The sequence below is a fragment of the Coenobita brevimanus genome, chromosome 53, assembly GCF_032717465.1.
Source record: "Coenobita brevimanus isolate Jiangsu-jjx chromosome 53, ASM3271746v2, whole genome shotgun sequence".
In the NCBI taxonomy this organism is placed as follows: Eukaryota; Metazoa; Arthropoda; class Malacostraca; order Decapoda; family Coenobitidae; genus Coenobita; species Coenobita brevimanus.
Genome location: NC_137006.1, coordinates 957,663 through 1,210,000, shown reverse-complemented (window position 1 = coordinate 1,210,000; position 252,338 = coordinate 957,663). Strand labels below are relative to the sequence as shown.

General features: G+C 42.3%; 2 protein-coding genes across 2 annotated transcripts; one reads left to right on the top strand and one right to left on the bottom strand.

Moving 5' to 3' along the window:
- Positions 1-11,715: 11,715 nt before the first annotated feature.
- Positions 11,716-182,826, bottom strand: ctrip (E3 ubiquitin-protein ligase ctrip). Its single transcript, XM_080273171.1, has 31 exons — positions 182,762-182,826; positions 166,020-166,141; positions 163,837-164,080; positions 158,084-158,276; positions 130,634-130,794; positions 126,035-126,212; positions 124,367-124,466; positions 103,848-104,119; positions 101,810-102,025; positions 67,387-67,574; positions 66,146-66,334; positions 65,017-65,178; positions 64,398-64,523; positions 63,986-64,156; positions 63,342-63,554; positions 61,911-62,081; positions 60,582-60,779; positions 56,661-57,150; positions 51,720-51,940; positions 49,623-49,862; positions 44,026-44,298; positions 41,950-42,150; positions 40,040-40,231; positions 39,526-39,734; positions 35,771-35,874; positions 31,871-32,168; positions 30,580-31,108; positions 24,923-25,114; positions 21,243-21,389; positions 20,493-20,808; positions 11,716-16,399 (listed from the first exon to the last, which is right to left on the bottom strand). The coding sequence occupies exons 2-31, from the start codon at positions 166,103-166,105 to the stop codon at positions 16,203-16,205; spliced, it is 6,477 nt and encodes a 2,158-aa protein (XP_080129297.1). The 5' UTR covers positions 166,106-166,141; positions 182,762-182,826; the 3' UTR covers positions 11,716-16,202.
- Positions 182,827-223,478: 40,652 nt separating this feature from the next.
- On the top strand, positions 223,479-247,829 carry HDAC1 (histone deacetylase 1). Its single transcript, XM_080273173.1, has 9 exons — positions 223,479-223,581; positions 232,968-233,080; positions 234,507-234,624; positions 237,209-237,360; positions 237,929-238,132; positions 238,336-238,440; positions 246,224-246,320; positions 246,597-246,905; positions 247,520-247,829. The coding sequence occupies exons 1-9, from the start codon at positions 223,533-223,535 to the stop codon at positions 247,822-247,824; spliced, it is 1,452 nt and encodes a 483-aa protein (XP_080129299.1). The 5' UTR covers positions 223,479-223,532; the 3' UTR covers positions 247,825-247,829.
- Positions 247,830-252,338: the final 4,509 nt, after the last annotated feature.

The window sequence follows — 252,338 nt, the reverse complement described above, 5'->3', positions numbered from 1 at the left end:
TCGAAAGCGTAAATCACCTGTATGACGTCACAAGCCAGTTTCAAACACGGAGATGCCTTGTCTCATACAATTAACCCTTCCTTGCAACGCAGTACCGGTACGCCATTTTGCATCACTGGACACTTGCATAATTGACTTACCTGCTTTAAGATATACATTATGATAACTACCTCACCCCCCCCAAAGAAAAGAAAAAAATCGTTACGTCAAAAGTTTTTGGACAACTTATAACGCTGCTCAGTGCAAGATTTAGCCGCTACTAAACTATGAATTCCATCAACGGTAGCTGAATTGGTGGAGAGGCGGTCTGCAGTCCTAATGGACCCAGGATCGAATCCCGGCTGGGAAAGGAAACAGTTTAAGAACTGATTTTCATAAAAGCAGACTTTACTGATCTACCAGAAGACTCACCGACATGTAAAAATACCCACGCTAGTACCAGTACACCAGTCCTGTATGAGACAGCCCTAGCATGTATTCAATATGGATGGTGGGTGTTGGCGCCGAAGCGATGACATGTGGAGGTGTGAAGGAGGACTACTGGGCCTTGGGATAGGCCCTGAAGCATTTACCCAGAGTTGAACACAAAAAAAGTCATCGGAACAACATTTTTACGCCGAAAACCTGGCAAACAACGTGAAAGAATAAGGAAAAACGACTAATGCATAGAAAACGGGCGAAGTTATGAATACGGCACAACATAAGAAAAGATTGTTGAAAATAAGAGAAACAGGAAAAACAAAAGAAAAATAACAACGGCATTGAAAACTGGATGACAACTTACCGCACTGAACAGGAAAATATAAAAAGGAGTTTAAAATGAATGAAAAATAACGTTACAATGCGAAAATAAACAAAAGCGTTAAGATATGAACGTAAAACAAAAAAAAAAAGTAGGAAATTAATAACTGCTGCTTTTTTATTATTATTATTTTTGTTGGGATGTAAAATTTCGTTATAGGAACAAAAGAAAAAAGGAATAATTACATAACGTAGTCAACACTCACCGAATCTAGGCGGGGTAATGGCGTCATCGGAATCAAACTCGGCGTCATCCTCAGCGGTCGCCATCTTGCCACACCACCGACTACCAACCGCCATCTCATTCCAAACACATCCTCCGCTTCCTGTTCTGCCATTTAATTCCGAATAGGCACACAATTTTCTGCAATCACAAATCCATTTCCAATTTCCAGTCACTTCTGAGTTTTACTGCGATCGCACACACATTTCGTCATTTTCTTCTTTTCGATTCGAGTTCACAGTATCGCTCATGCGTTTCAAATGGCCGTTTCTTTGCGTTTGTTTTTTAAAATTTCACGTATATCAACCGTCAGTTTTCTGCGTTCGTGTTTCAAAATTTCAAGTGTATTAACCGTCACTTTTTCGTACACAAATTTCAGATTCCTTCAGTATTACCGATCAATATGGTCTTCTATGTCTTTCTGTTTATATATTCCTCTCCATTTTAATGCTTCACTCGTCTTATTTCACCCTTGGCTTTGTGTTATTTCCTCTTCATGTACCCTTCAAAGTTCGTAGGCTACATCATCTTCATTTGTCTGTCCAAAATTTTAGTATATACCCAAGAATTAAGTTAAACGACTGGTTATCTGAAAGCTCCAACCGGAGATGTGGAGAGATAGTAAGTTCAGGCCAAGTTTACTTAATGTGGCAATTTTAGGCCAAGTTTACAACGAATGTGGCAATTTTAGGCCGAGGTATGGCAATTTTCAGCCAAGTTTACGAAGATATGGCAATTTGAGGAAGTCTAAGAAGATGACAATTTTAGTCCAAGTTCACAACGGGTATGGCAATTTCAAGCCAAGTTTACAAAGGCTATGGCAGCTTTAGGCCGAGGTGTGGCAATTTTAGACAAAGTTTAAGATATGGCAATTTTTGGCCAAGTTGACGGAGGAGATGGCAATATTCAGCCAAGTTTACAGATATCGCAATTTTAAATGAGTTTACAAGAGATGGCAATTTTAGTTAAGTCGTTGCCGATGAATACATAAATTTTAGACCAAGTTAAAGTGAAAAGAGTTTATTACCCGGAATCTCACACCTCCAGATAAAACTATAATTATTTGGCTTCGCTGGCGTTTCACATTGAACGTTACCTTGACAAACTGTTCCGGGAGCATTCACATTTCTTTACATTTTATTTATTTATTTTTATTTATTTATTGTTATTTATTTTTGAAGGTAGCCCTCTCATGGTCTCTTCTTTACCACATTCCTTCAGGTAACTCCTTTTTTTTTTTTTTTTTTTTCAAATTTGAACGCAGAAGTTTGGAGGTTCAATTATATATAATTTTTTCTTATTCCTGTCAATGTCACATCGTTTTATTTTGCCCATATTGAGTCATAGGAGCCCCAGGATAACCACAATAGGGACTCGTCGCGTTTTTCACCTGAACATTCACTGTAGATTGGTTGTGAAATGTGTAGGTTGTGGAAGTATTCATAAAACGACATAAACCAATTTCTGCGATATACGTGTGTGTGTGTGTGTGTGTGTGTGTGTGTGTGTGTGTGTGTGTGTGTGTGTGTGTGACTTTAATATCCACTCGCTTCGTTGTGAAATATTCCGTGGCTACATGAGAGGGGATAAAAGTATGTACAAGCAGTCTAATACATGTCGCTGGTTCAGATCTCAAACTATTTCGATTAATAACGTCTCTACTGCAGTTAATTACAATTGGAATTAATTTCTCGTATTTTTCACGTTAACACTCACTCCAGTTAGGTTATGAAATCTTTAGCAGCCGCATAAACAAAGATACAAGCAATTAATCTTACACACACAGGTTAAGCACAAAAATATCTGTAAATACGGGTTCCTCTCCACTCATCCACGCACCACCACAGCCAGAGGAATACTGACGCCACATCCCATCTCAAGCCTGTCTCATCGGAGTTGCCAGATCAACCCTCATTTTTTTAACATTTCGTAATCTTATCTCCTTACCCGTCCATTTACAGGGTTAATTTCGTGACTCGAGGCCTAAATCCTCTCGTTAGATCGGTAGAGGATGATGTAGAATGTTGGATGTGGATAAAAATAGCGTGTTTGGAAAGACAGTTCGGGGTATCAGGATGTGCATGTGGCAATGTTTTGGTCCCTTAACCTCGAGATTGCCCTTTGTGGTTGATCTTTTTTCTTTCCATATATGTGTACATCTTTTACTCATCACGTTTGTATAATATAGATGTGAATGTAGGTTTTTATATAACTAATACTACTTAAAAGACACACGGTGGAAGAATGGGTGCGGTAGGACTGGTTAAGATATAAGAAGGCAGGATAGAACAGTCAACCAATGTAGGATATTCACAAAGTAGGACAGGGCAGTGAAAAGCAGGCCATGGCACGGCAGGGCAGGGCAGGGCAGGACATTAAGCGGGAAATCAGAGCAGAGCAGGGCAGGGAAATTTATGACACAATTGGGCAGGACAGGGAAAGGCAGCGCGAAGGGAAGGGTAGGCCAGGAAAAGGCAGGATAAACACGAAAAAACAGAAGCGCAGGGCAGGACAGAGAGCAAATTATTAAACAAACCAGGACAATGAAAAGTAGTGCAGGACACATTAGGACAGTGAACAGTAAGGGATATATAGGGCAGTAAGAGGTATGCCAGGACAAGACGGGGCATGGTAGGACAAGGCTGGACAGGACAGGAAAGGAGAACAGGACAATGCAACGTAGGACAGAGTAAGACAGGGAGAGGCAAGGGAAGAGAAGGCAGTAAAAGGCAGACCAGAACAGGGTAGGACAACAGTGAAATGAAGGACAGGATAGTAAGACAGTGAAACGTTAGGCAGTGAAACATAGGGATAGCCATTGCAGTGAAAGATAAGGCAGAACTGGATAGGGTAGTGAAAGGCAGAGCTAGGCAGGGTAAGGCAGTGAAAGATAGATGTAGGAGGGTATGGTAGTGAAAGAGGGGTAGGTAGGGTAAGGCAGTGAAAAGGTAGAGAGGTAGCAGGGTAAGGCAGTGAAAGATAGGGGTAGGCAGGGTAAGGCAGTAAAATGTAGAGGTAGGAAGGGTAAGCCAGTGAAAAGGTAAAAGAGACAGGCAGGGTAAGGCAGTAAAAGATAGAAGTAGGCAGGGTAAGGCAGTAAAAGATAGAAGTAGGCAGGGTAAGGCAGTTAAAGAAGTAGGCAGGGTAAGGCAGTAATAGAGGTAGGCAGGGTAAGACAGTAAAAGATAGAAGTAGGCAGGGTAAGACAGTAAAAGATAGAGGTAGGCAGGGTAAGGCAGTAAAAGATAGAAGTAGGCAGGGTAAGGCAGTAAAAGATAGAGGTAGCAGGGTAAGGCAGTAAAAGATAGAAGTAGACAGGGTAAGACAGTAAAAGATAGAAGTAGGCAGGGTAAGGCAGTAAAAGATAGAGGTAGGCAGGGTAAGGAGTGAAAGATAGATGTAGGAGGGTACGGTAGTGAGAGACAGAGGTAGGTAGGGTAAGGCAGTAAAAGATAGAAGTAGGTAGGGTAAGGAGTGAAAAGGTAGAGAGGTAGCAGGGTAAGGCAGTAAAAGACAGAGGTAGGCAGGGTAAGGCAGTAAAAGACAGAGGTAGGCAGGGTAAGGCAGTGAAAAGGTGAAGAGGTAAGCAGAGTAAGGCAGTGAAAGATAGATGTAGGAGGGTACATTAGTGAAAGATAGAGATAGGCAGTGTAAGGCAGTAAAAGATAGAGGTAGGCAGTGGAAGGTAAGGAGGTAGCAGGTTAAGGCAGTGTAAAGGTAAAAGAGACAGGCAGGGTAAGGCAGTGGAAAGGTATGTGGGCAGGCAGGACAGAGAGGCGGTTGATGTCCCCTGTCCTTCGCGGCGACATACGTAATCCAAGACGTCACTGTATCAATTTATTCCCCGGGACGGTCTCGGATTCAGGACCCTCTGCCACTCCCCATCCTCAGCCTCATACCTACGCGTCTGGTTATATTAAATGATATCAGCCATTAGTTCTATGCTCTCTCTCTCTCTCAGGATTCGGCATAAATTCTCTCTCTCTCTCTCTCTCTCTCTCTCTCTCTCAGGGTTCGGCATGAATTCTCTCACTCTTTCAGGATTCGGCGTAAATTCTCTCTCTCTCTCTCTCTCTCCACATAAATATAGGTGTCTCCATGGTAACTAGTCAAATCCACCCTCCAGTATGACTACACTGCCCACCATATCTGAGCTGAAAAGGGCTAGAGATCTTTGTCAGGTTAAAGTGAACGTACTGTATCCATTAATTTTCTTCATTTTATAGCGTTTCGTAGTGAAGGGGTTGATTTGAAGGCTATAGCCTAACCCATGCATTTCAGAAAGACGTAGTAGTAGTAGCAGTAGTGGTAGCAGTAGTAGTAGTTGTTTTTGTAGTAGTTAGAACCCCTGGCCCAGCTAGATTTGAACCCAGTGGACTGCAGGCTGAAGCTACCCTGATACTGCAGCCCTCCATCATTCTTCAGGGGTATAGGGAGGGAGCTGTGGGATGTTTATATTAACAGGCAGTGGAGCCATGAGATTATATCGGTGCCACCACGTGAAGGCGACCCTCATATCTGAAGAATAGGAGGAGGAGGAGGACGAGGACGAGGAGAAGGGAAAACAAGGGCGTCACGTAGCAATCTAAACCCTTCATTTCACTTTCCAGTGCTGAATAAAATCGTCTGGATAGAGCAAGAACAAAGTAAATGGGGCAAATATCGCGAACAGGATGAGAAAATGAGACGGGGAGGAGGGGGGGGGGTATTTCAGACTCCATCCTTGTCCTTTGCATATTTTGTTCACTTTAACTGGGTCTAAAATTGACATCCCTCCATCTTGAATGCTAAGCTGCAAGAAGAGGCTAACAATAGAATATGGTGCTACACACTGTTTACTTCACTTGGCCTAAAGTTGCCATCTCTCAACTAAAGCTGCTATCTCTCCATCTTGAAAGCCAGTTTAAAGACGAGATTAATACTACGATATGGTACTAGTCACGAAAAAGTGTCATGGAAAGAATATATATCCATGATATCGTTTGTTCTGCCACTGAGATACGGGAATTAAGCTGCAAAAGGAAAAAGAATCTCCACCAAGGTAATGAACGACCTGTATTTTAGTACACGGTGGCGACCGTCATCCACTCACTTGATGTAGTGCTGCCTACTGTACTTCTTCATTAGCCTTTATCATTCTTTTTCTGTGCCTCCCCTTCTCTCTTCCTATTTCTCCCATCTTTCCTGTCAGTTCTTATTGCTTTTCTTTCCTTTACAGGTGGCTTTACATTGAGTGACAAGCCAAATGGTTTCCTGTAAGCCAAGAAACCAATTTACAACGCTGGGTGGTAACCATATAACCAAACCATACGTGCTCCCTACGTGTCAACAAGTGGGTTGGTGGAGGGTTAGTGCCCCTCCCCGTAAAACAACTAACTCAGAGTCAAATGGCCACCCCTTACGAGATTATGGCGTCTGGCAATAGATATAGAGATAAAATACTCTGTTGGAAGGGCACAGGGCAAGAGTGAGAGCAGTGGAAATGAGTTACTGAGTTCTCTGTAAGAAGCATGTGGAGTTCTGTGGAGGTGGACGTAAGATAATGTTAAAGGCGTTGTTTTGTGATGTGATTGAGAACGTTGAAAGTAAAGTGAGACAGTTTGGCCATGTGGAGAGAATGGAGAATGTACGACTGACTACGTGAGGGTGAACGAGATGGAGGAGGCAGGGGAAGACCGAGGATGAGACTGAGAGGTACTGTATATACATGAATGAGGGGGGGTTAAGTTTGAGAGAAAGCTGTTCGGTGTCAGCACTGAAAGACAATTTGTTTGTGACCACTTTTTCTGGTTACAGACAGACAGACAGACAGACAGATAGATATACTGTATATAAAATAAGCGAGTTACTGCCCTCTTCATATTACAATATCTACCCAGGTATATTATCTACTTTTCAGAGAACCCATTTTTGTTCCTTTTTTTTTTTTTTTTTTTTTTTATTCTTGCTACCCCCAGGAGGTTGCTAATGACTTAATTTTTTAACTGGAGGGGTTCAGTGAATCTTCTCGCTGTGGCATCACTGTAATCAGTCGGCACTGCTCCCTATCCCCCAAAAGGATGGTGGTGGACTGCAGGCGCTTAACGTCAGCCTGCACTTTACTGGATTCATGTTCAGATGAGCCTGCGGTCACAAGAACAATACTTGCAATTTTACTTATTCCGTTCCACAGGAGTACCCACTGTTTAATAATATCCAGCTCAATCCTGCATCATCCTTGAACATGCTTGAGGTCTCGTTCACTCTGGACTTATCTTGGAAAGATCATATTACATCTCTTGTAAAATCTGCTTCCAAGAGATCAGGTGTGCTAAGCTAAGCCGACTCCGTACCTCCTATATCCCTGCACAGTTGTTGACTTTATACACGAGTTTTATTCGCTCCTGCATGGAGTACCGTACAAGTGTCATGTGTGGGGAGGGTCTCCACATACAGCTCTTCTCAGTAGGGTGGAGTCAAAGGATTTTAATCTCATTCATTAACTCTCCTCCTCTTACTGACTCCCTTCAACCTCTGTCTCTTCGCCGAACTGTTGCATTTTTATCTCTTTTCTATCGCCACTTCAATGGTCACTGCTCCTCTGAACTGTCTGCATGCATCCCTCCACCACTACGACGGGCGCGTAGCACCCGTCTGGCAGCAAACTCTCATATCTTTTCTGTCCAACTCTGTAATGCAAGAGTTAACCGTAACTCCCAGTCCTTCATTTACGCAACAGGCCAACTCTGGAACTGTCTCCCTCTGTCTGTATTTCCTACTTCCTATGATCATCTTTCAAACGCAGTGTGTCCAGGCATCTCGGAATGAACGGATCTTGAATTTGCTCACTTTTGTATTTTTTTTTTTCTTGTAAGGAACAGTTTGTGGGCTCCTGACCTTTGGTTCCTTCTTCCTTGCATAAAAAAAAAGTTCTATACATCAGGTGTACAGTGGAGTAAAATAGAACTGGGATAGGGATATCATGTTAAGGAGCTTCTCTGTTCTCTACTTCATGTTAATGTTGTAACAAAAACAGGAATAGATTTATTATAGCGGCATCGTCAGCAATTGCAATAGTACTCAAGGTGGGGTCCTCGAATGGTTACTCTTATGCTACGTGTTCAAGAGTCACCTTCTTGTCCTCTGAACACGAGCTACTGAACTGGGGTTCCCTTCGCGACTGGGTCTAGAGCATGCAACTAGAGGAGCAGGGCATAAAAACTCGGATAAACCACTCGGATAAACCAACCTTACACGTACATTACCTTTGTTGCAACTCAAGACTGAATACAATATTAATATTACACACTGAACAGGTAGAGTCACACTGGGACAGGTGGACTCTGGTTCGGACTGCTGTGGACTTGGGCTGCTCATAGGTGTCATCCGGGTGTGGGAGGAATCTCGTCAGGTGTGCCCCCCCGCGGGAGGCATGGGACCACTGCCAGGGGCTGGGGCGTCCAGAGTGGGCTGCTGGGCGGCATGGAGGGGGACCCTTCCCTAGGGGAGCTTCGGTAGGAAAGGCGGCCCTGGGGCTGAACAGAGAGAGCAGGCGTGCTTGTCTGTGTCCGCTCCTGAAGGTGGACTGCTTGCCGATGGGGCTGGGGAGGTCATGCCCCAGAGTCCTGGGGGCACCCCTGGGGTGACTGGGGGCTGCGGTCTTGCTCAGGTAGAGTTGCCATCAGGGACTGCCTGTGGCGTCCCTTCCTCCTGAAGTCCGACAGCAAGGGGCGTCACCGGGTCACTGGCTGCAGCGCACGGACTCCCAGACTCACCACAGGGCTTCATCAGATCTCCTCCAGCTACAACTCCGCCTGGGAACTGCCTCTGTGGAGAGAGAGAGAAGGGTGTCCTGCTCAGCCTCTGGGTGGGTGGTGAGACAGGCAAGGGACGTTCTCCATGAGGGTAATCACAAGGGCAGCAGACGAGGGACGTATGGTGGCCAATCCCTCCCCACCATGGACGGTGGCCGTCGCTGCAGTTCTACGTGCCCCTGGGACAGCAGGTGAAGGACGTACGGTGGCCGACCCTTCCCGGCACGGACAGTGGCCGTTGCCACAGTCCTGTTCCCTGAGAATGTGGCAGATGAAGGATGGATGGTGGCCATCGCCGCAGTTCTGCCCTTCTCTGGGGTCACAGCAGGGAGACATACAGTGGCCGATCTCCCCCCGGTGCGGATGGTGGCCGTCTCCGCGGTTCTGTTCCCGGGAGTGGCTGCGGTTGAAGGGTGTACGGTGGCCACCCCTTCCCCAGTGCGGACGGTGGCCATCACTGTGGTCCTGCACGGGGTAGCAGCTGAAAAGCGTACGGTGGCCGATTCTTTCCTGACACGGACGGTGGCTGTCGTCGTGGTGTTGCCTGGGACTGTATCTCTCAAAGTCCCACTCCGATCCTGGCGAGTGCTGTTCTGGCTGGCAAGTAGTGTACCAGCATTGTGTACCTGTCGTTGGGTCTGCTTGAGAGGTAGAGGGGCACATGGTGGCAGGGGACATAGGACTGTCTGGTCCTGGCCCTCTACGCACTCTGCGCGCCTCCCCGTGGTCTCTCCTTGGGGTGGGTGTTGCGACACCCTGTCCGTGGCTCCTCCATGGGGTGGGTGTTGTGCCACCTCTTCAGTGGCCTCTCCTCTGGGGTGGGTATTTCAGTTACATTCCTTGTCGAGTAGTGGCTACCCTGGAAAAACTGGCAATATACATATTCTGGCTTTACCTGTGCTATTGAGGAATTTCTTCACTTGATAGTAAAATACTGTATAACTAACCAGTTACACTGCCATATTTATACTCGAACATGTCCCTCCTTTCCCTTCCTGTTCCCAGAAAAGAGAATGTTCGCCTCCAGGAAAATTCAGATATCATCCATTGGGTTCACATTCTGATGACTCTTGGGTCACAACAATCTGTCTACCTTACTCTACACAATATGATCCAAACTACCCTCCACTTTTTTACATACCATTACCATCCTCAGGCTTTAAGAGAAATCATGCCCACACACTGAAATCATTATATTCTGCTGATACCTGAAGAGGGTCCAATTATGCGACAGCTGTTTTATCTTTAGCCATCGCAATTTTTAAGATGTGGATGGATATAATTTCTTCAATGTGAACAATGTACGACACCCAGAAACCAAGACCCTTATGACTCACTGACACCCTCATGCTTTCTCTTCTATAATCACTATCACCCTACCCAAAATTCCAGTTACGCTAGGGTAGGATCCAGGTTTAGACAGGAAATTCAGGCAGAAGCTGTCAACAATGAATCCAGTGGAATTACTCATACAACCATTCCTCTATTACATATATACATAAAAATGAAAATGCAGCTTCTTATGGAATCCCCATACTGGGGCTGGCCATGGTACCGCTTTTCTTTTATAGACTGGAAACTAGACCAAGTGCCAGCACCAGCTAATTACTGTACTACATTTGCTGAAAGCCACTGGGGAAAAAAGAAAATTTGAGGCCTAACAAGATCTGTAATAATGTCAGTCAGTTTGAACTTTTCACTGACGTACTATCAGTCAGAAAAAAGATCAAGTGACTGTACAGTACTTGTGGCTGAATGTTCCTAGTCAAAAGTGATGATTTTTCATTCCCTTAGTCATCCCGTCCTGTGCTGCCCCATCGGCATCGCCAAACTGTGAAGTAAAGCCATTCAGTAAACATCCAAGGCAAAGGAGTTATTGTTGTTTTTATCTGACAAAAATTCATAACCCCTTTCAATTTAGCATATGTCCATGTGTACTCAGACCAGAGGATAAATCTGAGCAGTTACCATGAAGTTTCACTTACTTCAAAGCTGGGACTTGCTGAAGTTCAAGCAACCATAACTTAGTATTTAAGTTTTGGGGGTCACTTAGTTCCATTACATGAAAACAAACCAGCTACAGTCACTTGCCTCTGAATGGAATTGTTGTTGCTGTGCTGCCCTAGTCGATCTGCCTGAGCAGACCCATCAACCGCTGGCAATCAACTGCCCCTGCAGGGCCATCCCATGAAGTGAACTAATGTTCCCATGCAGCTGACAGCACTTCATCACAGCGAGGCACAGGGATCACTGTGGACACATTTGGTTCCATGGTGACAGCCACACTTGCTTTACTCCACCTGGTTAACGAGGGCACCATAGTAGTCTATGTCATCCCGATACTTGGTTATCTGGTTACCACCCAGCATTGTAAATGGTTTCCCCACGTTACAGGAAACCATTTGTCTTGTCACTTGGTGTAGGACCCCCTTATCTGGAAACAAGAGTTCAGTAACAAATAGTTGACAGGAAGGATAGGAAAATCGGATAAAAAGAGGAGGCCAGACACAAGAAAAGGATGACAGACAAGAAGGAAGAAGTGGGTAGCACTACATCAAGTGAGTGGATGATGGGCGCCCCCACCTACCACTGTTACGTACATAATAAATTCAGTACAATCCCTTGGACTTCAACTTTCATGGGCCACATGTGGCTGGTGTGCCTTAACCTACTACATCACCAGGTGTCACCTTTTAACTTTTTTTTATTACATCTTAAGTGCAAGTAAGCATTTGACTGTCACTGTGAGTCACCTGAAGTTGCACTACATTGGGTTGGAATATAGTGTGTGCCACCTTCAAAACACCAAGCTCCGTTCATTATGAAATAACAAAACTTGTAACTAAGTTACCTCAATCAAAAAAGGCACTTGTACTAGGGTAAAATAATATAGTAACATCCGTATGTGCTGAATTTAATACTCAATGACACACAAAAACAAAGTGACTAAAAAAAGTACTATCACAAAATTTACTACCAATAATCAACTGAGGTTCACAATGCAAGTTACAAAAAACTTAAGCTTACACATCCAACACGGCGACACAGACTTTTTCGTTTATCACATTTTATTTTTCTGTAAAAACTATTATGTACTGTGTTATTACAGCTTATGTGATTTCTGAATATACTTATAATATACATCAATCTGATATATCAAGGTAGGCACTGTTTAGTGTGACATGTACTTGATAAACACACAGATGCACATGTCAGTTTTTTAAGAGGTATTGTTCAGCCTCAGTAGCCCACAGGTTGCTGGGGAGGAATGTTCCAAGTCCTTCTGCACCCCTTCCATGACGTTTTTCTTCCCGCCACCACCAGATGATTTTACTCAGCTTTGACCAGGCCCTTCACTGTTAAGTGGTTAATGGAGGCTGTCTTGAACCCCCTCAGTTTTAAATCTTCTCCTGAACTGAATGAAATTGTCTGGTAGTAGCAGAAATGACCTGCAAAATACATCATCATAATATGGGGTTTAATTTACCTCTCACTTCCTTCACATCGCTCCTCCTCCTTCACTCCAGGCTGCATTTTAACACTTCACAATTTATACACATTATCATATGTAAACACAACTGCCTGGTACAATGGCATATGAATTATACACCTTGCTCCTTGTCAATTCAAATGCATAATAATTTATTCACAATGAATTTACTACTTCCCCTATACTACACTTCACAAACCACACACATCCTCAAGTCATAAGTTCTGTAAATCATTCTATCATTCTTTCACTCTTCCTCCCCATGGGCCAACCCTGGAATACTGAAAGCTTAAAACAAAAAACTGGCAATAAATAAAAGAATACTTGTATTGAAAGAACAAAAATATACATTTTGAGTGTTAGGGCCAATCTGGCTGATATATAACAAAAAATAATACAGTGACCAACGGCAGAATACAACATACAATACTGCAGGTGGTAAATGCGAGATATAACTAAAAATCTGTTCCAACTCTCATACCAGTGCTTGCAACCAGGCCTGGGGCAGGAGTCACTAACACCCTTGTACATTTCTCATAAGTTCGTAAACTTACGGTGAACTCCCACACACCAGCATGTCATACGATGTGTTGTGATCTGCCTTGTAGCTCAGATTTTCCCTTAAATGTAACATATTTCCTCATAAGGTATTCATAAACAGCTTAGTGACTCCAGCTCCTGATTCTTATGACCTACACATACAATACACATATCCTTCCCTGTCTACTGTACATTCCATCTTTGCTGCCTTCACAACAGCAGTCGTATCCTGAAACCTACAACAGTATGATAACGTTATGTCACTTGCTTGTGTGTGATATTTGGTTTAATAAGACAGGGATACCCTGCCGACACCAACACCCAACCTCTCACACAGAATCCAGCACCCCAGGACCAGTGATGAGGACGACATTGACGAGGAAATTGTTACGCCAAGCTCTCCCCTCCACGAATAACCCATAAAACATTGGGAGGTATTTGTGTTAAAATTTTGCTACTTTCTGATGCTTATATTCAGCTTAGGATAGACTTTTGGGACTGGAGGAGTTAGATATTGCCATAACAAACCCCTATTAATAAGAATCCTAAGCTGAATAAAATCATATGGTGGCAACAAGAATAAGTTAAACATCACCTGGATTCAGAGGGTTAAGACATCTGACTACCAAACAGACAGACTCCTCTTTTAACCCGTTAAGTGCGCATGGCGGTTTTTCGGAGGTGTCCGTGGTGCACAGACATAGGGGTAAAAATGAAATTTCCCAAAGGCCAAATTTTGTCTTAGGATTTGAGAGAACACATGCCAAAGTATATAGTAACGAAATATTAGCTCAATATTTACCTTGGTAAAGCCATGGATGAACATCGAAGTGTCTGACTCCCTACTGGAATGTATGGTTTTTGTTTTCTTTTTTGGTTTCAGTTTTGAAGGCTCAAACATGCTTGCATGGGTCGGCCTTGGTCACCATGGCACTACATTCGAAATTCACCTGCGCAGCCAGGGCTGTATTGAGCAGTCGCACTCGGAACAGCCCAGGCTGTATAGAGCAGTTAACGGGTTAATAAGGGACTAAAGTACTACCACAATTTAGAGAATGTTTGGCTGAAATGTGTAGTACTTAAAAGACTGGATACCATTAATAACATCAACCCTTCAATCAATGAGAGCTCTAACCCACTGCAGTGCATTTATTCTAACCCAATAAAATCTCTAACCCTCTTTTCATTGTTAATGGTGGAGTCAGATTGAAGGGCTGATTTGTCTAATGACCAGGGAGATTCATTCCTATCTCATGGCCAAGGTTCTTTAAGTTTTATGCAACCATGACTTAGTATTGAAGCTATGAGTGATCCCAAGTTTCCTCTAATGAAAAACTCAGTCAACCATGGGAACAGGCTATCTCAAAACCTATCACTTTCCTTCTATCAAAGCTCAGAGGTGATATGATGCTCAGCAATTTCAGCCAACTGAGAAATAATTTTCATGTGAAAGTTGGTCTGGATGACGATGATGATGATAATGGAAATTGTCAACATCCGAGCAGAGTTTACAAAACAATCACTAGACCTGGGAAGCCAAGGTGAAGGACTAACCGTGTAATACAGTACTGCATATGAGACTTGCAACCGCCACTTTAATTTGCACTACGCCTTACTCATTTATGCTGTAAGGATATGCAGGCTCTCTCCAGTACCAACTTCCAATATCAGACAGTCTCAGCAGCTGATCACACACACTACCAAATATACACTCCATCTATTTTCACTGGCTGATGGGGCAAACTAACAAATATGCAGTCTATTCATTGGTCAGGCCCCAATAGATAATGTAGGCTTTCCCAGATGCCACCTTCCAATATTAGCCAGTAAAACATTCCATGGGACATACTGCCCAAATGTACACACACTTTCACACGTGTTGTAAGGTGGGGTGGTGTCAGCTGTAAGGTATGGTACTCAAACAACACTCATGTCTTCTTCACATTTGCAGTCATTCGTAATGCCCACTGTTACTTTGCACTAACTGGCGGGTTATGCCAGGGGGGGTAACATAACTGAACAGTACTTGGTATAGTTATAATTGAGCATGGAAAAAATTAACAAAAGTTTCATAAATAAAAAGGCATTTGATTTTTAACTGGAATACAAGTATGGTATTTGTTTTGTGATTTTGACTTAAAGTACAGAAGAAATGCAATATTGACCACATTCTGTAATTTTTCTTCTACTGGTGCTAACTGAAAAAATCAAAATCCACTGTGATCCTAACATTCACATGACTAGGATTGATATTCATAAAAAACAAAAAATGTTTGAGAAAATTCCTTACACATCTGATAAGTGTAGCATTTTTCTGTACTTAGGAAAATAAATTCCCTTAGGCTCCTCATTTGCAACGAGGAAATTCTATGTACATATATAAAAAAGAACAAAAAATAATGCTAACAATGAACTCACACTTGCTTGGCTCAGTAACACAAGTACTATCAGGAGCAAAACTTCACTGACAGTCCCCTGCCGGTGTTGTGTCCTGCCTTCCACAAGTTCTCATTCCTCCATAAACATCACGAGTAACCTTCCTTCTCACGCTCTTTTGCCGAGTGCTACATACTGCTGTCACACAAATTTCACTTAATACCTTCCATTACTACACCTGGCAGGGGAGTGTCGATGAACTTTCAACCATGAGTGTACAAAACAAGGCTCAACATCTTGGTGGTGAAGATAAAGTAACGCGAGATCAAGTTAACAGGAAGGGCATTCCAAGCAATCCTCCAAGGACGATGCTGGAGGCTTTGGGGAATCCTGTGCCCAACCTCTGCCATGGCAGGTGCTTCCACTACCACGAGCAACCAGAAGTTCTCCATGGAAACTGAGAGAAATAGGGATATCACAGTTTTACTTCCACCACTACTACCACCATACTCAGTTTCCCTAAAAAATGTCTCTACTACAGTATTTCAGGAAAGAAAAATAATAATAATAATTCAAGGCTGAAAATAAAGCACTGATGTAAACAGACGTCCACATATTGATTTTATCCATTTTGAATTGCGATTATGTTCCACTGTGGTGTTAACAGATGACAATTGTCCGGTCGGCATCCAGGCAGCCAAAGGATGCCTAGTCCTCTAAGTCATCAGGCACGGGTGAGAACACATCCCCAGGAATGATAAAATACTAGTCTCATCAAACTCTCCACGGTTATCACTATAGTCTCCGTATGTGCTGGTCGTCCAGCTGGGAAAGTTTGCATGTAAAGCGTTTCTCGTGTTGCACTTCACTCTTCAATATACACGAAATGCACCAAAAACGCAACCAAAAAGCATGAATGGTAGAGGATATCACAATCTGAGGCCCAGCAACTGGTGGGTTGAGCTGAGAAGAGCGAGTCCTAGGAGAGGTGGAAGCTGTGTTGTCCTTCCCTAGCAGCAATCTCCAATTTGGCACGCATGACGTCAATACTGGAGTAGTCGGGCAGCTTCAGGTAGTTCACACACGTCATCACCGAGGGCAGGAAGTCGTCCGGATTTTCTCCAGCCTCAAATGTTTTCCTGACGATTGTCAATGGTGGCGTTAGGCTCCGGAAACCTGAAAGAGAAAAAGGGAAATAAAACTTGGACCAGAATAACAGGTGTTTGTTAAAAGGATAAAGCAGAGCAAATTACAGTAATGCCATACCCTCATTGGTTTTAACACTAGGGTGTGAGTTAATTAGACATCAGCAAGTGTACAGGATCATGAGTGTCAGATGAGGACAAAGCTGGGTTTGTAACAAAAACAACAAGTCGAGAGGAACGCCCAACATTAACCTGCCGACTCCTGTTGATGTATATATACGTCCACACGTTTTGTCACTGTGACTACCGTTGAAGTATATAAACGCGCAGCAATTGCAAGAGGATGAGAAAAAGGCAGAGTATAAGACAGAAGTGGAGGAACGATTGGGCAAATAAGAATTGGAGCAGATGGGGGACGTGGAAGGTGTGTGCAGGATATTTACAGAAGAAATATGTGCACCATGTGATGTGGTGTGTGGGATGAAGAGAAGACGGAGGGGTGTGCAAGGAACAGCGTGGTGGAATGAAGAGGTGGGACAGGCTATGGCACAAAAGAAGAAAGCATATAATGAAAGGATGAGAAATAGAGGCGTGGAAGAAGTTGAGAGGTGGAAGAAAGAGTTATATCTAGAAAGAAAGAGAGAGGTGAAAAGATTAGTAAGAGAGAGTAAGAAGAGAGCGGATGAGGAATTTCGAAGGAACTTGAGTGTAAAGTGGAAGGAATGTAAGAAAATGTTCTGGAAAGAGGTGAAAAGAGTAAGACAGGGTGGAAGTGAAGTTAGAAGGGGAGTGAAAGACAAAAATGGTAGATTACTAGTGGAGAAGGGAGAAAAAGTGAGCAGATGGAGAGAACACTTTAAGGAATTGTTGAACATAGAGGATGGAACTAATGCGAGTATAAGTGGCTGGGGAATGGCTGGGAGAAGGAGGGAGGTGAGAAGACAGGAAGAAATCAGTAGGATAGAAGTTGCGGAAGCAATGAATAAAGTTATGTTGGGGAAAGCCCCAGGAATTGATGGAGTGTGTGGTGAAATGCTGAAGTATGGGGGAGAGATAGTAGCAGAATGGATGTGGAAAATGTGCAGATTGGCCTGGGAGGAAGGTACAGTCCCGGAGGATTGGAAGTCAGGTACAATATTATTCCCTTGTACAAAGGAAAAGGGGAAAAAGAAGTGTGTGGTAATCATAGGGGCATCTGTCTTCTTAGTATAATAGGAAAAGTGTATGGTAGGATAATTATTGACAGAGTTAGAGAAAGAACAGAGGAATTAGTTGGAGAAGAACAGGGAGGCTTTAGGAAGGGAAGAGGATGTGTAGATCAGATATTCATTCTTAGATCTTTAGTGGAAAAGTTTCTAGAGAAGGGAAAGAAGTTGTATGCGGCTTTCATGGATTTGGAGAAAGCATATGACAGGGTGGATAGACAAGGATTGTGGAAAGTATTAAGAACATATGGAGGAGATGGGAAGTTGTTGAATGCTGTGAAGAGTATGTGCACGATGGTGCGAAGGCTGCAGTTCGTGTGGATGGTGAACTGAGTGAATTTTTCTCTTTGAAGGTTGGGTTGAAACAGGGATGTGTCATGTCTCCATGGTTGTTCAATCTGTACATGGATGGGGTAATAAAAGAGGTACAAGGTAGGGTAGTGGATGTTGGAGTGGCCCTGGTGAGAGAGGGTAGTGTTTGGAAACTCCCTGTACTGTTGTTTGCAGATGATACTGTGTTGTTAAGTGAAGATGAAGGGGAGCTGCAAGGCTTGGTGGATGAGTTTGGGAGAGTGTGTAAGAAACGGAATTTTAAGGTGAATGTAGGGAAGAGTAAAGTGATGGTCTTTGAGAGAGGTGAAGTCAGTGAATGTACAGAGAGGTTGGATGGTGAGGAATTGGATAATGTGAGTACGTTTAAGTACTTGGGTAGTGTGATGAGTAAGGATGGAGGTTTGGAGGGTGAAGTGCTAGAAAGGGTACAGCAGGGAAGAAAGGTTGCTGGTTCCTTGAAAGCAGTGATAAGAAGCAGGGAAGTGATCATGGAAGTGAAAAAGTTACTACATGACAGTATTGTGATACCAACTCTAACGTATGGAAGTGAAGCTTGGACGTTGTTGGAAGGACACAAGTCAAGAGTGAGAGCAGTGGAAATGAGGTATTTAAGAGGAGCCTGTGGAGTCACATGGAGAGACAGGCTGACAAATGAGGATATAAAGGAGCGTTGTGGTGTGGATGTGGATGTGATAGGAAGCGTTATGAGGAACACACTGAGGTGGTTTGGCCATGTGGAGAGGATGGAGGGTGAAAGACTGACGAAGAGAGTGTATGTGAGTGAGGTAGAGGGGGGAAGAGAGAGGGGGAGGCTGAGGATGAGATGGAGAGGTATATGAGAGAGGGGGGTGTGAGTTGGGAGCGGGGCAGTGAAATCGTGGGTGACAGGGCGACGTGGAGGTGATTTGTTTGTGGCCACTCCGAATGGGATTGAGGTGTCTGGCAATAGATTGATAGATAGAATTGCAAGGTCCCTAATTTGCACAATTTCCAAATTTCGTGTGTGATTTTTGGTACGTATACACAGGACACCTTCCTCTACAAGATGCCAGGCAGGGTCAATGCCTTACCCTGCATGACACCCCCCCCCCCGCACACCAGTCTCTGAAATCCACCTGCTGCCAGTAACCTGGCCAGTAAAGACATGTCTTGCCACAGTACGAAATTCAAGGCCAGAGTGATTCCTCAATTGATGGCAATGTGGAGGACAAAGTTTACGTAGCATTAGAGGAAGAAACAGTCAGAAATGATGATAAGGCAATATCGCCAAAAAGGGTCAGGTATGTTGATGTGTTTCATGAGTGAAACAATGCTTATAATGCCTATATTACTGTGTGAAAACCAATATACTCTCGTACTACATATATATTTGTATCAAATAAATAAATAAATACCGTTTCTGAGTGGTGTGGAATAGTTACCCTCCCATAGAACTTGTTTTCTTTGGAGCCAGCCTGATAGAAAACCCAGTAAGGTAAGGGGTACTGCTACCTGGATCGAGTATTTGAAACCTCAGGTGAGCGATTTCTCTGTGAATTTTCGATGTTCCTTACCCAAAGCGGCAGAAGTTGGGTGGGTGGGTGGGTGGGGGTGGGGGGGCAGTGGTGGAAAATCAGTCAGGACGGGGTGGGTTGATTACATGTCATTTGAAAACGGTGAGGTAAAAAAAAAAAAAAAAAAAAAAAAAAAATAGTGTGTGTGTGTGTGTGTGTGTGTGTGTGTGTGTTAGTTATGAGTAACTGTACAGTATACTACGGTACTATTACTTGTGGTAGGCTAACATTATCATCTTAGTTGATTAAAACAGTCTTGCATTAGCTGCAAGAGAATACTAATAGAGTTGTACCAGTGCTCCCCATATTTTCTGTTCAACCTCCAATCCCACCCCTAGACGGAGCGCAGTCAGTCATGCTTAACACCAACCAAAGACAGTCGTCCAGTGTATAGGTCACAGTTTGAAGCTTTGGCAGACCACATGAGAAACACTTTGCATGACAACAGAACTCAGGGAGTCCAGAAAAAATTCACATCATCCCCACCATGTCTTTGTTCAGTGCAAAACCCTGGCTACAACCTCCTTTCAGCCAGAGGAAGAGGGTAAGCAAAACATACTGTATGGCTCATTATTTAAGTCTGAAAGACAACTGACAGAACTCCCACTTGACATAAATGTTTGGTGGAAATTGCATTAAACTGGGTTGGTCAAAGTAGGGTTGGCAGGCTGAAGTACACTGAAAACTTCAACCAAACTGATTTACCAGTGATGCAGCTTTTGCAAGAAAGCACAAAGGCATTGTCTTCTTTCATGCAGAGTTATTTTCCAACTTTCTAAAAATGTGTCCCTCAAGATGTTAACAAAGAAAATGTTCAATAATTACTACTGCTATCATGACCTCAGGCTGATAGGTGCATGATTCTGGTGGACTACAGGCTGAAGTTGCCTTTCTTCTGCTGTCCACAAACCTTTTTTGGGATAGGCAGGAATAACTAGGCAGTGGAACTGCCTGGTTATGTTCATGACACAACATGAAAGAATCCCTATCCAGCACCCCAGTAGATATTACTACCATGATACACTGGACCAACCTCCAACAGGGAGCCTGGGTGAGCCTGTGACAAACTGAAGGAAGGAGCGCTGTTGTGCTGGGGTGTACTCAGCCAAGATCTGCAGCAGGAACCTCACAGCACAGGAGTTATGGGTGTAGCCGTGGTCGGGCCGGCAGCACTCGGCCAGCTGCTTCATATCCCACTGCGAGGCATCAGATGACCCACAGAACAGTTGCTCCAGCTCCTCGGGGTAGAACACGTGCAGCTGTGTCAGCGGGAACACACTCTCAAACCCTTCACGCAGCGCCTCCATCTGGCGCCGGACACCCTCACGCACCAGCCAGTCTATCACATGCTGCAACAAACCATCATTATCAATATTCAAACCCTTCACACAACACCTGCAAGGCAGTGCTTGGACAAATTTAACATTACCATCAAGAAACTAAAAATGCCACACCTGAAACCTGAATAAAAGAATACAGTACCTTAGTCTTCTTTTGGGGGATGAAGGGATGAAAAGAATTTGAAAACTGTAGTTCAAAAACCTAACAAAAGGAAAAAATAATGCTATATATACAATACTTGAACATCAATAAAGGATCTAACATCAAACAAAAAAATTCCCCCCCCAACACACACACATACATGCTCACATTAAAATCCAGAACATGAATAAATGAAGTAACACCATACATAAACATAATAATGGGAAGTCTAACACCACGCCTGAACAAACCAAACGCTAACCTGAACAAAGCAAACACCGAAAGAAATACAATGGCATACTTGGACATAATGGTCGAGGTTGGAGATGGTGACGGGAGTGTCTGTGCCGCCCTTCCTAAACTCTATGTTTGGGTAGCCAGGTAGGGTGAACGTCAGCGCCAAGTCCTCAACACTGCATCCATCCACTGTTAGCGCATCTAGCCTTGCCTGGTGGGAAATGTGAAATACAAAATTTTCCATCATCATTGCTGTCATCATCCTTTTTATTTTTCTCCTTCACCTAACCATCATTTTGCTTAGTCTTTCTATTCTTCCCTTCAGGGTCCTTCTCATTCTTTGCTCACTCTTCCCCCTCCTCCTCCCCGTCCCTCCTTATCATTATTAAAATAATCCAAATCTCTTCCACCCAGAAAAGTCAGGGTTGGGGACAAAATGTTGCACTTTTTTCTTAGCATATACTCTAACTGTACAGTATCTTGATTTTCTTTTTTTTTCCTTTTGATGACCTACCTGTATCTTGAATGTTATTTTTTTCTGTATGCTCTATATATAACTTAAATGTTCTAGTTATTATTTTCATGATCTATTTCATGATCTGACCATAAACGGTCTATCCATACTTAAACCTCAGCATGTATTATTTCAGTGATCAGTCAACCCACCCTTTAGTTCAACAGTGTTACTTTTGTTCCTATCATTACCTGATATGAAGTTATTTGATGAGTTTCATAGAGATTTCAAACCTTTCATTGTATCGTTTCCCATTATATAAAATTGTCATGATCCATCCATCCATCCATATCCTATGTTGCCCCATGAGCAGCATAGGAGCCTAGGGCTAGGCAAGTTGGTCCTGACATTTAAGATGAGAGTGACCAGCCTCACTCATCCCTGAGTGGCATTTTGTGAGCAATACACCCCAACTGCCCCCTGGATATAAACCTACACAGGCTCAATCCAACTGGAACACCTTAATTACCCACTAAACCACCAGGCACCATAATTTGGTTATATGGTTGCCACCCAGCACAGTAAATGGTTTCCTGGTGTACAGGAAACCATTTGGCTTGTCACTCAATGTTGAGTCACCCATAAGCAGAAAGAAGAGGAAAGAATGAAGGAAAGAAAGACAGAAGGAGTGTAAAGTCACCCGTAAGCAGAAGGAAGAGGAAAGAATGAAGGAGAGAAAGGCATGATAATATAAATTGATGTTTTTAAGATGAAGGGATTAATCTACTGCCACACACCGACTCTAATGCAAACTTGATGCGAGAATTATATTAAAACCTAAGACAGAAACCATCCATCATCTAGTTATTTCCTGCCTATTTTTATCAGGAGTGTACGAGCCTAGGGTTCTCAGTCCAGAAATTTAAAGATAAGATAGCCAATTGCTCATCCCCCAGTAACTGCGAACAATTAACCCCCCCAAACCCTGTGAACTAATACCCATAAAGGATACATCTGGTTGTAGGAGCTCAGTCCACTAAATCACCAGGCATCCAATTATTGGTTACATAGATTATAGAAAACGATGACAGATACCCAGTGTAGTCATCTGATTGTAGAACTACAGTGCGTGGACTGAGTTGAAGGTGAGTACAGTAAACCCTCAATATAACAAACTAACTGGTACCAGACCCTTGATGTTAAAGCCAAATGTTCGCTAATGCCGAACACCAAGTTGTTCAGTAATTTCCCAGGCATCGTGGTTTTTAATGAACAAAGATCGTTTAATATAGAGCGTCATTCAGCCATACACTTGTACACAGTAACATACAGCTAGATCTAAATGAATCTTTTTCTCAATAAAATCTCTATTTATTATGGCACCTGGTGGTTTAGTGGGTAATTGTGGCACTTCAATCGGACTGATCCGGTGAAGGTTTATATCTAAGGGGTGGTTGGGGTTATTGCTCATGTATTGCCACTCAGGGATGAGCAAGGCTGGTTACTCTCATCTTAAATGTCAGGACCAACATGCTCCTATGCATTTCATGGGAGAAGGTAGGATTGGATGATGGATGGTTGGATACTAACTTATGTGTTATTCTACCTTTCAGGAAGTAATTGCACAGCAAATACAGTACAGTCTTCATACAGCACAAGATAGGTTATGCAGAACCACGTGCAAAATCAAATTCACGCTAAAATGTGACAAAATAGGTCTATTTACATGTAAAATAGGGGGTTAGGTTCTAGAAGCCTTATATTTTTCGTTAAAAATATAGATCATTACAAACGTCTGCCTTTAGACACCCAAGACAGTGTGTTTATATATGATCTAACCAACTGGACACATCAGTGCATACTGCATTCTAACCTAACCTAACCGATTAGTTTTGCCCCCTAATACTCCCCACAAAAATTTTAATCACCAAGGATTGCCACTAAGCCTCTTGAAAGTCCTCATTACCAGTCAAGCAAAAGACTTTTGACCTAAACAACCACTGAGCTCTGTAAGGGCTCAGTGTAAACAACAAGTGAACAATGGCTCTGCCCAGCATCAGGCATATTTTGCCAAGAATCACTTTTGTCTCATTATTATATATATATATATATATATTGCAGTGTGAAACTATTTTTTGAAAGACATTTGTCATCAACAATAAAGAAAGAAAGAAAGAAAGAAAAAAATGCTATAAAGAAGTCATCAGCATGGAGTGATTGCGTATTTCTCACTTCTCAGATACACACGAATGCAGTAATCGTGAATAATAGGCAAGTCAGCCAAGCAATATAATTTGTACGACAGTACAATTCACAAGAACTGAGCTCACATAATTATCTTAACTATGTATGTCAACACATAGTGTCTTTATATATCGTAAGATCTTAATTTTCTCGACCAAAAATAGTCAGTTCATAAATGTCGGGCACAATGCTTCCCCCCCCCCCCACACGTTGCACTAAAGGTGAAAACATGAATTTTACTGCTCTTTCATCATTAATATACATATATTTTTTCAACAAAGAAAACTATGCACATTGTAAACACACATCTGACTCATATCTGTCTGATTGTTTGCATTACACTGTACGCTACTTTGTCCGACAATTTTACATTTTCATTTAGAATAAATGCTTTTCTTGTGTTCGTAACACTTTTTGGGTGTTTAGGCATAACTAAAGTTACTTTGGAACCACATGCTCAGAAAACTAAGAGGAAATGAGGAGCATGGAAATAAGCAAATAAACTTCTCATCGCAGTGACCATCTACACAACACTAAAGCAGGCTGTGGCAGGTGGTACGGGACATGGGTCACGTGGGTCAGGTCGGGTCAAGGAAGTCGACCAGTGACCGACAAAATCATAACACACGAGTTGTATCTGGAAATCCAATACCTACAAGCACCCATTTCCCACACTTTCTCTCGCACAACTGAGTGGTATTACTGTGATATTATGTAATTATGGGAGAAATTAAATGCCTGTGTTGTTGTAAGATCGTTGTTTCGTTTTGTCTTAAATCGCGACTCTGCTGTAAAAACTGCAAGTAGGCCTTTGGATAAAGCTATGTTCGTCCATCACGGTACGCCGATTGGTGCTTCCTGCACACCCATTCTTGTACCGAGCAAAATCTGTTAAATGAACATAATGTTTGGCCAGCTCAAGGTGGTCATTAAAACTGAAATTTGCTAAAAGAGTGTTTGGTATATTGAGGGTTTCCTGAACCTTCACAATATCACAAATATAAACCGTAAATCAGACTGATAAACAAAACCAAAGACTGCCGTACCTGTAGCTCAGCGCCAGTGACGCCCTCCTGCTCTGCCTGAGACAAGACCCGTCGCTTCTGTAACACCGTGGAGTTGAGGCGCTCCAGAGTGTGGCCCAGGGTGGAGTCCAGGGAGGTGACATCACCCAGACCCAGCGACCACTCCTCACTCACCAGCCACTTGTACACACACTCGTGCAGCCCGAGGTCCAGCTGTTAAGTAATGGAGAGTACACATCACAGTATTTTTAACCTTTTACCATAGGAAGCTTTGCATAAACTAAAAGGTACTGCATATCATTAGCCACTTGTAAACACACTCGTGTAGTCTGATGTCTAACTATGAGCTAGAAGGACAGAATAGTTTCATTTCTTTTATAAAGGCTCCACCATGCTTGCCTTGGTCACCTGATGATGGCTCTCTATGTTGCTTGATCTCTGGCAGCCTCTCTATTCAGTCCCTTATCCCTGGGGGATACATTGTTTAATGTCATATACCAAAAAGAGGTTTTGCTGAAGTTAAAGAAATCTGTCACCATCCACCAGTACACACAATGATCCAGCCTGAGGATTAGCTGTGGAGTTAGGGATAGTATCCATTGCTTTTACCTCTACTACCTTAAGTTAAAGAAAACTGTCTGGGGTAACAATAAAAAATCAATCTACTGTATAGTATAGGTAATCAGCACTGAAAGCAGCTTTTTATTTTACTTTTGCTATGAAGTCCTCACTAATCAAGAACTGCCAAGAACAGTTCTACTGCTACCTATGATGCTGATCTGCCCCTTTCCCATAATTTACAGTAGCAGTCACCATGAAAGAAACTTCCTTTAATAATAATAATAATAATAATAATAATAATAATAATAATCATCATCATCATCATCATTACCTGGACCTCCTTTCCCACCCAAGGGCAGGGTGAGGAGTAACAATGTCCAGACAGCACAAACTTGCCCTAATCAAATAGGCCACACTTCCATTCACTCATCATTCAAGCCCCCGGAATCCTGGCTCTACCAGATACGCCAAAAACATTCACCACATTCTGCAGCTTCACACAAACGTATCCAATTGAGTCAATCTGGATACTGCAATGCTCACAAGGGGTGCCAAAATCCCTGATCATGCACTTCTCCTCACAACATTCATCCAGCCAGCTCGATCTCTGGCCTTTTGTTTCTCAAAAGCACCAGTTCTTCCATTGGGAATTCACTAGCGTTCAACACACACATACATTATTTTTACAACTACAAGAATTGTGACATCTCTCATTAAAAAAAGGTACATGTAACTACCACACCAGTAACAAATGCTTGCACATAATTATTTTCCTTCCAAACAATATCAACCATCAATGTTTTAACTCCATACAATCTCAAACCCACCCTAGTCATCAGCTCTATACGGTCAGACTCCTACTTACGAAGGATCGACTTACGAAAAATCCAGATAAGAAAAAAAGTGTGTGTGTGTGTGTGTGTGGGGGGAGGTTGTCATAGCAAGGAAGGATGGAGTCAGATGAAGACACTGACGAGGAACTGAGGTGATAATTGCAGTCCAGGGAAGGGTAGGGGATAAATGGAGGAGTGGAGACAATAATGGGCTTTAATCTGAGAGGAGAGGAGAGGAGAGGAGAGGAGAGAGAGAGAGATGGACTTATGAAAAAAAAGCTTACAATATCTTTTAAGAACCAATTATTTTCGTAAGCTGGGGACTGCCTGTACTTAGAATCACACAGGGTACACAGAGAATGTTCTTGGAACAAACAGGATCAATATAACAACCATTTCTAAGTTCAGTACAGCAAAACCTCAATGTAACGGACTGCAATATACCAGAGTTCGCTTTTACCAGAATTGAGAAGCCAACCGGACTAACTTCTTAAATGTCGGAGAAAGTCCTATAAAGCCAGAAGCAGTATGGACTGCCTGACCACTTCAGCTATGTTCACCACAATAAGATAAATTTAAGGCATTTATCAGTGTACAGAACAGTATTATTATATATGTATTTTACCATTTGATTATTGTAGTGAATGTATAATACAGTACAGCACTGCACTGGTAGTGAAAAACCATTGGTGCGATCCAGACAAATGTCTGATATCATGGAAAAAGTCAGGGTCAGCAGGGGGAATTCCAGACATTGCTTTTATCAGACTTTCGCTTCTTTCGGAATGGCCTGGGCCCAAATTAATCCGTTATGGTGAGGTTTTACTGTACTATGTAAATACAAGCACCAACTTTGGTTAACAAAATTAGTGAGAATATCGTATCTACACACTCATTTATCCTAATTCAGCTCTGCTTCACGCACCCACAACTGTATGCAAGCACATATGGACACGATGGAAGAACTGAAGTGAAAGGTACAGTTAACCAAGAAAGTATCATGCCCTGGGTTTGAATCTGCATGGGCCATGCTGCAACAGGTCAGCTCTGGAACTGTCTCCCTCTGTCTGTATTTCCTCCTGCCTATGATCTCCAGTCTTTCAAACGCAGTGTGTCCAGGCATCTCAAAATGATCGGATCTTGAATTTGGCTCTCTATTGTATTTTGTTTTTCTCTTGGAGGGAACTGTTACTGCGGGCTCATGGCCTTTGGTTCCTTCTTCCTCGCATTAAAAAAAAAAAAAAAAAAAAAAAAAACTCATAGAAGGTAAAAATTTCAATCATCATCATCATCCGGACCTCCCTTCCCACCCCAGGGCAGGGTGAGGAGTAGCAATGTCCAGACAGCCCAAGCTTGCCCAGTCCAATGGGCTACAATTCCATTCACTCATCATTCAAGCCCCCAGAATCCTGGCTCTATCTGATATGCCAAAAACATTCACCACATCTGTAGCTTCACATAAAAGTATCTGATTGAGTGAATCCGGATGCTGTCACGTAAAAAGGGGTGCCATCTCCCTGATCATGCACTTCTTCGCAAAACATTCATCCAGCCAGCTCGATCTCTTGTCAGACCCCTAGTCTCACCGACTTCCATACCTCTCCTCCTCACACACTCATCCACCATCTCTACCTTCTCCTTGGCCTACCTCACCTCCTCCCTCCTACAAATTTGCTAAGATATACTTTTTTCACCACTGTATTGTTATCAATTCGCTTCACATGACCATATCATCTCAGTACACTCTTCGATTCTGGTGTCATGGAATTCCTCACACCGCATCTTTCACGAACCACTTTATTTCATATCCTATCCGCCCTCTGTACTCCATATACGTTCCTCAGCAGTCCCATCTCCACTGCTCTCACTCTTGACTTTTCATTTTCAAGCCACACCATAGTCTCATATCCATGTGTTCAAATTGGCACTAACAATCCTTCATGTAAGCCTCGTGCAGCTGCAACACTCAAGCCTCTGTTTCTTATCAAGGCCTTCATAGCACCAGCTACTTTCCTTCCTTGTGTCACTCTACTTTCCACTTCTTTTGCACATTTTCCTCTCTTTTCTATCACTGTACCCAGGTATTTGAACTCTCTCACCATTTCCTCTCTCTCTTCATTCACTGTATCACCACACTGGGAGTCACCTTCTCTCTCAAAAACCATCACTTTATCCTTTTTTTACATTTACTCTCAAGGCATGATGCTCACAGTCATCAGCAAAGCTCTGCACTACTCTACCAAGTTCTTGTGTGGTCTTTGCAAGTAGTACTGCATCATTAGCATACAATAAATTTGAGATATTCCATCCATCACCATTCATTACCAATGCTATCCCTCTCTCCATTACACGTGTTTTTACTTATCTCATCACCATATACTGTATGTATATATTATATATATAAGAAACAGGGAAGTGAGCATGGAAGTGAAAAAGTTACTACATGACAGTATTGTGATACCAACTCTAACATATGGAAGTGAAGGTTGGACGTTGTTGGAAGGACACAAGTCAAGAGTGAGAGCAGTGGCAATGAGTTATTTAAGAGGAGCCTGTGGAGTCACATGGAGAGACAGGCTGACGAATGAGGATATAAAGAAGCGTTGTGGTGTGGATGTGGATGTGATCGGAAGTGTTATGAGGAACACACTGAGGTGGTTTGGCCATGTGGAGAGGATGGAGGGTAAGAGACTGATGAAAAGAGTGTATGTGAGTGAGGTGGAGGGGGGAAGAGGGAGGGGGAGGCCGAGGATGAGATGGAGGGATGGGGTGGAGAGGTATATGAGAGAGGGGGGTGTGAGTTGGGAGCAGGGCAGTGAAATGGCGGGGGACAGGGCGACGTGGAGGCGATTTGTTTGTGGCCACCCCAAACGGGATTGAGGCGTCTGGCAATAGATAGATAGATAGATAGATAGATAGATAGATAGATATATTGAACAACCATGAGGACATTACACAACCCTGTCACACGCAGACACTGATCGCGAACCATTTACTTAGATGCCCATTTACCCTACACATGCTTCACTACCATCATAACTCTTAACGGCACCTAGCAGCTTACCATCTACACCGTACATGTGCAAAACCTTCCACAATCCTTCTCTGTTTACTCTGTCATTTGCTTTTTCCAAATCCATGAATGCCATAAACACCTTATTGTCCTTCTCACAAGCATTCTCCACTAACTGTCTTACTGCAAATATCTGATCCACACATCCTCTGCCACTCCTAAAACCACCCTGTTCATCACTTGCTATGATTTCTGATATTTCTCTTACTTTCTCTACAATAATTCTTCCATATACCTTCCCTACCATACTCAATAAACTTATGTCATGATAATTCTTGCACTCACTTCGCTCACCTATATTTTGTACGGGGGTACAATCACAGCCTTTTTCCACCTGCTGGCACAGCTTCACTCATCCATGCCATCTTACATATCTCCAACAAGCACTTCATTCTGCTCTCTCTCTGCATACACCTCACCAATCTCAGCTGCTTTCCCATTTTTCAGCAGTTTCACAGTGTTCTTCACCTGTGCGAGTGTCACTTCTGCTGGCACTGCATTCCTTCTCTGCACACCCCCAAATAACAGTGACTCTGCTCTCTACTCCCATTCATCAGGCTTTCAAAATATTTCTTCCATCAGGTCCTTACTTCACCCTCTTGGGTTAATAAGCTACCACTTACATCCTTCACACTTTCACATTTCTTTCTGCTGTCATTTCTTACATTCCTTATAAAACCATGACTCAGTGAAGGTAAACTATCTATCAAAAATCCAGCCTGGCATGGGTCAACCTGGTGCCTCAAAATATACAGCACCATGTACATGATGTCTTATGCAATTTCCACTCCACATAATACCAAGAACAATTTTTGCACCTACTCACAGGGTGCTCCACATATCACAATGCTTCGTCCATATTTCAAAATGATACATGTGAGAGGGCTGATACTTTTTTTGGTTGACCATGTGGAGAGGATGGAGGGCGAGAGACTAACGTGGAAAGTGTATGTGAGTGACGTGGAGGGGAGGAAAGCGAGGGGGAGGCCGAGGATGACATAGAGGGATGGAGTGGAGAGGTATCTGAGAGAGAGGTGTGAGCTGTGGGGAGGACAGTAAAATGGTGGGGGACAGGGCGACATGGAGACGATTTGTGTGCGGCCACCCCTTAAGCAATTAAGGTGTCTTGCAATAGGTTGTATGTCAAAAGCTACCCCATATAAAAGAATAAATGCCAGTTAACAGAGATACAGATAGTCAGTTATACTTACCATTCTGGAGTCCATGACTGCCTTAGCCATAAACTTGCCAAGAAACCTGAACTTGGTCCTGAGTTTGGTCATTTGTGTGGACTTCATATTCCTTGGGACTGGCATGGGGTAAAGTCCATTGCTGGCATTGACGTACTTCACTGCCTTGCCCAGACTCTCTTCCGTCCTCTCCTCCACAGTCACGGTTTCCCCGCGCCATAATTCAAGGTCAGCCTTCTGTAGCTCCTTAGACACAAGCGCATAGAACTCCAGTGTGGGTCCCAGCCCGGTGCCTACTTCGTTATCATACTGGATCTCCAGCATGGCCCGGGAGGATGCCAGGTCACTGATCACAGCCTCTGCTTGTTTGAGAATGTCTTCACGGGACACTGTGCGTTTCCGCTTCTCTAGCCTAGGGGTGACACGTTCACTACTGTCCACTGAGTTTAGCTCTGGGGATGAGTCCATCAGTCGCTGCAGTGCACGGTCTCGGTCAAATGACACAGCATAGAACAAAAGCTGACGCGTCTCAAATGGGAACAGGAACGGACTGGAAAGAATCAAGCATAACATTAGATCTTTATCACAATTACATTGTTACAAAATTAATGAGGGTCTGATGATATTGTAATAATCCGAAAGGCAAACCAAGAAGTATTTGTGAGATAACTATGAAGTTGCAGGGAGAAAAATTGCAGCTCTGAAGAAAAACAAAATAGCTGCACACTTTATAATAGGAAAGGAAGAATGCTTGAAAGGAAATCTATATATGCATACATATGGACAAAAGAACCTTAAACTCACGTCACAACCACGTCCTGTAAGAGAATCCAAGACAGTTTGATGCATCAGAAAGATAAATGGACAGATGAACAGAAAAAATAAAACCCAAAATAATAGAAGAAATATATATGGCCAAGTAATGGTACTGTATTTTTCTCCCAAGCACAGAGTTAACCCTGTCACATTTCAGGGCCATTTTTGAAACACTTTACATTTACCATTCACTCGTGACACGTTATACACCATTAGTTACCTATGGGAATTATCCAGTTATCAGGCTGATGCCATTTAACTGATACTCCATAGGTTTCATTGCAGACAAACAACACCTTCACCAGGAGATGCAACAAGAAAGCACGATTGTCTAACAATGGAAACATGACTATCAAAGGCATTCTTAGACAGCAGTATGACAGTACTTGGTCCTGGTACTGTAGATGTTGTATACTAATCCATCAGCTGCATTTCTTAACACTTGCAAAGCACATGACAGATTCTGTAAAGTTTTTTAAATGTAGCTGTCACTCACCAAACATAAGCAATCTGAGGGAGCCACGGGGGAACATTTCCTGTCATAATGACCAACGGGTCCTGGAGCTGCCTGTTGGCCTTGGCAGTGAGCTTGAGATTGGTGAACTCTGAGGTTGGGAGTGGGGGTGGGTAGCAGGCAGCGGGGTATAGGGAGCCATAGTGGCGGTTGAGGGCGTGGAGGACCCGCAAGAGTGCCAGCACCTCCAGACTGGGGTCGCTGACGGTTACACTTGCTGGCAGGGTGCTGGTCAGGTACTGGTCTAACACACTGCTGTTGCTGCCCACAATACTGCGGTCTGTTGGGGATTGGAAGAGAAAAGAGCCTTAAATCTGAGTTGCTTAAGGGGTATGTTAAAAGCAATCTCTACCTTTCCACGTTGCTTATATGAAATGTTAAAAATAATCTGCATGTTGCTTGTATGGTGTTAAAAATTGTCTCCATGGCTTTTAAGGGATGTTAAGAATAATTTATATTTACCTATGTTGCTTATAAGGAATGTTAAATATGGTCTATGTTGCTTATTAGGGATGCTAAAAACAGCCTGTCTAAATATCACCTTATCCATTTTTTGCCCCATCAGGAGCATAAGGGGCTGGGGCTCAGCTACTCAGTCCTGACATTTAAGGCATGGGTGGTAAACCTCCCTTGTCCAAGTGAAGGTATATGGCAATGAACTCCAGCTACCCCTTGAAGTAGACTCTGACATGCCCTACCTGATAAGTCCTTAACCCATCAGACCACCAAGTGTAAAGAATGGACTCACAGTGACAATAACATGGCAGACACAATTGTTTCTGCCTACGATATTGCAATCTGTTTTAGTTTTGAAGAGGATGAAAAACCTGTGTTGCCTATAAGGGATGTTAGAAATAGTCTCAAAGGAACAATAACATGCCTGACACATTGCTGTTGCAGCTGACAATGCTGCAGTCTGTGGAAAATGTGACACTGAAGACTTACATCTGTGTTGCTTATTTTTTTCATTCAAAGGAAATTAGTCTCACATGGTCACCAACAAGTCTGACACACTGCTGTTGCCACCTATGGCTCTGCAGTTTGGGAGTTCTGAGGATGGAGGATCAAACCTGTGCTGCAACTTCAGGCTAATTACGAGATGCTACCCAAAAGTTTCGGAGGGGGGTTACTAATCACCACCATCCCCTTCAAAGTAGTCTACTTAGGTGTGCACACATCGATCCCAGTGCTCCTCCCATGATAGGAATGCATTCTAGAAGTCCTTGAGCATCAGCCTGTTCAGAATCTTCTGTGATACCTCCTGGATTACCACAATGGCGTCAAATCTTGGTCCTTTCAGTTGGATTTTCATTTTTGGAAAAGGGAAAAAATCACATGGGGTCAAATCTGATGAATATAGGAGATGGGGGACAACTGGCATGCCTTCTGATGCCAAAAAGTGCTGAACAACAAGGGCTGTGTGTGTGGGTGCATTGTCATGGTGGAGCACCCATTTGTATGTGTGCCACTTGTCTGGACGTTTTCGCCTCACGTCCTCTCAGAGCCGTCTCTATGTGTCACAGTAGAACTTTGGACTGATGGTCTGCCCTCGAGCGAATTCCTTACGAAGAATGCTCTCTATGTCGATGAAAGTGTTGAGCACCGAATTCCCATTGCTCTTGACCTGAAGTGCCTTCTTTGGTTGGGGCGAAGCTGGACTCTTCTACTGCAATGACTGTTGTTTGGTTTCCGGGTCGTACCTGTGAACTCAGCTTTCATCACCAGTAATGACACTTGAGAGGATGCCAGAGTCATTTCTGGCCATTTCCTTGAGCTCTGTGCTGACCTCCATACGGTTCTGTCTTTGCTCATCAGTCAGGAACCTCAGGACAAACTTGGCAGTGATTCGTCTCATGTCAAGGTCACCAGACAAAATACATTGGCAAGTTTCGTACGATAGTCAAACAATGTCACAAACATTGTGGATTCTCCTCCAGCAATCTTCGAAGATGGTTCTTTGGCCACAATGTCAAGAGTGAACTGGTGGAAGGGCGACCAGAACATGCATCATCATCTGTTGAGGTTTGTCTGTTTTTAAAATGCTGAAACCAGTCATTGGTTGGTGTAACCCCCAAAGAATTGTCACCAAATGTTTGTTTTATCATTTTATGAGCATCTGCCACATTGTTCCTGAGTTTCAAACAAAATTTGATGCAGACATGTTGCTCTTTCACATCCCCTATTTTTGAGATCACAAAATTCGCTACCCCAAACACGATAGAAAAACACACATGTGCAGCAAACGCATCATCCACCCTGCACAATGCCACCTGACACACTAACAAAGGGTGTGTGCACTGCCACCTAGCATCCACATGCCTTACAACAAGTGGTTTCTGCCTTGCTTTCAAATTTCAGGAACTTTTGAGTAGCACCTTGCTGTCACTTTAATCTTACTATTTCCAGATCACCATGGTAGTTGAGTAGTTACTGTTGCTCACTAAGTAGCTGCTGGTCTGTTAGCATTAGGGCTTGAATCTTATTGATGGTAGCCTGACTACAGACTCCTCTGGTCATCAGACTAACAAATTAAGGTAAACAGTGTGATGTCACGGTTGAATGAAGCAATTAAAATTCTGGTAATAACAAGCTTGTTCTCTTTTTTTTGTGTAACATCTTGTAGTGTATTTGTGTGTACAACTGTGTAAAGCAGTTGTATATGACTATGTGGTATAATGTGTACTGTGATGTCTACTGTATACTGCAGTAGTACAGCTTGTTTTGGTTTTGTTGCTGTTGAACGACCAGTCTGTCTGGCCAAGCAGAATCATCACCTGCAGGCAAGCAACCACCCCTGCAAGGTCATCTCATGCAGTGAACTGATGTCCCCATGTGGCAGAGAGCAACTTGCCAGGTGTGTGGAGGTTTAGTTCTTGAATGGATGCCATACAAGGAAGTCTCCACTCAGTTAACAAGGACACCATAGTAGGCTCCATATCATCCCATTATTTTGTTTTGTGGTTACCACCCAGCATTATGAATGGTTTCCTAAGTTACAGGACACTATTCAGCTTGTCACTGGAAGTGGAAAGCTATGAGTAATAAAAGTGACAAGAAAGTTGGAAAAAGTAAGATGTGAGGAAGGCAGACAGAAACAGAATGATAATGGTGAAGGAGGAAGCAGGCAGTGCTACAAAAGAGTAGTTGCCAAAACCTACTATCAAGTAGTACAGATAAACTATTATATAGTATAGTATTCCCTCCTCCTTTCCTGCCTTCCTCTTCTGTCTTTCCTTCCTTCTACCTATGGGTGACTCTACACTGGGTGACAAGCCAAATGGTCTCCTATACACCAGGAAACCATTTACTATGGTGGGTGGTAACCATATAACCAAACTATGGCACCTGGTGGTCCATCCATCATCCAATCCTACATTGCCCCATGAGGAGCGTAGGAGCCCGGGGGTTGGCAGTTGGTCCTGACATTTAAGATGAGTGACCAGCCTCACTCATCCCTGAGTGACATTATGTGAGCAATAAACCCCAACCACCCCTTGGATATAAACCTTCACTGGCTCAATCCGATTGCAGTGCAATAATTACCCACTAAACCAGTCTGGTGGTTTAGTGAGTAATCAAGGCACTCCTGCCAGAATGAGCCTGTGTATGTTTATATCCAAAGGGTGGTTGGGGTTTACTGCTCACATAATGCCACTCATGGATAAGTGAAGCTGGTCATTCTTATCTTAAATGTTAAGACCAACCTGCCTAGCCCCAGGCTCTTGCACTCCTCAGGGGGCAACACAGGATTAGATGTATGTATGTATGTATGAATATGTAATAGTTTGGTACAATACCATATAGTACAGCACAGCATGGTGCAACATGGCAAAATGCAATGTAAGACCGTGGTACAAAACGCAGTATAATGAAGGTACAAACCTCCCACCAAGGCATCAGCCTTCTTCTTAGGACTGGTTTTGGAGCCTCCAGATTTTCCCTTCCTGCCCCCTGAGCTTCTGGTTGGTTCCTCCTCCTGTACTGGTCTGTGAGAAAACATACATATTAAAGCATAGTCATCTTCAACACCAAAACCATTTCATCATTATACCATCATCCAGACCTCCTTTCTCACCCTAAAGTGTGGTGAGGTAAGGCCCGAGAGCCATAAAGAATTTGACAAAATAAAACACTAACCAAAGTTTGGCCAAATGAATGAGTTACACACCCATTTACTCACCATTCAAGCTCCCAGAATATTGGCTACACTTGACTGGTCAAAAAACATTCTGCATGAGTCAATTTGACAACTGTCATGTTATACCAAGACCTGGCCATACACTCCACACAAAATTCATCCAGCCAGCCTGACTTCTTTTAAATTCCCTAACACTGTTAGCTCCAATACCTCTCTCTCTCAGCCATTTACCTAACTCACATTTCCCAGTATTTCAAGTGGGTAAGCAATACTGTGATATAAAATATAAATGTACAAGTTACTGACAGTGTCCAGTGCAATGGGCCATTTACAGTATTCATTCCAAGGTGGCTAAAATCATTGGGTCTGTAGTGTGAGTATCTACCATAATCCAGATCTGGGTTTGATCCTACCTGGGAGTGGACATTTATGAGAAACAGTTGTACTGAATTGGCCTTATATGCATTCTTAAATGTTTTTACACAGTAGGTTCATGGAATAAATATCCATATGCATTTGCCTACACTTCAGATGCCTCCTACACCTATACCCATGTGCCCAGTACAAGGTGTGGGTAGGTAATTCCTGATGTCACTAATCAAGGAAAAACTGCCATTCTTCGCCCAATTATTTAATTTTCAACAGGAAAGTCGGTCAACTAAACCCCATTCTTTGTATGTGCCCTCTGTGTCACTATAAGAGAGAGAGAAATAACAACATTTTTACTCACTCCTATAAGGAAGAGAGGCTGTACTATTGTCAAACAGAAGCAAAAACTGATGGTCTGAGTCTACCATCTCTGTTCTGGGACGATTATTATTATTATTATTAACCCCGAATTGCTGGGTGTTGGTAAGGACTGATGCAAAAGAGGCAGCAGGAGGCCACTGGGTGTCGGTAGGAGCTGCAACTGTTTTCACAGCACAGTCTGAAGTGGCTGCCACTTGATCTCGTCACCAAAGGTTCTGGAGTGACTCCTCCAACCCACGGCAAGCATACCTCAGTCATCACTGTGAATTTGCCAGGTGTAGGATGATTTTTTCCTAAACCTCTTGTCCCATTCCGTTGCTGCCACATGTGGACACCTTGCCTCATCCAGCCCTGCCAAGCCTCTTTCCAAGGTTACTAGGGAAGGACTGTGACAGTGTCGTAGTGCATGCCTTGGATGCCACTGTGTCTAGTTTATCTAGTAACGGGGAAGTTATCACGTCAAGGGCAAAACCAAAATCAGGGTCGCATGCAAACGCACAAACACATCCGACTTTGTTCCACCATACATTACTTCTTTTCATCACATCCTAACTCATCAACTTGATGACCTACAGTCTTGGGGATACTGTCTTTCACATGAAGAAAAGTTGGTGAGTAATATGGTCTTTAATTTGTTTCCCTAACTGCTATAGTTTCAGAGATATTTGGGTATGAAAACAGGTAATTTTTGGAAAAATGGTCATACTGAAAGAATGACCAAGCAATAAATAGGTCGGCGTGGAGGGGTTAAATATCAGTAAGCTTTACTTCTCATCCATTTCATTTATTTGTAGAGAGAGAGAGAGAAAAAAAAAATAGGCTTATAAGAAACATGTAATGATTCTTTAATACAATATATCACCACGAAACGGCTTTAAGATCATATGTTCCAACCATAAACAAAAACCCCCGTGCGTCACCTGCCCCGCAGGGCAGGATTGCAAGGTTGGCTTTTTTAATGTCAAATTCTTCGAATCAGGCTTTTTTTGAAGTGGATGGCTCCAAAAAATAGCTGGTTGGCATTTTCTTCTACTATGGCTTTTTTTCCTAATATATAATATACTGTACAGTATTTTGAAAATTTATAAGTGATCCTTTGTGTTATTTTTAAAATCATGAACTCAGCTGTTACAAGCTAACTTAGTATCCTATAAGATGAATTATAAAAAATGAAATCATTGTTTCCTTTCTATCGCAAGCGGTACTTTGAAGCCGTCGCCATCATGGGATTTCGGCTGGCGGTCTTGTCTCTGCATGTTTTTGGCTTTAAACAATGTACAATTTTCATATGAAAAAGCTTACAGATTTTCTTCAGCATTTTTTAGATGAAGCATTGTTCTTTTAAAAAACTAAATTGTGTGGGTTTCAAACCAAAGGTGCAGTTACAGACATGTATATGTGATGAACACTGTCACATGTATATGTGATGAACACTGTCATACTTGGTGTCTTTTATAGCTTCTAGCAACTGTTTTACTGCATTTATCACATTAAAGCTTATCTAGAATATTAGTATAACTACTGAAGAATAATATCACAAAGACCTTACGTGTGGTGTATCGATAACTAGCACAAGAGAGATTTTAGAAATATGCAACTTCTGGTCTGCACAGGGGTAGCCTGACTTCCATATTGAACTAGCTGGCAATCACTTGCAACTCTGGAGTTTGCAATGCTGGTAATTTCTTCAGTGACAAAGTGGTGTTCCTCAGACACAGGGAACACCTACTTTTACTGACTCATCACAACCCAGACCTTTAACCCGTGGATTGGGCAATTATTATTATTATTATTTTTTTTAATTATCCTGTGCAAAAAAATTATTATTATTTTTTTTTTATGTTTGAAGATAAACATCCAGGGCATCATCTAAAACAACAACAACAACAACTCCGTCTTTGCATAGGGCAATGCGTAAGTTTACGTAGGGGAACAGTAAAAAATTATTATTATTATTATTTTTTTGTTATTATAAACTTGAAGATAGACATCCATGGCATCATCTGGTGAAAAGAGAAAAATCTCTCTCCATCTTTGTATAGGGGTGGAGTAGTTATGGTGATGCACGGCCAGCACAGCCTGAGCTGTGGCTCGCAACACGAGGCTACCCAGACTGAGCTGTGGCTTGCAATCCACAACTCCATTCAACATAGTATAGCAGCACACATCCATTTCATTAGCAGAGAACATTCTCCTTTGCTTTCCCTGTGATATTCTAGTAGTACAGATACAAGCTGTCTAGCATGGGCCATCCAGCCTACTACAATTATCCTCTTTATGTTCTTATATTGTCTGGGTAACTCTTCACACATGTAACTTCAAATATATTACATCTAGTTAGTTCTATTTTATCACATATAGCAAAATGAAGTCTGATCCTATATTCACACATGAAGAAGACAGTTAAGGAATGCCAGTACACATCATTAAGTGGCCTGGAACAGAATAAAGTAGGAACAAATATTCCCAATAAAAAATATATCACTGTGTATCTATAGCCAGACATCTTCCTAAGAGAGTGGCTACAAATGAACAGCCTCCACGTCACTCTGTTCTCTGCCATCAGGCTGCCCTCTCTACAACCATTCACTCATACCTTTCCATCCTGTCCCTCCATCTCAGCCTGGGTCTCCCTCTCCCTCCTTCACATAATTCACTCTTTTAATAAATTCCTTTTTCCATTCCTTCCACATGGCCAAACCATCTCAAGGTACTACTGCTTCCCAGTACACCCACTACCTAAGCATACCTGTAGTATATAGTGTGGGTCTGCAGCCATATCGCTGAGTGTGAGATAGGCGTGTCAGTGTCGGTGTCTGGTTCGGAAGTGGCAGAGTCGGAGGGTCCAGAGTACTGGCGGATGGCCTGGTAGACAGTCATGTTGTAGGGCAGCACGTGGTCATTGATCACAAACTGCAGCTTGTGGCTTGACGCACTCTGGTTCACTGATACTGCCGCCTGAGAGACACACGAGTCAAAGTTAGTCCTTCTACTCCGAAGAAGCCTTTGACATATGTTATCACCACCACCACTGTCATATTATCGCCATCATTAAGACTCCTTTTCCCACCTGAAGTGGGCTGAAGTAGGGTCCACAAAACAAGAAAAGATAAAGCATGAATGAAGGAGACCTATTAACGGCATGCTCAGTGAACAAGCCATGTAATCATTCACACAACACACAACCCCTTGGACTCCTGGTTCCACCACATAAACCTACCACAGTAAAAAAAAAACAATCCCTACCAATGTAAAAATCATACCAGAGTGTCATCAATGTCTTCATCACTGTTGTCATCATCAGAGTTGTCGTCGTCGTCGTCCCTGAGGCGGCCATAACCCCTAATAACCAAGTAGCGCTCGATGGCCTGCACCAGCGCCAAGGGGTCCACCTTCACCGGCCCACCACGCCACTGTCTCACTCGGCTGCAGTCCGGGTGACGCTGTAGGTTGCACTGAGGACAAAAATACATGATGATGATAATGTACAATATTGTTATCACCGCTACTATGACAACACCCACCACCATCACAACAATGGCTGTCACTAACTGTTCCTTTCAGCTGCTGTATGAATGCTGCTGTAAGGTGTACTGCAGAGAGTAAAGCAGAAACATAACGATGCTTTACTGTCATCACCGTAATCAACAACTGTACTGTACTATCCAGATTTTTTTGGTACCTATGGATTGGGTGAGGCAGGATCCAAAAATTATTCATCATCATCATTATCCAGACCTCCTTTCCCATCCTGTAGCAGGGTGAGAAGCAGCAATGTCCAGTCAGCCAAAGTTTGCCCAATTCAATGGGCCGTGCCTCTATTCACTCATTATTCAAGTCCTCAAAATCCTGGCTACATCAAAAAAAATCTGTAACTTCACATATACCTAACTGATAGCGCCAATCCAAACGCTGTCATGTTAAAATGAGGTGCCAAATCCCTGGTCATGAGCTTCTCCGTACAAAACTCATCCAGCCAGCTTGCTCTCGTCAGTTCCCTAGCCTCACCAACTTCCATACCTCTCTTCCTTACACACTCATCCACCATATCCCTCCACCTTCTTGGCCTACTTTGCCTCCTCCCTCCTTCAAATTTGCTCAGATATGACTTTCTCACCACTCTGTTGTCATCCATTCTCTCCACATGTCCAAACCATCTCAGTACACTCTCTTCAATTCTGGTGTCCACAGACTTTCTCATTCCTCGTCGTTCACGAATCACATTATTCCATATCCTATCCACTCTCTGTACTCCACATACATTCCTCAGTAGTCCCATCTCCACTGTTCTTACTCCTGACTTCTCATTTTCTTGCCACATTAGAGTCTCACATCCATATGTTAAAGTTGGCACCAACACTCCTCCATGTAAGCCTCATGCAGGTGCAACACTCAAGCCTCTGTTTCTTATCATGGCCTTCATAGCACCAGCTACTTTCCTTCCTTGTGTCTTTCCACTTCTTTTGCAAATTTTCCTCTTTTCTATCACTGTACCCAGGTATTTGAACTCTCACCAATTCCAGTCTCTCTCCATTCATTAACATCACACTGGGAGTCACCTTCTCTCTCAATAACCATCACTTTACTCTTTTCTACATTTACTCTCAAGACACGACACTCACAGACATCTACAAAACTCTGCACTATTCTACTAAGCTCTTGTCCGGTATTTGCAAGTAGCACTGCATCATCAGCATACAACAAATTTGAGATATTCCATCCATCACCAATGCCATCCCTCTCTCCATTAGTCATGTTTTCACCATCAATAATATCAGAAAAAAACAAATGGGCATGATTATGCATATTGTCAATACTATCACTACGTTCAAACCCAACCATACAATGCAATCCCTCGTCACGTGATCGTTCACTTATGCTATCTTAACATTTTAGCATCTGTTTTCAACGTGTGATCATTTTTGCTTATTTGATTGCTGAGATTCCCTGGGGAGCACCCATCTTTAACATATGATCTTCGTTTTCACTTAAAATCTCACTATAATTCCTACATTTGATATATAATCAAATCCAACTTATTTTCCATAAATGTAATCTGATCATATAGTGGGGTCAAGTGTCCACAATCACCATCTTCACACTCATATAAGCCTGGGGCCAGAACACTGGACATATAGGTGGGTGAAATTTTACCATGAAATAATTGTCCTACCTTGAGCTGGTGTGTGTTGAAGAACTTGATGGCGGAGGTTGAGCCGCCACGTCCAACACCAGCCAGGGCAGTGCCAGGCAGGTCGTGCACCTTGACGGGGAACTGCTCCAGCTGGTTGACGCACCCATTGAGCTTACTGATTAGTGCTGAGAACACACCAACCTGGCTCGCATCAACACGACCCACACTCATTGGGCTAACCTGAAAAATGCCATAAGCAAACAGCAATGAAAATTATGACAAACATCTTACTCAAACTCATGCTAGATGCTTTATCTTAAACTTCATGCCAAATGCTTCACCTCAGACTTAATACCATCAACACAGCCGCTGAAATTCACTGATCAAGTCCGCTTCCTGTCCGATGAGCGAAGTTAAGCAACGTTGGGTCTGGTTAGTACTTGGATGGGTGACCGCCTTGGAACACCAGATGCTGTTGGCATCCCTACGTGTCAAGTGGGGTTGGTGGAGGATTAGTGCCCCTCCCTGTGAAACAATTAACTCTAAGCCGTTGGCCACCCCGTTTGGGATATATGGCGTCTGGCAATGAATGAATGATGAAGTCCAAACCCACACTTCTTTTCCTCTCCTTTATATGGGGTGGACAGAAACCTAAATTAGAAAAATCACCATCCTTACTTCTTTTCCCACCCTAAGATGGAATGAGGTAGGGTCTTTATAGTCAGAGAAAGAATAGTAACAGGAGAAAGTGCCTAAAGTCAGCCCAACTGAATGGCTCACACACTCATTTGCTCAACATTTAAGTTTAAAAAATCCCGACTCTACACCACAAGTATAATCATCCACACTTATGAGCATCATGATGACTCAAACTTATGCTGAATGACTTGTCTTAAAATTAATACCATGTGCCCCATTCCAAACTTTATATACTAAGTTCTTTTCTTCAAACTTTCTGCCAAATGCAATACTAAATATCTCAATCCAAATTCAACCCCATCACAACAATAATAGTCTTTTACATATTACCTGTGCTGTTTCCAGGTAATTTAGTTCAACAAATGCCCAATCAGCAGTGGGGTAAATGAAGACTATATCCAATTCTCTCAATTCTTAGGGGAATAAGTTGTCTGGAGGTATCATGGGTGGGAGGAGAGGGTGAATCACTGATTACAGAAGTCAAACTCTCCATACGTTCCTTCCTCTTCTGTCTTTCTTTACTTCATTCCTTCCTTGTCCTTCTGCCTATGGGTGACTTTACACTCCATCTTCTTTCTTTCCTTCATTCTTTCCTGTTCCTTCTGCCTATGGGTGACTCTACACTGAGTGACAAGCCAAATGGTTTCCTGTACACCAGGAAACCATTGACTATGCTGGGTGGTAACCATATAACCAAGTTATGACATCTGATGGTTTAGTGGGTAATTAAGGCATTCCAACTGGATTGAGCCGGTGAAGACATCCAAGGGGTGGTTGGGGTTTATTGCTCAAGTAATGCCACTCAGGGATGAGTGAGGCTGGTCATTCTTATCTTAAATGTCAGGACCAACTTGCTTAGCCCCGGGCTCCTACGCTCTTCATGGGGTAACATAGGATTGGATGATGGATGGATGGATGGAAATCCCAATGATTTCCCCTCTTTAATTCACAGTAATGTCTCTCCTCAAACTTGATGTCACATGCTTCACTTCCATGGCAAATAGTGTACTGTATCTCATACGATATGACACTGCCTCATGTCAGGCTTTGTATCATATGCCTCACCTTAAACTTAATACCATAGACATGTAATCCACAAAATTAACCAATCAAATATGAACTCTCCAAACCAGGATGATGAAGATAATCATCATTCATCATCATCTAATAATAATAACAATAACAATAATCACACGAACTATCATCGATCTGTCCAATAAGACCAACTTGACTATTATTCCAACCATTCAAACTCTTGGATTCATCCTACCAGATCATCAATCACACCTGATCGTTCATATCACTAACTATATCGCACAATATCTAAATTAAAGCCATTCAAAATACTGTGATCAAACTTTACAAATAGCCCTTTAAATACTACATGAGTGTTTACTGGTCAATCTCTATGCTTACTGGGCAGCCGAGGAAGACGTGAAGAAAATTCCTGAGTCTGAGGTGGCGTGGGGTGGCAGTGGTGGTGGCAGTGGAGGTGGTGCCATTTTCTGCAGTGCCGGCGCCGGCCAGCAGCGTGGCATCATGGGTCAGGGACAGGGAGGTGTTGTCCCCAGCAGTCAGGTAGCACAGCAGGCACCGCACCAGCCCGGAGTGGATCACCTCAAATGGACTGATGTCGCTCTCTGTCACAATCCGGCTTACCTCCCGCAGCGCTTCAACAGCATTGCTCGGCTATAACATAATAACATGCAGATATCAGTTGACAGTTGAAGACAGCACAGCAGGAACCACACAAGCCCAGAATGGATCACCCCAATCGAACTAAAGTTGTTCTGTCACACCAGTTTACAGTGCATCACAACAATGTTTGGCTTGACTGCAACAAAACAGACATAACAATTAAAAGTTAAAAGGATACTCTACACTCCGCTCTTTTTTTACCCCTGCAAAATTGTTGACTCTATAAAGGGGTTTTATCCGCCCCTGTGTGGAGTACAACTCTCATGTGTGGGGAGGCTCCCCACATACAGCTCTTCTCAATAGGGTGGAGTCAAAGGCTTTTCGTCTCATTAATTCTCCTCCTCTTACTGACTCCCTTCAACCTCTGTCTCTTCGCTGCACTGTTGCATCTTTATCTCTTTTCTATCACTACTTTAATGGTCAATGCTCCTCTGAACTGTCTGCTTGCATTCCTCCACCTCTACGACGGGCGCGTAGCACCCGTCTGGCAGCAAACTCTCATCCCTTTTCTGTCCAACTCTCTAATGCAAGAGTTAACTGTTACTCCCAGTCTTTCATTTATGCAACAGGTCAACTCTGAAACTGTCTCCCTCTGTCTGTATTACATGCTGCCTATGATCTCCAGTCTTTCAAACGCAGTGTGTCCAGGCATCTCAAAATGATCGGATCTTCAATTTGGCTCTCTATTGTATTTTGTTTTTCTCTTGGAGCGAACTGTAATGCGGGCTCATGGCCTTTGGTTCCTTCTTCCTCGCATTAAAAAAAAAAAAAAAACTATCATGACACTTTTCTTCCTACCTAACAACGGGGTGAAGTATGATCCAAAATAATTTAGAAAAATGGTACAAAAAGTGGGAGAATTATCATTAGCATGCCCAGTGAAAAGAGCCACACACTAATTCACAAGTCATTCAAGCCCCTTGAATCCTGGGTCTACCTCATAGGCCTTTACTATCTGCATATACTCCCCTCTCCTACCTTTTTTTAAAACAGTATACAATTTTCCCTACATACCCACTACACAGCCAACCCATCAATTATCAAGTTAATAAAGGAGTATCAAACCCCAGTCATGTATTTACTCCTCCATGCCGTACATAATTCATCCAAGCAACTCAACCTCCCGTCACTTCCCTAGCCTCATCAACTTTCACAACTTCCTTTCTCACATTCATTTACCATACCTATCCACCTTTTTGGCCTACCTTGTATCCTCTCACTTTTTAAACTCACTTGATAATCATTCCATATTTACCTTGTCATCTTTTTAAAATTGATCCACTACAAAAATCTTTCAGTCTTTCTAACACGTTTTCTCCAGTCTGTTGTACTGATAATTAATATTTTAAAACATATCCTCTACCAATTCATCAACCACCATACATTTTGATATCTTCCTAACTCACTCTAATGATGCATAAAAAATACTATCTATCTATCTATATACCTAGGCTGCTTCCCCCAAGGAAAGGGAGGTAGCCGAGACAGGATGACTCACTCTCCATTTACTCATCCATTCAAACACATTCATTCGCATCTTAGCTCCAAAGGGGAGAACGGACAGATCCTCACCGCATCACACCGCACAAGGGTCAACTGCACAATGCAATCAGTGACATCCGCAGCAGGGCCCGACAGCAGAACTGGTTTACCCCTGCCACATCATAACAGGCCCATCCCCTTACCCGCACCTGACCTGACTAGCTGATCAGACCAAATGCGGGAGAATATCCCCTCAGGGCTGCGTCATCACTTATTCATTCACAATTTCTCTCCATTTATTTCTGTCACACACAGCCACTCTTCCTTGCTCAACAGACATCCCTCTCGCATCCAGCGCTCTCTTCACACTGTCCATCCATCCTATTCGTGGTCTTCCTCTCAGCCTTACACCTCTCACATCAGATCTAGTTATCTTTTTCACCAATCGCTCATTATCCATTCTCTCCATATGCCCAAACCATTGCAACACCCTCTTCTCAACTCTACCAGCCATCTCCCGAACAACTCCAGTTCTCCTTCGCACTTTATCATTTCGCACTCGATCCATACGTGTCACTCCACACATACTCCTCAGACATCTCATCTCCATTACATTCAAACTTTTCCTCTCTGCTACACCCATATTCCATGTTTCAGCCCCATATAATGCAGTCGGTACCACAACACCCTTCATACAGCCTTCTCTTTACATCCATTCTAAGCGAACGACATTTAAACACTTTTTTCATTCCTCCCAGCACCTTTCCTACTTCATTTATTCTAAACTTCACTTCTGCATCTATTCTTCCATCCACAGCAACATGTGACCCTAGATATTTAAAACAATCTACCTCCTCAAGCAACTCACCATTCAAAACTATATTCATCCCCCTACCATCTACCAACCTCGTACACTTCATCACTACTCTTATTCTCATTTACTTTCAATTTCCTCCTTTCACACACCCTTCCAAACTCCTTTACCAACTGTCTCAATCTCTCCTCTGAATCAGTCACCAGTGCAGTATCATCTGCAAACAGCAGCTGCTTCAGATTCCACTCTCCTCCATCAACATTTACCAGATTCAGACCACCTAAAACTCTTGCATTCACCTCCCTTACAACACCATCCATGTAAATGTTTAACAACCAAGGCGACATCACACATGCCTGTCACAGCCCCACTCTCATGGGAAACCAATCACTCACAGCATTTCCCACTCTTACACACGCTCTACTATTTACATAAAAACTTTTCACCCCTTTTAGTAACCTACCATCAAGTCCATACAATCTTAAAACAGTCCACAAAGCCTCCCTATCAATTCTATCATACGCTTTCTCTAAATCCATAAATGCCCAAAACACATCCTTGCCTTTCGCTAAATACTTTTCACACACTTGTCTCACAGCAAACACCTGATCAATGCATCCCCTCCCTCTCCTAAAGCCACACTGCTCATCACTAATCACTCCCTCTGTACCCTCTCTAACTCTCATAATTAACACTCTACCATACACTTTACCTACAACACTCAACAGACTTATACCCCTAAAGCTAGTACATTTATACTTATCACCCTTGCCTTTATACAACGGGACCACACAAGCACTTGCCCAGTCAATTGGCACCATACCTTTCTCAAAGCACACATTCAACAATCTTACTAACCAGTCATCAATAGTCACTCCACCACCCTTCAGGCATTCCACAGCACACCCATCCATACCTGCAGCTTTCCCTGTTTTCATCTCCTTTACTGCCTTCTCCACTTCCTCCTTCGTGATCAAAGAATCATTCAACTCTCCCAACACATTTATTCCTTGCACCCTTCTATTCGCCAAAAAAAAAAAAAAAAAAAAAAAAAAAAAAAAAAAAACAGCCATGTTTCACCGTAGGGTATTGGAGTAGACCATGGTATAGCTTATGTTTTATATGGACTGATAACCAAACTGGGAGCCCAAACCAACTAATTTCTTCCCAACAGCTGCTGGAAGAGGCTGTGAAAAAAAACAAAACTAAGATGTGTCATAAGATTTGTTTACAGAGTATGTGAGTGTCACCATCTGCACTTTGGCTCTATCTACTTGTGGCTGAATGTTTCCTGCCTGAGTGATGATTGTGTGATTACTTACCAAGCTTGTAGCCATGCTTAACTCTCATGGTGGTATCTTTTGGGGTCAATGGTAGATAACCATTTATGACCTCTGTTCTAAAGTCTTCCATATACTTTTCCTATAACTCCTAGCAGACTTATACCACAATAATATTTGAACTCACTCTGATTATCTGTAACTTTTGAACAGGCACAATCATAGCCTCCTTGCATGCTGAAGGTACAATTCAACTCATTCAAGCTTTATGATAAATTCTCATCAAACACTCAACTCCACGTTGTGTCCTACATTCAATCATCCTTGCATAAACTTCAATACCTGCTGCCTTCCCATTCTTCACTTCTCATGTCACATTTTCAGCCAAAACATTCCTTCTCTATTCAAACCCAGGACCAATCACATTTATTAACATTCTGCATGGACCGTTCCCATGCATCGTCATTTCAAACATTCTTTCCATCTCCTCGTGGTCTTACATTCACCCATCACATTATCAGCTTTTCTTCCCACCCTCATTTCCACATTTTTGCACGTCAATGTAATATCTTATTTTGAGAGTAATTAATATTTTTCTACCTAGTAAATTCTGCCTACGGATGACTTTACATTCCATCTTTTGTCTTTCTTTCTTTCATTCTTTCCTCTTCCTTCTGCCTATGGGTGACTCTACACTGAGCGACAAGCCTAATGGTTTCCTGTACACCAGGAAACCATTTACTACACTGGGTGGTAACCATATAACCAAATTATGGCACCTGGTGGTTTAGTGGGTAATTACAGCACTCCAATCGGATTGAGCCGGTGAAGGTTTATATCCAAGGGGTGGTTGGGGTTACTGCTCATGTAATGCCACTCAGGGATGAGTGAGGTTGGTCACTCTCATCTTAAATGTCAGGACCAAATTACCTAGCCCCGGGCTTCTACACTTCTCATGGGGCAACGTAGAATTGGATGATGGATGGATGGATGGATAATTAATTTACCATACATTTGTCTTTCTTCTCTTAACAGAAGCTTATCTCTTCACTGTTTTCTTAACTTTTGATATACTCTCACTACAACCCCTTTCATGCATTCACCCTGGCCATTTTTTTTTTTTTTCCACTGCTCATTCTCCATTCAAATCCCACCAAGCTGAATCTCTCCCTTTTGCCCATTCAGGAGCAGAGGAGACCAGAGCTACGTTACTTAGTCCCTACATTTAAGGCAAAGGTGACCCACCTCCCTCGCCCGTGTGAACAATAAACCCTAGCCACCCTTTGGATGCAAAACACTTACACACCCCACCTGGTTGTGCATCTTAATCCAACAGACCACCAGGTATCACATCGTCATTCAGCTACCACCCAGTTTCCTGGGCTGCAGGAAATAATTAGGTTTGTCATTCAGTGTAGTCATATGAAGGCAATGTTACATCAACTGAATGTATAGTGAGTGCCCCCACTTACCACCTACCTTTCTTACCAGTACTGGTCAATATCCTTAAAACACCACACACACTTGCATTCCATGTATGCACTCTGCAAGCTTTCCAAATTAATCTGTTTCCAATTCACTAATCCTTACCTTACACTATCTTAAGCTCACAAGCATAAAACACAACAGCAATTTCCACACAGACACCCAGCTCAAACAGTTGTATAGCAGCTGTGGGTGATAAGAACATCAAAGGTGGGTGTGCATGAGATACAGAACATTATCACCATATAACTGACCTCCTGCTCAAGCTGCTGTATGGCAGCTATGAGTCTGTTGAGGACACTAAGCGCAGGGTGTGACGCTCCCTGCAACTCTGTTGTGAAGTACTGTTGGTTGAGTCGCTGTGCCTGCTCTCGTATCCACACCCGCACCACCTCCTTGTTGCTGCTGCTGCTACTGCTGCTGCTACTACTGCTACTGCTCACACTGTTCCCCACCAGCTTGTCCTGACGAAGCGAAAACAACCTGACGGCATTCTGGTGACGGAAGGTGGGGATATAGGTAATGTTTAACCTGCTTTAATTGTACAAAATCAACATAACACAGGAGCTGAGGAGTGAGTTCAGTCTGTATCACATACAATATGTTCTGCTTTGAGACTGACATATGTACCATATTTCATAAACATCCAGTTTGTATGCATTCTCTGTAGCTGCATGCTGGCTCATACAACATGGGTGAGCAACTCTACTATACGAGTTCAAGCCATGTTTTACCAGTCCTGAAGGGCAAATGATCCACAGGGCAAGGGGACACCACTTCATCACTGACGGCTTTTCGAGTGCAAGGTTAATATTGCATGTGGATATTTGTGCTGATGGGGTGGTTGTGTTTGTGATTGAGAGTCTGCTTGAAGCAGTGATTCAGAAAACTAACTGGCACAATCATCAATACAACCAAATTTTCCTAATAACAAAGGGTTGAATAGGATTAAAAAAATAAACAGAAAAAGTGCTTTTAACAAGCATGCAGTACTGAAATCAAAACAGAAAGCAGAAAAAAGGGTTAAAAGTTGCATAGAAGTTAATCTTCTCAGCAACTCTCATAACCCAAGAATGCTGTATACTTCAAGTACCACATATATAACACAATCTTATTTTTAATGCACAACTTTCAAAATAACTGATCACATAAGACTACAAAAAAAAAAAAAAAAAAAAAAAAAAAAAAAAAAAAATGATTATACAATTTCTACATAATGCTGCTGCATTGATCATCGTCCTCTTTTCAATGTAAGATTTATATTATTATCTATATGCTTCATGTACCAGTACTGAATAAGCACAGCAGATAACTAAGTGTCTGGCACGGTAATAAACTCTTAAACAACTGTAAAACAAAATGTATCACAAATAAATATATAAATAATCTTTCCCTGTCCCATTCTGAAACTAAAGATGCAAGTTTTCTTGAATTTATTCTCCAGAAAAATTCCCATGTTCAAAAATGTCAGATATTTGACTTAAAAAATAATAAACAAGGAATTGTATTAAAAAAAAAAAATAATAATAATAAATAAAAAAGTTTGTTTTGTGAGCAAGCGTACACCTTATTCAGGCAGCCACCAGAATGAAATATAAAGTGACAGGTCATTACACTGTCAAGGCTGAATAAGGGCTTCCTGGCATCCATAACATGTCATACTTACTGCTGAATCCATTACATGAAGGTGTGAAGCTTTTCCGTTACTATCTGGTTCACATAACTATAAAGTTCCTTAATGTGCTCACTCATTTCATTCCTCCCCTTCAGGCTTCCTCTAGATTAATTTTCATGATAACTATTCTCTCTGGCTTCCTCCATATTCCCTTTATTTACTCTTCCCCCTTCAACTTATTCCTACCACCCTTTTGGTCTTTGCCAACTATTTAGATTATGCCATCTTTCCATTTTCTTTCCCTCTCCATTCTCCTTCCAGCATGTAGTTTCTGTTATCTGTGTAAACTATTACCTTTTCTTCTCTACTTGCATTTATCATCTTACTTTCCTTCCGGCTTTCTGACCTTGCCATCCTTTTACACTACTTCCAGACATTCCGTACCTACTTTTCCCTTTAAACTTACTAATAACCACCACTCTACGAGCCAGAAATAAATCTTACCAGTAGCAGAATCGTGTGAGGGTGTGGAGTTCATAAGTCACCCCACTAACCCATCTATTACCAAACCCCTTAACTCCATCTCCAAACTGGTACTGCTACTATTAATACCCATGTTTTATTGATTTTCCCTGACGGTCTTTGCCATCCATTACGACTGTCAGATGTTCTCTAACCATTTTTCCTTCCTTTCAGATAACAAACACCGCATCACCAGGAAAGGCAGACAACAAACCTTGCCAGTGGGAGAATCATGCGATGGTGTGGAGTTGGTGGAGCTGCAGCGTCCCCAACGGGTTGGGTTGAAATTGGACAAGAAGGACTTGCTCCCGCCACCCCCACCCCCACCCCCACCACCGCTGCTACTGCTACTACTGCTGGTGGTGTTCCCTGCTACAAGTTTGGTTCGGCTGGCCATCCCACGCCAGCTGTCTCGACCCGCACCCAAGCCTGCATCTTGGGAGACAGGGATCGGTGAGGGGATGGACTGGGACCCTGCCATGGAATGAAAGCTGGTGAAGAAGTGAACTGGAAGACTGGGCTGGATTAAAAACTGATGAGGGGATATGCTAGTGGACAAGTTTAGGCTGAAAACTGGACAAAATTACCTGGTAGATCACGATGGATTTTCTGGTGAAGGGGTAACCTGGTACATTGAAATGAATACTGGTAAAAAAGAATGAACTGGAATCCAACCACAGAATGAGAACCGATGAAGGAATGAATTGGAAGAATGGGATACTGAAGACTGGTGTGGGGATGGAGTGATAAATTCAAATGGAGTGACGGTATTTCTTTGGTCCACTGAGCTTTTATTCTGGCATTTTCTATACATATTTTTCCATTCATTTGAGTCACATAATCTTTCATAACAAGGGGAAGTCAGTTAAGTCTTAACCCTCTCAGGAATGATGATGCAAATTGTGTCATATCAGTGTTAGGCTGAAGAGCAACCAATGATGCAATTTGTGTCATTTTGAACAAAAATATTCACCAAAAATGAAACTTTCACAGTAAGTGCATCAAACTTGGGTGGGTTACAGGGAAGGGTGTACATAATTCACATATATGATAGTTACAGGTTCAACAACAATATAAGAAGAGATAAACCAATCATACTTTTTTTTTTTTTTTTTTTAACCCCTTAACCGCGGGGTGTCACTTTCATGACGCTTGGGAGCAAGGGATCATACCACGGGGCGTCACTTTTGTGATTCTATGTTATTTTGAATTCGCCCGGGCTTTCAAGTGATAGCTTGTGTCATCTATCAGTACTACCAGTGTCCAGCTATACTCAGTTCTGCTAATGTCATCTGTACTCCCATCCACTGTTGACAATTTAGCCATTTTTCCCCTGTCCTTGGCTCCCCTCCTTACCTCCCCTACATTACCCTCTCCTCCCACCAGCCCAGCAGCGCTGCGCTATGCAAATCCTGGACGGATTTTTCCACTCATTTTATCCCTTGAAATGTGCCCTATGCCCTATTCTTATACAAAATAATATATAAAAGAAAGAGAAAAGGTAACTGATACTGCCAAACATCAGGAATGGGCTAATTATCACCTGGCAACACCCCATGTGCACTCGTTCGCTAATTTTCCCTGTTTATTTCCCCTTGAAATATGCCGTATGACCTATTCTCATAAAAATATATATAAGAAAGGAAGGGAGAAACCTAAGTGTTACTTACATTCACCTGGAACTACCTGATTTATTATGTATTGTCTAGATTTCCGGCCAATCATTTCATAACATATAAATTAGCAGCTGTCACCACGCTGACACTGTCAACCCTTCCCTGCCCCTAGGCCACATCATTCAGTTTACTGTCGTCTTTCAAGGTGAAACCATGTCGGATTCGCACGTCCAATTCTGCCGCTTCTTAGCCCCCTGCTAAGGGCCCTGTGACCTCTACCCCTAGTAAACCTCGTATGGGAAGGGGTAAAGGACAATGTGACTCTGCTGTGGAACGTGAACTGGCTAATTTATCAATGATAATGATGGACAGTGACTACGATCTTTCTGGTGACTCTAAAACAGTGCAAGTGGAAATGTAAATAATGTGTAAATAGCAAGTGAAAGCAATGAATGTAAATATAATTGAACAGTGGAAAATAGTTTTATAAGTTACTGCAAATGACAGTGCATAACACTGTGTAAATAAAATAGAAATGTAAATACTGTAAATAAAATAGGGAATGTAAACAGAAATGTAAATAATTAGTAATATAAGAATATGAGTATAAATACTTGGAGTAATGAAAGTGAAAGTGAAAGCTTCGCTCTAGCATGTATAAATACTTGCAGTAATGAAGGTGAAAGTGAAAGCTTCGCTCCCAACGCTAGTTTACTGAATGAGAAAGTGAATGCCCGGAGTGAAAATAAACTACTAGTACTGAAAGACACCTATGGACAAATATTGTATATATAAATAAGTGTAATAAAGTACAGTAGAACCTCTCTCATTCGGACTATATGGGGGGAAGGGTTGTCCGAATTAGCAGATTGTCCGGACCATCAGGATAATCTCCAGTTCATACCAAACTCTATCTACATATGGTATGTTTGTTAATTATTAACATATGTGGCATATGTCAACCCTACGTAACTGCAAAAGATGAAAGGATACCGGTACTAAAATAACAAAACTAATCATGTACGATAGTTTTGTATTGCATAATTTACAGGTAAGGCCATGACAAGAAACTAGCCTACATTTTAAATTGTAGTAAGTGACTAGGGCCCGTGTAGGCAAAAAAATATATTAATTAATTAACTGTAATATTTGGAATAAAAATAAAACTTATGTAGGCAAAAAATACATTGTCATCTTTGGCATATTGACAACACCCATATGGGCAAGAAGCTAATGTGTGATGTACAAGTAAAGCACATTTAAGTACAAAAAATAACCTACAGGAATCACTAAACACTGCAGAATATTCTGACCCATTTTTTTGTAAGCAAACTCCTCCTTTTAACACCTTTATTCATTACAGAACCTACACTTGCATTAAAGGGCATGGTAAGGAGGATTAACTTTTGAAACACAGTGTAAAAATATAAATGGTTGGTGAACTAGTTGATGGAATGAATGCTAGCGTATGTTTAAACAGGCACCCATGTTGCGACCTAGTGTGATCCGAGACTAAACGAATGACGATCGCTTTCCGCGCCGATACTGAAAATGACTTTGGAATTACTTTCAACATATTTTTGGAGCTTATTATTTTTAAATTTTGTCTGGATTAACAGAAATCCGGATTAAAGGGGTCCGGACTAAAGAGGTTCTACTGTACTAGGAATATAAAGTGTTAGTGTGTTTATGAATAACAAATGACAGCTCTGCCTCAGAAAACCAGCGGGGAACGAACGCGGGTGGAAAGCTCGTACGCGCTCATAATTTACATTGCTTTCAGTTTTTATTTATTCATTTTTTTTTAATATGGATTCCAAACTACTTGAAATTCATAAATAGTGTTTGTAGTTATAATATCAGGCTGTGGTAACCATATTACGGGGTATCGAGAAGTGTAAAGTGGAGACTTCGTTACCCAACTTCAGAAGTCTCCACAAGTCCTACGGTAGTCGACGAAGGCTCAACAAATATCCCAGGAGAAAGCTGAAGGTATGTGCCATATGCTTATGTAATTATAATATTCTAGGACTAATAACTGATTTTTGGCAAATATTTTTAAAAAGTCAGTCGGAGAGCGAGCACGGCACACTCCCGACATCCCCGGGGTTAAGGGGTTAAAGCTTTTGGCAATTTACTCAAAAATTATTGGTCGTAATGAAATTCCAAAAACATCATGAGAAAGCTTGTGAAATTCTGCATCTAGACATATGCTTTTGCTCTTGCACGGTTCATGCAAAATTTTGCGCTAGGATGTTGGGAAGTCATTTGAAGCTATTTTTACTCTTGAACAAGTTTCTTCTCACCGCATTTCTGCACTTTTACTCATCAGCTATGTGAGTTTTTATTAGCTTCTCTTATAGCATAAACACCAACGAAGATAATTATATACAATTTACTATCTATCTATCTCTATCTATTGCCAGACGCCTCAATCCCGTTTGGGGTAGCCACAAACAAATCGCCTCCAAGTCGCCCTGTCCCCCGCCATTTCACTGCCCTGCTCCCAACGTACACCCCCCTCTCTCATATACCTCTCCACCCCATCCCTCCATCTCATCCTCGGCCTCCCCCTCCCTCTTCCCCCCTCCACCTCACTCACATACATTCTCTTCGTCAGTCTTTCACCCTCCATCCTCTCCACATGGCCAAACCACCTCAGTGTGTTTCTCATAACGCTTCCTATCACATCCACATCCACACCACAACGCTCCTTTATATCTTCATTCGTCAGCCTGTCTCTCCACGTGACCCCACAGGCTCCTCTTAAATAACTCATTTCCACTGCTCTCGCTCTTGACTTGTGTCCTTCCAGCAACGTCCAAGCTTCACTTCCGTACGTTAGAGTTGGTATCACAATACTGTCATGTAGTAACTTTTTCACTTCCATGCTCACTTCCCTGTTTCTTATCACTGCTTTCAAAGAACCAGCAACCTTTCTTCCCTGCTGTACCCTTTCAAGCACTTCACCCTCCAAACCTCCATCCTTACTCATCACACTACCCAAGTACTTAGACGTACTCACATTTTACACCAATATAATCAATTTCCAGGAGCAAATTTGGCCGTGGAAAAGTTTTTCTTTGTGCGTGCATGGAAGCAGCCGTGGCTGGGTTCTCTGCTCTGCTTGTCCCGCAGACTTACTGAAAACTCACAGTTCCTGAGAGGGTTAAGCTGACTTGCTAGAAAAACTGACAATAGGAAATTCCTGTTTATCCTTCTGAGGTGTCATGGACTGAAGTAAGACAACAATAATCTATAATTTTAATGGATAAGAAACCAGTCTAAACATACACAGAAGTATAGGGGAGTGGAGGGGGGGAGGAACTGAACTCAACTATAAGACAAAGCAGTCACTCACTGGCACCTTCTAACCAACAGACTACCTGGCATCTGACCACAAGAAGGCACATAACCATAATTCATAAACAAGACTTTGGTTGTCAATTAAGAGCTATTTGGCAAACTTCAAAAACCTAACAAAAGCTAGGTGCAAAGTTTGTAAACCTTTATCAAGAACACTAAAACGGGCAACTCACTCTTCATGAAAAACTCGCTAAATGGTGATGATGACGCTGATGATTCTTCCTGGCGGCTTCTACGCCACGCCCCTGTGGTCATACGTGCCGTGCGCTTGCGTTTGAGGACATCATAGAGCCGCAACTGGGAGGGACTCTGCAGCTTCTCATCATCCTGGCTGGGTGGGGTCGGCAGTGAAGGTGGGGTGGCATCCGGGATGTTGCCATTGAATGAGGATCGGTCGGGAAGGAGGGGACTGGCTGGGCCAGGAGTGCCACCCCGCCCTGACCCCAAGGACAGTTCGGGGCTGCTCCACTTGGCTGCTGGGGTCCCCAGGGTGGCATCGGGGTCACACAGCCGCTTGATCTGGTGCATTACGCCCTCACGACGGAAGTAGATGGCAAAGATCTCGGGCAGCTTCAGCATGAGAATCTCTGCCATCTGAATTGCACCCACGATGATCTTTAGGTCATGCGAAGACAGCATGGTGGCCAGGTGTGATGATACACTCTGAAAGGTCAAACATTTTTCATTACCATCCTAACACTTTAACCCCAATGCGCCGGTTGACGTGTTGTCACAATTTTGAGCATGGAGCAACGTCATAGCCGCAAGCGTGTTCCCTCCACCCTTTGAACTTTAACTCATCATTGCTCATCGATGGGACCACCTGGAGACGTGGGGATACTTTCATTTGAAAGAATAAGAGTTGGTGAGTCTTAAGTATCTTTATTTTTTTTTTCTAGCTGTTATAATTTGGCAGATATTATGGTTTGACGGAAAGGGTATTTTTCCAAAATCACGGAAATCCCCACAGGGAGAAGCATGTGACATCAGAAAACCCCCGGCATGTAGGGGTTAAAGATCAAAAACAAATATCATCATTCCAACACAATCTATAATGTATGTATGGGGTGCCATGATTAGCTACATCACCCAAATCACAGTTATATACCAAATACAGGTAATACAGTAATCCCGCATTTTTTGCGGATTTTTTGTCTACGGTTTTGCCCTCTCGCGGATTTTCTTAGCATTAATAAGTTCAACTAAAATATCCTTGAATATACAGAAAACAAAAAATTTGAAATTCCCGCAGCTTCCAATTGTAGCGCGGTAAACTCACGCCACCCTCTGTCCCTTTCCCGCGGCCCCTCTGCCAGTGTTACCATATCTAGCATAATTTTATTCTTTTAGCATAATTTTGATCAAATTTTCGAGTCTGGAATATTTTTTAGCATATTAGAAGTTTTAGAATCATTCTAGCATAATATAGAATGGAATGGAATATTTTTGGAATAATTTTATAAAAGCTACAAATCAGAGAGAGAGAGAGAGAGAGAGAGGGAGAGACGAATAAGGTAAGATGATGTTTGAATAGTTGGTTACTTTCAGTTTGGGCTTGGTTGGGTTGGATTAGGTTAGGTTTTAGGTTAGGTTCGGTTTGGTTCGGTTAGGTTAGGTTAGGATAAGTTTGAGCTTTGTACTTTACCCATGAAACCTAGGTTTTTCCGATGGATTTTGGTATGATTCATTTGATTTTCAGCTTCATTTCAGTCGGAAATGACCATTTTCTGTGTTTCCCCCCCTCCCTATAACCCCCGATTCCCCAAAGATCCCCCATTATTGCAGGGGGATGGGGGGGGTCATATCTCAAAATCTGGTTATTTCCGACGGAAATGATGCTCAAAATCGAATGAATCACATCAAAATCCATCAGAAAAATGTAAGTTTCGTGGGAAAATGCAGTATGGGCAGAAAACCGATATTTACCCTCTTACTGTATGTAGGTTCATTTTAATATTTTCATAGTAAACAATACATAATTAATATGTTGCACGAATATGTATAGAATTTTATCATTTAGCTTCAAGTTAGCATAATTCATTTTTTACTTGGAACAAATTTGCTCAATCTAGCATAATTTTTTCACTGCCCTAGCATAATTTCGTTGTTTGGGTATGGCAACACTGCTCCCTGCCCCACATTCCTCTCAGTCCAGGCCTGACTGCCTCACGAGACTGGTGTACTTGCAACCGCACTATGATATGAGCCTCTTGCCTCCCACTTGCTTTCCACATGGCCCCAGGACGTAAGCCAGCCTCACCAAAGGCTAATAATACAATTAGTAAGAACTCCAAAGTGACAAAACGATCAAGAAAAGTTATGACAGCAGAGAAAATTGTGTTACTGTACAAGCTAAGAAACGACCGTGGGAGTGTTTGCTATCACCAGTTAATGCATCTTTTTATTTTGTACTGTTTTGTGAATAAATGTGTAGATAATTGTGTATTACAGTACGGTGTTTACGTTTTTCCTTCATAATGGAGTATGTGCTTTCAATCTTGTAAGAAGGTATTTCGGGATGAGTATGGAGGTTTCGGGACAATTCGCAGTCACAACAAACACAAAACAATTCGCCTTCATTAATGAAGATAGCTATGGGTGACGCTAGAATATAATTCAAAGGCGACTACAGCGAGGAAGAAACATTGACTAAAGGAGCAACTAATTAATAATATCCAGAACCTACGCTACTGAACACAGTCTTTGCTGGATCCCCCTGAAATATAGTTATTAAAGTATTGATTAATTAATAATAAGTATATTGATAAAAGTATTGATTAGTATATTTATAGAATGGCGGGGAATCGTCCAGGGTGCGAATTGTTCTGAAGGGGAATCGTCCATGTTTTGACGGGGAATTGTCTGACGGCGAATTGTCTCGCAATCAGTATGGACATGGATGATGGGCAGCATGGTGGACACAAGTGTAAGATTCAATTGTTAATAGAGTATTCGCGGAATTGAATTTTCGCGGGGGTTACAAGAACGTAACTACCGCGAAATATGCGGGATTACTGTATCAATGCAAATTCAAATCTATACTTTAATGACAATGATATATTGTTACTGAATCATTACCTCAAAATTGTGCATTACCTAAAGAGGAATTGTGTAATCTAATATCTAAGAGAAACATATGGTCACAATGCAGTACAGCAATTAAAAAAGACGGTGCATTTTAGTGAGGAAGAGGTGACAATGTAAAAAGTTTATGACTGCTACAGGTGAGAAAGACAACTAAATTTTGAGAAAAATGAGTGAAATCAGGTTATATTTGTGATGGCTGAAAGGAATGAGTAAAGTAACTGAAGGAGTGTGTGGGAACAACAGATGTAGGATATATCATAGTGGAGATTAATCTGTCAGTTATCTACTAGATGGGATGTGATGGACAAACAAGTACATAAAAAATACAGATAGATATAGACATGCTGTTTTTTTAAAATGCATAAACATGACAGCTATGAGAAAAATGACAACAGACAGATGATAAAGACAGACACGTACCTTTACCTTACCCTGAAAGACTTAGCACACACAGGTATATATTTAAAAACTAGATGTAAATAGGATACATAAGACAGGAAAATAAAATAAATAAATGACAATAACTGAAGATAAATATTTCGTTGAATTTAAGAATCTGCTGTAGAATATCATAGCTATTGATAAACAAAAAAGATAGAGCAGATGAGAAAGCTGAGGACACCTACCCTTACCTGACTTCAGGACTTGCTGTGGGTCTTTTGGCTACAGACAGAGATAGGCAGACAGATGGATAGGTAAGAGGGACAAAAGGAAGCCTACATGCAGTGGCACGGTGTACCCCAGGTGGAATAGCTGCAGTGTGCACCTGGGACCTAAACCTTCCCACATTTCCCTGCAACCAACATGGGAAGGACCATGGCCGGGCCCTGGATCCACACATGGTGCATATACTGTACTTTACTAAATTTGTAGGACAGCCCCACAGAGGCAGTTACTTACCTGTGGTTGACAGGTCTGCTAGGGCAAATCGACTGGGGTTAAGCAACAACACTGACAGACATATACAGAGACAGACAGAATAGATAGTTAAAGACACATACCCTTACCTGACTCTTAAGGACTTGCTGTAGAAGGTCAGGACTGGAGAAATGCACCATCCTGAGCAGTGCCCTGAGGCACTTGTACCGCACTGCTGGGCCGGCCGAGCTGCTGTACACCTCATACAGCAGACTGAACAGCGACCGGATCAGCGTCGACGCCAGCTCAGAGTCCTCTCGTAGGCACTTGGCTCGTGCATCTGTGGCCTGGGGGCAAGAAGGGAAAGCACTAGAATATACAGTACACTACATCATCATCATCACAATTATCCTAAGTTTCTCAAGCACAGTTGGCTGGCTTGTTCACCTGTGGCCTGAGTGCAATGAGTAAATACAGTGATATCCAGTGCTATCTGTGAGGGCTGCCTTCATGAGGTGGTACAAATATAACTGATCAGCTCTACTGCCCAGTTATATAGATGTCCCTGAACCTAACTCCCTGTTCCCCTGAAAGGAGGATGGTGGACTGCAGGAGGAAAGCAGCTTCAGTTTGCAGTCTGCCAGGTTCATGTTCTAATGAGCCTGGGTTGCGAGTTACTGTAATACACCACCACCAGCATACTCACTTCCTCATGCAGGCACCTGGTTCATGCATCTGTAGCCAAGTGCAAACAATAAGTAATACACACTACACCAGGATCATCATCATCAGTATCTTAATTTCCCTACAAAGGCAAATACCTTGTGCATCTATGTTAAAAGAGAGAGAGACACTACATAGAACTACCCCTATATTCCTATTTGCTGCTAATTCCTAAGCTGATCTGACAGTTCACAAAATTTATAACACCAGATGTATGGTTGTGATAGTCTGGGACACAACCCTGGCATGCAACAAGGACCACCATATTTATGTTCACAACTGCACCCAAGTGACTGCTACAGCCTGTTTCTTCTTACCTAATGAAGATCCCTGACCTATTATCAGCCCAGTTAATGGGCATGTCTACAGACCAGAGAGTTATCTGAACTGTAACCATGCAGACTCTAGCTCAAATAATTTCATGGAACCATGACTCAGTATTAAAGTTGTGGGAGTGGCCTAGTTCCATCAGATGAAAACAATGCCACTATAGAAATATCATTATGAAGTGCAAATCTGTTTATGCCCACAACTGTACCCGATGCTGGAGAAGGACACCTTTACAAGATGGCACCAATTTAACCATGCAGCTCATTTGCCTTTTACACAAAATGTCCCCCAACTCTCTCCCTATCCCAAAAACAATGATGGTGGACTGTCTGGAAAGGGCAATTTTGGCCCTGCAGTCCACTGGGTTAATATTTCAGGTGGGCCTGGGGAAAGAACAACAACTACAACTACTACTCCTACTGTACCTGAGTAGCTGCTAGTACACCACCCGCCAGGCCAGCTGGCACGATGCGACGCTGGACGGACCGCATGGTGCCGGAGTTGTCGTTGATCTGCTGCATCGAGTGGAAGTCTATCGTGTATGCTCGGCCCTGGATGCACAGGCTGATCTCATCTTCTCCAGACTGGTGTGAATGCTGAATGACGAGAAGAAAATATGGTGATGGTAATGGTAATGGTGATGATGATGGCAACGGTGATAATAATGTTTGAAATGATGATGATATAAAGATGGTACAAGCAATGAAGATCTCTATCCATATTTTGACCATACCTACAGCTAACACTGCACACTCCCAATTATCTCCACTCACCTACTAGCTGTTGGTAATACACTAGCTTTTGTACTCCTGCATCTATATTATATTTGCTCTCATCATCCACAGGGCCCTTAACTCCTCAATGGCCATGGGTTCAAAAACTTGCGGGGTCCCCTGGCGGGCCCTGGGACCACTTTTTCAAAGCTGTAAAATCGATCTCTTTATCTTACAGATTTGAAGAGAATCATCTGGCACACCTGGTTTTGTATTTTTTAGCTTCCTGACCCATCCTGTGATGCATTATGATGCATGGAAGAAGAAGAGTTGGTGAGTCTTAATGTGTAATGTGTAAACATATGGTTGAAAACATCCAAGAAAAAGTGACCACCTGAGTGCTTGGGATGGTAGAGTAGGGTCAGGTACACGTACCAGCAACCTTCATTCCCTTCTCATATTTATTATCAGTTTTCTATAACTCGCGCTGATTCAACGCAACTGGCATGTTTATGGTAAAGCGTCGCTTGACACCGGCGGCCATTGAGGAGTTAACATATTACAGTACTAAGTCACGGAAATATCTTTGCGTACTGCCACATTACTCAAGTTTGGTGATAAAAGCTTCGGTTGTAAACCACGAAAAACAAAACTCTCTCTTTCCTGAGCACATACAATCCCTACAAGTTACAGCAAACATGATCAGCACTTCACTATCACAACAGATAATCCTAAAACAACCCTGATAAAAGATAAAAGATCTCTGGCAGCACACATTTCACGTGGGTACTTTCTGCACTTTAAAAGGCTCACATCCAAAAAGGCTCGGGTGGCAAATACTATCACTGGTGTACTTCATTTAAATTTGTTTCACTCTCATCTTAAATGTCAGGACCAACTTGCCCAGCCCTGGGCTCCTATGTTCCTCTTCGGGCAACATAGGATTGGATGATGGATGGATGGATGGATGGATGTATTGTTTTGCTGACTATGAAATAAGGACAAACTGATGATGTAGAGCATGGTTCTAGGTGTGTTGGCTGACATCAATGCTGTACTACTGACGATGTGCAAAGTTCTAAGCATTAAGTTTACTTCAGTGATGAACTAAGGTTGTGCATTGTTCTAGGCACATTAGCTTACTTCAATGATACGTGAGTCACTGGGGGCGTAGTTCTGCCAGGCAGCGCGGTCGTCCTGCCATTGCCACGTGACAGTATCATGAGCACACCCAGCTGGCCGCTGGAGTGCTCCATCAATGGCAAAGATGCCGTCTGAAGGCAGGGTCGGCATCAATTCGCCCACCAGGCAGGTTATCTCATAAAGTTCTTGAGGACTTCGTGACACAAGCTCAACCTGAACACGAACAATAGCATTATTAGTTTCATGCCTCTTCACCCCTGATGGGGTATTCAAGGACTGTATGTGTATGAGAAATATATACATTACTCTTACCTTCACACAGTTTTTTAATATCCTCTATCTTTTTCAATGGCTGAAAAAACTCTCAACACATCACTTATACAGAAATCATACAGATACACCCTTATTTAGTCAAAAACTTATTAACTATCAAGTTTTGGCTAAAATGACATATCAGTACACAGAGGAATCTTACACGCTATACACTTGTACGATATAAAACCCTCAACAACATAAATGCTCTTTAAACCTGTTCTGAAAGCTTACAATTTGTGCCTAACAGTATTGAAGCAATACTGGCAATAAAAGCTATCACAATAACCCTTCCTATTCAGACTAATGGCAAAGATCTCCAAATGGCTAACCTGTTCGCCAGGAGGCTCAGTGGAGTTGGTGAGGAGGTAGCAGAGTGTGTGGGCAATGTTCTTGTTGAGGAGCTGCACAGCCAACTCAGGGCAGTTGCTACATGTCAGCGACAACATCCGCACCACCATGATAAATGTGCCTGAGCTCAACACAGGCGGTGACATTACAAGCTACAAGAAGAACGCTACAATTACAAACATAATGGGAACATGGGATGGAAGGGATGAGGGAGGATGACAAAGTGGTCAAAAAGGATGATGATGGTGGAATTTATATCAAATAAAATTCTGCCTGGCTTTATCTACATCCAACAATCCCCAACCAAGCCCAATAACCGAAATTTTTTTGAGATGGCTAAGATCCAGAAGCAAAAATACTAAAAATGCACAGGAAAATTAAGATGTGACGTACCAGCTGCTGTATGTTTGAGAGCAACCCATGGCCAGCAATCTCTTGTAGCCGGTTGGGGTCGTTCTGGAAGCAGTCCACTAGCCGGCTGTAGGCCAGACAAACGCTCTCAACACATTTCTTGTCACCCTGTCGATACAAAAAGGGTTAGTCTGCATTACACTATGAACTTACACCTGCCAATATTTTTATTTATCTATTTATTCTTTAATTAGAGCTCTGTCTTACACCTGCTGATACAAAGTGAGTTGGAGTTTAGAATTAAAGTTCTTTACTTGCTTTTTTCTTATTGCAGTTCTTTACTTGTCTGCAGTTCTTTACTTGTCTTACAGTTGATTTTTTTTTTTTTTTTTTTTTAAGTTTTTTGTTATCATACACCTGCCAATACAAACTGAGTTTGGGGATTACAGCTCTTGTTTTGCTCTATACTTTTTATTTAGAACCTGCCAATAAAGTTCAGTGCTACTGCTCTTTACTTTCTCTCTCTTCCATCTGCACCCTGAACAAATCATACATATAAATACATAAACAATACTGACAATCTAAAACAGTTACACACACACACACCACTGAGAATCTAATATGGTAACAGGCCACGTACATACACAAAATGAATGCGTACCTGAGAGGTCAGGCGGGATGAGAGTAGCTGGAGGGAGTCTGCAATGAAATGGAACTCGTCGGCAGTGAGGTTCTGGCAGCAGTTGGCGGTGATGCTGAGAGCCGCGCGCTGGGCATTAGTTGAGAAGAAATCTATGTACATCAGGCATGCTGATACTCCATGCTGTAGGAGAAAGAAGGGAAAATTGCAATGGCTGCTGACAGTAAAAAAAAAAGTGTGTGAGAAAGTGAGGTATGGAGAGTGATGAGGCTGGGAAACTGACTGTATATTACCATCAAACTGGTTAGAATAATTTTGTATGGAGCAGTGGTTGACATGGGTTTGCCACCCCTGTTCTTTCCTGGTAAACTGATAGCCACTGGACTGGCTAGCAGAAAGGTGTAAGAGGTTTGTAAGGAAGGATAATATTGCCTGTGATGTTGCATCAGGATTCTGGAATTTCTGGGGGACTGAATGATGAGGAAGGTTCATTCAATTGGGCAGGCTTTTCCTAGACCTCCTTCTACCAGATTATTTTCTTGCTCTCTGGATCCTAACGCGCCCCATTATAATGTGGCAAATGGTCTCGGGATGATAATGAGAATTTACTGTGCTACCACATTCACTGGACCAGTACCTCCAAATCTAGGAACCCACACATGGAAACTAGTGTCATCTAAAGTACAGTAAGTCCTCAATAAAATATCCCTTTCCTTAATTTTTTATAATTTAGGTCATAGTATTTTTTATAATTTAGGTCATAGTAAATTACAGAATGAGTTGTTTACACGACTTCCAGTACTACCTATAAAAATGATTTACCAGTTTCTTCTCATGGAGTGGGATGCCTTCATGTGGTGGCACTGATAATCAGATCACTCAACTGCCTGGTACTACAAATGTCCTCCAAAAGGAGGAGAGTGAACTGAAGATGAACTAAAGCCTACCATCCATTGGGAACATATTCATGATGAATCTGGGCTACCAAGTCTACAACTACTAAAACTACTCTGATTGGATTCTCCGAATTTACAATACCAGTTGTAGTTACGAAAAAAAGTTGTGATATCCTGCGGCACACCGCTGACAAAGATGGCCTGTACCTATCCAGCAGGTTGTTTGTTGCTCTCAAAGTCACCTTTGTACTTACTGCCTGGAGGATGGCTTTGGAGTGCTTGCGTGAGAGCATATCAAGGGCCGTGAGGGACTGCTCAGCCACATCCATACACTGAATCACCTGTAGCTTCTCCAGGAACACTGGTACTGCATCCACCACCACTGCTGATGACCTTGGTAACGCCTCCATCATGTATGTCAGTGCACGACAAGCATGGTTCATCTGCACATGCGGAAAGAAAGGGCATGAATATGGAAGAACCATCAACCACATACCTAGTGAAACATTCAGATATCATTCATGTCCCCAGCAACCTGGCTCAATCTCAGATTTCACTATGTGCACATGTTTTTGCTATTTTCTTTCAAAAAATACTTCATATACAACTGTCTGACAATCAATCTATTGATTACCAAGTTTATTAGGGCTGCCAAACCCTTTGCCATATGCTCTTCTGTACATAATTAATAAATTCATCCAACCAACTTGATGCCATGTCAGTTCTCTAGCCTTATCAACCTTACCTCAATTTCTCACTCAATCACCACACCCATTATCTACTACTTGGCCTACCACCACATTTACCTTCAAATTCACCTCATATACCCTCTGCATCACCCGATCTATATCCACTCTCTCCTTCTGACGATACGATCTAAGCATTCTTTCACTCTATTATCAACAGAGATAATTAGGTCAAATCCTTTAAATTTTGTGATAATTCTTATCCTATGGATGCTAGGAACTCTACATACATACCTCTACCTATAAACAGTATAGCTAGATGCTATAATCCTGCAAGGGGGGGGCAACAAACAAATCACCATCATGTCACACTGTTCTTCACAATCAAGCTGCCTTACCTCCAATTCACACAAACTTCCATCATAAATCTCTCCACCTAAACCTCAGTCTTCCCCTCAATCATATACCTCTCCACCTCATCCTAAGTCTCCTTCTCATTCATATACCTCTCCACTTCATCCTCAGCCTCCCTCTCATTCGACCTTTCCACTCAACTCTCAACTTCATCCTCAGAATCCTCCTCATCCATATACCTCTCCACTTCATCCTCAGTCTCCACCTCATTCTAACTCTCCACTCAACTCTCCACCTCATACCCAGTCTCCCCCTTATTCATATACCTCTCTACCTCATCTTCAGTCTCCCTCTCCAGCTCCCCCTCCACTTCACACACACACACACTCTCCTACTCAATCTGTCATGCTCCACATGCCCAAATTATATTACATACATAACTTAACAGTCCATACCATATCAAAGTTGTGCTCCATATTGAGGAGGTTGATAAGCGCTGGGGTGACCTGTTTGATAGGGAAGCCAGCCAGCGTGTCCTCATTGCCCATCACCAGCAGCTGACACATTTCAATCACTGCCTGCAGTTGTTCACTCTCCTCCCCATTCGCCTGCAGCCCCACCAGAAGCTGCTGCGCCTTCGAGCCTATGCAAAAAATACACACATGCTTACAGCGCACCATTACTGGCACCATCAACCTAACAATTAACCACATCTGAAGTATAGTACTGTATTTTAAAAAGGCTGGTAGGAAAGAGGACATGGAAGTTCCTAAAAATAAAGAAAACTAAAACATACTGATACCAAACCAGGAAAGGGAATAACCTTCGTAACAGAAAAATAAAACCGGAAAAAGATAACTACAAAAAGGAAAATACTAATCCTTCAACACAAAAATACAAATCCACTTAGGAAAAAAAAAACTTCCCACACTAATGGTACCAACAGCAGTTGACATAATTCACTGATACAAAACTATCAGTACTTAAGCATTCTCTCTCTCTCTCTCTCTCTAGCAGGTGTGGGATATACTGTCAAAAGATTTTCAAAACAATACTGTAAGTACTTGTAATACTCTATTATAAATACTTGTAAGTGTGCTGCACCACACTTACATGTGTAAACACAAGAAGGGTTAAAAACTCTTTCTAGCTTTCTGCTGCCAAGGAGTCCATTACACTGACTCAATTACACATTTACACCAAATGATTATATTCACCTAAGGATATCCAGGGAGTCACAGGGTTAATAAATGATGATGTAACTGTCACTGGGGAGTGCCTTTACCATAACTTATGACCTACTGTGGTAATTACAGCTGTAACTATGAACTGCATAGTTATCCTACATAAAACACAATGAATATTATTTATCAATATGTACCATATTGTCCTTGCTGTACGACCACCAGTAATGAGAGACATACAAGACATCCTCCATGAAAGTAATGAGGAAAAAAAAAAATAAATAAATAAAAAAAATTAAGTGAGATCCTGGATTAGCAAGTTGAGACTTTGGCCTATCTACTCTCTCTCTCTCTCACACACACACACACACACACACACACACACACACACACACACACACACACATGGATGGCGATGGAGTCAGCAGGCATCTAATATCTATAAATTTTGGATAAACACAGATTTTGGACTCTCTCTGTCTCTCTCTCTTTGTAGATGACAAGGGTGTATGTAAACCATGAATCATGTGTGGAACTTGTGATGCATGAAAGGTATTTCAACACCCTTCAATCTTGTGGTGTATTTCTTTACAATTATACTTGCTACTTTCAGCAAGCTTTGTTCAGCTTAGCAATACTCTCTCATACAGGCGTAAAGGTTACATCTACGTCAACCAGTCTGAAAAGTCAGTCCCAAGGTAAATAAAGCCATATGACAGTGGCAAGAATGAAACGAAAATGATGACCTGATGGAGATGGTAAAGTTCCTTTGTTCTTTGCCAAATGTACACTGCATTAAACCACACAGTTACATACACTGTACCTATCACAAACAGGGCTCTTGTTTGGCAAGCCACAGCTCGCAAATGTGAGTATTTTTTCCCTTTGGTGAACAAACTTTACATGCAAGTCGCCTTTTGGCGATGAGAAAATACATCCAGTTCAAAACACAGTAAACTAAAAAATAAGTAAATCTCACTTAAATGAACAAAAAACCACGATCTATCTATCTATCTATCTATAGCCCGACGCCCTAATCCCGCAAAGGGTGGCCGCAGACAAAACGCCTCCAAGTCACTCTGTCACCCACCATTTGACTCCCCTCCCCCCAACTCACCCCCCCCTCCCTCATATACCTCTCAACTCCATCCCTCCACCTCATCCTGTGATCAATTATTAAGTCTTTCCTTGTCACCATTGTGAATGTTTAAAACCTTATTATATGATTCTAATCATCACAATGAGTAAATAAATATATTTATTGCTCATGAAATATTTTGGCTCATAGTCAGTTTGGCTCCTAAACGTTTATTTGGCTCGTAAATCTGAAACCTTGGGAGCCAAATGGCTCGCAACCATCAGCAGTTAGCAAGAGCCCTGACAAAGTTTAAAATGACTAATCTGTTCACTTTAACTTAGCATAAAACTGCTCCCTCTCTCAACCTTGAAAGCCAAACTATTACAAGAGATTAACACTAGAGCAATGGTGTCAAAATGGTGGCCCACAGGCCACATGTGGCCCTCAAAGAGGAAAACAGTGACCTGTGACGACTTATGAACAAATGAGAAATAACAAACACAAAAACTGTCATACTATCAAATGAACAAGTATTACAGCACTGTTAGGAAATGTTTATTGATAATTTGCTTGATAAAAATACCACTGAGTAATTCAACAACTTGAAGCAAAAGCCAATGCCACTGGAAGAGTTAGAAGGCATAACAAACTTCTCTGAATGTTTGAATAGGCAGCAGCTTTGCCATATATTATAGTTTAGGTAGACTTGACCCTCAGACAATCAATAGAACTGAAGTACAGCCATTTGGAAGGACTGAGTTTGGTACCACTGTCCTAGAGTATGAGGCTAGTCAGGAAGAAGTGCTAGGGAAAGATGCAGGGCAGTAATATCACCTTATTCAGTCACTGAGGTATGTGAAATAGTCTGCCAAAGGACAAAAATCTCTGCCCAGTTAGGGGGAATGAACTATTGAAGAAACTGCAGGAGGAGGCTTGCCAGCACCTTTACCCATTTAAGTTTTAACTCTTGAAGCCTAGGAATGTACTGTATTTTCTTCTTGCCAACTCATGACAATTTTATTCTGCTCTGGACAGATTGTTCAGAATGGATGGGGTGCTGGAGAAGGGTGCCTTCATGTGCAGGCACCTGAACTCCCTTTCCATCCCTTAAATGGTGGTGATGGACTGCAAACTTAAGATACCCCTCCTGCAGTTCACTGGGATCAAGTTCATATGAGCCTGCAGCCACAACAACAGGATATTTGTGGGGTCAGATACAGGCTTAATAAATCCTTTCCATACAAGAGGCTGGTATAATAAATTCTTTCCATATGAGAGGTGTTTCCCAAGTTAAATAAATTTACAGTAAACTCTTAATTATCTGTCATCGCAACATCTGGCATTGTTGGGTCACCTCTATTAAAGCAATATCCGGAGAAATTATGCAATATCTGGCGCTGAAACGGGATGTAACTGGCAGTTCTATGCAACATCCTGCGTCAAGGCGTATCAACTGGCTCATGAATGGTAGCCACCTTGCACTGTATTGTATCATTACTTTATTGTATATCATGCTTAATTTTAAACTTTTACTCATGGGAAAATTTTTAGGATGGAAAGTTCATACAGATAATGACCCAATATCTGGCTAGATGCCAAATACACTCAATCCTCGTAAACCGCGTTTATAAACCACGGATTCGTAATCCGCGGCAAAGTGGCTGTCAGACTGCCAGCACCCTTAAACCACTGTTAAGTCACGAAAATCGCGGATCTAAGCACTGAAGTGGGCCTTTTCCGAGGAGAATCGTAAACCGTGGCATTCAATTTGATAACAGCGACCCAACAACCAATCACCACCCGTCCCTGGTGGCAAGTGTGCATATTAATGCCACCATGTTGTTGTTGTTCTGCCCGCCAACCCGCACAGTATAGAGCATCACCGTGCAGTATGAGAGCTACCTGCCTTTTTTTGTGCACTTTCCCCCACCTCCTACCTTCCATGGCCCCTCCCGAACCCCCGGAGAAGCGCTCCAAGCCCTGTGGCATCAAGAAGCAGCCGCCGTTATTGTATAGTCAACTTTTGGAGCTCATTTGTTGTGTTGAGAAGGGAGAGAAGTTTGCAAGCCTGGCGAAAGAATATGGGAGGAACGAGTCGACCATAAGGACGATCTACAAAACCAGGGAGAAACCAAAACAAAACCAGGCAGACTTTGAGGGCTTCCTGAGGGAGGCTGAGGAGCTGGAGAAGGGAGACCAGCATGAGGGATCATCCCCGCCTCATGCTGAGAGGTTCTAAGTTCTTCCCAACACAACCCCACTTCACTCACTTAAGCAATATCGTCGCAGGATTAAGGTGAGATCCCTTAACCCTGCTTATTTCTATTAAATACATGCACTGAATATTCCTAAATTTGTATGTTTGTGTTTGATGGTGCCTAGATAGGTGTAGGTAGGGTGCTTTGGGGAGTGGTTGGCCAAAGTCCAGACCCTCATTTATTTTTCACATAAGAGTTATTATTTATAAACCGCGGAATTTGTAATCCACGGCAGTGGTCCAGACCCAAATTGCCGCGGTTTACGAGGATTGAGTGTATTGAGCCAACTGGGAATACTAAGCAATATTCAGTGTTGCACATTGTTTGGTGTAGAGCTTGGCTGAATTATGCCAGACAATTGAGAATTTACTGTACCTGGAAATCGTAAGGGTAAACAAAACTGGGCACCACCCATACTGTGAGGCTCACTGGGCAAGAAGTTCAAGATTCACCAACACCCACCTGACTCGACCTTACCTGACCTTTATTTTGACATGAGTAAAATGAAGTCAGAACATAAATGAACAGCTAGAACAGAAAACAAATCCACATAACTCCTGACAACTGAACAAAACAATCCATACAATCCTGCACACAATCCCTGGTTATATGTACTGTATCTCCAAATAATTCAACAAACAGTAAAATATTCAACCATTAAAAGCCTAACATCCCTAAAATGTAAGGTATAGGTAGACTTACTTTTTACTGAAAGCTGGTCCTGAATCAGAAGCTTTCATTTTACTTAACACTAGCACATTCAACGTAATGGAGCTTCCTAACTCCCCTTAGCTCTGCTGATGGGTTTGTAGCCAGATTTGTGGTGATCTGACTATTAACCAATGCAACTCATTCCTACATCACTGCTTAGGCTCATCAAATTTCATACAACCAAAACTAAGTATTCAAGGTGTGGGCATGGCTCAAATCATTCATTCATTCATTCATTGCCAGACGCCATGTATCCCAAACGGGGTGGCCAAGGGCTTAGAGTTAATTGTTTTACAGGGAGGGGCACTAATCCTCCACCAACCCCACTTGACACGTAGGGAGAACGTTATGCCAACAGCATCTGGTGTTCCCAGGCAGTCACCCACCCAAGTACTAACCAGACCCAACAAATCAATCAGATAAAAACAAACCAACTACAGATATTAAACATTCCTCAGGTGTACGGCACAGGTTGTTATTCCTCACTTGGTTGTTCTTGAATCAGCATATCACATTATGAGAGAGGGGTGTGTGAATTGGGAGTGGGGTAGTGAAATGGCGGGGGAACAGGGTGACATGGAGGCGATTTGTTTGTGGCCACCCTGTATAAGGGATTAAGGCATTTGGCAATATAGACAGATCATACTCATTACGAGGGCTGCTCTGGTGTCAGGGATGAGCTTATATTTATTGCATAAATATCCTGCTAATAAGCAGTGATGGAAAACTTTAGGGCCAAAATATGACTTGCAGTTTGAAGGAATCAGGCAGTTTTGATTATTAATGCTTTTGGACAGGATATGTTGTAATGAACTTTTTTTTTTATGATGTTAGTGTGAAATGGCACAGTTCTGCAGACACAGGCTGTCCCAGGAAATGTATGAGTCATGGTGCTATTCCTGGATTAATTTTTGTTGCAACTGTGCAAAGCTTACATGAAGGAGTCTTAGTGCCAACTTTAACAGATGAATGTGAGACTATGGTGTGGCATGAAAAACAAGAGTAAGAACAGTGGAGATGAAACTGCTGAGGAATGTATGTGGAATACAGACAGTGGATAAGATACGGAATAATGTGATGTATGAAAGATTAGGAGTGAGGAAGTCTGTGGAGCCCTATCGAAGAGTGTACTGAGATGGTTCGGTCATGTGGAGAGAATGGATGACAACAGAGTGGCGTAAAAAGTATATCTTAGCAAATCTGAAGGAGGGAGGAGGCGAGGTAGGCCAAAAAGAAGGTGGAGGGATATGGTGAATGTGTGTGAGAGGAAGAGAGGTATGGAAGTCAGTGAGGCTAGGGGACAGACAAGAGATTGAGCTGGCTGGATGCATGTTTTATGGAGAAGCGCATAACCTGGGATTTGGCACCCCTTGTTAACATGACAGCATTCAAATTACGTGAAGCTCCACAATGTGTTGAAACGTTTTAGACCTATCTGACGGAGACAGGATTCCATGGGCCTGAATGATGAGTGAATGGAAGTGTGACCCACTGAACTGGGCACACTTAGGCTGTCTGGACACTGCTACTCCTCATCCTGCCCTAGGGTGGGAAAGGAGGTCTGGATGATGATGACAAAATGCTGTACCATCATAGGTTAAACTCTCAACTATTATGGAGCTATAATTTCTGAGGACGATATGGATGAAAATTATTCTGTTCATACTGCATCATCAGGTCACCTGTAAATATAGCTCTATAATGGCTGACAACTGGACCTATATTGATACAGCATTTTTACTGAAAATTAGCCCATGAATAAGTCTGAGATGCTTCTTAACATATTTCCCAGCACACCCTCTATATCAGACAGATTGATGAACAAGAAGAAAGTCTGATAGACTGAATTAAGTCCAATACAGTGATGATTTAGTACATTCTGGGAAGAAAACAGGATACTCTACTGCATATAGTAGATGGTCAATAGAACAGGTATAATGTCAGTCAACACAATCATTACAGTACTCTAACCTAAAAAGATGGAGTAAGGAAGACCAAATAACAGAGCAAAAAACCTTGGAGAACTATCAATGTCTTGCCCACTGAAATGGACCACACAATCATTCAAACCTTTCAGAATCCTGACTCCACCTCACATGTACAACCATCTGTGCAAGTTTTTTTTACAAGACTGTTCAGTTTCATGTTCTGCACTGAAGTGACAATTCTGACCCGAAACATCACGAAAATGCCATAGCCAAAATAAATGTTCTTGCTGTGGAAGTTACACAACCTCTGGGAAGAAGTCAATAACTGAGATGGTCTGAATGATGAGTGAGGGGATGTGGCAATGTGACAATCTTCACTATACAGTAATGCATTTTCTCTAACTGGATAATCCCTAACCTCTTTCAGCTCAGGTGATGGACAAGTGTGCCACAATCAGACTGGAGGAATGATCTGACAAAGAACCACGGAGACTCACTCCTCCCTCAAAACTAAGGCTTATCCAATTTCATGGAACCACAGCAGAGTATTTAAGCTTAGTGGCCTCATCCTGTGGTATAAAAACAAACTGACTTACTTGCCTATCCAGAACTCTTTCCAGTTCAACTTGCTTTGTTAGTTTCTATATTTACTCAACTCTATCTAGGACACAAGGACAGGATACTGACAAAGACAGGCCATATTCCAGAAGATCTAGAAGGGCCTGAAGCACTTTTCTTTCTCCTATTTCCCCCTACCACCCAGAAGAGACGGGACCAAAAGTTAGAATTCCACAAACTTGTTCTCTCTCTCTCTCTCTCTCTATAAAAGTTTAATTCATGGTTATGTCTCCACCTACTGCAATATTCTATAATTATTATATACAAGACCAATAATATCAATGCTACTATAAATATAACATGTGCGATACCAAAGAATACTATACGTTAAAAAGGAGGGACAGCCATCAAAGGGAGCAATGTTGCAGCTTTCAGAATACTTTGGACAGGCTCTGCTCAGGTAATGTCAGCCAGATGTATGATCAATATTCAATGTGCTACAAAATACTGTCATTGTTTCGTGTATAGAGGCTCCGGCATAATGTACGTGACTACAGTATTTAAAAGACATCGTAAGGTCATGACGTAACTACTCTTGCTAATTAAGTAAAGTTGCACTGAATGAAAAAATTATGATTTTTTTTTAGCTTAAAATTGTATGACAGTTTTTCCAGACTTTTGGAGTCATATCCAATGTTGCCAGATGCTGCCAAGTTTGGCAATTCTGTCAAAACTTACATACAAAATTTGGCATGAATGATAAGAAGTTGCCATTTTATTTGCTTGTGATTAAAAGCAAAGTGCCAGAATCAGCTGCATAATTGTCAAATACCAGTTAAGCATCTGATAAGCCTGGGTGGGAGAGTTTTGGCAAACTAAAGCAAACGCAACATCACCAACTTGTCATAATACCTTATTTTCATGAATCGCTACACAGTGTGTCACCAGGTAACATCAGGAAGTCCCTTATCATAATACCTTATTGGTAACAATCAATACCCAGTTTTTTTTTTTTTTTTTTTTTTTTAACACTGCAATCTCTCAAGATCAAACATTGCCCCTGTGTAATTTTATGATGGCTTCCCTCTGTGCTGTTGATGCTTCTTGCATTGGCTGGCGACATCTCATTTTGCAACCCTGATATACAGTACTCTCTCGTTTACTGCCTTCCCCTTACCAGCAAGGAGGCAATACAGATGGAAAAAATAAAATCTTTATATTATCAGCAGTGAGACATCAGAATGAGTTTGATTATAAATCTTAACTGTTATATGAATTACATATACTCTTTCCAGAGTAACAATTAATTAACATTTGTGTAAATCGATCACCGATAACTACTCAAGTCATTACCCTACATGTACCTGAACAAAAATAAGACGCATCTTAAAGCTTTGTTTCACTGTTTCCAAAAATTGCAACAAATATTTTTCTCTTATACAAATGAAGCATATTAATGTTTAGGCATCTAGGTGATGAACTGAGTTGTAATTTAGCAAAATAAATTTCATCTCGTGAAGAAATAGGATAATGAAAGCTAGCAGTGAGAGTTGCCATGTACCCTTTAGAATGAAAAACACTGAAATTTGTAACACAACTCCCTATCAAGACTACTAAGATGGCTCCTTATCATCTAAGAATAGTCAAACGGCAGCTGCATACACCCATTCAATATAAAGTAATGAGATTTCTGTCAAACCCATCACACTGTACACACTACAGTTGGCCTTCCACATCAGCAGGGCATACCTTACAATTTTTTTTTTTTTTAAATAAAAAAAAAAAAAAAAAAAAAAAAAAATTACAGGTGTCCTCCATTCATTTAAAAAATAGGTTGAAGTTTGGATGTAGATGTGGTTGAGGTAATTAGGAGAAATACACTGAGGTGGTTTGGACATGTGGAGACAATGAAGAATGAAAGACTGACTAAGAAGGTGTATGTAAGTGAAGTGGGAGGAGGGAGAGGGAGGGGAAGACGGAGGATGAGGTGGACGGATGGAGTTGAGAGGTATATGAGGGAGAGGGGAGTGAGTTGGGGGGAGAGCAGTCAAATGGTGGGTGACAGAGCAACTTGGAGGCATTTTGTCTGCGGCCACCCTTTGCAGGATTAGGGCATCGGACTATAGATAGATAGATAGATAGAAGTTTGGAGAGACACCACCCTGGGGAAGTGAGTTCGAAACAGATGCAGCTTAGGGAATGAAAGAATTCTGACAGGCAGATATTCTGCATTATGGCAGTGTGACAATCCAGTCATGAGTGCAGCACGGGGGAAGGCATGGAGAGATGGCACAATGGATGCAATGTCGTCTGAGCATTTGCAATAAAAGTATCCGTAAATAATGTATGGAAGACAACATTCCTTCTTACTTGAAGGGGAGGTAGTTCATTTGTAGTTGTTGATTTATTAATAATTCTAACACTCTTGTTCTGAATTTTGTGCAACCTCTCCACATTCATTCCACAAGGGTGAGCAATATTCCAGCTGACAGCGCACCTGGACTAGCAAATTACAGCTAACTGCTCGTCAGTGAAAAGTTACGGACTCTGTACAATAATCCCTGTTTCTTTGAAGTGTTTTTAGCAAGCGATCTAACATGAGAGGTCTGTTAAGTGAAACACCAAGAAATTCAACACTTTTAGAGATAAGAATATTAGCAGCACTGAAGGTACAATAGGAATTCGGCAATATCCATCCATTAGTAAACTGTATACATTTGACTTTACTAGCATTAGATGAGACAATGTTTTGTCCCCATTCCATGATCTTAGATAAGTCCTGATTAATGAAGACTGGTGTAGTGTTGTGAGTTTGAGATATTGAACTTTGTGAATGAGCATTTAAGTGTGAATGAACTGTAAAGTGTTGAGTCATCTGCATATGAATGGATGGGATTATGGGTGACAGATAGAGATCATTAATATCAATTTGGAATAGCGTTGGAGCCAGAACTGATCTTTGTGGCATGCCAGCATTAATCAAGTGGAAATTGGAATGTACATCAACTACTGTAACTTTTATCTTTCTATCACTGAGATATGAGGAAATCAGAGGAGCAAAAGACGTTAGGCCATAGCATGGGAGTTTGGATAGCAGGGAATTGTGTCACACTCTGTCAAAAGCATGAGAAATGTCAAGGGCTACAGCATGAGTTTCTCCAAGTTGGTCAACTGACTGATGGATGGTATGAGTCAGGATATTGAGTATATCAATGCTGTAATGGATCTTTCGTGGCAAAAATCATACTGTCTATCACTCATTACGTTGTTGGACTAAAGATGTTTAACTTTCTTATCAATTACAATCTCAAATACTTTACCAAGAAAAGACGTGATAGTTGTTGGTCTGCTATCAGAGGGGTCAGAGGAATTTCCTTTCTTCGGAATTGGGTGGATATTGGCTTTTTTACAAGAATCAGGGAATGAAGAAGCAGATATGCAGAGTCTGGGTAATTTTGCTAGTATGGGAGCAAGTTCAGGGGAACATCTTTTCAAAACAATTGCAGGAATTCCACCTGGACGTGGAGCTTTGTTAGTTGGTCAATTGTCTAGGATGGACTTAGTGTGTATCTTAAGTGCAGCAATTTCTGAAGAGTCAAGGTCAATTGTCTAGGATGGACTTAGTGTGTATCTTAAGTGCAGCAATTTCTGAAGAGTCAAAGTCTAGCACAGGGACGTTCTGGCTGACATCCTCTAAAGCAGAATTACTGGCAAATGTACCGGCAAGGAAGTTTGCTTTACCACACAGGTCATTTGTAATGTTACCATCTGATGATTGTAGTGGGGGAATGGGCGATGATTTATTATTATTGAAAGAACTGAGAGTTGACCAGAATATTCTATTGTCATTAGGACTGTTTAATAAACTGGATGCTTGGTTGTGAAGATAGTTTGATTTAGCGACATTTATTATTGCTCTTGCATGGTTTCTAGCAATTTAAAATTGACTAAGCAATTCAGGTGTTTCTTATTATAAGAAAGAGTTATATGTTAATGACATCTGGGATGTAGCTCTGGCACAACTGCTATCAAATCATTTTGGGGAGTCTGATCTTTTAGTGAAATGGTGACTTGGTATGAACAATTCCATTCCAACCTGTTCATTCATTCATTCATTCATCATCCAATTCTACACTGCCCCAGGAGAAGAGTAGGAGCCCGGGGCTAGGCAAGTTGGTCCTGACATTTAAGATGAAAGTGACCAGCCTCACTCATCCCTGAGTGGCATTACGTGAGCAATAAACCCCAACCATCCCTTGGATATAAACCTTCACCGGCTCAATTCAACTAGAGTGTCGTAATTACTCACTAAACCACCAGGCGCCAAGTTATATGGTTACCATCCAGCATAATAACAGGTTTCCTGGTATACAGGAAACCACTTGGCTTGTCACTCAGTGTAGAGTCATCCACAGGCGAAGGAAGAGGAAAGAATGAAGGAAAGAAAGACAGAAGAGGGAGTGTAAAGTCACCCGTAGGCAGAATGACAAGGAAAGAATGAAGGAAAGAAAGACAGAATTAGATGGAAGGAAAGAAGGATTGAGAAGAGGAAAAGGCAGATACCTGAGAGCAGCACTACAACAAGTGAGTGGATGGTGTGCCCCCACTTACTAAATCATTAATGTGGGACTGGGTAGAACTGATGTCACTAGAGAAGAAAAACTGCCATTGAATATCAGCAAGATATTTTCTAAAACCATCCCAGTCTGCCCTATCAAAGTGCCATCTGGTCACCCCAACAGGTTCAGGATGGGGAGGTTTGGGGGAACTAATGAGGCAGCTTTGATGAGATTGTGGTCAGAGAATCCAAGTGATGACAGTACTGCTGTTCTGTACTGACCTGGATTAACCATGAATGGCAAAAATCCACAAATAATTGGTGCCTCCCCTTAATAGTCTTTGCAGTTACAACTGTGTGACTAAAAACTTATGTGGTCCCCATAAAATAATCAGACATTAAAATATACTTGCTTAAAGCATATGAAATGGCTTAACCCCTTAACCGCGGGGCGTCACTTTCGTGACGCTTGGGAGCAAGGGATCATACCGCGGGGCGTCGCTTTTGTGATTCTGTGTTATTTTGAATTCACCCGGGCTTCCAAGTGGGGGCTTGTATCATCTATCAGTACTGCCAATGTCCAACACTAGTCAGCACTCCTAATCTCATCTGTACTCCCATCCATTGTTGACAATTTAGCCATTTCTCCCCGTTCTTGACTCCCCTCCCTACCCCCCCTCCATTACCCTATCCTCTCGCCTGTCCGGCCGTGCTACGCTAAGTAAATCTTCCCTGGAATTTTTCATTGATTTCATCCATTGAAATAAGCCCTATGTCCTATTCTTATACCAAATAATATATACAAGAAAGAAATAAGGTAAGTGAGAGCGCCATACACCTGGAATTGGCTAATTATCACCTGACAACACCTCACGTGCACTCGTTCGCTAATTTTCGCTGTTTTTTTCCCCTTGAAATATGCCGTATAATCTATTTTCGTAAAAAATATACATGTAAGGAGGGAAGGGAGAAGCCTAAGTGATATTTACATTCACCTGGAACTACCTAATTTATAATGTATTGTCTAGATTTCCTGCCAATCATTTCAGTGCTAGACAAAGCTGTTTCAAGATATAACATTGGTAGCTCTGAATATATATCTCCTAAGTAGGCCTCTAATCTATTTTCGTAATAAATATACATGTAAGGAGGGAAGGGAGAAGCCTAAGTGATATTTACATTCACCTGGAACTACCAAATTTATAATGTATTGTCTAGATTTCCTGCCAATCATTTCAGTGCTAGACTTAGCTGTTTCAAGAACTAATATTGGTAACTCTGAATAACCCCTAAGCAGGCCTCCACCCCGGCCCCTCCGTTATCAGTTTACTCTCATCTTCCGAAGCGAGGGTACGTATGTTTCTTCTTGCTGACTTCAAGGCCTTTTTTCACCCCCATGCAAATGGCCCTGTGACCTTTACCCCCTACTAAACCTCGTGTGGAAAGAGGTAAAGGGCTGACAATTGATAAAAGAGTGACTACAATCTTTCTATTGAGTAAAACAGTGCAAGTGGAATTGTAAATAATGTGTAAACTGCAAGTGAAAGTAATGAATATAAATATACGTGAACAATGGAAAATAGTTTTATAAGTTATTTCAAGTGACAGTGCATAACACAGTGTAAATCTATCTATCTATCTATATACCTAGGCTGCTTCCCCCAAGGAAATAGAAATGTAAATGAGTAGTATTATAAGAATACGAGTATATACCCTAGGAGTAATGAAAGTGAAAGTTTCACTCTAGCATGTCTGAATGCTATGAGTTATGAGAGTGAAGATGAAAGTGACATTCACTCTCAATGCCAGTATACAGGACGAGAAAGTGAATGCTACGTATTTTACTGAAAGAAATTGAATCCCTACAGTGACAATAAACTAATACTACTGAAGGAAACTTATAGATAAAGACTGTAGATACATATAAGTGTTATATAGTAACAGAAATATAAAGTGTGAGGGGTTTTATGAATAATAAATGACAGAGTACCAAGAGCGAACTAGTGCCAGTGCGACGATCAGACGCGCTCGTAATTTCCATTGCTTTCACAGTGTTTTTTTTTTTTTTGAGTATGGATCCCGAACTACTTGAAAATTGTAGAATAGTGTTTATAGTGTTTGTATCTGGCTGTGGTAATCATATTACGGGTTGCTGGGAAGTGTAAAGTGGAGACTTTGTTACCCTACTTCAGAGGTCTCCACAAGTCCTACGGTAACCGACGAAGACTCAACAATCATTCCAGGAGAAAGCTGAAGGTATGTGCCATAAGCATATGTAATTTTATTATTCTAGGACTAATAACTGATTTTTGGCAAATATTTTTTGAGAGTCTGTCGGAGCCCAAATAACCCCGCGGGACATGCAAGTCATTGGTAAACAAGCCCGCGGTGTAGGGGTTAATGCAGGTGTTAAACTATCTCAAAATACACTTTAATCTTGTGGTTATTTAAATAATTTACTAACCTACAACAAAAAAGGCAAACAGCTAATCTGCAAATATGGATAGCTGAGTACACCATGTTCTCATGCTTTCCATGGCTAGTTTCAAGCACAGGTGTCCCAGAAATGCTTGGGAACAGCCATAAAAATCACATAAGCAAACAATACTTACTACAGATCAAGAAGTAACTAATGCAATTGTACTGGGGCAGCTATCAAATCTCTTCAATATTAAGACTACTTAACCTCTTCAGCCCCATGACCATTTATTTTACTCTTGTTGCTAACTGACTTTTATTCTGCTTACGAGATAACCCTAGATGCGATAGGGCCAATGAGGATTATAACCTAATTCTAGTCTCTACCTAGCTAAATAAAGCTGGCTTGATATATTGTACACAGCAAGAAAAAATAGCACTGTATACTCTCCAGCTGAAGTTGTTAAATGACCTGGCTTTAACACCACAAGAACAAATTTATCCATTTTCAACACAAATGCTGCAGTGGGGTACTTTCTCAACAGAGCATTGATATGGCCAAGGAGCTCCAATACTTGGTCATACAAATGTCCCTCAACTCCCTCCCAATTCCTCAAAAGGGAGATGGTGGACTGCAAAGAAGGCAACTTCAGTCTGCAGTCCACTGGGCTCAAATTTCAGATAAGTCTGAGGCCACAACACTAACAGCAACCACATACACCTTTCTCAGATGGTGAAAAGTCAGGCAAACTCCCCCCCCCCCCTTAACTCCTTTGATCATCTATGGCTGTGTTTGGGCCTTGGTATGTAGAGTCCTATTATCATTGGTTGTACATAAGCTACCAAAAACTGGCATGAGGTATCACCCCCACTTTGATGACGTATATGAAGCCTAGCCAATGGAAAGTACAATATCTGGTGGTGTATGGCCTGATTGGCCCCTCTAGATGCAGTGGGGGACGGTCCTCCCCCTTGCTATTTCTCCACCTCTCTGCTCCACTGGGCCCTGTCCTCAATGTCTCCTCCCCCAGATCACCCTCCTAACCCCCTCTAGACTGTATTGGCTGTGTGTGGCAAGCATATTCCCTCCTGATGCCCCCCCAACACTCCCTCCACCTCCCTATTCCCTTTTATGTCGTCCCATTCTCGCTCAGTGAGTGGTGGCTTTTTTTTTACTTTTGACAATCAACAGTGCGGTAACTATTAGACGTATGAGAGCAAAATATACATTTTATGGAGTGTAAAATTAAGCTCTTCAAATCTAGTGGACCAAAATTTTCTTTGGTGCAATTTTTTCTCTCTATATGAAAAAGGTAACAATTTTTATTATTGATGTTCTTTGACAGTCGATAGTGCAGTAACCATTAGACATGACTATGAGAGAGAAATACTGTACACATTTTCTGATGAGTAAAATCGAGCTCTTGAAATCTATAAGACCAAAATTTACCTTGGTGAAAGTTGAAAAATCAGACCCTAAATGCAGTTCTGGGGCCTCACAGGGTGGCAGAATTGTGGTCTTTCGGGGTTAAGCAGCTGACTAAAGAAGCTAAGATGTCTAGCCATTTTCTATGACCCTGCAATCCTCTCACATGCCAAGAGATAATGCCACTCACCTTCACATGCCAAAACTTTGGCATATATACTCAACAGTCTACAATGCAATATACTACAATATTTCTCATCACTACTTATGATCCTATACCTCATCTGCCTCTGCTTTCCCTACCTCTGGGGTTCTGCAGACTTACCTAGCAATCCCCTCTCTCTCCCCTTCCTTTAATCCTTGAGCATAACCTTTGAAGCAAGCTGTACAGATGGGCCAACCAACATATCCTCTCTTCTTATTCTAGATATCCTTATTTTGAGAAAGCAACTCCATACATAACTTCCAAAGGCAATGATTAGCTCTCAGGCTGTTCTTCATTATATCTGATTTTGCTACTACATCAATCGAACACTGACAACAGAGTTAAACCACCCCCATTCAGCAAAGCAGGTTTGGAAGTTCGTAAAGTCCAACAATTCCTCAAGTATAACAACAGGTGAGCTGCTAATGAATGACAGCTTTCAGCAAAAAATCTGAAGTGTTATTCCAACATAAGATTATCCTCATATTTCAACAAAATCATACTGAAGATGAAGAAGTATCCATATCTGATTAGGCATCAATTACATATTATTTTGCAGTAAATGTAGCTTTAAGTAAGGGCAGACACAATTTTGTAGCAATAACAGCTCCATTACTAAAATAAAGCCTTTCATTTCTCCTGATCAACTGAACACCAGTCTCTTACTTTGGCTAATGCCAGACAATTTCATCTCAGTGAGGAAAACCCAATGAGCTTAACGGCTAAATATCAGCACTGCATAGTTCTAGTTATGATCCATCACTGCACTATCTTACATTCAGTAATAAAAAATGGTAAAGCATTATATACAGTTAAGATGTAAGCACTGCTGGTTTAATGCGTAAGTTTCATGGTAGAATTATTATTGTTATAGGATTTACTATATCTCATACCAATTAATCTGGCCAGGCATGTATGGCAACATTGTTCCTGCCAAGATTCTGATTGGCTGGAGGTGTTTGTTCGATTTCGTTGTTGCTTAAACCGATACTTTCATTATTATCAGATATGATGCTGAGTTTGTCGACAATACAATCGTCAAAAGCAACAAGAAATCCGTTTTATACTTAACAAAAATGAAATTTGCGTAGGAAGATAGAGATATGAGCCAACAAAGTATTATAACAGTCAAAGTCAAGGTCAGCATTCGAACAATTCCTTTATATCTCCGACACTCGATAATATACCAAAATTAAGGAAATCTGCTTAATCTAAGCGTTGGTGTAACACACATTTAAATTTTAAGATCAGTCCGTACCCTTTAACGGTGCCACAACTCTGAATAATTAAAAGTTCTAATGAAAAGACGAGTTGTGTGGGGAGGGAGGTTTGAAAAAATTTCGAAAATCAAAGTAGGCTAAAGGAAAACAATTTCATTTTATCTTCTCTATTATCATAGTACGGACTGATCTTAAAATTTAAATGTGTGTTACACCAACGCTTAGATTAAGCAGGTTTCCTCAATTTTCTGTTATATTATCGAGTGTCGGAGATTTAAAGGAATTGTTCGAATGCTGACCTTGACTTTGACTGCTAAAATACTTTGTTGACTCATATCTCTATCTTCCTACGCAAATTTCATTTTTGTTAAGTATATAACGGATTTCTTATTGCTTTTGACGATTGTACTGTTGACAAACTCAGCATCATATCTGATAATAAAGAAAGTATCGATTTAAGCAACAACGAAATCGAACAAACACCTCCAGCCAATCAGAATCTCGGCAGGAACAGTGTTGCCATACATGCCTGGCCAGATTAATTGGTATGAGGTATAAATAGTTACACTGGCATCACCAAACTCTACTCTCAGGATAAAATACTGCCAAAGAAATGTTGTAATATTGGGTTAAATGTTGAAAACTTACTGAGGACTACAGGTGTGTGTGTGTGTGTGTGTGTGTGTGTGTGTGTGTGTGTGTGTGTGTGTGTGTATCAAAATCAAGCTCAACTCCACTCCATCCCACATCCTGACTTAGCCGTCTCAACTAAGGATGAGAGCCTTGGCCTCAACAACCCACCCATGTTCAATTTTGCCTGAACAGCCGGTTTATGCAAGCAACCAGACAGGCATGCCTTAGTATGTACGGGACCTATAAGATGATGTCCACAATCAGCCTGATGGCATGGCTGGGAACTTTCCACCACTAACCAATACAATTGGTCTCACTGGACAGGGGCAGGTGTGGGCATAAACTTCTACAGGTTACAGTGAAGCAGAATTTCCATCTGCAACCACCTATTCCAGTAGGCATTTGATGAGGTCATAGCTTAATTTCCAATTTTTAAGCCTCCCCAACACTAATTAGCACCGTCTTGAGGTAGCAAGAATGAAATAAATATAGTCACTGGACTGGAGACGACAACAGCGATGTGTAAGAAAAACTACCCCTCGAGGTAGAATGATCCCAGTCTTAGATGCCACAGTCCAGAACATTAGGTGACAACTACACTGCATGAATCAGTGAATGATAAGGGTGAAAATATAAATGTGTATTATCAAGAGTGGGAAGCTGTTCGTTTCGTTTCGTTTTTAAAGGCTCCAACATGCTTGCATGTGTCGGCCTTGGTCACCTAATGGCGGCTCTCCACGCTGCACGATCCATTGCAGCCTCCCTGTTCAGTCCCTTAACCCTAAGGTCACACTTAATGACCTCGTCCCATGTCTTTCTCGGTCTACCCCTCATAACCCCACCCCCAATATTAACACTTCTCACCTTCCTCACCCAATTATCATCCACCATCCTCTCCACATGTCCAAACCACCTCAATCTACCTCTCCTCATCACAACACCAATACACTCCAGTCCCATCCTACCTCTCAACTCTTCCATTGTAAACCCAGCCCCTCCAGGCCTTGGACGCAGGGACTCACTGCACATCCACCTAATCATTGTCATTTCTGTATGTCTGAGCTGGCGAATGTCTTCCTCCTTCACTGCCCAGGTCTCACTGCCATACAGCATTACACTCCTAACACATGCTGCATACAAAGACCCCTTAGCACGTAGGGAGAGGGTGAAAATGATTTACGGTGCAAGGCAATGCTACAATACAAGTTGCTGTTGCTACTGTGACCCTTACCTTGCACATAGCATGCTACTAAATTTTACAGTCTCCCTACTAAAATCCACAGCATAAGAAAAAATAATAATAATAAAATAAAAAAATCTAATCCAGTGTTGCCCCATGAGGAGCGTACGAGCCCGGGGCTAGGCAAGTTGGTCCTGGCATTTAAGACGAGAGTGACCAGCCTAACTCAGTCCTGAGTGGCATTACCCTAACCATCCCTTGCATATAAACCTACACAGGCTCAATCTGGCTGAAGTGCCTTAAATACCCACTAAACCATTCAGCACCCTAGTCTGGTTATATGGTTACCACCCAGTGGAGAAAAAGTTTCCTGGTGTACAGGAAACCATCTGGCTCGTCACTCAGTGTAGCGTCGCCCACAGACAGAAGGAAGAGGAAAGGATGAAGGAAAGAAAGTCAGCTGAGGAAGAAAGGAAAGAAGGAAGGAAGAGAGGAAAGGGGAGTCACCCAAGAGCTGCACTACATTGGGTGAGTGGATGGTGAGTGACCCCACCTGCCATTATTAATATAGTAAAAATATGAAGAAACTAAAAAAAAAAGGTGTCATTACATGATGCTGAAATAAAGAGTAAATTAATCTAAAAACGAAACTTTAAAAAAAAAGGGCAGAGAATAACAGGAAGTGGCTGTACAATTAAAATACAAGTACCACATCAGCAACGATGGAAAAAGAGTATAATGGGTGAGTTGTAAGTCAGGATACAGAGTCATGTGAGTTCTTTACCAATGCCATATTATCCAGCAGGTAATCCTGAATCAAGCCTGGACTGAGTTCCAGTTAAGAGTAAACAGAGGGAAACGAAACTGAATGTTTTGATAAATTTAGGTATTCCATGGGAAGACAATTATTTTGGCTGGCTGGCCACTCTCACAATGCTAGTAACTCCCTCAGCCACACACACACACTAAATATAACAAAGGTGTAAAAAAAAAAAAAAAAAAAAAAAAAAAAAAAGTAATAAAAGATCACTGACCAAACTAGATTTCTGATCTGAATAGCTACTACTTATCAGATAACAAAATGATTGAAGGATAATGCCCGAGGTATACTTTCAGATTCTTCCCGAGTGTAAGTATTTTAAACAAAACAAAATGTTTTCATTTGTTTTGTTAGTAAAGACTCTAACGTATTTATATGAATGTCTTGGTCATCTACGATGGCTCTCCACATTGCCTGATCCACGATATACAATATTTAAACTTGGCCTCTCTAAAAATAATAAGGCTACAACTATTCTTACTACAGTACTAGAGAAAATGACATCATCATCATTTTATCCGTGTTGCCCCATGGGGAGTGCAGGAGCCCAGAGCTAGGCAAGTTAGTTTTGACATTTAAGATGACAGTGACCAGCATCACCCATTCCTGAATGACATTACATGAGCAATAAACCCCAACCACCCCTTGGATATAAACCGACACAGGATCAATGACGGGCCGCATAATTACATTTGCATGGTCAAATGTGGTCAGCAGGCTTTTTCATTACTATGTACACACAAAAATTACTTAATCAGGTTAAGAATGGATCATTTGTTCATCTGTTAAAAATCCTAGCAGGCTGAACGTTAAAAGCTCTCAATTATCACGTTTGCTGATAAGAAATATTAAACATTAAGTGTGGATGTAGAAGTTGAAAGCAGAGTGACACAAGGAAGAAAGGTAGCTGGTACGATGAAGGCCTTGATAAGAAACAGACTTGAGTATTGCAGCTGAACGAGGCTTACATGAAGGAGTGTTCGCGCCAACTTTAACAAAATGGATGTGAGACTATGGTGTGGCATGAAAATGAAAAGTCAAGAGTAAGAGCAGTGGAGACGAGACTGCTGAGGAATGTATGTGGAGTACAGAGGGTGGATAGGATACGAAATAATGTGATTCATGAAAGATGTGGAATAAGGAAGTCGGTGGACACCAGAATCGAAGAGAGGGTACTGTACTGAGATGGTAAGGTCATGTGGAGAGAATGGATAACAACAGAGAGATGAAAAAGGTATACCTGAGTGAATTTGAAGAAGGGAGGAGGCGAGGTAGGCCAAGGAAAAGGTGGAGAGATATGGTGGATGAGTGTGTGAAGAAGAGAGGTTTGGAAGTCAGTGAGGCTAGGGAACTGACAAGAGATCGAGCTGGCTAGATGAATGTTGTGAAGAGAAGTGCATGATCAGGGTTTTGGCACCTCTTTTAAATGTGGCAGCGTCCGGACTGACCCAATCGGATACATTTATGTGAAGCTACAGACCATGGTGAATGTTTTTGGCGTATCTGACAGAGCCAGGTTTCCGAGGACTTGAATGATGAGTGAATGGAAGTGTGGCCCATTGGACTGGGCAATTTTGGGCTGTCTGGACATTGCTACTCCTCACCTTATCCTAGGGTGGGAAAGGAGGTCCGGATGATGATGATGATGAAGTGTGGATGTTTACGCCTGTGAGACTGAGTCAAGTTTCTGAGGCTTGAACAGCAAGTTAAAGTGTGTGTCCCATTTACCTGGACAGATTTATCCTCAATCTAGTTCAATCAGGTTTTCATGCTCTCCCAACTCAACCTCACCCCATCCTTTTGCAGGGAGGTCAGGATGATGGTGGTAGTGATGCTTTACCAGGCAGATAATATGATTTTGTTCAACAGAGATATCCTGGCAGTTAAATAATTATCGTACAGTTGACAGCTAATAAAGCCAGGGGCTTGAATGGTGAGTGAATGGAAGCGTGGCCCACTGGAGTGGGGAGATTTGGCCTGTCTGGATGTTGCTAAACCTTATCCTGGCCTAGGGTGGGTAGGTCCAGATGATGATGAATGATGATGTTGACAGCTAATGCCTTTGTGTTCCAACTTACTACTCACCCTGTTTTTACGATTTACACAATATCAAGCAAAATCATTCCCTGAAGTACTGAAGCTGAATAAGAAACAGGTTATACTTTAATAAGTACTTTTAAAAATAAGGGGAAAAATTGTTTCCATCATTAAATGGAATTTCCACTGGTTCAGCACTTCCACTGTTAAAACAAAAATATATGTATGGTAACGTAGAACTATGGTTAATTGTAGAGACAAAAGAAAAACTTGCAAATCAAAATAAAAAACAAAAAATATGAAAAGGAACACTTCCAAATTATAGAACAGGAAAAATAATGGAAAATATGCAACAGAAGACAAACAGGATTATATAAATCAAAAATGTAAAAAGAAAATCTGCATATCAAAATACTGTAATTACTAAAAACAGGAAAAAGGAAAACAAAACTAAAAAATATAGAATAAAAACTCGAGATAAAAATTAAACTAACAGTCAGGAAAATGGCAAAACTTCAAACACCCAAAAATAAAGCACAAAAAAATTCTACAAACAAAATAACAAACACAAGAAAGAAAGCCTGAATATCAAACACTACAGTAAGTCCTTTCTTTATGCCATTTCAGTGATGCAGAAAAAACAGCTATGTTGAGAGCAATCCTGTAAAAAATAGAAATATAAAAATAAGGTCACTGAAAAATTTGTCATGCATCAACAGACACAGAGTGCAATGCAGGCCTGTACAAGCAACCACCAACTACATATTTTATCAAGTAGGGATTTCCATACCATCCATCCATCCATCATCCAATCCTACATTACCCCATGAGGAGCGCAGGAGCCCGGGGCTAGGCAGTCGGTCCTGACATCTAAGATGAGTGTGACCAACCTCACTCATCCCTGAGTGGCATCACGCATGCAATAAACCCCAACCATCTCTTGGATATAAACCTTCACCGGCTCAATCCGATTGGAGCACAATAATTACCCACTAAACCATCAGGCGCCAAAATTTGGTTATATGGTTACCACCCAGTGTAGTAAATGGTTTCCTGGTGTACAGGAAACCATTTGGCTTGTCAGTGCAGAGTCACCCACAGGCAGAAGGAAGAGGAAAGAATGAAGGAATGAAAGACAGAAGAGAGAGTGTAAAGTCAACTGCAGGCAGAAAGACGAGGAAAGAATGAAGGAAAGACAGACAGAAGAGGATGGGTAGAAAGAGGATGGAGGAGAGGAGAGGGCAGACACCCGAGAGCAGCACTACATTGAGTGAGTGGATGGTGAGCGTCCCCACCTACCACAATTTCCATACCAAATATCAGTATGACTATTACAGTACTGTGTTTTGTGTCGCTCTGTAGTACTGCAAATAAAACTGTCAATATATTTATTACATCTACAGTACCATACCATTTCTACCAGATGAGATAATGGTGAATATGGAAGGTTTACAGGAAATGGATCTTTAATAGTAACAGCTTAGCCTTGGACTGCTATACCTTAAGGGTCATAAGAGACTACCTGATAACTATGTTTATACAATACGAACGATTCGATATACAGTAATCCCTCTACTATCCGATGTAACAGAGCCATAGGCATGCCCGGAAAGTGGGCCCCTGGCTCCTGGACTGGTACTTAAGGACCCTAACCCAGCCTAACTTTGAAAGCCACCTCAATAACTTCCTATCGGACATGCATAGCACCTATTTAAACCTCTTTAAGACCCTATTCACACCAATAATGGACATAAAGCATGATATAAATGAAAAGGAACCAAAGAATGAGGAATAAGAAGTGACTGTACCTCAGCCTGGGTACTTACAGCACGTTTATGGCCGGCTTTTCTAAGGTTTTGGCAGTGGTGAAAATGCTCTTGAAGCACTAACAGGAATCCAGTGTTGTGCTGCACTTAGTTCTTTGCACTGTGAGTTATAATTGTTTAACACTGCACATTGTTCTTAACTGCACCATGCCAGTTTCAAATGCCAGTTCCAACCACCAATTTGCACTCCACAGTTAATCCTTTGCACTCTAAATTCTGATTTCTTAACACTGCACAATACTGTAAATTCCCGTGTGGTCTAGTGGCGAGGTATTGCATTTTATTCACAAAAAATGAGCAAGTGTGGCTTCCACTGTGATAAGCATCTACTCACAATCGAAGTTAGGCAGTAACTGTTGGAGACGAGTGTTGGTGATGGGGAAACAGAGTTGCCAGATCGCAATGGCCATATTACCAAACTTCTCAATTTTCATTACCAAATTTAACTATTCATTACCAAATTCGTAAAGCTAGCATTTATTCTTCACTAATTATATATACAAGTGGAAATACATGTAATCACTCTCCTTATATTTAACAACATGCTGATTATTTTCAGGCTATGTAGGCTAGCAAATTAATCAGAGAGAGCAAACAACCCACCTTCTCAATCCTGTGTACCCTCATACATGTGAAAAATCCGTTTGGTAATGCATTATTCTGATTCATTACAAAACAAATTTTTCATTACCAAATTGGCCCACATTTGGTAATGAAAAATACCAAATGGCAACCCTGACAGGGGAGGGGGGAGGAAGGAAGGGGTGAAGGGGTCGTGTAACAGCTGTTTGGTGTCGCGCGGCAATTTCAAATTACGGGTGGGAAAAAATTCGGATTCTTTGGTGATTTTTTTCTTTTTTTTGGGCCATTTTTGGGTTCCGAAGGTCCAGGCCCACAATGTCCGGTACGTGGGGTGTCCGGAAAGTACGGGGATTACTGTATATGTTGCCAAGTTAACTGTGACACCTCTGAGCACTAACACTATGTGCACATTATATGATACACATAAACAGCGTAAAGCAAAGACTTACTGTAATGCAAGGAATGTTAAAGGAAAACTTGTCAATAGGGATATAGGGTGGTCAAATATGCACAGAGCAGTCCAAAAACCCAGTACACCGCCACTACATCAAGGAGTGCATAAGGGAAATAATTGGAAAGGTGGCCGATACTCAAGAGGGCTACTATCCACGAACTAGGTTCCTATGGCTTAACCATCACTATGATCATGTATTTTCCATTTTATTCTTGCTACTACCAGAAGATTCTTCAACTTTGGAGAGACCATGTGGAGATAACAGAGAATGACCAACTGACTAGAAAAGTAACGACAGACTGAGTCAGAAAAATGTATGAGGTGAGGGAGGGGAGAAGAAAGGGGAGTTCCAGGATGAGATGAAGGAATGGGGTGGAGAGGTATAGGAGAGGGGGGTTCAAATTGAGAGGGCAGTCTGATGGCTGATGACAGTATCACATGGATGCAATCTGCTTGTGGCCACCCCTTCTGGGATGACGGTGTCTAGCTGTAGATAGCTGGATAAGACAGATAAGGTACATAGGACAGACCTCTAGCACAGTAGAGAAAGTGTTGATCAAGACCATACTATCCTCCAGTTCATGAGGTCTTGGCAAAGCTGAATAAGAGTGTCAAGTGGCTGCAAAATCAGAACATAAAATGTCACTGGAAAGAAGTGGCTAACCCTTTGCCAGAATGACCTATTTTTCACCCTATTCCTGCTACCACCAGGAGATTTTATTCATCCTGAGAAAGATATTTAGGGAGTGAATGCAGGTTAATGAAGGCCATACCTAGCCCCTCCAGTTCTATAAGTCTCCCTTATACTGAATACCAACACTGGATAGCAAGAATAAACTACTGTACAGGAAGGAACCACTGAATTAAAGAAGTCAAGAGGTATCCTAGCAAGTATTATTCTGCATGTTGCTTCTTACGTTCCCTCTACAATAAGCCTGAATTCCATGATTTACTAACACTGTCTCACTGCTCTTCGGGAGTTTAATAAAGAAACAGAGGAATTTCCAGGTTACTGTGACAATCCAAATGGTTTCCCGTACACCAAGAAACCATTTTCTACGGTGGGTGGTAACCATATAACCAAATTATGGTACCTGGTGGTTTAATGGGCAATTAAGGTGCTCCAATCGGACTGAGCCGGTGCAGGTTTCCATCCAAGGGGTGGTTGGAGTTTATTGCTCACGTAGTCCCACTACAGGACAAGTGAGGCTGGTCACTATCATCTTAAATGCCAGGACCAACTTGCCTGGCACCGGGCTCTTACGCTCCTCATGGGGCAACACAGGAATAGATGATGAATGGACCAACTGATGCTAACAAACTTCTGATATCAGTATTAATACTCTTAATTTCTGTGCATCCAAAATTTATAGACATCAAAGGTAAATCTGATTCCTCCCTATATTCTGAGCTCCTACAGGATTGAAACAACAGCACAAGTTTATGGTCATATTGCTGAATGAGGTAAGGATTTGTAAGTGTTTTATGACCATTTACAACAAATAAATATTCCAACAGTAATAAAAAACTGCTTAAACTGGCAAATTTATTTAAGCACTGCCAAAGTATGACATTGCACTGTTTACTTTGTAGTTTCCTCATTACTGTCATCAAAGACACTGTAGCATTTAGTTTTATTAAAATATACAGTACTAGACTGAACTTACATTTTAAGGATTGTTGAACTGAATCCTTATCTTACAAAATTTGCCTCAAAATACTAATATAGTTTAAAAAAAATGACTTTATACAATCAATAGTAAGTAGCCCAACAAAGTTTTACCTCACTCAATATTTGAGTTCACCATGAAATGAGGCAATTGTACTGTACCTGTCAAGTAATACAAAATAAATGCATAAAAAAATACAACTAAGGCTGATATTTTATTGTCAAGTGAAGTATATGCCAAGGCTTAATACTCAGGAATCTCTAGCAGCAAGCTACTGATACGGATTAGTGATGCGAGGATTTTCAATGATGTTTACATAACAAAATACCGGAATCTGCATGCCATATGCAGAAATAAAATGCTGAGGGAGAGGTGCATGGGAACCTTACAAGTCCATGAGAATGTACTGATAGCTCCAAGTCAGCACCTCCAAATTAAGAATGACCACACACACCCTTTACTCCAAACACAGTATACAACAAGGTTGGTGACATACATACTGTACATACATACATCATCTAATCCTGTGTTGCCCTATGAGGCGCATAAGAGCCCGGAGTTTGGCAAGTTGGTCCTGACATTTATGATGAGATGATCATCCCTAAGTGGCATTACATAAGCAATGAGCCCCATCCACCCCTTGAATATAAACAAAATAATGAATAAAGAAAACACCACAAAGCAGACTATCCACATAGGTATTCCACATATAAAAATGGTTTTTCTTAAAGTTCCAAGGCACTCTGAATGACTTACAGAATGGCCCATTTCAATGGAAACTACCCAATTTATCTCTCTTCTATCGCTACCTCCATGGTCACTACTCCTCAGAACTGTCTGCTTGCATCCCACCACCTCTGAGACGGGTGTGCGGCACCTGTCTAGCAGCAAACTCTCATCCCTTTTCTGTCCAACTCTCTAATGCAAGAGTTAACCATTACTCTTAATCCTTCATTCATGCAACAGGTAAACTCTGGAACTGACTCCCTCTGTCTGTATTTCCTACCTCCTATGATCTCCAGTCTTTCAAACGCAGTGTGTCCAGGCACCTCAGAATGAATGGATCTTGAATTTGGCTCTCTTTTGTATAGTTTTTTTTCTTGGAAGGAACTGTAAAAATCTGGGCTCCTAGCCTTTGGTTCCTTCTTCCTCAAAAAAAAACTAGACTGGGATGATTTACATAAAAGTTATTCCCTGTATAGGCAGTCCCAATTTTTCTTACAGCTGCAGTGATTTATATTCCAAAGCCTTTGACCATGAAAGGAACTGATGTACATCACCTGTAAGTTTTGCTTTATCTGATTTCTACCTGCACACATCCTAGGCATTAAATGAAAAGTATCTATACGGTATTATGTTTCTATGGCTCATCTAATTTCCCATGAAGCGTCACCACTGGGAACAACAAATATCTTTCTTTTCAGATTTCTCGATCTACTCACCCCTTTGAAATAACAGGAAATAAGCTAGAGACAAAGACGAGGAATGCTTGACTCCAATAACGATGATGACAACGATGAATATATGTGCCATTTCACTGGACTCTGTTAATTCCCCCCCCCCCAATCTCTGGACCTTTCCACTACTTAAATATAAAATAAAGTCAGAATGATCATGAAAACTTACAGTAAATCAGATTCTAACATCATATGCAATTTTGGCACGCTACAGAATGAGCTCTCGGTGATGGACTCGGAGTGAATATGTAGCATCTGGAACAGCATGGATATCTGTTCTCTCAGTTCTCCACTTTCCATAACACCAAAACACCCTAGTCATGTTCTCCCACAAAGACGTGCCAGAGAATGTGGATGTGTTAGTTTTAGGTCCATATTCTTGTCAATCGAGAAGCTTCCAGCACATCTCAAAGTATTTTTGCATATGGCAGGTTAATCTTTTTTATGCACTCAAAGTCAATATTGCAAAAACATATGGTTAATAACATAAAAAGAAAGAAAGTTGTCGTCATCATTATCGTCATCATCCAGACCTCCTTTCCCACCCTAGGGCTGGGTGAGGAGTTGCAACATCCAGACAGTTCAAGTTTGCCCAATCCAATGGGCCATGCTTCCATTCACTTATCATTCAAGCCCCCAGAATCCTGGCTCCATCTGATACACAAAAACTTTCACCACATTCTGTAGCTTCACATAAATGTATCCGATAGTCAATGCGAATGCTGTCATGTTGAAAAGGGGTGACAAATCCCAGATCAGGTACTTCTTCTCACAACAATCATCTTTCAGCTCGATCTCTTGTTAGTCCCCTAGCCTCACTGACTTCCATACCTCTCTTCCTAACAAACTCGTCCACCATATCCCTCCACCTTTTCCTTGGCCTACCTCACCTCCCTCTTTCAAATTCGCTCAGATACATCTTTTTCACCACTCTATTGTTATCCATTCTTTCCACATGGCCATACCATCTCAGTACACCCTCTTCGATTTTGGTGTCCACAGACTTCCTTATCCGCATCTTTCACGAATCACATTATTACGTATCCTATCCACTCTCTGAACTCCACATAAATTCCTCAGAGTCCCATCTTTACTGCTCTCACTCTTGACTTTTCATTTTCATCCCACACCATAGTCTCACATCCATATGTTAAAGTTGACACTAACACACCTTCATGTATGCCTTGTGCAGCTGCAACATTCAAGCCTTTATTTCTTATCAAGACCTTCATTGTAACAGCTACCTTTCTTCCTTGTGTCACTCTACTTTCCACTTTTTTTGCAAATTTTCTTCTCTTCTCTATCACTGTACCCAGGTATTTGAACTTCCTCACCAATTCCAGTCTCTCTCCATTCATTTTACATCACACTGGGAGACAACTTCTCTCTCAATTACCATCACTTTACATTTTTTTACATTTGCTCTCAAGGTACGACACCCACAAACATCAGCAAAACTCTACACTAGTCTATCAAGCTCTTTCTGGTATTTGCACATGGCACTGCATCATCAGCTTATGACAAATTTGAGATATTCCATCCATCACCAACACCATCCCTCTCTCCATTACTCATGTTTTCACTTCTCTCATCACCCAATCCATATATATATTGAACAACCATGGAGACATCACACAATCTTGTCGCACGCCCACACTGATCATGAACCATTCACTTAGATGCCCATTTACCCTTACACATGCTTCTATCTATCTATTGCCAGACGCCTCAATCCCGTTTGGGGTGGCCACAAACAAATCGCCTCCAAGTCACCCTGTCCCCCGCCATTTCACTGCCCTGCTCCCAACTCACACCCCCCTCTCTCATATACCTCTCCACCCCATCCCTCCATCTCATCCTCGGCCTCCCCCTCCCTCTTCCCCCCTCCACCTCACTCACATACACTCTCTTCGTCAGTCTTTCACCCTCCATCCTCTCCACATGGCCAAACCACCTCAGTGTGTTCCTCATAACGCTCCCTATCACATCCACATCAACACCACAACGTTCCTTTATATCCTCATTCGTCAGCCTATCTCTCCATGTGACTCCACAGGCTCCTCTTAAATAACTCATTTCCACTGCTCTCACTCTTGACTTTTGTACTTCCAACAATGTCCAAGCTTCACTTCCGTACATTAGAGTTGGTATCACAATACTGTCATGTAGTAACTTTTTCACTTCCATGCTCACTTCCCTGTTTCTTATCACTGCTTTCAAAGAACCAGCAACCTTTCTTCCCTGCTGTACCCTTTCAAGCACTTCACCCTCCAAACCTCCATCCTTACTCATCACACTACGCAAGTACTTAAACGTACTCACATTTTCCAATTCCTCACCATCCAACCTCGCTGTACATTCACTGACTTCACCTCTCTCAAAGACCATCACTTTACTCTTCCCTACATTCACCTTAAAATTCCGTTTCTTACACACTCTCCCAAACTCATCCACCAAGCCTCGCAGCTCCCTTTCGTCTTCACTCAACAACACAGTATCATCTGCAAACAACAGTACAGGGAGTTTCCAAACACTATCCTCTCTCACCAGGGCCACTTCAACATCCACTACCCTACCTTGTACCTCTTTTATTACCCCATCCATGTACAGATTGAACAACCATGGAGACATGACACATCCCTGTTTCAACCCAACTTTCAAAGAGAAAAATTCACTTAGTTCACCATCCACACGCACTGCAGCCTTCGCACCATCGTACATACTCTTCACAGCATTCAACAACTTCCCATCTACTCCATATATTCTTAACACTTTCCATAATCCTTGTCTATCCACCCTGTCATATGTTTTCTCCAAATCCATGAAAGCCGCATACAACTTCTTTCCCTTCTCTAGAAGCTTTTCCACTAAAGATCTAAGAATGAATATCAGATCTACACAACCTCTTCCCTTCCTAAAGCCTCCCTGTTCTTCTCCAACTAATTCCTCTGTTCTTTCTCTAACTCTGTCAATAAGTATCCTACCATACACTTTTCCTATTATACTAAGAAGACAAATGCCCCTATGATTACCACACACTTCTTTTTCCCCTTTTCCTTTGTACAAGGGAATAATTATACCTGACTTCCAATCCTCCGGGACTCTACCTTCCTCCCAGACTAATCTGCACATCTTCCACATCCATTCTACTACTATCTCTCCCCCATGCTTCAGCATTTCACCACACACTCCATCAATTCCTGGGGCTTTCCTAGATTTAACTTTCTTCACTGCTTCCACAATTTCTATCCTACTGATTTCTTCCTGTCTTCTCACCTCCCTCCTTCTCCCAGCCATTCCCCAGCCACTTATACTCGCATTACTTCCATCCTCTACGTTCAACAATTCCTTAAAGTGTTCTCTCCATCTGCTCACTTTTTCTCCCTTCTCCACTAGTAATCTATCATTTTTATCTTTCACTCCCCTGCTAACTTCACTTCCACCCTGTCTTACTCTTTTCACCTCTTTCCAGAACATTTTCTTACAGTCCCTCCACTTTACACTCAAATTCCTTCCAAATTCCTCATCCCCTCTCTTCTTACTCTCTCTTACTAATCTTTTCACCTCTCTCTTTCTTTCTACATATAACTCTCTCTTCCGCCTCTCAACTTCTTCCACGCCCTTATTTCTCATCCATTCATTGTATGCTTTCTTCTTTTGTGCCACAGCCTGTTTCACCTCTTCAGTCCACCACGCTGTTCCTTGCATCCCCCTCCGTCTTCTCTTCCTTCCACACACCACATCACATGCTGCACATATTTCTTCTGTAAATATGCTACACACACCTTCCACGTCTCCCATCTGCTCCAATTCATATTTGCCCAATCGTTCCTCCACTTCTCTCTTATACTCTGCCTTTTTCTCATCCTCTTGTAACCTTTCCACTCTCCTTGCAACTACTCCTTCCTCTCGTCTTTCCCTTCTTCTATTTCTCCATTCTAATTGGACTTTGATTCTGGCCACCACCAAGTAAAAAAAAAACTCTTGACGTCATCTAGCAGTTTACCATCTGCACTGTATGTGCACAAAACCTTCCACAATCCTTCTCTGTCTACTTTGTTGTTTGCTTTTTCCAGATCCATGAGTGCCATAAACACCTTATAGTCCTTCTCCCAAACATTCTACACTATCTGTCTCACTGCAAATATCTGATCCCTACATCTTCTGCCACTCCTACAGCCACCCTTTCATCACTCACTAAAACATCTGACATCTCGTTTACTTTCTCATTAATGATTCCGTATAACTTCCCTACAACACTCAATAAATGTATGCCATGATAATTCTTGCACTCACTTTGCTCACCTTTATTTTTGTACAGGGGTACAATCACAGCCTTTTCCCACTCTGTTGGCACAGTTTCACTCATCCATTCCTTCTTACATATCTCCAACAAGCACTTCATTCTGACCTCTCCACTACTTTTAATCATCTCTGCATACACCTCATCAACCCCAGCTGCTTTCCCATTTTTCAGCCGCTTCACGGCACTCTTCACCTGTGTAAGTGTCACGTTTCCTGGCACTGCATTCCTTCTCTGCACATCCCCAAAACCAATCATGTTTACAGCCACCCTGCTCTCTCTATTCCCCTTCATCAGACTTTCAAAATATTTTTTCCATCTGGTCCTTACTTCATCCCCATGGGTTAATAATCTACCACGTACATCCTTCACACTTTCACATTTTTTTCCGCTGTCACTTCTACATTACTGCACCTCTTTCCAGAATAACTTCCTATTTTCAGAGTAATTTGCATTCATTTCTTTTCCTAGATTATCATTTACCTCCTTTTTTCCCTTCACTAGTCTCTTTACGTACTTCTTGCTCTCAATATATTCAGCCCTTATTTCATCTGAACCCCTGTTCTTTAACCACTCTAGCCACTTTTTCCTCTTTTCCTCCACTGCTCTTCTGATCTCTTCATCCCACCATGCTATACCTCTCTTCTTTGTTCTTACTCTTGCCACACCACACCGCTTCTGCATTCCTAACTAGGTAATCCCTATATGCATTCCACAGGCTGTCCAGATCCATTTTATTCCAATTCACTGATTCCAACTCCCTACATGCATTCCACAGGCGATCAAGATCTGTATCATTCCAATTCACTGATTCCTACTCCTCTCCTACTTTGGTCCTGCATTCATCTGCCATTTCCTTGATCCTCAACCTCTCTACTTACAGTCTTTCTCCCTGACTTCTCCTCTCTCTCCTGGTCCACCTCACTCCTCTCAGCTTGATCTTGCATACCACAATCATATGATCTGACAGACCTCAACATTGTCCCCTCATGGCCCTCATATTGGCAACCATTCCCAGCATTGACCTCTCTACAAGCATGTAACCAATCAGGCTCCTTTCAATATGATCCCCATTCCCTCTATACTACATATATTTATGTCCATCTTTGTGTTTGAAATGTGAGTTACAAATGCACAACCTCCTTTCCTGACACATATCCTTCAGATGTAATCCATCCAGCCATCCATCATCCAATTCTACGTTGCCCCATGAGGAGAGTAGAAGCCCGGGGCTAGGCAATTTGGTTCTGACATTTGATGTAATATGAATAATAAATCACAAAGAAGTGCTAGGGAACCTCCTTAAGTGGTGACAATACAACCCTAGAAGTGCAGTCCCCATCAGGAAAGAGTAGGAACTATCATAAGGCTTACATAATATTTTGTCCCGATACTGAAGCATATCCCATTAAGCCTGGAATCGTGTTTCATATTATTCTTGCTATCTCCAAGCAATTATTCAGCTTTGGGATATCCTTCTAACTGGAGAGTTATATACAGGCTTCTTAAATCCCTCAGAATATGAGAGACCTTACCCAGCCTGAATAAAATCAGCTCGTAGCACCACAAATAAACTGAAAAATGACATCATCCATTTGAAAGCCATTTGTTTGAATCATCATCAATGACTAATGTGCTTATGTTGACCAATAAATCAGGTAGAAAACAGAAATAGCATGGGCCTTGCAGTACCACGATATGCCTTTCAATTACAGTGCCGGTACAGGATTTTTCACTGAGACTACTGGTTAACAGGATATCTAAGGCACTAAAGTGAGAAAATCTTAATTCATACATAGTTGACTTCAATGCATGATGACAGGATAAAAAATCATCCCAAACCATACTTCCCAATATCAGAAGTGAGGATGGATAGGACCCAGAAACAGGAAATAGGAAAACACAGACGTTGCAGATCTATCATCAGTGCCCAGTTAATATATATCATACCTTCATTTGGCCATCATTCAAGTTTTCAAAATATTTGGCTCCAAAGTTATGAGAAAAACCAAACTAGAAGCTATAACTAATAATAGTAAACAGTAAAACCTACACAAAGAAATGAATAAAACATAAAGTGTTAAGTACCAGTAACTAAGAGGACTAGCAAGGCACAGGACAAAGCAATGAAAGAAGATAGGTTGTTTAGAAATTCACTTGAGATGACTAACATAAGATATACAAAGAACCTTCCAGACCAGGAAAGAGAATCACCACCACCAGCAAGAAAATCACCACCATCGCCACCACCACTGCACCAGGAGGAGGGAAACCTAAGGGAAAAGGCACATTCACCACCCTGGCCAGATCCCATGAAGTACAGTAATAATCCCAGACTCTCCCCACTGCGCCAACAACAACGTCAGACTTACTAATGGAGGAAGACACAGAGCGGTGCAAAATATGTTGCATGCGGGGTCCAAGCGCCCCAAAGAGGCTAGGGGGGAGACCGCGCGAAGCCAAGAGCGTCTCTAACCTCCCCATCTCACTTTCCTCACTCTCACTGTCTGTCGGGGCACCCATGAGGCCCCCTATGCTGCCCGCCAGACCCCCGCTGGCACCGCTGCTTGTTCCGCCACCGCCTATTGCTGAAACGAGAACTGGGAGTGTAGTGGCGTGACCTAATACCGCACGCAGCAAAACGCGCCTACCGGGTCACAGGGAGTAACTGCAACTCATCACCAAACCACTAAATCTAAGGGACTGTGTTCTCTTGGAACTCCATCCACAGCAGGTCATGGATTCATAAACAAATGTGACTAATTCCCTATTATAGCTATGACTTCTTTCAGCAGGAAGGATAAGGAATGCAGAGTATTTCCCATGTCTCCTACACCTCCTACCAAGAAAAATCCTGGTCATGCCATTAAAAACTGCTGTATACTATGTACACATTCTACAGGAAGGACAGGGAATGGGGAGTGCGTAATCTTCCCATGTGTCCAATTCTACCTGAAGGAACAATTCTTTGTTTTGACAGGGAATCAATCACTAATATGTTTAAGAATCCCACTCCATGTCACCAACTGGTCATTCAGGGGGCAAAGGGACTGACCTGAAATGACCCAAATGCAACTGGGGGTACAGTGGCTTGATCCGACACCGCACCGCCACGACTGGGTCACAAGAAAGCTAAAGGTGAAGATATGGAACTTACACTTGTACCCAGCTGCCCGTTCTTCATCCTGTGACCTCAGTTACTCTCTAACTAGGGTTGTTATAGCACTAGCCCAGTTACCTCTACTTCTAAATCTAGCAAGCACTCTTTCTGCTGGTATAAAGGCTGTACTAAAATGTTGCTATAATGCACGAAACAGCTTCCCTTGCCTTTTGTTGCAGTCTTTCCTTTGTGGTCAGTCTTACAGCACACATCTCCACACACTAACAATTACCTCTTAAATTTTCAGCAAGGGTGAACAATTATATTTCCTGGCTTCAGTAGAACACCAATCCAGTTAACCATCTCACACAAATACAGGAAAGTTATTTAAAACCTACCTCAGTTAGAGTTAGATGTTAAACCTGCGATTCTATTAGCAGTATTACAACCTTTCAAACTTAATTCCCGTATACTACTACCTGTATTCAATTATAAAAAGTCCTGATTACACATACTTTGTAAATACTATGGATCATACTGCATGTTACCCAATTTCGATCTAATGAACTTTCTGCTTTCCATGTGCATGGGAACAACATGATATACAGTAGATAGATAGGACACACACAACAATGGCAATAATCCAGACATAAAAACAAACCTGTTGAAACTGATACAACTAATGTCATACATTTTAAAACTCCAACCCTGACATTATGATCACACTGTTGCAAAAATAAGTGTACAATTTTTACAGCACAGTTCACTGACTCACCCCCCCCCCCTTCAACTCCATCACTTCTAGTCCAGATTATCAACAAACTATTTTATGCAACTTAGGAAAGACTTCTCACACTGAAAGGGTTAATGAATCCTATAACCTAACCCTTTCAGTTCAAAACTCTCCCTTAATTTGCATAAAATCATTGGTATGCATAAAAAGTCACCAGATGTAGGTTAAGATGGGAAATGTGTGACACTGTTTGTACCTTTCACATCCATGCTGACATTCTGACCCAGGGTTGTATTTATAAAGGCTCCTAAATCCATCTTGTGATAACACATTGATTACTATTTTTTTTCTCTCTCTAATATCTGCAATTTTCTTGTTTTGTTTTTTGAAGTGCTGGTAGTTGCACAAGTAACAATAAATCTGCAGTAAACAACTTTTTTAACAGAAGATACAACTTCTTCCATTTAAACAATACACGCAAAAAAAAAAAAAAAAAAAAAAAAAAAAAAAAAAACAAACACACACACACAGAGATCTTATAAATACAACCCCTGATACGTCTGTCACTAGCACTGACCTCCAAGTGTGGCCAAGGATGCAGGTGGAAGGAGACCAGGTGTTGTTGAGGTGGATGGGGCGGCGGTGTGGAGCGAGGAGGGCGGGTTGGGTGGGGGTAGACCTGGCGGGGGCACTGCGGGGGTGGGCGGGGCGGGACAGGGGCCATGTGGGGAGGGCTGGGGCGGCCCTGACGAGGACGCGGAGGAAGCCTCGTGGCCGCCATGGGACCCGGACATACCGGACCCACTGCTGCCCAGGCTCACCTTCCCACACCCACGCGACCCAGGCTGGCTGCTCAAAAGAATCATTATTATTAGCAATATCAGCAGCATTAATATTTAATATACATAGAGTAAGGACTGGGCTGTGAGAGGGAAGTGGAATGCGGGATGGGGATGATAAATGAAGGGTGGTTTATCTCAAATCTGGCGTATGGACATCATGCTATCAACATATTCGTTAACATACCATCATAATCATCATCTGGACCTCCTTTCCCACCCAGGGGCAGAGTGAGGAGTAGCAATGTCCAGATAGCACAAACTTGCCCAATCCAAATAGGCCACACTTCCATTCACTCATCATTCAAGCCCCCGGAATCCTAGCTCTACCGGATACGCCAAAAAACATTCACTACATCCTGCACCTTCACACAAATGTATCCGATTGAGTCAATCCGGATACTGCCATGCTCACAAGGGGTGCCAAAATCCCTGATCATGCATTTCTCCTCACAACATTCATCCAGCCAGCTCGATCTCTTGTCAGTTCCCTAGCCTCACCAACTTCCAAACCTCTCTTCCTCAAACACTCATCAACCATCTCTCTCCACCTTCTCCTTGGCCTACCTCGCCTCCTCCCTCCTTCAAATTCGCTCAGGTATATCTTCTTCACCACTCTATTGTTACCCAATCTTTGCACACCACCATACCATCTCAGGACACTCTCTTCAATTTTAGTGTCCACCGACTCCTCACAACTTCTTTTGCGCACCGCTCACTGGCTCAGTGGTAACATTCTCCCTTGCCAACTGGTAGACGGGAGTTCGCGCCTCGCTCAGGTTGCGAAAAGGTTCACTGACGAAGTGGGTGGTTACTGTCCCCTTTGAGCAAGGGGACGTGTGTGTGTGTGTGTGTGTGTGTGTGTGTGTGTGTGTGTGTGTGTGTGTGTGTGTGTGTGTGTGTGAAGGTCACAGCCTTGCCCTTAGATCGGACTATATGAGCTCTCAGCTCCCTTCTGGGAGGGTAAAAGATGACGATCATGACCATCAGGTGATCCTGACCGACCCAGTGAATTACACTATTTCGTATCCTATCCACCCTCTGTACTCCACATACATTCCTCAACAGTCCCATCTCCACTGCCCTTATTCTTGACTTTTCATTTTCATGTCACCCCATAGTCTCACACCAATTTGTTGAGAGTTGGTACTAACACTCCCTCATGTAAGCCTCGTGCAGCTGCAGCACTCAAGCCTCTGCTTCTTATCAAGGCCTTCATTGCACCAGCTACTTTTCTTCCTTGTGTCACTCTGCTTTCAACTTCTTTTGCACATTTTCCTCTTTTTTCTGTCACTGTACCCAAGTATTTGAAGTCTCTCACCAATTCCAGTCTCTCCATTCACTGTGACATCACATTGTGAGTCCCCTTCTCTCTCCATAACCATCACTTTACTCTTCTCTACATTTACTCTCAAGGCACGACGTTCACAGACATCAGCTAAACTCTGCACTAGTCTACCAAGTTCCTGTGCAGTACTTGCAAGCAGTACTGCATCATCAGCATACAACAAATTTGAGATATTCCATCACCATTCATTACCAACGCCATCCCTCTCTCTATTACTCGTGTTTTCACTTCTCTCATCACCCCATCCATATATACACCGAACAACCATGGGGATATCACACAACCTTGTCGCAAGCCCACACCGATCATGAACCATTCACTTAGATGCCCATTAACCCTAACACATGGTTCACTACCATCATAAAAACTCTTGACAGCACCTAGCAGCTTACCATCTACACCATACATGTGCAAAATTTTCCACAATCCCTCTCTGTCTACTTTGTCGTATGCTTTTTCCAGATCCATGAATGCCATAAACACCTTATGGTCCTTCTCACAAGCCTTCTCTGCTATCTGTCTCACAGCAAAAACTTGATCCACACATCCTCTGCCACTCCTAAAGCCACCCTGTTGATCACGCACTAGGACTTCTGATATCTCTCTTATTTTCTCTATAATAATTCTTCCATACACCTTCCCTACCACACTCAATAAACTTATGCCATGATAATTCTTGCACTCACTTCGATCACCTTTATACCATATTTCAATAATCAACAGTAAGCAGAAATAAAATTAACAACTAATCTTTAACTCCCCTTTTAGCAGTTCCAGAGGGCCTATGGCACAGGTGGGCCTGAGGCAAGATTAACATAGCTGTAAATCACCCTACATCCTCCTCCGGCACAGGGGGTAGGGTGGGGGAACTGTTTTGAATTTAGCCTATGTTGCATCTGCACATACCACATACTTGCACTCTCTTCTAATTCAATACTTTTATCAAACATACCAAACACCATACTACAAACATGTACAAGCAAGAGAAGCAGTAATGAGTTATTTGATAAAACTATGCCTGAGGGATATTTCTTCACATATAGTATTTCAGTATTAAGTATCTAAAAATTCAGCGGCAGAAAAATGTCTGGTATTACCTAGAGAAAACTGGAAGTATCTCTACACTGAGTGACAAGCCAAATGGTTTCCCGTAGCCAGGAAACCATTTTACTATGCTGGATGGTAATCATACAACTGGGGGTTTTGGCCGGGTTAAAAGTCCCCCACATTCCTCCAACTAAAATCACTAAATCATGGCAGATGTTTCTAAGAGCCTTGGAGGGCCCAATACCTGCCCAGGGACCCAGCCAAACAGGCAGGTTCGCATGGCCATGTGGAATGTGAGAAGAGGAATGAGGAGAGCGTGAGGGTGGAAGCAGTGAAAGTGTTCAAGAGTGTGTGATATGCTGTGACAGCACTGGGTGAAACAAAGATGAAAGGGTGTCAAGTGGAAGAGCGGGAGGATGTAAAACGTGTAAGGTCAGGCATTAAAGTGTGGCAGTGTGGAATGAGAGATTACAAATGTGTCAGCACGCGATGTATGTACGTCCATTCAAGTTTGAGAAGGTAAAAGTGAGAGTGACTGTAGCGCTGTGTATTGACAAGAACGTGACAGAGAATGACAGATATTGGAATGACCTGGATGTAAGCAGTAGGAGAAATGCTCATGTGTTATAAAGTATTTGTAATGGGCAATATGAAAGGAAGAGTAGGCACTGGTCCTGTAAATAATCTAATGAATAGTAATGGAGTACCAGGAGAGAATGATAATGGAAAACAGCTAAAGGATGTGTATCAGGAAAGGACGCTGTGCATTTGTAATTCTTACTTCAAACATAAAGATATACATAAATATACGTCGTACAGAGGGAATGGAGATCATGTTGAAAGAAGCCTGTTTGATTTTGTGCTTGTAGAGAAATCGATGCTGGGAATGGATGCTGATACAAAGGCAGTGAGAGGACGATGAGGAGGTTTGTCAGATCATATGACTGGAATGCAAGATCAAGCTGAGAGGAGTAAGGTGGACCAAGACAGAGAGAGAGAAGCAGTCAGGGAGAGAAAGTCGAGCTGAGGATTAACCCTTTAACCGCAGGTGTCATTCCAGAATGACATTGCAAAAACTGGACCAAACCGCGGGTGTCATTCTCAAATGTTTGTGAATATTTTGAGTACCCCGCGTTTTTTCCATGCGCCAATTGTTTCAAGGGAGAGTAGCTATTAAGTTCTTTCACTCCAGCTGGCCCCCCCTCCCCCCCTGGGGCCCCCCACCCCACCCCGGACCAAACACGCATCAGTATCTGTCCAGCTGTGTGAGTGACAACACTGCTGATGTGGCAGTGAAGTGCAGGCAATTACAGTGCCTTTTACCTGCCTCAGTGAACACAGAGTGGGTGTTTATCGTATGTGCAGTGTTCATATATGTTTATAGTATTATTATCAGAATGAGGTTGGCATTTGGTAATGGTGTGTGAGCCAAAAATAGTGATTACAACACTGCTGATATGGCAGTGAAGTGCGGGCAATTACAGTGCCTTTTACCTGTCTCAGTGAACACAGAGTGGGTGTTTATCGTATGTGCAGTGTTCATATATGTTTATAGTATTATTATCTGAATGAGGTTGGCATTTGGTAATGGTGTGTGAGCGAAAAATAGTGATTACAACACAGCTGATGTGGCAGTGAAGTGCGGGTAATTACAGTGCCTTTTACCTGCCTCAGTGAACACAGAGTGGGTGTTTATCGTATGTGCAGTGTTCATATATGTTTATAGTATTATTATCAGAATGAGGTTGGCATTTGGTAATGGTGTGTGAGCCAAAAATAGTGATTACAACACTGCTGATATGGCAGTGAAGTGCGGGCAATTACAGTGCCTTTTACCTGTCTCAGTGAACACAGAGTGGGTGTTTATCGTATGTGCAGTGTTCATATATGTTTATAGTATTATTATCAGAATGAGGTTGGCATTTGGTAATGGTGTATGAGCGAAGGTAATGGTGAGTGAGCGAAAAATAGTGATTTTAGATCGCTCACTTCTAATGGCACTGCCCATCCAGTGATAGTCAACGAAATCATGAAACCTACATCATTGCAGAGCCGAAGGTTAGTACTTTCTAATGGTACCTTATTTTTCGCTCTAGATTTATTCTGTGCAGAGTTATAAAGGTTTAAAGTTTGTTTACATTTTGGTCGAAACCCCTGCGGGAGAGGCCAGTCGGGGCAAAACAATGCCTGCGGTTAAAGGGTTAAAGGAATGGGAAATGAATACAGGGCCAAAGCAGGGAAGGAGTTGGAATCAGTGAATTGGAATGAAATGGATCCGGACAACTTGTGCAATGCATACAGGGATGGCTTAGTTAGGAATGCTAAACCGTTGTGTGGTGTGGCAAGTATAACAACAAAGGAGAAACGTAAGGCACAGTGGGATGAAGAAGTTAAGAGAGCAATGGAGGAAAGGAGGAAGAAGTGGCTAGAGTGGATACAGGACAGGGGTTCAATTGAAATAAGAACTGTATATACTGAGAGCAAGAAGCATGCACAGGCTAGTGAAGAGGAAAAAGATGGAGGTAAATGATGATCTAGGAAAATGAAAGCAAATTACTCTGAAAATAGGAAGTTATTCTGGAAGTGCAGAAATGTAGATGAATGGGAATGGAGAGAGCAGGGCAGCTGTAAACATGACTGGTTTTAGGGGTGTGCAGAGAAGGCATGCAGTGCCAGGAAACATGACACTTGTAGAAGTGAAGAACGCTGTGAAACTGGTGAAAAATGGGAAAGCAGTTGGCATTGATGAGGTGTACGAAGAGATGATTAAACGTAGTGGAGAGGGCGAAATAAAGTGCTTGTTAAAGATATGTAAGAAGGAATGGATGAGTGAAACTGTGCCAGCAGAGTGGAAAAAGGTTGTGACTGTACCCCTGTACAAAAATAAAGACAATCGAAGTGAGTGCAAGAATTATCGTGGCAAAAGTCTATTGAGTGTAGTAGGGAAGGTATATGGAAGAATTATTAAAGAGAAAGTATGCGAGATATCAGAAGGCCTAGTGTGTGACGAACAAGGTGGCTTTAGGAACTACAGAGGGTGTATGGATAAAATATCTGCAGTGAAACAGACAGAGGAGAAGGCTTGTGAGAAGGACTATATGGTGTTTTTGGCATTTATGGATCTGAAAAAATGCACACAACAAAGTAGACAGAGAAGAATTAAGGAAGGTTTTGTGCATGTACGGTTTAGATGTTAAGCTGCTAGGTGTCGATAAAAGTTTTTATGATGGTAGTGAGGCATGTGTAAGGGTAAATGGGCATCAAAGAGAATGGGTCATGATCAATGTGGGCATGCGACAAGGTTGTGTGATGTTCCCATGGTTGTTCAATATACATATATGGATGGGGCGATAAGACAAGTAATAACACGAGTGATGGAGTGAGGGATGGCGCTGGTAGTAAATGGTGATGGATGGAATATCTCAAATTTGATGAATGCTGATGATGCAGTACTACTTGCATACACCAGACAAGAGCTTGGTAGACTAGTGCAGAGTTTTGTAGATGTCTGTGAGCATTGTGTCTGAAGAGTAAAGGTAGAAGAGAGTAAAATGATGGTTATTGAGAGAGGTGACTCCTGGTGTGATATTACAGTGGATGGAGAGAGATTGGAATTGGTGAGAGTTCACATACCTGGGTACAGAGCCAGAAAATGAGAGGAAAATGTGCAAAAGAAGTGGAAAGTAAAGTGACACAAGGAAGGAAAATAGCTGGTGCTATGAAGGCCTTGATAACAGAGGTGTGTTACAGCTGTGCAAGGCTTACATGAAGGTGTGTTAGTGCCAGCTTTAACCCCTTCACCATGATGACACTTAAACGTTGTCATAACCCCCCAGAGCGCACATACTCTGATGCCCATATGTCATCATATATCAATGTGACCAAAGAAGAGGGGTTTGTTTATTGTGCAGGGGACTTTCATATTGGCTAGAACATGTTACTGAGGATTAAATAAGCTCCACCCATTTTTCTTTTTTTCTTAAGCCAATCCCAATAAATATGGGAGGTCACGTGACCACCGGCGTGCTGGATAGGAACACTGCATGCTGCCATGATCAGCCTTGGCTGTGAATCAGAGGGGAGTGTTTTGTTGCTCCCTCCACAGTAAATTATGGCGCTGTTCTTGAGGAATCTAGCGATTTCTTGAGTGATGAGTATCAGCCATTGATGCAAGACTCAGATATCAATGAGTCATCCAGTGAAGAACTAGAGAGTGATGAATTTGATGATATTGATGAGAAATAAGTTGATGATGGCTGGCATCTGATAAGCAACATATTTGGTGACTCACGTCCCAACCACGTACCTGAATTTACGAGTGATTTTTTTCGGACTGAACCCAGCAACTAAAGAATCTGAAATTGTGTCACCTTTGGACTCTTTCAAAATAATTTTTGATGCTGATGTGGCGAAGAAAATATCACTGGCACAGCCACGATATGCCACAGCCTGGGTCAAGCAGAGGCCAGAAGACCTAGAAAATATAGGCCTAGATGTGAGTTCCGAGACAATGTTTCTAATAAGTACAATGAATTAATTTGTATTTACATAATCTTTCACTGCACTGTATTATTTATGATAAACCTAATAAAAGATATCTTTTGATTTGTATTATTTTTTTTATAAACACATGCAGTGGCAGATCCAGTCTTACACACATAGGCCTATACTAACATACACACATATACACAAACATACAAAACACCACATATATTTCTGCAAGGTAGCAACTTTTCCCTGGAAAAGCAGTGTGGGGGAATGAGCAGGGGAAGCCTCGTACAGGGTACCACGTGAGATTAGTCACCCTTGAGGCAAAGGAGTTAACATATAGGTGTGAGACTACGAGCAGTGGAGATGGGACTGTTGAGGAATGTGCGTGGAGTACAAACAGTGGATAGGATACGAAATAAAGTGATTTGTGAAGTCTGTGGACACCAGAATCAAAGCGAGTGTACTAAGATGGTATGGTCATGTGGAGAGAATGGATGGCAATACAGTGGTGAAAAAGTTATATCTGAGTGAATTTGTAGGTGGGAAGAAGTAAGGTAGGCCAAGGAGAAGGTGGAGAGACATGGTGGATAAGTGTGTGAGGAACAGAGGTATGGAAGTGGGTGGGGCTAAGGGACTGACAAAAGACTGAGTTGGATGGATGAATTTTATGCATAAAAGTACATGACCAGGGATCTGGCACCCTTTCTTAATGTAACAGCATTCGGACTGGCTCTATTGGATAGGTATATGGCAAGCTACAGTACGTGGTGACACCTTATGGCCTATCAGATGGTGCCAGGATTTCGTGGTCTTGAATGATGAGTGAATGCGGCCCATTGAATTGGGCAAACTCTGGCTGTCTCAACGCTGCTACTCCTCACCCTGTCCTAGGGTGGGAAAAGAGGTCCGGAAGATGATGATGATGATCCTAAGCATGTGGATTAATATGGCTATGTTATTTTTAATTCACTGATAAAATTACATTACTTCCATACTTGTAAAGAGACAGGAAGCTAATAATCTGAAGTAATGGAGGAAGCGAATACATTACCCAATAATGCACAGTATAAACTCTCAAATCTGATACTGGTATGCGCTGATCCAAAGGCTGTATCAGTGTGCAGAATCACGATGACAGCTATGAAAATACTATGTAAAAAACAACCTACAATGCCGTGAACTGTAAATAAAATTAAATACAGTACCTTGCATTTGTAATATATCACCTGTGGTTATACTGGTCCACAAACCACCACCTTCAAATATGCACTGGGGTTTTCGTAAATCAGAGTTTCAGACTTAGCTTTTACAATTGCACCACAAGTAATTCTCGGAAAAAATACACATGATTTTGGGTGGCACTTTCAGAAGCTGATATAGTAACTGGGGACTTCAGTGTTAGGTTTAATGGCAATCCTTAGTGGTTGAAATTAATAAGGGTCTGAGAGGTGCAGGCCCTCAGCTAGATTTGGTTTGGAAACACTGATGCCCCCAGTCAGTAAGATTGGAAAAAAAACACTCACCCACAGGCATCTGTGGGAGTCATATTATCAATAATAACCCATATTCGTTCTCACTTTTTCCCAGTTTCAGTGGGATGGACTGATGGGGAGCAGAGAGCCTTCCTCTTTGCCATCTTCGTTATTTCATTCTCACGATCCAGTTGAACATTTACAGGAACTGCTAAATGTGTGATACCTGTCCTTCTGCAGTTATCTTCTTTCTTACATTCTTACCTTTATCATAGTTACAAGCCTAAGGAGTGTCCATATGGAAAGCCTTTTCTCAGTTTCAGTGGTGTGGTCGTCACAGAACTTTTTTATTAGAACTTAGACATTTTCTGCAAATTCATCCCAAATGCTAAATTATCTTCCAGCAAAACTACTCCTTTACTTGGGCTATGTTATCTTTGTTGTTGCTGTTATGGTCCCAGGCACAACTAGACTTGCTTAAAATAAATATATATTGTAACCACAATACAGATACTCAAAATCCTTAATATGAAAACACTGAACCCAATAAACAAAATACACAGGGTTAATTACATTTCTGGTAGCTGTGGTAGGCCCATGAAGAGGTGAACTGGGAGGCTTAGGCTGAGAAGGTGGTAGGGAGAGAAATGGGTGACAAAGGAGTAGGGGTAGGGGGGGGGGAAAGAAAGGAAAGGGGAGGAGGGAAGGGAAGGAGGGGAGGAGGGATGGGGGACAGTATCAGCAGGAGGGGTAATGAGAATGGGAGAGGGGAGGGAAGGGGGAAGGACAGGGGAGGGGGGAAGGGGAAAGGACAGGGGAGGGAAGGGGGAAGGACAGGGGAGGGGGGAAGGGGAAAGGACAGGGGAGGGGGGAAGGGGAAAGGACAGGGGAGGGGGGAAGGGGAAAGGACAGGGGAGGGGGGAAGGGGAAAGGACAGGGGAGGGGGGAAGGGGAAAGGACAGGGGAGGGGGGAAGGGGAAAGGACAGGGGAGGGGGGAAGGGGAAAGGACAGGGGAGGGAAGGGGGAAGGACAGGGGAGGGGGGAAGGGGAAAGGACAGGGGAGGAAGGAAAAGGATCAGTTGGAGGCTGTAAACAGGAGGGGAAAGAGGAAGAGGGAGAGAGAAGTGGGGGGGGGGGTAAGAAGGGAGAGGGAGAGGTAGGAAAAGAGGATCTTAGTTGGAGATAAGACAGATGGAAGATGAGATTGGGGGGTGGGGGGAGGCAGGAACAAGGAAGAAGAGAGGAGAAGATTTAAAGGAGAGAGAGAAATACAAAAGGGAAGGGAGGGAGGTGGAGGAGAGAAACCTGGGTAGGGAGACCAAGGAGGGAGTAGGGTAGAGGACAAGGATGGGAAAAAGGGAAGAGGAAGGGGAGTAGGAGAGGGAGGGAGAGAGAGAGAGAGAGAGAGAGAGAGAGAGAGAGAGACTGTATTGGTCTGGTTAGCCTACACAACTCTAGGGTATGGCTGTCACAGGAACATCACAGGGACAGCTAAGAGGAGAAGGGGGAGGGGGCAGAAGAGTATGGAAGAAATGAGGGCAAGAGGAAGGGTGGAGAGGAGAGGAAAAGACGAGGGGTGAAGGAGAAAGGGAAAGAGGAAGGGTGGAGAGGGGAGGGAATGAGGAGAAGCAAAGGAGAGGGAAAGAAGTAGGGTGAAGAAGTGTAAGGGATGGATGGGAGAAGAGGTGAAATTAGTAAGGTTAATAAAGGATAGAAAAGGGGAAAAGGATAGAAAGTGAAAAATGGAAACAGAAAAATGAAAAGTAAAAAGCAATGAGAAGATAGGGAAAGATTGGGGGGGAGGGGGGGATGACAGAGAAGTGAAACAAATGGGATGGAATGAGGGGCAGGAGGGGAGGATTAGTAAAAGGTTGAGAGAGAGAGAGAGAGAGAGTGTGTGTGTGTGTGTGTGTGTGTGTGTGTGTGTGTGTGTGTGTGTGTGTGTGTGTACAGTACTCTAATTTCCTTATCACCCTCTAGCTCCCACCTGCCATGACCTGACAATCTGACCTGACCTTCAAGCAAATCTGACCCTTCCAGTCCAGGCCTACACTTGCTCTGTCCCTCCCCCTGACATCAGACTTGTGTCCACAGTGATGTCAACCTATTTCTGTATACCAACCTTTTCCTCAGCATTTGTGATCTTGACATTTAAAAATTTTTCACTTTTCTTGATTTCACTTATTCATGATATATTTATTAATCATCTTTTGTGTGTGTGTGTGTGTGTGTGTGTGTGTTTTTACCTTTTGGCCCCTTTAATAGCCTTTTATTCTTTTCTTACCATCACTCTCTGTCTCTCTTGTGACATCAACCTTTTGTTCCTTTCTTGACATCAACCTTTTGTTCCTTTCTTGACATCAACCTTTTGTTCCTTTCTTGACATCAATCTTTTACTCCTTTCTTGAAATCAACCTTTTGTTCCTTTCTTGATGTTAACCTTTTATTCCTTGCCTGAGACCAACCTTTTGTTCCTTTGTGACAATAACCGTCTGTTCCTTGCTTGACATTGCTGATCTTTTTGTCTCTTGCAAAATCTTTGTCTGATAACATTCTGCCCCCCCCCTCCCCCATTTCTGAGGAGGGCAGCATCAACATTTTCCTGGTTTTAAAATCCATATCTTTCTTGTAACATCAACCTTTCATCCTATTTTATATTACACCATTTGAGGAGCTGATGAGTAATACTTTCAAGACTGGGCAGTATAGGTGCCTGGTTATACAACTGTCAACCCATTCCTTATCCCCCAAAAGGAGGATGGTGAGCTGCAGTAGAAGGGCAAATTCATTCAGCAGTCCACTGAACCTGGGAATACAACAACTACTACTACTACATATAAGTTTGTCCCTTACACACAAACATTAGAAGATAATTGCAGTAAGCCTCATCATCCTTCTCTCCTCTTTTCGATTCTGATGGCTCTGTTGCTATTTCTTCTACTGATAAAGCAAATCTCTTCGCTTAGACTTTCTCCTCCAATTCCACCTTAGACAATTCTGGTGCTGTTCCTCCATCACTTCCCCCCTCAGACTTCCTCATGGCTGACATTAAAATTTACACAGCTGATGTATTTTCTGCCATCACTGGCCTCAATACTAACAAGGCATACGGGCCTGATGGAGTCCCTCCTGTTGTCCTCAAGAACTGTGCTTCAGTGCTTACACCCTGCCTAGGTAAACTCTTTCGCCTTTGTCAACTTTTACCTTTCCTTCTTGCTGGAAGTTTGCTCTCATTCAGCCAATCCCAAAGAAGGGTGACCATTCCCAACCCTCTAACTATCGTCCAACTGCTTTAACATCCTGTGTCTCAAAAGTTTTCAAGTCAGTTCTTAACAGAAAAATTTTAAAGCATCTTTCCTATCACAACCTTCCTTCTGATCGTCAGCATGGGTTCCATCAGGGACGCTCCACTGGTGATCTTCTCACCTTCCATTTAGACTCCTGGTCATCCTCCTTTTGGGACTTTGGCAAAAGATTTGTCATTGCACTTGATATCTCAATGGCTTTCGATCGAGTCTGGCATAAATCTTTAATTTCCAAACTACCCTCTTAAGGTTTCAGTCCTTCTATCTGTGCCTTCATCTATAGCTTCATTTCTGGTCATGCTATAGCCGCTGTTGTAGACAGCCATCGTTCTTCTCCTAGATCTATCAACAGTGGTGTTCCTCAGAGCTCTGTCCTATCACCAACTCTCTTCCTTTTATTCATCAATGACCTTCTAAGCTGTACATCTAACCCTATCCACTCGTACACTGATGATTCCACCCTTCACCTTTCCACTCCGTTCCCGCAATGTCCATCTCAGCAGTTACTTCAAGAAACAAGGGATGAGGCTATGGCACATCTAATGTCTGACTTGGCTTGTATCGGTAAAAATAATCTTCTTGTTTTTAATACATCAAAAACTCAGTTTTTACACCTATCAACCTGACACAATCGGCCACAGGAGTACCCACTAATGTTTAATAATACTCAGTTTAATCCTGCATCATCCTTGAACATGCTTGAGGTTTCATTCACAAGGGACTTGTCTTGGAAAGATCATAATGCACCTCTTGTAAAATCTGCTTCTAAGAGATTAGGTGTGCTAAGCCGACTCCGTGCCTTCTTTACCCCAGAACAGTTGTTGACTTTATAAATGAGTTTCATTCGCCCCTGTTTAGAGTACAACTCATGTGCAGGGAGGCTCCCCACATACAGCTCTTCTCAATAGGGTGGAGTCAAAGGCTTTTCATCTTATCAACTCTCCTCCACTTACTGGCTCCCTTCAACCTCTGTCTCTTTGCGGTAATGTTGCATCTTCATCTCTTTTCTATCGTTACTTCCATGGTCGCAGCTCCTCTGAACTGTCTGCTTGCATCCCACCACCTGTATGTCGGGTGCGTAGAACCTGTCTAGCGAGAAACTCTCATCCCTTTTTTGTCCAACTCTCTAATGCAAGAGTTAACCGTTATTCCCAGTCCTTCATTTATGCAACAGGTCAACTCTGGAACTGTCTCCCTCTGTCGGTATTTCCTACTTCCTATGATCTCTAGTCTTTCAAACACAGTGTGTCCAGGCATCTCAAAATGAATGGATCTTGAATTTGGCTCTCTTTTTGTATTGTTTTTGTTTTTTCTTGTAAGGAACAGTTTGCGGGCTACTGGCCTTTGGTTCCTTCTTGCTTGGGGGGGGGGGGGAAGCCAGTTGACTTTTGTTAGGGGCCTCCTATAACAGTATGATATTACTTTCTGTCCCTTCCTTTCTTACCATTTTGTCCACTTTTCTGACACCAACATTTTGCCTATATTCCCTGACAAGTCTTTTAAATGCAGTATTAAGAAAACTGGATAACTAGTAGGCTGGTTGGGCCATGTTAGGCAACTCCTGTAAAACTGAGTAACCAGACTATGAGATTAAGTCAAGGATAGCAAAGGGGGCTCTCCCCCACCCACTAAACCCACCAGCTTAAACTTATAAGAAACAGTGAGAAAGATGATAATGAAAATGGGAAGAAACAATTCCTTTCCATTTTCTTCTTGTTAAGTCTACGCTCTGTCCACTTCTATACTGTGACATAAACTCTGTCACTTCTATTTCTTGACAACAACAAAACCAAACAACTTCCAGACTTTCCATTACATTAATTTGGTGCCTTTCTTGAATTTCTATACCCAGACACATTCCCGGAGGGGTGGTGACAAATAAATCACCTTCATGTCATCTTTTTCTTCGCCTTCAGACTGCTCTCTCTCAAATTCACACCCCGTCTCCTATTTACAGTAAAAGTCCTATTATTCAGCAGCTGATTATTCGGTAGATCCGGCATTTCGGCAGTTTTGAGAAATAGTCCCATTTATGAAAATCTTTGATTGTTCGGCAGATGTCCGGAATCATCTCGGCAGCCCAGGAAGTGTTATCTGTGACTTGTAGGACTAATGTTTCATTACACTTCTGTATATTCACTAATTTCTATATTTTTTTCAGATTCAGGTATAGTACTGTATTGATTACAATACTGCACAGTATCATACAGTACAGTAACCACTCCCTCCAAATTGGCGAGGGTTACGTTCCAAGCCCCCTCACTAATTCTTGAAATTCGTTCATTATTGACGCCTTCCTGAAAGTGACATTTACTAGTAATTGCGTAGCCCATGAACCACTAATACTGTAATGCATTACGCATAAATGGTGCTTGTTAAATCAGTTTCCCCGTTGTTTTTAGCTGTACGGCTGTGACAGCTCTAGTATTTTTATTCCTCAGCATAATGGTGGAAGGGACTGTCCTGTTTAACTAAACCTAACCTAACCGAGTTTAACTGTACTTAATACTTTAACCAAACCTAAGCTAACTTAAAGTCAGAAAAATACTGAAAAATAAACTGGAGGAATATGAATTGCTAAGGTCTCTCTGATGAAAGTTAAACGTACATTTAGCGCTCATTCTTTTGTTCGTTTTTGTGTTTAATGTGAAAGAGAGAGTATTGATGCAAACAGTAATATATCCCATTAACCCCTTAATAACCTCCGGCACTGAAAAACCCTTTACATTACCGATGTCAGTGATGTCAAGTTAGTGTGAGCTATAAAGAAAACTGAACAATTATGGGGAGGGAACGAAGGTCACTGGTATGTTTACACGACTCTACGCTATGATTCCAAGCAGTCAGGCGGTCGGTTAATCTCGGATGTTTTCGCCCATTTGGTAAATGCCCCGTAACTTTATCAATTTTTCCATGACTCATAGCGAATCATAGCATGGGTTTAGGAAGCTAAATAACACATTGCTAGGTGAGCCAAACGATTATCTTCACATCTTTAAGAAAAACAAATTGAATTCAGAGGAATGGAAGAAACTTACTCTACGTACTCAAAGAGGGATTAAATTTCTTCCATTTTCTTAACCCTTTAACCGCGGGTGTCATTCCAGAATGACATTGCAAAAACTGGACCAAACCGCGGGTGTCATTCTCGAATGTTTGTGAATATTTTGAATACCCCGCGTTTTTTCCGTGCGCCAATTGTTTCAAGGGAGAGTAGCTATTAAGTTCTTTCACTCCAGCCGACCCCCACCTCCCCCCCTGGGGCCCCACCTCCCCCCCTGGGCCCCCCACCCCACCCCGGACCAAACACGCATCAGTATCTGTCCAGCTGTGTGAGCGACAACACTGCTGATGTGGAAGTGAAGTGCAGGCAATTACAGTGCATTTTACCTGCCTCAGTGAACACAGAGTGGGTGTTTATCATATGTGCAGTGTTCATATATGTTTATAGTATTATTATCAGAATGAGGTTGGCATTTGGTAATGGTGTGTGAGCGAAAAATAGTGATTACAACACCGCTGATATGGCAGTGAAGTGCGGGCAATTGCAGTGCCTTTTACGTGCCTCAGAGAACACAGAGTGGGTGTTTATCGTATGTGCAGTGTTCATATATGTTTACAGTATTATTATCAGAATGAGGTTGGCATTTGGTAATGGTGTGTGAGCGAAAAATAGCGATTACAACACCGCTGATGTGGCAGTGAAGTGCGGGTAATGAGAGTGCCTTTTACCTGCCTCAGTGAACACAGAGTGGGTGTTTATCGTATGTGCAGTGTTCATATATGTTTATAGTATTATTATCAGAATGAGGTTGGCATTTGGTAATGGTGTATGAGCGAAGGTAATGGTGTGTGAGCGAAAAATAGTGATTTTAGATCGCTCACTTCTACTGGCACTGCCCATCCAGTGATAGTCAACGAAATCATGAAACCTACATCATTGCAAAGCCGAAGGTTAGTACTTTCTAATGGTACCTTATTTTTTGCTCTATATTTATTCTGTGCAGAGTTACTGAAAGTGACAGTGATATACAGTGATGCGAGTGACGTGCTTTACCAATAATTGTATAATGGATAATGTAGTAATAAGGGATATTTTGCCTAGAAAAAAATGTAAATATTGGCCAGTACAATAAGTGATATTGTAATAAGAGAATCTGCAGCACTTGTGTAATTCTGCGGCACTTGTGTAATTCTGTGATGCGACAGTGACGCAATATAGTAATAAGTGCTGTGTAAATACAATGTATATTGCCCAGATTATATGTAAAATAATATTAGAAGTTAGAAATAATGAAAAGATCGCCCGAAACGTCAGTGAGCGCGTGACACCGCAGTGAAGTGCCTTTTACCTACCTTAGTGAACACAGAGTGGGTGTTTATCGTATGTGCAGTGTTCATATATGTTTATAGTACTATTATCTGAGAGTGGTTGGCATTTGGTACTGGTGTGTGGGGCGTAAAATAGTGATTTTACACCCCTCACTTCTAAAGGCACTGCCCGTCCTGTGAAAGTCAACAAAGTCATGAAACCTACATCAATGGAAAGCTGAAGGTTAGTACTTTCTAATGGTACCTTTTTTTTTTTTTTTCTCTAGCTTTACTCTGTGCAGAGTTATTAAGGTTTAAAGGTTTGTTTACATTTGGCTGAAACCCCCGCGGGAGAGGACAGTCAGACCAAAACAATACCCGCGGTTAAGGGGTTAAAGATGTGAAGATAATTGTCTGGTGCACCAAGCAATGTGTTATTTAGCTTCCTAAACCCATGCTATGATTCATGGGAGAAGTTACAAAGTTACGGTGCATTTACCAAATGGCCGAAAACATCTGAGATTAACCGACCCTCTGACTGCTTGGAATCGTATCATAGAGTCGTGTAAACATACCAGTGACCTTCGTTCCCTTCCCATAATTGTTCACAGATTTTTCATAGCTCACTAACACGACATCACTCACATCGGTACTGTAAAGGGTTGTTCAATGCCGGAGGTTATTAAGGGGTTAATGGATACATTACTGTTTCCATCAATACTCTCCCTTTCACATGGGATAAAAAAAAAAAAAAAAAAAAAAAAGAATGAGTGCTAAATGTACGTTTAACTTTAATCAGGAAGACCTTACCAATTCATATTCCTTCACTTTATTTTATGCAGTTTTCCGACTATTTTATTTTGTTTGGAAAAAGTACTGTATACACCACTCACTCCACACATATTTGTAATAATATAAGTAGTGATGAGTTCACCAATACAAGTGATGTACTGAGCTGGTAGGTAATATTCCGTATCATTTTGGCCATCCAGGAAGTGTTATCTGACTTGTATGCCTACTGTGTCATTACACTTGTAAATGTTCACTAATTTATATATATATTTCAGATTCAGGTATAGTACTGTATTGATTGCAGTATTGTACAGTATACAGTACTCTCTCCAAACACAGTTGTAATACCATAAGTGGTGATGACAGTGTTCACCAATATATTTAAGGTACTGAGTGGGTAGGTTTTTGATTATTCGGCAAATCCAATATCTCGGCATCATCCCGGTCCCATAGATGCCGAATAATGGGACTTTTACTGTACCTCTTCAATCTAACATTTCTTCTCATGCTTGTTTTCCCCCTCCCCCACTCTACCTAACTCGCATACACTCTCCTGGTCAGTATTTCTTTTTCTATTCTCTATATGGTCAAAATAAAAATTAACAAAAAATTCCCCATTGTAACAACTCTCATCACTCCCTTCTCTTCCTACTCATGCCAAAATCCCTCTCAGCCCTTCTTTTATCACTTATCTCCACCCTCCCTCCTATATTCATAAAAACTCCATCTAACAAACTAATCCAACACATACTATGGTTCATTTGTGAACCTGGCATAGATATATTCTTTTTGTTGAATTCTCCCATAGCTCAATGTCAATATATGACATTACTACAGCCTTGAATCACTGTCACAGCACTTCTTTGTGACTAACACCATATCCTAGTATGTATATTTTGTTACCGTATATGTCAGCATTCAAGATGGAGATAAGGTAATTTTATCCTTAATAATAGCAGAAAATTCTTACAAGGAACTTAGCAAATAAGGGACTGAATAAAGGCTGTTAGAGATTGAGAAGCATCAGCTGCCACCATTAGGTGACCAGGCCTAACACATGCAATTATGTTGGGAACCTTCATAAATGAATAAACAAACAAAACATACAGCCTCTATTAAACATTTCACTCATTAACTTAAACTGCTCCGACATACAATTGCTTTCAAAATGAGTTAATGCTTTTCAGTTATAAACAACCTACTGTACCACAAAAAACTTCAGACAAAGTCCTAACATGACTTCCCACTACTGTACTTCAATGCACTAACTGGGATCCAGATATATGAAAAGGAACAGAAGAGTAAGTTTATTGAATGTGGTAGGGAAGGTACATGGAAGAATAATTATAGACAAAGTAAGAGAGATATCAGAAGTCCTTGTGAGTGATGAACTGGGTGGCTTTAGGAGTGGCAGAGGATGTGTGGATCAAGTATTTGCAGTGAGACAGATAGCAGAGAAGGCTTGTGAGAAGGACCATAAGGTATTTATGGCATTCATGGATCTGTAAAAAGCATACAACAAAGTAGACAGAGAGGGAATGTGGAAAGTTTTGCACACGTATGGTGTAGATGGTAAGCTGCTAGGTGCCGTCAAGAGTTTTTACAATGGTAGCGAAGCATGTGTAAGGGTTAATGGGCATCTATGTGCGTGGTTCATGATCGGTGTGGGCGTGCAACAAGGTTGTGTGATGTCCCCATGGTTGTTCAATGTATATATGGATGGGGTGATGAGAGAAGTGAAAACATGAATAATGGAGAGAGGGATGGCACTGGTAATGAATGGAATATCTTAAATTTGTTGTATGCTGATGATGCAGTACTGCTTGCAAGTACGGGACAGGAACTTGGTAGACTAGTGCAGAGTTTTACTGATGACTGAGCGTGCCTTGAGAGTAAATGTAGAGAAGAGTAAAGTGATGGTTACTGAGAGAGAAGGGGACTCCCAGTGTGATATCACAGCAAATGGAGAGAGACTGGCATTGGTGTGAGAGTTCAACTACTTGGGTACAGTGACAGAAAAAGAGAGGAAAATGTCCAAAAGAAGTTGAAAGCAGAGTGACACACGGAAGAAAAGTAGCTGGTGCAATGAAGGCTTGATAAGAAACAGAGGCTTGAGTGTTGCAGCTGCACAAGGCTTCTATGAGGAAGTGTTAGTGCCAACTCTAACATATGGGTGTGAGACTATGGGGTGGCATGAAAAAGAAGAGTCAAGAGTAAGAGCAGTGGAGATGGGACTGGAGGAATGTATGTGGAGTACAGAGGGTGGATAGGACACAAAATAGTGTGATTCGTGAAAGGTGTGGAGTGAGGAAGCCATTGGACACCAGAATCGAAGAGAGTGTCCTGAGATGGTATGGTCATGTGGAAAGAATGGATACCAGTAGAGTGGTGAAACAGGTATACCTGAGCAAATTTGAAGGAGGGAGGAGGCAAGGTAGGCCATGGAGAAGGCGGAGAGATATGGTGGATGAGTGTCTGAGGAAGAGAGGTCTGGAAGTCGGTGAGGCTAGGGAACTGACAAGATATCAAGCTGGCTGGATGAATGTTGTGAGGAGAAATGCATGATCAGGGATTTTGGTACCCTTAGCGAGCATGGCAGCGTCCGGATTGACTCAAACGGATACGTTTGTGTGAAGCTGCAGAATGTGGTGAATGTTTTTTGGTGTATCCGGTAGAGCTGGGATTCCTAGGGCTTGAATGATGAGTGAATGGATGTGTGGCCTATTTGAAATGGGCAAGTTTGTGCTGTCTGGACATTGTTACTCCTCACCCTGCCCTTGGGTGGGAAAGGAGGTCCGGATGATGATGATGATGATGATGATGATGATGATGATGATGAACAGAAGAATAGGAAAAAATGGCAAGAATCATACCACTCATTTTCAACGGTCACAAAACCCTGAGAAATCCGATTACTGCTCTCTCATCATTGGAGACATATGGGATAGAAGAAAGACAAACTGGGCACATTCTTTTAAGTGAGTCTATGGTTTCATTTCCCATCATTAATGCTCCAGTAGGTACAATACAGCTTGCACTTTCACAGCCAGATAAAATAACAGTACAGTATCATAATATCAACTTCATGTCCCTGGAATCCAAAACATCCACAGTGGCTACCGGTACTGATTCATCAACATGTCTTACAAATAAAAACTGTTGTACACTGATTCCAGCCAATATATCTTGAACCACCAATAACTCTTCTCTACACTTACCATTCCCCACACCTTTGACCGCTACAATTTCCCCGACCGAAATAAAACATCTGGTGTCTGCCTATATATAATTCTTAGGGACACCAATACCACAAGGAGGGTTACTGAGTTTATAAGCCACTCACTATTTTGGATTTCCCTTAGTTTAACAAAACCTAACAGAGCTAGCCAAAATATATTACAGTACTCAAGTGTACCAACTGCAGCAAAACGGCTGATATCCCAGAACCACCTCCTCTCCATACCAGTACAGAGAACCCTCAATGACCCACCTGCTACTAGCACAGGACCCCGTTGTGCTGGGTTTGCTGCGACTGTTGCGTTTAGAGGACAGCGGTGACTTTTTGGCTCCGTGTGTTCGCTTCCAGCTCCCTATGGCAAACAGGAAAGAAGGTAAAACTATATTAATTAAAGTCAGTGGTAGGTGGAGATGCCCACCATCCACTCACTTCATGTAATGCTACCTCCACATGAACCTACAATGATCAATAACCTAGTCTCCTGTACACCGAAAAACTATTTATTACACATGGGTGCTTAACTATAGCATTTACCCTGAGGTAAGGGGAGAGAGAATACTGCTCCCATAATTCCTTGTTGCTGAGTAGGTGAGGGGAGTGAGGTACATGAAGCCTCTTACCCTCTAAAATCTGCAAAACTGTTCTCTGACCTGGGTCCTACACTTGTGTTGCATATTTAGTCAATTTCAATTTTATATATATTCTGAGTATACACTCATTAAACAAATTCAGATCCTATTCCATTCACTTACACAATACAAAGTATTGGGTGGGTGGCTACTACTGTCGCAGGAGGTACTACCATGGAAGAACGTGGGGAACACAACCACACTCAACAACACAGTCCAAGTCCAGGCTGGGAATTCTACTTAAACATAATTCCCATACACAGCTCATCCTCTTGGGGGTTTGCCTCCTTCATTTTGCATGCATCTCACTACATGGAAGAACCCTGCTCTGACCCTGGTGTAGCACTGTTTGCTACAGGAAGGTGGCTGCTTCCTTGTGGCCAATGGGTCTGTTCAGCCATGAAGACTGGGATAAAGCAGCAACAACTGCTGCCCTAATAATCTATGTTCACTTACTCTCCTATGTAGTTCCTCAAGTCATCCTCATTTTTATACCTACAAAACTCTTGCCAGACTCAGTTCTTTGACACTATGCTTAACCTACAGACAATGTGCATGGCTAATTTGTTACATGAAACCTACCCCCCCCCCCCCCCAAAAAAAAAAAAAAAAATCTCCTGGTACTTCAAAACAGAAGCTAAGAAACACAAAGGTATATGATGTTGTCAACACTGACCAATGAAAGTATCATACATCGTCACTCTTCGTTTAAGCCCATGAAGGCTACTTGTACTTTATTCACTTAGTTGTACGTACTGTATTGTTTCACTGTATCCCGAGACCAAAATCCAATCTAGTCTACTCACTGCAACCCAACTATCATTAAAACCTAAAAACAAATACGATTTAACCAAACAAAATCATAACTTTAGTCTCTTGAGATGTAGTTTTCATATTAACAAAGCTAAACAAAATTATTTTTAAATCAAACCTAGGGAGGAACAGCAGCCATATTTTTAAAAATTACCCTAATTATAATGTTAAAAATCCTCTGGAGATAGCAAGAATTATAAAGATGTCCCTGGGATGAAAGATTTAAATTAACCTAACCTAAAATAACAACCAAATCTTATCAAACCTCACATGGTACCTAACAATGTCATGATAACCATACTCCCCCCCCCCCAAAAAAAAAAATAAAGTGTTGCACGACTTGAAATAATAAAACCAAACAATAACTAACCACACCTGACACACAATTCGTGTAAAGCTAAACGTGGCAAACCATACCTGGTACCTGAATTATATAAACCTAACTATGACCTAACCTCTTCACCTGCCTTCAGCATACCTGCAGTCTGTCTGCTGTCCTTGGACTGGGCAGCGTTCCTCTTGGGTGGTACGTTTGCAGCAGCAGAAGCAGCAGTGGCCTGATCTTGTGGAGCCCGGCGACTCTCCCGCAGTCGCCGGAATGTGTCGGCCAGGAACGCCACACCCTGGGATGATGGCGACGATGGCACCGACTGCGACTGCAGGGTGAAAAGGAGCCAGGTATGAGGTAATATTCAACAGTTCCCTCATTTTAACTCAGCAGAGATTCTCATCCTTTGGCAACTTATTTCCTGCAGCTCAATAGCTGAGTAAGACAATACTATGGTTCAACATCCTTCCAACAGTACTTCATAACTCCATATTCTAGTGTTAATCTTGTTACAACTAGACATTCATGATGGAGAGAACCTAACTTTACTCCTAGTGAAAGTGTGCAGAGAACAAGTGGCACAGAAGACTTTGTAACACAACTTCCTCTGTGATTTATTTGGCGACAATAGCATTGACTGTGACTGGTATGAAGTTGTTCATTTATTTATTTATTTATTTATTTTCCGAGGGGGGGGGAGTTGGGGGGAGGGTAGTCAAATGGTGGGTGACAGAGTGACTTGGAGGCGTTTTGTCTGCGGCCACCCTTTGCGGGATTAGGGCGTCGGGCTATAGATAGATAGATTTTTTTTTAGAACAGAGGAGGATGAGTGTACGTGAATGAGGTGGTGGGGGGGAGAGGGAGCGGGAGGCCAAGGATGAGATGGAGGGATGGAGTGAAGTACCTGTATATGAGAGAGGGGGGTGTTAGCTGGGAGCAGGGCAGTGAAATGGTTGGGGACAGGGCAACGTGGAGGCGATCCATTTGTGGCCACCCCTTACGGAATTATGGCGTCTGGCAACAGATAGAGATAGATAGAGAGGCAGATAGACAGACAGATAGATGTAGATAGGTACGAGGGAAAAACAAATGAATAAAAATAATAATAATAATCCTTCTTACTTGTTGGGGAGGTGGTTCATTTGCAACAGCAGGGTTATTAATACTGTAATTCCAACAGCATTGGTCTGAATTTTGTCTAGTTGTTTTAGTGCAACCTTTCCACATCCATTTCACAAAGGTGAGCAATATTCCAGCTGAGAGAGCACATGACTTGTAAATTACAGCCAATTGCGCGTCAGTGAAGAAGTTACGGACTCTGTACAATAATTCAAGTTTCTTTGACGAGGTTTTAGCAAGTGCTCTAACATGAGAGCTCCAGCTGAAAGTATTGTAAAGTGAAACACAAAGAATTTCAATACTTCTAAAGATATGAATATTAGTAGCACTGAAGGTAACACTGGAATCAGGCAATATCTGTTCATTATGAAATTGTATATATTGGGTTTTCCTAGCATTAAATGAGACAATGTAACTTTGTCTCCATTCAGTGATCTTAGATAAGTCTTGATTTGTGAAAACTGCTGTACTGGGCTGTGAACTAGAGATATAAAACTTTGTGAATGGGTGTTTTGTGTGAATGAACTGTGATGTGAAGATACAGCAGAAGTACTCCACATGGCATCCAAGGCTCTGAATGCTGCTTCCTCAGACACTTGCTTTGCAATGATGGCACTGAAAGACTGTTTGGTAACAAGGGGAGCTGAGTATAAGCCGGTATTCTAGATGACATGAGAGGCTTTGCAACCGTTTCTTCTACAGTCTCTTTTACATATTACATAATTTTATCCTCTTGTACATTACTGCTCTTGGATGACTGCCCTTTCCTCCTTTCCTTCCTCTTCTGTCTTTCTTACCTTCTTCCTTTTCTCATCCTTCTGTCTAAGGTGACTGTACACTAAGTGACAAGCCAAATGGTTTCCTGTACACCAGGAACCCAATTACTATGCTGGACCAGGAAACCATTTTCTATGCTGGGTAGTAACTATCTGCGGTAGGTGGGGGCATTCACCATCCACTCACTCAATGTAATGCTGCTTTGGGTGTCTGCCCTTTCCTCCATTCCTTCCTTCCTCTTCTGTCTGTCTTTCCTTCATTTTTTCCTCTTCTGCCTATGGGTGACTTTACACTCCCTCTTCTGTCTTTCTTTCCTTCATTCCTTTCTCTTCCTTCTGCCTACGGGTGACTACACTGAGTGGCAAGCCAAATGGTTTCCTGTACTAGGAAACCATTTACTATGCTGGGTGGTAACCATATTACCAGATTATGGAACCTGGTAGTTTGGTGAGTAATTACATGTGTTCCAATTGGGTTGAAATGGGAGAAATGGAGTTCCCCCGAGCTAAGCCCTGTATTGGACTATATAGCCCCGCTAGGGTTACAGGAGGGAGCTACCCCTCCCGGCATGGCAGCCCGGGTGAGGCTCGAACTTGCAATCCCCCGATCCCAAGTTCAGCACGCTACCACTGTGCTACCGCGCCCCCCATCCAATTGGGTTGAGCCTGAGTAGGTTTATATCCAAGGGGTGGTTGGGGTTTATTGCTCACGTACTGCCACTCGGAGATGAGTGAGGCTGATCACTCTCATCTTTAATGTCAGGACCAACTTGCCTAGCCCCAGGTTCCTATGCTCCTCTATGGGGCGACATGGGATCGGAAGATGGATGGATGGATGGTGGTAACCATACAATCAAACTATGGTGCCTGGTGGTTTAGTGGGAAATTAAGTTGCCCCAGCCAGATTGAGCCTGTGTAGGTTTATATCCAAGGGATAGTTGGGGTTTATTGCTCACATAATGCCACTCAGGGATCAGTGAGGCTGGTCACTCTCATCTTAAATGTCAGGACGAACTTGCCTTGCCCCGGGCTCCTACACTCCTCATGGGGCAACACAGGATTAGATGATGTATGTATGTACATTATTGAGGCAAACTATGTCAGTACTAAAATAATGCCCAAATAAAAAAAATATAAAGTTGTTGTCAAGATACAAATTGCTTTGAAAAAGATGCTATGAAGCCTACAATGCCATCTACAACATGTTCAATTAGTTACAAAATCAAATCTGATATAAAAGTCATTGAGTCACACAGTATCATGGGAAAGTATCAAGTACAAGAGCCAAAAGAAAAGGTTGAGAATATAAAACATTGTGGGGTACTGGGGAAGTATTGATATGAAATGAGTAGTTCCCCAACAACTTAAAAGATCAGCGAGCGAGTCCACAGCAGGCTAAAAATTGTCTGGCATTTAGTGGTCGTGGGGTTGGGAGGGCTAGATTGAAGGGGTCGAGTGCCAACCTTTATACGAGCATGCACCTGTTAATGTGGCTATGCTGTTGAAACTGCTGTAGTACCTTTAGACTGGCTTTTACCATCTGTATGGGTATGCATGTATGACATGGGTATTGGATATTGATGATTGTATGCCACTGCAATTAACTGTGTTCCTCTCATACCTCCAAGAACTGACATTTCCAGAAGATGGTTAAGCACACAAAATCAATTTTACTTTAACTTCATGGTTAATAAGCAAGTAAAAGATGTGTCTATCAAAAACTTAATTAGTAAAATCAAGTGATGAATATCTGCACTGGAGAATATGAAGAGGTAGTTTAAAAATGCAAGAAAAGAGAAGTGATGTAATAAATTGTAACAGAAGGAGAACAAACAGAAAACCAGAAAACCGTGGATATAATTGTGCAAACAGGGAGAAAAGTAGAATGAACGTGTAGTTTTGGAAATTACTGCAAGGAGATTGGCTGCAGCAGTGTTGTGGAGATTCTTGGACTGACAGGTGAGAATGGTGTTAGGGACAATTTTTTCAGACTAAAATGGCATGGGTGACTACTACAATTTGGCAATTCACAGAGATATAGTTGGTGTTCATTTATAAGTATTCATAAAGTTATTCATTTTTCTGTAAGTCCCCCCCCCCAACCATGTGGTAAAAGCATGTTTCACTATAACCTTGCCAGCACATGTCCTTGACCAAGTGAGAACTTACTGTATATATTCACATTTAACCAACACAAGAAAATGCTCATGAAGATGTGTCACCAGATTCATCTATACATGAAGCCAATGAACTGCAGGTTGAAGCTGCCATTCTGCAGTTCGCTATCTGCCTTGAGTAGAATTGGGATTAAGTTGAGAGACAGATGTAAAGCTGGAAGCAGAGCTGCCCAGCTACACTGGTGCCACTGTATGAAACCTTCCCTCTGCAGCACCACACAAGAGAACAGCAGTTCCAATGACAGAGTTGCTACAATCAAGTAAGCAAAAGATCTACAGACCCTACTGTACAGGCATGAATGAACTCTAGGAATAGGCAACAGACATAATTATGAGTAGTAACATCATACCATTAAAGCACCTTCATCTGAATGGGACTCAAACCCACCCTGCCACACACACACACACACATACACCCCAGCCAACCATAGTGCCAGAAGAACTTAAATTCACTCCCACCCACCCTGGAATAAGTTGATATGTGTGTTGGAAAGGAAAACTGTTATAACTGAAGGACAGCACATCTTCTGGACCTGTAGTGGCAAGGTATATTTCAGCATTACGCAGGTGAATGTGCTTTAATATTTAAGGTCTGATGTTACAACAACTTGCTGTTTATATATACCAAGAAATACAAGATGGATCAGTTCAAAATGCAACCAGGCAGACAAACTGACCTGGCCCTGATGGTCCAGTCGGCCAGGGGAGAGAGGGTTACTTCCTAGGCTACCTCCCCCTCCACCCCCTCCGCCTCCCCCTCCCCCGTCGCTGAGTCGCAGTCTGTTGCGCAGCGGGTATGATTTCAGGATACCACCACCCCCCGGGGACTTGTCTGTGTCTGTTGGCCAGAGACAATATACAGAAGGTGCTACAGTGATGAATATTATGCAAAAACATTATCACTGACAGAAGAGGGAAAAAGTACAGTTATTAAAGCTATTATTGCTGATTTAAACAGCATTTAAAAAAATGACAGATGCACATACTAAAGGCTATCAAAGCTGACTACTGAAAAAATTATCACTAGTGAAGGAAAAAACAGAAAAGGTACTGTATTCAAATCAAAAGACTAAAGCCTATAAAAAACTAGAAAAAATATAGAAGTGCTATATCTTCCCTCTCTCACACACACACACACACACAAAGAAAAGCAAGCTACATACAAGTTGCCTCCAAAACAACGAAAAATATGGTTATACCATACATGAATCTAACTTGCAAACAAATAAGCACATCCTAAAAAAAAAATAATAATAATAATAATAATTAACCTCATCAACCAGACAATGTATTTAATGTTAAATCTAACCCCTCTAGCTGGAAAATCTCTTAATCATAATGAGTCTAAACATAAATTATAAAATACTGTACTGTACTGTACATTACCACTGCCTAATACTGTACAGACAAAATGTAAGAAAATACCTACAACTACAGAAAATTACCATATAATCGTGCAAACATCTACAACTACAAATTATGGCCATATAATTACAACCACACTCATCAACATCTAGCATCAATTAACCAAATCCTTGAAACATATAAATTCACTACTATACAACTAAGTACAGTACTTTACAACAAAAAATTTCGATCACCACAATAATCTGAACCTCAATTTCCCAATCCTAAAATATGGTGTTTGGATTGCGAAATACAGTACATTTAAGTTTTTGAAGACCTCAACCATGCAGTCATTTGCAAGACTTTTTTCACCCACTAATAGCAATTATACTTTCTTATGACAACTTGGCCTAAAATTGTCATCTCCCCATCTTGAAAGATAAGTTGTAACAAGAAATCACCACTATAATATGATGTGTCATGAGGAAGTGTAATGAAATGGATGCAGAGCTATAGTTTCTGCTTATTCTACCACCGAGCTAAGAAAAATACACTACATGATGATGAAAATCTAGACCAAGTTAGAACAAAAGTACCTATATAGCAATGATACTGGGCAACATTTAGCTCCAGCATCACTGATATGCCACCAACAAACTGGTTGTGCAAGTTTTATTTTTAATGGCCATAAAGCCTTTACTGTTGTCAATCCTTATCTACAGCCTTGGGTTTGAATTTGGAGTTTTCCTTTTCCTACGCTACCAGCCATCCAAAGCTAAACAGAAAAAAACTCCATGCATGGATGAACAGAAAGTTTTCTTTCTAGGCCATCAGCCATCCAAGGCTAAACAGGAAAAAAGAAACTCAAGTATGGATAGCTATGAACGACACTGGTCACGGTTTATGAAAAACCAACGCTTAATTCACATGTACAACAAACTCAGCAGTAATTATGTCTTACCTCAACTGCATTATACAGACAATTTTACCCATTTAGTACAGTATACACATTCAGTATAAACACAGTAAGTTTTCGTTGCAAACTGCCCAGTTAAAGGTCTGTCATTATTTATCCCTTTACTACCATGTTGTATCACCTTCATTCTTGCTACAACTGAGCTATTTTTATTCAGTGCAGGAGACTATTAAACCCAGAGTGGTTGCATATAATGTTCAGTAACCCTCTCGCTATCTGGTGGCATTCCTCAAGCTGAATTGTATGACAGCAAAAATAAACAATACAGTCACTGCTCACATAACACACAATCAGAGAGAGTGAAACTAGTCATAACATGTCCCCCCCCCCTTTTTTTAAGTCCAAGAAATGGTCAAAACTCTATTTTGACAAATATTACAGGGGTGGAGAAATTGACCATTTCTTTAAAAAAGTACTACACTCCTATGATAGTGAAAAACACGGCCTGAGGCCAAAAATTATGGAATATTTAGTCATTACACGAGAACACTGGTCAAAACACAGTAAAAAACAGACCAAACGCGGGCAAATTTGGTCATAGCGCGCATTGCATCTGCCCATGACATGCATGTCGCGTGTCTGCGCAGGGTGTCATCACAGTCTACTCAGCATTACTGGGCCACTCCAGTCAACCCTCTCCCCGCTCTGCCTCCACACGTGCTGTGTTAACTTTGCTCTTTTTATTGGCCACCTGACCCAGCCTAACCATGCCGACCCATCGTGAGTCAGCAAGACAGTGGAAGGGTTTGACCCAGGAGCAGAAGTTTGATGTGATCAAGCGGAAGGAGAGAGAACGTAACTGTGCCATCACCAAAACGTACCACGTCAACGAGTCAACTATTTGTCTGACCAGTGCTTGTTATGATGGAAAGGTACCTGGTCATGTACTGCAACCGACGGGAGAGGGAAGGAGTTCCAATCAACTCTATAAATGTACGAAGGACTCTGTGGAACTGGCAAGGCCAAAGGACCATGCTGAGGACCCATAGGAGTCCTGCCCTGCCTTGGAACCCCACTCCCCCTCCCCTCAGGAAGCCCACAAACTCTTCAATTCAAGGTGAGGAATCCTCCAGTGTTTGTACTTACTGAAGTCATTTTTAGATAGGTAAATGTCCTGGAAAAAATCCTGGAAAATTGCCCCAAAAGGTGAAGCTGGGGCTGGCTTGGGTACCGTGAAACCCTTTAACATGTATACGTATGGCTGTATAACGTGGAATTTTCATAAAGTGGGACCTACCAGGAACAATATTTGCATGTTTATGTGAACAGTGACTGTACTACAAATGAAATCCATTGGCTTAATGGATTAAGTTCACAATAAATCACTGAAGGAATGGTTATCAAAGTTCCAAAGCCACATACAAAGCTGGTTTATAAGTTCTCTTGGTGTAGGACAGGGATGCCTTCATGTGGTGGCATTGATATAATCAGGGTGCTCAACTGCTTGGTTACACAAACATCCCTCAACTACTTCCTCATCCCCCACAAGGAGACAGCAAACTGTGCGAGATCAGGTTAAGCTTGCAGTCCACTGAGTTCACGATGCACATGACCTGGGGCTATAACTGCTACTACTACTAGAACTGCCTAAATTACAGTACCTATGATGTGGTATCTGCATTTTAAAAGATTTCCCTGACCTATATTGGGGACTGTCTGTTCTGTACTGTATATGGTGAGACTCAACAATACCTGGTTGATTTGTCACCCACTCTACTCCTCCATCTTGTCTCTACACCACCACCACACCTCAGTACTGTCTATCACTAAATCTCACTTATTAACATACAGAATCTCCACATACTAGCATTACAGGAAGTCTTTAATGTTGGCACTGAGTAACCCCAGTCCATCTACGATACTATGCCCATATATGAATGGTACAGGAAGTCTTTGTTTTATGCAGTGTTTTCCACCCTACCACTAAGTTTTCAACACAACTGGTTTATGAACTAAGGGGCACTGGCAAATCAGCACTATAGGCGGCAGCGTGTGTGTGACAATTTTTCTGTAACTGACCGAGGACTGAGCCCCTTCAACGACGCATTTTTCACCTAATTTTCAGTGCACTCAGATGACTATTTAGCTCTAGTGAGACTTTCTGAACTGGAGGGAAGAGAGACAGCCATCATTAAACCCTTAACTGAGTTCCTTCCTAAGCTGAATAAAGTTACCCATTGGTGGCTGGAATAAATAAATACATTACTGGATTCAAGAGGGTTAAAAAAAAAAAAAACAGAACTTTTTGTAGTATGCTAATCTGTCCCATGCTGCACTACACTATCTTGTCTCTCCACTGCCACATTCTCTCAGTACAGTATCAATTATTTCATCTAATGTACAATACCCTGACAAAGAAATGGCACATACAGACAAGTGTCTTGTGGTAAAGCTGATAATTCACTTCGTCACACATCTACCAACATCTCATTTGTCATTTTTCCCCACAAACTGAGGTCAAGAAATTATTACTCATCCCAGAATGTAACCACTTCACTCACATGACCTATTTACTCAATTCTTGCTATGCTGACATAATATTATTTAACTAAGAAAAAGCCTCTCATTGTTGCAGTGGTTATATTCATTTTTCTCTAAATTGGCCTAAAACTGCTGTCTCCCTATTTTGAATGCTGAGTTTTAAGTATAGTCTGATGCAAAAAAACAATACTAGTCAAGAACAAGTGCTATGAAAGGCATTTAGAGCCTTGAAATTGTCTTTTTCTAAAGCTAAGATGCAAAAGACCAAAAATCTGGGCCAATTTAAAGGTGAAAAGGGTATAGAGTAGTGAAGGCTATCTCTGACCTTCCAAATTATAAAGTCTAGTGCCATGAATAAAACTGGCTGGAGATAGTCAAAATCTCTCTCTCTATATATACAACTGCTGTTTTCACCACCACCACCATTATCCTAACCAAACTTCCTGTTTGCCACCATAACAATCCATGTCCCCCCTTTTTCTTCCTCTGCTTACAAAATCCATTACCTATGCTTATACAGTATTATATTCTAGATCCAAACGCTATTCAACTTAGGCCAGATCTCTAGCACTGAAGAGATTAATGAAGGCTACATCAAATTCCTCCATTTCAGAAAATTTCCCCAAAAGGTTAATATGAATAACAGTCTGGTCATAGCAATAACAAATATATGACACAGGAGTTAAGTGGTTAATACACTGGGCAAAAAAAACAGAATAAATAAATAAAATAAAGCAGAAGCAAAGTATTTTATCACCAGAGTTGTTGCTGATGTGGTTCCAAACCCACCTGGACGTGAACCTGGCAGACTGAAGGCTGAAACTGCCCTTCTATAGTCCACCATCCTCCTTTCTGGGGATAAGGAGGAAACTGAGGGACACACCAGCCACCACATGAAGGCATCCTTCTCCAGAACAATCACCAAAATGTATAGTGAAGAGAACCAAAATCCACTTATTCAAATCTTCTACATGCAAAACTATCAACATTCTTACTCAATTTCCCAATATTTTAAAGGGAAGATAGGATTCAAAACATGAACATGATAATGCAAAAGTAGCGGGAAATTTCTGCCTGATCACACACACACACACAAAATCACAGACATAAACCCACCTTCTGAGTATATGAAACTGCACGTTAAACCCCTCCAAAAATTACTCCATACTTGTTCTGTCAAGTTTAAGGACTAACAAATAAATTACTGTATGCTCTTCAACCTGTTCTTCCCCCCCCCCCTTCACAGAAGCTTCAAGCTCACACGAATTCGAGGGAATGAAAGTACATCTTTTGAGATAATTCAAATGGACACCAACATTGTCATTTAAACTGCAATTCTTTGTTTCTGCTACTGCCAGATGATTTTATTCAGCTTGGAAGAGATCCCTAGTCCCACAACCCCTTCCCTATAGGAGGTTTCCCCAAGCAGAATAAAATCACCTAGTAGTATGAACGAGAAAAACATCATCCATTGAGGGGATTTAATCTGTTTTTAGAAAGGACCTGACAGTTTACCATAACCTACATCAGTGGTCCCTAACCTGTAGTCTGCGGGTGTCATGGCGTGCTTGGAGCCTTATTTGGTAGTCCACGGGGTGATTTGGAAACTTGTGATACAGTATATTTGTCATCCTTTCTCAGAGATATATATACTGCATGTATATATATATATACTGTATATATCTATATATACACATACATACACACAGTCAGACCTCATATAATGGACTTCAAAAGACCAGAATTCGCTTTTATCAGAATCAAGGAGCTACCCGACTAAATTCCTATATACTGGAAAAAGTCCAATAAAGCTAGGAGCAGTCCGGACTATCTGACCACTTCAGCTATGTTCACTACAATAAGGTAAATAAAAGACATGCCTATCAGTATACAGTACAGTGTTATTATACCATTTGATTATTGTAGTGAAGGTATAATACAGTACAGTACTGCCGTGGTAGTGAAAACAGTTTAAAAACCGTTGGTGCGATCCAGACTAATGTCTGATATGTCGCAAAAAGTCCGGGTTAGCTGGGGGAAGTCTGGATGTTGTTTTTATTGGAATTTCGCTTTTTTGGAATGGCTTGGGCCCCAATTAGTCCGTTATAGTGAGGTCTTACTGTGTGTGTGTGTGTGTGTGTGTGTGTGTGTGTGTAGATATATATATATATATATATATATATATATATATATATATATACACACATACTGTGTGTGTGTGTGTTGTTATACTCTGAACTGAAAGAAGTTTTCAGCATGTACAAGTACAACTGCACCAGCCATCACCAAAAAGAGAAACAAAACACTATTTCATGGCCACTATTTATCATCTAATCATTTACTGTCCTATCATGAGCATAAACAGAAGGCCAGGTTAAGCTACACAGTTCAGATATTTATAGCAAGTGACCAACCACTCACCCAAACAGCATTATGTAAACAATAAAATACAACCACCCCCTCATGTGTAAACCCTTACAGGCCATATCCAGTCAGAGTGCCCACTGGACTGCCAAGTGTCCATCTGTGATATGGGCTACCAGCAACCATTAGGCTATCACTCCTATTTGTGGAATAATACCGTACTATGATTTATACATTCTGCTAGTAACACCTCTTCCAACAAGGTTAGTATCTCAACTGTGCAAATACAGGACTTCAAATTAATGCAGTATCATATGAGGAGTCTTCTATCTTACGAGACAACCTCCATTAGCCCCTTCAATCTGGTGACATATTACTGTATTCTTATTATCCCTAGATAATATTATTCACTTTAAACTTGAACTCTAATCCTCAAGGGGTTAATGAAGGTTATATCTAACCCCTCCAGTCTGAGGCCATCCTAACATCATCCAGACGTAGCAAGAATAAACAACACAACCTACGATCAGATTCAGGGTGTAAAGAGGTAAGTTACAACACATCACTGGTGTAGAGTCACCCTACAATAAATACATGGCACAAGTATTAGTGTCTTCATGAGCGACATTATCATGGGTTAAAGAGGCTTCCTAACATCTTTATCGCTTATTTTTGTATATCATCATCACCATCATCATCTCTGATAACTTGCTCCCCTGGCTAAGACAAATGTCTCCAAAGTATCTTATCCTCATACACCCTTTTCACTCCTCTGCCCACTCCTACTTTCTGACAAATATACTGTGCTATTATCTTCTTCCATACCACATAAGGCCTCCCTGCTAATATTCCTAACAAAATATGGGCATGATGTAGGACCTGGATGCATGGAAGAAAACACTGAATTGGGGAAATCAGCTATCAACAGCATTTCCAGTGAAATGGACCAAACAAACATTTTCACATCGATCATGTCCCCAGAATCCTGGCTCCATCCTATAACTCTAACCATATGCAAGTGCTTCATTTTATTTTTCTTTACAGATGCACCTCCTGTATAACTGCTACACAAACATTCCTTCAGTTGCCATCCACTGCCATTTTCCCCTAGTGCTATAAAATATACCATTATAATTATGATCCACAAGGCCATTGTCAATCTCTCAATCAAATCTCCTATCACATTCTCCTGGGAAGATGCTCTACTACAGAGGCTAGTTATAAAACCTGCTCCCATCTACCACACCTCTGGTCATTACAATGTTCAAATGCAACTATCAACACCACATTCACAATCTCAATGCTGCTGTTGTGATCCCAACTCCAGGCTGAAGCTGTCCTCCATCCCCTGCCCCCCCCCCCTTAATAAAGGGGGGGGGGGATTCTAACACAGTATTATGTCCCATCTGTTACTGATCAATCATAAACATAGGAACTCCCACTTTACTTTGTCCATGTGCACTCATACCTCACAAAATTACAACTTCCCATCCTTCCACTTGGTATGGCACTATCACATCAAGCCTAGCTTCTGTGAACACGTCACTACTTCCCCTCATATATTCTTCATTCTCACCTCTCATTATCCACACAAGCAAATGAGTCCTCCTTTACCTTTACAAAAGTGAGGACTGGGGGATCCCTGATTCACACATTCACACCACCCTCTCCTTTTTCACCTATTCGGCATGCAAGGAATACAATGGCAATATTTTTCCCACCTACCTATGGTACTAGTTATTATGTTAATCATTAAATGTATTATAATCTCTTGATATACACTGTTGGGTGTAGACACTGTAGTCATGGGAGACTAAGGCAAAGTGCAAAATAAATCATTAAAAAACTAGGCAGCCTCCCAAACCCAGAAAATAACTCCATAAGTTATTAGGTACAAGTGAAAATGTTAGTTTCCATACTGGTACTGGTTTAGGGGTCGTTAACAATACAAAATATTAGAACATTAGAACAACCTTACCATTCTTAATGTTTTCAACAGGAACCCCAGTACTGTACTTCCTCCTGCACTACAACCAGAACTACACCAAATACTTACTGGTGGCCTGTTCTTTAGCCTGAGATGCTGTATCCTTGGCTTTGCTTCCTCTGGTTCCAGTGTTACCCATGGTCTCTGATCTATATGATCTTGTCACTGTCACCTCAGAACCTCCAGGCTGAGATGCACTGGTATGTGGGACTGCAGCTTGCTTCCTTAAGTCATTGCCTCTGGCACTGTGCTCCCGTACTGCCACACTACCTTTTCTGGTTAAAATCTGTGGTTTTGTGTTGCTTGGGGATTGTTTAACATGCCTCTCCTTGGACCTGTTGCTCACCTCTCTAACTCTGGCTTTCAATTTCTTGCCTTTACTGGACCCTGCACACTCAGCCCCTTTACTCTTATTCTGCTCGGTGACAGGGTTGTGTGACTGCCCTGAGGCACCAGCAGCTTGAGTATTTCTCCTACTTGCCCTAAGTGATGCTGTAGTGGACTTCAGGCTCTTGGCAGGTTCACCAGCATGTGGCTCATTTGATTTGGATTTTCCTTTAGCAAGATGGTTACCGGTTTTCTTAGCACTGTGGATCAAGCCGGGAGGCTTCACTCTCTTCTTGCCTTTCCCCGACTCCTCCTCATTGTCTGTTGTACATCGCCTGCAAGCACGGCACATGAGAGACTGGTCAGCAGTGCTAGCCTGTGATGCGTCTGCTCTGTCACACTCTGACATCAGTTTGCCCTTCTGAACAAAGCGACAGGTGGGACACTGCTGTGTGGATGAGTCTGGCTCCTCAGTGGCACTAGCATATTCCAGTGAAGTGCTGGAGGTGCTGGTGCTGGAAACTGAAGAGTCTGGCTCCTCTTGTTCACTTTGAAGGGATAATTGTCTTCTTGCTGACTTCTGGTTGTTCCCTCTGGGTGCCTTGCTCATGGCTACTAGGTCATTAGACAGATGCTTGAGAGCAATGCGAGGTGAACGCCTCACTCCCCACCCTGTATCTCAGAAAAATGGATGTTCATACAGTAAACCCTCATATGGCAATTCACCAAGTCACTGATAATCTCTTCCTTGAGAGAGAGAGAGAGAGAGAGAGAATTACCTCAACTTACTTTCCTCCTCTCAATGGGAAGGACAGAAACAGGAACAGGAAAATACAAAAGAAATTTAGCTATAGACAAAGCGCATGATTAAAATAAGCAACAACTTAAATCCTTTGCATGCTGGTATATATATATATATATATATATATATATATATATAAATAAATAAAACTATCTCTTGGTTTTATAAAGAAACACTTGCAGCTTTTCAGGGAGGCGTGCCTATCTATGTGCAGTCATCTGAAAAACTTCTATATTAGTATTATCTACAATACACTTAATAACTGAAGTTTTCACACAATGAGCCATTCACTCTCCTATAAATTCCACAACAGTGTACATACACAACTTCCAATCACCCTTCCTTCTCCACCCCAACCCACTACTCTCTCTCTCTCTATACATACATACTGTACAGTACCCTTGTGTCCAAGACAGTAATATTGTCGCCTGAGGGTCCCGTCTTGGGCGAGAAACGTCTTGGACCAACACGAGACCTTATGGAAAAAAATTACTAGTTAAAAAATCTTCGAAAAGGGCCCCTAAAAACATCAACCAAGACCTGTTTTGGCAACAAGACAAATTTCTTCACCTTGAAAGTGTGTTTCTGAGCTTGTTATCTCCAGCTATGTAGCATGATGTACATGGCGGCGCTTCAAGGGGTTAGCAGACGGTTTCCTAGGCATGGTTACGTAAGGAGAGGCAATAGCCTAGGAGCAAATGCTGAGTGCAACATGTGGTAAGTGTGTCCATGACATTTTGGTGAGGGAGACAAAAGCAAACCTCACCTGCTCATCACGCCACCAAATGCCAATATTTTATTGGACATCACAATCACATCACTCTCCCGGGAACGGAAACCATGTTGGGCCGGCTGAGACCGTCATAGCTGTATTCGCCTCGGATTCAGGCTGTTATGAACCATTGCTTCCGTATTGGACGTATGCAACTGTATTACAGCAACATATTGGATTATTATTTATGGTCTCCGTCTTGGACAATCCTGTCTTGGACGCAAGGGTACTGTACATGAGTAGTGTATATATATATATATATATTACATTTATATATATATATATATATACATACTGTATATATACATATATGTGTATATATGTATGTATGTATGTGTGTATATATATATATATATATATATATATATATATATATATATATATGTACACAGTACATACACAGGGTGATTCACGAGTTTTTCCGGAAACTCTGGGAAATGCAAGCTTATGCAATTCTACACATAAAATACTCTATAAGTATAGGTGTTTAATGTACTGGTTTGCAAGTGGGGAAATTTTCAAATATGACACACATGTGAGGAGGAGGCGGGCGGGCTGGTGGGCGACCTTTTGCCAAGTTACTCAATTTCCTTTTAAATTTTACACGTTGTTCGCATTCTGAATTAAACTGTTCTTTCATTAATCGTCAAGTAAGTATAGCAGAGGGTGAGTGGACCGACGTGAGGCAGTGGTGAGGCACTAGTCTGCTGTAGTGTGGAGGCGTCCCATCTTGTTGAAAAATGATAACATCGCCGTGTCATCAGAGGCACATCTTCAAGTAACATGGGAAGTTCATTTATGTGAAAATTAACGTAGACATCTCCTGTAAGCCTCCCTTGAAAGATATGAGGTCCTATCAGCTGGTTGTCAATCATACCGCATCACACACTAACTGAAAATCGGTGTTGGAAGTTCCATTCGTTTCCTTGGGATTTTCATTTGACCAACAATGAGCATACGAGTATTATGTGATCCACTGCAGGTAAATATGGCTCCATCAGTGTATAAAATATACTTGCACAGCTGAGGATGATCTGCTAGCCAAGTACAAAATCCAGTCATTGTGCAGAATCCCCGGCCTGTAGATAAGGAACTTGTATGTGATATGGGTACAGACCTTCTTGCTGTTCTTCATACCTTCGCATGTGGAACAGTCGGGATGAAAGTCTTCTTGTTCTGATGCTAGGGCTGCGATGTACCAGTCCTACTATGCCATGTACTTCATCTTGCCTCTCCTTGCATTCAGCTGTGGCTCCAACTCCAGGAAAATAACCTTTGTCCCAGAGATACTGGTAGACGTGGTTAACCCCTACACCACGGGCTTGTTTACCAATGACTTGCGTGTCCCGCAGGGTTATTTGGGCTCCGACAGACTCTCAAAAAATATTTGCCAAAAATCAGTTATTAGTCCTAGAATAATAAAATTACATATGCTTATGGCACATACCTTCAGCTTTCTCCTGGAATGATTGTTGAGCCTTCGTCGGTTACCGTAGGACTTGTGGAGACCTCTGAAGTAGGGTAACGAAGTCTCCACTTTACACTTCCCGACAATCCGTAATATGATTACCACAGCCAGATACAAACACTATAAACACTATTCTACATTTTTCAAGTAGTTTGGGATCCATACTAAAAAAAAAAAAAAACACTGTGAAAGCAATGGAAATTACGAGCGCGTCTGATCGTCGCACTGGCACTAGTTCGCTCTTGGTACTCTGTCATTTATTATTCATAAAACCCCTCACACTTTATATTTCTATTACTATATAACACTTATATATATCTACAGTCTTTATCCATAAGTTTCCTTCAGTAGTATTAGTTTATTGTCACTGTAGGGATTCAATTTCTTTCAGTAAAATACGTAGCATTCACTTTCTCGTCCTGTATACTGGCATTGAGTGAATGTCACTTTCATCTTCACTCTCATAACTCATAGCATTCAGACATGCTAGAGTGAAACTTTCACTTTCATTACTCCTAGGGTATATATTCGTATTCTTATAATACTACTCATTTACATTTCTATTTACGTTCTCTATTTTATTTACGTTATTTACATTTCTATTTTATTTACACTGTGTTGTGCACTGTCACTTGAAATAACTTATAAAACTATTTTCCATTGTTCACGTATATTTACATTCATTACTTTCACTCGCTGTTTTCACATTATTTACAATTCCACTTGCACTGTTTTACTCAATAGAAAGATCATAGTCACTCTTATCAATTGTCAGCCCTTTACCTCTTTCCACACGAGGTTTAGTAGGGGGTTAAGGTCACAGGGCCATTTGCATGGGGGTGAAAAAAGGCCTTGAAGTCAGCAAGAAGAAACATACATACCCTCGCTTCGGAAGATGAGAGTAAACTGATAACGGAGGGCCAGCGTGGAGGCCTGCTTAGGGGTTATTCAGAGTTACCAATATTAGTTCTTGAAACAGCTAAGTCTAGCACTGAAATGATTGGCAGGAAATCTAGACAATACATTATAAATTTGGTAGTTCCAGGTGAATGTAAATATCACTTTGGCTTCTCCCTTCCCTCCTTACATGTATATTTATTACGAAAATAGATTATACGGCATATTTCAAGGGGGAAAAAACAGCGAAAATTAGCGAACGAGTGCACGTGAGGTGTTGTCAGGTGATAATTAGCCAATTCCAGGTGTATGGCACTCTCACTTACCTTATTTCTTTCTTGTATATATTATTTGGCATAAGAATAGGACATAGGGCTTATTTCAATGGATGAAATCAGTGAAAAATTCCAGGGAAGATTTACTTAGCGTAGCACGGCCGGGCAGGCAAGAGGATAGGGTAATGGAGGGGGGGTAGGAAGGGGAGTCAAGAACGGGGAGAAATGGCTAAATTGTCAACAATGGATGGGAGTACAGATGAGATTAGGAGTGCTGACAAGTGTTGGACATTGGCAGAACTGATAGATGATACAAGCCCCCACTTGGAAGCCCGGGTGAATCAAAATAACACAGAATCACAAAAGCGACGCCCCGAGGTATGATCCCTTGCTCCCAAGCGTCACGAAAGTGACGCCCCGCGGTTAAGGGGTTAAACACTTTCGCATCTGGGCTCTTTCTGTTTGGATATTTCCGTCTGTATTCTCTTGCTGATGCTTCAGCGTTGCCATTGCAGAACCCATAAATAAAAATCTTATTTGCATACTCCACGTTTGTAAAAGTGAATGGCACTGTAGCGAAATGTGGGTGAAACCGTCCCTGAAATAAATGGGCCTGCCACACTCATCTAGCACTTGGCGGGAACTGACAGTTTGAGCTCTGAGGTACCTCCTCGTATCACTGGTATGCCATGTTTACTCCTTCAATAGTAGATTTATTTGTCACTCTTAAGTGACATACTTTTCTTTGTAGAACAATTCCTTACCTGACAATCAATGAAAGAACAGTTTATTTCAGAATGAGAACAACGTGAAAAATTTAAAAGGAAATTGCGTAAGTTAGCAACACAGCAAGGCGACCAGCCCGCCCGCCTCCTGCTCACGTGTGTCATATTTGAAAATTTCCCCACTTGCAAACCATTACATTAAACACCTATACTTACAGACTGACGAAGAGAGTGTATGCGAGTGAGGTGGAGGGGGGAAGAAGGAGGGGGAGGCCGAGGATGAGATGGAGGGATGGGGTGGAGAGGTATATGAGAGAGGGGGGTGTGAGTTGGGAGCAGGGCAGTGAAATGGCGGGGGACAGAGCGACTTGGAGGCGATTTGTTTGTGGCCACCCCAAACGGGATTGAGGCGTCTGGCAATAGATAGATAGATAGACTTACAGAGTATTTTATGCTTAGAATTGCTTAAGCTTGCATTTCCCACTGTTTCCAGAAAAACTCATGAATCACCCTGTATGTATATATATATAGTATATATACTGTATATATATATATATATAAATATATATATATACTGTATATATATATATATATATATATATATATAGTAATCCCCGTACTATCCGGACGCCCACTTTCCGGACACCCCACTTACTGGACATTGTGTGCCTGGACCTTCAAAAAAAAAAAAAATCCCACCCATAATTTGAAAATGCTGCGCAGTGCCAAACAGCTGTTTAAGCCACGGCCCCTTCACCCCTTCCTTCCTCCCCCCTCCCCTCTCAGGGTTGCCATTTGGTATATTTCATTACCAAATGTGGGCCAATTTGGTAATGAATCAGAATAATGCATTACCAAATGGATCTTTCACATGTATGAGGATACACAGGATGGAGAAGGTGGATTCTCTGATTAATCTGCTAGCCTACATTGCATGAAAATAATCAACATGCTCTTAATTATAAGGAGAGTGATTACATGTATTTCCACTTGTATATATAATTAGTCAAGAATAAATGCTAGCTTTACGAATTTGGTAATGAAACTTGAAAAGTTCGGTAATGTGGTCGAGTTGCGATCTGGCAACCCTGCTTCCTCCTCACCAACAGTTACTGCCTAACTGAGTAGATGCTTATCGCAATGGATGCCTCATGTGCTCATTTTTTTTGAATAAACAGTGAATAAACTGCAATACCTCGCCACTAGACCAAACGGGAATTTGCAGTGTTGTGCAGTGTTAAGAAATTAGAACTTTGAGTGTAAAGGATTAACTGTGGAGTGCAAACTGGCGGTTGAAACTGGTGTGGTGCAATTAACAGAATCTGCAGTTAAACAATTATAACTCACAGTGCAAAGAATTACTGTAAGTGCAGCACAACAATGGATTACTGTACATGCATCAAGTTCATTTTCACCACTGCCAAAGCCTTAGAGAAGGCGGCCACAGACGTGCTGTAAGTACCCTGGCTGAGGTACAGTCACTTCTAATTCCTTATTCTTTGGTTCCTTTTCATTTATTTCATGCTTAATGTCCATTCTTGATGTGAACAAGGTCTTAAATAGGTTTAAATAGGTGCTATGCATGTCTGGTAGGAAGTTATTAAGATGGCTTTCAAAGTTATGCTGGGTTAGGGTCCTTAAGTACAAGTCCATGAGGCTTGGGCCCACTATCCAGACGGGACCACTTTCCGGACATGCCTTTGGCTCTACTATGTCGGATAGTAGAGGGATTACTGAATATATATATATATATATATATATATATACGTGTATATATATATATATATATATACGTGTATATATATATACACAGTGGGGCACCAAGTTTCGTGACAACAGGTTACGCGAAATCACCTTTCGCGGCATAGACCAAATATTCCCGAACTTCCACTTTCGCGTGAAAAAAATCGAGTTTCGCGCACAAATTTTGGGTTTTGGGCAATATTTTGAACTTTGACATTTCTGCGCCACCCGTCCGCAACCCACCGCCATCCTGAATGATGTCATGTCAACACTCAGTCTACCCACTCCCGCCATTGTGTACGAATGCAGCTGGCTCCATTGTGTTGGGATTCTCACGGTTCAATGGCCTCTACTATACCTGGTGGTGTGGGGGGAGGGCCAGGAGGTAGTGGTGGTGATAAAAAGTGTCCGAGACCTTCAAAATCGGGAGGACAGGCTAAGGCAAAAAGAGAGTATCGTGTTGGAATGAAGAAACAGCAGTATGATAATGAAATGAAATGAAAAGCACCTAGCACAAGAGGAAATTCAGCATAAAGGGGAAGTCTTGCATCAAGTGGCATCTGAGGAGGCAGAGATAGAGGGAGGGTGGTAGTGAGGCAGCGAAAGGTGGCACTGAGGTGGCTGGTGGGACCCAATAACCCCGCCACTTGCCTCGGATACTTACCCCCAGCATCCCTTAAACACCTCAACCTGGTCTCTGTGGTATGTTTCGCTTCATATAATGTGTATTTATTGTCTATATCTCTCAATGCAATGTACAATACTGATCTGATGTACTGTACTGTACTGTATTGCAAGTGAAAATGAAAATCTGGTGTTACTTTAGGATAGTCAGGAACCATTTTTGCCACAAGGACAATGCCCCAGCATTTGCGATTTCAACTTTCGCGCATGATTTTCGGTCCCAATTAGGCACGAAAGTTGGTGCCCCACTGTATATACATGTATTTATATAAATACACACACACATAATATGCATCATAGCGTTTATCATATTGCATCATTCATGAAGGCTCCAACATTCTTGCATGAGTCTCTGCCTTGGTCACCTAATTGGGGCTCTACACACTGCTTGATCTCTGATAACCTCCCTACTGAGTTCCGTATCTATTGAGCCACACTCAAAGATCTCATCCCTGTTTTCTTTTCATCCCCCCCCCTCCCCCACCTCTTGCAACCCTATCCCTGACGATCACAATTCTCAACCTCTTAACCAAACTGTCATTCTCCATCCTCTCCACATGCCTACACCATTTTAATCTACCCCTCTTCATCACTACACCAATACATTCAAGTCCCATCCTTCCTCTCAACTCTTCAATCGCAATCCTAGCCCACCATGCCTGGTCTTCAAGGACGCACTATACATCTATCTAATCACTGTCTTTCTGTACATTTGAGCCTACGAATATCCACTTCCTTTACTGCCCAAGTCTCACTACCAAACAGCATTACACTCCTTACAAGCCACACATGTAGATCCCTTTGCATGGAGGGAAAGCCCTCTCAATATCAGTAGAGGCAACAGTTCCTGAACTTCCTCCAATCACTCCTGACACTAGCTACAGAGCTACCTCCAGTCCCAATTCCAGCATATAACATGCTCCCCCCAAAAAACACACACACACACACACACACTCAAGAGACTCTCCAACATGATCAATCTTTTCACAGCTGACAATCTCTACATGCTCCCCCCCCCCCACACACACACACAATGAGTGCTGGTCCAAGATAGTTTGTCACCAGAAAAGCACATTAACAAGATAGTTGGAGAGACTTATAAACTCTTGACTAACATAAGAGTAGCATTTCATTATATGGATGAGGAGATGATGAAAAAATTGATAGTGACCATGATCCGCCCCAGGTTAGAATATGCAGCGGTAGTGTGGTCCCCACACAAAAAGAAAGATATAAACAAGATTGAGAGAATACAAAGAACAGCAACCAAGATGGTCCCCAGTCTGGCAGACCTGTCATACAGAGAGAGGCTGGAAAAGCTGGATTTGCCTTCCTTAGAGGAAAGGAGAAAGAGGGGAGACATGATTGCAGTGTTCAGGACCATGGTGGGAGTAGATAAAATTGACAAAGAAGATCTGTTTGTATGGGATAAGAGAGCAACAAGAGGACACGGAATGAAATTGAAAAAGTCAAGCTGCTTGAAGGATATCAAGAAATATAGCTTTCCTTGCAGATGTATAGACTTATGGAATAGCCTGGACAAAGAAATCGTCCAATCTAAAAACTTAACAAGTTTAAAGCTAAATTAGACTTATTGAGAAACAGCGACTGAAACCCACGAGCATAGTACATTCCGTGTATATCACAATTAGGTATATTAGGTAAATACTTAAATATTTGGAACGACTCAGACAAAGAGGTGGTGCATGAGAAAAACATTCATGTGTGTAAAAGTAGACTTAATAAATGTGGATATAGAGACATGACAACACGAGCATTGCTCAATTCCTGTATAATACAAATAGGTAAATACAATGAAATCAGCATTATTCTGCAGCCTATCTCTGACACCACTACATCTCTTATCATAAACACTGCACCTATACCCTTGTGGCAAACTGCACATAGCCACATTCCCTCTCCTTTGAAAGTACAGAAACCAGTCACAGATATCACTTGTTTTATTTCATTTACTTTCAAACCCATGTGTCTCATTCCGTCTCTCCATTACCTAATCTTTCCTCCGCCTCCCTTTCATTCTCTGCAATCAACATTGTTATCAGCATAGAATATCTCCCATGGGGTTCCATTTCTGAAGTCACACGAGAGCATAAAGCACCATGACAAACAATAAGGACGATGCCAACATCCACAGAAAAATTGTCACTCACATCTCCATTCACTCTCCCATGGGAATGGGAACCCACATACACAGCCATAACCACTCTAACCAGCCAATCCTTGATCCCAAACTTTTCCATTGCCTGGGACTCTGAAGACCTTTTCCAAATCAACAAAAAGTATAGCTCCCTTTTCTCTACATATTTTTCCTGATGCTGTTGTACAATGAATATACCATCAGTGTTCCCTTTGCCTGGCATAAACCCAACCTGCATCTCAACATTATTCACTCTTTCCTGCATCATACCTTCTAGGACATTCTCCAATACCTTCATTATCTGGTTCAAAAGTTTTATATCTCTGTAATTTCCTCTTTCCACAGCATCATCCTTCCCTTTACACACACACACACACACACACACTACATAATAGACCCTTCAACTTAACGGATCTCATTAGACTGGATATTGGATTTAATGGATACTACAAAAGCCACTGGACTTCTATCAGCTGAAACGAACAATGTCCATTGTGCGATGGGTTGCAATACATGTGCTTCCTACCCTTTTTTACTCCAACCTGGCCTGACATTGCCCTCTCCCTATTGTGACTGCTGAGTTGTAATAACAGACTACAGTAATACTGTGCTAGCCACGAAGAGGGTGTGAAATGAGCTATGAAAGGGCGAAATTATGGGCCAGGTAAGGGTAAAATGGGTATAATTTTATTTTTCAGTAATAAAACGTGCTACTGTTCTCAATTACTTTCAACCATCGGATATAACAGACTATTGACTTTATCGGATCAGCCTTGCCCCCAATTAGTCAGTTATAGCGAGGGTCAACTGTATATGATAGATGATATAATGAAGGAGAAACTATCAAATAATTCAAGTTATCCATACTACCAGCCATTCACCTTCCCATGAATCTCACAACTGAGCACACACAAAAAGAGACTTCTATTCACCCTCCCTCCTCCAACCCACACTCCAAATATAAATATTAAAAATCACAGTAAGTTACAGTATTTAACAACAAGGAAGTAAAAGTAAGAGAAGCTATCAACAGTGCCAAATGAGACTGAGGAAAAGCTGGAAGGATGGAGTGGAGCAATGTACGAGAGAGGGGTGTGTGGGTTGGATAGGGGGCTACCAAACAGAAGAGGACATGGCAGCATGGTGGTGATTTGTCTGTGGCCACCCCTCATGGGAGTAAGGCACCTGGTTATAGATAAAGACTGGAGGACTCAACAATACTGAAAATCTCATTAACTGATCCAGTGACACTTTATCCTTCCTATCACCAGAAAGCTTTATTCTGCTTTTTGGGAGAACTCTTTAGTGAATGTGTAAATGAATGCTATATCTAACTAATGACAAAGTTATTTGTGGGGGGGAAAAAAAAAAAAAAAAAAAAAAAAAAAAACAGGTCTTCATTTACCATGAAACTCAGGCTACAACTTCCTTTCAGCCAAGTGAAGAGATTGTGGGCATGAAATAATGGCTGAGGACTGTATAACCTATTCATTATAACTACTCTGTTCAATCTAAATAGGTGTAAAACAGCAATCTGTCCATCATGAATGCTGAGATATAGCAAGAATATGAAGCCAATCATGAAGAAGTACTATGGAAAGGATGTAGTGCCACAGCATTTAACTTTGCCACCAATTAATAATAAATAAGCTTCAAAATGATGAAAATCTGCGAGTTAAAATGAAATATACGTGATGATCATCCAGCTTACTTCCCATAGCTAAGTGACAGAATGACACAATGATAGGGCTCAACATCCTTTCCACAGCACTTCACAACTAATGTAATATCCTAATGCTAACCTAATGTTACAGCTCAACATTCAAATAGAAGAGAGTGATTTAATGCCTAGCTAATGTGAAATGAGTAAAGAGGATCTTGTATTCTTGTTGGATTTGAGGGCAACCACACGACTCTTCCAACCCATTTGTTTTTCCATAGGGAACATGAACTTCTAGCAATTTTTTCTTAAAGTGTAATCAAACTACTGTAAAACTAAATGTTCAGTGCAACTTATCCAAACTTTCTTGTCACTCTAGGGTCAATAAAAGCTATATGTAACCTCCTCAGTTCAAAAATTTCTATCCATCCATCCATCATCCAATCCTACGTTGCCCCATGAGGAGTGTAGGAGCCCGGGGCTAGGCAGTTGGTCCTGACATTTAAGATGAGAGTGACAAGCCTCACTCGTCCCTGAGTGGCATTACATGAGCAATAAACCCCAACCACCCCGTGGATATAAACCGATACAGGCTCATTCCGGTTGGAGCGCCTTAATTACCCACTAAACCACTAGGCACCATAGTTTGATTATATGGTTACCACCCCGTGTAGTAAATGGTCTCCTGGTGTACAGAAAACCATTTGGCATGTCAAAGTGTACAGTAACCCGTAGTCAGAAGGAAGAGGAAAAAAAGAAGGAAAAAAAGGATGTAACTGGAAGGAAGGGAAGAAAGACAGAAGAGTAGGGCAGCCACCCAAGAGCAGCACTGCATCGAGTGGGTGGATGATGGGTGCCCCCATCTACCACTAATGTAAGTGGTATAAAAGAACTATGGTACACACACACACACACACACACACACACACACACACACACACAGGTAAAATACTGTAAATATAAAAAGGCACCATTGTACTGAATGGGTTAAGATTAAACACAAAAAATAGATCTTGCTGAAAGAATTACTAAAAATCCTTCAAAACCCCATGACTATATGACTACGGTCTTGCTGATTTTGAGTTTTTTTAAATCACCTCTTTCTTGTCAATTTACTTAGGCATATGACATCTTAATTCTCAGGGACGTTACTAATGCAAACTACATCAATATTAAAAAGAAATAATTACCATACTAAAGAATAACTGGGCCTAGTACTCAGTATATATCACTGAGGTGGTGGTGTTATGATCTCCCACCAATCTACATGTTACAAGTAAAAGCGAGTATCTAGAAGCTGCATGTGACCAGCCCAAAATTTTGGTATGGCTGGACTGAAAACAACCCTACTAAGGCCCATGATTCTAGAATGGCACTGGACGATTTGTGACATCTCTTCTTTAGCAATTTATTTTGCATTTTACCCCCAAATATTCTCTTGCATGTTATATCTTTCTACTATCAAGAGTTTATTTCAACAACATACATGGAGACACCAAGCTGCAATGTAGGGAATAAATCACCGTAAAAGATGTGCAACAGAATCTCTAAAGCCATTTAGAATACAGTATGACTAAGTGCTGAGCTGTGCCACAACTAAACCAGGAGCACTGTTATAGGGGCTGGAGCTACCTACTAAATCTAGATGAAGCGATTAACTCACCCACCAATGCAGCTAAACGAAAAAAATATTAACTCAGATTTCAGATTAACACAAACACACACACTATCCAGACCTGGGATTCTGTATTCTCACAACTTATGTTCTATCTTATTTCCAGGCTTAATTCTTTTATAAACTGATTTTTAACTCTCTGAGTATGGGCAACATCCTCTTTAGTTTACAGTTAATGTAAACATATGACTTTATTCAATTTAAAAGTTTCTCATGTTAAAGTGGTTTATCATCACTATATGCAACCACTTCAAATCATAAAGTCTTTTCTTAGCTACATAAAATCATTAGATGGCACAAATAAAGTTAAATACATGTCCCTGTTATGTCAAAACACTGTACCCAGACAGGAAACCAAACTAAATTTAGACATCTTCAAGTAAAATACAAAACCTGACAGCTATGCAACTGAAAACTCGCACCAAGTTAAAAAAAAAACAATCAAATGTGAATTTACAACTAAAGCAGTTTGATACTATCTGTTTAGAACCATACAAAATGGTAACCACCATGAAATATAATCCAGGTATTAAAAAGCCAAAATGTTGCAATATTCTCATCACACCATGTCCTGTGGTATATCTTAGTGCCAAAAACAAATTACTGAACTGACAGGCTCATGAATAATATAATATCAGGCCAACAGATGACAGGGTAACATTACAGACTGTCAGCATTAAATTTTCTAATACTTTTCCTTGATCCCATGTATGTATGTATGTGCAAAGAAAGTCATCTGCTAATTATTATTCCACTACTACTGCTACTCATGGTCTTCTGCTGGCTGATCTTCCAAACTGAGAGGCTCAATATCTTCTCTGCCCACAAATGATTTGCTCTGATATGATGCATGTGGGAGGAAATGATGAAAATATCCTGTGTGAGGCAGATGCAGTGAAAAACTATTCATTTTATGAAGAGGTACATAGGTAAATAACAACAATTAAGATGGAGTAGATTAGCTCCAGACCCCTACACTCCTGACAGCAAAAATGAACTGGATGACAGATGGATGATATTTACTACACACAATTATCGCTCAACCATTCCGAAAAAACCACAACTGAAATAATTACATCCTAAAACAAAAAGAGTTTTGATGAGGGCACATCATTTAAATGATTTCAGTACAATAGCATTTTTAACCCCTTCGCTCTACTGTATGTATCTTTACTATAATCCACCCACCACCAGATGATTTAACTAAAAAGATTTTCAACAGTCAAAATGAAGGAATCAGCTAAGGCTTACTCTGCCTCCAGTTTGAAAGCCTCTCCTAAGCAAAATAAAATTGTTTGGAGATAAAAATGCTGTTGCTTAACCCTATTCTGTCTGGCTGAAAAGATCCACTGACAGCAGGCAAGCAACTGTCCTTCTGGGGTCACTCCATATGTTCCCCAAAATGTTTATGTTGTGACCAAGTCTTTGTAAGTAACGTGCTGTGCAAAGCTCCATTATGCTTTTAATGTTACATGGGCTTATTCTACAAGCACAGCACATGTCACCAGATTCCATCCAACCTAATAATAAGCTGTTAACTAAGGAGGGCTAGATTATGACAATGTGATCTATGCCCACTTAAGTGTTCATCAGTTCTACTTAAGGATACCTTTGTTGGGTGGATGTTGGGAGTGGCCATTGTACAGTAATCCTCAATTTATCCATCATAATAGCCAAGGCGTCAGATACTGCATTCTTGCAGACAATACTGTTCTGCCCCTCAACCCGTCTACAAGGGTTATAACCTCTATAAAACCCAATACAAGTCTCCCGCATTATCAACGGGTCTTATGTTCTTAAGATGGATGCAAATACAGATTTTCTGATAGCCACCTATATACTGTATATTTATTATACAATTCTTAGACAGCCACCCATGTTAAGATGATTATAACAGTTAAAACTTTCTTTTATCCACAATCCACCAGAGGCCTGTCTCACTGCATTGAATGCTTATTCAATTACAGGTACTAAGAACATGTGGTAGGTGGGGGCGCTCACCATCCACTCACTCAATGTAGTGCTGCTCTCAGGTGTCTGCCCCTTCCTCTCTTCCCTCCATCCTTCTTCTGCCTTTATTTTCTTCATTCTTTCCTCTTCTTTTACCTATGGGTGTCTTCACACTCCCGTTTCTGTCTTTCTTTTTCTTCTCATCTTTCTGCTTATGGGTTACTCTGCACTGAGTGACAAGCCAAATGGTTTCCTGTACACCAGGAAATCATTTATTATGCTGGGTGGTAACCATATAACCAAGTTATGGCACCTGGTGGTTTAGTGGGTTATTAAGGTGCTCCAATCAGACTGAGCCCCTGCAGGTTTATATCCAAGGGGTGGTTGGGGGTTTACTGCTCACATAACGCCACTCAGGGATGAGTGAGGCTGGTCACTCTCATTGTAAATGTCAAGACCAACTTGCCTAGCCCTGAGCTCCTACCTCCTCATTGGGCGACACAGAATTAGTAAAGAAAAAGAAAGAAAAAAATCAAAAGTGACATTGGGATACATACTGTAGACGGTTATGAGTAGAACCAAATGCAGGCGAGTTGCTACAAGTTACGTAACAAAGGACACGAGGCGGTGTTGCCTGTGTGCATTTTTACGTAAACATAATTTCCACAGGAGCTAATGGCATGCGCACACATGCCAGCACAAGGGCAAGCAACAGTCCCTGCAAAAGCTCTGGTACAGCAATAAATGCCACAAACTCCATGAGGAACTTAACACGCACCAACACCAGACAGCTTACTCTCTGTGACTGAGGTGGAGCAGGGAGCAGCCTTTGTTTTGGTGGGCATCATCGGTGGCATGTGGGAGGTGTGGGTATCACGGGCAGTGGTGGGTGGTTTGAAAAATTCAGTTTCCATGCAGGCTGTCAGTTAATGGAGTAAAAAATGGATACTGTTTAAATTCAGCCAGATTTTTTGCTTTATCAGATAATGCTGTACATAGGTAATGCAGCGTTACTAAATGGGGATTACTGTGTAATACAGGGTTCTGATCAAGGGGCTGTATGAAAGTGCTTCTTCACTGCTACCGTTAGAATGTCTGGAGGTGGAATAAACATGTCATAATTTGGATCATCCATTATATATATATATATATAAAAAAAAATTATTATACAGGTCCTAATTTCACACAGTCTGGTGGTAGCTTGATTAAAATGAGACATATTTGTAGCAAACGAATTATGAGACAGATCTCATAGCGAAGGGCTTTATAACTGTGGCACATTGCACTCCGCTCTTAACACTGAGAGGAGGGAATGGAGACCTGCAGATTGACAAAACGGAAGTAAAAGCCATTTCCATCTCAAGTGTACCTTTCCAAATATCCAAACGGCATAAAAAGCAAGAGGAAAGTATTGAGGTCTTAGAGTGAATAAAATACTGACGAAAGTACTTCCCATTTCCTTCCATAAAAATAAAGCATAAAACGTTTTTGAACAAAACTAGAGACAAACCCTGTAAGGCAAGATGATTAATGAAATGCTTACAAAGAAATGATGCAGGTAAAAAGTAATACTATATTAAAGTCCCCCCAGTCTCATCTTCCCAAAACCTGATACACATATAACACTTGCAAAATGACAGCAAGAGGAGTGTATTAAGATGGGCTGATAGATAAGATGGCTCAAGACAATGGAAAGACAGCATTCAAGCCAGTAGACAAAACACTAATAAGTCCTTCCTATCTTAGGCTTATCTTCTCAACATCCATTATGCATAAAAAAACTTTGAACACAGAAGTAATGAGGGATGTTAATAGAAATGCTTTAAGCCAAAGTGCATGAGATGGTAAGGAGGTCAGTACATCTTAAAACTAATCTTCCTGTTATCATCACCATCTTATTACCAAAACATAGAGATGAACACTGTGGGTTACTAAGAGGTGGGAGGCTTAGAGATTGGGAAAGGAGAAGGCAGAGAGATCTATACATAGCCTAAATGTTTATACATCTCCAATCCTAAGTGTCAGCTTGTTAACATCAGTCATGCATGAAATAAAGACCATAACCCTGGATTGGTAATGCTATTTTGAAATTATGAGTTTGTATACTTCCTATCAAGGCAGGAAGCTGAGACTCCAAGTACCTTCCAAGTTCCCTGAGCTGTCACAGGGGGTGGCTGTATAGGTGAGTTCTTATGGCTGTGTGCAACCCTGCAATGTGCTTTGGGTGTGGCAGCACCCCAGATTACCTTTTGTGTGTATTTTGGTGTAACTAATGATGAACTTCCTCCTCAGGTGCTTAATTTTTTCAAATACAAACATACATATTTTCAAATGATGTGTACTGATCAGTACATAAATTAATTACAACAAATTAAATATTTACAAAATACATAAATATATATGTGAATAAATACATAGATAAACACATATGAAAACAGAGTACACAAAATTCACATATACCTGTACAAGGTTTACTTAGGGACTAATATATGGAATTTCTTACATCTCAATATAAAAGGGGGGGGAGGGGGACATTTCACTTGTTTCGTCTGGAGATGTCTTCACTACCAGGCCTGCCAGTCCACTCAAGTCACCATCAGTCATTGTACTGCCACTGGAGGAGCAGGGATGGCCATGGATTTTTTTTTTTTTTTCTGAAGTCGTATTTCCCCTCCCCATAAAATTATTTTTATTTTTCCATCAAGTATTTCAGTAGTCCATTACATTAAGTCTTTCTTTGTTAAGGATTATAAAGTTAGTGTAAACCTTCAGTGTGTCATGTATAACAGGAATTTTCAACAAACTGATTAACTGATTTTTGGTAAACTTTTCCCCTCTGGAGTGCTACCACACCCCACATTACCTACCGAGTAAATCTAAAATATGGCTACCTATCCAGAGTTAAGGTAAAAATAGGCAGAGAGAGAGAGATTATACAGAAACCACAAGGAAGGTAGTAAGAAAAGGCTATGATCAGCATACAGAAATGTGGTAAGAATATGCTAAAATCAGAAAGTAGGAAGTGGTAAGAAAATGCCATAAAAAGAGCAAGAGGAATGTTGCAGCAAAACCTGTCATGTTCAGAAGGACCTTGTGTTGCAGCCATAATACTGACAACAACTATGCTGAGATATCAGGAATACATTAGGGATAGTTTTTGGAGGGCGATGGGCAAAAAATATCAACATTAACATTTAGTCCAAACTCTCATGTCTTTCATTACCGTTTTATAACTCTCCTAATGTCTTAAAAAAGTTTTTATTACTGCTAGAACCGAAAGTTCATCTGGAAATGAGACAGTAAGAAAAGCCTATTAAAAGAGAACAAGAAGGTGGTGGGAGAGCATAAAGAGAGTTGAGATACAATCCTGGCAGTGCTTGCGCATGGTGCTGGCCTTGGTGTTAAGCCAAATCTGACAACTCTGTTCAGTCAAAATATAACCTAGAAGGCAATAGGTTACAACAGAATGAGGGGAGGATGGTTTGAGAGCATGAAGGTGGTAGAGAGAGAGCAGGAGACTCAGAAGAAGGTGACATGCGAGCAAGCGAAGAGCTGAAGCATGAACCTGAGCATCTGGGTGTGGTGGTGACGTTGTTTTATGCTAAAATCACAATTTTCTTTAACAGAGAGAAAACTGTAAAGACAAAAAGGAAGGTGGAAAGAGAGAAAGAGGAGGGTCAGGGCATTATCCAGGGATGTAGGTCTTAAAACAGTGCTAGGTAGGTGGTAAGAGCCCTACAGGAAGGTGAAGAGTGAGCAGAAGATTGGTAGTCAGTGTGTGGAAGGTGAAAAGAGTGAGGCAAAGGTGGAAAGAATGTGACAAAGCTGGTGATTACCCTGAGTGCGCGTGGGTGTGGTGGTAGGAGTGGTGGTGGTGGCCGGGGTGGGAGCGTTACTGGCCAGGCTGGCAGCTGTGTGGTGGCTGCGTGTGGCCTCCAGGTGACCCCGTGTGGCCTCTACGTGACCGCTCCTTCTCGCTCGTTTACTACCCGGGCTCTCCAACCCACACTCTCCACACTCTCCCGCGTCCTACAAAGGCATGGCAGTTAATTGCTGCTTATATATACACATCCTGATCATACATTCTGTTATCATATAAACACTATAGTTGGTTGTTCACATTACAGAACTGGGCCACTCCCAAAATAACAGTAAGTTGTTATTACTGGGAATTACACATATTTTGGTTATGAGGCAGACAAGAATGAGTCTCCATAGGCATTTCGACATCAACTGAATGGAAGAGGATTTGGGATTTCTGTCAGCTGAGTATAGTAGTAGTAGTAGTAGTTGAGTAACCGTGGTTTGTCTGGCAGAACAGACCAATCAACCCCAGGCATGCTATCTTCCCCAAAGGACTGACCCATGCAGAGAAACTATGCTTCCTTGCAGTGGACAGCATGAGGCACAGTGAAGAGTGTGGAGGAAGGGTGCTTGGATGGATGGATGCCGTACTTACAACTCTCCACCCACCTACCATTAATTCTATACGTAAGTAAGCTCCACATCACCCTGTTCTCGTTAGGCCTCTCCATACGTTTGTTCACTATAATGATGAACTAAAAGTTATACCCAGTTTTGTTATGACGACGATGAAACTGGTTAGAACAATAATTTTTGCGACCACACATGAAAATCATGTGTGCACAAGGTGCCTCCTTTGCAAGCACAGTCAGCTGTTTGAGCCAAGATGGTTGCCCAGTGTTTACATACATTGTGCCTGTCTCCCTTTCATTCCATTTCATGTGTGAAAGGCCACTGAAACACCACTGCTACAGCCAAATAACAGTGCAAGTGCATAACAAGCAGTGCAGTGTGCGATATTAAGTGAGGTGATAACTTTTTAGTGTGAAATACACTCGACCCTCGATTTGGTGGACCCCTGCTTCCCGGATTTCGGATTTCCCAGACATGGGGTGAGGCCAGACAATATTATCAAATGCCAGACAAAAGCCCATACAAGTCCAGGATTCTCAACAAAAGTCTGGCCATTATTCTCTCATATAAAACTATAAGCAGTCTGCTGTACAACACAGTATAATTTTAGCCACGTTTTGACTCAATAAAGGCCATTTGTAACACACAAGAAATTATTTTCAAACATGAAATGCATCTTGGCCACCAATCTGCTTCAAGTCACCAGCTCCTTACTCGTGGCAATATCCCATTTGCCTCTTACCATTCTCAAATGCCACTATAAACAGTTTATTGCATAACACAGTAAAGTTTAAGGGAAGCTTGGACACAAGAAAATTCATAGGTAATGAATTTTTTTTTTTTTCTGATGGACGAAGTCAGTGGGATCCACTCCTACTCACTTAGCTCACCCTACTCGGTGTGACTAAATACAGAATCAGCACTTTTCATTGGAAAATATTTTAATTTTTTTCACCACAGTGGCTCATACACACCTAATTATCTGAAATCTACTTAAAAAATTTTACTTAATATAACTCAATTTAAAAATTAGGCGTCAGATAAAATGAACGAATGTTAGCAAATATTTTCCCTTCAGATTGTCAGTGTTTATATCTTGGTCACCTGATGAGTGGCTGGCCAATGTTAGCAGATATTTCCCCTTCAGGCAGTCAGCACACCTTGACAGACATCTGTTTTGCATAAATATTCGTTAAAAAAAAAAAAAAAAAAAAAAAAAAAAAAAAAGGTATCTGCATTGTAAATCGATATCTATCCAAAATAAAAGTCCGTCAAGGTGAGTTGTTAGGCTAGAGGCAAAACACTTCTGCTAACTTTAAGAAATTTTAACTCTGAATCCTAATTTTCTATTAATAATTAAATTAAACACAAATTTTTGACTGAATTTCAAATAATTAGGTGTGCAAACCTATATGGTGGTAAAGATTAAAATATTTTCCAATTAAAATTGCCGATTCGGTTCAAGATTGCATGTTTGCATCTCGGTCAGCTGACCTTGTGGTGCTCCATTCCTTGCTCATTTTCCTCAGCTTTCTGATCTTCTTCCATTATACTCTCCACATTCTCGTCAACAACTGTCTAAACAAACATTCTTAGGGTTGTAGCTAGCAAAATACAGCCATTGTGTCAGTTATTATAATTGTTATTGCATCAGTGTTGTTATTTTATGTACCGTGTGTTAGTTATGTTGGTACAGGTAGCCTACATTCTAGAATGCTCTAGATTATCGGAATAATTGCTGGACAATATTGGAGAATTCGGACAAAGTATGGTAATAGTCTGGGGAATGGTACGTGGAGCCAGCCTTTTGCCATTCCCGGACTGGTCTACCCCCCCTTTAGTACGGAAATCAAGGGTCTCGTGTAATGAAACTTGTGACTCTCAGACTGTCTGGCAAGGATGCTACCTCAAGCAGAAAATATGGTGCTACTAAGGGTGCTGAGGGTTCCATGGGCAAGCCTAAAATGGTAAGGTTTTTGAGATTTTAGGCTATATGATTATAGGCCCCCACCCTACCTCCACTGAACCCATGTTATATCAAACTTACTATATGATAAACTGCTAGGAGATGGGTTTTCATTTGATAAAACCTCCCTGTAAAGCAAGGTAAAGATTGTTTTTTGTTGTATGGTTACCACCCAGAACTGTAACTACTTTCTCAAGTTACAGGAAACCATTAGGTTTGTCACTCGGTGTACATTCACCTGATGAAAAGGCAGACAGCACTACAACAAGCAAGAGGATGATGGTCACCATCACTACCAGATGTTAGCTGAGTATAAATATTATACCCATCCACCTACAGCTATCATGAAACAAAAGATCATCATCATCTAATCCTGTGTTGCCCCATGAGAAGCATAAAAGCCCAGGGCTAGGCACGTTGGTCCTGACATTTGAGATGAGACTGACATGCCTCATTCACCCCAGAGTGGCATTATGTGAGAATAAACCCCAACCACCCCTTGGATTAACCTGCACAGGCTAAATCCGACTGGAGCACCTTAATTACCCACTAAATCACGAAGCGCCATAATTTGGTTATATGGTTACCACCCAGCATAGTAAATGGTTTCCTGGTGTACAGGGAACCATTTGGCTCATCACTCAGTGTCACCCATTAAAAAAAAAAAAAAGTGTAGTCACTCATAGGCATACGGAGGAGGAATGAATGAAGGAAAGAAAGACAGAAGAGCACGGATGGAAAGAAGGAAGGACGGGAGGAAAGGGAAGCCATCCGAGAGTAGCACTACATCAAGTGAGTAAATGGTGCGTGCCCCCATTTACCACTAACAAAAGATCTTCTTAAATAATGCCTATGGGTATCACAGGATTATGAAGATCTTCTTAAATGATGCCTATGGGTATCACAGGATTATGATAATTGTGGTAGGTGGTGATGACCATCATTTACTTACTTGATGTAGTGCTGCCTACTTATTTCTTCACATTTATCATTCATTTTCTGTGTCTGCCATGCAGTCTTATTTCTTTCACAATTCCTGTCACTTTTTACTACTGTTCTTTCCACTTCAGGTGCCTATGCACTGAGTGACAAGCCTAATGGCTCACCGTATAACCACATAGTTGGGGTGATGCAGAGCCTATTAAAGTGCCCCTCTTAGGTGGTGGTGGTGCAAATATGGTGTAAATCCAGAAACCATGGCTCCATATTCTTCCCAAGCCTTGCTATGGCATAGCACTGTCTACCGCAAGGGAACACTGGTTCACTGTATGGGACGGCACTGCAGTAGCAGTTGTTTGCCTGCAATTGATGGGTTTACTTGGTCCGATAGACCAGGGTTGCTGAACAGCAACACTAGGATGATGTCCACCAACACAGTTTGATATCTACATCACACCCTCTTGCATCTCGACTCCTCCAGAACCATGAAATGTTCTTGCAATTTATACATAATACTACCAGATGTTATTTTGATTAAAAGAACATCATACAAGTGAAGGAATTTATGAAGGCTGTATCTCCTAAGCCAGACAAACCATCTGGCAGCTGCAACAATAAACCAAAGACAGCCCAGTGTTAGAAAGAATCGTAACAGAAAGTATCCACCCAAATACTGCACATTATACATAAGATGTCCAACTTCTCCATCTATCTATTGCCAGACGCCTCAATCCCGTTTGGGGTGGCCACAAACAACTTAAAAAATAAATAAATAAATAAAAATAAATGTAAACATCCATTCATCATCTGTCCTGCAGTGGTGTCTCAGACCACTTATAATTATCTGCAAGTAGGAAAGGTTTATCCCCTTCATTAAAATGTTGTGCTTTCCATTTTAATTAGGCCACAAAAAGACTGATTCAACTCAGAATAGATCTCTAGTGATTCAAGTAATATCTAACCCATCTAACTTTTAAATTATATCCGAAGCTGAAATAAATCAGATTATAGGAAAAATAACAACCACCACCTTCGACTTCAACACTGTCAAGTTCTCATTGTGAAACTTTTAAGTTTTTCTGCTATCCAATCCATTGTAAGTTAAAAATAGTCAACCAGATTTTCACGGATACCTATAAAGCTGATTCGTTGGTTTCCTCCAGTTTATACTGTAGTTACCAGCATAAGGAAAAGTAATGACATTTTTACCATATCTGTGACTAATATTAAGGACTTACTATACTATCATGAGAAAAAGTTTGCCCGCAATCCCCTCCAAGCATTCTATGCTGTTCACATTTCTCCACAAACGCTGAGTATCCTTCTTTTCCAGACACACTTACTGCTCTCTTCACACTGCTATTGAAAAATATTTCATGTAATACCTTCCACTGCTGTAGTCAGCAAGGAAGTGTTGGCGTGCTTCTCATTGTTGTAAAACAGGGAATGAAAACTTCCCAAATCTTAAATTGTATGTGAGATCTCACACACACACACACACACACACACACACACACACACACAGATGTATAGATTTATGGAATAGCCTGGACAAAGAGAACATCCAGTCTAAAAACTTAAACGAGTTTAAAGCTAAATTTGACTTACTGAGAAACAGCGATGGGAATACACGAGCATAGCATATTTCATGTGTATCTCAATTAGGTATATTGGGTAAATACATAAGTATTTGGAATGACTTAGACAAAAAGGTGGTGCAGGAGAAAAACATTCATGTGTAAAAGTAAACTAGATAAATGTGGATATGGAGACAGGACAACACGAGCATCGCTCAATTCCCGTATATTACAAATAGGTAAATAATGTAAATACACACAACACACACACATCTGCGTTCATGCATGATGCTACCAAAAACATCACAACCAAATCTGAGAGAATACTAAAGTGGCAAAAAACACAAATAAAACAACAAATGACAACATATGGAGACTTGTAATACAATATACTTTGAACTGTTTATAAATATTGGCCCAGATGTTAGGATGACATCCAAATTTTAAACTGTCTGAGATTTTTACACACACACACACAATTTGTCTGTGTTCATGCATGATGTTGCCAAAAACATCACAATCAAGTTAGAGAGAATATTGAAGTGGCAAAATACACAAATAAAACAATAAAAGACAACTTATGGAGACTTACAGTTCACTAGGTTCATGTTTCAAAATATACTGGGGCCAGAACAACAAATGTGCAGATGTTGAGTCATATCAAACTTACGGAGTATCGTGCGTCAGTGTTGCTGCTGCTGCTGGTGTAGCGTCTCCTCTTGTTGGTGGCAGTGTGAGACAGGGGTGGGGCTGCCACTCCACTCAGATTCTCTCCCACACCACCAGATGGCTCCTGATCGCTGCTCCGTCGTTTAGCCTGCACCACCTCCCCAATGCCGATCTTCCGCTTGCGTAGAGGAAGGAGGCTACCTAGTGCCTCTGGCCCCTCCACTCCTGACCCAACCACCTGGTTCCTGCAAGCCCAAAAGGATTCAAAGTCATGTCTGCAATTACTACAACCCCTTAAGTGCAAGAAAAGGATGGTTTCTTGCAGTGGTACTAATACCCAGTTGAATAAACGTCTCTTAATTCCCACAATTTCCCCAATGGAAGATTGTAGACTGCAGACAGGCAATTTCAGCCTGTAGTCCAACAAGTGGATGTTAACATGAGCCTGGAGCCACAAACACAAAAAACACAGGATTCACTTTTCATCAATGCCTGAATGACATGATTGTAGTTCACTTCACAAGTTGCTCTGCTAAAAGTTCTAAGTTTTTGCTTCCTGTTCTTGGTTTCTGAATTTTTCTCACCCCATTCTTTTATGGTAATTAGGGTTAGGATGATGATGACAAAGCACATGCTTACAATGCTTACAATAACAACGCTGTCTCATGACGTCTGATTACTGATACTGTATTACAGCAATAAACATGACAATTCACTTTGGATGCATTCCATCCTTAATTCCATTATCCCTGTTCCTTACAATTAACCTACACTATCAATGTTCAGTCACCGCTAACCCTAAGAAGTCATTATTCTTCACTCTGTTCTATCAGTTTTACAAGCTTCTCTAATACTACAATTGAGTATATGAGGCACCAGACAAATAAACAACATGAATATTAAATATACCCATACCTTCATCATCATTCACTCCCATTACTCACCTGGTCATCGTACTGAATTTAGTACACTGACAACCATGTCATGGTCGGGATGACTTTTTAGAGGTATTCCAACTAAAGCCTAAATATTTCACTTAGTTGAGTAATAATGATGATAATGAGTAACAAAAGAGCCTGTGTGTTAATACTGTCACTATTAACCCTCCCATGATTGGGACAACTATAATACATACTACTCTATCTACCATAAATAAAGCAAAGTGATTTTATCCAGCAGAGCAAATCACATGACCCTCAGTTAATATATCTTACATCAACCCAGCAGGAGTGTGTTCAAGGTACAGCGGGTAATGAGGTAGTTGATGTTGACTCCAGGACACATGTAACAACTAGGAAGACATGACAAGCAAGATTATAGATAAGACGTCTGTAAATAAAGAAGGCGTGTGCTTGGTTTCAGTGAAGTCAAATTTAACTGTGTGAACTAAAACTTCTCCTGTAATGTACTGTATACATGCTGACACCTTGTTTCACGAGATACAAAACTTTTGATTTGAATAACCCTTTCAATCCACTGACATTTTTAATTTATTATTCTGGCCTCTTGGCAATTTTGTTAAACTCTGGAGTGACCATCACAGTGAAGGGTTAGAAAGACTCCATTAACCCCTTCACAACATACTAAGCAACTTAACGCTGAAGTTAGAAGGAATAAAATGTCAACAGAGTGAAGATATTAAGATGCTATAAGCATTATGAACATTCATTTCCCATTTTACAGCAATTCAGTAGTTTACCATGTGCAATACTGTACTGAGTGAAAATGGGTTACACAAACTTGATAAAAACATATTTAAAGAAAATCACTCTTAAAATGACGAGAAGCTGCCAGTATGTTAGAATACTACTGTGGATGACACTGCTAGCTGGGTGTAAACAAAAGTATGAGGAAGTGATGCAGCAAATTTGAAAGTGTGCAGTTACTGTCACCATCTTCATGACCACAACTGGCCTGATCTTGGGAGGCAGCACGGACTCAAGAGCTCTATCTACTGCATCTATATATCATACCTATCCATCTATTTACTCTGTAATTCCTTACCTATCCATTAAAAAAATAAATAAATCTATTGTTTCATTAAGCTGATGAGTGGATGGAAAGCTCTTATATCTATCAATCTCATCCACCCATCTACTTTGTAATTCCCTTAAAAAAAATAAAAATAAAATAAACTAAAGCTGACAAATGGATGGTAGTGAAAGATGGGGCAGTGTGACTAACCTGGTCCTGGTGGAGGCAGCGTAGGCCCCGCTGGTGGTGGCTCGTGAGTGTGACCCCCCTGCGGTCCCCTCACCGCGCTCCGCCATAGGCTCTGAGATCAAACCCAGTCATGCCAACAACACCTGAAATGCAACACACAAATTAAGCACACCAATACTATGCAATACATAATAATTAAGCACTGATAATTATATAATGCAACAAACACTAATTAATGGCAGGTGGTGGCAACCTTCACCCACTAATTTGATGTTATGTGGCTCGTTTTCCTTCACCTTTTATAATCTTCTGTCTGCCTTCCTCTTCCATATTCTCCCATTCTTCCCCTCACTTCATACTCTTCTTCTTTCCATTACCAGTGACTGTACATTTAGTGACAAGTCTAATGGTTTCCTGTAACTCAGGAAACTATTTAAATTGCTGGAGGGTTACCATATAACAAATGAAAGTGTGATAGAGAGCCAACTATTGTGCCCTGCAACTGGGTGGAGCAATGCAGTGGCCCTCCAGGAACCAGACCTTCACACACTTCCCTGCACCTTGCTGTGGCACGGGGCGGTCCAACACAAGGGAACATCAGTTCACTTTAGGGAATGGCCTTGTAGGGACAATTGCTTTCCTGTGGTTGATGGGTCTGTTCAGACCGAGAGACCAGGGTCAACAACAATACAGAAAGAACACTGGAGAGGGATGCCTTCAAGCATTGGCACTTATATTGCCAGATGCATCAAAAGCCCAGTTCTACAAATCCCAGTCAGTACCCCTCCCCATCCCCTGAAATGAGGATGGGGATTACAGAAGGGCAGTTTCATCCTGCAGTCCACTGGGTTCACATACAGATGAACCTGGGGATACAACTACTACTATAGTAGCCGCAGCGAGAAATGAACGCTGTGGTGGGGCAGGCGGGATGACCTGGGATTCCCCCATTGTTGCCATATCCACATGTCACCGACCATAGAGGTAGGATGTCACCGACCATCGGCCACCGCTGCAGCCCCGCTCCATGATCCTTACCCTGTGTCTCTGGCTTTCTCTTTCTCTCTCGGTTTCTATATAAACTGGTGTATTTCCGAAACTAATTATGAAATTATTATGACTTTTGTTCCACACCACCTTTGAGGTAAAAATCAAGGAGAGTTTTCTGTATAAAGGTTTCCCCCCCCTCCTAAATGTGGCATATGAGCGGGGAGTGCGGCCTTGCCGATACCTCCGCCTGACCTATAATTATACACTCGCCAGAACTGACCTGCCCTCAGACAAGGGGGGGGAAACCTTTATACAGAAAACTCTCCTTGATTTTTACCTCAGTGGTGGTGTGGAACAAAAGTCATAATAATTTCATAATTAGTTTCGGATATACACCAGTTTATATAGAAACCGAGAGAGAAAGAGAAAGCCAGAGACACAGGGTAAGGATCATGGAGCGGGGCTGCAGCGGTGGCCGATGGTCGGTGACATCCTACCTCTATGGTCGGTGACATGTGGATATGGCAACAATGGGGGAATCCCAGGTCATCCCGCCTGCCCCACCACAGCGTTCATTTCTTGCTGCGGCTACTATAATACTACACTCAAAAAATCTGACAAAATAATTATGCAAATATAATCATATAATGCAAAATAATAACTGGAATTAAATGGCAGTGATCAAATAATTAAACCTTGTCATGCCTTCAATGCCAGCAATATAGTGCGCACAAGCACACACACACACACACACACACACACACACACACACACACACACACACACAAATTAACCACACATTATATAGCTACAAAGCAACACACAGCAATTAACCCAGTCTGGGGTGTTTTTTTCATCATATTCTTGCCACCCCTTGATGATTTTATTCAGCTTAGGAGAAACTTTTTGAAATGAAGGGGTTATAAAAAGCATTAATAACCCCCTTAACCCCAACTGCCGGGAACGTAATATGCAGTCGTGATTTTGGTGGACAGAGGCCACCAGGCGATGGAATATGCTGCAAATTCCTTCCCGCCATGGTTTGAACAAACTCATGTTTGATCTCCTCACCAAAGGGTAGGGACAAACTCCCACCACTACACGCAAGAGTGCTTCAGTCTGTCCCATGAATTTGCCAGGTGTAGAACGATATCTTCAGGTTCCTCCTTGTCCAATTTCGTTCCCACATCATGCAGACCCCTTGCCTCATCCACCCCTGCCAAGCCTCTGCCCAAAGATACTAGGAAAGGGCTCAGTGACACTGCCATAGGGTGCGTCTTGGATGCTACCGCGTCTAATTTATCTAGCAGTGGAGAAGTTATCTTGCTGAAAGCGAAGCCAAAATCGGAACTGCGCGCACACGCACAAAGACATCCCACTTCAATCGTCGAAAGTTACTCATCTTCTTTACATCCTTACTCTTCGACATGACACCAACAGACCTGGGGATGGTTTCACTTGCATGAAGGAGAGTTAGTGAGTATTAGTGTCTTTAATTTGTTTCTCTAACTGGCATAATTTCAGAAATATTAAGCAATTTTGGGAAAACTGTCCGTACTGAGAGGACGACTGTGTTATAAATAGCCCGACGTCTAGGGATTAATATTAGGCATTTCCAGACCTGAATAAAATAGTATGGATGAAAAAAATAATAATAATAAATAAACAAATAAATAAAAAAGTTGGGCAAGAGGGGTTAGATGATGTCTGAAATGATCAACAGGGCTTCTGAAGTCCCATGAAGATTTTTGTCATATGTATACTGATATAATATGGTGCCCTCAGGAAAAAAAAAAAAAAAACAACAACAACAACAACAACTAAAGTCAAGTTGTTTTGCACCAAATGTGCAGCAATATACTGTATGTACAAGTATAAATATTTTTTTCACCAACAACGCCTCACCATCCACTCACTCAATGTAGTGCTGCTTTGGGTGTCTGCCCTTTCTTGTCGTCCTTCCTCTTCTGTCTTTCTTTCCAACATTCTTTCCTCCTACAGGTGACTCTACACTGACTGAAAGCCATATGGTTTCCTGTACACCAGGAAACCATTTACAAAGCTGAGTGGTAACCATATAACCAAATTATGGCACCTGGAGGTTTGGTCGGTAATTAAGATGCTCAAACAGGATTCAGCCTGTGTAGGTTTATATCCAAGGAGTGACTCAATGAGAAAGTGTTCTGAGGAAGATGACATCACTGACGGAGGAGGGAATACCAGTACAGTAACTTATATGCACAAGATAAGGGGAATTAAATCATGTGAGTTTAAGGAAAAAGGAGAATGTTAAAAACAAAAGAAACAAGTGACCTAAGTACAGAAAAATCTGAACTAGATAATGAGTGAAACAACATTCTAGTTTAAGGAAAAGAGCAATATTTAGATAAAAAGATGCAAATAAGCTATGTATGGGGGAGAGAGAGAGAGAGTTAGTTACCCATAGCATCAATGATGTATTACTTATTCTTAATACTTTCAATTTTATTCTGCTTAGCGGACTTTTCATACAGCTTTCACTAACTCTTTCAATGCTTGAAGTACAGTATTTTCCAAATATAATAATAATAATAATAATAATAATAATAATAATAATAATAATCCATCCATCCATCATGCAATCCCACATTGCCCCATGAGAAGCGTAGAAGCCCGGGGCTAGGCAAGTTGGTCTTGACATTTAAGATGAGTGATAATAATAATTAATTGGTTTTACACCAGGTAACCCCAAAGGGCTAAGGCGTTGTCCTTGGGTAGGGAACTTCGGAACTGGAGCATACATTATTAAGGTAAAGAAAGTATAATGCATTGTATATGCTGCTCACTCAAAATTGTTGTTACAGAAGTTATTATTAAAGATCCAGGTTTCCAATACTCATTAAGACTTATTTTGCACATATTCAGTGTGGTGTGCGCTGAACACAGAAAACTTTGCAATAACATAAATTAAAGTCTGCTGTACACTGTACAAAAAATCAAGTTGATTTATTCATCATCCACTCACTTGATGTACAGTAGTGCTGCCTACTTCCTTCTTAACCTTTATCATTCTTTATCTGTGCCTGCCCTCGTCTCTTCCTATTTCTTCCATCTTTCCTGTCACTTCTTGTTGCTTTTCTTTCCTTTACAGGTGACTTTACATTGAGTGACAAGCCAAATGGTTTCCTGTAAGCCAAGAAACCATTTACAACGCTGGGTGGTAACCATATAACCAAACCATACGTGCTCCCTACTTGTCAGCAAGTGGGTTGGTGGAGGGTTAGTGCCCCTCCCTGTAAAACAAATAACTCAAAGTCAAATGGCCACCCCTTACGGGATTGTGGCATCTGGCAATAGATAGATAGATAGATAGATTTATTCATACTTTCCTTGCGTACATCTTACAACTGCTTAATCTTCAATTACTGTAATTGACTGAAAACTTGTTTACATACTCATCCATACTGATCTTTTCAGTTTTGCCTGTTCAGTTCTCAGTACACCAAAATCATTAGGTCATGGGCTGAGTAAAGGGGGGGAGGGAGATAATATGTCTGGCTATAGACAGACACAACCAGATTATTTCACTTAAAATCTGGGGAATCCTCTAGCAGTGAATGGGGCAGGAACAACCTCCATAGGAAGCGTTATGAGGAACACACTGAGGTGGTTTGGCCATGTGGAGAGGATGGAGGGTGAAAGACTGACAAAGAGAGTGTATGTGAGTGAGGTGGAGGGGGAAAGAGGGAGGGGGAGGCCGAGGATGAGATGGAGAGATGGGGTGGAGAGGTATATGAGAGAGGGGGGTGTGAGTTGGGAGCAGGGGAGTGAAATCGCGGGGGACAGGGCGACTTGGAGGCGATTTGTTTGTGGCCACCCCAAACGGGATTGAGGCGTCTGGCAATAGATAGATAGATAGACCAAATTCAAGGGATTAAAAAAAAAAATAAATGAAAAAAAAAAAAAAAAAAAAAAAATGAAAAAATAAAAAGGCCTGCCCTCTGGATGTAGGAAGGGAAATGGCACAGTTGACAGGTATGGCTTCTGTCAGCAGTTAACCCCTTGAACCAGATAGTTTTTTTTTTTTTCTTTTTTTCCCTCTATTATCAGGTTATTTTTTCAACTAGTGATGCTATGAACTGGAGGTGCTGGGTATACTCGTCTTGAATTCTTTCATTATTAAAGGGTTCTCCTGACTAGAATAAAATGTCTGGTAACAGCAAGAATGAACTACACAGGGTGTCCTGCGGCTGAAGATGTTACTGTCTGTAGAGTAGGTCCTCATTATGTATCACTGTATTTGACATTATTTCCATTAATCTTCAGTACATAGCAAAGAAACTGCTCAGTAAAGTTCCAATGCTACTAATAAGGTTTGCCAGTCTCTTCCAACAGAAAATATTTACAGTACTAATTGTGTGGAAAAAAAAAGATATTTTGGAAAACTGCTGACTTCAAACGAGGGCTGCCTGTCTGAGGGGAGCTTACTGGAGGCAGTAACAGCTCCCTACATGGGATATATATTCATCATGAAGCAGGCTTGTTTTCCAAACACCACAACTTTTTCAAAATAAATGGTATTGTAAACAGGTGGTGGGTGGTGGTGACTATCATCCACTCAATACAGTGCTGCCTACTTCTTCCTTCATCTTTATCATTCTTTTTCTGTGCCAGCTCTCCTCTCTTCCTATCTCTCCCATCTTTCCTGTCACTTTTTATTACTTTTCTTTCCTTTTCAGGTGGCTTTACATTGAGTGACAAGTCTACTGGCTTCCTGTTAGCCAGGAAACCATTTACAATGCTGGGAGGTAGCCATATAACCAACCCATGTGTTCCCTATGTGTCAACAAGTGGGTTGGCGGAGGGTTAATGCCCCTCCCCATACAACAATTAACTCAAAGACAAATGGCCACCGCATATGGGATTATGGCGTCAAGCTATTGACAGTATATAGGGTAAACTGGCAAATTGGCTTCACTGGCATCAATGGAACTTTAGAAGATAGCTTTTCTGCTTACTATGGACACGTGAAAGTGTATACAGTAATATGTAGGAGGACTCCCGGTACTCTGGGAAACAGAGCACGAAGTCTATGCCCAGAGTTGGGGGAGGGGGGGAATGAGCAATAAAATATGAGGCTTAAGATGAAGACTTGTTGCATGGACAACATTTTCTAGCACTCTACCTTAACAATGCATTTTATATATTACACTTAAAGCAACTTGGTAATCGTTTGTACGAGGTCTGTCCAAAAAAGAAACCAAGCTTTTTAAATAGCACACCAAGTAACTGGCGTAGAGTAATTGCAACGGAAGCGCTGGTTAGCAGCAACTTAGAGCTACTGTCTAACATTAGTCGCACCACACCATGTCAATCAGTATTTGAGGTACATACACTTGAATGAACATGTATTTAGTCACTTTGTGCACTTGGCAATTTGTTGCAAGTTGAACAATGAAGGATCTTGAGTGACAGGTTTGCATGTAACTGTTTGAAACTGGGATGCATGTAACTGTTTGAAACTGGGAAAAACTATTGGGCAGAGTTTTCAAATGTTGCAACAAGTTTATGGGGAGGATTATTTGAACTGTATGAAACATCACAAGTAGTTCAAGCGGGTCAAATCAGGAAGATCATCCACCTAAGACTATCCCAAATCTGGACAGCCTTCCATGTTGAGACAACAATCACACTAAAAAAGCGTGTGCTGTGATGATTGAAAATCATCCCAACTGTCCATAAAGTTTTCAATAGGCAGGCATCCGTAAAAGTTTGTGCCATACAATTTAACCAAAAAGCTGATGAAGCAATGTGGTGTCACAAAATCTGTTACATGTCTGCTGACAGATGAGCAAAAAGACAACCATGTCACAGTCAGACAGGAGCTGTTTGTCTGAATGCTGATGAAAACTTCTGGAAAAATGTCATAACAGATGATGACACATGGGTGTGCAGCTATGAGGTTGAAACAAAGACAGTTTTCACAGTGGGATGGAACATCGTCACCGCAACCAAAATAAGGATGTCAGAGTCGCTCATGTGAAGGTGATATTGATCATCTTTATTTTATGGGAAGGGCATTGTTCATCGTGTTTGTTCCACGTGGTCAGACAGTCAACGTTTTGCTTGGACATCCTGAAGAGTTTGTGTGAGGCAGTGCAAAGGAAGAGGCCTGAAGCAGGGACAAACAAAACCTCGATGTTGTTACATGACAATGCACCTACTCACACACTGCTCCTTATCTGTGACTTCCTGGCAAACCACAAGACAACTATCAGCCCCCAAACACCCAGTTTTCTGGATTTGGCCCCTGCAGCCCCCCCCCCCACCCAAGCTGAAATCCACCTTTAAAGGTCGCCAATTTCAGACGATAAAAGATATAGAAGAGAGTTCACCAAGTGCACTAAACACACATTAACTCAAGGGCGTTTACCTCAGCGACTAAGTAGGCATGATGCAGTTAGTGTAAGACTAAAGCTAAAGTCACCAGTACCCAGTGCTCCCGTCGTGATCACGCTACACTAGATAGATGGTGCATTATTTAAAAAGTTTGGTACTTTATTGGACAGATCTACCCCCTGGGGGTAGGGGGGGTTTTCAAGAATACTCTCCCAGTATCCCTGCTTGTCGTAAAAGGTGACTAAAAGGGTCGGCAGAGGGTTAGTGCCCCTCCCTGGAAAACAACTAAAAAAACAAACAATAAGCCTCGGACAAGGACTGACCAAACGATGACGACCAAGGACCGGACAAAGGACATGGTTATCGGAACGTGGAATGTAAGGGGAGCGAATGATGAGGTGAAAGAGAGAGAGATTGTCCAGGTGCTTGAGGGTGTGAATGTGGATATATGTGGAATAACTGAAACAAAATGGAGAGGAGAAAGTGTGAGAGAATGGGAGTATGGATGGGGTATATGTGCAGGAGTAGGTGAGAATGAGAGGGCAAAGGAAGGAGTATGTATAGTTGTGAGTAAAAGATGGAAGAAGAGCATAAGACAGTATGGATAAGTTGGGTCAAGGATTGTGTGGGTAAAGTTGAAAGTCGGAATACAAATGTGGGCAATTGTATGTGTGTATGCGCCAACGCAAGATCGTGCTAGAAGAGTGAGAGAAGAGTTCTGGACAAATGTGGAAGTGTGCATGGAAAAGTCTGGAAGGAATGAGAGAGTGTTTTTGATTGGTGATATGAATGGTAAAGTTGGGAATGTGAAGGTGGATGGAATAGTTGGTGAGTGGGGTGTGCCTGCTGAGATAGATGAGAATGGGAGTGCGTTAGTGGACATTTGTGCTGGGAGGGGGTTGGTGATAGCCAATACCCTCTTCAGGCACAAAATGATCCACAGGTATACATGGCGAGTGATGAGAAGGGTGGGTGGTGAACTGAATGAAAGGAAGGCAATGAATGATTATGTGTGTGTGGATGAAAGGATGCGAAGATGTGTAATGGATGCAAGAGCATATAGAGGTTGGGGGAGTGGACTTTCTGACCACCACTTGGTGGAGGTCAGAATCAAGGTCGAAGTAAAGTGGAGAAATAGAAGAAGGGAAGGACGGGAGGAAGGAGCAGATGTAAGGAGAGTGGAAAGGTTACAAGAGGATGAGAAACATGCAGAATATAAGAGAAGTGGAGGAATGATTGGGTAAATATGAACTGCAGCAGATGAGGGATGTGGAAGGTGTGCACAAGATATTCACAGAGGAAATAAGTGCAGCATGTGAGGTGGTGTGTGGGGTGAAGAGAAGACAAAAGGTGGTGCAAGGAACAGCATGGTGGAATGAAGAGGTGAGACAGGATGTGGCACAAAAGAAGAAAGCATATAATGAATGGATGAGAAACGGGGGCATGGAAGAAGCTGAGAGATGGAAGAGAGTTATACATAGAAAGGAAGAGAGAGGTGAAAAGATTAGTAAGAGAGAGTAAGAAGAGAGAGGATGAGGAATTTGGAAGAAACTTGAGTGTCAAGTGAAGGGAAGGTAAGAAAATGTTCTGGAAAGAGGTGAAGAGAGTCAGACAGGGAGGCAATGAAGGTAGTAGAGGAATGAAAGATAAAAATGGTAGATTACTAGTGGAGAAGGGAGAAAAAGTGAGCAGATGGAGAGAACACTTTAAGGAATTGCTGAACAAACAGAATGAAAGTAATGCAAGTATAAGTGGCTAGGGAATGGCTGGAAGAAGGAGGGAGGTGAGAAGACAGGAATAAATCAGTAGGATGGAAGTTGTGGAAGCAATGAAGAAAGTCAAAATGGGGAAAGCCCCAGGAATTGATGGAGTGTGTGGTGAAATGCTGAAGCATGGGGGAGGGATAGTAGTAAAATGGATGTGGAAGATGTGCAGATTGGCCTGGGAGGAAGGTAGTCCTGGATGATTGGAAGTCAGGTATAATTATTCCCTTGTACAAAGGGAAAATGAAGTGTGTGGTAATCATAGGGGCATTTGTCTTCTTAGTATAATAGGCAAAGTATACAGCAGGACACTTACTGAGAGAGTTCAGGAAATAACAGAGGAATTAGTTGGAGAAGAACAGGGAGGATTTTGAAAGGGAAGAGGTTGTGTAGATCAGATATTCATTCTTACATCTTTAGTGGAAAAGTGTCTACAGAAGGGAAAGAAGTTTTATGCAGCCTTCATGGATTTGGAGAAATCATACAACAGGGTGGATAGAAAGGATTGTGGAAATTATTAAGAATATATGGAGTAGATGGGAAGCTGTTGAATGCTGTGAAGAGTATGTATGAGGGTGCTAAGGCTCCAGTGTGTGTGGATAGTGAATGGAGTGAGTCTTTCTATTTGAAGGTTGGGTTGAAACAAGGATGTGTCATGTCTCCATGGTTGTTCAATCTGTATATCGATGGGGTTATAAAAGAGATATATACAAGGTAGGGCAGTGGATGTTGGAGTGGCCCTAATGAGAGAGGGCAGTGTTTGGAAACTCCCTCTACTGTTGTTTGCAGATGATACTGTGTTCTTAAGTGAAGACTAAGGGGACATGCAAGGCTTGGTGGATGAGTTTGGGAGTGCGTATAAGAAACGGAATTTGAGGGTGAATGTTGGGAAGAGTAAAGTTATGGTCTTCGAGAGAGGTGAAGTCAGTGAATGTATAGTGACGTTGGATGATGAGGAAATGGAAAATGTGAGTACGTTTAAGTACTTGGGTTGTGTGATGAGTAAGGATGGAAGTTTGGAGAGTGAAGTGCCTGAACGGGTACAACAAGGAAGAAAGGTTGCTGGTTCCTTGAAGGCAGTGATGAGAAACAGGGAAGTGAGCATGGAAGTGAAAAGGTTATTATATGACAATATTGTGATACCAACTCTTACGTATGGAAGTGAAGTTTGGACGCTGTTGGAGGGACACAAGTCAAGAGTGAGAGCAGTGGAAATGAGTTATTCAAGAGGAGCCTGTGGAGTCGTATGGAGAGACAGACTGACAAATGAGGATGTGAAGGAGCATTGTGGTGTGGATGTGGAAGTGATAGGAAGCATTAGGAGAAACACACTGAGGTAGTTTGGCCATGTGGAGAGGATGAAGAGTGAGAGAGTGATGAGGAGAGTGTATGTGAGTGAGGTGAAGGGGGAGAGAGGGAGGGGAAGGCCATGGATGAGATGGTGGGATGGAGTGGAGAGGTATATGAGAGAGAGGTGTATGAATTGGGAGCGGGTCAGTGAAATGCCGGGGGACAGGGTGACGTGGAGGAGATTTGTTTGTGGCCACCCTGTATAGGAGATTAAGGCATCTGGTAAATAGATAGACAGATTTTTTTTTCAATGGTTTTCTTGGTGTTTAGCATTACTTTGGATATTCCTGTGTGTGTTTTGATTTTTAAATGTGGCAGATTGACCCGAAAACAGTGTCAAAATTAGGAGGGGTACTGTACAAATGGTGGTGTATGGGTAGGGTGTTTTATGGTTTTCATTTTTTTTTTTGCATGGTTATCTTGGCATTGATAATTATTTTGGATAATCTCATGTATGTTTTGATGTCAAAATATGGCAGAATGACTGGAAAATACTGCCAAAATAAGGAGGGGTACTGTACATACAGTAGTGTTTAGGTAGAGTGTTTTTTGGCTTTCAGTGGTTTTTCTGCATGGTTTTCTTGTTTAGCATTACTCTGGATATTCCTATGTGTGTGCTGATGTCTAAATATGCCTGAATGACCAGAAAACACTGCCAAATTACACACAGGTACTGTACAGATAAGTTGGGCATAGGTTGGAGGTGGGTATAGGTATGGTCTGGGTATGGTAGGGGAATAGAGCTCATTATCCAGATGTTGCCACTACCCAGACATGCCTTTGGCTCTATTATGTCTGAATAAATTATAATTTATTACATAATTATAAATTATAATTTTATTCATCAACAGAGATTCTGAACCCTTATTTTTGCTTCACTCCTCGGCTGCAATTCGAAACTGAATATAATCATCTGCTAGCACCAATCATATTGTCATACCGTTTATAAAGGTTCCAACATGCTTGCATTTGCCGGCCTTGGTTACCTACTGGCGGCTCTCCACACTTCAATCTCTGGCAGCCTCCCTGTTCAGTCCCTTATCCCTGAGGTCAATCTATGGCATTAGGTCTTTTACTGGACTGCCTCTCGCAACCCTACCCTTGACGTTCACCTCTCACCTACTGCAACTGTTAACTTCTCTTCACACGGTCAAACCATCTCAATCTACTCCTCCTCATCACAACACCAATATATTCAAGTCCCATCCTTCCTCTCAACCCTTCACCCACATCCCAGCCCCCCCAGGCCACACATTCAAGGACACACTACACATCCATCTAATCACTATTGCTTGTATACATCTGAGCTTACATGCCGTATACAAGAATCCCTTAGCTTGCTCCAGCCCCACCTCCAGCACCTCTCTCAATCAGTACATACTTTCCCAAACACAACACACATCTCATCATTAATCATCATCAGCCGGACCTCCTTTCCCACCCTTGGGCAGGGTGAGGAGTAGCAACGTAGAAACAGCAAATGTTTGCCCAATTCAATAGGACACGCTACCATTCATCCACCATTCAAGCCCTCGAAACCCTAGCTCTATCTGATAGGCCAAAAAAAAAAAAAAAAAAAATTTCAACGTGTTCTGTAGCTTCACAACACACAAAATCAATATTTTGCAGCCTACCTCTAATACCACTGTATACATCTCTTATTCACCCACTAACACAGACACTGCACATGATGGAAGTTATTTTCCATACCCTTACGTCAAACTACGCATGACCACACTCACTCTGCTTTGACAGTACTGCCAAGAGCCTTAGATACAACTTTTGTTTTATGTCACCAAATTAAAGGTGAAGTGGCCTAATCACTAGGGAGCTGGCCTGTAGTCCAAATAGACCCAGGTTCGAATCCCCAATGGGGCAGGAAACAGATTCAGGATTTGAATTTTATTCAAGCAGACTTTACTGATCTACCACACAACCTGCCGTACAAATGTCCCCCCCCCCCCTGCTAATACCAGTACACCAGTCCTGTATGAGAAAACCCTAGCATATAATATACAGTAAACTCTCAATTATCTGTTGTCGCGATATCCGGCCCAATGCACTATCTGGTGCTCCTGGCTCGGATCTATTAATGCAATATCCGGCTAAATTATGCAATATCCAGCACCAGAATGGGACGTAACAGGGTGTTCTATGCAATATCCACTATCAAGGTGTACCAACCAGCTTGTAAATGGTATTTTATCATTATTTTGTTGTATTTTAAACTTAAAATTCATGTTTTACTCATAGGAAAGCTTTTAGGATAGAAAGCTCTTGGATAATAACATAACATTTGGCTCAGTGCCGAATACCGAGCCAATGGGTACCATGAAATATCCGGCACAGGGCTTGGCTGAATTATGCTGGATAATTGAGAGTTTATAGTAATCATTATAGACAGTGGGTGTTAGTGCCAAAGTGGTGACATGTGGAGGTGTATGGAAATAGGAGGACTACTGGGCCACTGCAATAGGCTGTGAAGCCTATGCCCAGAGTCCACACACACACACACACACACACACACACACAGTCTAAAAAACTAAAATGAGTTTAAAGCTAAATTTGACTTATTGAGAAACAGCGACGGAAACCCACAAGCATAGTACATTCCGTGTATATCACAATTAGGTATATTAGGTAAATACTTAAATATTTGGAACGACTTAGACAAAGAGGTGGTGCATGAGAAAAACATTCATGTGTGTAAAGGTAGACTTGATAAATGTGGATATGGAGACAGGACAACACGAGCATTGCTCAATTCCTGTATACTACAAATAGGTAAATACACACACACACACACACACACACACACACACCAGGTGAGGATTTTGTGCAATACGGCATCAAAAAGCAACTACCGGTAGTCATTCCTTGTTTTTCATGGCTTCGATTTAACCAGTTATGTTTTTTCTCAGATAAGTAAACCATCATAAAATACACTCTCTTAGCTGTATTCTGGGCTGACTTAAAAAAAAAATCTGTTGATATATCCTCTGAAAACAAACTTTAAAATGTAGATTCCAATGTTTGGTAATGCTTTGGGGCACTGCAACAAGTTTTAGACAATCACAGGTAAATTATAATTGTGGGGACTTGCGTTTGTTCGAACACCCAACATCCATCCCCTCCCCCTTAAAAAAAAAATAAATAAATAAAATAAAAAAAGAGAGAGCTATCTGGAACAATCTCCATTCTGTTTACATCCTTATGAATGTGGGTGTTAATTTACAAGCTTATTCCTGCTACTAAATATGTTTTTCCATCAACTTATGGAAAGGCAATTTGTTTTGCAGGGGTTTATTAATCTGCAGATTGCACAATTTGCTACCTTTTTTATCCCACCCCGTGGTATGCGAAAAATGAAGAAAAAAGTTTTTTTTTCTTAGTTTTTTGTTTATTATAAACTTGAAGATAATCATCCAGGGCATTATCTGGTGAAAAGAAACAATCTCTCTCTCTCCCTCTCTGTCTTTGCATCAGACCATGCATAAGTTTAAGTAGGGGGGCAATGAAAAAAATGAATTAAAAAGCTGTTTTTGTTTATCATAAACTTGAAGATAAACATCCAGGGCATCATCTGGTGAAAAGAAAAAAATCTAGCTCTCTCTGTCTTTGCGTTGCGCCATCCGTAAGTTTGCGAAGAGGTGGAGTAGTTAGCAGTAATGCATGGCCAGCACAGCCCAAGCTGTGGCTCACAATGTGACACTACCTAGCCTGAGCTGCGGCTCGCAATCCACGGGTTAATGCTAGCTGTATCTAACCCCACCAGTTCAATGCCTTCCTTAACATACATAAAACTGGTTCAAGATAAAAATACTAACTAGTTATGTTCCACATTTGTGGCATTTATGTAAGAGCAACACCAGCAAACAATAAGTCCAAGAATACAGTACCTGGCATCCCCCCCAAAATGGGGTCTTTTCTCATAATTCAGCTACAGTATATGACTAGCCTATGGTACCTAATACCCCTTTACATTGTTCCATCACCCAATATTAGAATGTACTTGTTTAAGGTGTATTTTGAGATGACTGAACAATAGCCTATGGTACCTAATAACCCTTTACATTGTTCCATCACCCAATACTAAAATGTACTTGTTTAAGGTGTATTCTGAGATGACTGAATAAGTTTTTCAACCCATCTAGAAATACACCTTAACCATGGACTGTAGCAGAGGGGTTGCAAAACAGGCTCTGTAGCATAGCAATATACTGTAGCAAGTTTGGTGACCACTGCAAAATGACTAAATATCCATCACCATTTTAGAAATGGTACTGAACATATGTGAAACATTTTTCAATTCAAAATAGTTATATACTGTACGGGGATTTTGTGGTCAAAATTTTCCAACTGGTAGGAAACCATTAATTACATGAGCAGAACTCACTCCTATCAAAGCCTAAATCACTGCCATTTTGTTGAATAAGCCAAATCATGAGAAAGACAAACTACTTTTGATACTGTATTCATGTTTCCCTCTCTTCCCTTACCCACTGTTGGCCCTGCATTCGATTTTATAAGATTTTTAAAGGCAGGGTTCAGACTTCCTTGGGTGCTAATGCCAAAGTAACTGAATCAAGAAGGAATGCGTTTTATTTATAGTACTGTACTGTTGCTTTGTTTCTGGGTTTAACCTAAGGAAGTGATGAGAGATAATAGAATGCCTACCGTAATTATCCCATAAAAAGGGAGTGACGCTTGGTCCTAAGAAACTTCATGAAGCATCATTAAAAATCCCGCTCATATGAGGTACCGGTAGATCACGTGTAGTTGACTCAAATGGGATAGGTTGCATGCCATGATTTCAGCAAAGTGCAGTACAACAGTGGTAGCTGTAACGTCCAGCTCACCTGGGCTTGGACCTAGTGGACAACAAGTTAGCCTTTTCTTGCAGTCCTCCTTGTCCTTTGAGAGGATGCAGGAGGGGGATTTACGGATATTTGTATCATTGGATAGTTTCACCTATAATCAATCAAAACTGCCAACAGCAAAGCTACAAATAAGTATGGCCACCTGTACATCATCAAAGATAATGGGTTAAGTGACATATTCCAACATCTCAAAATAAAGGGATCTTAATTTTTTGCATTCCTTTGTTAAAGTGCCTGAATATGAGAGAACAGACCATCAGTAACTTACTTTGAGCTCAATTTTGTTCAAATGATGCAAGCTTCCTCTTCATGTATTCCCACACTGATAGTGGTCATGGTAGGCTACAGCTGTATTTTCTAAGGTCCTTTCAATTTTGAGAAATAAATAATAATAAAACTAGACATATCCACAAACAAATCATGACCCTTATGGTTACTGTTTCTTTTACCTATACTTCTGAGACGACAGGCTATTTCCTGTTTCCTAATGTCCAAGCACTCTAACTCCATACCCAACCTGCCCATCCTGCAAATGAACTCCCCCCCCCCCAGACAAAGCAATACGCCAGCAATTTTTATCTATAGTCATGCTAACCATGATCACTATGCAACCTGACAGCCACAACATAGCAACCTAGCTCAAAAAACTCACAGGACACAAGGAGGTAAAAATGTCAATGGTACCCTAAGCTACACATTACTGCCCACCCACACCATTTCTAACCCTAATATGGCATAGATAACAATAGTATTTAATTTACCGCAGCAGCTAAGCCTTACAGCCCTGCCCTAAAGCCTCTCACTCAGGATATGGAAGCTGTTATCATGAAAGAGCACGAATCCCAAAACAAAAGCTATCACCCTTCCTGTTTCCTCTTGTCAGTCCTCTAGAAAACTACAAGAAATGGAGGATTATAGGAAAATAAAATCCCGTCCTCCAACCCACGGAAATAGGCTTTCGGGGTGTGTGGAGAGCACGTGGTCGCCTCCCTGGAAAAAATATGAGAGGAAATAGCCAATGTGTAAAAACGCTTCGAATTTGACACGACTCCATGCTCCTAGGTGGCTCCCTCCTCACTTCTATTTTCAATTATTCTTCCCTATTTACCCCTACTGCCTCTCCATTATCCACCCTCAAAATAAATCAAGGAGTATGGTTCACCCTGATGGCAAACACCAAGCGGTAAAGAGAATCATGAAATCGATAAAAAAGACGCAAATAAAAGGCTTCCTCGAGCCTTCCGCTGCGAGACTGAGCTGCCATTGTCGCATCCATGGGGGAACCTGCGCTTTATTTTCCACCATTTTACAGGTTTTGTGGACCATTCAAGGGCCTCTAATGTGCTTCAGTAGATCAGTCACACAGAAAACACATTAATGGAGAAAGAAATGCTGGACTTACTAGTATGGTGACATTAATTTTGTCGGAAACGCAGAGGAGAGAGTGGCTCAGGCTGGCCCAGCTCGACATAAACACTCGGTCCGTCCTGGCCAGCTGGGTCGCACCTCACCCCTCCACCAATAAAAGTAGTTCTCATCAACTTTACATTTTTTACGCAGCAGATGCACTATTTGGAGAAAATTATATAGATTATACAAAAATTACGTTATTAAGTGTATTTTATTTACCCTCTGCTTACTCGATAAAGCAAAAGTAAGCCTAGTCCCTGATGCTGTTTTGTAGGCTTAAAAATCGTGCACGAGATCATTGGGAAAGCATTACATCCAAATACGAGCACTTTATGAATTACAGTACTCTCATTACCATCAAACTTAAGAGGATATTTACTGCACCCGAAAAGCCCGTCAGGCAAACAGCTGATTGACATATTCATCCGCGTGGGTCAGCATGGCCTTTGACCAGAGTGTAAATTTCGCGAAACACAAAAACATATCCTGAAACAATTTTTAAAAATCTGTATACACCTCAGTCATCTAACCATTACTCTCACAGCACATTATTTGTATTGTTTACGGAAAACAGTACAGGTATATTGTTTATGATGAGCTGATACTGTCAAATGTTCCTTGGTAAACAAAGAGCAATAGTTGTCAAGTTTAAATTACAAATTTTATTAATTACAGTTTGGTATTACAGTAAAATAGGCCTCTCTCTTACAATGCTCTGTGTTAACATTAGGAAAAGTTCTAGCGGCTGTTATTCGAGAAGCTACGCGTACTTAGAAAAACGAAAAAGGGGAATAGGCTAGCAACTTTGGTAAAGGTAAACATAAATGGAAAATTCTATCGACAAACTTAATATTATTGTCTACATTAACTCAAAAGACAGATAAGGCATATCATAAGACTAAGATCGACTCTTCTTTCTCGACAAAAATTCATTACGCAACAATAACTGAGAATTTATAAGTCAACACATATACTACCCCATTGTCTTCAGCAGCTGCATTATCAGCTGTCTGGCGTGATACGTAATGTACTTATATTTTCTTTATGCCACCAAAATGCAAAGAAGACCCACGCTCACAACTGCGGGTCTAACTATGGCCCATTGTGATTTTGACCTTTACATTGTTGATAATCCTGTTTTCGTTTTCACGGCCGGGCCGCAGGGTGAGTGACTGGAAAGCGTACGCTCCCAGGGTCGAATCCTGTCAAGGTCGAATGGTCGATGGGTGGAAACAGTCACTTGGATGGTCTCCAGTATGGCCTGGGAGATGTGACATCTCCAAAATCGCGATCTACCCTACAATTTCCACCTCATGTCCTCGTGTGTGTGTGTGTTACTGATGCAAACCACAGGTACAGTTCGGTTATTTTAACCAGGTGGAGATTTTCGCCCCTTTGCAACTTATTTCACGCTGCTCTGTGGCAAAGACAAGAGTACAGCTCTACATCCTCTCCACAGAACTTCGTGATTAGCATCACTGTTGAAATAGCAGCCGTGGCAACCGAGGGCATCACAACACCCCAAGGAGGCGACAACGGAGGGGTAGGTAGGGCGCGCGCGACGTCCGTGCAATATGGGCATACGTCCCATATGGCCGCGCGCCCCTATTCCACTGAGTGCAAACGGCGTGAACATCTCAGTCCATGTGCATTACCCTCCAACCGAGCCAGCCCTCAATGCCATGATCGGGGTGAAGCTACCAAACTTAGCTCCAGGCAGCACCCCAGTGATGGCTGGTAGCCGCACAACTAAGGAGATGGCCTGTAGCCGTCAATAAAAAGCAAAAGCCTGTAGCCGTGCACAAGCAACGGCCTGCAGCAGTGCAACAGTGACAGCTGGTAGCTGTACATACAAGCGACAGCTTGTAGCCACGCACATAAAGAGATGGCCTGTAGCTGCTCATAGTGCTGCCCACCCCCACCGCAGAACTCGTGACGGCCAGCAGCCGCATGTGGGAAGAGAAAGGTACGCCCTCTCATCTGCAATTGCCTTGAGGGGCACGACACCAGTGACGGCTGGCAGCCGCACCAGTAGACAGGGGACGGCCTGTAGCCACCCCTCACCTACACGTCGCCCCTCATGCGGGATTTTGGCGACGTCCAGTAGCCATGCCCGTAGGCAGGCGACGGCAGGTAGCCACACTTTATCTGTGGTCCCGTCAGGAAGTAAGGCCCTGGTGGCAGCCGGTTGCTGCACCAACGGGAAAGGGACGGCCTGTAGCCACCCTCCTCCCAATGCCCAATGGACCTCAGCAACGGCCGGTAGCCATACCATGGAGGGAAGCCATAAAAGTCCCTCGCCCCCTGTGACTTCACAACCCGAGGCTGACCCCAGCTCGAGCCGCCCCACCAGTGGCAGAGTAGGTCCCACCTCCAACTCCCCAGACCAAGGCAGCCCTCAGAAGGAGAACCTCCTTAAAGAGGACTGGTGAAGAGGCCCTGTTTTATCCCCGGGGTTGCACTCCATCCAGCTGGCACCAGAGGGAGATCAACGCCTGTTGGACTCCTGCTGTAGGCAACACTGCAGCCCTACTCTGACGGTGAAGCAACGGGAGCAAGACCACAGTAGACGGGCTCTCAACAACGCCCCTAGTACCCCGGGATGTGACCTCTCCAGTCCCGGGGAGGAGTGGCACCCTTCCCGCACCAGGCCACCTACAGGAGCACCTGCAGAGGCTGTTCAGCCTCAGTCCTGAGAGCCAAACCCCTGTGCCCAGCCCCGTCAGCACGGGGCATTTCACCACGCCTGACCAAAGTCCACAATGGAGGAGGATGCCTCTACGCATAGTCCCGTAGCCCCTAAACGAGAGGACACCTGAAGGGACTCCACCGATGCTGGGCCAACACCTGTGAGTCGCCGGTCTCCCTCAGTCAGCCTGCTCCCTTGCCCCATACACCTACCGTAACTGTGATTTAAGTGCCCATGGAGTGAAAGAGAGAACTGACAGCCAGTGTTTAGAATGATAGTGACAGTGTCTAACTATCCTAACTCCATTAAGTGTGAAACAGAACACAAATGCTAGTAACAGGGCCCAACCATCATAACTCCAGTTAGTGTAACATGGGACATGAACATAATAACTGTGACGTATATGCAGCCTGAGAACAAAGTGTAATTCCATCTGCACTTAAGTACAGTGTCTGTCTTCCATTCTCGAGACTGCCGGTACCCTGCGTGATTCCTGTAATCTATGTGCCAGTCCGGGTCTTGACTTTTGTATAGAGTCCTATGAGATTGTCTGTCTGTCCTGTATTAGAGAATTTGGTAACATACGTGTAAGGTAGTTATCCAGAGTTTTTCTTTTTGCCTTGTTCCCCTCACATTGTATCTTAGCTCCGGTCTAGAAAGAGAACCCAGCTAAACCTTTGGTGTTGTTACAATGGGAAGCCAACCTAAAAACACCTAGCATAACACTGGTGGACAGCGGTGGTTCTTGACCCGGGCAAAACAGAATACAGTGAAGAGCAAAACAGAAAATTCACCATAATGGCAAGAAAACCACACATACAATTGCCCAAATTCGACCAGGAACAGTATGACATACACACGTACCTACGCATAGTCAAGCCGTTCTTAGATATTGGTTTCGAAGACGACAGACAGAAAATTGCAGTCACCCTATCATTTTTGGGCAATGCAGCAGCCAGTATCGCACCCAAAGTCGTCCCCGAACTGACATGGGCAAATTTCACCAAAATAGTAGTTCAAGCCATCACCCCCTCCATGGGAAAAGTGGTGGCGCTGTCATAACTGGACAGCCTAACTTACGATGGGAACCAGGATGACACCTTTATCCAGGCCAGGCAGCTCACCACCGCCACATACCCGGAAGCTGATGCAGAAACCTGGGAACAGCATACCTTCAATACCTTCTACAGAGTTCTCCCCAGTATGGTCAAGGAGCATGTCACCATACACGACCCTACGGGAGATCTCAACAGGGACATCCAGCTGATATGGCGACTCCTGACCTCTTGCTCCACCCCTCAACAAATCAACGTAGTGAGCAAGTTTCCTACAAATAAACCAGCCCCACCCAACAAACCTCAGCCACCACCAGTCCACACCAGCCCTACGCTAACACCCAACCTACCTAGGGAACACCCCACAAACAAGCGCCCTAGTCACAAGGAGAACCAGAACCTAATTGCAGTCAACCCTTGGGAGTTCTCCATATGTAGCCACCGGTGTCCACTCCATGACATCAGGGGAGCAACTCAAAGCTGCCCGGCACAGACTAAACACTCGAGGCTGATGCAAAGTATCATCTCTAGAGAACGAGGGCCCCGAGGACAACACTGCACCAACCGGAGACACTGATCCCGGGGAAACAGAGCCTGAGGAAGACAAGATCCCACAACAGCTGGATTTTTACGCCCGCCCCCACACCTCCCCATGGTGGCTGGGGCCACCTTTCATAAATATCGCTCTCCAGTCTATGATAAGATGAGACTGAATGGGGTAAAAGCGAGGCTTCTGGTCGACACAGGAGTGTCCAGCTCATGCCTCTACAGCCATTTCAACTCCCGCCATAAATCGGCTTTTGGCCCGCTTTTCCCTACGTCAACTCATCTCATAGATGCAGGGGATGGCCCCCTACCTATTCGTGAGGAAACCCGGGCCTTATGCACCAACGCCTACCAGCAAGACTCCACCCAGCATAAATTCATCGTTTTTGACTCAGCTTGTCGTATCTAAGATGGATATCTGGGACTGGACCTCCTACAGAAACTACAAGCGACCATCAACTGCCACAAGCGGCAACTCGTTTCAGGAGCCCCCAGTCCCCTCCCCGGACGCCTCACAACCTCTGCGCACCTGCAAACCTTCCCCCACCCCTCCCCAGCACTGCACACCACCCGCCTATTCCCCCTCCCCTGAACCTCCTCCCTAGCCCCCCCCCCGCTCCTACCACCTCCACCATCATAATTCCCCCTCATCACGAAGCATGGCTGCCATTGAACAGGCCTACTGGAACATCTGTCCTATTCTCCCCAGACCTGCTGCCCAGAACCCTCTCAGCCTGCCTCCTGTCCCACACCTTCCTCCCCTCTCACATCACGGCGGTCTGAATCGCCAACATCACCACAACCCCCCTCACGTTGCCGGAAGGGCTTGTGGTAGGAGAAATGGAAGAAGTGGAGCCATGCATCACCACCACCCCCTCCTCCCCCACCCCACTGTCCCCCATACCCAAGCATCTCTCGCCCCACCAAGCCGACACTTTCCACCATCTGCTCCTGGACTTTCAGGACCTCTTTCCGTCAGGGCTTAAAGATATTGGCCACACTACCTACCTGGCCATGATGCACTCCACAGGACTGCCTATCCGCCAACCATCCTGATGGAAAAACCTGAAACAACAAGCAGAGGAAGACCGGTAGGTCCAGGAAATGCTCAAAGCTGGTGTTGTTTCACCTTACACCAGCCCCTGGTCCTTTGCTGTCGTCCTCATCAAAAAGAAAGACGGTATCATTCGATTCTGCGTTAATTACTGCCGCCTCAATGACGTTACCATCAAGGATGCCACCCCACTTCCCAGGATCAACAATTCCCTTGACTCCCTGCACAGCATCTCCTGGTTTTCTACCCTGGACCTTCAATCAGGGTATTGGCAGGTCCCCGTACACCCCGAGGACAGAGGGAAGAGAACGTTTTCCACCAGTAATCTGGTGTATGGATTATTTTTTTTTACCCATTTGTTTTTCCTTCCTCCGTTGTTATTTATAAAAAAAAAAAAAAAGTGATGGAAAGCATTACGAATTCAACATCCTGCCATTTGGACTCTGCAATGTCCCTGCCACCTTCTCCCGATTGATTGAGTCCATCCCGAGTGGCCTCACCTGGCATACCTGGACGACGTCATCATATTTAGCAAGACATGAGCTGATCACCTTCAACGCCTCAGGAAAGTTTTTCAGTGCATCCACCAGGCGGGCCTCAAGCTCTGGCCTTCCAAATGCATCCTGGGTGCACAGACTGTTGCTTTCCTGAGGCATATCGTCTCAAAAGACGGAATCTCACCCGACCCCGACAAGCTGCACGCCATCGCGGAGCTCCCCCTGCCACAAGATGTCCACGAGGTCTGAGCCTTCCTGGGCCTCACCTAATACTATTGACGCTTTGTAAAAGGGTTTGCCAATATCGCCAAACCCCTCCACGACCTAACCCGGAAGGGAGAACCCTTTACCTGGACCAACGAGTGAAGAGCTGCTTTTCAAGAACTTAAGGACAAACTCATAACTGCCCCAGTCATCGCCTTCCCCGACTACACCCTGCTCTTCCAATTATACACCGACGTCTCCCTGATCGTGACTGGTACTGTCCTCGCACAAGTCCAGGAAGGATGAGAGCACATCATCGCCTGTGCCAACTGCACCCTTAACCAGGCTGAAAAGAACTATGCCACCACCAAGCGAGAATGCCTGGGCATCGTCTGGGCCTTGGAGCATTTCTGGGCCTACCTATCCAGAACTAATGCCACGATCATCACAGACCACCAGTCGCTCCAATGGCTATGACAGTCCAACACCCATAATGCCCAACTTACTAGATGGAGAGAGACGTTGGAGGAATTCAACTATGAGATCTCCTACCGGCCCAGCAAGCTCCATACTAATGCTGCCGCACTATCGTGCCTGCCCATCTGCGCTATCCGATGTGAGCCGGGACTCCTCCAACAGTGGTGCGGCAAGGACCATCCCCCCTTAATTCCGCGCCACTTATTCGCCAAACTCCACCAGCAGGATGACAACTTGTTCACCCCATCGGGGCACACTATCCTCAACCCAGATACCGCCTTGGGTACCATGAGACATCTTCACTCCAACAATGGGATCCACCTAGGTATCAGGAAACTCCTCCAGGTGTTCAACGACACCTACTGGACCCCTAACCCAAGAAACCTGGACAAACAAGTCACCCAGTCCTGCCAAGCCTGTGCATTAGGCAAGGATGCCACATGCACAGCCGGCCCATCAGGAAGTATAACTGCCCACAAGCCTTGGCAGTTACTTTCCGTGGATATAGTGGGGCCCCTACCACCCAAGTCAGGATACTGTTATATTGTCACCTTCGTGGATACATATTCCATGTTCCTCATTGCATGCCCGTCCAAAGAACGCCATGCCGTCGCCGTGGCCGACGCCCTAGTCCGCCATGTTTTTCCCTGTTTTGGAATACCTCAAGAACTACACTTGGACAACGCCCCCGAGTTCACCAGCAACATCTGGAGAGAGCTAGCCAACATATTTGGCTACTGCATCTCCCACTCCTCTCCATACTGGCTGCAGGGTAATGGAGTTTGCGAAAGGAGCCACTGCACCCTCATGAACCAGGTGCGCACTAGAATTGAGGAAACTAAATTTGAAGATTGTCCAGCCCATGTTAAAATCATCCAGTGGGGAATCAACTCCTGCCCCCAAGAAGACGGTATATCCCTTCACGAGCGAATATTCTGGGAAGCCCCTCTCCTCATGCCACTACACTGGCACCTACAGCCTCCCACCATGTCCCCCACGTCCGACCCCTCCACCACCTCAAGAGGCGCCTTCACCACCTACAAAACGGCCTGGGCCTCCAACCCGACGCCACCCCCTCAAACTCCCTACAAACCGGGTGATTCTGTGATGGTTGCAAAACTGCCGATTCCCCATAAACTCTTCCTCCGTTTTATGGGCCCATGCTGTACATTATCAGTTTATCACCCATGTACCTAACCCCTACCAAGTGACAATAGATTACCATAAGACTCCACAAACGTTCAGAAATCACCATGTGCACCCATTTCGCACCACTGCCTCCCCTCGGCCCACCCCACCCACCTCCCGCACCCCCTCACCTCCACTCGCCACCCCAGACCCCCATCCCAACTCCTACAATTGCTACATCATGCCCTCCTCCTCCCTCCCATTGTCCACCACTCCCTCACCACCAGCTCCCTCACCTCCCACCACTCACACCACCGCACCTCCCGCCTCGCTGCCACCACAAATCCTTTCCCCCAGCCAACATCCCGCCCCCTCACAACCATCTCCCTCGACCTCTGCACCTCACCTGCCGCCCAGCCACCACCATGCCGTCTGAGCATGCCAAAACCATCCACAACCAGCACTCACTCACACGACCACACACCACCCCCTGCCACCCTCATCTCCACATCACTGCCCCCCATAATCACCTCATCTCCCTCCTCCGCCCCCAAACTCCCACCCCAAACGCCATCACCCAACGCCGCCCACCACAGTGCAACACCATGTGCAACCAGAGCACCACGAGGCAGCACTCCTACCTTGCCACCCACGCCCACCCCAAAGACTACCATCACTCGCTCTGGCCGCCTCTCATTCCCTCCTGCCAGATACACTGCCACCCCCTCGCCCACCCCCTCTGCCTCACCTCCCCCACTGGACTCAATCACCCCCAGCCTCCACACCCCCAGCACCACTCCTATTACCTTCAGACTACACCAAGCCCAGCTGAAATATCCATCCACCCCTATCCCTGGAGAAAACACCTGCACTTCTCCCCAGCATAGAACCACAACCCCTGCCTTGGTCACCAGCATTCAGCTGAGACCATTGGAGGAGCGACCACCTACAGCCATGAGGATGCAACGCATCACCTGGGCACCGACCTACGGGAGGAAGCGCCACATCCTCGGGCCTCATCACCTCTTCCAGATCCTCCAAACAGCTTCCCAAGCCTCCACTCTCTACCTAACCTGCACCTCTCACCATGACGAAAACCTGGCAACCATGCAGTGGATCACTCTCCTCCAACACCTGACTCCAGACCACAACACCAGCACCAGCACCACCAAGACCTACTGCCTACACCCATGGGGACATGGCTTTTCCCACCACGACGGTGGTGAAATAGCAGCCATGGCAACCAAGGACATCACAACACCCCCAGGAGGCGACAACGGAGGGGTAGGTAGGGCGCATGTGACGTCCGTGAAATATGGGCATAGGTACCATAAGGCCGCGCGCCCCTATTCCACGGAGTGCAACCGGCGTGAACATCTCAGTCCACGTGCATTACCCTCCAACCGTGCCAGCCCTCACCAGGATCAGGGTGGAGCTACCAACTTAGCTCCAGGCAGCACCCGTGATGATTGGTAGCCGCACAACTAAAGAGACAACCTTTAGCTGCTCAATAAAAGCAACAGCCTGTAGCCATGCACAAGTAACAGCCTGCAGCTATGCAAGTGACAGCCGGTAGCCGCACATACAAGCAATGGCTGGTAGCTGCACACATAAAAAGACAACCTGTAGCCGCTAATAGTGCTGCCCACCCCACCCTGCAGAACCCATGATAGCCGGCAGCCGCATGTGGGAAGAGAAAGATACGCCCTCTCCTTCTGCAGTTGCCTCAAGGGGCATGACACCGGTGATGGCTGGCAGCCGCACCAGTAGACAGGGGATGGCCTGTAGTCATCCCTCACCTACACGTTGCCACTCATACGGGATTTCGGTGACGGCCGGTACCCGCTTCTGTAGGCAGGTGACGGCCAGTAGCTGCATTTTGTCTGCAGTCCCATCAGGAAGTTGGGCCCTGGTGATGGCCAGTTGCCGCACCGACAGGAAAAGGACGGCCTGTAGCCACCCTCCTCCCGTTGCCCAAGGGACCTCGGCGACAGCCAGTAGCCGTTCCAGGGAGGGAAGCCATGTAAGTCCCTCACCCCCGGTGACTTCACAACCCAAGGGTGACCCGTGCTCAAGCCGTCCCACCAGCGGCAGAGTAGGTCCCACCTCCAACTCCCCAGACCAAGGCAGCCCTCAGAAGGAGTACCTCCTCATAGAAGACTTGTGAAGAGGCCCTGTTTTATCCCTGGGGTTGCACTGCATCCAGCCGGCACCAGAGGGAGACAAACGCCTGTTGGACTCCTGCTGTAGACAACGCCGCAGCCCTACCCTGAAGGTAAAGCAACGGGAGCAAGACCATAGTAGACGGGCTCTCAACAAAGCCTCTAGTACCCCGGAACACGACCTCTCCAGTCCTAAGGAGGAGCAGCGCACTTCCCGCACTGGACACCTACAGGAGCACCTGCAGAGGCTGTTCAGCCTCAGTCCTGAGAGCCAAGCCCCTGTGCCACGCCCCGTCAGCACGGGGCATTTCACCACGCCTGACCACAGCCCACAACGAAGGACGATGCCACTACGCATTGTCCCGTGGCCCCTAGACGACAGGACACCTGAAGGGACTCCACCGACACCGGGCCGACACCTGTGAGTCGCCGCCCCCCTCCCCAGTCGGTCCGCTCCCCTGCCCCATACACCTACCGTGACTGTGATTCAAGTGCCCGTGGAGTGAAACTGAGAACTGACAGCCAGTGTTTAGAACACTAGTGTCAGTCCCTAACTATCCCTAACTCCACTGAGTGTGAAACGGGACACAAACGCTAGTAACAGTGCCTAGCCATCATAACTCCAGTTAGTGTAACATGGGACACGAACATAATAACTGTGACGTATATGCAGCCTGAGAACAAAGTGTAATTCCATCTGCACTTAAGTACAGTGTCTGTCTTCCATTCTCAAGACTGCCGGTACCCTGCGTGATTCCTGTAATCTATGTGCCAGTCCAAGTCTTGATTTTTGTGTAGAGTCCTGTGAGACTGTCTGTCTGTCCTGTATTAGGGAATTTGATAATATACGTGTAAGGTAGTTATCCAGAGTTTTTCTTTTTGCCTTGTTCCCCTCACATTGTATCTTAGCTCCGGTCTAGAAAGGGAATCGAGCTAAACCTTTGGTGTTGTTAGGACGGGAAGCCGACCTAAAAACACCTTGCATAACTGTACAGTGTTAATCTGTGAGACAGCAATTTTACTCCTAGCTAAAGTGAGCAGAGTATTTTTTTTTTTAATGCAAGAAAGGAATCAAAGGCTAGAAGCCCAGAAAGCTGTTTCCTCCAAAGGGGGAAAAAAAAAAAATCAAGATCCGTTCATTTCGAGATGCCTAGATATTGCGCTTGAAAGAATGGGTCATAGGCAGGGGTCTTCGTTTCGGCAGTAACCTAACCTATCTTTAGCAATGTCATCCAGATGAAGTTTGGTTATTTAGGCTGTTTGGGTTGTTAGGCGATTACGCCTAAATAACACGGCCGAAACGACCAGGACCAACAGACAGAAGGAAATACAGACTGAGGAAAACAGTTCGAGTTAATCTGTAGCATACATGAAAGACACGAGTATCGGTTAACTGTTGCATTAGAGTTGGACAGAAACGACGTTGAGAGTTTGCTGTTTAGACGGGTGCTGCGCACCTGCCGTAAGAGAGGAAGGATGCAAGCACACAGTTCAAAGGAGCAGTGACCACTGAAATATCGATAGAAGAGATAAAATAGGTTGCAGGGAGTCAGTAAGAGGAGAGTTAATGAGACGAAAGCCTTTAATCCCATCCTGTTGAGAAGTGCTAAAGAGTTCTCCCCAACACATACACAAAAGTTACACACCACACAGGGGCGAATAAGTCGCTTGTATAAAGTCAACAGGTGTGCGAGGGTAACGACAGCACGAGGTTGACATAGCAAACTAGGCTAATCTCTTGGAGGCAGATATAGCATGAGAAGTAATATGACCTTTCCATGAAAATGCTAAGAATGAAACCCCCAGAATGTTAAAAGTCTAAAAGATGATGCAGGATTTAGCTGAGTACTGCTAAATATTAAAGGTACTCACGTGGAAGACTTTTGGCGGGTGAATAGATGTCAGAACTGAGTTTTTGATGCATTAAAAACAAGATTGCTTTACCCGTCAGAGATATGAGCCAAGTAACTGCTGAGATGGACGCGGCGGGAATCGAATGGAAAGATGAAGGGTTGAGTTATCAGTGTATGAGTGGATTAGGTTGGATGTACAGCTTGTCATTAATGAATAAAAGGAAGAGTTGGTGATAGGACAGAGCCCTGAGAAACACCACTGTTGATAGATCGAGAAGAACGGTGGCCATCTACAACAGCAGCTATAGAACGACCAGAAAGGAAGCTAGAGATAAAGGCAGACAGAAGGATAAAAACCGTAAGAGGGCAGTTTGGAAATTAAAGATTTATGCCAGACTCGATCGAAAGCCTTTGAGATGTCAGGTGCATTGGCTTGAAAGCGTTCTCCTTGGTCCCGAAAGGAGGATGACCTGAAAGATGAGAAGATCGCCAGTGGGGCGTCCCTGCGGCGAAACCCATTCTTGCAATCGGAAAGGTTGTTATTTTTTTTAGAAGATTCGTAAACTTTAGAAACAATGTTACAGCAACTGAGAGATATTTAGAGGACTCTCCCTTCTTCGGAAAAGGGTGAACAAGAACAAACTTCCTGCAAGAAGGAAAGATTGACAAAGGCGGCTCTCCCTTCTTCGGGAAAGGGTGAATGAGAACAAACTACCAGCAAGAAGGAAAGACTGACAAAGGCGTAAGAGTTTGTGGATACTGAAACGATATAAATTCCGTATAGGAGATTGTTAAAATGTATTATGCAAAATAAATCGCCAAAGAATAGATGCCACTACCTAAATCTCCTACAATACAGGCCCCTATGCTTTGGAGGGGAAAGAATTTTACGTATTGCCTGCGTATCGCAGAAGTAGACTCAAATGAATGGGAAAGGAACAGGGGACTGAAATTATCCACCATTTTAAAGTATATTTTCGCAACAATGAAATTGGGAAATCTGGACAAGAATTTCCAAAAGATGCCGGGTTGTATTTTAAAAAAGTCTTTGCGGATTTTTGGCGATTTATCTAGTATATAACACCTCAATATCCTCTCAATGTGTTGTTGATCCAAGGCATGTCGATATTACGATGATATAATACAAACAAATTATAATATGTAACATGCAAATGAAAGTTGTACGTTTGGACCTTACATCACAGAGGGCAAGACTAGTCACCAGTTTTTATGTATAATTTCTGAACTACATGACTAATAAGGAGCATGTCCGGCCTTTCTACATGTATATGCCCGAAGACAGAACTAACAATTTCTTTTTTTTTAATAACAGAACGGAGTAAGGAAAAACAAATTAAAAAATCCATACACCATATTACTGGTGTCCTCTGGTCATAAAATACCTGTAACAGTTAGACTTGAACAGCTGTGGGTTGAAATTTGGAGGGAAACAACTCTGGGGAAGCGAGTTCCAGAGAGATGGTGTTCGGGGAATGAAAGAATTCTGATAGGCAGAAGTTCTGCAATATGGCTGAGTGACATTCCAGTCATGAGCGCTACCAGATGCCCGTGTGGCACGAGGGAAGGCATGGAGAGGTGGCACCATGGACGCAACTTCGTCTGAGCATTTGCCATAAAAATATCTGTAAAATAGTGCAAGGGAGGCAACATTCCTTCTTACTTGCAGGGGAGGTAGTTTATATGTAATGGCAGGATTGTTAATGATTCTAACAGCTTTGTTCTGAATTTTGTCTAGTTGTTTTAATGCAACCTCTCCACGTCCATTCCACAAGGGTGAGCAATATTCAAGCTGAAAGCGCACATGACTCTTATAAATTATAGCTAACTGCTCATCAGTGAAGAAGTTACGGACTCTGTACAATAATCCAAATTTTTTTGAGACGGTTTTAGCAAGTGATCTAACATGAGAGGACCAGCTGAGGGCACTGTTAAGTGAGACGGCAAACATGAGAGGACCAGCTGAGGGCATTGTTAAGTGAGACGCCAAGAATTTCAATACTTTTGAAGATGGGAATTTTAGTAGCACTGAAGGTAATGTACGAATCTAGCAATATCTGTCTACTAGTAAATTGTATATATTTAGTTTTACTAGCATTAAATGAGACAAAGTTGTTTTGTCCCCATTCACTGATAGATAGGTCTTCATTTATGAAGATGGTTGTACTAATTTGAGAGGTAGAGATATTAGACTTTGTAAATGAGTGTCTGAGTGTGAATGAACTATGTAGTGAGTCATCTGCGTATGAGTGGATGGGATTGTGGGTGACAGATAAGAGATCATTAATATGAACCAGGAATAGGGTTGGCGCCAGAACTGATCCCTGCGGCACGCCGGCGTTAATTGAGTGAAAATTGTATTATACATCTACTTTTACTCTTATTTTCCTGTCACTAAGATATAAAGAAAGTAAAGGAACAAAAGACGTTAGTCCATAGCAAGGGAGTTTGAACAGCAGGGAACGGTGCCATACTCTGTCAAAAGCTTTAGAAATATCAAGGGCTACTGCATGAGTTTCTCCATGTAGATCAATTGATTGATGGATGGTATGAGTCAGGAGAGATGCAGGCTAATAACTAGAATACCAGAAGGCTTTCAAATATGGCCGTTAAAATTTTGGGGCCTGCCTTCCCTTCGCGATTTAAGGCTTTTTTTTTTTTTTTTTTTTCCCCAAGAACTAGACATGTAAGTTTCTGCACTCTCTCTTCCTGCAAAAAATAAACATAACCTGCGATTTATTTTCCTATCATACCCGAAACTGTTTCTTTTATAGGAGGGACTGGATACATAGGACTCTTCTTCCTGTAAACAGAAATCTGCTTACGACTATACGCGATATTACTCCTTTAAGGGGGGGGGGCTCATAGTGAAATGGTTAAGCGAAGACTACGTTACCCCTTCATGGCTGTCCAGCTCTGAGATGGAACAAATAAATATATAACCAATTTCCTGTTGTAGCGTAGGATATTTTTTACTAACTGTACATGAGGAGCTTTTTTTTTTTTTTAATTCCTATCCCTGATCTTCATGCAGAAAAGTTGTATCCATCCATCCAATCCTACGTTGCCCCATGCAGAGCGTAGGTGCCCGGGGATAGGAAAGTCGGTCCTGACATTTAAGATGAGTGACCAGCCTCACTCATCCCTGAGTGGCATTATGTGAGCAATAAATCCCAACCACCCCTTGGGTATAAACCCGCACCGGCTAAATCCAACTGGAGCGCCTTAATTAATTAAACCCACTAAACCACCAGACACCATAATTTGGTTATAAGGTTACCATCCGGCGTGATAAATGGTTTCCTGGTGTACAGGAAACCATTTGGCTTGTCACTCAGTGTAGAGTCACCCATAGGCAGAGGGAAGAGGAGACTGAAGGAAAGAAAGACAGAGGAGGGAATGTAAGGTCACCCGTGGGCAGCAGGAAGTGGAAGGAATGAAGGAAAGACAGAAGTGGAAGGAAGGAATGGAGGAAAGGGCAGACACCCAAAGCAGCACCACATCGAGTAAGTGGATGGTGAGTTTCCCCACCTACCACTGAGAAGTTATAACCTGCATTAATTTTCATCTCGTAACAAAGATGAATTTATGATGTTTGAAGACGCAGGAAGTCATCAGTAGCCTATCCCTGTCCCTCCCGCATCTCAAAACCTTACGACAGAGATTGATCGTAAGTGCGTTTGTGTAGCCTGGCCCTGCGTAACAATAACATCGTCTAGACAGGAGGAATAAAATGAAGAACATGTCAGTGTGGTGAAGCGGTTAAAAATTGTTCTTTGGATGCATATAATGAAGAATGAGTGTGAAGAAGAGGGAAAAAATTGTTCTGAATAAAATTGTCAATGTGGTGAAGCGGTTAAAAATTGTTTTTTGGATGAATAAAATTAATGTCTGTGTGGTGAAGCGGGGAAAAATTCTTTGGATGAATAAAATGAATGTCAGTATGGTGAGACAGTTAAAAATTCTTTGGATGCATACAATGAAAAATGAGCGTGATGAAGCGGGAAGAAATTGTTTGGATGAATAAAATGAATGTCAGTGCGATGATGCGGGTAAAAATTGTTCTTTGGATGAATAAAATGAAGTGGTCAAGCGGTTAAAAATTCTTGGGATGAATAAATGAATGTCAGTGTGGTGAAGCAGTTAAAAAATTGCTCTTTGGATAAGTAAAATTAATGACAATGTGGTGATGCGGTAAAAAGTTATTTGGATGCATAAAATGAAGAATGTCAGCGTGGTGACGTGGGTATAAATTGTTCCTTGGATGAATAAATGAAGAATACGTCATTGTGGTGAGCTTGGCAAGGAAAACGAAAAATGCGTCCACGAGTTGAAGGGTTACGGCAAGGGCTGTACTCCACGTGTGAGCTGATCAGTCTACAGTACTTTTGTGAACGATTATAAAAAGTTAAATTCCTCAGTACGATATCCTTCCTCAGCTGAAGAAAACTGGGGCAATATTCACATTACAGGCTCCTCCCTCTTTCTCTCTCTCTCTCTCTCTCTCTCTCCACCGGTTTGTAGAATCTACAGTAGACTGAGCTGATGTAGGTGGTGGGAAACATGTTCCTAAAAACTAAACTTCCTTTATTTTGGCCAAACTAAGCAGGCGCTTAGCCAGACTTTTCGGAGGGGGGGGGGGTGAATTTGGACTTTCACAGCAGCCGGCTGGCCTGAGGTGTGCTGCATGTTTGCTATGGGAGTCTGGGTGCGACGCTGAGCAGCAGTACAAAACTAACAACGGAGGGTGAATCTTTTTGCACTGAAAAAAAAAAAAAAAAAAAAAAAAAACATCGTGGGAAAGTGAACCCTTAGGCAGCTGGGGGGTAGTCGGACCCTCTCGATCACCCCTCCCCTGGCTACGGACCTGCTAAGATACAGTATAAAGGGGACGAAATGTTTAGGTCGTCGATGAATGGGCGCCATTGTTGTGCATACGGCGAATTAGCGCTATTACGGGGTACTGTAATCTCTTCCGGTTGTTAACTCCTTATCCGACGCGATTAATTCTGCACATCCCAATATCCTCTTGCATGCTCTTGATGGAAACAATGTCGGTATTAAATTTATATAATTAGCGCGAGAACGTTACGGCGAATTATGCAAAATCGCTTGAGATAGTATGAGGCCTCAGATGGCACTTACTGGACCTTAGTCTTCATTAATTCCCTGCTAAGTGTGTCTCCTAAGTAAAATCACCTGCTAGTAGTAATAATAAAGTACTAAATAAACACATCGGAGCACGAGAAGTAAACAGCTACGCCCTACCTGCTGGATGCTTCTTTGTCGACTGCGCAGTTACTGTTTTATCTCGCCGGCCGCCGCACTCTCGCCGTCGGTGGCCGCCGGTGGTTTCCACTAATTAATTTCATCTCATCCAGCGGAGTGAAAACTTCTTTATACTCCCGTAGTAATTTTATTTAATTTCTTTATGTATGTCCTTACTGGAAAACCTTTTAACTGATGAAGAGAAAATTGGAACATTCCTGAGTGCTATGTAGCACAGCTAAAAATAGTAGTCTGCTAAACAGTACAGCGAAAAGCTCTACTAATCAGTGTCTGCAATCTCTTCAGACAAGAAAGTAGAAATATAATTGTTTTAAAAGGGTGCATCACACACACACACACACACACACATCATGGTGTGAAATGACTAGCGGAGTTCCACAGGGCTCAGTGCTGGCACCAATTGTTTTTACTATATATAAATTACAGACAATAACACTGGAAATGGAAGCTATCTAAATATGTTTGCGGATGATGCAAAAATACAATGGAAAATTACTAACGCAGATTCTTGCAAAGAGCTGCAAGAGAACTTAAATAAGCTTCATGAATGGAGCAATAAATGGCAAATGGAATTCAATGTGGACAAGTGTCATGTAATTAAATTTGGTAAAAGTTAGAAAAGACCAGATTGGGATATAAGTTAGGAAGATCAACCCTACACATATCAGAAAGGGAGAAGGACCTAGGAGTGATTATCAATAACATACTATCTCCAGCTGACCACATCAGAAGGTACGTAACATTTCTACATGCTTCTAATATGAGAATAGTGTTCACATATATAAGTAAAGACATGCTGAGAAAGATAATAACATCATTCATCAGACCAACCCTAGAGTATGCATCACTAGTCTGGAATCCTCATCTCAAAAAACACATAGATAAAATTGAAAAAGTACAAAAGGCAGCAACAAGATGGTTACCAAGCTTAAAGGCTTTAAGCTACGAGGAAAGACTAGAAAAACTGAATCCACCAACACTACAGGAGAGAAGGAAAAGAGGAGACATGATTATGCTATATAAATGCATATCAGGGAAAGAGAAAATAGACGTAAATGAAATATAACCTATGGGGAAGCATCAGCAAGAGGACACTGCAAAACACTACATAAAAAGAGAGGCAATAAAGACGTAAGGAAACTCAGTTTCCCAAACAGGGCAATTGATCAGTGGGATGCACTACCGAATGAAATAGTGTGTGCCCAAACTATTCACAAATTTAAGGATATGTATGATAAAAATAATTTAACACACGGGACAGTACGAGCTTGACTCATTCCTGTAAAGATACAATTAGGTAAGAACAATTAGGTAAGAACACACACACGACCTTCTTTAGCAGCTAATCTTTAGAATATTAAATGAAAAGAGTCAGTTCTCAAAGCCACGGTAAGTGATTAAAAAAAATGTAAATAGTTATTACGCATGTCATACAATATTTACAGAATAAGAACTGGAAAGTGAAAAAAAAAAAAAGGGTGACAAGCTCAGTGAGTAGTATTAATATTAGTAGTAGCAGTAGTAGTAGTTGTCGTTGTTGATGCAAACCCATGATCATCTGAATGTAAACCTGACAAACTGCAATCTTAAGTTAAATTCTGCAGGCCACCACCTTCCTTACAGGGAATACGTAAGGAGCTAAGGCGTTTTTGTATATGGGTGCCACCACGGTATGACGTCTCTCACAACCACCATAATAAGAAACAGAAATGCACTGTATGTTTTTTTTATATACAAAGAAGAAGGAACCAAAGACCAGAAACCTGTAAGATTGTTCCCCCCCCAAAAAAAATAATAATAATAATAATAAAACAAGATAACAGAGAGCCAAATTCAAGATCTGTTCATTTCGAGATGCGTGGACATATAATGATTATATAATAATGCTAAGTTTATTCAGTTTGGCATATACAATCAGAGTGGCACATTAAACACTGAACGAGTGTATATATGTACCAACCATGCTTGAAACCAACCATGGATAACCCAATAAGGTTTCTGCGGCGTATTTCCACTGGGGTCCATCTTTTGGGATCGGGATTAACTGGGGGCAAGGGGCAGTAGTTAGTCTTATTCCAAAGGTAATCTTAAGTTATATTAATTTACAAGCACAAGAATATAATAAAGGAAATTAGTTTCTCGGTAACTTACTTAAAACTTACATAAACTTTGACGTGTCTAGTAGTACAAAAATACGTCAGCATATACGACAGAGGCTGCATGTTGAAGGTATCTTTTCATATTTTTCTTGAATGAATAAAGGCGTCTGCTTGCTTTTATACTATGAGGCCACACTGCGTTTAAAAGACTGGAGATCATGGGCAGTAGGAAACAGAGACAGACGGAGACAGACAGTTTCAGAGTATGTAATCGAAAAAATGGCAGTGTTTGATAAGAATACAATTTAGTGCCTGCATCGAGTACATAACAAATAATATATAAAACATTACATAATAAGATATAAAGCCATAAAACACATCGCAAATTTTGAAGCCAATTAATGAAACATGCCTAGGCCTACATCACAGTGGGGCCTAGGATCCGGTAAACTAGACAGAAGTAAGCAGGGAGGAGCCTCAGGGTTTGGACTTATGAGCATCGCGAAAATGAGCCTGTAGGGGGAGGGCGGTACGCTAAATATCCATCTGGCAATTTCTCTCTCTCTCTCTCTCTCTCTCTCTCTTTCTTTCTTTCACACACACACACACACACCAGCCCTGGTATCACACTGTATCTCGAACACTGTGGTGAAATGATAAAACAATCTAGTCTGTTTGCTGTCACCTGATAAATATATGCAACCCGCTCTTAGTACAGTTAATGGCTGAATGTAGGCTAGTCAGTTTCGAGGGTAGGCTTTGACTAGTAACCAAGGAGACCCATTCATACGTGGTAATTAAGTGCCAGCGAATATTATGCTACCACAACTGCGTATTCATGCTGTGAGAGGCCTGCTTTCTGGGAGGTGCACACATGTTTAGAGAATGTGCTTAGGCCACGGGTAGGGAACCGTTTTCCTACTAAGGGTCATTAGGATACTTTTAACATCATTCGCGGGCCATACAAAATTATCAACTTAAAATCAATTTTTTTTTTTTTGTCACATTTAACTCACCTTTAATGCGATGGCTGGAACTTCTCTTTGGTAAGTCGTTTTATATATATATATATATATATATATATATATATATATATATATATATATATATATATATATATATATATATATATATATCTTTCATGAGTTTATGAAATTGAATTTATAAATTGCCTCGCGGGCCTGATCCAGTGGTCTTGCGGGCCTTGTATGGCCCGGAGGCCGGACGTTCCCCACCTCTGGCTTAGACGATAAAAAGGCATGTAGTGTCCTGGGTAAAAGAAAAGAAAGCCTGTAAAAGCATTTCTCGAACTGCAGGTAACGTTAAACACCTGTTAGAAGAGTGATGAGAAATAATAGACAAGGACGTTAGAGCTATGAACAGAATAGAGGCAAACAGATGTGACTGAAGTGGGGAGGACATGTGGAGATGACGGAGGAGAGAGAGAGAGAGAGAGAGAGAGAGAGAGAGAGAGATCAGAAGAACTACGATCAAGGAGAAGAAGAATGAGAAATGAGCAGGGCCGTAATTTCTGGGGGGCTAGGGGGGCTATAGCCCCCCAGTGTTTTTTGTATATTAATTTGTCAAAACTTCAACTAAGATTGAGGGCTTATAAGGCTGAACTTGAAAATAAAAAGGAAGAAAAACTTTGAGTAGTTTTGTTGAAAATTCAAACAAATCTACGTATGTTTGATGGAATATTTCAAAATTTGATCCAAACTGATCATAAACTAAATCGTAACAGTACTTAGATACTGATTATTTTATCATTTCCAAAAGAATAAAGGCAGAGCGGTATTTTTCAACCTGAATCCAACTGCAGGCGTGAAAGAACAATCTTGGTAAAGGTGCAGCATAGTGCAACACAAATGTAAAATGGCCAAATTATCAAACTAAGTCACACTTTGAGCTGAAAGTTTAGATTGGCGGAAAGTGAAGTCTTTTATTTAAACACCGACGTCCATCATTAAATATACATGCCTCATTAAACAATTGAAAAATATCGGGTGGTCTGCAAACTTCGGCGTTTTGATTTAATTTTAAGTTTGTAATACGAAGTTATATACATTTGGTCTAGCCCCTCAAAAAATTCTGTTGAAAATTACGGGCCTGATGAGAGAGGAGGATGTCAGAGCTATGAGAGGGATGGCGTGAAGAATCAAAAGAAAAATACTTAATGGAGATACTGCATGGCTCAAGTGTACAGGATATGTGGAGATAATGGAGAGGGGAAGAATGATAAAGAGATAGGAGATGCGAGAAGGAGGGGGGAAGATCAAGGAGAAAGCCATGGATAAGATGGATGGATTTAAAAAAGAAGGATGTGAGGGAAGGGAGGAGTGGAGAGGGGCGGCTGGACACGAGGAAGAGTGGAAGAAGATTCAAGGAGTGGAGGAGGAGGAGGATTCAAGGAGTGGAGGAGGGAGATTCAAGGAAGAGAGGGGGGGGGGATTCAAGGAAAAGAGGAGTAGGATTCAAGGAAGAGAGGAGGAGGAATCAAGGAAGAGTGGTTACCTTGACAGACAAACAAACACTACGTCACTTTAACGTCAACGTCTTAGTGATGATGGTCTATGGGTATCTGCAGAGTTCAAATTAGGCTATCTTTTATTTTTAAGTGGTTAGTGTTACATACATACATACACATACACCACATACACACAAATAAACAAACGATAATCTCTCTCTCTCTCTCTCTCTCTCTCTCTCTCTCTCTCTCTCTCTCTCTCTCTCTCTCTCTCTCTCTCTCCATACACACATACACAAATAAATAAACAAACGACAAATCTCTCTCTCTCTCTCTCTTTCTAATGGAAAAGTGAATGGATGGAATGCGCAGAGTGTATAGAATAACAATGTGGTTAGTGAAAGATTAAATTTGCTGATAATCGTGAGCACAGAATAGCTTTGCATAGATTGTAATTATAGCCATACACTTGAAAGTAAATGTAGATACGGTAGTGAAAAGCGTATATGTTGATTGACTATGATGAATGAAGGTTTTAATGAATGATGTGTGTGTGTGTGTGTGTGTGTGTGTGTGTGTGTGTGTGTGTGTGTGTGTGTGTGTGTGTGTGTGTGTGTTTTAATGCAGGGAAGAGGGAACCAAAAGCCAGGAGCCCGCAAACCGTTCCCTCCAAGAGAGAGAAAAAAAAACAATACAAAAGAGAGCCAAATTCAAGATCCGTTCATTTCGAGATGCCCGGACACACTGCGTTTGAAAGACTGGAGATGTGTGTAGGAGTGTGTAGGAAAGTGCAAGTTTTTATTTTTATGCAAGGAAGAAGAACCAAAGGCCAAAAGTCCGTAAGATAGTTCCCTCCAAGAAAAAATAAAAATAACAGTGAGCCAAATTCAAGACCCGTTCATTTGGAGATGCCTGGACACGGTAGATGAAGAGGCTGGTAAATATTTTGAGGATGGAGTTGGCAGGATGAATTATGTACGTAAATCACATGACAGGGAGATTTGGGAGGCCTTTTTAATTTCCCACTCTATGGATTGACTCTATATGAAGCGCTCCAGTTAATAATAATAATCTATTCTCCATTTATCTATAGCCAGACGCCTTAATCCCGCGAAGGGTGGGCACAAACATAGCGCTTCCGTTTCGCCCTGTTCCCTGGCATTTCCCTGCCCTCCTGTCATTTCCTCCATCCCTTCATCACATCCTTGGTCTCCCCCTCCCTCTCCCGTCCCCTTCACCTCACTCATATACACTCTCCTAATTAATCTCTCACCCTCACTACTACTACTACTACTACTACTACTAATAATAATAATAATAATAATAATGATAATAATAATATAGTCGGGAGGTAGATTTAGGATTCTGGGGGCTTAACTGATGTCTGAGTAAGGGTTTGGCCCATTTTCCCTTGGCACACTCTTGATAGTTCTCTGTGCTTTCTCCTTCCTTGTTTTTTTTTTTTCGACCTGTCTTACACCATCCTTAGGCAGGAAAGGTGAAAATGGCGATGATCTTGACAAAACTAACCTCTAAGATCTCCTACTTTACATATACAACATCACATTTTCCCCAGTACCTTTCTGAAAAAAAATGAAAGAGATTATTCGAAGTGATACGGATAGCTTTTGAAATGGTAGGAATTAATTTGAACCTGTCTGTAAGAAACTTCAAGGGTAAAATTGTATGTGCCGATTACAGTAGCTGCCTTCTGGTGCCCATGATCTTGTAAATTTCAGTGATTTCGCTGTGGTTTTACGAGGGCCCAACAAAAGATGGTCAGAGAGTGATTATGACGTGAGTGGCCTTTACTATTTAGTCCTGTGCCTCTACATGCCTCAGACAGGGAAGACAGGGTGGATTAATTAATACAAGGACATAGGAATGACGTTTGCTGCGTCCCGAGGCTATAAACAAATCGTACTTTCAAAAGGACATTTCTCTCAAAATGGGCAATCGGGCAGGTGTTCAATCATCAATGGCAGTTTATCTTTGCATGTGCATGGACGCGACATGAAACGAATTTCTGAAGATCATTATGGTGTAGCAGTAACCTACAATGGATGTGAAAGAAGCTATCCAACATCTGAAACTGAAGTGCAATAGTATGACGAAAATCACCTCCTTATTATACAACAGAGACGACGTGACTGGATTGAATTTCTTGCGGATGTGTCAAAACGAACTGCATCTCCTCACGGACCTTGAGGAAATCTTGAACCCTATTGCGAATAGTGACGGAGGTGGTGGCCGAGTATGTAGCAAGGTGGTATGCTGTCCTAACAGTCACGAGTTCGATTCCCGGATGGGGTAGCGAACAGTTTAAGACTTTGAATTTCGTTGAAATACTTTATTGATCTACCATATAAGATCCACCGACATGTCCCCAAAACATCCCCGCTAACACCAGTACACCAGTCCTGCATATGGGGACCCTAACATGCATTCAGTACGGATAATGGGCGTTAGCACCGAACCGGTGATGTGTGGAGGTGTGTGGTGTATAGGAGGACTGCTGGACCTTAGGGAAAAGGCTAAGCCTCTGTCAAGCCGGACGCAATAATAATAATAATAATACACGATGGGTAATTCCCAATCCGAGCAACTATCCTCCTTTTATTTTAAGCTGGTGTAGAATTTTCGTCTTTCCTTCTTGAATGCTGAGTTATAATAAAAGCTCAAGTGGGATGAAATTGCAGTCATTGAGAAAATTCTGAATAAACAAAGGAGAAAAATGTCGGAAGCATCTCATACCTGTGTAAAAAAAAAAAAAAATGTAGCTAATCACACGGAGGTATTTCTCTGCCTGGGCAAGTATATATACAAGAAAAACACTAATGTCGAAGTCACGGGTGGGGTTGGACGACGACATTTTCCAAGACTGCGACATAAGGATGAGGGAGGAAATTTCCGGGGGTATTTCTTGTTCAAACTCAATGAAAACGGGTTCTGTGCAGCCCGAAGCGTTGGAGGAAATAAAGAATTCAAGCTCAAACGTGTGTCTCCTTCCCACCCAACATTTCCAAACTCAGATATTCATTTCAGTTTCAGATGAATGTGATATTGATAAAACATGGGTTCCAAAATTTTGCATCTAATTCGGTTGATGACATAGGCTCGTATTTTTGTCGGTTAAGGAAGCTCCCTAACACCTCTTCCTTAGCAATTTATTTTTGGATATGGCTGGTTAATATCATTTTGTACGATATTTGTGCAGAGCATGGCCATATTGTAAGGATTCATATAACAGAAGTGGACAGTACGGTGTAATAAACAAAAATAAATCGCTTATAAAAAGGTGTTAGGGAGCTTCCTCAACCGACGAGAATACGAGCCAAAGTGTAGTCTGATTGGGTCACTTTAACTATACTCTCTTCACTCTAACTTGACCCAGATTTTCGTCCTTTTGCATTTTTTTTTTTTTTACGTAACCCAGCAGCGGAATATGACAGTGCCAGGGCTCTGTATCCTTTTCACAGCACTTCTTCGTGACTAGCATTATATTCTAGGGTTAATCTCTTGTTACAACTCAACATTCAAGATAGACAGACGGTAATTTTAGGCCAAGTTAGAATAAAAAGTGTATAGTAAACAAGAAGATTCATTCCTACCCCATAACTATACCCATTTTACCCTAACTTGGCCTAAAATTGCTAGCTTTCCATCTAGAATATTTGAAGAGGATATTTACGCTTGAATATGATGCAAGTTACGAAGAAGTGCTGTAGAAAGGACGTAGAGCTGTAGCAATGTCTCTTTCTGTCAGTGAGTTACGTGAAATAAGCTGCATAAGGAAGAAAATCTAGGCCAAGTTAGAGTAAAAAGAGTATAGGTCACTGTATTTTATGGAATCACGATTTGCTCCATTTCCATCACATGAATACAGATCCATATTAAACACAACCATGCTGCCAGATAGAATAGGTAGGGAAGGGAAGGGAATGAGAACTTTCAAAATTACGAAAGTGAAATTACGGAAGCAAACACCGTAGACTTATGAACTGGACAAGTGGTCGCGTTTTCAATGACTCTGAAGGTTTCGGGACACTTTTTCCTTAGCGATTTATGCTGTATATTGCACATGCTTATTCTCTTGTATGTTACTGATGCAAACCACGTTGATATTAAAGCGATATAAACAATACAAAACGAAAGCTAAGGCATAATCTGCAAAATAAATCGCTAAGGAAAACATGCCGCGACGCCTCCAATGCCACCTAGAATACAGCAAGAATTTCATGATCCTTTCAGTACAAGGACATGTATTACAGGGTGTTCGGCGATATTTTGCGAGAAACTTAGAAATGTTATTCTAGAGTCAATTTAGTTAGAAAAAAAAAAAATGCTAGATCAACATGGGTCCAATTCTCAACCGTTACGGAGCCACTGTTATTGATGACGTTACGGGGGAATTTCTCCTATAAGGCCATCAGTAACCGTACTTCCGTAATGGCTTAGAACTGGACCCATGTTGATACAATATTTTTCACACAAAATTAGGCACAGAAATCTCATGAAATTTCTTAACAATATATATATATATATATATATATATATATATATATATATATATATATATATATATATATATATATATATATATATATTACCGTGGGACACCATTCCTTTAATATTTTTTACTCGTATATCTTAATATAGTCATTTTTTACATCACTACCATCAAAGGGAGTGTTGAGGAGTAATATCTAGAATAAATCGCTAAGGAAGAGGTCTTAAGAAATCACCCAAATCCACTTAAATACGAATCAAAATCAGATTTCTCCCAGAATATCTTTTTGTTGTTGTTGTTGTTCCGTCCTTCATCGGCGCAACCTATAACAATTTTATTCCACATCAATAGTCATTTCACCTTGACTCAAATTTTCGTCCGTTTGTAGCTTATTTCTCACAGCTAAATGGCAGAAAAAGGCAATGCTATGATTCTACATCTCCATAGCACATCTTCGTGACTGGCATCATATTCTAGTGCTAATCTACAGGTATAACTCAACATTCAAGATGGACAGACGTCAATTTTAGACCAAATTAAAGATGTATAGATCTCTCCCAGCTTTTCACTCCATAATAAGGACTGACAATAGATTACCCTGGTTGTTCATCTGTCACTGCGTGCATTTATCATTATCAGTGTTTTATGTTTTTTTTTTTTTTTTATACCGATGTCTTTACTAAACCAAGCACTACCATACAGAACGTTTAAAATTAGGGAGTACGTACTTACCTCACTTAACCTCGTTCCCTTGTGTTAAGGGCTGGTGCTGAAGGGCTGTTGCTGCTGTTCTTGTTTTGCAACGCGGTCATGCCTGGCCCAGCACACCCGTCCCGCAGGTTGGTTACTGACATAATGGGGTCATGTCATAGGTTCCCCACACCGTTGACGTTGTATCTGTCTTAGTGTGGCATGTGCTGCAGCGCTCATCTGTGTGGGTTATGTTGTGTCGTCCTATTCTACAAGTAGGCCACGTGTCATCTGTAATTTCACCGAACTCGAATCTAAGCCGATAACTGAGGAGGGCTGAGTGATGTCCTGATTTATGCCTAGCTGGTGGGGTCGATCATCGCAATTTAAGGATGTCTCTGATGAATGGATGCCAGGAGGGGGCTTTATTATACCGGTAGTGTTCTGATCGAGGTGTTGTATTGCCCTGCTCGTGAATTGAGTAAAGAGGTGCTTCATCATTGCTTGTGTTCGAATGTCTGGAGGTGGGGTGTCGTAGAGGGTTTGATAATGGTTGTGTGGTGACTTTTGTATATCAAGTTTCTGTGGCTCTGTCGTGTAATGTCATGGGTGTTATTCGTTGGCACAAGCTGCTGTATAAGACTGTCTTTCATTCCCAGAAATTCTCTAACAGGGACTTTAGTTTAAAAGTGCAAGCAAGTTGTGGAGTTGTTCTGGTGAGGCCAGTGATGATACGTTGGGCGTTGCTCTGTATGGCCTGCAAGGTGTTATAGTGGGAGAAAATGGGAGAAATGGAGTTCCCCCGAGCTAAGCCCTGAATTGGACTATATAGCCCCGCTAGGGTTACAGGAGCGAGCTACCACTCCCGGCACGGCAGCCCGGGCGAGGCTCGAACTCGCAATCCCCCGATTACGGGTCCGGCGCGCTACCACTGTGCTACCGCGCCCCCCGGTGTTATAGTGGGTGTTAGACAGGATGGAGGCTCAGGCCGCAGAGGCATGGGACATCCCTCATTTAATGTACTCACGTAGAATAAGGAGAGTGTTTCTTTTTGTTGTTCAAAGTCAGGCCCTGTAGTTGCCCTGAGTGCACTGGGTCTGGGGGTGCACAACCTCTTAATGTTTTGTATATGGTCCTTGAAGGTGAATCCGGTGTTAATGTCACTACAAGGATCTCAGTGGAGGAGGTGTCCGGGACGGGAACATTGTTGAATGCGATGCTATGTGTGTACCTGTGGTGAGGGCTGCTGCTGGTGATTAGTGTAGTAGTGGATTTGGATGGAACGATTGTCAGCCCGTTGTCTTTCACTCATGCCTGAAGTAAGTTGAGGTAGTCTTGTTGCAGTGTGCAGGCTGAATGGTAAATAGCAGCATTTGCAACCCCAGCCTCATCTGAACGTGAATTGCAGGCTGAAGATACCCTTTCCTGTAGTCCACCATCCTCCTTTCGAAGAAAAGTGAAGGAGGTGATGGACATATGTATAACCAGGTAGCAGAGCCTCCTGCTTATATCCATGCCACCACGTGAAGGCGTCTGAATTAATTACTTCCCCCTTCTCTCTCTCTCTCTCTCTCTCTCTCTCTCTCTCTCTCTCTCTCTCTCTCTCTCTCTCTCTCTCTCTCTTGTGTCACCACTTCTTCGATCATTCTGATGTTTTGGGGAACATTCTCTCACACTTTTACACTATCCTTAACCCATGATATCGTGGTACACGGACATCATCATCATTAATTATCATCATCATCATCATCTAATCTTGCGTTCTCCCACGAAAAGCGTAGAATCCCGGGGTTTGGCAAATTAGTCCTGACATTTAAGATGAGAGTGACCAGCCTCACTCATCCTTGAGTGGCATTACGTGAGCAATAAACCCCAACCACCCCTTGGATATAAACCTTCACCGGCTCAATCCGATTGGAGCGCCTTAATTACCCACTAAACCACCAGGCGCCATAATTTGGTTATTGGTTACCACCCAGCGTAGTAAATGGTTTCCTGGTGTACAGGAAACCATTTGGCTTGTCACTCAGTGTAAAATCACCCACATGCAGAAGCAAGAGGAAAGAATGAAGGAAACAAAGACTGAAGAGGGAGTGCAGAGTCACCCGTAGGCATTAGGAAGAGGAAGGAATGAAGAAAAAAAAAAAAGAAGAGGACGGAAGGAAAGGAGGAGGGAAGAGAGGAAAGGGCAGTCACCTGAGTGCAGACCTACATCGAGTGAGTGGATGGTGAGAGCCCACCTACCATGTATTATTATTATTATTATTATTATTATTATTATCATATTATTATTATTATCATTATCATCATCATCATCATCATATTATTATTATTATTATTATTATTATCATCATCATCACCATCATCATCATCATCATCATCATCATCATCTTATTATTATTATTATTATTATTATTATCATTTGAATCCTCATACCCATTTTTCTCATGTACTCCAGTGTGAAGCCATTTATATTACTCTGCCTTGTTTCATTGCTCTTATGCGTCAACGATAATTCTTTCACTCCGTTTTTGACTATTAATACTAATTTGATTTTAGGAAGATGTGCAGATTGGCCTGGGAGGAAGGTAGAGTCCTGGAGGATTGAAAGGTAGGTATTAGAGTTCCCCTATGCAAAGGAAAATGGGAAATATAAGTGTGTAGCTAACATAGGGGTATTTGTCTCCTTAGTGTAATGGAAAAATACTTAGTGTAACAGGAAAAATATATAGAGTGATACATGTCGATAGAGATGGGGAAATAACCGAGGAATTAGTTGATTTTTATTTTTTTTATGATATTTCGTAGATTAGATATTCATTCTAAGATATTAAGTATTTAGAGAAGGAAATCTATCTATCTATCTATCTATAGCCCGACGCCCCAATCCCGCAAGGGGTGGCCGCAGACAAAACGCCTCCAAGTCGCTCTGTCACCCACCATTTGACTACCCTCCCCCCAACTCACCCCCCCCTCCCTCATATACCTCTCAACTCCATCCCTCCACCTCATCCTCGGTCTACCTCTCCCTCTCCCTTCCCCCTCCTCACCTACATACACCCTCTTAGTCAGTTGTATATTGCTTTCATGGAGGAAGGTACTAAAAATAAGTAGATGAGAAGCTGTTAAATACTGCCAAGGGTATGTATGAGGGCACTAGGGCTGCAGTACACGTGGAGAGTGAACTAAGTGAAACGTTAAACTGAAACGTATGTGCGTATCTCCATGCCTCTTCTATGTGTGGATGGAGTTATACAAGAGATACATGGTGGGGCAGTGGATGTTGTTGTGTTCGAGAGGACTGGGTTTGAAAACTTCTTGTACTCTTGTTTGCTAATGATACAGTTTTGTTAAGCGAAGATGAATGGGATTTGCAAGACTTGGTGCATGAGTTTGGGGCGTATGTAAGAAATGGAATCTGAACGCGAATGTAGCTAAGAATAACGTTATGGTCTATGAGAGAAATGAAGTCACAGAAAACACATGAAGAATTACTTATCAAAAATGGAGAATGAGATTGCCTTCAAATATTTGGGCAGTGTGATGAGTAAGGATGGAAATTAGATGAAGTGCATGAAAGTGCATAGCAGGGAAGAAAGGTTTCTGAGTCACCGAAAGCAGTGATAAGAAATAGGGAGGTGAGTATGGAAGGAAAAAGTCACTGCATATGAGAGTGAAGCTTGGACCATGTTGGATGGGCACGAGTCAGGAGTGAGGGCAGTGGACATAAATTATCTGAGAGGTGCATGTCGAGTTCCATGGAGAGACACACGGACAAATGAGGATGTAATGTAAAGGAGCGTCGTGGTGTTGATGTGGGTGTGATTGAAAGCGTTAACAAGAAAATTTGGCCATGTAATGAGGACAGAGAATGAGAGACCGACAAGAAGAGTGTATATGAGTGAGGTGAGGGAGAGGGGGAGGCTGAGGATGAGATAGAAAGATAGACTCCTACTCCTGCTACTACTACCACCACCACCATCATTACGACCACTACCATTACTACTACTACTACTACCACCACTACAACTACTAACAATAGTAATAATACCATCATCACCACCACCACCACTGCTACTACTACTTCTACCGCCACCACCACCACTACTACTACTACATCTACCACCACCACCACCACAACTACTACTACTTCTACCACCACCACCACCACCACCACAACCATTACAACAACTACTACTACTACCACCACCAGTACAACAACAACAACTTCTACTATTACTACTACTAGTAGTGGTACTAGTACTACTATTATAACCACCGCCAGCACCATTACTACTACTACTATTGCTTCTCAAAAATAAGAACAAGAGCATAAGAACACAAGAACATAAGAAAACATAGAGCTAAGAACAGAAGAACATAAAACATAGAGCTAAGAACACAAGAACATAAGAAAACATAGAGCTAAGAACAGAAGAACATAAAGCATAGAGCTAAGAACACAAGAACATAAGAAAACATAGAGCTAAGAACAGAAGAACATAAAACATAGGGCTAAGAACACAAGAACATAAGAAAACATAGAGCTAAGAACAGAAGAACATAAAACATAGAGCTAAGAACACAAGAACATAAGAAAACATAGAACTAAGAACAGAAGAACATAAAACATAGAGCTAAGAACACAAGAACATAAGAAAACATAGAACTAAGAACACAAGAACACAAGAAAACACAGAGCTAAGAACACAAGAACATAAGAAAACAAAGAACTAAGAACACAAGAACATAAGAAAACAAAGAACTAAGAAGTACACAAGAACATAGGAACGTAAAAACACAAGAATATGAGAACATACGAACACAAGAACATAAGAACGCTAGAGGGACACTCAGTGGAGCGCATCTCTCCGACAAGGGCAATGTAATTTCCAAACCACTCTTCATAATGGGTTAGGTGTTCTCATCACTGATTAGGGTTTGGCAAAAAGTGTTTTCCGGATCCAGAATCTGTAATACTATCCGGATCGGTCCCAGTAGTTAATATACTGTTCCCTGACACATGAACTATCTGCCCACCAAATTTGGTCCAGATCTCTCCTTTAGTTTTTGGGTAATCCTGCTAACAGACAAACAAACTACCAAACATCAGTCCCAAAAGTTAATCGATTGTTCCCTGGGACATGGGTTATCTACCCACCAAATTGGGTCCAACTCTCTCTTTTAGTTTTTGAGTAATCCTGCTGACAGACAAAGTAACTAACAAACAACGCTGAAAACATGTTCTCCTCGTCGGAGAGAATAAGAACATAAGAACATAAGAAGAAAAGAACAGAACACAAGAACATAAGAACAAAAGAAAATAACACAAAAACATAACACAAGAACATCAGAACAAAAGAATATAACACAATAACATAAGAACACAAAAATATAACACAAGAACATAAGAACACAAGAACACAAGATTATAACATAAGTATAAAAGAACACAAGTACATGGCAACAAAAGAGCATAAGAACTCAAGTGCACAAGAACATAACAAGAAAAAATAAAACATGAGGACAGTAGTAGTAGTAGTAGTAGTAGTAGTAGTAGTTGTAGTAGTAGTAGCTGTAGTAGTAGTAGTTGAAATCCCAGGCTCATCTGAACGTGAACCCTGTGGACTGGAGGCTGAGGCTATCTTCCGCCTGCAGGCCACGCTCCTTTCAGGGAGATGGGGAGTTGTGGGACTTTTGTAATAACCAGGCAGGGGAGCCAACCAGTCATATCAGTGCCACCATGTGAAAGCGTTCCTCTTTAGTAATTTAACACCCTTTCAACTCAACAACGTATTTTTCATTATATATCAGCTACCACCGGACGATTTTATTCAGCTTTGGGAGGATTTCTAGCTGCAAAGGGGTTAATGAAGGCTATATCTAACCCTATATCTAACCCCTCTACTTCGAAAATATTCAAGTCCAATAAAATAGTCTGGGGAGAGCAAGAATAAAAAATACATCATTGGACTGAAGGAATTAAAGAGAAAAGGTGTACCTACAATAACAGCACAGAGCTAGTGAAAATGAAAGTCTGAATGGTGAGGGAATGGATGTGCTGCCCATTCCACTGTTTGATACGGTAGTTCTTTAGTTGTTATGATTTCCTGTTCCCGTTTTTTCTATCCTCCCTTGCCATAACTCTTCCCATAACCTGGTATACAACTGCCATCACTTGCATGCTAAACTATGATGGTATCACGAAGAAGTGCTATAGAATGGGCGTAGAGCCACTGGTACTGCCTTTTCTAAACATGACTGTTATGCTAGGTGTTTAAGGGTCAGCTTTCCGTCCCTTGAACGCCTAGTATGCAGCTTGGTACTCTTTCTAGATCGGAGCTTAGACAAGTAAGAGAGAGGCAGGACACAAAAACTCAAGGCAACAACCTTACACGTGTATTGACTAATTCTATCTGTGGAACAGGTAGATGTCACAACAACAGGAATCTGGGTAATTATAAGTCATATGCTGCTATCGTAGTATCGCGCAGGATACTATTTGACCAATAGCTCAGGATAGCAGGTGAATGGCACAATAATTAGTGTTCATGGTATTTCGGGCAGGGGGAATAGCTCGCTGTCACTTGGAGGGAAATAGAAGCTGTACTTAGGCTGGGCAAGTATTACACTGGTCGTGTAGTGCAGAGGAATTACGCTATAAAGGCCGAGTCTGATGTTTACTGAAATCACTGCACTCTTATTAAACCTCTCTTCTTACTCTCACTGCGTCACTGTTTGCCCGGACCTTGATTAGCACATATTACTAGGCCTTGGAGTTATATTCTATTGGATATCGCCTGCCCGATATTCTAGTCACTATCACACTGTCACTGCACTATTCACTGTCACTCACTGTCGGTGGGGCGGTGGCGCTGTTAGTGGGGTGGCGGGAGGACTCACAGCCCTACTTCTGACAGGGACTAAGTCCCAACGGTGGCCTCTGTATCCAGCGGCCACTTAATCACATGTAGGGGCATCCTCTCTCGTCCAGGGCTAGGGGCGGTGAAGGGCCCTGCACTGTCAGGGCTGGGGGTTGGAGTGTGGCCCTCAGGGCTGGGGCCGAACAGCTCCCTGAAACGCGCAGTCAAGTGCCTGATGGAGGATGAGGGTCGTTGGCGTCGGGGGGGGGGGGAAAGGCCTCACCTGGGGGCCTGGGGGTGGCCGCGGGGTTCCAGTGACTGCTGCCATTGGGGATGTCGTCAGGAGTGAGCTGCGGCGTCTGTCGTCGTCAGAGTCTGTCAGGTAGGGTCCCTCTGGAGCTGACTGGGCGGCGTACAACTCTGGAGATAGCACAGGGCCTCTCCTCAGGTCCTCGGGACTGGGACCCTCCTCCTGGAGGCTATCAGGTCGTGGGGGTGTGGCAGCACCTGACAGAGGAGCGGCTGCTGGCAGCCTACTGCCATAGGGCCCGGCTACTGGCTGTGGCCTGTGTGGGGAAGCGGCTATCAGCCGTCTCCTGAAGGAGGGGTGAACGACTACTGGCCGTCTTAAGGGCACCTTCGGAGTGGCTACCGGCCGTCTCCTGAAGGAGGGGTGAGCAGCTACTGGCCGTCTCAAGGGCACCTTCAGAGTGGCTACTGGCCATCTCAGGACGAAGGTGGGAGTGGCTACTGGCTGTCTCAAGGGCACCTTCAGGGTGGCTACCGGCCATCTCAGTATGAAGGCAGGAGTGGTTACTGGCCGTCTCCTGAAGGAGGGGAGAGCGGCTACTGACCGTCTCAAGGGCACCTTCGGAGTGGCTACCAGCCACCTCAAGACGAAGGTGGGAGCAGCTACCGGCTGTCTCCTGAAGAAGGGGTGAGCGGCTACTGGCCATCTCAATACGAAGACGGGAGCAGCTACCAGCTGTCTCCTGAAGAAGGGGTGAGTGGCTGCCGGCTGTCACTGGGGTGCTGCCTGGAGCTAGAGTAATAGCTCCACCCCGATCCTGTCGAGGGTCAGCTCGCCCGCAAGGTAGTCTCCTTTTCCTGCTATGGTGGCGGCAGGCGAGTTACGGGTCATTGGGGTGCCCAGCCCGGATGGACTTATGTCCCTGTCGCCCGGGCCGGGTCGCGCTCAGTCTGCCCCTCCGTAGGCTCCTCCTGGGGGTGTTGTGTTGCCCTCAGTCGCTATAATCGGCATTTTAATGACAAATTGCTAAAGTAGATTAGAGTATCATAAAAAAAAAAAAAGGGAGGGTGGGGGAGGAGTTACAGTCTCAGTCGGGTGTAGCAAAAGCGTTTACTCTAACCTAGGAGACTCATTATTATTTCATAAACAAGACTCAGAATTTTGTACGACCATAATTTAATATTCAATTTGTGAGTGGCTCAGTTCCATCAGGTGAAAACAAACTGACTACAGTCTTACTATCACAATGCCAAGACTTGATAAAATGGGAGAATTACTGCCCATACCAACAAAGTTGTTTATTTACTGGGGAGATCCAACACTTTCGGCCCAACTTGGATCTGAGGAGAGCCCAAGTCGAGCCGAAACTGTTTTTCTCCCCCTCCCCACAAAAAATAAAATAAAATCAAGTAAATAAATAAATAAATCCAATTGTGGGTATAATTCTTGCGATATGGTTAGTCCCTTTACTCCAGTGACATGTACTATTGTCTTTTACTTGCTACTTCCAGACGGTTTTATTCAGTTAAGGAAAGGCCTCTCATGTTGAAGGGGTCTGTTATGCTAGGTGTTTTTAGGGCAGCTTCCCGTCCTAGCAACACCTAAGGTATAGCTGGGTTCCCTTTCTAAACCAGAACTAAGACACAGTGTGAGAGGAACAGGACATAAAAACAAAGGGCAACAACCTTACATGTATATTACCAAATTCTTAACACAGGGAAACTTGACAATCCACAAGACTCTGTACAAAGGCAAAGGTCGGACTGGCAGAGATATGTTACAGGTATCACGCTGGATACCACCAGTCTCGAGAATAGGCGGACAGACACTGTACTTAAGTTGGAAGTACACTTAATTCTTGGGCTGCATATATTTTATAATAATCATACACATGTCCTGTTTTCACTGAGTTGGGCAGGATGGTAGAACACTGCTAATGTCTCATCTCACAGACAGTGGAGCTGAGGTAGTTAAATACTGTCACTGTACTCTGTCACTTTCACTTTTACTCCACGGGCATGGAAGTCACAGTCACGGTAGGGGTGGGGGCAAGGGAGCAGCCGTCTGGCGGCTCACAGGTGTCAGTCCAGTGTCGGCTGAGTCCCCTCAGGTGTCTTCTCATCTAGGGGGCACAGGACTACTGGTAAGGGCATCATCCTCTGGAGTGGGCTATGATCGGGCATGATGACGGGCCCCGAACTGGAGAGGCTAGGTATAGGGGTTTGGCCCTTGGGGGTGAGGCCAAATATCTTCTGTAGGTGCTCCTGCAGGCGCCCAGTGCGGGAAGGGCATTGCTCCTCGTCCGGACTGGAGAGGTCGCACCCCGGGGTACTAGGGGCGGCGTTGAGGGCCCATCTGCTGCAGTCTCGCTCCCGCTGCTTCACAGTCAGGGTAGGGCTGTGGCGTTGCTGGCGACAGGAGTCTGACAGGTGCTGGTCGCCCTCAGGTGCCGGCTGGATGGAGTGCAGCCCCAGAGTCAATACAGGTCTTCTCCACCAATCCACTATCAGGAGGTTCTCCTCGTGGAGGCTGCCTCAGGCTGGGGAGTTAGAGGTGGGACTTGCTCTGCCACCGGTGGGGTGGCTCGAGTGGGGGTCTCCCTCAGGTTATGAAGTCACAGGGGGCAAGGGACTTTTGGGGTGTCCCTCCCTGGCATGGCTACCAGCCGTTGCTGAGGTCCCGTGGGCAATGGGAGGAGGATGTCCCTTTCCTGTCGGTGCAGCAAGTGGCCGTCACCGGGGCCTGACTCCCTGACAGGACCGCAGACGAAGTGCGGCTACCAACCGTCACCTGCCTACAGGCATGGCTACCGACTGTCGCCGAAGTCCCATATGAAGGGTAATGTGTAGGCGAGGGGTGGCTAAAGGCCGTCCCCTGTCTACTGGTGCAGCTGCTGGCCGTCACTGGTGTCATGTCCTTCGAGGCAACTGCAGAAGGAGGGCATGCCTTTCTCTCCCCGCATGTGGCAACCGGCCATCACAGGTTCTGCAGGCGGGGGGGTGGACAGCACTACGAGTGGCTATTGGCTGTCTCTTTCTTGCAGCTACCGGCCATCACAATTGCATGGCTACAGGCCGTTGCTGGTGCACAGCTATAGGCCGTTGCTGGTGCACGGCTATAGGCCATTGCTGGTGCACAGCTACAGGCCGTTGCTTGTGCACGGCTGTGGGCCATTACTTGTGCACGGCTACAGGCCGCTGCTTGTGCACGGCTACACGGCTACAGGCCGTTGCCTTATATGTGTGGCTACTGGCCATCACTGGGGTGCTGTCTGGAACTAGTTTATTAGCTCCACCCCAATTCTGGTGAGGGCTGGATCGGTTGGAGGGTAATGCACCCGCACTGAGATGTTTGCACTGGGTGCACTCCGTGGAATAGGGGCACGCGGCCATATAAGACATATGCCCATATGCACGGACGTCCTGCGTGCCCTACCTGTCTCTCCGTTGTCACCTCATGGGGGTGTTGTGATGCCCTCTGTTGCCACGGCTGCTATTTCAGGGTCCATGAAAGCTAAACCTAACCCCTCTACTTTGATATGTCCCTCCGAAGCTGAGTAAAATTGCCTAGTTGTTGTTGTTGTTCCACCCTCATGTTCATCTGAATGTGAATTCGGTAAAATGCCGCTGAGCCTGTCGTCTTTTGCAAAGTCCATAGTCTTCACTGATGAGGATAGGGAATGAGCTAAGGGACGTTTGGTACGTTTGTATTACCAGGCAGATGTATATCTGTACCACCACGGAAAGGCGTCCCACTCCAGCACTGACATATTATTATTGTAATGCTAGGTGTTTTAGGGTCAGCTTCCCGTCCCTCTAACGCCTAGTGTGTTGCTGGGTTCTCTTTCTAGACCGGAGCTTAGACAAATAAAAGAGAGGCAGGACACAAAAACTCAAGGCAACAACCTTACATGTGTATTGCTAAATTCTACAAGTGGAACTGGTAGATGTCACAAGAGTAATTATTAGTATCACGCAGGATACTATTTGAGACAAGATCAGGTAAAGTGAATAGCACTATGATCAGGTGTCCTAGGGAAGTGAAACCAAATACTGTCACTTGGGGGAAGTCCAGGTTTTATCTGTCAGGTGGAGTTCTGTTCGCTAGGGCCGTGGCACGGTTATCACTGTTGGCAGTCTAGCTCGTTTGTTTGTCACGTTATTAATTACTACTACAGCACTGGAGCCTCTGAGTGATCTCAGCGTGAGACTGTGTCACTATGATGGTACTGTGTTCACTCAGACACTTTATTCATTGCCAGGCCGTGTTTACTGTCTCACAGTCACTTTGTCTATTCCACCTTTCTTTTACACTAACACTGACAGCTTTTATTTCTGACTTGCATTATTCTAGTAATTCACTGATCTGCCTTTGCTTCACTGTATCACTTTCATTGTGCTTTCACTGTCACTCACTATCAGGACTGGGTGCGGTGGCGGTCAGGTACAAGGGCGGCGGGAGCAACTCAGTCTGACTACTGATGATGCTGAGTTCCACCGGGGGCCTCCGTATTCAGGGGCCATGGGATCACGCGTAGGGGCGTCCTCTCTTGTCCGGGGCTGTGGGTGGTGAAGGGCCCTCCGCTCTAAGGACTTGGGGCTGGAGTCTGGCCCTCTGGGCTGGGACTGAACAGCTGCCTGAATCGTTCACTCAGGCTCCTGACGGAGGACAAGGGCCTCTGGCGTCGGGTTGTAGGGATGTCCCGCTTGGGGTCCTGGGGGTGGTCTGGAGGTCCTGCGGGCTGCGGTGTCCAGTGGTCGGGGACGCCGTCAGGAGTGGGCTGCGGCATCGGCCTCCATCGGGGTCTGTCAGGCGAGGCCTCTCAGGGAGCAGCTGTAGTGAGAAGAGCCAGTGGTGGTCACGGGGCCTCTCCAGTAGTCCTCCAAGCTGAGGCCTCCCTCTGGGTCGTAGTCTTGTGGAGGGGAGTCAGCACCTGACGGAGGAGTGGCTACCGGCCGTCTCCTCTCGTAGGGCCTGGCTACTGGCCGTAGCCTTCCAGGGGCACGGCTACCGGCCATCACAAGGCCCGGCTACTGGCTGTGGCCTGTGGAGGGGAGCGGCTACAGGCCAACTCAAGGGCACCTTCGGAGTGGCTACTGGCCGTCTCCTGTAGGAGGGTCGAGTGGCTACAGGCCGTCTCCTGTGGGAGGGTCGAGTGGCTACAGGCCGTCTCTGTTAGGGCACCTTTGGAGCAGCTACCGGCCATCTCCTGACGAAGGCGGGAGTGGCTACCTGCCGTCTCCTGTAGGAGGGTCAAGTGGCTACAGGCCATCTCTGTTAGGGCACCTTCAGAGCGGCTACCGGCCGTCTCCTGACGAAGGCATGAGCGGCTACCAGCCCTCTCCTGATTACCTCCAGTGAGGCTGCAGGCCATCTCCTGTAGGAGGGTTGAGCAGCTACCGGCCGTCACAGGGTTGCTGACTGGAGCTAGAGTAATAGCTCCACCTCAATCCTGTCGGTGGTCGGCTCGCCGGGAAGGTAATCTCTTTTTTCCTGCTATGGTGGCGGCGGGCGAGTTTCGGGTCATAGGGGCGCGCGGCCCGGGCGGACTTACGTCTCTGTCGTCCGAGTGAAGTCGCGCTCTACTCACCCCTCCATAGGCTCCTTCTGGGGGTGTTGGGCTGTTCTCCGTAAGACTACTTAGCATTTTATTTATAGCTGCAGGAATAATTAAAGTCACAGGGACTTAACTGACTAACATTATTTGAAGGCATGCTTTGCCCGCTGGGTTTTTTACAAGTATATCGCGTGGCCTTTTGACAGTTATTTACACAGCATCACTAGCAGTGTTTTATGGCTCCTACTTTATCATTCACCGAGAGCCAAAGACCCTGTAGATTCAAAGGTAAGGTAATTCATGTGGTAAAGCTAAATAGTCATTTTCCTCAAGAACAACCAACGATAGGGCTCTTCTTCAAGCCTGAGAGAATTTTGATCATATTGTTATTTTTATTCAGGATAATAAGAACAACTTTATCTCTGTTGCACGCATAAGACAAAACCGCTGTTGCACTATTATAAGGGCATTTGAAATAGGAGCCCTTTTGTTGTGCGTACTTTTCCAAAGTCTAGTGGATTTATAATTAATGTTCAGGATACTAACAAGGAAAAGCGTGACCCTTCTAATAAAATAGTTGCCCCTAGGAAGTACGGTACAATCTATAGGTAAACTCGTTTTAATTTCGGTGCGATATGGGATGTTACTTCTTTCCCATTTCTTCGATTCATTCATTACTGACACTTCTGGCTCTTGCAAGCTAGAATACATCTATAATGGAGCCCATTCATGCCCAGTACTAAATCTAGTGACTGTCTTTTAGGCAACAAACTGAAAACAAGCTCTCTATATTCCAAACCTGTCAATTTATCAATTAACCGCACTTTTCAAATATTCCTTTAATTTACTTGCACAGAACTGAGTCCATATATTAAAATAAACATAGATACCAGAAATGTACAATAATATAGTTCTACATTGCCCACAGCCAAACAATGATGACATGACATACGTATCATTAACCTCTAATAGTATTACGTTTGAGGTCAGTGGTGCTTATCCACAACAGTAGATGATGGTACTGACAGACTCTATCTATGGATTGAAGATTTACAAATCAGCCTACTTATATCCACTTACACTCATAAGTTATATTGTGCTCAGTAAAAATCTTGATGTCACTAACCTCATACTTTATAATTTGCCATAGTACCATAACTTCAAAGCAGCTGGGGCAGCACACAGGAATCGGTGAAACTTTCTGGTGTTATGGTATTTGCAACAGGAAAAGTTTCTCCGAGATGAAATGTTTTGCTGTGGGCAGCCGGCCTAGCCCGCCAGCCTACCCAGCATCCTCAGCGCGCCAGGCCAAGCTCGACAGCGAGTGTCGCTCCTCCTCATTAACTTAGTGAAAAATGTCGACCGCACCGCACAGCAGAAAGAAAGTGTGCTATTACTATGACAGTGAGTATATTGCGAGCCTGATAATAAGCATATTGTTAAACTTTACCGCCTATTTTGCGACTGAAGTGATCTGAAGAGGCGAGCGCGGATATTGAAACCAAACAATTAAGAAACTTGCGAACTTATTACAGTTATTTTTTATTATATGCAATCTTCCTAACATTGATAAGTCTTTAATGCTCATCCACGCAATTAATAGTGCATGTTTTCTCCTTAGTTGGTAGGATGAATGTTACCTGTGAGGTGAAATATGAGTGAGTATAGGTAGTGCAATGGATGGGACGGTCGTCTGTACCGTAGTTGGTGTACGTGTTTGAATGACACCACGCTCAGGCCTCATCGTTTCTCGATAAATTACCTATATTATGCTCGTCTTCACCCATGCATTTTCTTTGAAATTATGCACGGTTGAACATAAAGTTAGGTTCCCGGAAATGAAAATATTAGAACTGGCACTAGGCTGGATTGTATCGTAGCCTGACCCCATAGGCCAAGGTAGCATGCGATTTTTTACCTAGTGGTTCTTCTGTATCTCTTGCTTATTGTTGCTGCATGATATTCAGTAAAAAAAATAACCCTATTAATCTGTCATAGCCATGCCCTGACTTTGCAGTAGTTTTAGAGATTGGTATCATAGTTAATCATCAGTTGATTATGCTTGCTTAAAGCAGAGAAAAAGAGTTTTCTACAGTAGGCGAGGGGTGAGAGGGCAAAATACATTTTTTTTTTTTTTTTTTTTTTTTTTTTTTTACACTGGAAAAAACAATGATTACTTGTACTACATTTTCCAGCCGTGTAAAACTTTAATGTGCAGAATTGGTAGGAAGTGGTTTTGGTATACCAGGTATGTTTACAAAACCATAACACTGGATTCTTAAGATTTAATGTGAATCAGTTTGTTGCACAGTTGGTATTATTGGTATAACTTTAGAAGTAACTAACATTACCAATTTTCATTATATTACGTCCCCGAACTATTCTAACTAAGACTTACCTTTTAAGTCTAGTTTGAGTTGGGGGAGCAAATTTTGTAGGGGTCGTCATATAGTGGCTTAGGTTAGGCTATCGCTCAGTAGCGGATGAATGTCGCGCCATATTGGCTGGTGCAGACGTGTGCACTCAGTCTATGTCAGGCCTTAGGTTAGGTTAGGTTAGTTTAATGCAAAATAGTGTTTTTAATTAATTTTGATCTTGATTTTGGGGGATAAACCCTCTTTTGGAAATAATACTCAAAATTCCGAAAGGGGGATTTTCCCCCCAAAATGAAGGTCAGAACTAATTAAAACAGTGTTTTGCATTGGAAAACATAAAAATAATAAGAAAAGAAAACGTTGGTTACTTCTAAAAATTTACCTTATTATTTTACTAGTGGACAATATGCAGTTTTGGAATTTTAGCACCATTAACGTATAGTATAGTCCCTAAGGATCACAATGAACCCCCATTACCCCATTCGGAAATTGATATTTTCAGAGATAATGAATTTAATTTACAGTTCCTAAAAAACCCTACCTTGGATCTTCACTCGGCCACTCTGGATAAAAAAATGCGTGCGTTCGTATGTGTGTTTCTCTTCCCTTCGACTGCGCATGCGTCTCGTAGGTCTGTATCACCCACTCACAGGCCTACTTTAGGTCACGTGATGGAATTCGGCTAATAAATTTGAATCGCGCTCTTTGATTCAGTCTGGATGGAAAATTCAAATCCTTCTCGCTATGGCCTCTGAAGAAGAAAGACGTGCTGTGTGTCCCGGTTGTGATACTGATTATTTACAGGTGATTAGGCGTTTCCACTCAGAACCTGAAGAGGCTTTTGAGTTTTTTAGAAGACACGGTGTATTACCTTCTTAAGTTTATTGCCCAGACTGTCAGGAACCGTGTAAATTTAGAAAAGACGGACATCAGTGGTACTGTTGTCGGTACAAAAAGTACGCAAAAACCAAGAAACGGGTACGGTATAATTTTTGTGTTTCTGACTACAAAGGAACTTTTCTGGACAACACACACCTTCTGGCTTGGCATATTATATTGTTCATAAACCACTGGATTGAAAGGTTCTGGAACCACGACGTTATTGCCAGACGACCCTCGTCCTGGACAATTGTATCTCAAGGGTAAGCATTCCCCTAGGATAGGTTAGGTATATTGGGGTAGGTTTGGTTAGGTTTAGTGTGTTTGGTGAGGTCACATTACCTATTCCCCTAGGATAGGTTAGGTATGTTGGGGTAGGTTTGGTTAGGTTTAGTGTGTTTGGTGAGGTTACATAACGTATTCCCCTAGGATAGGTTAGGTATGTTGGGGTAGGTTTGGTTAGGTTTACTGTGTTTGGTGAGGTTACGTAACGTATTCCCCTAGGATAGGTTAGGTATGTTGGGTTGCATTTGGTTAGGTTTACTGCGTTTGGTGAGGTTACGTTGTCTGTTTGGTTAGGTTTCGTCTGTTCTGTTGTTACCTGGTGGTGCAGTATATTTTTCTGGTGGTTTTTGATGCGATTTGATTTTTTTTTTTTTTTTTTCTCACCTACTTGTCCAATCAAAGTTCATGATTGGAAAAGAGGGGAAATGTGGCATTTCCGACAAAAATGAAGGTCAAAAACATTCAAATCGCATCAGAAACTACCAGAAAAATATACTGCACTAACTGGGGGGTGTATTGTCCACTTGTAAAAATTTACTGCACAGTTCTTAGACAACACACTTTTATGATGTTTCTATTGCAAAGAAAAAAAGAGGAGATACTGGGGTCTTGAATATGGTGCTGAGTCTTTGTAAACATTAACTCCATCATAGCTTTTGTTTTTATTATTGGTGAAAATGAACAGAAACAAATAAATCCATTTTAGGCATTTACCAATCCGAATACCACTTAACCTAACCTAGATCCATGTCATTTGAGCCTAACTGAGACCAATTTCCAATCTTATCATAAATCTTTGGCAGAGTCCATCTTGACTTTGATTTCCAATTTGAACACACATAATAGACTCTCATCCACCACTGACTGGCTGAATCAGAACTAGAATGCACCAGCCAAAACAAAAGCATGCTGCCTGTGACCATAATGTACCTTGACATTTTTCATTTCTAACTTTGATATTCTTCAGTCCTTTTGATCCTAACTTTGACATTCCTCAATCCCAGCATTGCTATTCTATCCTAATTGTGACAGTCATACATCCTAACCTGGACAGTCTTTGATCCTAACCATGACATTCTTCATTCTGTGTTCACACCAGTAGCAACGTCTTTGTTCCTGACAATGTCTTTGATCCTAACCTTGACATTCTTGTATCCAAATTTTGACAGTCATTGATCCTAAGCTTGATATACTTTGAACCTAACCTTGACATTCTTCTATCTTAATCCTGAAAAACTTTGGTCCTAACCGTGACAAACTTTGGTTTTTGACTCACACCAGTCCTAACTTTGGCATCCTGTGATCACAAACTTGTAATTTTCTGATTCTAATCATAGCATTTTTTTGTTGTTATTGTTTATTTGTGCTATGTTGAGGTGATGGAGAATGAGAGACTGACTAGAAGAGTATGTGAGAGAGGGAGGGGGAGATGTCGTGGAGAGATATATGAGCGAGGGGGCCATGAGTTAGGAGGGCAGCCAAATGATAGAGACCAGGGCAATATGGAGGCTATTTGCTTGTAGTCATCACTGAGGAGATCAGGGCAACATGGAGGCTATTTGCTTGTGGTCACCCCAGACGAGATTGAGGCATCTTGCTATAGATAGCTGGTAGATAAATAGATAATAAATTGTGTTCATGTAGAACATGTTCTCACATTTACTGTAGATATGGGATGGCCATGCATCCCCACATCAGGAAATTTAAAAATTGCACGTGGTTAGACACTGATATATATTTGGCAGATGACTTACTGAATTTTTAGAGTTTTCAGTTTTAGTTTGTGTTTGTGTGGGGGGGGGGTGGCTGTATGGCTTAGAGCACATACTATACTAGTACCAGCCTTGTGTTCAGGGCCACCCAGGCTATGTTGGTTGATGATTGGAAGAGCATCCAGTCACAAAGTGCTACACACTGCAGCAATCCTTGAAATAGAGGTAAGAGGCGGTGTCTCAACCCCTTATAAGGGAAGTCTGTCTATCTATATGCCAAGGCTGCTTCCCCCAAGGAAAGGGAGGTAGCCGAGACAGGACGATACACTCTCCATTTACTCATCCATTCAAACACATTCATTCGCATCTTAGCCCCAAAGGGGAGAACGGACAGATCCTCACCGCACCACACCGCACAAGGGTCAACTGCGCAATGCAATCAGTGACATCCGCAGCAGGGCCCGACAGCAGAGCTGGTTTACCCCTGCCACATCATAACAGACCCTCCACTTACCCGCGCCTGACCTGACTAGCTGATCAGACCAAATGCGGGAGAATATCCCCTCTGGGCTGCGTCATCACTTATTCACAATTTCTCTCCATTTATTTCTGTCACGCACAGCCACTCTTCCTTGCTCAACAGACATCCCTCTCGCATCCAGCGCTCTCTTCACACTGTCCATCCATCCTATTCGTGGTCTTCCTCTCAGCCTTACACGTCTCACATCAGATCTAGTTATCTTTTTCACCAATCGACCATTATCCATCTCTCCATATGCCCAAACCATCGCAACACCCTCTGCTCAGCTCTACCAGCCATCTCCCGAACAACTCCAGTTCTCCTTCGCACTTCATCATTTCGCACTCGATCCATACATGTCACTCCATACATACTCCTCAGACACCTCATGTCCATTACATTCAAACCTTTCCTCTCTGCAACACCCATATTCCATGTTTCAGCCCCATATAACGCAGTCGGTACCACAACACCCTCATACAGCCTTCTCTTTACATCCATTCTAAGCGAACGACATCTAAGCACTTTTTTCATTCCTCCCAGTACCTTTCCTACTTCATTTATTCTAAACTTCACCTCTGCATCTATTCTTCCATCTACAGCAACATGTGACCCTAGATATTTAAAACACTCTACATCCTCAAGCAACTCACCATTCAGAACTACTGTATTCATCATAAGGGAAGTGCATGCCATAAAAGTGGAATTGAATGGCTGCTGTATAATCCCCCTTCCCCCTCCCTTCCAAGGTGAATAACACATTACCGGTATATAGAAATATTTATGGAAGTATAAGAAGTCGGTGAGGCTAGGGAACTGATGAGATCGAGCTGGCTGGATGAATTATTGTGAGAAGTGCATGGTCAGGGATTTTGGCACCCCTTGTGAGCATGGCAGCGTCCGGTTTGACTCAGTCGGATATGTTTGTGTGAAGCTGCAGAATGTGGTGAATGTTTTTGGCGTATCTGGTTGAGCCAGGATTCCGAGGGCTTGAATAATGAGTGAATGGAAGTGTGGCCTATTTGGATTGGGCAAGTTTGTGCTTTCTGGACATTGCTACTCCTCACCCTGCCCTTGGGTGGGAAAGGAGGTCCGGATGATGATGATGATAGGAAATTGATACAGGGTATGACACATTGCATAGAAATATTCCTGAAAGTAAAAGAATGGATACTAGGTATCTGTCTATCTGTCTGTCTATTGCCAGATGCCATAATCCCGTAAGGGGTGGCCATTTGACATTGAGTTATTTGTTTTATAGGGAGGGGCACTAACCCTCCACCAACCCACTTGTTGACATGTAGGGAACACGTCTGGTTTGGTTATATGGTTACCACCCAGCATTGTAAATGGTTTCTTGGCTTACAGGAAACCATTTGGCTCATCACTCAATGTAAAACCACCTGTTAAGGAAAGAAAAGCAATAAGAAGTGACAGGAAAGATGGGAGAAATAAGAAGAGAGGAGGGCAGGCACAGAAAAAGAATGATAAAGGCTAAGGGAGAAGTAGGCCGCACTATATCAGGTGAGTGGATGATGGCTGCCACCACCTACCACTATGCTAGGTATGACACATTGAATACCATTATTAATGTAAGTAAAGGAAATGGATAATAGTTATGACATTACAGTACACAGAAATACAGTATACATGAAAAAAAAAAAGAATGGGGACAGATTATGACATCATATAGAAATATTCTATCTATCTATCTATTGCCAGACGCCATAATCCCGTAAGGGATGGCCATTTGACTCTGAGTTATTTGTTTTACGGGGAGGGGCACTAACCCTCCACCAACCCACTTGCTGACACGTAGGGAGCACGTATGAGTTGGTTATATGGTTACCACCCAGCGTTGTAAATGGTTTCTTGGCTTACAGGAAACCATTTGGCTTGTCACTCAATGTAAAGCCACCTGTAAAGGAAAGAAAAGCAATAAGTGACAAGAGAGAGGGGAGAAATAGGAAGAGAGGACGACAGGCACAGAAAAAGAATGATAAAGGCTAAGGAAGAAGTAGGCAGCACTACATCAAGTGAGTGGATGATGGTCGCCACCACCTACCGCCCATAGAAATATTCATGAAAGTAAAAGAAATGGATACTAGGTATGACATGAGAGTAAAAGAAGTCAATATTAGGTATGGCACATACAAATATTCATAAGAGTAAAGGAAATGGGTGCAGGGTGACACATAAAGATTAGTAAAAGAAATGGATGCTAGGTATGACACAAAGAAATATAGGTACTCATAAAAGTAAATGAAATGGATGCTAGGTATGACTCATTACATAGAAATATTCATGAAAGTAAAAGAAATGGGTACATGGTATGACATTACACAGAAATGTTAATGAGAGTAAAAGAGATGGCTACAAGGTAGAGCACATTACATGCAATGAAAGTAAAGGAAATGGATATTGGGTAATTTCTTTAGAAAATTGCAAACAGCTACCGCTTAAGACATTCTGTCTACTTGTATTATATGTACAGTGTATACTGTACAGTAAAATCTTGATGTAACTGACTTCAGTAGACCGGAATTTGCTTTTATCAGAATCGAGTAGCTACCAGATTAAATTCCTATATATCGGAAAAGTCTGATAAAGCCAGAAGCAGTGCGGACTGCCTACCACATCAGCTTTGCTCACCATAATAAGGTAAATAAAAGACATGCTTATCAATGTACAGTACTGTTATACTATTTTATTATTGTTGTGAGTGTATAATACAATACAGTACTGCAATGATAGTGAAAACAGTTTAAAAACCATTGGTGTGATCTGGACTAATGTTTGATATATACAGTATACTGTATTGGAAAAAGTCTGGATTAACAGGGAAAGTCCGGATGTCACTTTTATCGAAATTCCACTTTTTTCGGAATGGCTTGGGCCCCAATTAGTCCGTTATACATTAGTGAGGTTTTACTGTATTTGTGTGTGTGTGTATGTATATATATATATATGTATGTATACACACACACACACACACACACACACACACACACACACGTACAGTATATAGGTGGACCCCATCTTGCAAATGGTCAGCTTTCAAATTTCAACTCCATGATTTGTACTTTCAGTACAGTACTGTATTCAGTAAATTACATGAGATATTCAACAATAAAATAGGCTTTGTGTTAATGATTTTGCCCAACAGTAGACTAATGTAAGTGTTCTAAGGATGTTTGATGTGCATAGCTAGGCCATGATGGTTGGTTAGATAGGTGTATTAAATGCAAGAAAAATTCCACATGGCTATGACCATTTCTCAGAGCGTAGTCCAATTGTAAGTCCAGGACCACCTGGATATGTGTATACTGTACTGTATATACTGTATCTCTCTCTCTCTCTCTCTATGTATATGTGCAGTGCAACCAAACCTAGGCTGACCAGATCTAACCAAATCCAGCTTTACTGGCTATTAACTTAAAAGCATTTATGGTATTGTATTGTTTAAAAAGAAAAAAGAAAAAAAAAGAAAGTCCCTGTTACTTACTCTTAATGCACTTCACTTAACATAGTTTTCCTGATATGAGTAAAATTAGATTCATAAACTTACAGCATAAGTATTCATAGTAATGTCAGTGTTGTTTGGATTGCACCCAGGAAGCAATAAAAAACAAATATTTAAATTTCATTGGGTAGTCAAGGCCACATGATTTATTTACAGCAGCCCTGGGTGGCCCTTTGTGGTGGCACCATCTGGCTTTAGCCAGTAGAAAATTTTGTATAATCAGTAGTGTCTCAGTAGTTTGCTAAAGTGGTAATATTCCCAAGAAACCAATGTTTTAAAAGGGAATTTGCATTATTTGCCCTGGAAATTATTACAGTGTATTATTATTATTATTATTATTATTTGCATCAGGAAAAAAGGACCATGCTAATTTTGCGAAAGTCAGCTGCTAACTTATTTATTTATTTATTTAATTGTTTTATGAAAAGCACTCACAGTCAAGCCTGTCATTACATTTACAGTACAGCTAATAGCTGCAAATGCCACACTTTCTTCAGCTATGAATAACAATGGTGTATGCTTTTAAAGAGAGAGAGAGAGAGAGAGAGAGAGAGCTGGGACATTTAGCTGTCATATCAATCTCACTTAGAAAACATATAACCAGCACTTACATGATTCTGGATGGAAATGGAACTAGAACTAATTTAACCCGAGAACAGGTAAACTTTATGTCTACCTGTGTATAACTAGACTCCTTAATCCCATAAGAGGCAGCCGTAAACAAATCGCTTTCGTGTCATCCTATCCTATGCCATTTGATAGCCCTCCATCCAACTCAAACACCCCTCTCTCATGTATTTTTTATTGCATGTAAATCTGTCTGTCTGTCTATCTATTGCCAGATGCTTTAATCTTGTAAGGGGTGGCCACAAACAAATCACCTCCATGTTGCCCTGTCCCCCGCCATTTGATTGCCCTGCTCCCAGCTCACCCCCCTCCCTGTCTCATATACCTCTCCACTCCATCCTTCCATCTCATCCTTGGCCTCCCCCTCCCTCTCCCCCCCTCCACCTCACTCACATACACTCTCTTCATCAGTCTCTCACCCTCCATCCTCTCCACATGTCCAAACCACCTCAGTATGTTTCTCCTAACACTTCCTATCACATCCACATCCACACCACGATGCTCCTTCTCTTCCTCGTTTGTCAGTCTGTCTCTCCCTGTGACTCCACAGGCTCCTCACAAATACTGGTAACTCATTTCCACTGCCCTCACTGTTGACTTCTGTCCCTCCAACAAGGTTCAAGCTTCACTTCCATATGTTAGAGTTGATATCACAAATACAGTACTGTCATGTAGTAACTTTTTCACTTCCTTGCTCACTTCCCTGTTTCTTATCTTTGCTTTCAAGGAACCAGCAACTTTTCTTTCCTGTTGCACGCTTTCAAGCACTTCACCCTCTAAAGTTTTTTTTTTTTTTTTTTTTTTTTTTTTTTTTTTTAATGGTACATTGTATTTGTGAAACTAAAGGACTTTTTTTTTTTTTTCCCCAGGTGACATTGGCAACTACTACTATGGGCAGGGTCACCCCATGAAACCCCACAGGATACGCATGACACACAACCTCCTTCTCAACTATGGCCTGTATCGCAAGATGGAGATCTATGTGAGTGTTTCTTGATAGCACCATGAACTGTTCATTTGGAAGACTTATATCCACAATAGGAAAGTTCTTTAATGAGGAGAAACAACAGTTAAAGATGAAGAGGGTCCAAAATATAATTATCTGCTGTAAAGAACCTTTTCAAAAGTAGATACAGTTTATCCATCCATTTAAGTCTTCCAAGGTGTTTTGTAGATCTTATACATCTTATGGTGTGGGGGGGGGGAAGTCATGGTAATGACAACATAAACTGAGGTACTGTAGATCATAATGGAAGTTGTTTTAAAATATTAGATGATTGAAACTTCCCTGACTGGTCAAGATAATTTTGCCTCGAGTCAAAATAAGTTGGTTACAGTCATCACTATTAAACAGTTCGTGCCATGTAATTTTAGAGGTCTTCTGTGATCTATAGTATATATATATATATATACCCGGAAATATATTACACCAGGAAATCATTTACTATGCTGGGTGATAACCATATAACCAAATTTTGGCACCTGGTGGTTTAGTGGGTAATTATTGTGCTCCAATCGGATTGAGCTGGTGAAGGTTTATATCCAAGGGGTGGTTGGGGTTTATTGTTCACGTAATGCCACTCAGGGATGAGTGAGGCTGGTCACTCTCGTCTCAAATGTCAGGACCAGCTGCCTAGCCCCGGGCTTCTACGCTCCTCATGGGGCAACGTAGGATTGGATGATGGATGTATATATATATATATATATATATATATACACAGTCGGCGCAATGGAAGTCTGGACCCTCTAATTCGCACCATATATTTGGTAGGGTCCAAGAAATATTGTAGGAAAATTCCTGTAGTCGGTGGATTTTTTTCTGGTGGCTTCTAGCAACTTTACAGGCTTACAACCACATGCTGTGAGGTTATTAGCTCAGTGCCTGCCTGACTTTGGGTGGGAGAGCATGTCAGATTTTCTTGTCCTGCCTGGCACTTGTTGATTTCAAAGCTCTCGTTTTCACACCCTCCTCTGCCTTAGTGAATCATTGGAGATGGGTTCGAAGCCACTAACTGATGTAGAAAAAGCCTGAATTTTAACTATCTTTTATCTTTTTATATTTATCTTTTTCCATTGTAATATATGGCACGGTTTCATCTCTATCCTCGGAGACTGTATACTGTATATATATATATATATATATATATATATATATATATATAAATATATACACACACACATTCATTGTCGTCTATATGTGTGTGTGTGTGTGTGTGTGTGTGTAATAGTGAAAATGGTAAAATCTGTTTCAGCCTCTCATCCATTATACGTATGTTACATCAAACTTGAGGCTTCCATCATGGTTTGGGCTTTTATGTGTGTGTGTGTGTGTGTGTGTGTGTGTGTGTGTGTGTGTGTGTGTGTGTTTAATGGAGAAATAAATAAATAACCTTCACTGTCTGCGGCAGCGTCCCCACAAGGCAACGCAGGATGAGATGACCAAGTTCCACAGTGATGACTACATCCGTTTCATCCGATCCATCCGCCCTGACAACATGAATGAGTACAACAAACAGATGCAGAAGTGTGAGTGACCAATGGGAGTTATTTACTGTATTTGGTTTTTACTTGCAACCTGCCCCCCCCCCCCCATGGAAAAGAATTGTGTCCATTTCTCTCTCTCTCTCTCTCTCTCTCTCCCTATCTCTCTCTTAGGACAGTGTTTGGATTTTTGGTGCACTTTCTCTGGTTCTTATGTAAATTTCATCACTAATACAGTTTTTTAAGCTGATTCCTGATTTGAATTTATTTTTTGGGAGAAATAATTTTTTACAAAGGTAGGTTAGTTAATACTATTAATTAGGTTAGATAATAATAACAAATATTTAAATATAACATTTATTTCACAAACCAAATTTTCAGTATTTGTTTAATGCTAAACTCAAATGCACTGTAAAATCTTCTTGAATAGGTCTGTATTTGCATACCTTGGATGTTCTGTGTTTGCTGCACTTTTTCCCATTCTTATGTAAGTTTCATCACATACAGTTTTTTAATCCTTTCACCTATTGATGACAGCCAAAGCCGTCATCAGGTTCTGAGGCTCAGATGTTCAAATGACGGATTTGGCTTTGATCTGAAGAAATATGTAAGGCTAAATTCTGCTTGCTTTTTGTGCATTTTATTTTGCATTTATTTCATCTTTGAACATAGTATGGTAAAATACAATTACAGGCATACCCTGCTATATGCTCAATCGCTCTATGGTACCCTGTCATAGCGATGTAATAAAATCAACACTCGTCCCTGCCAATTGATGGCCAATCCCCAGTTATCTAATGTTTTTTTTTTTCTGAGGGTTTCTTTTCTAACTGATTTGATGATGATATAGACAAATTTTGTGTTTAGGTTGATTTATAAACTGTTTTTAGACTTAATAGTAATGTGTTTTAATCAGGTGAGGTGAACATTCATTTTGGGGTACACTTAGTTTGTTTTTTTCAAGACATTTTTTATTTTTTTCAGATATTCTTGGGTTTAGGTGAGTTTTAAACTGATTTTAGGCTTAGTTTAACTTGTATTAAAGCTATTTGGGGGTTTAGGTGAACTGGAAACTTGTTTTTGGACTCATTTGGGTAAGTTTAGGACTTGGTTGGGGGTGGGATCCCAAGGCTCTCCAATGCATCCCTATACTTTTACAGTAAAAGCTTGATATAATGGAATAATTCAGCCAACCCTATTCCGTTTTATCAGATATTCCGTTTTTTCAAGCTTCCGTTCCAAAACCATAGATGGAACAGAATTTTCCGGAAATTTGCAATTTTTCCTATATTTCTTCCCTAACTCGTGACCTGAAGCCTTTACACAGTTGCCACTAAATAGCTTCTTTTGCTACACTCAGACATGCTGCCTATGCTAGTTATAATGATACACACAGAGCAGTCAGAACCTACAATACAATAATAATAACAATACTGTAATAATAATAAATAAAACAGTAAAAAACTCACCTCCAAATGGGGGGGATATGACTTGTGTATCGCAGTTTTTCCACAGCCATGGACAAACCGGCTTGTTTCTGTTACGGAAACCTGACGCTTCATGACAGAATGGAAGCTTCTGGTATGTTGTAATTTACGGAAAAAAGTTGTTCTGTTTTCTCAAGCATCTGTTTTATCCCATGTTCGTTATATCAAGCTTTTACTCTAGTTATAACGCCCCGATTAACGATACCCTGGCTCAACAGCGGGTTTTCCTAAACGCATCCAATCATTATAATGAGGATGGTCTGTATGAAGCCTGAAAATGAGACTAAATTGAGCACTCTACGATGAATAGTAACTTTGCTACATACGAGCGGTGGTAGTAGTAAAACATCTCTATGCAACTTCGCACAGCACTTCACGGGCCACAGCAATTTTTTTACAGGCACCCCTGATGGGAAAGGGTTAAGATGAAGTAACCATTTTACTTAAATACCTGTATTTGTTATTACTATTAACTAACCTAATTAGTATGAACTAACCTAACTTAAAAAAAAAATAAATTCTCCCCAAAAATAAATTCAAATTTTGAGTCAGTGTAAAAAACTGTATTAGTGATGAAATTTACATAAAAGTTGGAGAATGTTCACCAGCTCCGAATGTTTGATTTTTTTTTTTTCCCTCAAAATGTAAAATACAGTGATTTTGATATTTTTTTTGTTTTTTCATACAGTACTCTGGGAAGTATTGTGCTGTTGAGAAGTTTGTGAACTGTGTGTGAATATTGAAGAGTGGGCATGTGAGTTAGAGTCAGGATTCCAGGGGCCTAAATGGTGAATGTGTGTGACCCATTTCATAGGCTTTTTTTTTTTTTTTCCCCACCACTGGTTAGGAAATAGAGGCAGAGTGATGATGAAAGTTAATGAAGTACAGTATGTTAGAAAGCATTTTAAGACTGCCTAGGGGTACCAGTAGACTAGGTGAGGATGATTAGATGATTTAGGTGATGTGAGCTAGTAGTGTTAGAAAGCATTTAAGACTGCCTGGGAGAACCAGTAGACTAAGGATATTTCGATGATGCGAGCTAGTAGTGTTGGAAAGCATTCAAGACAGTATAAGGGAATTAGCAGAGAGATTAGGTTATGATGATGATTTATTTATCTTTTATATGTCTTATATTGGTTCAGTCAATGTGGGAGAGGACTGCCCTGTATTTGATGGTCTGTACGAGTTCTGCCAGCTGTCGTCGGGTGGGTCCATTGCGGGTGCAGTCAAGCTTAACAAACAAGCTTGTGATATTGCAGTCAACTGGGCTGGAGGACTTCACCATGCCAAGAAGGTATTGACCCCTTTTCAGTCTGTGGTTGGTTTGGTGCTGGAGAAGGTTGCTTTCTTGTGATGGCACTGTTATAACCAGATTGCTTATCTGCCTGTTTATACAAACATCCTCAACAAAAATGTACATCTCATCTCATGGAAGGACACTGGTAAACTGCAAGGGATCAGCTTAAGCCTGCAGTTCACAAGGTTCACATTTCAGAAGAACTTGAGGCTACCGCTACTGTTACTGCTACTATAGTCTGTGGTTCCTTCTGCATTAAAAAGGAGGAAATGTCATGTTGAAATGTAATACTTTATGTGTTGTAGAAGAAAATGCATAGAAATAGGAAGATATGACACCCTTTCCAGGCTCAGGTGCCTTCTCCATAAAAAAAAAGAAAGCTGTACATCAAAGTGCAGTAATATGCGTCGTAAGAGGAAATGCATAGGAAATCTAACATGCATATTCCAACTTTTCTCAATCTTTAGTTCCATTGGACTGAAAAAGAGAAAGTTGTATTGAGTGCAGTATGTGTTGTAGGAGAGAATGTATAGGGAATCTAACTGTGTGTTTGATGTGGCTGCAGAGTGAGGCGTCAGGGTTCTGCTACGTGAATGACATTGTGCTGGCCATCTTGGAGCTTCTCAAGTACCATCAGCGTGTCCTGTACATCGACATTGACATCCACCATGGGGATGGGGTAGAGGAAGCCTTCTACACCACTGATCGTGTTATGACTGTGTCCTTTCACAAGTATGGAGAGTACTTCCCTGGCACTGGAGATCTCAGGGTGGGTGATATCTCGTGTCTCTTAACATTTATAATTATCAAAGTTGAGAGTGTGACGTAGAGATAAGGGACTAAATGGAAAGGGTGCTAGAGATCACACATGGAGAGCTGTCACTAGGTGACCAAGGCTGATGCAGGCGAGTTTGTTGGAGTCTTTGTAAACAAATTAACGAACAAATGAAGTTGACACTAATCACCTTACAGGATATTGGTGCTGGGAAGGGAAAGTACTATGCGGTCAACTTCCCTCTTCGTGACGGCATAGATGATGAGAGCTATGAGAGTATCTTTGTTCCCATCCTCACCAAGGTACGTTTTCCAGCTTTTTCCAGTACAGCATCAGCTAGTTCAGGTTTTATAGATCATTCATGTTCTTGACATTTTACCTCATGTAAGGTAACAGACAACTTTGCCTTATTATTCGTTCAAGTGGTGGTAGTGACTATCATCCACTTACTTGATGTAGTGCTGCTTTACATTTCCTCACCCCCCATTTTTTTATTCTGTCTTCGCTCCACTCTCCTACTTGTCCCTTTCCATCCTATCTCCTTTTTATTATTATTCTTTCTGCTTCAGGTGGCTTTATATTGAGTGACAAGCATAATGGTTTCCTGTAACCCAGGAAACCATTTACAAATTTATAACACTTGGGGGGTAACAATATGACCATATTACGGGGTGATGAGGAGTCTGCTATGGTGCTGCAGCTGACTGGGTGGAGAGATGGAAATGCACCATCCATCCAGGAACCAAACCTCAACAAGTGTCCCCCTCACCTCATTGGCGAGGTGCTGTCAGGTGCAAGGGAACATCAGTTTGCTGCACAGGATGACCCTGCAGGATGGCAACTCACTTGTGGTTGGTGAGTCTGCTCAGCCAAATGGACTGGGTTGATCGGCAGCAACTTATGCACCTGTCTCATAGTAAAAGAAACTGCAGTCGAATGCTATGGTCTTTTCACCTTAACTTTGCCCAGATTTTCATCCTTTTGTAGCATATTCACATAGTTTGTTGCAGAACAAGACAGTGTTATGGCTGTATGTCATATCCATAGTACTTCTTCGTGACGAACATAACATTCTTCAGTTAATCTGTTGTCTCGGCATTCAAGATGGAGAGATGATTTTAGATCAAGTTAGAATGAAAGAGTATAGTTGCTCATACAGTCACAGAGGAATAATATATTTCCACGACTTTGGAGCCTCAGCATGGAGGATTTGGCTGAAGATACTATACCTCAGGAAGGATTATGTTATTGCAAGGCTGCTAGAGTATATATATAAGTACTGTATGTGTGTGTGTATATATATATATATATATATATATATATATATATATATATACACACACACAGTTGATGCTTGATTTAAACTAATTCAGCCAACCCCTATTCCATTTTCTTGAATTTTCCACTAAGTAAAGTTCCATAATAAAGGTTCAGTATAAATGAAAAATTTCCAGCATTTTGAGTAAGTTTCCACTCAATGCTTGAAGCCAACAGTCAGGTCAAGTTCCTGACAATGTGCACCCTAATGTAACAAACTGTGCCAACTCTTAATGCAACACACAGCAGTCTGGACCCATGATTAATACCCACACTTAAATGCATTATCGTGTACATGTTAACAGTGATACATACAGTACTTACGTAGTAATGAAATATGCACACTTAAAGAATAAGGTGAGGATAGTAGTGTACCAAATACAGTACTTCAGCATAGGAAATAGGGATAATAAAATACATACGTGGGAGTTGTTGTATGCTGATGATTTGGTGTAGATTGCAGAGAACGAAAGGGAGGCGGAGGAAAGGTTTAGGAAGTGGAGAGATGGTATGGGGCACAAGGGTTTAAGGGTAAATGCAGATAAAACAAAGGTGATGATATCTAGGGTTGGTGGCGGTACTGTCAAAGACGAGGGAGAGTGGCCATGTGCAGTTTGCCACAAGGGCGTAGGAAGTAATTCCATCTTGTGTGGTGTGTGTGATAAATGGGTGCATAAGAGATGTAGTGGTATCAGAGGTAGACTGCGAGATAATGCTGATTTTATGTGTATGGCGTGTCGGGGTGAGCAGGTGGAGGTTGTCAGACGTGAAAGGAATGAACTTGCTGGTGAATCTCTTGAGTGTGTGGAAGAGTTTTGTTATTTGGGAGACATTTTGTGTGCTGGAGGTGGGGCTGGAGTTAGCTCTGCGGCTAGGGTGAGAAGTGGTTGGAAGAAGTTCAGGGAGCTCTTGCCTCTCCTGACATTGAGAGGACTCTTCCTCCGTGCTAAGGGGTCTTCGTGTGCAGCATGTGTTAGGAGTGTAATGCTGTATGGTAGTGAGACCTGGGCAGTGAAGGAGGAAGATATTCGCCGGCTCAGACGTACGGAAATGACAATGATTAGGTGGATGTGCTGCGTCCAAGGCCTGGAGGGGCTGGTTTTACGATGGAAGAGTTGAGAGGTAGGATGGGACTGGAGTGTATTGGTGTTGTGATGAGGAGAGGTAGATTGAGATGGTTTGGAGATGTGGAGAGGATGGGGGATGATAATTGGGTGAGGAAGGTGAGAAGTGTTAATATTGGGGGTGGGGTTATGAGGGGTAGACCGAGAAAGACATGGGACGAGGTCATTAAGTGTGACCTCAGGGTTAAGGGACTGAACAGGGAGGCTGCAATGGATCGTGCAGCGTGGAGAGCCGCCATTAGGTGACCAAGGCCGACACATGCAAGCATGTTGGAGCCTTTAAAAACGAAAACGATTAAGGCTTACCTCCAAAAGTAGGAGTTCGTACTTGTTGCAGAAGTACGCCTGACATAGGTAGCCTTACTGGCCCCCCCAAACCTATATCAGGCCTGGGGATGGTTTAGCCACTGTCAGTCATCCTCCATCAGCACTAGAGGTGGGACTGGGGTGACAGAGGGGCTGGGGAGCATCAGGGATGGTTCATAGACTGCCTTTCCAACATTTTAGATTTTTCACTACCACTAGCACTTACCTCTGGTTGCAATTTCAGTTCTTGATTTTGTCCTCGTGTTTGTGTAGGTCATACACCTGGGTTTTCTTTACCTCGTAGTCCATCACTGCCCTTAGACCCAGCCCTGTGCTTCATCTTCTCAATTATTTCCAATTTCTGGACAGGAGAAAGCCTCGCCCTCTCCTCCTTTTCCTGAACCTTAGGCATGGTGCACAAAAGCTTTGGTTCACTGGAAGAGGGAGGGGGGAATGCAATACCAAGCCAAGCCACACACATATGCAAAATTATTGCTAACAGTAGGGTGATCACGTGAATGCTGTACTGTATGAGCCACACGATGTCACCGAGTCCCTGCCATTGCCGCTACCGAGGGAAGTTGGTGGGTATGTGTAGACACACCGCGCACTGTCAGCCAGGGGAGTGGTCCACTATGGGCTCGATGACACGCTTGATGTATGGAAGTTTTTCTGGAAATTCAGTAGTTTTTGGAATGGAATTTTTTTCACAGAATTATACTAAATTTTATGGAAATTTTCCTTTAAATGGGGAAGAAGAAAAAAATCTGCTTTCTCGGTCTTCCGCTAAATTGGTGTACAGTAAGTTAAATGAGCATCTACTGTGTGTGTGTGTGTGTGTGTGTATATATATATATATATATATATATATATATATATATATATATACACATATATATATAATATACTATAGCAGCAGCTGTGTGTGTGTGTGTGTGTGTATTTTGGGCAGCCGAAACTACACATTCAAATCACACAAAAATTGGCACAAAAATTGCAAAAAATTCACTGATGTGAAAAAACTTGGTCCCATCACGATTGAAAAACTTTTACTATATTTAACGAGCAATCACATTTTGACTAAAAAATGCTGCTTCCGGAGGCCAGCATAGGATCTCCATAGAATTTTTTGCCCAGAAGTTAAACTAAAATAAACTGTAGCAGTAGCCGTGTGTGTGTGTGTACTTTGGACTTGCGTTCGGACAACGTGGGTTCCATTTCCGAAGCTGCAAATAACACGATCAATTGTTTAGCTGCAAAAAATCCAAGTGACAACATTACACTAGAACAGCACATAAATGTGATAGCCCTCCACAGGAGCAAGTGCAAGGGGCCCAAAGGGCCCACGAGCACTTGTGTGTGTAATTCACCGGGTCGGTCAGGGTCACTTGATGGTCGTGATTGTCAGCTTTTTACCCTCCCGGAAGGGAGCTGAGAGCTCATATAGTCCGATCTAAGGGCAAGGCTGTGACCTTCACACACGCACACACCCGTCCCCTTGCTCCAGGAGGACAGTAACCACCCACTTCGTCAGTGAAACTTTTCGCAACCTGAGCGAGGCGCGAACTCCCATCCACCAGTTGGCAAGCGAGAGCGTTACCACTACACCAGCGAGCGGTGTGTGTGTGTGTGTGTGCGCGTGTGTGGATGAGTTTGGGAGAGTGTGTAAGAAACGGAATCTAAAGGTGAATGTAGGGAAGAGTAAAGTGATGGTCTTTGAGAGAGGTGAAGTCAGTGAATGTACAGCGAGGTTGGATGGTGAGGAATTGAAAAATGTGAGTACGTTTACGTACTTGGGTAGTGTGATGAGTAAGGATGGAGGTTTGGAGGGTGAAGTGCTTGAAAGGGTATAGCAGGGAAGAAAGGTTGCTGGTTCTTTGAAAGCAGTGATAAAAAACAGGGAAGTGAGCATGGAAGTGAAAAAGTTACTACATGACAGTATTGTGATACCAACTCTAACGTACGGAAGTGAAGCTTGGACGTTGCTGGAAGGACACAAGTCAAGAGTGAGAGCAGTGGAAATGAGTTATTTAAGAGGAGCCTGTGGAGTCACATGGAGAGACAGGCTGACGAATGAGGATATAAAGGAGCGTTGTGGTGTTGATGTGGATGTGATAGGAAGCGTTATGAGGAACACACTGAGGTGGTTTGGCCATGCGGAGAGGATGGAGGGTGAAAGACTGACGAAGAGAGTGTATGTGAGTGAGGTGGATGGGGGAAGAGGGAGGGGGAGGCCGAGGATGAGATGGAGGGATGGGGTGGAGAGGTATATGAGAGAGGGGTGTGTGAGTTGGGAGCAGGGCAGTGAGATGGCGGGGGACAGGGTGACTTGGAGGCGATTTGTTTGTGGCCACCCCAAACGGGATTGAGGCGTCTGGCAATAGATAGATAGATATATATATACACACATACACTCAAACCTCAGTTTAAGGGACTAAATGGGGATTCAGCTTGTCCCTTACTTGAAAATGCCCCTTACTTGAAAATGTCCATTGTTTTACCACATATAAAGAGAGTCTTATTATGAAATGCAATGATTGTTTCACTTATTGTACTTAATTATATGATTATGAATATTATTTTACAGGTACTATATAAAGAAACATAATAATGTGTATAACCTACACATTAAATATCATTTTTGAATGGCCTTGTTCGTTTGTCAGGTAGAATATGGGGTCCCTTAAATGGAGGTTTGAGTTTATATGGGAGGTGCTACCCAAAAGTTCCAGTAATTTGAATATTGTAGGAAGATAAGCTACCTTACCTCCTAGTTCTCACTGTCACCTTTGAAGTAGTTCCCTTGGGCATGTATACAGTGGTCCCAGTGTTTTTTCCACAAGCCCATGCATTCCTGGAAGGCTTCAGGATTGATGGTCTTGAGCACCTCTTGTGATTCTGTCTGAATCTCCTCAGTTGAGTCAAATTGACTCCCTTTCAGTCATAATTTCAGCTTCGGAAACAGCAAAAAGTCGCAGGGGGAAGGTCAGGGGAATAGGGTGGGTGGGGAATGACTACCATGTTAATGGAAGCCAGGAACTACCAGACAACAATTGATGTGTGGAAAGGGGTGTTGTCATGATGCAGGACCCAGTCCCTGTTCTTCCACTGTTCTGGACGTTTGCGACGGATGTTCTCCCTCAGACTCTGTGAAACTTCATAGTGAAACTTTCCGCTGACAGATTGACCAGGTGGGACAAATTCCTTGTGAACAATCCCCTGGATATTGAAGAAAATGATCAACATTGACTTGACGTTGCTGCGCCATTGGTCCACCAACACAAAACCGCCACACCACCTACACATTGTGTTAGAATAGTAAGCTTAGCTCAACAACACATCTGCTCACAGACACGGCCAGGGCCACACTGATGCACAAGGGGTGCTGCTGACTCCTCCTAATGGCAAAAAAAACTGCAATTCAGTTGGCTTCCACTGTTCAAATTACTGGAACGGTAAAAGAAGCTTCATTAGCACCAACAGTATGAGTATGTACAGTCAGGACTAATTTCTCTGCATCTACTTCGCACTTGGAGCATGTCCAGCACACTCTTCACTGATGCATCGTATCAAAGAGATGATAGTGCGGTGAGTTCAAAAGCAAAAACTGTGCCCAGGTATCTTTACAGTACCATTAGTGTGTACTGTATTCACCGAGTTGTGATAAACAGGAAATGAGCTATGCTCGTGGGGTCCAGTCTTCATGTCTCAACCAGTCAGACTTTGCTTCAAACTGATTTAAGTTTTTGGACTCCTCGTCTAGGCTCTTACACGGGTCAGTGCATCTACAGTAAAACCTCGATATAACGGACTTCAGTAGACCGGAATTCGTTTTTATCAGAATCGAGGAGCTACCAGACTGAATTCTTATACCGTATATCAGAAAAAGTCCGAGAAAGCCAAAAGCAGTCCAGACTGCCTGACCACTTCAGTTATGTTCACCACAATAAGGTAAATAAAGGACATGTTTATCAGTGTACAGTACAGTGTTATTATATATATATCATTTGATTGTTGTAGTGAATGTATAATACAGTACAGTACTGCAGTGGTATGAAAACAATTTAAAAACTGTTGGTGTGATCTAGACTTATAAAAAGTCTGGGTTAGCAGGGGGAAGTCCGGATGTCGTTTTTTTTTCGGAATGGCTTGGGCACCAATATGTCTGTTATGGTGAGGTTTTACTGTTTATGGTAAACTGTAATTCTTGATGTCCTGCAAACAACTTGTCTTTTTCAGTTTCTTTCCATGTCCTCTTCTTGCTCCCCCATCCCATACAAACAAATCTTCTGTGTCAGTTTTGTCTACTCCCATCATGGCCCTGAACACTGCAATCATGTTGCCCTTCTCTCTTCTTTCTTCTAAGGAAGGCAGACCCAGCTTTTTTAGTCTTTTTTGTACGATAGATCTGCCAGGCTAGGAACCATCTTGGTTGCTGCTCATTGTATTATCTCAATCTTGTTTATATCTTTTTTTTATGTGAGGACCTCAGTGCTAAGTTATCTTTGTATGCAGCACGTGATAGGAATGTAATACTGTATGGTAGTGAGACCTGGGCAGTAAAGAAGAGGATATTCGCAGGCTCATACATACAGAAATGGCAATTGTTAGGTGGATGTGCAATGTGTTCCTGAGTGCGAGGCCTGGGGGGGGGGGGAGTAGGGTTCACAGTGAAAAAGTTGAGAGGTAGGATGGGACAGGAGTGTATTGGTGTTGTGATGAGGAGAGGTAGATTAAGATGGTTTTGGCATGATGATAATTCAATGCAGAAAGTGAGAAAGTATTGATGCTTGGGTTGGGTAGTGAGAGGTGAACCGAAAAAGACCTGGGATGAGGTTACTGAGTGTGACCTCAGGGATGAGGGACTAAATAAGGAAGCTGCCAGAGATCGAGCAGCATGGAGAGTTGCCATTACAGTAGATGACCAAGGACAACGCATGCAAGCATGTTGGAGCCTTCAAAAACAAAACGTAATGAAATGAAACAAACACCACTGCTTCATGTCCCAGCCTGAGATGGATCATAGCCACTATCAATGTTTTCATCATTTCCTCATCCATGTAATGGAATGCCACTCTTATGCATGTCAAGAGCTTATAAGTCTGTGTGTGTGTGTGTGTGTGTGTGTGTGTGTGTGTGTGTATGTATGTTTAACAAAATTCAAATCATATTTAACTATTTACCTAGCCTGGGATCAAACTTGTGTTCATCTGTTCATAAGCCATCGTCTCAAACCACTCAACCACCACCATATGTAATGAAGTTATACTATTGAAGCCTCTTCTTTTATTTTTATCCTCAACATTTAAAGTTAAGCCATTTTGTCTTTGGTGTGCAGGTGATGGAAACCTACCAGCCATCTGCCATTGTACTGCAGTGTGGTGCAGACTCATTGTCTGGTGATAGACTTGGCTGCTTCAACCTCACACTTAAAGGTACATTACATTGCTGGCCTGGTTACCATAAGCATTAGTATCATTCTTCTAATATTGTACAGTCTAATAATCATTGCTTTTATCATTTACATCCTTTAATGGTGCTTAATGAAGATAGGATTTTCCCAATCTCTCTCTCTTTTTTTTTTTTTTTTACCCTATCTCATCTCACCTTAGGGTGGGAGAGGAGGTCTGGGTGGCTGTGATGAATGAAATTTAAAGCTATATCAATTGATGATTATGTGTTGTGTAATTATACCTCCATGTCACTGTCAGGTCATGCCAAGTGTGTGGAGTTTGTGAAGAAGTACAACCTGCCGCTGCTGCTGCTGGGAGGTGGAGGCTACACCATCCGCAACGTGGCTCGGTGCTGGACCTATGAGACGGCTGTGGCCCTCAGCACGGACATTGCCAATGAACTCCCATACAATGACTACTTTGAGTACTTTGGCCCAGACTTCAAGTTGCACATTAGCCCTTCCAACATGGCCAACCAGAACACACCAGAGTACCTTGATAAGATTAAGACAAGGCTATTTGAGAACCTCAGGATGCTGCCCCATGCTCCGGGAGTACAGAGTATAGGTATGTGGTTTGTCTCTTTTATGTTGTATTTTCTGTACCTGTCTCTTTAACTAAGCAGACCTATTGACCACAGACAAGTAGCCACCTTCCTGTGGCAGACAGCACCTCACCAGGGTTGGAACAGAGTCCTTCTACACTGCAAGGTGCGGTGAAAATGGAGGAGGCATAGCTCCTGAGATGGAGAGCTGTGTATAGATACGTATGAACAGTAGTCTCAGCCTGGACTTTGACTAGCTACTGGGTGAACGTGGTTGAGTTCCCTGTCTGGGAATGTTGTACAAAGCCAGTTACTGGGCCTTGGTCACACATCACTCCCATGGTTGTATATCTCAGAATGGTGGCAGCTATCCACCTATTACCTTTTTGGTGGGCTGTTTGGTGCTGTGTCTTGCCTGAGGGTGACTTGGAACTGTGCAAGGCAGGGGTGTCCATCTTCCTGAGCTGGACACATACCTTATGAAGGGGTAAATGAAGGCTATATGAAACCCCTCCACTTCATAAAGGTTCCCCAAAGCTGAATTAAGTTGTCAAATGGGAATACACTGTGTAACATAAATTATGTCCTCAGGCTTTTCAGGTTGAAAGGTATTGATCTCATGCCTCCCTCTAAACAGCCATTCCTGAGGACGGTGTGGCAGAGGAGAGTGAGGATGAGGACAAGGTGAGTCCAGATGAACGCATATCCATCCGGGCCTCAGACAAACGCATTGCACCAGACAATGAGTACTCAGACTCTGAGGATGAGGGGGATGGGAGAAGGGATGAACGATCCTTCAAGCCCAAGAAGAAGACCAAGACAGATGAGGCCATGGCTACAGCGGCAGCCAACAACGGGGACGACAAGAAGGATACGGCTCCAGGCAAAGATGACAAGGCTAATGCACAGGTGACGCAGAATGATGCCAAAGTGGAGTCCTGAGGAAGAGTGAGGTCCTAAGGTGGTAAAGTTTTAGTTTAGTAATGAGGGAGGGAGGGGGAGGGGTAGGGTTGAGGGACTTTGAGTTGTGTATGTGATGGCAAGGGTAGATTCATCTTACCTCTTCCTCACCAATTAATTTGCACTTAACACCACAGTATCTCCCAGAATACTTTTAATGCAAAATGTCTCTGTACTAAAACTGTATGTCATGGAGAACATCTTAGTGATAAATAATATTGCAGAGAGGAAGGTGCTAAAAGACCCCTGATGCCATTAAGAATACAAACTTTAGTGGAAGAAGGAAATGAAACAAAGGGTATGCAGATTGTTGATGCATTTACCTACCAAATAGTTGAAATTTATATTGTTTGGTGGTAAGTACATTAAGCACTCAGTCTATTGTCAGCCGAAGTTTTACGGTAGTTTTAGGTTAAGGTTGATGTTACCAGCCGGTCTGGGAATTGTGAAGTAATGGGAGTTTGCAGTCATACCTCCAGTGGCCTAGACACCAGTTGTTAATTCCTTGAGTGTGAAGGACACCTTCATGTGATGGCAGTGATACAACTGGGTGGTTCCTCTGCCCAGTTATACGGACATCTCTGAGTTCCTTCCCTGTCCCCCAAAAGGAGGATGGTGGACTGGCAGAGGGCCAGCTTCAGCCTGTAGTTAGCCAGTTTCATGTTTCAGATGAACCTGGATGATGTCCTTTTAATTTTTTTCTAGCTGCTGCCAGATTATTCAGTTTAGCTTGGGAAAAGCTTCATATTTTGAATGAGTCCATTAAGTCTATGTCTGTTCCCCTCAGTTTAGAAAATGGATCCTGAGCACAATATCATCATCAGGAGGTGGTAAAAATTAAATGAAAAAGACGTCCCAAAGCTCAGTGGGCAAAATATTTGTTGATGGAGTAAAGGCAAGGAGTACGATTGGCTTGTGACTCCATTGGGCATCAAATTCTAGGTGAGAAAATCTACCCCCCCCCCCCCCAACCTAGTGTATTCAGCCTACTTACAAGTACGTACATGTATGTGTAATATATTGTTGATTATTTACACAGGCTGAACACAAAATTGCTCATTGTAAGATAGGGTTGGCGTAAATAGAGCTCTTGTATCTGTATTATCCTGTTTGTGTGTGTAGAAGGTGCCTGGTGGTCTAGTAGTTGGTGTGCCCCAGTCAGAGTTGCAGCCTTGCACAGGTTCAAGCCCCAGGAGGAACTTTTTTTTTTTTTTTTTCAATCGTATAAAGCCATGAAGGAAGTAGGCTGATCATCTACCCTTAAATGTACAGTCAGCATCAGAAGTCCTGTCACCTATCCTCCTTTCCTCTTCACGATTTTGACAGTTAGCATGGTGACCGCCTGACACTAGTGACATTGGTATGTATGTAAATTTGTCCTTTAGTCTCTCCTCTTTTTCTTTTCACAGACTAACGGCTGTTGTGGTGAATACACAGCAGATGACCCTGATCTGTAGCTCAGTAAAGTCACCAATGTCAGTTGCTTCAGATCCACCACACACATTGTCAGAGCCTGTGAAGACAATAACAGGAGAGGCAATAGGACGTCCGATGATGACTGTACTGAACTAAAGCAGTCAAGCCTCAGAGGAGGTAATATGAGATTGGCTATTACCCATATTGTCTGCTTTAGGAGGGGATGTATGAAGTTACCATTCCTTTTGTATATAGGAGAGGTTGTATGCTTGTCAGCCAAGGATGCTTTTTGTCATCTCTTCCTTAGCGTTACTCCCTCTGATTCTCCAGTTCACTATTAATAATATCTTTTATATCATTGATAATTTTTACCAATTTTTCTTTATCAATCTGTTGTACTTTTTTTTTTTTTTTTCTAACAAGGTGTAAAATTGCTATCTCTCCATCTTAATTGTTGACTCATAACAAGAGATTGACCATTTGAATATGGTGATAATCATGAAGTTCTGTGGATAGAATGTTAACCTGCAGCATTGTCTTATTCTGCCTTTGAGGTACAGAAAATAAACTGCAAAAGGTTGAAAATCACCTGTAACCCTTTCACCTGAACTTGGCCCAGGTTTTCACCCTTTTGCAACTTGTTGAATGTAGCTCAGTGGCAAAAGACAATATTGTGACTTTACATCCTCCTGTGCACTCTCTCTCTCTCTCAAAAAAAATAAATAAATAAAATAAATAAATAAATAATAATCATATCGTAGTGCTCACCTGTTCTTATATCCCTGTGTTCAAGATGGAGAGGTGGCAGTTTTAGGCCAAGTTATAGTGAAAAGAGTTAAAATGAATGCCCTGTACTTTATATAAACATCATGCAGTATAACATTAACAAACCAGATAGAGACAAACCGATTAGGAAGAGGTACCAGAAAGCATCCTTTATTAAGTGGTGAGAATACAGGCCCAAGTTCCCTGTAGTTCACTGCATTTGGACGTCTGTAGATACTGGGTTTTGTGACTGTCTTGATAATGGTTGCTTAGTTGAAGGGGCACAGTGCAGTTGATGCCAATTGTGGTTTTCTCTACAGGTTTGCATCATTTGCCCCTCTTAGGTCACTTCAGTCTCCATATTTATATATTTATTTTTTTAATGTGTATTATACTTGTTTTTAACATCTACATGCTATTTACCTGACAGTTTTGCTCACCATAGGATAGGCTTCTTAGAACTGGAGGGGTAACGTGAGCTCTCTGTGGAGTAATGCTGAGTAAGCTATAATAATATACAGTACCAAGAAAGTGGTGTCCCCCCCCCAACACCTCCCTTTGAGGTCCTTCCATGGAGCATTGTCATAGAAAGTAATACAATTTGCTCTGTGGAGGAACTTTGGAGGCACCATGTGTCTGGGTTCATTATATCCTCATTATCACAGTTTTAGGTTTTGTACATGTGACTCCATGGAGCTGCTTATGTACATGTACCCCATCAGTGGGAGGGGTCTTTATTAAGATGAACAAAGTCATCAGGAAGTAGCGAGAATAAACTAGAATTGTATCATATTGTATCGTCTATAAAGGCTCCGGTATGCTTGCATGCGTCAGCCTTGGTCACCTAAATGGCAGCTCTTCATGCTGCTTGATCTCTGGCAGTCTCCCTATCCAGTCCCTTGTCCCTGAGGTCACACTCTGTGACTTTGTTCCAGGTCTTTTTTGGTCTGCCTCTTGCAGCCATACCTCCGATGTTCACACTTTGACACCCAGTTGTCATCCTCCATCATCTCAATATACTCAAACCATCTCAGTCTACCATTCTTCATCACAACACCAATACACTCCAGTCCCATCCTTCCTCCCAGCTCCTACTTGTAATCCTAGTCTCCCCCCTCCCCCCCCAGCCCCACATTCAAGGACACACTACACATCTTTTAATCTTTGTCATTTCTGTATATCTGAGCCTACACGTATTCTCTTTGTTTACTGCCCAGGTCTCACTTCACTACAGCAATACACTCATAATACATACTGCATACAAAGATCCCATAGCAGGGAGGGAGAGCCTTTTCAGTGTTGGGAAAGGCAATAGCTCCCTGAACTTCTCGTCAATCCTTATCCTAGTCACAGATCTAGCTCCTGCCCCACCTCCAACAGTCCAAATTCAGCTTACTCATCCACTCGCACCTTTCCTGACCTACCCCATACTACCTGACTCAGACTTCACCACTTTTAATTATAGTCCCTTCCAAATTAGAATTAGCCTATAGTTACAGGTCTTCACCACTTTTAATTATAGTCCCTTCCAAATTAGAATTAGCCTATAGTTACAGGTGATGGAGGTTGAGTGGAGGAATATGGGCAGTTGTGAAAGGGTGTGTTAGGGCTGAGTATAAGCCCTTCAGTCTAATGATGTCCTTTATAATTTATCCTTGCCATCTCCAGACAATAATATTAACCTTGAGATTGACTTCAAACTGGAAGGGTCAGATACAGCTTGATTTAAATCCCTGGAAAGTAGAAATCCTTCCTAAGTTGAGTAAAACTAATCTACAGTACGAATTACCCAAAAAAACTCACATTAGACTGAACGGGTAAGTTGTTTGGTCATTTGTAGTACTTTTTATATAATTCTTTCTCTATATCTCATCAGTGAGGGATTGAGAATTATACTACCAATGCTGAGTAAATGATCAGCTCCCCCCCCCCACACACACACACACAAAAATCACATTTATTTGCTAGTTAATTTTGTAGCAGAAATCACCAAATTTGGCATCGTGTGTTTTATGACTGACACTGAGAGTCATAGTCGAAGTGTTTGGAGGGAATATTAATGCCTCGTGTAGTGATTTACTCTGCACATTACACCTTAATGTCTTCTTGTATCAGTATGCAAGTGATATAAATAGCATGCTAGGAAATGTTCAGCCTCTTCTGTAGTGATTTTTCAGCACATTACACCTAAATATTCTTTCCTATATTACTGATGCAACTGTCAATATGAGAATGTTATAAAAAGCTTGCAGGAGAATATTCTGGTGTCACATGCAGAATAAATCATTAGGAAAAGGTGCCATGAAGCCCTCTAT

Coding starts and splice junctions, on each gene's coding strand:
- HDAC1 (XM_080273173.1), top strand. CDS start 223,533: ATGTCGACCGCACCGCACAGCAGAAAGAAAGTGTGCTATTACTATGAC. Junction 233,081..234,506: donor ATCGCAAGATGGAGATCTAT/GTGAGTGTTTCT, acceptor TGTCTGCGGCAG/CGTCCCCACAAGGCAACGCA. Junction 246,906..247,519: donor TCCGGGAGTACAGAGTATAG/GTATGTGGTTTG, acceptor CCCTCTAAACAG/CCATTCCTGAGGACGGTGTG.
- ctrip (XM_080273171.1), bottom strand. CDS start 166,105: ATGGCGGAGCGCGGTGAGGGGACCGCAGGGGGGTCACACTCACGAGCC. Junction 64,524..65,016: donor CATCCCGCCTGACCTCTCAG/GTACGCATTCAT, acceptor TTGTATCGACAG/GGTGACAAGAAATGTGTTGA. Junction 51,941..56,660: donor TAGCGAGTTTTTCATGAAGA/GTGAGTTGCCCG, acceptor CTGTCTCCCAAG/ATGCAGGCTTGGGTGCGGGT.